The 271,489-nt window shown below is 49.2% G+C and overlaps 69 protein-coding genes across 71 annotated transcripts; 30 read left to right on the top strand and 39 right to left on the bottom strand.

Annotated features, from left to right (window-relative positions):
• Positions 1-6,946: 6,946 nt before the first annotated feature.
• Positions 6,947-8,117, bottom strand: J3458_009489 (uncharacterized protein). The gene is made up of 2 exons (XM_066119819.1): positions 7,818-8,117; positions 6,947-7,743 (listed from the first exon to the last, which is right to left on the bottom strand). Exons 1-2 carry the CDS (start codon positions 8,040-8,042, stop codon positions 7,540-7,542), a joined length of 429 nt encoding a protein of 142 aa, XP_065975616.1. The 5' UTR covers positions 8,043-8,117; the 3' UTR covers positions 6,947-7,539.
• A 17,515-nt stretch (positions 8,118-25,632) lies between these two features.
• On the top strand, positions 25,633-29,292 carry J3458_009490 (uncharacterized protein). The gene is made up of 2 exons (XM_007815647.2): positions 25,633-26,000; positions 26,062-29,292. Exons 1-2 carry the CDS (start codon positions 25,845-25,847, stop codon positions 29,080-29,082), a joined length of 3,177 nt encoding a protein of 1,058 aa, XP_007813838.2. The 5' UTR covers positions 25,633-25,844; the 3' UTR covers positions 29,083-29,292.
• Positions 29,293-30,561: 1,269 nt separating this feature from the next.
• Positions 30,562-31,771, bottom strand: APT1_1 (adenine phosphoribosyltransferase). The gene has a single exon (XM_066119820.1). It carries the CDS (start codon positions 31,163-31,165, stop codon positions 30,629-30,631), a length of 537 nt encoding a protein of 178 aa, XP_065975617.1. The 5' UTR covers positions 31,166-31,771; the 3' UTR covers positions 30,562-30,628.
• Positions 31,772-34,650: 2,879 nt separating this feature from the next.
• Positions 34,651-37,732, bottom strand: J3458_009492 (uncharacterized protein). The gene is made up of 2 exons (XM_066119821.1): positions 36,741-37,732; positions 34,651-36,651 (listed from the first exon to the last, which is right to left on the bottom strand). Exons 1-2 carry the CDS (start codon positions 37,149-37,151, stop codon positions 35,665-35,667), a joined length of 1,398 nt encoding a protein of 465 aa, XP_065975618.1. The 5' UTR covers positions 37,152-37,732; the 3' UTR covers positions 34,651-35,664.
• A 403-nt stretch (positions 37,733-38,135) lies between these two features.
• On the bottom strand, positions 38,136-39,560 carry PEX2_1 (peroxisome assembly protein (Peroxin-2); the record flags this gene model as incomplete). Its single annotated transcript, XM_007815644.1, has 1 exon — positions 38,136-39,560. The coding sequence occupies one exon, from the start codon at positions 39,558-39,560 to the stop codon at positions 38,136-38,138; it is 1,425 nt and encodes a 474-aa protein (XP_007813835.1).
• A 677-nt stretch (positions 39,561-40,237) lies between these two features.
• On the top strand, positions 40,238-42,983 carry J3458_009494 (uncharacterized protein). The gene has a single exon (XM_007815643.2). The coding sequence runs from the start codon at positions 40,886-40,888 to the stop codon at positions 42,722-42,724; it is 1,839 nt and encodes a 612-aa protein (XP_007813834.2). The 5' UTR covers positions 40,238-40,885; the 3' UTR covers positions 42,725-42,983.
• J3458_009495 (uncharacterized protein) lies at positions 40,387-46,258 on the bottom strand. Its single transcript, XM_066119822.1, has 4 exons — positions 45,977-46,258; positions 45,794-45,818; positions 45,549-45,627; positions 40,387-45,464 (listed from the first exon to the last, which is right to left on the bottom strand). The coding sequence occupies exons 1-4, from the start codon at positions 45,978-45,980 to the stop codon at positions 43,725-43,727; spliced, it is 1,848 nt and encodes a 615-aa protein (XP_065975619.1). The 5' UTR covers positions 45,981-46,258; the 3' UTR covers positions 40,387-43,724.
• A 3,590-nt stretch (positions 46,259-49,848) lies between these two features.
• On the bottom strand, positions 49,849-50,352 carry J3458_009496 (uncharacterized protein; the record flags this gene model as incomplete). The annotated part of the gene is made up of 1 exon (XM_066119823.1): positions 49,849-50,352. The coding sequence occupies one exon, from the start codon at positions 50,350-50,352 to the stop codon at positions 49,849-49,851; it is 504 nt and encodes a 167-aa protein (XP_065975620.1).
• A 551-nt stretch (positions 50,353-50,903) lies between these two features.
• Positions 50,904-53,977, bottom strand: J3458_009497 (uncharacterized protein; the record flags this gene model as incomplete). Its single annotated transcript, XM_007815642.2, has 5 exons — positions 50,904-52,247; positions 52,326-52,870; positions 52,942-53,121; positions 53,224-53,781; positions 53,854-53,977. The coding sequence occupies 5 exons, from the start codon at positions 53,975-53,977 to the stop codon at positions 50,904-50,906; spliced, it is 2,751 nt and encodes a 916-aa protein (XP_007813833.2).
• A 3,603-nt stretch (positions 53,978-57,580) lies between these two features.
• J3458_009498 (uncharacterized protein) lies at positions 57,581-58,316 on the bottom strand. The gene has a single exon (XM_066119824.1). The coding sequence runs from the start codon at positions 58,310-58,312 to the stop codon at positions 57,992-57,994; it is 321 nt and encodes a 106-aa protein (XP_065975621.1). The 5' UTR covers positions 58,313-58,316; the 3' UTR covers positions 57,581-57,991.
• Positions 58,317-58,959: 643 nt separating this feature from the next.
• HMO1 (high mobility group protein) lies at positions 58,960-61,272 on the top strand (the record flags this gene model as incomplete). The annotated part of the gene is made up of 2 exons (XM_007815641.2): positions 58,960-59,672; positions 60,496-61,272. The coding sequence occupies exons 1-2, from the start codon at positions 59,508-59,510 to the stop codon at positions 61,270-61,272; spliced, it is 942 nt and encodes a 313-aa protein (XP_007813832.1). The 5' UTR covers positions 58,960-59,507.
• Positions 61,273-62,460: 1,188 nt separating this feature from the next.
• URE1 (Urease) lies at positions 62,461-65,743 on the bottom strand (the record flags this gene model as incomplete). 2 transcript variants are annotated; one of them, XM_066119825.1, is made up of 5 exons in its annotated part: positions 65,410-65,743; positions 65,252-65,338; positions 63,953-65,145; positions 62,844-63,735; positions 62,461-62,781 (listed from the first exon to the last, which is right to left on the bottom strand). In XM_066119825.1, exons 1-5 carry the CDS (start codon positions 65,428-65,430, stop codon positions 62,461-62,463), a joined length of 2,514 nt encoding a protein of 837 aa, XP_065975622.1. In that variant the 5' UTR covers positions 65,431-65,743. The 2 variants fall into 2 exon arrangements, with proteins under 2 accessions (XP_065975622.1, XP_007813831.2); XM_007815640.2 differs by having other exon boundaries at positions 65,217-65,743.
• Positions 65,744-66,358: 615 nt separating this feature from the next.
• On the bottom strand, positions 66,359-69,324 carry NGG1 (Transcriptional regulator). 2 transcript variants are annotated; one of them, XM_007815639.2, is made up of 2 exons: positions 68,745-69,324; positions 66,359-68,644 (listed from the first exon to the last, which is right to left on the bottom strand). In XM_007815639.2, the coding sequence occupies exons 1-2, from the start codon at positions 69,172-69,174 to the stop codon at positions 67,167-67,169; spliced, it is 1,908 nt and encodes a 635-aa protein (XP_007813830.1). In that variant the 5' UTR covers positions 69,175-69,324; the 3' UTR covers positions 66,359-67,166. The 2 variants fall into 2 exon arrangements, with proteins under 2 accessions (XP_007813830.1, XP_065975623.1); XM_066119826.1 differs by having other exon boundaries at positions 66,454-69,324.
• Positions 69,325-69,980: 656 nt separating this feature from the next.
• J3458_009502 (uncharacterized protein) lies at positions 69,981-72,085 on the top strand. The gene is made up of 2 exons (XM_066119827.1): positions 69,981-71,536; positions 71,956-72,085. Exon 1 carries the CDS (start codon positions 70,682-70,684, stop codon positions 71,117-71,119), a length of 438 nt encoding a protein of 145 aa, XP_065975624.1. The 5' UTR covers positions 69,981-70,681; the 3' UTR covers positions 71,120-71,536; positions 71,956-72,085.
• On the top strand, positions 71,934-77,634 carry J3458_009503 (uncharacterized protein). The gene is made up of 5 exons (XM_066119828.1): positions 71,934-72,709; positions 72,761-73,249; positions 73,363-73,749; positions 73,847-74,164; positions 74,232-77,634. Exons 2-5 carry the CDS (start codon positions 73,238-73,240, stop codon positions 76,050-76,052), a joined length of 2,538 nt encoding a protein of 845 aa, XP_065975625.1. The 5' UTR covers positions 71,934-72,709; positions 72,761-73,237; the 3' UTR covers positions 76,053-77,634.
• On the bottom strand, positions 76,251-77,523 carry SDH4 (membrane anchor subunit of succinate dehydrogenase, Sdh4). Its single transcript, XM_007815637.2, has 3 exons — positions 77,233-77,523; positions 77,145-77,162; positions 76,251-77,054 (listed from the first exon to the last, which is right to left on the bottom strand). Exons 1-3 carry the CDS (start codon positions 77,363-77,365, stop codon positions 76,702-76,704), a joined length of 504 nt encoding a protein of 167 aa, XP_007813828.2. The 5' UTR covers positions 77,366-77,523; the 3' UTR covers positions 76,251-76,701.
• Positions 77,635-77,683: 49 nt separating the features above from the next.
• On the top strand, positions 77,684-79,933 carry MSY1 (tyrosyl-tRNA synthetase). Its single transcript, XM_007815636.2, has 2 exons — positions 77,684-78,083; positions 78,161-79,933. The coding sequence occupies exons 1-2, from the start codon at positions 77,839-77,841 to the stop codon at positions 79,788-79,790; spliced, it is 1,875 nt and encodes a 624-aa protein (XP_007813827.1). The 5' UTR covers positions 77,684-77,838; the 3' UTR covers positions 79,791-79,933.
• NPR2 (Nitrogen permease regulator 2) lies at positions 79,934-81,785 on the bottom strand. The gene is made up of 3 exons (XM_007815635.2): positions 81,292-81,785; positions 80,767-81,219; positions 79,934-80,704 (listed from the first exon to the last, which is right to left on the bottom strand). Exons 1-3 carry the CDS (start codon positions 81,332-81,334, stop codon positions 79,950-79,952), a joined length of 1,251 nt encoding a protein of 416 aa, XP_007813826.2. The 5' UTR covers positions 81,335-81,785; the 3' UTR covers positions 79,934-79,949.
• Positions 81,786-82,230: 445 nt separating this feature from the next.
• J3458_009507 (uncharacterized protein) lies at positions 82,231-82,551 on the top strand (the record flags this gene model as incomplete). Its single annotated transcript, XM_066119829.1, has 1 exon — positions 82,231-82,551. The coding sequence occupies one exon, from the start codon at positions 82,231-82,233 to the stop codon at positions 82,549-82,551; it is 321 nt and encodes a 106-aa protein (XP_065975626.1).
• A 536-nt stretch (positions 82,552-83,087) lies between these two features.
• J3458_009508 (uncharacterized protein) lies at positions 83,088-84,478 on the top strand (the record flags this gene model as incomplete). Its single annotated transcript, XM_007815634.1, has 2 exons — positions 83,088-83,522; positions 83,588-84,478. The coding sequence occupies 2 exons, from the start codon at positions 83,088-83,090 to the stop codon at positions 84,476-84,478; spliced, it is 1,326 nt and encodes a 441-aa protein (XP_007813825.1).
• Positions 84,479-85,345: 867 nt separating this feature from the next.
• Positions 85,346-85,699, top strand: J3458_009509 (uncharacterized protein; the record flags this gene model as incomplete). Its single annotated transcript, XM_066119830.1, has 1 exon — positions 85,346-85,699. One exon carries the CDS (start codon positions 85,346-85,348, stop codon positions 85,697-85,699), a length of 354 nt encoding a protein of 117 aa, XP_065975627.1.
• Positions 85,700-86,299: 600 nt separating this feature from the next.
• On the bottom strand, positions 86,300-86,996 carry SVP26 (erv26 superfamily protein; the record flags this gene model as incomplete). The annotated part of the gene is made up of 2 exons (XM_007815633.1): positions 86,300-86,634; positions 86,693-86,996. 2 exons carry the CDS (start codon positions 86,994-86,996, stop codon positions 86,300-86,302), a joined length of 639 nt encoding a protein of 212 aa, XP_007813824.1.
• A 617-nt stretch (positions 86,997-87,613) lies between these two features.
• Positions 87,614-89,054, top strand: BUD23 (18S rRNA (guanine1575-N7)-methyltransferase). Its single transcript, XM_066119831.1, has 2 exons — positions 87,614-87,743; positions 87,850-89,054. Exons 1-2 carry the CDS (start codon positions 87,721-87,723, stop codon positions 88,667-88,669), a joined length of 843 nt encoding a protein of 280 aa, XP_065975628.1. The 5' UTR covers positions 87,614-87,720; the 3' UTR covers positions 88,670-89,054.
• Positions 88,247-91,305, bottom strand: KRS1 (lysyl-tRNA synthetase). Its single transcript, XM_066119832.1, has 5 exons — positions 90,920-91,305; positions 90,757-90,822; positions 90,324-90,698; positions 89,890-90,253; positions 88,247-89,806 (listed from the first exon to the last, which is right to left on the bottom strand). Exons 1-5 carry the CDS (start codon positions 91,157-91,159, stop codon positions 89,082-89,084), a joined length of 1,770 nt encoding a protein of 589 aa, XP_065975629.1. The 5' UTR covers positions 91,160-91,305; the 3' UTR covers positions 88,247-89,081.
• Positions 91,306-91,959: 654 nt separating this feature from the next.
• Positions 91,960-93,237, top strand: J3458_009513 (uncharacterized protein; the record flags this gene model as incomplete). Its single annotated transcript, XM_007815630.1, has 1 exon — positions 91,960-93,237. The coding sequence occupies one exon, from the start codon at positions 91,960-91,962 to the stop codon at positions 93,235-93,237; it is 1,278 nt and encodes a 425-aa protein (XP_007813821.1).
• A 124-nt stretch (positions 93,238-93,361) lies between these two features.
• On the bottom strand, positions 93,362-93,909 carry J3458_009514 (uncharacterized protein; the record flags this gene model as incomplete). Its single annotated transcript, XM_066119833.1, has 3 exons — positions 93,362-93,612; positions 93,683-93,746; positions 93,811-93,909. The coding sequence occupies 3 exons, from the start codon at positions 93,907-93,909 to the stop codon at positions 93,362-93,364; spliced, it is 414 nt and encodes a 137-aa protein (XP_065975630.1).
• Positions 93,910-95,217: 1,308 nt separating this feature from the next.
• Positions 95,218-96,684, bottom strand: IDH1 (isocitrate dehydrogenase (NAD(+)) idh1; the record flags this gene model as incomplete). The annotated part of the gene is made up of 3 exons (XM_007815629.1): positions 95,218-95,302; positions 95,368-96,386; positions 96,652-96,684. 3 exons carry the CDS (start codon positions 96,682-96,684, stop codon positions 95,218-95,220), a joined length of 1,137 nt encoding a protein of 378 aa, XP_007813820.1.
• A 1,070-nt stretch (positions 96,685-97,754) lies between these two features.
• PAK6 (Serine/threonine-protein kinase PAK6) lies at positions 97,755-100,014 on the bottom strand (the record flags this gene model as incomplete). Its single annotated transcript, XM_066119834.1, has 4 exons — positions 97,755-99,355; positions 99,435-99,751; positions 99,852-99,882; positions 99,936-100,014. The coding sequence occupies 4 exons, from the start codon at positions 100,012-100,014 to the stop codon at positions 97,755-97,757; spliced, it is 2,028 nt and encodes a 675-aa protein (XP_065975631.1).
• A 1,416-nt stretch (positions 100,015-101,430) lies between these two features.
• Positions 101,431-103,146, bottom strand: ubx2 (UBX domain protein Ubx2; the record flags this gene model as incomplete). Its single annotated transcript, XM_066119835.1, has 2 exons — positions 101,431-102,491; positions 102,576-103,146. The coding sequence occupies 2 exons, from the start codon at positions 103,144-103,146 to the stop codon at positions 101,431-101,433; spliced, it is 1,632 nt and encodes a 543-aa protein (XP_065975632.1).
• Positions 103,147-103,915: 769 nt separating this feature from the next.
• ECM29_1 (proteasome component M29) lies at positions 103,916-105,385 on the bottom strand (the record flags this gene model as incomplete). The annotated part of the gene is made up of 1 exon (XM_066119836.1): positions 103,916-105,385. One exon carries the CDS (start codon positions 105,383-105,385, stop codon positions 103,916-103,918), a length of 1,470 nt encoding a protein of 489 aa, XP_065975633.1.
• Positions 105,386-105,416: 31 nt separating this feature from the next.
• On the bottom strand, positions 105,417-108,590 carry ECM29_2 (proteasome component M29; the record flags this gene model as incomplete). Its single annotated transcript, XM_066119837.1, has 1 exon — positions 105,417-108,590. The coding sequence occupies one exon, from the start codon at positions 108,588-108,590 to the stop codon at positions 105,417-105,419; it is 3,174 nt and encodes a 1,057-aa protein (XP_065975634.1).
• A 759-nt stretch (positions 108,591-109,349) lies between these two features.
• Positions 109,350-109,523, bottom strand: ECM29_3 (proteasome component M29; the record flags this gene model as incomplete). The annotated part of the gene is made up of 1 exon (XM_007815626.2): positions 109,350-109,523. One exon carries the CDS (start codon positions 109,521-109,523, stop codon positions 109,350-109,352), a length of 174 nt encoding a protein of 57 aa, XP_007813817.2.
• Positions 109,524-114,686: 5,163 nt separating this feature from the next.
• On the top strand, positions 114,687-118,566 carry J3458_009521 (uncharacterized protein; the record flags this gene model as incomplete). Its single annotated transcript, XM_066119838.1, has 11 exons — positions 114,687-115,258; positions 116,154-116,522; positions 116,615-116,666; positions 116,722-116,761; positions 116,830-116,892; positions 117,012-117,111; positions 117,174-117,281; positions 117,339-117,479; positions 117,562-117,828; positions 117,925-118,468; positions 118,564-118,566. Exons 6-11 carry the CDS (start codon positions 117,020-117,022, stop codon positions 118,564-118,566), a joined length of 1,155 nt encoding a protein of 384 aa, XP_065975635.1. The 5' UTR covers positions 114,687-115,258; positions 116,154-116,522; positions 116,615-116,666; positions 116,722-116,761; positions 116,830-116,892; positions 117,012-117,019.
• Positions 118,567-121,726: 3,160 nt separating this feature from the next.
• J3458_009522 (uncharacterized protein) lies at positions 121,727-122,143 on the top strand (the record flags this gene model as incomplete). Its single annotated transcript, XM_007815624.2, has 1 exon — positions 121,727-122,143. The coding sequence occupies one exon, from the start codon at positions 121,727-121,729 to the stop codon at positions 122,141-122,143; it is 417 nt and encodes a 138-aa protein (XP_007813815.2).
• A 900-nt stretch (positions 122,144-123,043) lies between these two features.
• On the bottom strand, positions 123,044-124,273 carry SNZ1 (Pyridoxal 5'-phosphate synthase subunit snz1; the record flags this gene model as incomplete). Its single annotated transcript, XM_007815623.2, has 1 exon — positions 123,044-124,273. One exon carries the CDS (start codon positions 124,271-124,273, stop codon positions 123,044-123,046), a length of 1,230 nt encoding a protein of 409 aa, XP_007813814.2.
• A 1,235-nt stretch (positions 124,274-125,508) lies between these two features.
• Positions 125,509-126,045, top strand: J3458_009524 (uncharacterized protein; the record flags this gene model as incomplete). The annotated part of the gene is made up of 1 exon (XM_066119839.1): positions 125,509-126,045. One exon carries the CDS (start codon positions 125,509-125,511, stop codon positions 126,043-126,045), a length of 537 nt encoding a protein of 178 aa, XP_065975636.1.
• A 44-nt stretch (positions 126,046-126,089) lies between these two features.
• SNO1 (Senecionine N-oxygenase) lies at positions 126,090-126,841 on the top strand (the record flags this gene model as incomplete). Its single annotated transcript, XM_007815622.2, has 2 exons — positions 126,090-126,322; positions 126,388-126,841. 2 exons carry the CDS (start codon positions 126,090-126,092, stop codon positions 126,839-126,841), a joined length of 687 nt encoding a protein of 228 aa, XP_007813813.1.
• J3458_009526 (uncharacterized protein) lies at positions 126,767-130,918 on the bottom strand. The gene is made up of 2 exons (XM_007815621.2): positions 128,621-130,918; positions 126,767-128,560 (listed from the first exon to the last, which is right to left on the bottom strand). Exons 1-2 carry the CDS (start codon positions 129,025-129,027, stop codon positions 126,979-126,981), a joined length of 1,989 nt encoding a protein of 662 aa, XP_007813812.1. The 5' UTR covers positions 129,028-130,918; the 3' UTR covers positions 126,767-126,978.
• J3458_009527 (uncharacterized protein) lies at positions 129,438-130,869 on the top strand. The gene has a single exon (XM_066119840.1). It carries the CDS (start codon positions 129,700-129,702, stop codon positions 130,030-130,032), a length of 333 nt encoding a protein of 110 aa, XP_065975637.1. The 5' UTR covers positions 129,438-129,699; the 3' UTR covers positions 130,033-130,869.
• Positions 130,919-133,521: 2,603 nt separating the features above from the next.
• On the bottom strand, positions 133,522-136,343 carry J3458_009528 (uncharacterized protein). The gene has a single exon (XM_007815620.2). The coding sequence runs from the start codon at positions 135,935-135,937 to the stop codon at positions 134,027-134,029; it is 1,911 nt and encodes a 636-aa protein (XP_007813811.1). The 5' UTR covers positions 135,938-136,343; the 3' UTR covers positions 133,522-134,026.
• Positions 136,344-136,675: 332 nt separating this feature from the next.
• J3458_009529 (uncharacterized protein) lies at positions 136,676-136,999 on the top strand (the record flags this gene model as incomplete). Its single annotated transcript, XM_066119841.1, has 1 exon — positions 136,676-136,999. One exon carries the CDS (start codon positions 136,676-136,678, stop codon positions 136,997-136,999), a length of 324 nt encoding a protein of 107 aa, XP_065975638.1.
• A 32-nt stretch (positions 137,000-137,031) lies between these two features.
• Positions 137,032-137,241, top strand: J3458_009530 (uncharacterized protein; the record flags this gene model as incomplete). The annotated part of the gene is made up of 1 exon (XM_066119842.1): positions 137,032-137,241. The coding sequence occupies one exon, from the start codon at positions 137,032-137,034 to the stop codon at positions 137,239-137,241; it is 210 nt and encodes a 69-aa protein (XP_065975639.1).
• Positions 137,242-141,810: 4,569 nt separating this feature from the next.
• J3458_009531 (uncharacterized protein) lies at positions 141,811-145,266 on the top strand. Its single transcript, XM_007815619.2, has 3 exons — positions 141,811-142,166; positions 142,254-142,616; positions 142,703-145,266. Exons 1-3 carry the CDS (start codon positions 142,035-142,037, stop codon positions 144,863-144,865), a joined length of 2,658 nt encoding a protein of 885 aa, XP_007813810.1. The 5' UTR covers positions 141,811-142,034; the 3' UTR covers positions 144,866-145,266.
• Positions 145,267-146,340: 1,074 nt separating this feature from the next.
• On the top strand, positions 146,341-149,760 carry J3458_009532 (uncharacterized protein). The gene is made up of 2 exons (XM_066119843.1): positions 146,341-147,780; positions 147,835-149,760. Exons 1-2 carry the CDS (start codon positions 146,502-146,504, stop codon positions 149,601-149,603), a joined length of 3,048 nt encoding a protein of 1,015 aa, XP_065975640.1. The 5' UTR covers positions 146,341-146,501; the 3' UTR covers positions 149,604-149,760.
• A 72-nt stretch (positions 149,761-149,832) lies between these two features.
• J3458_009533 (uncharacterized protein) lies at positions 149,833-150,782 on the bottom strand (the record flags this gene model as incomplete). The annotated part of the gene is made up of 5 exons (XM_066119844.1): positions 149,833-149,979; positions 150,063-150,316; positions 150,433-150,559; positions 150,632-150,647; positions 150,718-150,782. The coding sequence occupies 5 exons, from the start codon at positions 150,780-150,782 to the stop codon at positions 149,833-149,835; spliced, it is 609 nt and encodes a 202-aa protein (XP_065975641.1).
• A 1,089-nt stretch (positions 150,783-151,871) lies between these two features.
• On the bottom strand, positions 151,872-152,490 carry J3458_009534 (uncharacterized protein; the record flags this gene model as incomplete). The annotated part of the gene is made up of 2 exons (XM_007809596.2): positions 151,872-152,008; positions 152,100-152,490. The coding sequence occupies 2 exons, from the start codon at positions 152,488-152,490 to the stop codon at positions 151,953-151,955; spliced, it is 447 nt and encodes a 148-aa protein (XP_007807787.1). The 3' UTR covers positions 151,872-151,952.
• A 4,489-nt stretch (positions 152,491-156,979) lies between these two features.
• Positions 156,980-158,626, top strand: J3458_009535 (uncharacterized protein; the record flags this gene model as incomplete). Its single annotated transcript, XM_007809595.2, has 5 exons — positions 156,980-157,152; positions 157,244-157,883; positions 157,943-158,314; positions 158,366-158,472; positions 158,530-158,626. The coding sequence occupies 5 exons, from the start codon at positions 156,980-156,982 to the stop codon at positions 158,624-158,626; spliced, it is 1,389 nt and encodes a 462-aa protein (XP_007807786.2).
• A 1,349-nt stretch (positions 158,627-159,975) lies between these two features.
• On the top strand, positions 159,976-161,784 carry J3458_009536 (uncharacterized protein; the record flags this gene model as incomplete). The annotated part of the gene is made up of 1 exon (XM_007809594.2): positions 159,976-161,784. One exon carries the CDS (start codon positions 159,976-159,978, stop codon positions 161,782-161,784), a length of 1,809 nt encoding a protein of 602 aa, XP_007807785.2.
• Positions 161,736-166,109, bottom strand: GAC1_1 (protein phosphatase regulator gac1). The gene is made up of 3 exons (XM_066119845.1): positions 165,602-166,109; positions 163,478-165,478; positions 161,736-163,291 (listed from the first exon to the last, which is right to left on the bottom strand). Exons 2-3 carry the CDS (start codon positions 165,299-165,301, stop codon positions 162,884-162,886), a joined length of 2,232 nt encoding a protein of 743 aa, XP_065975642.1. The 5' UTR covers positions 165,302-165,478; positions 165,602-166,109; the 3' UTR covers positions 161,736-162,883.
• Positions 166,110-175,101: 8,992 nt separating this feature from the next.
• On the bottom strand, positions 175,102-177,466 carry J3458_009538 (uncharacterized protein). Its single transcript, XM_007809592.2, has 4 exons — positions 176,324-177,466; positions 176,054-176,253; positions 175,414-175,991; positions 175,102-175,344 (listed from the first exon to the last, which is right to left on the bottom strand). Exons 1-4 carry the CDS (start codon positions 177,419-177,421, stop codon positions 175,172-175,174), a joined length of 2,049 nt encoding a protein of 682 aa, XP_007807783.2. The 5' UTR covers positions 177,422-177,466; the 3' UTR covers positions 175,102-175,171.
• An 8,376-nt stretch (positions 177,467-185,842) lies between these two features.
• On the bottom strand, positions 185,843-186,851 carry J3458_009539 (uncharacterized protein). The gene has a single exon (XM_007817525.2). It carries the CDS (start codon positions 186,664-186,666, stop codon positions 186,226-186,228), a length of 441 nt encoding a protein of 146 aa, XP_007815716.1. The 5' UTR covers positions 186,667-186,851; the 3' UTR covers positions 185,843-186,225.
• A 21-nt stretch (positions 186,852-186,872) lies between these two features.
• J3458_009540 (uncharacterized protein) lies at positions 186,873-187,105 on the bottom strand (the record flags this gene model as incomplete). The annotated part of the gene is made up of 2 exons (XM_066119846.1): positions 186,873-186,967; positions 186,988-187,105. 2 exons carry the CDS (start codon positions 187,103-187,105, stop codon positions 186,873-186,875), a joined length of 213 nt encoding a protein of 70 aa, XP_065975643.1.
• Positions 187,106-191,981: 4,876 nt separating this feature from the next.
• Positions 191,982-194,067, top strand: J3458_009541 (uncharacterized protein). The gene has a single exon (XM_007817523.2). The coding sequence runs from the start codon at positions 192,412-192,414 to the stop codon at positions 193,975-193,977; it is 1,566 nt and encodes a 521-aa protein (XP_007815714.2). The 5' UTR covers positions 191,982-192,411; the 3' UTR covers positions 193,978-194,067.
• Positions 191,982-196,087, bottom strand: J3458_009542 (uncharacterized protein). Its single transcript, XM_066119847.1, has one exon. It carries the CDS (start codon positions 196,039-196,041, stop codon positions 194,239-194,241), a length of 1,803 nt encoding a protein of 600 aa, XP_065975644.1. The 5' UTR covers positions 196,042-196,087; the 3' UTR covers positions 191,982-194,238.
• A 1,988-nt stretch (positions 196,088-198,075) lies between these two features.
• J3458_009543 (uncharacterized protein) lies at positions 198,076-199,978 on the top strand (the record flags this gene model as incomplete). The annotated part of the gene is made up of 4 exons (XM_007817521.2): positions 198,076-198,324; positions 198,387-198,466; positions 198,536-198,813; positions 198,874-199,978. The coding sequence occupies 4 exons, from the start codon at positions 198,076-198,078 to the stop codon at positions 199,920-199,922; spliced, it is 1,656 nt and encodes a 551-aa protein (XP_007815712.1). The 3' UTR covers positions 199,923-199,978.
• Positions 199,979-217,504: 17,526 nt separating this feature from the next.
• On the top strand, positions 217,505-218,665 carry J3458_009544 (uncharacterized protein; the record flags this gene model as incomplete). Its single annotated transcript, XM_066119848.1, has 1 exon — positions 217,505-218,665. One exon carries the CDS (start codon positions 217,505-217,507, stop codon positions 218,663-218,665), a length of 1,161 nt encoding a protein of 386 aa, XP_065975645.1.
• Positions 218,666-222,769: 4,104 nt separating this feature from the next.
• On the top strand, positions 222,770-223,072 carry J3458_009545 (uncharacterized protein; the record flags this gene model as incomplete). Its single annotated transcript, XM_066119849.1, has 1 exon — positions 222,770-223,072. The coding sequence occupies one exon, from the start codon at positions 222,770-222,772 to the stop codon at positions 223,070-223,072; it is 303 nt and encodes a 100-aa protein (XP_065975646.1).
• A 158-nt stretch (positions 223,073-223,230) lies between these two features.
• Positions 223,231-223,973, top strand: J3458_009546 (uncharacterized protein; the record flags this gene model as incomplete). The annotated part of the gene is made up of 2 exons (XM_066119850.1): positions 223,231-223,547; positions 223,616-223,973. The coding sequence occupies 2 exons, from the start codon at positions 223,231-223,233 to the stop codon at positions 223,971-223,973; spliced, it is 675 nt and encodes a 224-aa protein (XP_065975647.1).
• Positions 223,974-225,960: 1,987 nt separating this feature from the next.
• Positions 225,961-227,071, bottom strand: J3458_009547 (uncharacterized protein; the record flags this gene model as incomplete). Its single annotated transcript, XM_066119851.1, has 3 exons — positions 225,961-226,393; positions 226,458-226,682; positions 226,803-227,071. 3 exons carry the CDS (start codon positions 227,069-227,071, stop codon positions 225,961-225,963), a joined length of 927 nt encoding a protein of 308 aa, XP_065975648.1.
• Positions 227,072-227,669: 598 nt separating this feature from the next.
• J3458_009548 (uncharacterized protein) lies at positions 227,670-228,665 on the bottom strand (the record flags this gene model as incomplete). The annotated part of the gene is made up of 1 exon (XM_066119852.1): positions 227,670-228,665. One exon carries the CDS (start codon positions 228,663-228,665, stop codon positions 227,670-227,672), a length of 996 nt encoding a protein of 331 aa, XP_065975649.1.
• A 2,629-nt stretch (positions 228,666-231,294) lies between these two features.
• NCP1_1 (NADPH-cytochrome P450 reductase) lies at positions 231,295-233,452 on the top strand (the record flags this gene model as incomplete). Its single annotated transcript, XM_007817517.2, has 1 exon — positions 231,295-233,452. The coding sequence occupies exon 1, from the start codon at positions 231,608-231,610 to the stop codon at positions 233,450-233,452; it is 1,845 nt and encodes a 614-aa protein (XP_007815708.2). The 5' UTR covers positions 231,295-231,607.
• Positions 233,453-235,632: 2,180 nt separating this feature from the next.
• J3458_009550 (uncharacterized protein) lies at positions 235,633-237,150 on the top strand (the record flags this gene model as incomplete). The annotated part of the gene is made up of 1 exon (XM_007817516.2): positions 235,633-237,150. The coding sequence occupies one exon, from the start codon at positions 235,633-235,635 to the stop codon at positions 237,148-237,150; it is 1,518 nt and encodes a 505-aa protein (XP_007815707.2).
• A 3,633-nt stretch (positions 237,151-240,783) lies between these two features.
• Positions 240,784-241,683, bottom strand: J3458_009551 (uncharacterized protein; the record flags this gene model as incomplete). Its single annotated transcript, XM_066119853.1, has 1 exon — positions 240,784-241,683. One exon carries the CDS (start codon positions 241,681-241,683, stop codon positions 240,784-240,786), a length of 900 nt encoding a protein of 299 aa, XP_065975650.1.
• Positions 241,684-241,782: 99 nt separating this feature from the next.
• Positions 241,783-242,520, bottom strand: J3458_009552 (uncharacterized protein; the record flags this gene model as incomplete). Its single annotated transcript, XM_007817515.2, has 3 exons — positions 241,783-241,913; positions 241,978-242,340; positions 242,400-242,520. The coding sequence occupies 3 exons, from the start codon at positions 242,518-242,520 to the stop codon at positions 241,783-241,785; spliced, it is 615 nt and encodes a 204-aa protein (XP_007815706.2).
• A 595-nt stretch (positions 242,521-243,115) lies between these two features.
• Positions 243,116-244,200, bottom strand: J3458_009553 (uncharacterized protein; the record flags this gene model as incomplete). Its single annotated transcript, XM_066119854.1, has 3 exons — positions 243,116-243,424; positions 243,456-243,590; positions 243,697-244,200. 3 exons carry the CDS (start codon positions 244,198-244,200, stop codon positions 243,116-243,118), a joined length of 948 nt encoding a protein of 315 aa, XP_065975651.1.
• Positions 244,201-244,269: 69 nt separating this feature from the next.
• J3458_009554 (uncharacterized protein) lies at positions 244,270-244,521 on the bottom strand (the record flags this gene model as incomplete). The annotated part of the gene is made up of 1 exon (XM_066119855.1): positions 244,270-244,521. One exon carries the CDS (start codon positions 244,519-244,521, stop codon positions 244,270-244,272), a length of 252 nt encoding a protein of 83 aa, XP_065975652.1.
• A 1,844-nt stretch (positions 244,522-246,365) lies between these two features.
• J3458_009555 (uncharacterized protein) lies at positions 246,366-246,792 on the bottom strand (the record flags this gene model as incomplete). The annotated part of the gene is made up of 2 exons (XM_066119856.1): positions 246,366-246,585; positions 246,644-246,792. 2 exons carry the CDS (start codon positions 246,790-246,792, stop codon positions 246,366-246,368), a joined length of 369 nt encoding a protein of 122 aa, XP_065975653.1.
• A 3,541-nt stretch (positions 246,793-250,333) lies between these two features.
• J3458_009556 (uncharacterized protein) lies at positions 250,334-252,344 on the top strand (the record flags this gene model as incomplete). The annotated part of the gene is made up of 2 exons (XM_007817513.2): positions 250,334-250,554; positions 250,623-252,344. The coding sequence occupies 2 exons, from the start codon at positions 250,334-250,336 to the stop codon at positions 252,184-252,186; spliced, it is 1,785 nt and encodes a 594-aa protein (XP_007815704.2). The 3' UTR covers positions 252,187-252,344.
• Positions 252,345-253,315: 971 nt separating this feature from the next.
• J3458_009557 (uncharacterized protein) lies at positions 253,316-254,916 on the bottom strand. Its single transcript, XM_066119857.1, has 2 exons — positions 253,785-254,916; positions 253,316-253,724 (listed from the first exon to the last, which is right to left on the bottom strand). Exons 1-2 carry the CDS (start codon positions 254,473-254,475, stop codon positions 253,618-253,620), a joined length of 798 nt encoding a protein of 265 aa, XP_065975654.1. The 5' UTR covers positions 254,476-254,916; the 3' UTR covers positions 253,316-253,617.
• Positions 254,917-271,489: the final 16,573 nt, after the last annotated feature.

A 271,489-nucleotide genomic window follows, 5' to 3' on the forward strand; every position in this document is an offset into this window, starting at 1 on the left:
GCTGTCGGAGGAAGATCCTGTGGGTGCAAAGTTTCAATGTTGGACTTCAAATGTCGTTTGTCAGGCCAGACAGGAATCAGGCCGAGGGGACGTCAGGATGGCCACACCAACTAGGTGCCCCGCTCCAGCGAGATAGGTTTGTTAATATTGCGAGAACCGGACAACCAGATGTCTACCCATCTCGGCCGACTATCGGGCACAAAAGGTGCAGAGTAGACTAATAGACTTTTCTCATCCACCACGTAGTGAAGAGAAGCTAATGGGGGCGTGCGTGTATCTTCAACAATGTTTTCGTTCCCGTACGCTTAGTCAAGGTGGTCTGCAAAAATAGGAAACACGGCCCGCTTCAGCCCCCAATAACGGTTAGATCAGCACTCCTAGGGCATTGAGGAAAAGACTGTAGTTTCTTGCTCTGTCAGTTGTGTACTTGTACGCTTTGCCAGGGTATGAATGGGGTGACTAGTATTCAGTGTTCCACGTGGAGCGCTACATAGTCTGTCGCCAGTTTTCGCCGTTGAGGTAAGCATAGAAACAGATCAAGACGGGGCGAGGTTTCAAGCGTCATCATGCTCCGACCAATGACACATGGTAGAACCGAAACAGGAAGAAGTCCTCCATTCACGGTCAGGCAATTGCGCAGAGGGAGAAAAACGTACTGAAGAGCACACCGGCATGGCCCTCCCCGAGTGGTCGGTCTTGGATTGACTTGTAAGACTGAGAAAGGGGCAGATTTTGCGACTTCAGTGACCCAGATTGAGTTAAAATACTACGCCACCCCTTGCACGTTAGAGCTGTGGGTGCAAGGGGTACGATCATCCGAAGGCTGGGAGTCCTTGGGCCAAGCAACTATTAAGCCATTACATTTAGCTAGCTATCTAGTTATGCAGAGCCGTGGTCTGACCTATATGGATTCCGTGTAAGGACCTGTCGTCTTCTATGCCGCTCATCCCTCATCTTCATCTTCATACCCTCTGGTGGAGACTCGTAAAACAGGTGACCACGATCAAAGGGCGCATCCAGCATCAAGCCCTGGAGCGTTTTTACGCGAGAGACAGCTACGTAGCTTAAACCAGTCTGAAAGTCCCGACAGGAGAGATCTGTCACGATGACATCTTCAGTGATGCTCTGCGACTTGTGAACCGTAATGGCGTAGCATACGATCAGGGGAAACTGCGTGCGAGTGCAGAGAGTGCTTCCGATGAGGAAGTCCCTGTCTACTGGGAGAATCGGGACAATCTTTCTGCCATCAGCGGTGGTCAGGAACACAGGTCCACTGTACTTGTCAAACTCCATCATGATAACACAGGGAGGGTCTTGGACTGGGTCAGCCCCCGGTGCCCAGCCGATATCGTAAACGGTACCGCGAGCGCCGTTGCAGAGACCAACTGGCTGCCAAAGGTTAGATGTCAGCATCAGACGGGCGCCAATGCATATAGGGATCTGCTTCGCAAGGTTGCCCGCCTTGTCATCAGGCGCCGCAGCCGCGCCAAGGCCGACATTCTTAGCCTTGACCTGAATGACTGGCCGGCCGAGGCGGTCGAGGTGGTAGTGGTTATATTCGTTCACCCTATCTTTCGTGGCGTATACTCGCAAGGCGTTGGCGAACCTGGCGACCTCCAGATCATCTAGCTTCGCCTGTACTCGACCGGAAAGGAGTTTCCAGGACTCGACTGACAGTTGGAGGAGCCGCAATTCCTCGAGAGCTGTGCGAAACGCCTTCTGATCGTCGCCCCGTTGCCGTTGGACAACCTTCAAGAAGACTGATTTATCGAAGCGTCTATATGCGTTCCTGCCTTTGATCTCCACTCCCTGCACCTCTTTATCGTAATAGAGCGGCTTCTGTAGCACGGGTGGAAGCTGGAAGAAGTCGCCAACCAGAAGGATGTTAAGACTACCAAAGAACTCCTCATTCCTACTCGGGAACGCCTCGCGCAGGCGGTCATCGATCCAAGAAAGCTGTCGCAGTCCCAGCATGCTCTTCTCATCGATGATCAGGTAGTTGATGTCCTTCAGCTTCTTCTGGAGCTGGGCCATGTCAGTGGGCGAGAGGGGCTTGAAGTCCTTGTTGATTGGAAGGTGTAACAGGGAGTGCAAAGTAGTGCCCGATATCTGATTTCCCGCGACGCCAGTGGGCGCGGCACGCCAAACAGGTATCCCTCTCCCGGCAGCAGCGGCTTGGAGGTGCGCGGAGAGCAAATTAATGAGGTATGACTTCCCGGTACCACCTCCACCATCCACATGGAGCAGCAACTGAGAGGGTTCCTGATTCAGGAAGTGGTCCATCACGGTATCGTATACTAAGCGCTGATCCCGGTTTAGGGAATCTCGAGCTTCCAAGGGCTGATGATCCACATCAAGGTCAAGGCGGTTTGCCGCCTTGCGTTGCTTCCAGTAGTCGCCCTTGAGAATACCGTCATCAGTATACCGTCCAACGTGAGGGGTCCAATCATAATTGATGTCGATGTCTCGGCGGCCGAGCATGTCGATATCCTCTTCCTCCAGCGGGCGGTCGGGAAGCATGCGGGCGAGTTCATGCCAGTCTTCATCCACAATGGGCTCTTCATGGACCTCAAGCTCAAATTCGTCGTCCTCAGCCCTCAATTCATTTGTATCTGGCTCCCCATAATGATCGTCCGCATGGGTGTCACGGTGCTGCTCTCTGCAAAACCTGTACGCAGCCGCGAAGGAATCGAACCGCTGCCCGCCCACGGTGAGCAACTCCTCTGGAGAGCGATGCGGATGAGCCATCATCAATTTAACACGGCAGAAGTCACCAAACTGGGGAGATGCCTCCACGGACCTGTATCGAGGAAAGTAAGACAGGACTCTCTTCTTCGCGTTGGCAGCGAGTCTCCTCCACGTCTTGAGATTATACGATTGCAGGTACTCGAGGTAAGTTGCATCCTCGTGCTGGTCATTTCTCTCGAGATACCTCCTGTAGCTGCCGACGGTCTCGTTGACATCTTCATCCACGCGATACGAACGTGCATGTTGCTCCAAAGGACGGCAGTCGACAGAGACCACCATCCGCGTGCCTTCCTGCAGAGGAATGTTAAGGAGAAGATGGGAAATCTCCTGCGCCGAGTAATCTCTCTCGGCAATCAGCTTATTCATCAGGCGAGAGGAGAAGGATAATAGCGGCTGAAGGTGTGCCGTGTGCGGCAAAACCTGGTCTGCAAGCTTACAGTAAGGCTCAGTCTTCTTCTCAGATTTGCTGCAATACTTGGCAGCGTACGTAATAACCGCCTGTAGGCTGGTGCAAGGAGATATGTCGATATTGGCTAGCCAGCCTAGTATAATGGCGGGATTGAAGTGATTCATGAGGTTGTCATTCCGCGCCGCCTCGAAGACATAGTACGACTTGCCTTCCTTCCTGATCACTGCGGCCAGCTCCCGCAAGGCACGAGGAAAGTCAAAACGACACTCCCGCTCTGGATTGGCCGCATTGGCCGCCTCGATATCTGCAGCAGCGCCTTCCATATCCCTCGCCAGATCAACGGTTCTCTTCCTTACGCGTAAGCAGTATGTGGTATTGCATCTGTGGCGCTGGCAGCGGTTGACGATTTGTGAGAGACGCAGGAATGTCAGTTCTGTACTCAGTGGATCTACGCTCAGGGGGTTACCCTCACCCTGGGGCATAGTCCTAGTCGGCTCAGGATTAATGGCAGTGATGTGGAATCCCCACGTGCGTGCAAAAACATCACGAGCGGCTTCATCCACCATGTCGACTCTTGGGCAATTCTCCATCCAGTACAGGCCATGGTTGTGCGGACTGCCACGCCCTTGCCATTCATACCGATCCCAGTAATCCGTAATGTTGAACTTCTTGCTTAACACGATATCTCGAAAGAAACAGTATCGGCGGTAGAAATGGAAAGCAGCAATGTGAGGATTCTGACGCAAAAGTTGGCGCGAGAGACCCATCCTCTCGGACTCGGACGCAGCCAGCCATTCATCATATCGGGGCATGTGCTGGTAGAGACTCCGCCAGTGTAAATCTGCCGGGCTGAATGTGATGAATGCACCAGGACATCCAAGGTTGTAGGCATAGGCCTCGAGGTCCTGCCTCTTCCTGTTCCAGAAGGGGCGCGTGCCGCGAATAGGTACCGCATGTCTTGTGATTGAGTTGATTAGCACCTGCGCCTCAGGGTCCTCGCTGTGCTCCAGTGCCTGAACAAGCTGCTCCCGTGTGAGCGGTTCATGACTACCATCGTGTTGCTTCACGAAGAATTTGGACCGTGCACGGGCCTGTGACCGCATCAGAGTATTGAAGGCGACGAAGCGGAAGGTCGGGTGGCGTGCAAAACGCCCGTCATGCCAGCGCATCGCGTGCTCGATGTAGTCCTTGTAGTCGATTGACCGTAGCCGAGGCTCAACAAAGTCGGCTCTCCCGTCAGGAAAGAGGCAGGGAAAAGCTAAGGAGAGTAGGGCATGAGAGCGATTGAACTCATTAATGGGTGTGCGCCGTATATTCGGAAGCTGCAGCTCGTGCTGCACCTGCTCCTGGAAGCTTGTGGAAAGCCTTGGTTCAGCTTCTGGTTCTCCGGCAAGAATAGACCGCAGAGCATCGAGCTCCGTGTCCTTGGCCAAAAGGTCCGGCACCGCAGCCTCGTCCTCCAGGTCCGGTTCTGCCTCCTCATCTTCCTCGGGTCCAACTTCGGCAGCCTCCACCTGGCTCTGGGGGATGTCGTCCAGGACATTGCCATCTTGAGGCAATTGACTCAGCCGCTCTTCGTCGATGACGATGCATCGATAGCCAGGATGATGGCGCCGGAGGTAGTTAAGCCATATGGCAACTGGCTGGCGGCGTACACGGAACTGGCGGGTGAATTGCCGGCTAAGGTTTGCATGGGACGACGTATTGGAAGGACGGAGTAATACAGTGTTCAACTCCCGCGGCAAAAGCGGGAGTTGGTTGTACACCAAGCCAACCTCGCGGAGAAAGTGAACAACATGTCCCCGATATTTGTACTGCTGGCCCCGCACAAGCATAATATTCACGTGGACGTGAACACGGCCTATTAAAGACTCTTCAGTAGGTGTAAGCTGAGGCAATTGAGTCGGTACGGAGCCAAAATCCAACTGGTTGTCCACAGAGAAGAAGTACGGCTCTTCAGGGCCGCGTTTATCATCCTTTCGACAGCAACGCGCACAAATGCCATCAGAATCGATCTTCATCTGGAACCAACGCTCTTGACATCGACCACAAAATTGCATTTGGTCATTGTCCAGCTTTGTCCAGAACTCACGGAGGATTGCTTTATCACGACAGGTCAAGGCGCAAGCGTCCAGGTCCCCATTCCACACCGGATCTTGTGCGTGAAATACGGCCGATTCTTCAGGTGGAATCATCACTGGACTCCGGTACCGTCGTGGCGGCCCCGACGATCGAGTTTGCCTTTGAGATTTTTTTGGCCGCCCTCCTGTACCAGGGGCAGGACCACGGCGAGCACGGCGACGAGGCCCTGACTTTCTGGAAGGCTGCCGCGAGCAATAGCGAAGAGGGCTTTCGTCCAAGGCATTGCTATTATCGTTCCCGTCTTCGTCCCCTAGATCGGAATCAGACTCTACCCCTAGGTGTTCGAGGTACTTCCGTGGTCGAGCAGGTGAAAGCAGCAAGTTGAAATAGTCCTCGACGTCAACATCAGATTCAGAGAACTGTCCCCTGTCATCCGCTTCCTTGGTCATTCCATCCCCATCTGGGAGCTCATTTGCCTGTAGTCGATCTTGACTCCCAGCTACGTTCCGTGGTTAGCTTGAACAAACTGCCGGGACCACAGCACAAGGATACCTTCTCCAGGACCATCAGAACCTTCAAAGACGCCGAGTTGAGAGATTGTGGGAGTTAGTGACACAGCCTCCCCTGCACGGCGTCGTGAACGATGGTCGCGCCGAATAGTGGCCTGCTTGGCCCTGGCGCCGGCCTTGGAGGCATCATCTTGCGAGTCCTTCCCGCCCTTGTGGAACCTAACAGCCAGGTAAGAGTAGTCCACACCAGTCGTGCTGCTTCGGACAGTAGATGGATCAGAATGTGAGGCGACAGGATCGGTCGAGGGCGGCACAGGCGGTGAGGGAGCTAGAGCCCGGAAGAGCCGCGAGCTCGCTTGGGTTGGTGGGATCGGCGTCCCCAGCACTATCTGCGGCTGGCTGCCTGGCTCTCCGAACAAACTCCTAGCTGTATGTTGTTGCCGTAGCTTCTCTGGCGATGTAGGTTGGGTTCCAGATCTCTGGTTAGGAGGCGATAGGCCAGCGTCTCTGTCGGTTCTTTTCGGGGCAGATCTCTCAGCTGAGGTAGGACGGACAGCCAGCTTTCTCAATGCAAGGACGGCACCTTTGGACCTGGCACGCTTGATCAGGTTAGGGAGGCATATATAGTATATCAATGGTGTCAGTTACCTCGGAATTGCGGTGGTCCCGGCATTCCAGACAGGTTGTAGTTGGATTGGCAGATTTCCTCCTGCTAACGAAATTACTTGGTGATTTTGTTCGGTCGCAAGACGGGCAATGGACTGCCAATTCAGATCTAGGACTAATATTACCCCTAGAATCATAATCCATACCCAACCATGCGGTACATCTGTTTCAATAATGGAAGAAAGGCTGCTGGCCAAGCAAACGAACAGATCGCTGGGCAAATTTAGCGATTGTAAACGATTGTAAACGATTGTAAACGATTGTAAACAGAGAAGTAAACAAAGAAGCACCGACAGACGGTGGCTGTCCTTTACCCACTTTTCTAGAGCCACCAACCAATCCAGCCTTCTTTCGCGATTTCCCATACAAAATTTGGACCAATAGAAACTTATTTGTCAAGCCTGCACCAAACCCTCATTATTCGGAAAACTTATGGATTAATGTAGAGTCAGCCTTCGGCTGAATAAATTGACAACCTAAAGGATCCTCAAAGAATTCTACAAAGATTATTTAAACAAAAGACTGTATGTAAAGGGCCTAGAAGAAAAAAAAGTAACTATCCACTGGTTCCCGGTAATCATGATGGACAACACACGCTCATTGCAGCTGCCGGGGAAAGCGTGCCGTTAATGCATGATAAGTAACTTCAAGCTCTGTCATGCTGGTTTTGGATGATTTATAATCTTGTCGATCATGTCAACTGCATGGAGTGAGTTGATGAGTCTGTTGGATATACGCTGCTTCCCAGAGGAGTTGTCATCGTCTAACAATCACGGCGCAAGCTTAGCCCCCTATTAACAACGTTGCCAGGAAACCTTTCTGTAGCAAAGTGCAAATGCGACCTGCCAGCTTTTACTTATCAGAAGCAGTCCAATCAGGTAGTCACAGATCGATAGACGCTGACGTACAATGGTGACCGCTGCCACACCTACCTGTTAGCCGACTCACCAACTTCTGCGTTGAATTGTTCAGAGATGTGACATCAGCTCACTCTATGGTCGGGTTGCATACGGAATGGACAACTACAAGAACATTCAACGAACAGTGAGCTTAGCTACTCCAAACCCCCAAGTCTCTGATATCCGAGCAACTTGAGTCTCTTGTAGTCTAGGACACGTTGCCCTCTCACCAGGCATGATGATCAGATGCATAGTCACTCTTCACCTTAGATAATGCAGTCCATTCTCTCCCTGACCTCAAGCTCGCTGATGATATTTTCATTGAAAGAAAACAAGCTCGCAAGCTAATGGGATGTAAGCCACCAGACCCTAGGCCACCAAGCAAGAAATATACTAACCTTGACAAACTGTATGGCTTCTCACAGAAATTCTATTCCAAAATGAACAAATTTCTCATTAAAGCGAAAAAAGACCAAGCCTTTCTCGTAATGACAATGAACTTACCCCGGTGGTCGTGGTTCGTTTGAACATACTCGCCGGTGGCATGCTGACAGGGGGAACGAAGTTCCATATGACGGCAGACACATGGCCTAGCGTTGGGGGTTCATGTATCGGCGTGACTTGAACCTTTGCCTCGTGGGAGCTTGGGTTGATTACTCCGTAATGACCTGGTAGGTTTTTTTTCGGCCGGGTGTAGTCCGTCCTTCGTGAGCGCCAGCCCCCATGCATGGAATGAGCAAGGCCATGGCCCAAGAGGGTGTGTATAGACAAAACGTCTTAACAATTTTGGCCCTAATGTATTTTCCCGCTCCGGTTCAAGTCGGTGTGCTCAGAATTGAGGCCATCGCTGCAGCTAGGAGCTGCTACTTGGGAAGAATCGCGACTGTGGAAGGCGATATAACAGGCGACTGATATTTGCCATGTTCCCCGTTCATTGGCTGATAACTGGTATACAAGGGGCTCTGGTTGTGTTGATTATCCCCTAGAGTGGAAGGGGACCCAGTTGCGGTTGCCATTGAGCGCAGCAGTTAAATGAGGCTTTGCAAGTTCAAGACGAAGTGAGTATTGAGTTGGCAGGTATACAACTCAGATTTCCGCTAGACTGGCCACCACGTGGAAGAGAAGACGGCGGCTCCTAGTGTAGACACAACCATGGAACAGTGTATGCGGTAATCTCGAGTGACCTGGCACTATACTGCATATGCTGAAGCTCGAAACCCCCGCCCCCTTTGCCATTGTGAGTACATGTCAATACTTGTCACTGGGACGTTGAATGAAAGTTAAGAAGAGAGGGGGTCAAAAGGCCCCCAAGGGTGACAAACCAACAAGATGGACTCGGCCGGGTGACTGGAAGGGCCAAGGTCGGTGCAAATGCCATAGCGCGGCTATCATACCCGCAATTGACGTAGCTTCTCTATTGACATGTTGGCCGGTTTCACTAGGCCGTCGATGGACCTGATATATGAACAAACATGAGGTGGATGTAGTCTGATGTCACTGAGGGTGTCGAACTGCATTACAAGCAGCAAGGTGATGCGGTAGCAAGTCAGGCCCTTACGTCGGTATGGGAGAAAATGCATACTTGCGCCTTAGTAGATTGCCAGCATGACGGCGGAAATGCCATGTGCTGCTGCCTTTTGTCCCGCGCATCGAGTGATGCCGCGATATGTACTAGCAAGCTGATGGCAATTTTACCCAAGATGTCGGTCAGCCGATTCTCTGTTGCAACCAGTCTACGCTGCTGCAGAAAGGGGTCGACAAGGCTTGGTATGTGTACATACTGAACACATTGTTTATCAGCCAATACACTATTAATACCAGCCAGTGGCGGAGGAAGGTTTGTTGAAGGATGATGATACTCGTGCTAGGGGTACTTGGATGGAGCGTTCCACAAAGATTTTTTCTGGCCCGGGAACATCCCCTCTGGGGGTGCACCGAAGGGCTGCACTGCAGATTCGGGTCATGGTTCAGCTTGTCCATCGAGCGACCTGCACTGTGATTTGATCGTTCCATCATGGATGCTCCAGAATTTGGTGATTAAGCCCTGGTTCGTGCCTAGCCCAGGGGTTGGTTGGGACAGGGCAAGGCAAGGCGAATGCAAATCATGACGAACAGAATCGTAGAACAAGAGACGGCCATGTCGTCAGCAGCTAATAAGGGGGCGTCATCTGTGCCGGACGGCGGTCGAGAGGGTAGATCGTAGAAGCGACACGGGGCTTATGCGCAAACACGAAGAGTGTCGTTCGACATCACCACCACCACCACCACCACCACCACAGCATCTGGAGGGGCGGTTGCGCTTATTATTCGTGCATCGTTTTTGTTGGCCCGATGAGCCCGTTTCGCCCTGGCCAAAGTGTGGATCTTTCCAGAAGAGGAAGCGACCGAATATCGGATGGGTCGGTGGGTGATCTTTTGATGTCTTCGTGGAACTGCCCCTGCCCCGGTAAACATGCGGACCTCGTTCAAGCACAATGCATTAGCGCGCCGTGTTCTTTTGGACATCCTGCTATGGGGCCTGTACCGTTCCTTGCCTTGGTACTTGTTGTCAATGACGGATGCAAAGAGGCATCATCCGTAGTCATGTTGCAGGCTGCGGGCGTGTGACCCTGTTATTCGGAACGAACAACCAGGGATCAAAGGTACACTCGACGTCAACAGCCCTGGTCTTGACGTCCAAGTTCTCTCCTGTTGCCTGGATCGCCATGTACGTTGCTGCCGCAAGATGTACAGACTGCAAGGGGTCGTTCTGCACAGTTTTTGCCATTTTGCTTTTTTCCTTGCTCACCTGGGGCTGAGGTAATAATTCGGGCGGAACAGGCGACTGATACATGGGCACCCGGGTGCCCAAATAGACTAGCGCACCCAGGTGCCCAAATTATGTCAGCACTCCTCTAGCGCTGGGACAGACCCGCAAGACCCGGCTGGAAGATCATTTCAACTAGTTACTCTCTCCAGTTTAATCTACAACTTGACAACAATGCAATCCTCCGTCGCGCTATTCGCTGAGTGCAAAGCTTGTTGCTCATTACTGTCTACCTCTATTCTCTTCCATATTTCTTTCATTCCTCTTCTCTTGTTAGCCAAAGGATGATCACCCATCTCCCGAGCGACCTGGGCTTCAATCCGCTCATCTTCCTGGTTGCTCCAGTCTAGATACGCCATCATTTCCTCTTTCGTCCATTCTCTGGACCCTGTCGCAGTGACGCGATGCTTCGACATTTGTTTGTAGTCCAAGCACCACTCGTAACTCCGCTTGTCGTATCTTTGTGGGAGCCCCATCGCTTTGCGATATTGCTGGTTGGTCTTGATGCTGCCAGCAGGTTGCGCAGCGTACCACGCATTTCTAGCAGCTACATATCTCTCATAAATGGCACCCGGGGAATCGTACCGCGGCTCTTCCAAGGTGACACCAGACAAAGACTGGACTTGCTCAACCGTTGGCCCTTCAACGGTCAACATTGGCGGACTGCCGGGCGCGTTGTTTGATGTGGCAAGCGACCCCAAGTCAGTCGACGTATTAAATCTCATGAGAGGAGATGAACGGATGGGTGGCATGCGTGCTGCAAAGGAAGAGGGTTGATCAATCTCTGCCAAGGCATCCGCCACTGCATTTGAACATTGCGACTGCTGGGTCGTTGGCACGATTTCCGGGGGGGCCTTAGAGACACCCGCAGGAGCCATTTCCGCCGTGGCACCTGAAAATGTGACTGAACTTCGAGCTTCCGGCAGAGGTACTACCGGCGACCCCTTGAACTTCAGCGGACAGGACCTCGAGGTCATAATGTGGCCTACCACGTGGCATGCGCTGCAAGTGGGAGCCTTTCTGTTACCCTGGATTCTCTCGAAACCGGATGGTTCGCGTCTTGTGCTCGTTAAGGGTTGAGTCCTATTTAGTTGGTTTGCAGCCCGGCGAGGTTCCAGAACAGGTTTTGGCAGTGCCACCCCTCGCTTTAAGTGCCAATGTGGGTGAAAATGCTCTAACAGAAGACCCTGAGCTTCTTCTTCCAGCTTCTCGAGGGTGTGGGAGCACGGCAACCCATGTGACGAAGTGAAAGTCTGACTACATAGAATCTGACGTGGCTCTTGTAGACATAACTGCCGTTGCCCCTGGACTTTGCGCAAAGCATCATGCGAAACCCTACCTCGTACTGCTTCGAACATGAGCCCGGATACATCTAGAGGTGTGCGTAACTGTTGCGAAGCTCGAATATGTTTAAGTTCCTTGAGTTGGTTTGCGATGGCATGCTTCATGGCTTGCCAAACGTCGAAAAGGTCCAAATTCGATTTCTTAATGTGTGCTTTCATCAGTGAATGGATACCCTCGGCCCTGGGAACGTTCCATTAGCGTCTTGTCAATTGCATATAGTATAAGCCACCTGCCTCGAGGTGGCCACATTGCCGAAATGCAAGTGCATATCCACCCATGCTTTAATGATCATCTCTTTGTACGGCTCGAGCCAATACATCTTGATATACCCTACACACTCTGGATATTTTTCGCCATACTTCAGTTCAAACTTGGCCAGGCGCTCGTCAAATATCTTTTCACTTGGTGAAGCAACAATCGAGTGCCAGGAGGTGTAGAATTCTTCCCATGTGTCATTTTCTGCCCGCTCTGAGGTTTCGTTTTCTTTCTGCACAAAAAAGGGCCGGCAGCGCTGGAGGACCGCTTTGTTGACATGCCAGAGGCAGAGGAGCGCTTTGGTCGTTGGAAACCAATGTGCAGCAGCGTTCATTGCAGCTAGGCATCGATCAGTCAAGACAACTGACGGAAGTTCACGCTGGTAAAGTGACCTGAGATGTTGTAACGCCCAAGAGTAATCCTCTTCCGATTCACCGGATAGAAATGCAAATGCGATACAGAACGACCGCTGGCTAGAATCTACTCCGACCATGTCGAGTAGCGGCATACCGTGTTTATTCGTCTTGTAGGTACAATCCAGCAATAATACGTCCGGGTTGCATTGTAAATACGCCACAGAGTCAGGATGGGCAAAGAAGATAGCCGTCAGTCGATTGTCTACATCCAAGCGGACGCGACACCAAAAGCCCTCGTTATCTAATTGGTCGACTAGGGCTTGAATGCTGCTCTGGCCTTCGCGAAGATCTCTCCTGGTTGCCGCAATCCGGTTGTATATATCCCGCTGAGTTGCAAGTGTTTCTGAGTGGTTATGGAGGTAGGTCCTTATTTCTCGAGGGGCAGTTCCAGACTTCACGAGTTTGGAGACGATCGCCGCATCTTTTCCCACAAGCTTGCGGTGGGCAGGGTGTGCAGAAGGATCATCGCTGGGCGCGTGATTATGTTTAGCACATTCGATGTCTGGTCGATGGCTCAAGACCCATGTACTACCATCTAGCGATTGCTTGGCTAGAACTGAAAACTTGCAGCCAGTTCTTCGGCTCGAAGTGCGTCGCACTCGATCAGTAGAAGGGCTTGGAGGAGGTTTATTCCTATCACAAGCGAATATTACTCTGACTCTGCCATTTGGTGTCTTGAGGGATTTCCCTGTTGTAAATGCGTACCCTCGAGGTTTCGCCCAAGAATTGATAGCATCAAGTAAGGACTCGCGTGATTCATATGTGCCTTCGGGTGGAAGAACGTCGTCAGGGAATGCTGCCTGATCCATGTTTCATCAATCTGATTGGCGCTGCAATGTGCAGTGGCTGCAGGAACATGCTGGGGCACAGGTTCTGTCCCAGCGCTAGAGGAGTGCTGACATAATTTGGGCACCTGGGTGCGCTAGTCTATTTGGGCACCCGGGTGCCCATGTATCAGTCGCCGGCGGAACAGGATAGCGAATGGCTCAACGACGACTTACCATGTGTAGACCTTAGTAGAAGCAATTTTTTGGAGGCACCACGGTTGGGCCCAGATGCCTGCTCGTGTAGTAGGTGGTATGTCAGAAGCAGTTGACCCCGTTGCGGAAGACATTCTTTTGCAACCACTCTTATTCTACTTGCAATGTCGTCTGGTGCTACTTTTCCGCACTGAGACACACACAGGAGGTCTGTGCCGGAGCAAACATCGTTATCTGCGCCCAAGGTTGTGGCAAGAAGGCCGGGACCTTGGTACCATGCTTCTCATCTCATTTGGCGACCGTAGTACGAGATCAACCTTGGGCCAGCAGATGCGAAATTGAAGTACCTCCATTGCGGTGACGCAGCTGGCCGGTGACATGGCAGCATCACACGACATCACCACTATTCTGCATATTGCCCTATTACGGCTCTCTACCATCAGCGATTGGTCAAAAGTTTTGTTGACGATAAGTGGCCTAGAGTATGCCACTCAGCCATGTGGCGCATGTTTTCTGCCAGGATTTGGCGCAGGAGACAGCTCATACGTTGTACTGAATTATTTGACTTTTACAGCAGTTTGTCAACTATAGTTTCCTCGTCTTTTATTGGTGAGGGAATGATGGCTGCTTACAGTTCAGTGAGAGCTGAGTGTTAGGCTACCTTGTATCTTGGAATATGCGGGATGGTCGATATGCTCTCTGTAATTCTCCTGAATTGCCTCTTCTGCCATCAAAGTTCTGCCTGATATCTTCAAATGGTGTAATGCTGTTTGCATGGCTGTTGTTGGTGTGGAGGCGAAGACCAGCCGAGAGTGGATTAGTAACAGAAAAATAGGCCTTGACACAAACCGGCTCAATGGATTATACTTGTAATGTTAGCAAAAAGATATGTAGTGTCGATTTAGATAATTGCATTACTAACGCATTGTGCGCCTTTCAGTGCTTTACTGCTCGATATGGCGTCATCGTGGACCATGAGCTACTCAAGGTTGCTGAGATGTCCATGTCATTTTTGCCACATGGCGTGGAACATGAACAATGCATCTAAACATTCAAGCTTGCAATCCTGGGGCGACGCCCACGTCCCACGTGGTATCCAAGTCGTATGGCGGCGAAATTTATGCCGCTGCATCTGCTTAACGCAAGAACCTGACAGTGAGGGAGGGTGTTTTTGTTGAAAGAAAGAATATCTGAGCGAGACTCTGGTATGATTGAGTCTCTCTGCTTGGAATGCGCCTCGTCATACTTCCGCCAAAACCACGAGGGTGCTGTTAGCCAACAGAGAACTCACATCTTACTATTCGCATTGACAAGCTGGAATCCGAGCTGACAAACGTCATCCCGCGGTTCTGAAACCAATGAATACAGTGTGGTGTCTAAAATGTCTGGACGCCATTGTATCCACGGTATGTAAAGTTGCAGTCTACTCACTGAGAATGCTACGGCTTAAGAACTCAGCAACTCTAAGCACTTGAAATTCTCCAGTACTAAATGCCATCTCTTGGCGCAGACTTGTGGTGTACAACAGACTTTTCTGCAAGTCATTTTGACCAGTTTAATGTCATGTGAAATGTAGTCGTTGAGGGTTCCTCGAATGAGCCAACCCACCCTTTTTGTCGCAGATTGCGAGAAGCTTCGTATCTAGTTCTAGTTCCATCACAACCAATGGCAGTTTCGAGGATCAACCGTCATATTGTACGAGCTTAGCAGGCTGAGAGGCGCATTTGGGGTTGCGCAAGAAGCTGATAGTCCAATAAGTTGTCGTCTTGCCACCTCGCACCTGAAGGGTTGCGCTTGAAACCGGAGTTGGCGAAAGATGGACATTGGCTACCTTCCACCACCTGTGCTAATGCTAACAGCTTTCTAGCAATTCATTATACAGTCCAAGACTTGCATAACAACAAATATAATGACTGCTTTCCTTTTCTCTTCTTACTTTCAAGTAACCACGCCGCATGGGCTGAACAGTGTAGAGCAGGGAACTTCCAGGGCCTAACAGTGTCAACCAGACCTGAGTGTTGATTCATCAATCATTAACATTCGCTTAAACTGCTTGCGACAAGTAGCTTCAGGGCGTAGTTCATTATGAATATCTGTGTGCTAAGCAGCGCTAATCCAGGCTGTGGGTGTGGGCACATCAAGACTATAGCCTCATTATCCGAAAGATTTCATGATGGCCCCCAAGTGTGGCCACAGCCAGAGCCTGGGTAAGACTCTGTGAGATACAAGGCAGTCACGTAGGCTATTCCATCCTTCGAGAGGGATCACTCACCTGAACACTTAGTTTCACTATCAACAACCCTTGCTCATAAAGCGGAGGCGGGCTGAAAGTCCTGAGACGCCAAGTCTGTGGCATTTTACAAAAAGAGGGAAATCACATCGGCTGAACTGGGGAGGTGGTAGTGTCACATCCCGCTGCATACCTGTCTGGGCATGGTCATTTTGCAATAATATGCCCATGCCACATGATAGTGCCCAAATCATACATGTGCGTCGGAATTATTTCTTTCACTTTAGAGGGCAGGGTTGAGAAGAAGCCCTCAGGCGAGCAGCTGGGGTGCCACAGCATCGCATCCGGACAACGTCTGCGTTATTTTCCACTCTGTCGGGACATGGAATGCAACCAAATGAGCCCCAAATGCTTGCAAATTTGCTGGAGGACATTTTGGTCTGACCCCGAGATGGCACTACTACAGGGAGTGAAGCCCGAGCTCATGCAGGTCCGAGGATGCGCAAGTGCGAAGTCGAGCCAGTCCACAACCACTCATGAAATGATTCCGTTATTCCCAGGCATTAAGACAACAAGAGCCGTGTTCATTTTTCTTTCGAAGAAATCCTACCCGACAGTTCTTACGAGCTCGCTGCGGTTTCTCGGCCTCGAATGCACGCAGGCTGCGTGCCACGTATAAAGGGCATTTGCGGTTTTCACCCCACTGATGGTCAATGTAGGCTGCCATGTTATGTTCGAGCCGTATCACACACATATAAGACAGTGTGGTATGATCGTTTCTGGCTAGTCTTCTTGAACCCGATTTCTCTCCGCATTGTACATTGATTCAACCGCGGCCGACATTCTCCGACTATTCCGAATGAGTATTCTCTCTTTGTTTTGTTTTCCACATAACGCTCAAGGTACATTATGGGCACCGCCAAGATTACCGGCCGTCATCACCGATGATTGGTTCGGAAATACGTCCCTGTTGCCTTCTGATGCCATTCTTAGCTGGAACACTTTGTGACTGAGGAGTCTGACGCACACAATTTGCGACGATAATGATGAACGGTGCTAACGGGAGTCCTCCTAGTGTTGTTGGGAGGATCTGGGCGGCCGATCGGCGTTAGGTGTGAGGCTGATGGTTGGGATGGATTGCCTGGTGCCATCAGCCTCTCGTAATACAGGTGGCTGGCAAAAGAGCCAACGAATCAGCCTAGGCTCGCTCCTAGGAAACTAGTGAACCTTCCTTTACGCTAAAGAACGACCGGACATCACGAGGTCGAAGGAACTTCACCTTCTCCATCTCGCGCCAGCTCTCGGAAAACCACAAAGAAGTCGCACACAGGGGGGGTATATTTCATGGTCAGGGGTTGGAAAAAAGGCGGGGGAAAGCTCAGATGGGAGTCATGCCAGGACCGTTGTGAGTCTGTTGAATGGGTTAAAATCAAACTTGCACCAGACAGCTGATAGACAAATACCATGGCTGTGCTCCGTAGAGCCGACAAGACAGGGGCACTTCAAGGCTGATGCGGGCTCCGTCTACTTCGACTGAGATGCATCGAGGCCTGCACAGACGTAGGCATGGTCAGCGAGTTGCGAGGATGTCAAGTAGGACAATCTGGGCGGCAGGTACCTTCCCCATGTTCATGCAAGATGAGTAACAATGTAAGTTACTCGGTATCTGAACAGGTACTAGAAGGCTCGCATTGGGGGCTTGCAGCCAGGCACCTTCCACGGAAGCCTCCACGGAACATCATTGGAACCGAGAAAGATGGTACTCCCGGTTGCTCTTACTTCCGCGCTGTTTACTATTGAGGCAGGCGCAGTCAGTGTGGCAGTATATTGTAAATCCGAACCCCGTGATATCCTGTTAGGCAATGTGCCGAGCGGTACGGCCTTTGGCCACAACACTCGGTGCTCTCTGAGGCTACGTTGTCCGTCTGAAGCCATTGCCGTCGTCCAACTTACACTACCAAGAACGGTATAGGGTTTTCCATTTCATGCCGTTCTCAGCGTCAGTCATGTTTCATTGAGTCAGTACCATGTCTGGAGAGTGCGGAACTGACTGGTGCACCCAGGCTTCGTTTATGCTGACACTGCATTAGCGTCTTTACCAACCGCCGTCGGCAGGTCGAGTGGCGTAACCATAATTTCGCTTCCTACAAAAGCGTGGCAACTGCCATCGAAAGCGTGTCAGCGTTGCACCAAAAAGCCAAAACACGGCATTGAGCGCTCGATATGAATCAAACCCAAAGACTCGGTGGGCCGGATCAGCCAGTCCACGCCTTAGCGTGGGTGCATTTTCATGGCTTCAAAGCTGTGCGAGTACCATGACCGGCTCTCGCCCGTTTTGAAAAACCTTCAAAGGCTGTTCGGAGGCCGACAGGCGGAGCTAGCTGCAGCCACTCGAGGTATTCGGGCACCCACTACTCCGTACCACATGTCATGTTCTTCGTATCCTGTCATATATCTCAGTTATTTTTGCTGACACCTGAAGTGAGGGTTGCGTCACAAACAAAGCTTCAAGACAAATTGAGGCAAATGTCATAAATGATGTCACCCCCGAGCCAAGAACGGCCCAACTTAACTCCTATCGCCGCCGCATAAAGTGAATTGAGGCCGGTCCCGGGCCTACAAGGGATTATGACGCTCTGTGGAGTACTCTAGGGCCTATTTATTATTATTCTCCATGCGCTACCCGCAAGGGTCCGAGTCTTTACCCCGAATACCGGCCCCCGAAGGAGCGTTGGAATAATAGCTCATGGGCCTACCGGGCCTCTGATCTGGCACAGCAGTTACATCAGGGTTGTGTCATGGCAAAAAGCAGAGCCCTCGTGGTATATGGAGTACATAGAGCCAGGGTCGCCTTCAAAGCTGCAAGTGAAGCAGAGGATCAAGTCTTCGAAACTTCTCACAAGATCCCACGGAGAGTGGACGGCATTAACTCAAATGGTAACCCTGGCTAAACCTAAAAGAGCTCCACGGAGCGCACCTGCAGGCCCCACAGTGCGTTTTTCAGCCGAAGGCTGACTCTACATTAATCCATAAGTTTTCCGAATAATGAGGGTTTGGTGCAGGCTTGACAAATAAGTTTCTATTGGTCCAAATTTTGTATGGGAAATCGCGAAAGAAGGCTGGATTGGTTGGTGGCTCTAGAAAAGTGGGTAAAGGACAGCCACCGTCTGTCGGTGCTTCTTTGTTTACTTCTCTGTTTACAATCGTTTACAATCGTTTACAATCGTTTACAATCGCTAAATTTGCCCAGCGATCTGTTCGTTTGCTTGGCCAGCAGCCTTTCTTCCATTATTGAAACAGATGTACCGCATGGTTGGGTATGGATTATGATTCTAGGGGTAATATTAGTCCTAGATCTGAATTGGCAGTCCATTGCCCGTCTTGCGACCGAACAAAATCACCAAGTAATTTCGTTAGCAGGAGGAAATCTGCCAATCCAACTACAACCTGTCTGGAATGCCGGGACCACCGCAATTCCGAGGTAACTGACACCATTGATATACTATATATGCCTCCCTAACCTGATCAAGCGTGCCAGGTCCAAAGGTGCCGTCCTTGCATTGAGAAAGCTGGCTGTCCGTCCTACCTCAGCTGAGAGATCTGCCCCGAAAAGAACCGACAGAGACGCTGGCCTATCGCCTCCTAACCAGAGATCTGGAACCCAACCTACATCGCCAGAGAAGCTACGGCAACAACATACAGCTAGGAGTTTGTTCGGAGAGCCAGGCAGCCAGCCGCAGATAGTGCTGGGGACGCCGATCCCACCAACCCAAGCGAGCTCGCGGCTCTTCCGGGCTCTAGCTCCCTCACCGCCTGTGCCGCCCTCGACCGATCCTGTCGCCTCACATTCTGATCCATCTACTGTCCGAAGCAGCACGACTGGTGTGGACTACTCTTACCTGGCTGTTAGGTTCCACAAGGGCGGGAAGGACTCGCAAGATGATGCCTCCAAGGCCGGCGCCAGGGCCAAGCAGGCCACTATTCGGCGCGACCATCGTTCACGACGCCGTGCAGGGGAGGCTGTGTCACTAACTCCCACAATCTCTCAACTCGGCGTCTTTGAAGGTTCTGATGGTCCTGGAGAAGGTATCCTTGTGCTGTGGTCCCGGCAGTTTGTTCAAGCTAACCACGGAACGTAGCTGGGAGTCAAGATCGACTACAGGCAAATGAGCTCCCAGATGGGGATGGAATGACCAAGGAAGCGGATGACAGGGGACAGTTCTCTGAATCTGATGTTGACGTCGAGGACTATTTCAACTTGCTGCTTTCACCTGCTCGACCACGGAAGTACCTCGAACACCTAGGGGTAGAGTCTGATTCCGATCTAGGGGACGAAGACGGGAACGATAATAGCAATGCCTTGGACGAAAGCCCTCTTCGCTATTGCTCGCGGCAGCCTTCCAGAAAGTCAGGGCCTCGTCGCCGTGCTCGCCGTGGTCCTGCCCCTGGTACAGGAGGGCGGCCAAAAAAATCTCAAAGGCAAACTCGATCGTCGGGGCCGCCACGACGGTACCGGAGTCCAGTGATGATTCCACCTGAAGAATCGGCCGTATTTCACGCACAAGATCCGGTGTGGAATGGGGACCTGGACGCTTGCGCCTTGACCTGTCGTGATAAAGCAATCCTCCGTGAGTTCTGGACAAAGCTGGACAATGACCAAATGCAATTTTGTGGTCGATGTCAAGAGCGTTGGTTCCAGATGAAGATCGATTCTGATGGCATTTGTGCGCGTTGCTGTCGAAAGGATGATAAACGCGGCCCTGAAGAGCCGTACTTCTTCTCTGTGGACAACCAGTTGGATTTTGGCTCCGTACCGACTCAATTGCCTCAGCTTACACCTACTGAAGAGTCTTTAATAGGCCGTGTTCACGTCCACGTGAATATTATGCTTGTGCGGGGCCAGCAGTACAAATATCGGGGACATGTTGTTCACTTTCTCCGCGAGGTTGGCTTGGTGTACAACCAACTCCCGCTTTTGCCGCGGGAGTTGAACACTGTATTACTCCGTCCTTCCAATACGTCGTCCCATGCAAACCTTAGCCGGCAATTCACCCGCCAGTTCCGTGTACGCCGCCAGCCAGTTGCCATATGGCTTAACTACCTCCGGCGCCATCATCCTGGCTATCGATGCATCGTCATCGACGAAGAGCGGCTGAGTCAATTGCCTCAAGATGGCAATGTCCTGGACGACATCCCCCAGAGCCAGGTGGAGGCTGCCGAAGTTGGACCCGAGGAAGATGAGGAGGCAGAACCGGACCTGGAGGACGAGGCTGCGGTGCCGGACCTTTTGGCCAAGGACACGGAGCTCGATGCTCTGCGGTCTATTCTTGCCGGAGAACCAGAAGCTGAACCAAGGCTTTCCACAAGCTTCCAGGAGCAGGTGCAGCACGAGCTGCAGCTTCCGAATATACGGCGCACACCCATTAATGAGTTCAATCGCTCTCATGCCCTACTCTCCTTAGCTTTTCCCTGCCTCTTTCCTGACGGGAGAGCCGACTTTGTTGAGCCTCGGCTACGGTCAATCGACTACAAGGACTACATCGAGCACGCGATGCGCTGGCATGACGGGCGTTTTGCACGCCACCCGACCTTCCGCTTCGTCGCCTTCAATACTCTGATGCGGTCACAGGCCCGTGCACGGTCCAAATTCTTCGTGAAGCAACACGATGGTAGTCATGAACCGCTCACACGGGAGCAGCTTGTTCAGGCACTGGAGCACAGCGAGGACCCTGAGGCGCAGGTGCTAATCAACTCAATCACAAGACATGCGGTACCTATTCGCGGCACGCGCCCCTTCTGGAACAGGAAGAGGCAGGACCTCGAGGCCTATGCCTACAACCTTGGATGTCCTGGTGCATTCATCACATTCAGCCCGGCAGATTTACACTGGCGGAGTCTCTACCAGCACATGCCCCGATATGATGAATGGCTGGCTGCGTCCGAGTCCGAGAGGATGGGTCTCTCGCGCCAACTTTTGCGTCAGAATCCTCACATTGCTGCTTTCCATTTCTACCGCCGATACTGTTTCTTTCGAGATATCGTGTTAAGCAAGAAGTTCAACATTACGGATTACTGGGATCGGTATGAATGGCAAGGGCGTGGCAGTCCGCACAACCATGGCCTGTACTGGATGGAGAATTGCCCAAGAGTCGACATGGTGGATGAAGCCGCTCGTGATGTTTTTGCACGCACGTGGGGATTCCACATCACTGCCATTAATCCTGAGCCGACTAGGACTATGCCCCAGGGTGAGGGTAACCCCCTGAGCGTAGATCCACTGAGTACAGAACTGACATTCCTGCGTCTCTCACAAATCGTCAACCGCTGCCAGCGCCACAGATGCAATACCACATACTGCTTACGCGTAAGGAAGAGAACCGTTGATCTGGCGAGGGATATGGAAGGCGCTGCTGCAGATATCGAGGCGGCCAATGCGGCCAATCCAGAGCGGGAGTGTCGTTTTGACTTTCCTCGTGCCTTGCGGGAGCTGGCCGCAGTGATCAGGAAGGAAGGCAAGTCGTACTATGTCTTCGAGGCGGCGCGGAATGACAACCTCATGAATCACTTCAATCCCGCCATTATACTAGGCTGGCTAGCCAATATCGACATATCTCCTTGCACCAGCCTACAGGCGGTTATTACGTACGCTGCCAAGTATTGCAGCAAATCTGAGAAGAAGACTGAGCCTTACTGTAAGCTTGCAGACCAGGTTTTGCCGCACACGGCACACCTTCAGCCGCTATTATCCTTCTCCTCTCGCCTGATGAATAAGCTGATTGCCGAGAGAGATTACTCGGCGCAGGAGATTTCCCATCTTCTCCTTAACATTCCTCTGCAGGAAGGCACGCGGATGGTGGTCTCTGTCGACTGCCGTCCTTTGGAGCAACATGCACGTTCGTATCGCGTGGATGAAGATGTCAACGAGACCGTCGGCAGCTACAGGAGGTATCTCGAGAGAAATGACCAGCACGAGGATGCAACTTACCTCGAGTACCTGCAATCGTATAATCTCAAGACGTGGAGGAGACTCGCTGCCAACGCGAAGAAGAGAGTCCTGTCTTACTTTCCTCGATACAGGTCCGTGGAGGCATCTCCCCAGTTTGGTGACTTCTGCCGTGTTAAATTGATGATGGCTCATCCGCATCGCTCTCCAGAGGAGTTGCTCACCGTGGGCGGGCAGCGGTTCGATTCCTTCGCGGCTGCGTACAGGTTTTGCAGAGAGCAGCACCGTGACACCCATGCGGACGATCATTATGGGGAGCCAGATACAAATGAATTGAGGGCTGAGGACGACGAATTTGAGCTTGAGGTCCATGAAGAGCCCATTGTGGATGAAGACTGGCATGAACTCGCCCGCATGCTTCCCGACCGCCCGCTGGAGGAAGAGGATATCGACATGCTCGGCCGCCGAGACATCGACATCAATTATGATTGGACCCCTCACGTTGGACGGTATACTGATGACGGTATTCTCAAGGGCGACTACTGGAAGCAACGCAAGGCGGCAAACCGCCTTGACCTTGATGTGGATCATCAGCCCTTGGAAGCTCGAGATTCCCTAAACCGGGATCAGCGCTTAGTATACGATACCGTGATGGACCACTTCCTGAATCAGGAACCCTCTCAGTTGCTGCTCCATGTGGATGGTGGAGGTGGTACCGGGAAGTCATACCTCATTAATTTGCTCTCCGCGCACCTCCAAGCCGCTGCTGCCGGGAGAGGGATACCTGTTTGGCGTGCCGCGCCCACTGGCGTCGCGGGAAATCAGATATCGGGCACTACTTTGCACTCCCTGTTACACCTTCCAATCAACAAGGACTTCAAGCCCCTCTCGCCCACTGACATGGCCCAGCTCCAGAAGAAGCTGAAGGACATCAACTACCTGATCATCGATGAGAAGAGCATGCTGGGACTGCGACAGCTTTCTTGGATCGATGACCGCCTGCGCGAGGCGTTCCCGAGTAGGAATGAGGAGTTCTTTGGTAGTCTTAACATCCTTCTGGTTGGCGACTTCTTCCAGCTTCCACCCGTGCTACAGAAGCCGCTCTATTACGATAAAGAGGTGCAGGGAGTGGAGATCAAAGGCAGGAACGCATATAGACGCTTCGATAAATCAGTCTTCTTGAAGGTTGTCCAACGGCAACGGGGCGACGATCAGAAGGCGTTTCGCACAGCTCTCGAGGAATTGCGGCTCCTCCAACTGTCAGTCGAGTCCTGGAAACTCCTTTCCGGTCGAGTACAGGCGAAGCTAGATGATCTGGAGGTCGCCAGGTTCGCCAACGCCTTGCGAGTATACGCCACGAAAGATAGGGTGAACGAATATAACCACTACCACCTCGACCGCCTCGGCCGGCCAGTCATTCAGGTCAAGGCTAAGAATGTCGGCCTTGGCGCGGCTGCGGCGCCTGATGACAAGGCGGGCAACCTTGCGAAGCAGATCCCTATATGCATTGGCGCCCGTCTGATGCTGACATCTAACCTTTGGCAGCCAGTTGGTCTCTGCAACGGCGCTCGCGGTACCGTTTACGATATCGGCTGGGCACCGGGGGCTGACCCAGTCCAAGACCCTCCCTGTGTTATCATGATGGAGTTTGACAAGTACAGTGGACCTGTGTTCCTGACCACCGCTGATGGCAGAAAGATTGTCCCGATTCTCCCAGTAGACAGGGACTTCCTCATCGGAAGCACTCTCTGCACTCGCACGCAGTTTCCCCTGATCGTATGCTACGCCATTACGGTTCACAAGTCGCAGAGCATCACTGAAGATGTCATCGTGACAGATCTCTCCTGTCGGGACTTTCAGACTGGTTTAAGCTACGTAGCTGTCTCTCGCGTAAAAACGCTCCAGGGCTTGATGCTGGATGCGCCCTTTGATCGTGGTCACCTGTTTTACGAGTCTCCACCAGAGGGTATGAAGATGAAGATGAGGGATGAGCGGCATAGAAGACGACAGGTCCTTACACGGAATCCATATAGGTCAGACCACGGCTCTGCATAACTAGATAGCTAGCTAAATGTAATGGCTTAATAGTTGCTTGGCCCAAGGACTCCCAGCCTTCGGATGATCGTACCCCTTGCACCCACAGCTCTAACGTGCAAGGGGTGGCGTAGTATTTTCTACTAGTATACCAATTCTGTGACGGTGTGAAGCCCCGATGTATTTCAACAGATGGTCCCGAAATCCACAAGGCTCCCTAGTCAACTAGCGTTGCAAATATATCCTCAAGACCAGCAAGGATCAGAGTTTTCAGGAGCCATGGCCTTGAAGAAACTTGTATGGCCGGGGGGGGGGGGGGGGGGGTCTCTTTCGCCGGGGAGGATACCTACGGGGCGATTTGCCCCCTATTGTGAAATATAAGCCGTAGGATGGCGGTGTATATCTGTTGACAGGTAAATACAATCTGCCATTGTCTATCGATGGTCCGCGTATCCCTTGATCAAGCAGTGCTCTGCGTAGTCGCCATGGGGGGGAACCTTTGTCAACAATCTCTGAGGCTTCCGGTCCTTGGTGCCGGCGGGCAACTACCTTGCATGGTTTGTGTCCCTTAGGTTTGGCAGGTGGCGAAGATGGTGATGTCTACTCGGTGTTTTTTGATTCAAGCTTTCAGGGGTGTCGTACTGATAATCTTGTTGAAAAAGACTCTATCGCTCCCGCATCTTGCATCGACCACGTTTCAAATGGCCCAACTTTGGGCTTAGGTTTCATGGAGAACCCCCTTTCAATCTATTATCAAGGCCTAAGCTTTAGCCAATTAGTCCTTTAGGCATTTTTGAGCCTTCAAATCTAGCCTCGTTTTTATTTTCGATTTCGTCGCCAACTCTCATCTCACTCTGTGATGAAAACTCTCGAAACATGTTGTATGTTATTTTCTCTGTGATGAGTCACCAATTCAGCTAGTGGTCTGACGCATCGTGATGCGTTCATGGTGTATTGCGTGGTTAGTTACGGTTCCCTGGCCGACGTACGGCCAAAATGCAGTGTTACTAGATTACTTGCATTTAGCCCCCCCTTTTGATTTTGATTTTTTAATCAATTTAATATTATAATCCGCTTACCGTTAGCTAGCCTTCAAAAAATATTCGTCAATCATCTTGCCACATCTCACCTACAGTGCTGGCGACTTGCATGAGTACGGATCCAATTTAGTGATGGCTCCTCTGCATGGCCAAGGCTCTAAGTGATAGCAGCCACAAGTCCAACGCCACAGTCCCATCGCCTAGATAACATTGTGGCGCCACACAATGATGACACTCGTCAAGTTGATGCAACCTACGACCACAATCAAGTCCCAAATCCGAACCGTTACCAGGGATCACAACGGTTCCCCCACGACATCGTGCAGATGGGGGATACATATCTGTACCTCCATAGGTGTATGTAGCTTCTGGCCGGGAAGCGCCGTTGCTAGCGAGAGACATACCTTTTGATTGAGGACCTGGTTGTCGCCACACGTGAGCACACGACAATCACAGTTTGGCCGGATGAAGTCCTAGGACACGATGTTTGTCGTCGCGACGCTCTTAGTGTGCGCCTTGCTACCATGGATAACGACATCTATGCGGGCGGATTACTTGGCGCAGTTGCGCCAGGACACGGTCGACATGTTCTATCACGGGTTCAGCAACTACATGAAGCATGCGTTCCCGGAAGATGAGGTATGGCGGTGCGCAGGGACTGATTGCTTGAATAGGTTGCTAATTGCCGATTTATGAACAGCTGCGACCACTAACGTGTGGTGCTCTAACTCGAGACCGTGACGACCTGACCCGGATTGAAGTAAACGATGCCCTGGGCAACTATTCTCTTACCCTGATCGACAGCTTATCAACGCTCGCCATATTAGCAGGCGGCCCGCAAGACGGCTCCTATACAGGCCCTCAAGCTCTGAGCGATTTTCAAGATGGAGTTGCCCAGTTCGTTCGTCTCTATGGGGATGGTCGACGCGGTCCGTCGGGTGTGGGTGCGCGCGCTCGTGGCTTCGACCTCGACAGTAAAGTCCAAGTGTTTGAAACGGTGATCAGAGGACTAGGTGGTCTTCTGAGTGCCCATCTGTTTGCCATTGGAGAGTTACCCATAACGGGGTACACCCCAAAGCCCGCAGAAACCTCTGAACAGGATCCATTGGAACTTGCACCGATTCCCTGGCCAAACGGACTCAAATATGATGGCCAGCTACTCAGGCTTGCTCTTGATCTAGCAGAGAGGCTCTTGCCAGCCTTCTACACCAAGACTGGAATTCCTTATCCCAGGGTGAATCTCCGCACCGGTATACCCTTTTACGTCCATTCTCCTCTTAACGGAGAAGCAGACAAATCCAAGGATGAGGAAGGGCGCCCAGAGACCACAGAAACTTGCAGCGCGGGCGCAGGCAGTCTGACTTTGGAGTTCACGGTTCTCAGTAGGCTAACGGGCGATCCGAGATTTGAGAATGTAGCCAAGCGAGCGTTTTGGGAAGTTTGGCGACGGCGAAGCGAAATTGGCCTGATTGGTAACGGAATTGACGCGGAGCGCGGCTTTTGGATAGGCCCTCACTCGGGCATTGGTGCAGGCATGGACAGTTTTTTTGAATATGCTTTCAAGAGCCATGTTCTTCTTTCGGGGCAGGAGATGCCCAATGTGACAAGGTCTCGAAGACAAAGCACAACAAATTGGTTGGACCCGAATTCTCTTCATGAGCCCTTGCCGCATGAAATGCATTCGTCTGATGCGTTTCTCCGAGCGTGGCATGAAGCACATGCGTCTGTTAAACGGCACATCTACACGGATAGAAGCCAGTTCCCGTACTATTCCAACTCGCATCGGGCGACGGGCCAGCCGTATACCATGTGGATTGATAGCTTGGGGGCCTTCTACCCCGGTCTTTTGGCGCTAGCTGGCGAGGTGGACGAAGCTGTTGAGGCAAACCTCGTGTACACGGCGCTGTGGACGAGATACTCGGCGTTGCCCGAGCGTTGGTCCATTCGCGAAAACAACGTCGAGCCTGGTATTGGCTGGTGGCCTGGTCGACCTGAATTCATAGAATCGACGTACCACATCTATCGCGCGACCAAAGACCCATGGTACCTTCACGTTGGCGAAATGGTTCTAAAGGATATCCGGCGTCGCTGTTACGCGCCGTGTGGTTGGGCAGGGCTGCAAGATGTTCGAACGGGGGAGAAACAAAACCGCATGGAGAGTTTCTTCCTCGGCGAAACCACCAAATACATGTATCTCCTGTTCGACCCAGATCATCCTCTAAACAACCTCGACGCCGCCTACGTCTTTACCACTGAAGGCCATCCTCTCGTCATACCGAGGGGCAAGAATAGCAAGCCCGTCCGTCGCAAGCGCCAATCCAGCAATCTCAAAGACGTATCCGTCTCCAGCTACTACAACGAGAACTTTACCAATACGTGCCCAGCCCCTCCGCCCTCACAAGATCTCTTGACTGGGTCCTCTACTGCCTCCAGACCCGACCTGTTCAGTGTATCCCGCTTCACCAACCTCTACAACACACCAAACCTTCAAGGCCCTTTTGAAGAGGTCCTCGTGCATGACGAAAAGAGAGGCCTGGTCACCAAATACCGCGCCAAGTCCAACCACACCATCTTCCCCTGGACACTCCCTCCCACTATGCTCCCAGCAAATGGGACCTGCGTCGCTCCCCCCCAACGAGTGATTTCGGCCATTGAATTCCCGGCCACCGACGCTGCAAGCTCATTGATTTCAAGGCTTGGTGCCCACATTGCATGGTATAGCTACCTCGGTCCGACAGCCACGAATCTCGAGGGCCTCCGGTTGCAGCTTGAGCGAGAATTCAGCGACGACCGGGGCGAACATATCTGGAGGATAACACACGTGGGTAACACACAGCTTGGTCGTCATGAAACAGTCTTCTTCCACGCAGAGCACGTCCGGCATCTCAAGGATGATGCATTTACATGCCTGCGGCACAAAGACTCGGTCAACATACAGGTCCTCGTTGAAGCGCCCCGTCCCTCAAATTTCACCACGCCTCCGACCCCTGAAAACACCAGTCCTCCATCATCATCTTCTTCTTCCTCCGCCATACTTTCTAGCAATATCAAAACCGACCTTGACGACGCCGACCTGGGCGTCCTCCCGTCCGAGTCGCTGTTCAAACACCTCCTCCGGGCAGTAACTTCCGTCTTCGACCCTTCAGAGACGGACGCCCCCGCATCGGAAACGCGCGACTCCATCTCCGCTTCCTTTTACACGTGGCAGGCATTCACCTCTGTCGGCGCAGGGTCGTACCCCGTGCCCGCCATCCTCGACAGCCCGATCCCCGGCTGTCCGACTTACAACTCTGACGATCCCATGGCCAACTTCCCCTGGAAAGCAATCTACATTGCCGACGAAGCCTGCTCCGGGCCCCTCCCCGACTCCGCGCCCAGGGACCACCAGGTCATCGTCATCAGGCGAGGCGGGTGCTCTTTCAGCGACAAGGTCGCAAACATCCCGGCCTTTGCGCCGCGTCGCAACTCGCTACAGCTGGTCATTGTGGTAGACGAGGCCGACGAGCACGGCCAGCACAGGGACGAGCTGCCCAGGCCGCTGATGGAGGTGGAGCAGCTCACGCCAAGGGGCATGAAGAGACTGCACGGGGTGCCGCTGGTGCTGATGCGTGTGGCAAGAGGAGAGTACGATCTATTCCACAGCGCACTCGCCGTCGGCATGCGCCGGAAGTACACCATTGTGAGCCAGGGGCTCATCATCGACAATGCGGTAGTGTTGTAGCAGTGTGTACATGGTATTGCCCTCGAATCTGAATGTTGATGTAAAGCCTCTCTACAAATGTAATTTTTTGACGGAGCAAATGCCACGTAAATTAATAAAGCAGCGTGTATAGAAAGGGTAGACAATGGGCACTGCCCGAGTGCACAAAGACTTTGCTTGCCTTGCTTGCCTTGCTTGCCCGGCAGGCACACTGCATGCCGTATGAGTGTGTGCAGGCTTGATTCCGATGACGAACGGCCCCAGGCCAAGTTGAGCACGCCGAGCACGGGGATCCTTGGTATGCATTCATTTCATAATTGAAGTAGCGCGCGGCCAGTCGTCAATCAAGGGCCAGATGTAGACATCATCATCTGGTATCTTGGTGTGCCCTGCAGGTTCTACAGTGAGAGCGGCGATACTGTCGTCCGTGGGATTCCTAGCCTTTCATGGAAACTACTCTGCGCCTGGGGTCTCCATCTCCATCTCTGGTTAGAAATGAAGCCGTAGCGGCCCTCTTTGATCTATCTGCTACATCATACATTGGCCAGCTCGAGAGTCGTCTCACCCCAAATGCAACACGTACGAAGCGTAAAACCCTTGTTCCTCTTGGGATGCCATGGTGAGTCCAGGAGCAACACAGACTGAAATACAGTATGCCCTACCAAGTGGTGTGCTCAGCTGATCGAACTGGCAAGACGCAAATGAATTGTCAAATCAGGTACACAGATATCATTTACGGGGACCACTGAGCGGGAAAACGTTGGACTATTGGTTTTTTTTTATCTTTTTAGACTGGGTAGATACAGGCGCTTAGGTTGCATTTTCCCACTACCAAAAGAAATCTATCAATCATCAAAAAGAAACCAGATATCTTCCTCTCAATCATGTGTTGAACCGCTCTTTCAGATGCTCAAAACGTCATAGTTGTTGTATTAAAGACAAACTCGTTTTTGCTCGTCTAGTATGGCTGCGCATCAGCTTCCAAGTCCTCATATTCGGAGCCGATCAAAAGGTGTCCTTGGAGGTTTCCAACCAGGTTTGTGGGGTTTCTTGAAATTATTCCGTCTATACCAATGAGAAAAGAAAACACAAAATGCCACCACCCATCATGAAAATGAGAACAAAATTGAACTTTTTTTTATATAAAACATATTTCCAAACGCCCTTGGTTTAGGTTTGTTTTTGTGTCGAACTCGCACCCGTGTGTGTGAAAACTCGCAACTCGTGTCAACCATCGCGATGGGAAAACAAGGTGTTTGTGGCCATTGGCCGTGCCTTTGTGCAAATACTCGCCAGCTCCGTCGCTAAAGACGGGAGAATTAAGGTGTCGACATCGGGGCGTGGCGGTGGATCGGGTCGTTGAGGGTTATTTAAACGCCCTCTAGCAGGATGGCTGTAGGAGCCGCGCCAAGTTTGTCACGGCCGTCGAGACCGGGAACTTCCAGAATAAACAGATAGCCCATGACCTGGCCCTTGAGTTGCGTGACGAGATCAGCTGCGGCTTTGGCAGAGCCACCTAAGATTATACTATGAGCTTCTTCCATGGACGTGGCAATTGATCGAGTTGTTAGCCAAGCTTACCAGTTGCAATAATGTCGTCCACTATGAGGACCTTCTGCCCCTCCTTGATGGCATCTTGTTGCATTTGAAACAAATCCTTGCCGTACTCTTTGACGTACTCAGCAGTGACGCAAGGGCCGGGAAGCTTGCCCTTCTTGCGAACGGCGGCAAAGCCGACGCCGAGACTCAGAGCAAGGCCAGGGCCAAAGAGGAAGCCGCGGGCATCAAGTCCAACAATGATATCGGGCTTTACGTTGTTGAAGGTCTGGGTAATCTGCAGCTCGAGAGCGGAAACGAGAGTAGCGTGGGCGTCGACATTGGCGAACAAGGGCATGATATCAACGAAGTCAATTCCAGGAATAGGGAAGTCGGGGAACTGGCGAAGTGTCTTGCGCAGGCTTATCTTTGCACTGGCGAGTTGGGCGGCGGCGGAGGCGGCGGCGGCGGGCTGTCGTCCCTCGGCATCTTGAGCAGTTGAAGCAGCGGTTGTCTGGATATTGGACGACAGGTCTGAGGTGTGGTCTGGGGGAGGGGGCCCGGTCATTGTGAGGCGGGAGGAGAGGAACGAAGAAGGGGAGAAGAGGAAGAAGAGGAAGAGAAGCAGGCAGAGTCAGGATCAAGCAAACGGAAGAGGAGGAGTGAAAGGGTCTGGTCGACGGCAAGGCAAGGCAAGGCAGAGGAGTGGCAGAGGAGTGAGCCAGAGAGGATGGTAGGTGTGTCTGTGAGAATTTTCAGCGGGCTGGCGGGAGCTGGCGAGCTGGGATGCGCAACAGGTACTCGGTACTCCAGCCTCCGTACTGCGTACACAAATGTCCAGCGACGCCGCAGGACAAGACGCATAAGGGAGGAGTGGCCCGGCACACAGCAGGAGCCAGTTGCCAGGACATATGCACCATGGCACAGTCTGGGCCAGCAGCGTATGGAGGGGTGGTGGGGGAGGGGAGACGAGACAGCTCATCTGTCCCAGCCTGGGCAGGAACCACTAGTCGCCCAAGCTGTCAGGAAAGAAGGAAAAAGAACTTTGATGGCGCCGCGCGCTCACGGCAACCAGCTAATGCGTGAGAGGTTCAAGGTCCGAACTTGACGTGGGCCACGCCAGGCCACGCCAGGCCGCACCAGGCAAGGCCAAGTGCATCACAAGTGAAAGTCGGTGTGCATTTTTTTGTATCTTTTTTTCAACTTCAAAGATTGTCTCCTATTATTCCATATCTATGATACCGGACGGCTTAACGATGAGCGGCAACCCAGATCGGCCCACGTTGCAGTCAAGGGCATGAACTTGCACCATCGACCAGGTCCTTCCTCTCCTCGTGTGGTCCAGGTACGGAGTACCTCTATCCGTCGGGCCACGGTTACGGCTACGGCCTCTTGTTGTGCTTTGCTTGTATTCTCGCATTATTGCGGCAATCAAAACATTCTGGACATGCTCTCCGCGGCCAAACTTGGTGTCCTGGTGTCCTGGCGTCCTGGATCCTCAGCTAACTACCGCACGGGTTCCTAAAATGGCTTGAGCTCCCAGCTACCTTGCGCATAAGTATGGCGCGCGTGTTATGGCATGGCTTAGTGCCAGTGCTTATCGGCTCAATCATTGACTCCATCAAATATCTGGATTGTCGACTATGGCGATTACGGCCCACGGTAGCACGTGTGTGTGTAAGTAAGCTTGCGAGTCAAAAACTCTTCTTGGCAATCAATCAAGGTCAGACCGGTTCCCGAATAGCTCTTGGGTCCCGTCACCATCATTGCCCAAGAGAACAATATCATACATAGAAGCCCTGACTCAACATGGCATACTCTACTCCCCCGCTCCGCGTCACTCACTCCCTCTCATCTCGTACGCGAAACATACAATGCATCTACAGATGGCTGAACTGCAACCTTGCGGGCTGCGACACAAACAAAGAGCCAATGGATCACTCCATGCTTCAATCGGGCAAAGTTCTCATGCTACTACTCGCTCAGTACTCGACCCAGCAATGGATAGCTGTGGGGTGGACAGGGAGCATCAGCGCGGACATAATACGGCCGACGCAACTGCAGCCAGGTGAAAATTGAGTGCTCCATTGGCAACCATCACAGTCTGGCACGGACGCAAGCCACGGTCGAAATCTTGTGGGCAAATGGCATGCTTTCCAATGCGCAGGTGGGAGTCATTCCGGTCACAGCGTCTGCCCACGTCGACACGACACGAGGGTGAAGTGTTAAAGCGCGAGGTGTGAGGTGTTGTGATCCAACAAGTACTACCCTGTTAGTCCAAGAAAGGGCTGCCATAGCTCTTCTCCAGCAAACATGAAGAAAAACCCACGGCGGCCCCGCGGGCCCGGGCCTTGATACACGCGGTGAATTGTGTTACTCTTGATTCCGATCGGTCCGGAGCGGACTGCGGAACCATTCGTCCCTAGCACGTATATTATTCTTAGCCCGATGTTTGAGAAATGTCGCACGACGAGACGGTTATTATCCTTTCCTTCCGCCTTTCCAAAAGAGAGCTTGCGACATCCCACTTCGTCCCGCCCAGCATTTGGCTTGCATATCTCTGCGGTGGAGTGCGCTCCAATTAAAACCAGGCTTTGATGCGCTGGTCCGGAGCGCACCATGTCGTGCGTTATTGTTCGTATACTACGACAACAATGGCGTGAGCCTAGGCAGCTCGCCAGGTAGGCAGGCTAGTAAGGTGCGAGCGATATTGGGGTATCCCAGCACGCCCTGCCAGACTATGAGGTTCAAAACAAGACAGATGGAATATCAAAGCGGCGGTGACTTTTCAACTACGATACCAATGCTACTAGACATGAAGCTCTATGCTGTTGCGAGTAATGCAAGCCTCTCCTAGTCGCTGATCCTCGACTACGCGAGGCATTTTACCATGGGCCAAACAAGGGGATTGGACTGCCATAATATACCGGAGCCGCCAAGGTGCCAACCGGGCCACGCCGACCAGTTGGTTGCCTGAACATGGGATTGATTCCATTGTAAACTTACTTCAGGTTGTCGTCTTGACTTGGCTCGGTTGCTGGTTCTCCGTATAGACATGCCTGCCCTATAGGTTGGTTGTCCGGGTACACGTCCATGAAATTGGGTTTGAGCTATGACTGGTAACTATGCTGAATACTACATACTCATGCTGATGCATATTTGTCAAAAAAATGAGCATAGATCAAACGCCAAGGCTATCGACTCGGATGGCACCGGTCTGAAGGAGATGTCAACCTCGCTTGAGGCCGCACTTCGGGATAGTTGGACAGATGTTATCGTTATCAAGATGAGGCTTCAAACTTGCCCTCTACGCCCGGGCAAAGATGGGCAAGGTCAACAGGTTGTCTGTTGCCATACATGGGTGATGGAGAAGGCTAGTTCCGACATTGACAGCAATGTACGGACTAGCAACAGCATTTTAATAGAAGAAGTCCTTTTACAGCTTCACGGCTTGACAAGCATGCCTGTCCCAAGAACACCAGCTCCCAAACACCATGATATCAACCAAAAAAAAAGCTGGCCTCTGACAAAACATCAAAAGCCTATCTACCCCTACCCCTTGGGCTCCAATGTGCCATGCTTGCACACCTTCACCACCACAAGGCAGCCCAAACAAAAAAACCACATCACATCTTGCGTCCCTTTCCCATCCCGACATCTCTTGCCCCCAAGCCTTCCGCGCCAAACTCTCCAACACTTGCAGAAACAACCTGCGCACCAATGACAAGGCTCCCTCTCGTCGGTTCTTCCTTTCTTGGAATCCGTCTCCCCGTCCTCGTCGCCTCTGCGGGGGAGGGGAAAGCGGTAACAAGAGCTCAAGCCCTGTTGATGCGCAACTTGCAGCGCATATGGTGTGGCACGGCGTCATGCAAGCCATCAAGCTCGTAGGCAAACATTTCTGATTTACCTGTGTACCTGGCAGTTCTTGATCCGCCTTTTTTGTGTGTGTGTAAAACTCCTTCACTTGGTTTCAATTGAGTCTCTCGTCCCGTCTTTTTACAGATTGAACACAATCATCACGTAGCAACAATTCATGCATCCAGTCCGGGGTTTCAAAAGGAAATCAGATCTATTATGGTGAGGTATCTATGATATGCTAAAATGCTTGTCCCAGAACAGCCAACTCAAAAATCATAGTTCAGAGAAGGGGTATCAGTCTGTCACAGGGACAGAATGACAACAAAAACAACCATCCAAGTAAAACTGCCGCTCCCCCGTTGAAAAAAAAAAAGAGAAAAAAACAACCAAGGCATCAAGTCTAGACGTTCAATATTCAAACCCGCCATCCACGACTCCCACCCTCTTCTTTCCAAAAAGAAAAACAACTTGTCTGGGCATCCCCCCTGTCAAGCTTGTTGTAACACGATAAAGACTAAAAACCGGGGATGTCTGCATTCCCCCGCCCCAGACGCTGTACCAAGTAACACCGTTATGCAAAGCAAAAATGCCACCACACAGCTATGCCTCCCTGTGCGGGCAAACACATTGTATATTCTATCGGGGATTCAACGGAACTGGAGCCGTATTATAGAAAACAGCATGTTTTGCAGAACATGCAGTATCACAGCCACACAAGTCGGCAGGAGCTCTGGCCAGACCGTGAAATCCAACTTGCCCTCCAGTCCAACGTCCACCTTGAAGCAGAGCCTAATGAGCAGCCGTACCGCAAGACTAGCAATCAGCTCGCACGCCCAGGTAATCGAGGACGCAGAAACGGTGAGGTTGAAGTTTTCAAAGGCGAAAAATGGGTATACGGCTTTGTTGGCGCCGTAGTGCAGCACAGCAACGCTGCCCAAAAAGGTGGCCATGGACGTGTTTTCCGCGAGGAATCGAATGAAGACATTGCGAGTCTGGAGCTTTTGGTATGACCCGTAGCTGAGGCCATTGAGGCCGAGGACGGTCAGGATGCGGTGAACAAACCGAGTCATCATGATGGGGGTGATGACGACGAGGGATGTGGACGAGAGAATTTGGAGACTGATGAACTGTCCCGGAGAGCGAAGTCGGGCGTATAGGGCACGGACGTAGGTCTGGTAGGTCAGCATGAAGTAGCTGTAGCACATTGTGTTAGTCTGACTGTCTTTTTTTGGGGGGGTCATGTATAAAACCAAGGCATTTGCCCAACGCCAACCCCAACCAAATGTGGAAACGGGGATGGCCATGTTTGTATACACGGAATCCAGGAATGACGCACAGCTTAAAGACCCAACTCAGCGGGTAGCTCCCGACTCGCTCGCCCTCGCGGATGCCCAGCACCCAACCCGTCAAGGCGTCCAGAAGATGCACGGTGGCGACCCAACCGTAGACATAGACAACCGTCTCCAGATTGTTGTGCGGCAAAGTCTGCACATACAACTCGGCATATGCCTCTCCAATAACATACACCATGAAGCCGACAAACAATGCGACGCAGAACCAAAGGAACCTCACAAAGCTCGCTGGCAACCACCTTCGTCTCATGGCTACTCGTTGAGAACGCAATGACGGGTTCACGTACAACATATCCGGCTCCAAAGTATCCGAGGCAATGTTGTTGCGCCAGCGTCGGTCTCGCCTAGGAGGCAGCGTGTCTGGGTCACCAGTCCACCACGATGATGTAAAGATGCGTTGCGTTTCCGATAATGAGTGCCGCAGACCAATGTGTCTCTCATTGGTCATGAGTATGAGAAAGGCGATTGCTACAGGTGTTGCCATGATGATGAAGGTCCACGAGATCCACGACGTGTTGTGGACGGTAAGCCAACGCGTTTCGGGGATGTAGTAAATGGGAATCGGGACGGCAATGGATAAGATGGCGATGAGAGAGACAGTCACGGGGAAGCCCAGCGACTTGGGCCACCAGTTGAGACTGTACAAGTTGAAGACCTTGGTGATCCATATCAGCGCAGTGGTGTTGTAGAACCCGTAGTAGACAAAGAGAAAAAACCAAAAATTGACCTGGACTTCAGCAGAACCGTGACTGGGTGGCTTGCGGACGACATCCCCTGGAGATTTGTGATTGTCGTCTTCGGGTAGAGGGTATTGGGGGAAGGGTATGGCACACCATCCGATGGCCTATACTCGTCGTCAGTATACGCCAGCTCAACCCGCTCAGCTCGTAATCAGACTTGTCCGAATACGAGCAAAAGAAAATGGAAACCCACCAAGGCAGTGGGCAAAACCACCAAAAGGCCATACCTGCTCCACCACCTATCAACGGTCCTCTTGACGGCAATCTGCTTCGGATTCACCCACAAGTCCATGATGCAGCCCTGCCAAACCTTCTGCCACATGGAAAGGTCGTCATCATAGTCGTCGTCGTCGTCTATGGCAGCATCGTCATCAGCCTCGCCAGCGAGCTGTGCAGCCACCAGGGCCCCGTAGCCAAGGTGAACACTGCCTCTCCCATCGCTTAGTCCTGACGTTCGATCCGATAGCAGCCCAAGCTGGCTAGATCGCCGCTGCGTCTGGCCCGGGCGAGGAGGTACGGCCCGGAATCGTCCTAGTAGGGGGGATGTGTCGTTTGGTCGGACGCGAGACTCTGTGCCTTGTGTGAACTGGAAGAAGCTAGACATTGGGGCAGATTAAGTAGCACGGAGGAGCACGGAGTAGCACGCGGGCTACATTGGACACGATTCTCGCGCCAGAGGGTTTGACGACGCGAGAGCCAACGCTGCTTGTGCCGGGTGAAGGAAGGGGGCCAGCGAGGGCCGGATATTTGAGGCCAAGGCGGCCGCTCTGCTGTTGCACTTGTATGCGGCTATGTTGGAGGCCAGGCCGGGGTTGATTAGGCACAGACGCGGTTCGTGATCACGTTGGGCCGAAAGGCTAGAGATGCCTGGGTGTTGGAGATGCAATTGGCGGTGCCATTCAATGTTGGCAGATGGGATGCATGGGTCGACGTGCCCCCTGTGACGACGCCGCGGGAGCTGCCACTGGCGCGAGGCAGGGCAGCCCTTGGGCCCAGGCACATGCCCGTATGCTAGGTACGTACAGTGAAGTGGTACGTACCGTGACGGGGCAGGGCGGGCAAGAGCGGACGCCGAGTGGGCCGTGCATGTTCAAGGTTGAATGGCGGCCGGCTTTGGACGGGTCGAACCGCCTTGCCAGCCTCTATCACCGGTGCCATCGTCTGATCGCACAACCCGAGGACAAGCTCACCGTGTTTTTGACGAGGTAGCCTGCCAGGTACCTGCGGTATTTTACTACATTCCCGTACCATCCGTACGATCAACAAGCGAGCTGTTTCGGGCCTCCCGGGAGCTACAGACATTGCTTTATGTAATTGTATATCCAAGGAAACCCGCTCACACGTGACAAGCTTTGAACGAGGGGATAGAACGCTCCTAGTTCGAATTCGCTCGAGCTGCACTATCCATCAGCGTATCATGTACAATACAGACTCTAGTATACATACATGAACATTGCATTGGCTGCCGTCTTGTCTCTGCCAATTCACCCGTCGTCTTGACTGTTCGACTCTGCAATTCTTGGCCACTGTCCTGAAACCCTAGACCAAACCCATCACCGTAAGAGAGCCAACATTAAACCCCGCCCTCTCAATCGCCGCCATCCGAGCCGATATCAGACCCAACATCAGACGCCTCATCCACTATGTCGGATCCCTCGTCAAATCCTTCGTCAAAGTCGTCGGCCGAATTCTCCGCAGACGTTTCCTCCGGCTCCGAACGTTCGCGCCGCGGCACTTCCTCCTCCAGAATGCCGCCTGTGACGTCGACCGTGAATGCAACCGTCTTGGTTGACGCCGACCTGAACGACACTACTGCTGGCTCCAGCACGTCTCCGCTCCACGGTTTGCACTCCTTGACATGCTCGCCACACCGCAAGCACGTCCAGCCTTCGCCTTCCTCCCTCTCCAGTCGCGTAGCCAGACAGACAAAGCAGTAGATGCAACCGCATGGAATCGTCTCGTAGGGGTTCGTGACATCGGTCTGTGACGAGCCAATCACACCACTTGAGGCTGCAGCCGCCATGATCTCTGTTTCCGTCGTGGCGGAGTCATTCTGGTCCTGGTAGCAGATAGCGCATGTCCGCTCCGGCAAGAAACCGTATTCACCATTGGCCGACTTCTCGCCTTCGGCTCCAGAATTTACAATCTCTTTGGTCTTTCGCCAAGTCTTGCTCAGCCAACGCCTCCATTTGTTGATGCCGATCAGGGGGAGAACAAAGAGTAGAAACTCGGTGAAAGCGTGCCAAACAAGCTGGCGGTTGAGGTACTCGAATGACACTTCCCGGCTGACCTGACTTGTCGGAGGCGCCAGTCGCATTCTTAAAATTCGGTCCAGTAATGTCCTGTAGCGGCCATGGAGCAGGAACACCAAGAACGAAGCCAAAGCCGCAGTGGAATGCATTGTAGTCAGCCGCGACGTCCAGAGAGATAGGCGGCGAATTCGGGGGCTGGGCTGATCGTAGCCGTCATCTTGCTCCAACAGCCAGTCCTCCCACCTTGTCCAAGCATACTTTCCAAAGACGGTGATCAGACCGTAGAGGGACTTTTGTACTCTGGAAGGAGGTGAAAGGACAGGGCCGTGTTTCCTCGCGTCCGTGTACTTGAGATTCTGTAGCGCCGCGCCATATGTAGCGTCGTGGTCCCAAACGGTCAACTTGAAGAGGATGGCCCTGAGAGCCAGCAGAATCTCGGCCGACCAGTCGTCGTGCAAATGTCCCCCGCCAAAGTATTTGAGCGCATCGCAGACCTGGTCCCTGAGGAGGGTAACAAGTTCCTCATCGAGCAGCTCGGCATCTACCTGGGCGACACGAAATGCAGGCCGAGTGCCTTCGCGCGACGACATGGCATCCCATGCTGGCGAGAGTCTATTGAAGGGGAATGGCAGTCGCTGAAGCTGAGAGCTGGCTCGGGAAGCTTCGCGCTGGGCGGCAAGTATGGCGACAGCTTCAGCCTCACGAGCCTGGCGCCGCGCCGCGACTCTCTGTTGCGCTTGAATGAAGCTGGAGTCGGTCATGAGTGCAGCATTGGAGATTGGAGCATCGACGAGGGAACGGAAGAGAGCTATGGGCTAGGGCCGAAATCAGAAGCTGTGGTCGTTTGCAGCAGTTGGCGGCGCAGGGAGAGCTCAGAGGGTAGGAGGCGGTCGCATTGACGACTGACAATTCGACAGACAGGTGCCGGGAGGTATGGTGAGATACTGGGAGCGGGTGAAGAGTCGCGGCATGGGTGATGTACGACAGCCGGCTGCGGTTGTATGCAATGGCAATGACGAGCCGAGGCTTTCAATGTCTGGTTGGGTGTGGCACCGACGGGCATCAAATCGACGGGTGGACCGCGAGTCCGTGACAGCAGTGGCCCGCTGCTGGAGCCCGCCAAGCTTCCCCACACCAGCTTGTGATATGGCAGGGGCCGGGGCGAGGTGCCACTTGCAGCTTCCCAACACTCCGTACTCGATATTGCATCTCGAGATGCGATGCTTTGGTACGTGTGAGATGGCACAGGCAAACGTCATTGCCTGGTTCTAAAACACTCTTGCCTTGTCCCTCGAAGAATGGAGGAGGCCATGGGTACTCCATGCTCCAACCGTTTCTAATGGCTTCAACCGTTGTCAACTGCGCAAGTCACGCGCAAGCCTCATCATCAGCCAAGGGACATGGGGACATAGAGACATAGGGAACCTTGACCGTGATGCCTCAGTCCATGAGATACATACCGCATGTACCAAGCCACGCTCCGTTCTCCGTGCAGAGACGTATTGGATGCATGCACCAGTTCGTCGGCCCTGCATGAGCCGCCCCCTACTATTACCGCTGCCAACAATGCACAAGCATTGAATAAGCATCGAACAAGACGGCTAGCCTTTGAATGCTCGACCTTCAGCCAATGAGCGTCCCTCACATCACCAACCCATTTATCCCTGCATGCAACAACCATCTCCAACTTTCACTCACTCAACCCGCCATTCTGCCTGCTGCATCCTCATACCTTCCGCCTCGTCTTCAGAACCCCTACCGCCTGTGACTCATACATCCTTGACCGAATTAGGCCACAGCTGTCCAGATCTGGCATTTCCAACTCTTACACACATCCATATGAAGCACGGCCGCCACGTTGTCTAGTTGTTTCCTCCCGCAAGCTCTTTTCTTTGTTGCCACCGCAAACACTGGACGAGCTACGCACCGGTCCGCGTTCAGGCCAGTCGGACAGTAGTTATTTCTTCGGGGTGCGAAATAAAATTGTTACGCTTGTCTTGTTTGACTTGGGAGTTTCATTAAACTCGAAGTGCCCGTCTTCAAAGTCACAGATACACCACTCGTTGTACTCAAAAAGCGCAACATCATGTCTTCGTCGCGCCGGCGCGACCGCCGCTCAGACAAGGCCGCCGAAGAAAGCTCACCGCGGGACAAGTGCTCGTTACGTGTTGGTGAATCGTGGAGCGTAGTGGAGGGTGAAAACGAAAGCTTCGACGCTAGACGAGCGTCATTCGAGGGTGACGAAGGCGATGAGACCCTATCCCCTCTGTCCAGTGGTCAACCTTCATCCTTTTCCTCGGAGATGTCATCTCAGGGAAATGTGGTTAAGAGATCAGCCCCGAGTTCTCAGGACAGTTTCCGCGACTTTGCGAAACACCAAAACGAGGACAAGGCCATTCTTCGAATCCCATTTCCGCCAAGTATTGGTTCGCCATCGAGTTCAAGGTTGCAAAGAGGCTACCGCACAGAAGACCCGCAGCTCAAAATGCCTCGAATAGATGTTGCTAGCTCAAGACACGGTAGCGGTAACAGCTCTCGCACCATCCGGCCCCTTGGAAGGGGGACGAGCTACGATGGTGACGACGAAACATATCTTAGGAGACGGGGCAAAGGGCCATCATTCCAGGGTGATTGTGGCCAGAGAGGGCAATCTGGCGGACCCGTGACAATCAGCGACATGGTCACGCCGTCAACGCCGTCTGCTTTGCTCAACATCTTGGCCTGGGCCGGGGAAATCATTCTCATTGCACTCAACTTTGCCAAGTACCCTCTAGCACTGCTTCTTGCCGTCTATCTTGTCTTTGGCGGCGCCATCATTGTACAAAACATGGCCACAAGATCCGTCTACACCGCCATGTCACCCATATGTCGCCTTCCGGGAACGTCATATCTAAATCTACCATTTTGTCCACCCCCCGGGGCCACCGACTTTAGCGGTCCTAATGCGACGGCTGGTCAAACAGTAGAATTCGACGATCTCATGGGCGTGCAATCGAAATTCGAGCAGGTCCTCGAAAGAAGTGCCGACGGGGTCTCGCTGCCCTTTGAAATGAAGCGCTCAGAAACCGCCGTCAGAGATCTACGGACCCTTGTTCGAAACAGCGATATCCAAGCTCGGCACGAGCTAGTCGTAGAGTTTGACGGGTACATTGAAATCGCGCGATCAGCAGCGTCGGACCTGCAAAGGTTCAACACGCACGTCGGCTCGGCCGTCGACGCCGTCATTAGTATCAACCGCTGGACATCGCGCTACATCGACTCCCTCTCCCTCGAGTCAGAAGCGCCGCCGTCAGTGCTCGCGGAATGGACGCACTGGATCTTCTACCCTTTCCAGCCTGCCGACCAGCCATTCAGCGAGCGCGTCATTCTTGACAAGTACATCGAGCACACCGGCCTCGTCTCGGAGCGCATATCCGCTCTCATCCTCGAAGCCCAAGCCGTCCTGCGCCTTCTCACCAAAGCAGAGGACCACCTCAGCATTATATACGACATCACGTCCCGCACCTCGGCAAGCGTCTCCTCCCGTCGCGAAGAAATCCTGTGGAACATATGGACCCTTGTGGGCGCCAACTCCCGCAGCCTCAAGAGCCTCTCGCAGCAGCTCTCTCTCCTGCGGCAAGTCGATTCGCAGCGTTCTATAGCCGTCGACCAAATCAGCGGGCTCATCATCGAGCTGGAATCTATTCAAGCGAATCTGGGCGACTTGCGAGACCGCGTTGCGGAGCCGCAGCTCCTGAGCGACTTGGACACAGTCCACATACCCCTCAGTGTGCACATCGAGACGATTGATCGCGGTGTGGAGAGGCTGCAGGCTGCCAGACGGAGGATCCGGGCCGCAGAAGATGACCGTGTCAGAGATGTCATGGCCAGGGGAGGGCTGAGAAGCGATGACGGTCGTTTGATTGAGAATGGGAGGGGGCAATGACGAATTTCGATTTGACGATTTAATGAATCAGTGACGCAGGACCTGGGCGTTACATGCCGGTTTGTAGAATTCTGTACTCCGAGACTACTATGCAGTAGGGTATTATGCACGTATTATTACACGACGTCCAAGTGAGGGCCAATAGGTGGGTGTTAGCATGGGATTTTAACAGCGTTGTACAGGGTGATTCCACGAGGTTTTTGTCATGACATAGAGAGTAGACGAGCATCGTCAGAAATACGGCCTGAATAATAACTTGATCCGTTTTTTTCATTTCACCAAGCGGCCATGTGCGCATACGGAAGGATATATCTCCACAAGCCCTGTTCCAACGCCGAATTCCCTCGCCAAAGCGAATAGGGCTGACCCAACGCCCACTCCATAAACCGTGTTTACAAACCCCCCTTCCAGCTGACTCCGGAGTATATCAGAATCCCACATCACAATACAGGGAATACAAGAAGTAGTGTAAGCCAACCAAACCCCACCGCGTCAAAACTCCGATCCAAAAAAATAAATCAAGTTGGCTCTCTGATACATGGACTCTTTCAGCTTCCAACAGAACAAGCTTTGGTACTAGATATACCATTGTAGCCCCATCTATGGCCAACCCCAGCTCAAGATAATCCAATTCGTCATGGAAGAAGAAGAATGAAAGATGCCATCACCATAGCGATCAGATGAGATCCATGCAACTCCGCAATCGTGAAACGTCTGTCGTCGGAAAAAAAAAAAAAGGTAATAAAAGGTGCCTTCCGAAAATGATAAAACGCCGTATCCCATCAAACCCATGATATGTACCAGAATATGACCTTATCCTCAGTGTTCATTTTAACCTGAGACAAAACAAAAAACGCCGGTGCGATGCATGCCCTTATGCCCCAGTTCTAGTAGTTGATAGCCGTATCACTCGTTAGGTATGCCGCTAATGCTACACGTTATAGGTTAACTGAACCCCGGGAACGCCTTCGAAAGAACTCGCCTCCCTATCGAAAATAGATTAATACGTCACATTATCAAACAGTTGCGGAATGGCCGTGCTACTCTCAGGCCGGTACTTACATCTTGGGCGAGATTTGTCAGGGTCATCGAAGGGTGCGTTGTTATCAGCGATTTCTCGCATCCGTTCCCGAGCAAACGCCGATGGGCTACCCCGCCTATTCGGGGCTCTATTACCCGCATCCAAGGCAGCATTCTCGGGTTGAGTCGGAAGCAGCTTAAGCACTCGCGGCTTCGACTTCCTAGGTCGAGTCTTTGCTGTGGTGGCAGCCACTTGAGGCAGATCGGTCGAGTCTGGACTTGCAGTGTCTGCAGTCCTGTCCGGTAATGAGGACGAACTGTTGCTTTCCTCGCCTTCTGTAGGGTTCTGACTCTCTTCTGTTTTTGTTGCGTGTTTCGATGATTTCAGCGGTTTCATTTGCACGTCTGTCTTGGTAGGGGATGTGTGGTTCGGGTGTGAGGAGGAGCCAAAGAGCTTCCTGCCCCAGAACTTCAGTCTCGTGTCTCCGGAGTCAAGTGATAGTTCTTCTAGATCAACTCTCTCCCTAAGCCGCCTCAAGGCTCTTTCTCGTCGAACCATTCCGTTCGTTATTTTGGGGCTATAGCCTTTGGGGAGCATGCAGTGCTTGCACGTCGGACATAGAGAGCTGTTTTGTATAAGAAACTCGTCAATGCATTCAGAGTGAAATATGTGGCCGCATGGTAGTTCGCGGATGACTGTAACTCGATGTTCGAAGCTGGCTAGGCAAATGTGACAGGTGGGTTGGTAGTTAGTGGCCATGGTCTCGCCAGTGCCGGTCAGGCTCGATCGCTTGCTTCGTATGCTGCGGACGCTTGGTGCGCCAGGGCCCATTGTTTCTGTCTTGGTACCAGGCTCACGTCGTCTCTTCCTACGCGTCTTTCTTGTACGGCCAGAAGGGGTGCTTTGTGATCGAGGGCTCGATGGTAAGTCATACAAATCAGGCTCTGCATTGTAAGTGAAAAGAGGAAATTGCGCCACATGAGACGCGGGCACGGTCACACGCTTGATACCCATCGCCTCGAGATCGACCTCTCCGGATTGGACCCGACGTTTCAAACAGTTGCGGTTTCGTCTTTGAATAAAATGCATAGCGATGGAAACAGTGAGGATTATCAAGAGAAGGGCTCCAATGACAATAAGGATGAAGGCCCAAGTCGCAGGTGTGCTTGGCGGTCTATCCAAGATGAGCTTCGTCCATATGCGCAGATACGTGGTCCCGTGAAGATTGTATAGTCGTTGGACCTCTTGGCCGTGGGGAACTTGGGTTATGGAGCCTGAATACAAACTCAGTTGCGTCATGATCTTCTGACCTTGGAGGCCCGGAATGGCGAAGATGGGGAAATGGTTTGATCGCCAGGCGCCGCCGTCGCCGAGGCTCCAAACCGGTGAGTCGCCATCCTGGGGTTTGTTCGTAGAGTTATTGGGCTTGTAGAAGATGAATGCTTTCACAGGGCCTTGGAGGGCTGAATTGAGATAGGCCTGGGTGCAGTCACTGCTAAACCATGGAGCAATCGCCACCAAATTGAAGTTTGCAGGCGGCAAATCCTTTTTACGGGTGACATTTCGTGGGATAGAGTCGTACTGTTGCACATCGCAGGATGGAACGGACGTGATATCGGGGACGAACAAGAGGCCTTGAATGGAGTTGTCGAACGCGGCGGTTGATTTTGATAGTGTTGTTAGATTGGTGTCGATTCGTTGTTCATAGGCTAACTGGCTCTAATTGGTCGGGTCTGGTCAGTTTCGGGAGGGACATTTGCCGTGACGGAAGGGGGCAGCGTCATCAGGATGCCTTGGACGAACCGTTTGCTGGGAGAGATTCTTGGATATTGTCGATGCGATTGTTCCCTCGCCATTCCATCCTGGATTGCTGAATAAGAAGCTGCCTTGGTGTCAGTAACAATGGTCCAAGTTTATGGCGGTGCGACGGCTCGGCAGCAAGCAACCAGGCAGTCGAGCGGCATCAATCCTTGAGACGGCAGTCAAAGAAGTCGGCGTTATCGGTATGGTTTGAAGGGCGGGTTGGGCGGGTGCGAAGAGGCACATACATGTTGTTTTGAAGGTCCGTGAGCGCTGGCAGAGGTCAGCACAAGCAATTGCCTAGAGGCGAGCGGGTTGGTGATGCAGGCTCCTGTGATCAAGACGCAGGAGGGCAGGAGGGCAGGAGGGCGGGCCGGTGGAAGAAGGGTACAAAGAAAGAAAGAGACCATTGACAGGTCGAGCGAACATACACATTCTTTCAACTCATGTCTCATTGCCGGGGGGGAGGAAGACCATTGCGGGCAGCGACAACGCGACGGCGGATACTATGGCTTTCGAATGGCGGTGCTTGCGTACAGTAATAAGACGGAGGAAGGTCCAACGGCGGCCGATGAGGGCTTGAGGAAATCCGTGCAATACCAGATGCTGTGCAGAGGGAGAGTCGCGAGAGAGGAGCAGAGGTAGACGTTTGGCGAAGTCGTTAGTAACGGACACGGCGTTGGCGGTTTGGTTAGACTAGAATTGGTTACGCCGTTGACCTTAGCGAGCGAGCGCTGAAAGGTCGACGTGGAGTGAGTGAGCGGCCTGGTGGTACTTGGTACGTGTACTTTGGCACTGGTGCATGTGGCATCTCCGTACTTCTACTGGCACCTGGGCACATTGAGGTCGGGGAAGCCACATGTCTGGTGCTACTCTGGAGTTGCAATATCGCTGCCCGCTAGCCGACGGACGGGCTGCATGGGCTTGGCCGCCATAGAGAGAAGACTGTGCGGTACGCGTAATAACTGGCTATGCCAGCCAAGTATCTACCACGCAGCAAAGCTGCAAGGTGATACACGATACGTCTGGCCCCGGCAACCTCTGGACGCAACTGAATGGTGAGCACTTGACCACAGTGGGCGCAAGTGGCGGTGGGCGGGGGCGGTGGGCTGTAGTCGGTGGGTTGTGGGCACAGCTGTTCCAGGAAAGCGGGGCGATGGGTGGCTGCGGATCCTCCAGCTACGCAAAACCACCAGACGGATGCCCGTCTCCCTCCAACCCTTCGAAGCAAAAAGGCATTTATTTGCATGGGCCAGGATTGCCCGTGACGCTGGGAACTTGCCAACAAGTGAGATGCAACCTTGCATCAAAACTGGATCTGCTTGCTATGGACCTAAAATATATTAATTAGTAACTACTTAGACCTACCTAGGTAAGTAGTTACATGTTGCCCACCCGGGCAGGTACGCTGTAGGTACTTGATTTGATTTTAGTACCTGCCATATTGCAAAAGAGACTCCAATGCTCACCAGCCAGGCCCCTGACTTGCCCAAGTCCAGATGGCTCAGGCCAAAGATCAGTTTCACCTTCACCGTCACCGTCAGTCATCAACAGCAGGAATCCAACTAGTACCACGCCCGACAACTCTACTCAATGCTAGCCCAGCTTACTAGTCAAGTACCTAGCCATCAATCATCAATTGATCGGGAGTCCATGCTCCCAGCTTTCTCCTCCTGACTCGCCAGCGAATATAATATCTAGCTACAGTCTGCTAGACATGGCATTGGTGCCCCTACAACCAGGCCTTGCACTCTCTCCTGCTACAGTCCAGAGCCCTTACAGCACCTACCTCATCTGCATTCTGCTCCATCTTCTCCAAGAATCCAGTACAGCTTTGGCGTTTGTGAGACATAATGGTACCCAGACACCCAGATTACCAGACCGGCCCGGTAAGAGAAGGAGGAAGGCAGCGATCATTATATGCGGATGCAGATGCGACGCGCAGAGACACGGGTACATGATCGGTTTTTGAGCAAGTTGGACTTTCCAAGCTGCGGCCAGGGGAATCCTGGTACACAACGAAAGACGGAAATGACACAGGCAATGGTAACCTCGGTCCGTTGCAGTCCAACAAGGAGAAGAAGAGGGAGATAAAGGGGGTTTTCTTGAGAAGTGCACGCCGCAGAGGATAGGGTACATGGGGGAAGCAGGAATCTAAAACCCGTGGAAGAACAACACCCACCCGAGTCCAACTCCCTATTACGGGCATCAATAGCTGTCCAGGAACATGGCTACACAGACTCAAGAACCATGATAAATATTGCCAACCAACACCAGCCACCAAACTCTAGATGAACCGACAAGATTTGCATCCACCCAACGCATCATGCACGCTAATCCAACCGACGCACTGAAATGAGTTACAAACTGCTTTCGCACGGCGTGTTTTAATGCCTCAGAGAAGGAGGCATGATTTTTGCTATTACTGCAGCCCGTTGAACTCTATGTATTTATTGCCTGGACGGCTCTTTCCAGCGTGCGTATCCTTGTCTAATCAGCCTCTTTTTCGCGCAGTCAACACTCCTCTAAAATATGGTGTCTGGTTCGACAAGTTAAGACGATAGTGTACGATGAGAGATATCACACATGACTAACGCTCTGAGTATTAAGTCGTATACTTCTTGCGGAAATTCATTCATGACAATACTACTCTCCCGACAGTTCGACCACTAGTTACTCGGTATTGAGCAGAGCTGCTTAATCTGGTTGAAGCACTCCGCATTACTCTTGTCATTGTGGCTAGGTTCCGTCGAATCGGATCAATGGGCAACGAACGGTACCATGGTGCGCAAGGAAAGCTTGGCCCCAAGTCCGGCCGAACATCCTGGGACGCACGCCGTCGATCAGCCTGGAAGGGTATGTGTGGTGGGCCAAGCCCCTCCCATGGAAGAATCATGTCGACGAACATCTGGCAGGCAATTCCGTCTAAAAAGCCTCTCTAGAGAGTCTCTTGTCTCAAATGGCCGTTGAGGAAGTTGCTGGGTTGCCTCCCAGAATGTCTGTTACTAGTGGCCGACTTCGTATAATTACTAGTACTCTAATTGTGGGTTTTACTTTTCAGCAAGTTCCTATTCTCTTGTAACGCCATGAAAAGCGGTACTTGTTCATGGCAATATTACCATCGGCAAGCGATCGCCAACGGCACAGCTCTCGTGTAAGCAGCGAGTACAAGGCAAAGATCGTTGCATCACATCCTCGAGGCATGGCCGCTGCAGTTGGAGGCACAAGATTTCATTTTGACCACGCGCGTGGACAACCCGTTGCGGCGGGGACCGACATTCAGTGAGGTGGGTGTCAAACGACAGCTGGAAGTGTTTGCGAAGGTTCCGTACAGATGGCAACTTTTCTCACAGTCCCTTGGTGTTGACATGGTCGGCTGAAGCTACGGAACACGGCACAGCAACCGCGTTTTGATGTAGAAATGGAAAGTCAGGCCACTCTCCAGGATCCTATCTGCACTTTTTTCTTGTTCCGACGGTGAGGCATTTCCGTTGTCGAGTGGGCAAGATCCATGCCTAGCTAAACGCCTTGTCGGGGCATTTTTGGCTCCCAAGCAAACACAGTCAGAATAGACCAAGTCATGCTCCCAAAGAGCCAGCCAGCTAGCTGGCATCGGCAGAGGTGCGGCAACTTGACGAGCAGGTTGCTCCAATATCAGATGTTTCTAGAGTTAAGAGGAGGGCCAAGGGGGCTAATGGCCAGTCCTTCATCACGCTCTGCTACTGCCATCAACTTGAACCCTCATTCGTTCTCCTCAGGCAATAAAATGCTGGGCCCCCATCTTGCATCATCATTTTTCCTCTCAGCTATGGCATAGCCTTCTATACGAAATAATATTCGGCGGGCGCTGATCGGGTTGCTTCTTCAGGTAATGATCTCGCCCTAAGCAAGGGTCAAGTAGTTTTTGCTTGGAGGACGGACTGTCTGTCGGTAAGCCCGGATGCTGTCGCGGTGGACGCTCGACCGGCCGTGATAACCAGCAGGTAATATCGAATGCCTCGTAAGGGAATAGCCAACACCTAGTGAGGTACCCCCGTGCTTGAGAAGGCCCTCGACGCATTCTGCCGGGTCTATCTACGGCAGTCAGGTATTTTCGAGACTTGAATACTCAATCCGACCCAGCATTATATGTAGATGAGCGATGCCGTTGGTCGCCCTGCCGGCTTCCATTGTGGCTTTGCGTTCTGCGGCGGGCCATCTCACGTCCCACAATGAACCCTACCTACCTAAGGTAAAGGGTTTGGGGCTCAGAACGCCCATTATTGGTTTCTAGGTACTGGTCGTCTAAAATGACCGATGGTAATCAAGGAGCCTGAAAGACAAGTTCACCCATCTGCCGGGCTTCCTGCAATAGCCCACCATGTCTATCTACAATTTCCCGTCCCGTCAAGCACACACCCACGTGGGGTGCAGCTTTGGCATCAACCCGAGGTCGTGGCACTTGCTCCTTCCTGCCAAGGGCCGCATCGACCTGGCTTCCAGTCCATTTCCCAGCAACGCCATTGAGCCGCCGACGGATATTTACCCGAGCAGAATATATTCCCAAGTAGGTAGATTGTGATTGTTCTAAGCCACGTACATAATTCAGCATTTGATGTTTCCTCCTTACCGTGTCATCCGTCCTGCCCCACTGGAACTCGGGAAGCCGCCGCAGATAAGCACGGCCCAGTGAAGAAGTCAAGATAAGCTTGTATTCCAGCAGACGCAACCCTTGTCTACAAACTCCCTGGACACTCGGTGGTTTTCCCAGCTTGATACAAATGGTACTTTTAGACTTCGACCACGGACTTGGTTCGACGAGTGCCATGATACCCGGTGTAGGGAGCTTTGTTCGGGTCGTGGCGCTTATTAGTCATCGTATCTTTGGCTGCTCGAGGACGCGCGACGCGCCAGCCAACCGGGAATTTGACGCGACTGGTCGTCCAGGGTAGGAATTAAACATTCGACTTTGGCACTTTGCAGTAAAACTGTCAAGAGGCCCGAGTTTCCATAGTAAATTCCCATGCGTGCTCAAGTGAACGTGTTGTTACTGGGCTGTTTGTACTCTGTAGTTTTGTATTCCTCGGGTGCGGGTATTTTTGGCGCCGTGTTTTGCAAAGACATGCCGTATCTCACTTGACATCTGCATGGGAACGTCCAAATGGCAACTACCATAGTACCCACAGGAAATTGTACTACATGTCAATCAATCTGTTCAACTACTAGGCTACAACGCGTCTTTTCGCGAATACGACTTTTGCCCAACGTCCCCTACGCGCCTCGCTCCCCAGTTGCATCATTCATTTCTTCATCAACCAACGCACCCGGCGTATCAATCACTGCCTCGCAGAAGCAGAGAGCCAAGACTGCCACCCCACCCTAGTAGCCATAACTACCGCCACCGCCATACTCGTTATCCCGACGACGTCCATGGTGTTCGCGACGACCATGTCCCTCGTTGTCATCGTCGTCATCTCGGCGACCATACGAATCCTCATGGCGACTACCATGCCCGCTGTTTCCGCCATAACCACTCTCTTGACGGCCATAGCCACCGTCGCCACCGTAGCCGCTTTCCTGGCCCCCGTAACCACCATCCTCACGTCTGTAGCTACTCTCCTGTCGGCCATAGCCGCTGTTACCGCCGTAGCTTTCTTGACGACCATAGCTGCTGTTGCCACCGTAGCCTTCCTGACGACCGCCGTAGCTACTTTCTTGACGGCCACCACCGTAGCCACCACTGCCGCCGTAGCTATCCTCTCGTCCGCCATAACTGCTCTCTTGACGGCCATGGTTGTCATCGTCGCGGCGGCCGTGGTGAGGGCTGCTACCGTAACTACTTTCCTGACGACCATATCCGCTGCCTCCGCCATAGCTGGACTCCTGGCGGCCACCATAGCCTCCACTTTCGTCGTCATCGTGGCGTCGGCGGTTGTTACCTTCATGACGCCCGCTCTGCTGGCTGTGACCGTAACTGCTGCTCTGCTGACTCTGGCCGTAGCTGCTAGATTGCTGACTATGCCCGTAGCCGCTGCTCTGTTGACTCTGACCATAGCTACTATCCTGACGGCCGTAGCTCGACTGGCTCTGCGAGTAGAATGAGTCGTTATCATTCCGGCCACTGTCCTTTCTCTCGTCTTCGTCCTTGCCGAAGGCGCCACCAAGAATGGAGCCGGCTTTGCTCAAAAAGCCCTCGAGTCCGCCTTTTTCTTCCTCCTGTTGGTTTTGTTGTGAGCTCTGTCCAGTGGGCAACTTGTAACCCGTGTTCTGCTCGACAATGCCTGCGACCAGTCCTGTAGCTCCAGAAACAATAGCATCGGCAGCTGCCCCTGCAATCTTGTTCTCGAGAGTGTCCGGTTCACCGTAGAGCTTTCGCATCTTGAGCTTGCCAGCGCAGCCATGCCCGTGGCCAGTGTCATCGACACCCTCCTTGTGGTTCTCACCCCTCATGACACCATCGCGAGACAACTTTTGGCGGTAGGAATCCTGCTCACTGCGGAGCTCTTCCCACCACGACGTCACTTCCTTGAACATGGTGTTGCGGGCCTCGGAGACGCCATCTCTACCCATGTCTCTCTGAGCTGGATGATGCAAGATGCCGTTGATGACGCGATCACAGAGACGATCTACATCGGTGCTGTCATCATCAATTGCATCCATGATCTGGGGAACGACCCAACTGATCATCTTAGCGGCGGTTCGACCAGCTATCTCATTGAGGATCTAATTGAAAAGACGGTTACTTTTCCAGAACCTTAAGAGGCGCATTGACGTAAAATGGACAATCATTGCGATACTTACGTTGGAGAAGTGATCCTTGGACAGCATGGAGTGAGTAGGATCTGTTGATCGGTCGTCATTGAAGACGACGTGTTGCTCGTTTTCGCTGCTCTTGATCACTTCGCCAGAACCGGTGGCTAGTTCGTTCTTGATCTGGCGGATCAGGGGTACAACAACAGGTGCCATGATTGAAAAGACGAACCTGGAGAGTTGTTCCTCCAACTGTTCGATAATTTTTGGCAAGACCGGGATCTTCTCAACTGCCGAGGTGATGCCCTTCATGATGTCGTCGTGGAATTCAATAGCAGGCATGATTTGCTTATATACTTGCTGTACGTAGACGGTAAATTCCTCTGGGTTTCGCGGGGAAACAGACATGTTCTCAACCTGGGACGCCGATGCATTCTCCTGAATCTGGTTGATTCGGCTCTTCTGGTCCTTGCCACCAAGGAGACCATCAGGAATCTTGTCCAGGAGCTCACGCAGCAGGCTAGTATCGGAGTTCTTGCTATCCTGAAGAGTCCCCTCAAGCTCTTCAATCTCGTTCTGGGTCATCTTGTCGGATACTTGAGGCAAAATTGTTAACTTTGGGAAAAAAAAGAAAGACTCAGAGACAAAGCAAATTGTCAATACTAACCTTCACCAACGACGGAGTGGAGGAAATCTACACCACCAAAGGTACCAGTGACAATGGGGTAGACATCGCCGTTGGCGCCTTCGAGGCGAATGAGGGTGTCCCGTCCAACATGAGGGAAGATGTCTCGCTCACCCATTTCGATAAGAGCCAGTTCGCAGTAGTTGCTGTGGGCGAGGAAGTCTGCAGACGACTGTTAACATGCATATTGACCGCTTTCATGGATCCCACGGACATGGAAGAGAAAAAACGGCTTGGCATTGGCGAGGGTGGGCACAAACGAACCTTCCAAGCAGTGAAGGCCAGTTCCCATAAGGCGGAGGGACTCATAGAGATCTTCCTTTCTCCCCCCATTCTTGTAATTGCGACCAAGCTCGATGCATCGGCCAAAAAGATTTCTCACGTGCTTGGCGGAAGTCATGATTCCGGCCCGTTCGTTCGCAATGTAATTTTTCATGCCAGACTCAGGATCAATGGACAGCTCTCTAGATTCATCAATGGGGCCTCGAAGGCGGCGGTCATACTGCCTAGCATCCTGATTGTCGGCGTAGTTTTTGGGGTTGTCAATGTGATCTTCCGGGCGATAGCAACCAAGACGGTCGGCAGTAACCTCGAATTCACCAGAGCCGTAGCCAAAGGTCAAGAAACCGAGAACGCATAGGAGGAGTCGGATGGCTTCGGCAGAGACAGACTTGACAGTACCGACGTCAATAGCTTGAGAATAGTCTCGGAGCCAGTTGCCGAAGTAAACCCTAGAGACCATGATCTTGTTGAATTTCTTATGCTTCATGGCACGAGCCATGGCCAGTGTGAGGAGGGCATCTTCGATGTCACCGTGTCGCCCTGTATGAGAGCACCAGAGTTAGCTCATCGTGGATTAGGGAGTGATGCTGTACCGGTTTAGAGCACACGAACAATTTTGGCCCTCGACTTTGGAAGTGGAAGCGATGTTCCCAGCTCCAAAAGCTGCCGCCGGGGTAGCTAGAGCCACAAGAACAATCAGCCCCAAGATGAGGCCATGATTGCGGAGGTCGATCATTGTCCTGGAGGCCTGCGTTTCTCTTTAGAAAAGGGGAATGCTGTGGTATGTTGGAGTTGCGGAAGCTTTGGTGGGGTCGCCTGGGCTCTGAAGCACTCAGTCTTCTCCAAGTGGATGAGTGCAAGCTGCTTTGGTGATGATCTACGTTAATGGGGTTGTCGGATGGAAGGAGGATGGATGAGAGAAGAGGAAATACGATGGATTTAAAAAGAGCGAGATAAAGGCATCAAGAAGGCTTGGATGTGTACCAGAGGGAGCCAGGAGGGGCTCTGAAGGAGGGGCAACAAAGATGCCATATTCTGGAGCAAGGAGAGAGGGTGGCAGCGATCAAAGACAAGGGACTCAGACGCCTCCGATATCCAGGGTTTAGAGCGCCGGGGTCTCAAGCATCTGGATAATCAATGCGCGTGCCACTTAGTTCTGGAGTAGTTGTTGCTTTTAGCAGCTGGCGGATCGGGGCTGGGCCCCATTTAGGATTTAGGGCGTGTGAACTTTAGAAGCCTCAGACCACACCGATCTTTAGTAGATGGGTTTCCCCGTCTCCTCTGGAGGAGGCACCGTTCCCGACAGGCAGGAAAGCCCGGCAGCTGCAGAGACGGTTGGCGTACAGAACTGCAATTGTCCCAACGATCAAGCACAGCATGCGCCGTTTGTGCTTGATGTCATCAAACGCCACGCAACGTGGCATCCCTTGTATCACGTACGGAGTACTTGGTACCTGGGACGACGACGCCGCCGGGACTCTTGGCGGTGGTGGTGGGTGCCGGGGGGATTCCATCAACTTTACAAGTATGTCAATACAAACAGGGCAGCTACGCAAAGCGCAGACGTCTGATATTTCTTGGACGCCAATCCGTCCCATCTTATTTGGCAGGGAGCACGCAGTCATTGTATTATTGTTATAGTGCTTGGTGCCGAGAACATATACGAGCTTTCCTGCCCGAGAAGCTTGGACAAAGGGCGGTCAGTATTGAGCATGTACACGAGCCACGACCCGTTTCAGACGCAGCGGCTCAGGCTGCTGCTTTATTTAGCTTCAACTGTGGCCAGCAAGCTTAAAAACAGAGCCAGCCGACATGCAGCCTGACTTTGTTGTAGTACTCCTCGGTCCGAGTGCCAATGGGATTATTGCATAACATCAATAAGACCTGATGCAGGGATCACTGGCTTTGTGCATCCCTGCATTCCCCGTACCGCCAGGTGCAATACCCACTCAAGAGAGTAGTGACTGGCGACTCTTCAACGAAGGTTTCTCGTCGGCCCGCCTGGTCCCCCTCCTCATTCTAACGATTCTGGAGCCTGGTGTCTTGGACGTCAAGCGTGAAGCGTGAAGCGTGAAGTTGAATTGCTCGCCGGCTCACTGTTTTTGCTAGGTGCGCTCTCGCCCCGCCATGTACCTAGCTATTAGGCCTTATATTATAATATATGAACGTATACTTTATGATAGGTAAATATATTTTGTTATAAATTATTTCCTTGCCTAGGTACCTAGGTAAGTATGTGGGGACAGTTTGAATACAGTAAATAGTGGGGGGATGAGCGCATCTAGCAAAAAGACATCTGGAGCGAGCCCGCCGAGCAACTCACGCGTGAAGCACTGCCAGCATGCCGGACAGCTCAAGGGTCCCACTTGGCCGATTCTGAAACATTGGGATCCAGACACATAAGAAGTTCAGCTGCTCAAGCGGTTCAAGTTTGCACCGCCGCTCACCCGCTTCTCCTGTGCAGACAAAAGTGACACGCAGAAGGCGTCAACGGGCACATGTCGACCGGAACAATCAGTGTCTTGACTAACTTGGCGGCATTTTGATTTGGTGCGCGTCTTTCACGGAGCCGGGGCTAAAGGGACAACTACGTAGTATGAATATGAAATTTTACAGAATTGGATGCTCTCTACTCCGTACCTGAGTACCTGGTCTCTGCTCATCTACATCAACAATAGGGTAGCTCTTGGGGTGAAGTAAAGGGAATTGTTAACAAACCTGGCAGAGATAGCAGCTCTATACAGTCTCTTGCTCGCGTATAGTGAACATCCATGTACTGCAGAATACCATAGTCGAACGCAGTTGGCTAGGTGCTCTGCCTGTTTAAACACGCGCTTGTCCTCAACATATAGTGGAATGAGCAGGGCAATGCTGTATAATGGAGATATATTGCGACCCAGGAATAGTTTTAACAACATGGACTGTTCAACCTGATGCAGAATATGTGTGACACGGGAAGAATCAACGAGGTGAATGGGAGTCGTCATAAGATGAGATTGGCGAATGACTGAGACAGACCCAAGGGTCACTTTGAATTATTGATTCTTCAAAACTCCAGGTTGTACGGAGTACAGAGCTGGCAGATTCAGGAAAGCTACTCCGTAGTGCAGGTTGAGCAATGCAAGGCAACTTGGGGCTGTTGCCGCCTCTGTTTCGAGACCAGGCGGGAACTACTACAATGTTGACACCAACTTTGCAGCACATTCGAGGCGAATAGACCAGGCAGCACTCGGCGCAACGCCCAACATAGAAGTATTAAAGTCACAGCCCAAATAAAAAGGATAAAAGGAGCTGGGCGAGCCTGATCTCTGCCTCTGGAGAGACCCGTCCAGGAATTATGCATGTATGTGTTTCAACGTTTAGCACCCGGCCGAGCCTCACTACATGTGCTGGAAACGCAAGCATCGTCAAAGTGGCAGTTCCAGTAGACTAGCTTGAGTTGACATGCCGTAAATCGCAGTGGATTGGGAGGCTGGCAGAGAGCCTGATGGCCGAAACCACCAGGAACCGAAACCACCAGGAACATTTGAAGCTTACATTGAGCACGGGCGCCGCAAGTCCGCCACGGAAGGATGGGCGGGTTTGCTCTATCGCCCGACTCAACAAATGGTGATGCGTCATTGATGCTCTCTGACAAAAGTCTTTTCTAACAGAGAGGATAGCCAAGTAACTACTCCGTACTCAAGTCTGGTACTTAAGTAGGCAACAGGGCAGCCGGGCGAGCAAATGTGAGCAACGGATGAGGGCCAAGGGAGGACATGTGAAACAGCACCAGCGGCACCAGTCGACGGCTGGGAGCAACATGAACGTCGCAGAGTTGGCATGACGAGACTTTGCGCAGAGCTCTGGAGGCATCACCAAGGCCAGGCAGCTACGGAGCACAAAGTGCAGAGTACCAAGTAACTAGGTCTGGTCGCTGGGGCGCGAGGACATTTGGCAGCCGTGGGCACTGTCATGCCCGGACCTGAGCATTGATGGAAATGGAGGCACCAGACGCTCTCACATCTCTGCTCCGTAGGCCGTGCTGAGATGTACACCCTCGAGCCCGAAGGTGCTGGAACGATAGCGGGGTCAAGAGTCAAGACGACATGGATGGATGCCAATTGACTTCACGTCCATGGTGCTGTGTGGTTTGCTCTCCAGGCTTAGAGCGCTGCCATTGGCGGCGGGAAGTGCTGTGTCACCTTCTCCATCCCGGCCGCGTCGCAGCGAGGGAAGCTTGAAAACAGCGACTTCAGCGACTCCCCCAAAAAGGTCGCTTAGAGGTCCCTAAGCAGCAGTTGGGGATGGAAGAGAAGTGCCAAAGCCGCCAGCAATGAGCTGACGCCCACTCTTGAGCTGTTGAGTTGGCACAAATAAAAACCCATGTCGCAGTTGCATAATAATTTGGCGCTGAATACGAATAAACATTGATTTGTCACGCAGGGCTTCGCAATCCGCAGTCTGGTTATGATAGTGATGTACTGCAGAGATACGCCCGAGACCGGACAGCGAAGTCAACGGGTGTTTGCAAGAGCCAGAGTGACGAGAACGAGGTCTGGTTGCTCAAGTGGTGCCTGGTGTGGCAAGTGTTAACACTACTAGAAGACTCAATGGTACGTACTTGACTTATGTATGTGCCGTCGGGAATAAGATGGTGCGCCAGAGGGGGAAGGATTAAAATCAATGAGAGATAGCGGCAAAGTGCTGAAATCACCCTGACTCTGGTTGCGCGTGTTCCAGTGTTGATTGTTCTAGCGGATTCAGGGTGCTACTGGTGGTGAAAATTGCACGTGCTGGTTAAATCAAGACCAGCAGAGACCGGACGCCAGCCAAGTCGTTGGCCTGGCGCTTGTTGAGCCGAGAGATTGAGCCAGACCAGATGTTCTTGGGACCAAATGCTTGCTTCCCTGGGGACCTTTGGCAGACGACGTGGCCGCGAGAGAACAGACAACTGATCGTCGTTCCACAAAGCAATGAGCCGTTGTGATTCACAGCGGCTACTTGCGGAACGCGCTGAGAGCCAGCACAGACGGGCGTCGGGGCACACCAAGGCGCACTCAGGCATCCGGCGGGCAAAGGGGACAGACATCTAGAGGAACCAGCAGTTGAGCTGGCAGATGATCAATGATGGGACTGGGGACAGAAACTGGCATAGGAGGTCGAGTGGACCAGGCGTTTCCTCGCAGCTGGACCTCTAACTGGCCACTGCCAGGCTGGCGAGTCCTCGGGGGCCGAGCCCGAGGGGCATGGAAGTAGAGGGATACGCCGAGGTCGACGGCTTTTAGCGCGTCAGTTGTTACCAAGACGCGCAAAGTGCTGGCGAGATGTGATGTGATGTGACCAGAGGCTGCAAGCTGGCGGCAGCGAGACAGGGGAGGTGCCAGAAGAACCATCAATTGATGCAGAGCGAGCAGCTGGGCTGGGGCCTAGAACACCACCGGGTTCCAACCCCTGGGTCGGAGCACTGGGGTGGAAAATTTCAATCCTGTCTCGCCTTGCTCGCCCGGCTCAGGCGGCTAGTAATAAGAGACCCTGTGATGCAGCAGCACTCGAGCACCAGGCCCAATGTTGAAGCACCAGACCAGACCACTCGAGCACCACCAGACTTGAGCCTCATGGCCCCGTGGGCCGGAGCAGTGAAGCGCCAGAACGGCACCAGGCCCAGCGTGTGCGCACATGAGCACCTGGCCAGCCGCCCCGCCCAAGCCTCAATCCACTCTCCTTCTCGCGCCGCCAGTTGACCACTCAGCACGCTCTCTGCTGCCCGTCTGCATCACAGGGTGCTCCATCTTCGTCCGCCGCCCACTTGCCTGCGTACCCGCGCGCACACTGACCTGGCTGATTTTTTTTTTTCCTTTGCTGTGACCTGGCCGTCGATGGGCGATGTTGGAGGTTGCTGATTGCGCGCGGGTGCCAACGCCGCAGCATTCCTACATATTTGGCACACCACCCACCATCCCGCCATCCAGCCCCCCGAGTTTTTCCCTCTTCTTTTCCCTCTTTTCACGCTCCAGCGGTCGAAGTGCCTCCCCATCCCAAAGTCCAGTCCCAATCCCCAATCAGCCAGGTCCTCCAGGCTCCCCCAAAACTCCTCCTCGCCCGCCACAACCTCCCCTTCTAATCCACCACAAAACATCGCCATCGTGCACCCGCTGTGAGGTCAATACAGGCGTCGCATTTCTCGCTACAAAACCACCACCAGCGCGCATCTCCAGCGACCGCCTTGGAGCACTTGTCGCGCCCCAAAACCCACAACTCGTCCACAACCACCAGCTTGCCACATTATGCCGCGCCAGACCAAGAAGGCCGACGATAAGAAAGTTGCCGTCGCGCCCGCACCAACCATGATTCCTGCTCCCACAGCTGGAGTTATTCCTCAGCCGCCCATTCCCATCGGCGTCACCCAACGCGTCGTTGATAATGAGAGCTTCCTCCGTGTTCGCGATTCGGTAAGTTGGCCGGCCTTTTTTTTTTTTTCCCTCTCTTGCATCCACGCCTGTACAGTTTGGCATATGCCCCCATGTGCCTTGGCTCTGATGAGCTTTCTCTGCCTGGTTTGATCGCGAGCCAACCAGCTTTCAAGTGTCTTCATTTTTGGCTGAATAAGCTCATGCAAGTGCTTGAGGCTTCGAACAAGCGGCTGGTGCAGACGGCAGTTTATGCAATGGTCTGTTGCAGAGACGCGAAGAAATGGCAGCTTGCTCTCTATGCTCTCTGAGCTGCTCTGACCGACCATAGCTTGTGCCATGAGCTCAACCACTCACAGTCTTGAATCGCTCACGCAAAGTGAAGAATTCCTCACCAATATCCTTGAGAGATTTCTTAAACCCACAATATCCTTGTTATTCTTTTCCTTTTCCCCCCTCTCCTTCCCATCCGGTGCAAAACCGCGACTGTAGCTCTCTCACCCACCTTTGTTTACATTGAAGACCCCGCGCCGCGTCTGCGCTGGATCCGCCTCTGAGTCCGCCCCGCCATGAACCATCAGCGGCTCGGCTCTGCACCGCGTTTTGCAGGGGTGTAGCTTCAGCAGCTGAGCTTGAGCATTGCTGCAGCTCCTCTGAGCTCTGCCTGGGCTGACCCGGAGAGCTCTTGGAAAGATGCTCGCAGCGCGATTCGGTCATGATGAACGGCATTAAGGCGCAGAACCACCACGCACCCGGATTTTCCAGTGACACATGCTGCATGCGCGTCTTTTCTCTACTTCACTCATATCGAACCCTTTTCTCAGCCTGTTGCTGTTGCAATGCAAGGTGCTAACCCAGACGACAGGCTGTTGGCCGCCTGACCACCATTCTGGAGCTCCTGCGGTCTTTCACCCAGGACTACATTCGCCAGACCAACCTTTTGCTTGGTGAGCCCACCGCCGAGGGCCAGGGTGACCTGCTCAGCTCTTTCGAGACGGCTGCTGCTCAGCTCATGATGCCTGTTTCTGGTGACATGGCCGCCCCTGTTGAGGAGAAGAAGGAGCGCAAGAAGCGCACTCATGACCCCAACGCCCCCAAGCGCCCTCTCACCCCCTATTTCCTGTACATGCAGCATGCCCGCTCAATCATTGCTAATGACCTTGGTTCCGAGGCTCCCAAGGGTGCTGTTCAGGAGGAGGGTCAGCGTCGGTGGGCCAACATGAGCCCTACGGAGAAGAAGGGCTGGAACACTGCCTACCAGTACAACCTGCGCCTCTACAATGCCCGTGTTCACTCTTACAAGAACGGCAATCCTCTTGCCAAGAATATGAGCGACGAGGAGGCCCTCAAGTATGCCGACGAGTTCCAGATCCCCATGCCCTCTATCAAGGACGAGGCTGCCCATGAGGTGCCCGCCAATGAACAGGAAGCCATTGCCGAACAGCTCCAGGACGAGGCCAAGACGCCTAAGAAGGCCCCTCCTCGCAAGCGCAAGACTGCCACTCCTGCTGCTGACACCACCATTACTGAGACGGCCAAGGCCACGCCCGCCAGCCCCGATAAGAAGCGAAGACGCACATCCACCAAGCCTGTTGAGGATGAGCCCAAGAAGTCCGGACGCAAGAAGACTAAGAGCTCTTAGATGCCCCGGCACTTTTTGTTTTGCTTTTTTCAGCGCTCCCTGCTTTTCTTCTTGGTGGTGCAAACAACACACGTGACGACCTGTAATTGCTCTCAAAATAATCACTGAGAGCCTGGGTCAGCAAGCACCAAATGCGCCTTCATCTGCAAATTGGATGAAGGAATGTGATATCCCCATGCGACATCAGTGGCATGCCCATGCTCATGCTGCCAAATCTCTTGAAACGTCGGAAGTGTTGGAAGCATCGATTCTCAAATGCTACTGCCATTTGTCTTTTTTTCAGGGCAGGAGTCTTTATTTAGTATCTCTGGGTTGGTTGGTTTCTTATCGCATGCGTGGCAATATCCTCCATGCCTTGGTCATGGGCCCGGGCAAGGGGGGGAGAACGGTGTAAAAACGGAGAAGCCAAAGGAGAGTACGGCTCACATTTTTTGTGAAGGGATCTGGGAAAACGGCTGGGTTTGATTTTGTTTTTTTCTCGCCGTCTGTTACAGGCGTGGACATGGGTTGGTTTTTGTGCCGTGTATGTTTGATACGGATGGACTGTACTTGCAGTTACAGTATTTTGATCGCAATGCCGTAATGAAAGCAATGATTATTATACTATGAATTCTGCTTGTCCGGGAGCTGGGATTTGAGGTGCATTTTCAATCGCATTCTTGATTGCCTTTTCTCTTTCATCTTCTTGTTTTTGCATGGTCTAACTTGCTCGCTTTTGCTATACATATGTTCATGTCTCGACTGTTCAAACCCATCTGGGTATTTACGCACACATGACTCCAAAGCTCACACCAAGAAGCCTGGTATAACTTGGGGCTGTGGGTAGCTACTTTCCAATTTGGGGCAGGTGTGGGCGTAATAGTTTTGGGGCTACGCCCGGACACGAAGAACTTGGACTTTCAACTGCCGAGGACCTCTGTTTTTGGTATATCCAGACCTACTCCGTTGCTCTCTAATATGACGTGTGTAATCGACAAAAAACGCCCAACTACCACGCTATGAGTTGAAGCATACTTAAAAAAAAAGACACCGGGAGTTTTGAACCCAGCTCATTTTTCGTCGTTCGACCACTCCCCTAAACATACGTTCACCCCTGGTCCTCCCAGCATCCTCCATGTCCTCAAAATGGTGACGACGGCATCCCAGTTTTCATCTGCCTCTCGGTAGACGCAGCCTTCTTCAACACTGCTAGTAAATGTACCACGTCTGCGTCAGCGGCAACGTCTCCGCCGGTTCGGCGCTGCACACCTTGCCATCCGCCTCGACAACATAACTCTCGGGATCGACCTTCATCTTGGGCATTGCGTCATTCAGGCGCATGTCCTTCTTGCCTATGCCTCTGCAGTTGCGGACGGCCTCGACGCGGCTCCGAAGGCCGTACGACGCGGCCGTCCCCGAGGAGATGCACGCCTCCGAGACGAAGAGCACCTTGGTGCTGGGCACGAGCGGCGCGTACATGGGACGCCCAATGGTGGGTTGGATCGTGGGGATGGAGCCGTTCGCGTCGCCCTGGATAGTGTGAGCATGTATGTGTTGGGGAAAAATGGGCAGGGGGAAGGAGAGAAACTGACCATCATTGCCCAGGCCACCATTCCGGCCTTGAGCACAAACGATGGCTTCGTGCCGAACCACGCCGGGTCCCAGATGACCAGGTCCGCCAGCTTGCCCACCTCGATGCTCCCGACGAGGTGGGAGAAGCCCTGGGCGATGGCGGGATTCACCGTGTACTTGCTCACGTAGCGGCGGACCCTGAAGTTGTCGGCGTCGGAGGCCTCGTCCTCGGGCAGCTTGCCGCGCTGGAGCTTGTTCTTGTGCGCCGTGTTCCAGGTGCGCAGGACGACCTCGCCGCAGCGGCCCATGGCCTGCGAGTCGGAGCTCATGATGCTGATGGCGCCCATGTCCTGCAGAACATCCTCGGCGGCAATGGTCTCGGCGCGGATGCGCGACTCGGCAAAGGCCACGTCCTCGGGGATGTTCTTGGACAGGTGGTGGCACACCATGAGCATGTCGAGGTGCTCGTCGAGCGTGTTGTTGGTGAAGGGCCGCGTCGGGTTGGTCGACGCCGGCAGCACGTTGGGGTGCTCGACGACGGAGATGATGTCGGGCGCGTGGCCGCCGCCCGCGCCCTCGGTGTGGTACGTGTGGATGGTGCGGCCCTTGAAGGCGGCGATGGTCTGCTCGACGAAGCCCGACTCGTTGAGCGTGTCGGTGTGGATGCAGCATTGCACGTCGAGCTCGTCGCACACGCCGAGGCAGGCGTCGATGGCTGCCGGCGTCGCGCCCCAGTCCTCGTGGACTTTGAGCCCGCATGCCCCGGCTGTAATTTGCTCGCGGAGGGCCTCGGGGGACGAGTCGCATCCTTTGCCTGTAAGGCCGACGTTGAGCGGGAGGGCGTCGCAGGCCTGGAGCATGGCGCGGATGAGGTTCTTGCCTGGCGTGCAGGTTGTGGCGTTGGAGCCGGCGCTGCGTTTTTTGCACATTGTTAGCATTGTTGAAGCTTTTATTTTGATTTGAGATGGATGACTACGAGGTAGTCATCATGCGTGGTTGATGAGGTTGAAGAAGGTGTGAGTGAGCAGGCTTGTGTGAGTATGTGTGAGAGAGAGAGTGGCAGTGAGAGAGTATATTAACAATGAAAGCAGCCTCTAACATAGCTGCAGCGAGGAAAGAAGCAACAGACCTCGGACCCGTGCCGCCTCCCAGAAACGTGGTTATGCCCGAAGCCAGAGCCTCGTTCGCCTGCTGCGGACAGATGTAATGGATGTGGGTGTCGATGCCACCGGCGGTGACAATCTTGCCCTCGGCGGCGATGACGTCGGTACAGCTGCCGACGACCATGTTGGGGGTGACGCCGTCCATGACGTCCGGGCTCCCGGCCTTGCCAATGCCGACAATGAGGCCGTCCTTGACGCCAATGTCGGCCTTGTAGATGCCGGTCCAGTCGACAATCAGCGCGTTGGTGACGACGACGTCGAGTGCCTCGGCGTCGCGGCGGCCCGTGGCCTGGCCCATGCCCTCGCGCAGCGTCTTGCCGCCGCCAAACTTGCACTCGTCGCCGTACGACGTCATGTCGCGCTCGACCTGGATCCAGAGGTGGGTGTTGCCGAGGCGGACGAGGTCGCCAGTGGTGGGGCCGAACATGGCGGCGTAGGCGGCGCGGTCCATCCGAAACATGTCGATGTGGGCGGCGTCGCCGCGCGGGTTGGCCTCGGCGACATGCGCGAACCCGGCCGCCTGCAGACCGGCCACGACGTCAGCCGCGCGCCGGCGCTCGACGATGCCCGAGGCGAGGCCGTTGCCGCCGCGGATGACGCGGCCGCCGCCCATTTCGACGAGCGTTACCGTCTTGGTGTCGCCCGGCTCGAAGCGCACCGACGTGCCGGCCGCAATATCCAGCCGGTAGCCGTACGCGCGCCCGCGGTCAAACTCCAGCTGGGCGTTGGTCTCGACGAAGTGGTAGTGCGAGCCGACCTGGATGGGCCGGTCGCCCTTGCTCGTGACGCGCAGCCGGATCCTCGCGCGGTTCTGGTTCAGCACCACGCGGCCGCGCACCGCCACCACGGCCCCGGGCTGCTTGTCCAGCGCGTACTCCGAGTCCGGTGGCAGCGGGAACGCCTCCGTGTCCGGCACGGGGAGGAAGCTGCCGTACAGCGCGCGCCGCAGGTCGCCGTCGTCGGTAGCGATGGGGTTGTGGACAGTGACGAGATATGTGCCCATGGGGAACGTCCCCTCCACCTGGATCTCGCGGAGCGTGCTGCACACCGCCGGGAGGACGTGCCGCCGTCCGAGCATCGTCGCGCCGAGGGCCATGAGATCCGCGACCGAGTGGTTGCCATCACGGATGAGCTCGTGGAGGTTGTTTGCGATCAGGGCCTTGGGACAGCCGTGTTAGTTGGTGAGCTTTTGGTGTGGGCAAAAAGCGCCGGCACGAAAGGGCGTCAAACCGGCTTTCTTCTTCTTTTTCTTCGTTTTATCGTACCGTAGCTTCCGAGTGATTCAGCCTAACGCCTCTCGCGAGGCGCCGTTGCGCCAGCAGGCCCAGCTGCGAGATGACAAGCTTGTCGAGCTAAAATTCCGCGTCGCAGAGTATAAGCAACAAAGAAAAAGCACACGCGAGAAATCGTAGTACTAGCTTACTTCCCTGGGCGACAGGTACATTGTCCCCTGTTACGGCTCCTGGGGCCTCAGACAAGAAGCTGCTGCCAAAAAAAAAAAAAAAAAAAAAAAAGGGTTCCGAGATCGGGCAACCGAAAGAGCCAAGTAGAAGAGCTTCTTCACCACCAGGGGCAAGCATTTCATGCAAAGACGAAGAATAAGACAAGATGTAGAAAGAAGGCGAGAATTAAAAAGTAGAAAAAGAAGAAGAAAACCGAGAAATGAAAGACAAACGCCACGATGGGGGATTCTAGCTTCTTCACGCATCGCTTTTGGCCGAGCAATAGCTTCCATTTCGGCGACGGTGCCGGGCGACCCGACTTCTTCCTCTTCATTTCCCACCCCCCCCGATTCACCGCCAGCGCCTGTTTCTCCAATCCCGTGTACCTTGTAGTTTCGTTTCCATTTGCCTACTATACAAGATACTAGCGGGCTCCAGAAAAAAAAAAAAAGCCGGGGCGCGCACCAAGTGTCAGAGATAAGAGACAATGAGGCCACTCACTTCCCAGGCTGCTATCGGATGTCGCACCTTATCAGCAGCAATGCGAGTCTCTGCCTCACACTAAACACACACACCTCGACACCTACCTACTAGGTAGGTTTGTACATGGGCACAAACCCGACCACGCAGGGGGTGTCGAGTCAAGATGGTCCGTCTGGTGTGGCGGCCGCCAGCGCCCATGACAACAACCTGTCTTTGACTGTTTACGTGGTCTGGATTCGGAGCCGGAATCGAGTGAGCGTTGAGCGAAAGCAAGACTGCTCATAATATGCGTATCGCGAAAAACATTCGTCACCCACACGCACCCCTTTCACGCACCCCCCCTTCGCTGCAGTCTGTCCAAAAGATGCATCAGGAACCGATAGGGCGGGACCTGTTGATTCATGCGGTTTTGTCAAAAAAAGCCCTCCTGCCCGACGTATCGGAACGGAATTGGCCACTTGGATTGGCGGAAAGCGAGCGCCAAGACTCTGGGGGAGCGTGGGGCCGCCTGTTTTGCTTTCCTTATCGGCGCGCCGTGACGGGTTGGATCGGTAGGGCCCCGGTGTAACGATGTGCTTATTACTAACGCGAATGCCCCCTATCGCTGTACTTGACCGGCTAGGGTCTTGTGCGACCGGGAACGTGAGTATGCACCGAGTACCTGGTAGTAGTTGTGCATCTTGACCATCTGATGCCTCCGAAACCACATACATGCCTACAGGTACATACATGAGCACCGTGGCCACTTGAAAAGCCCGTCTTGATGCACTCATTCACCTGTTGAATTGGAAACCAAGTCCCGAGGTCTGCACACAACGTTGACACTGCACGACGCGACACACGCACACACATACATACACCGCTCCTTACTGCAGTCGCCCGTCAAAACTCTACAAATGCACCTCGCTGTCATTCAATTATCATCTACATAGGCACACGCGCGTCGCTTCTCCAATGCTGACAACTCCTCGCGAGCCCTTGAAACATGGCGCCAACCGGCCGATACCCCCATAACGCCTCGTTTGCAACCCAAAAAAAAGGAGGAAAAAAAAAAAAAAGGAAAAAGAACAAACGCCCACGAAACCCATCTGAAGTGACATGGGCCGTGTCAGCGGTCGCAAACTTGTCGTTGGCGCATGTGGTAGTCCATTATTGACAGTCTGGTCTCAACCACCGTGTCTGCACTGCAACATGCCACCCCTCTCCATTCTTTACAGGAATGGCAAGATGTTCGCCCTTCGTCCCTGAATCCTTTTTATTCCTCTTCAACTTCTTCGTCCCATTGTTCCTTCTCCTTTTTGATCAGATCTGCCATGATGTCAGGTTTGAAAATGGAGCTGTCCGGGTCCTTCTGTCTCGGCACTTTGCCCAGGTTCTCATCGTCAAACACCGAGCCTATCGTATCGATCCAGCGCTTCCTCCGCTCCATCAGCGTCTTGGTCTGGTCCCCGATGCCTGGTCGTGCCGTGCCTGCAGCACCCCCCACGAAGTGGCTGCCGCCACCCGCTCCTCCGGGGCGTTTCGTCTTCTTGCTCTTGCCCATGGTCCGCGTCCGCTTCAGATATGCCGCCTGGACTTGAGAGTCGAGATCTTCGAGAATAGTCTGGTACTCTTGGTGAGCCATTCGCTCACGAACCAATTCTGTCAACCGTGCCTTGCGAGCTCCATTGATCAGCATTTGCTCCTTCAATCGGGACTGTAACAGCCGTAGCCTGCCCGCAACCTCATCGTCGTAATGCCCATCGTATTCGCTCTCAAATACTTCCTGGGGAAGAAAACCAATATGCCTCAACTCCTGCTTGAGCCGCTCGTCAACCTGCGCATACTCGAGTTTAGGGTGTGTCGCCTTCTTCCAAGCTTCCGTCGACGATTCTGCCATGTATGTAGCTGGCGGAAACGAGTTCGTTTTGTCTTCGCCAGCCTGCTCCTCCCCATTGCCATCGCCGTTCATGGGAACATCACCATTCGTCACGCCATTAACCGCTGGCTTATCATCAGACCCTTGCGAACGGCCCTCGGGTCGCAGCAGTTGCAACAGCCGCGAGGCCAGAGGCCCTATCGACAAAGAATCCGTCTCGCCAATGCTGTCGCTCATGTTGTCTATACTGCCTCTCGGCTGATTGGGAGGAAGCTTATCACGTCCCTGTTGCGGCGAGTCAATAGACATGGCTCCGTCCTCCTCGGCCCAAATTTCCGTGTAGTGCCTCTTCCCCCTCTTAGGCATGACAAACGGCGTCACGCGGTCGCCGCGTTCTCGTAGAAATGCCAAGTCCTCCTCCGAAAATGGTCTAAAGTACGGATCGATGTATGTCGAGAATGTCGAAAAGTTGATCTGACTGCTGGGTTTGGCATTACTAAAGTCATTGTCGGGTGGATCACCTGCAATGAGATTCGCCAGGTCGTTTTTGGGATAGACTGCCACCGAGTAAATTTCCTTCTTTTCCTCGTCGGACATGCCCTCGTGAACAGGGCGAATTTCGTAGACGGTCGGGTCAGGGAACGTGGACGGATCCTCGCCGAACGTTTGTGCGGCAGGGAGTTGCCGTTTCGGCGGTGCGCCTTCGTCTTCGGAACTCGATTCTTCATCCTCTTCATCCTCCTTGTTCTCTTCTTTCGCTTTCTTGTCAACGTCCATCGCGGACGGCGACCCGGCAGCAGGCGGCGATAGAGACGAGCTCGCAGAGCCTCCTCGAGAATGCTTGCGCTTGGCGTCCTTGAGAGGTGATGACAGATCTGTGGTTCGTGCCTGTTAGCATGCATAGCGACCTCATATATTGCCGCGGCGCTCCATCACACTGGGAGGAGGCAAATTGAAAGTTGGCGCCAGGCATACCTTCTTGCCCCAGAGACTCGGAGCCCTTCTTTCTCTTGTGTTTGGTTCTCTTCCCTTCCGGCTCGCCGTCCACGCGCATATCGTAGTCGTCAGGTCTTTTCTTTCGCTCGTCGGCAAGATGCCGCATGCCCCGGTCGTAGAATGTAGATCGCTTTTCCATTATGTTTACAAGGTTTTTTAGCTTTTCTAGCATCGCGTCGACGCTCTTGGAGTCGGGCACCGTCGCATTGACGGCGCTTTGGTCGACAAGATCGTCATAACTAAGGTTTCGAAACAGAATTACCCTCGTGTTAAGATAATCTGGGTCGTAGAATTCTTGAGGAGGTAGGCTGGCTGAAGGCACAGGGGCGGGAGTGGTATTGCGGCTCTGCTTCGGCATCGTGGCGGCATTCTTTTTGCCCGAACCGGCCTGACTCGACCCGGGAGCCATGCTGGAAACTAATCAATGATGAAGATTAATCTTTGATGAATGCATTTGATGCCACAAGGTACCTGGGTAGTTTTGATGATGGAATCAGCTTGTCACAAGAATATCATCGAGGCCGCAGTCGCGCCTGCACGTCACAGCTGGCATTATGATTGGTGCAAATTGGTAGAGGGGCAAGCCAACCAGCCTGGGGGGATACGGGCAAAAGGTATTGCGGAACCGGAAAAACGAATTTTCCTGCAGGTGTGTACTCCGGCGAGTTACTTGGTAAGTTACTTAAGCAGCTATGTCGTCACCAAACATTGAATACGGCAACTTCCTTGTCCCCAGGCATCTTTAGCACGACACGCGATACATGTCCCTTTGCTTCTCTGCCTCAACAGTACGAGACTAATTTGTAGCTAATTTCTTGGCGGAATACGTGCCAAGGGTGCAAACACACATAAAGCTACCAGCTACTCTCCTTGGTATCTCCAATGGTGATGAAGTATGAAGTCACTGTGCCGTCTCTGCTATCTCGTCAGTAGCTGGCTCGCAATAAGTCGCGGAGAAAGACGGGACAAAAGCCGATTTTACCAATGGAGGCTGGAACTTCGGCGCGTACCTTCTCCGTCAAGGTACTCCAAAGCGTCTAGACATTTTGAGACATTCACAATAGTACTAAATGAAGCACAGGATGTTTCAAGGCTATTATTGATTTAGTATTTGACTGATTGCGATAGCTACGGAATTTGTACTATGACAACTAAAACTGGGTGTCAAGGCACAGCTTGGCTTCTCCGCTGGACTTCAAGCTAGACCGACTATTGGTAGGTTTCAGTCTCAATCGCGTTAAATTAAATGCTCTGTCACAGCCAGGAACTAGGCTATTTCTGGAGCACCTCGTCTTGTTCCAGGTAGAGTCTTCCGTCATCGTCATTATCGCCAATTGATGTCGGTGTCGGCTACAATACGTTGCCCAGATCATCGCCAAGATAGAGGACCCTGGCGGATATGCGGGTGTGAGGCAGGGGCATCGGTTTCCTAGCGAAGTCTGCCTGGAGCTAGAAACCATAAATAGCCTGGTGTTACTGCTTCTGCCCATTCCGGATTCGGGATAACCACGTTTGGATCTAGTAGATGCTGAATTTAAAGGATACAGGTAGGGTTGGAGGTTGCATGGACAGGTCAACTGTTTACGGGAGCAACAGCCACGACTTGGCGAAGTGACGCGCAAAGAGGGTTTGGTTTGCCATGATGTCGCCTGCATTTTTCTCGCTTTTCAAAGGCAACTTATCCGGAGGTATGTGAGCCGCCACAGCCTGCACCCACACTAGTAGATGCGGCGACCCTGCACGTATAACAAGACCGGAAAAAAAAAAAAGAAAAGGAAAGAAACAAAGAACAAAAAAAGAGGAAGAAAAGAAGAAACTGACCAAGTCCCCAGGCGCTTACCAGTGGTCAAGGAGTCGAGACATACGACGCGTCTATCAAGCACAGGGAAATTGACCCCTACGGCTCCAATCGTCCCATGGTGAATAACTATCGCTTGCTCGTGGCAGGTATCGCGCCTCGGCCTGTAGGGTTTGCCAGTACCATCTCAGAGGATGGCAAGTCCAAGAACTTGTCTCCTTGCAGCTACTTCCAAGTCATCGACCATGATCCCCCAATGTTCATCATCGGCTTCTCTTCTCGTCACGGCCGTGGCGAGAGAAAGACACATCTCGCAACCTCAGAGACACAGGGGAATGTGTTGTTGATTCCGTGTCGGAAAATTATGATTGAGGCCGTCAACGCATCGTCTATAGATGCGCCTTATGGCGTGTCAGAGTGGGATGTCTTTGGGTTGCATGAGGCCGGTACGACGACTGTCAAGCCATCTCGTGGGCTCGTGGGCAAGAGGGTGTGTTCTCGATTGACGCCCAGGTGGTTGATATCAAAGAATTTGCAAGTCCCTCAGAGGCCATGAGTCTGGCTGGATGGGCCCCCCTCGAGGCCACACGTTTCTGGGTGAGGGAGGACGCAATGAACTCGGATGCCAGCCATATCGACTTGGAGAAGCTGAGACCCGTAGGCCAGCTCGGTGGAATTTCCTACGGTCGCATCATCTCGACATTCGAACCCAAAGAGTGAGCTCCTGGCCAGTCTTGAATCCAGCAAGTCCAACAGCAGCGTGGATGAAGACGGCAAGGTGCTGACTGGCGGCGGCAAACCTTCATGCCTCGGGATTTAAGCAATAGATGGATCAAATAGGTAATAGATAGCTGCCTGCCTAGGTACCCAGTAGGTACTGGGTATGCACGCTCAGAAGCCACGACGGGCATGACATGTGTCGTTGTTTCTTACGGGCCGAGGTGTCTCGCATACGCCAAACGGCCCTTGTCGAGTGAGTCCTCAACAGTTTTTCAGCAAAGGCATATGATGACAAGTGCTGTCTGGTGTACATGCATAGAGTCCTACAATTGCTCCATGTGCATTCCAGGCACAATCCTATTGGCACTGGGCGGCGTCTCTGCCCTCTGAAGTCAGTTCTGTCGGCTGACGGTCAGGCCCCTCTGAGGCGCTAAACCCTCCAGATGCCCTAGGGTCTGGTCAATATGGAGTAGCCACGCAACAGCATTCATTGGCTGTCAATTCCATCCGTGTCCACGTTGCACGTCTTCACATGTCAGCGATGGGCGAACTTGTCCCTGGATGTCCCCATCATTTCACCCAGCTTTCACCAATCACCTCATGGTATTCTCGAGCTCTGGAGCCCAATGCCGTCAAATTTCATATATTCCCAGGTTTATTGACTGCATCTAGGTCAGTTTCCCAACAGAAATTAAATGGAAACAAAATGGTGAGAGCTGCCTGAAAGCCGATACTGTCCGAAGAGAGGAGCACAGCAGGTGAGTCGTGACGATGACTGGGTACGCACGAGAAACTGGAGAAACTGGAGCAGACAGGGCATCATAGCTACGACTTGGCCGTGGTATGGCATGCGAAGACCACACGCTCAAACCAAAGCCAGCGGGGAGATCAAGACCGTCTTTTGTTTCCGATCGACTACTCGGTACAGCACGAACCTCCGTCTCCAAAGCCAATTGGCCCACCCGAGTGCGCAAGAATCGAGTTTCCAGATGCCGAGTTCGAGTTCGAGTTCGAGTTCCAGCCAGCCTGAGCATCGTCAGGACGCACGTTGCACAACCATGTGCCTCAGCCATTGGCCCACGCCGTGCTGGCGTGCTGGGGCCCCGTCGAAAGCCAGAGCCATGGCCGATGCCTTGACCCGCTCCAACCCACGATGATCCTGGGGTTCCTAAAGCTGGCCTGCTTGGTGGGTCCCGGCTGTTGGAGGGACGTATGACGGAGGAGCATTCGACGGCATCAAAGTGCATTGTGTAAGTAAGTGTCTGGCGCGGAACAGGAATCCAGTGCTGGGAACGCTGGGGGAAGTACTACAACGTGGGCGGTGACGGGCTCGTTGTTCGCATGTGGCCTGCTGAACCGTGTTCCTTCCCAGGACTCTCCAGAGGCGTGGCTTCTATCAATGGGCAATAAGGGACTCTGCAAGAAGGTATGTACGTTCAGTCCCCGTTGCTCCAGTCCACGGTTGACGCCTGAGAAGCCAATCCGGTGCAAATGACACCCCTGTATAGCGAACCTAGCTCATAAAAACTACAGCTACGGAGCAACACCAATCGACACCTTGCATCTTGATGCGCCCTGTACGACCCTGGCCGTCCCTTGCCTTGCCTTGCCTTGCCTTGTCCTGCACGTCTGTGGGTAGGTAGAGCTCCCCTCATCGATTTGTATCCCAAGTACGGAGCAGTATCTGTCCTGCTCCAGAAGTCAGGGTCCGATGGATCATCTGCCCTTCTCCCCATCCAACCGAGGAGTACCTTGGACCATTTTACCAGGTACTCAAGTATATATCTCTTCGTCCCCAGTCCCTCGTGCCTCATTTCCTCCTCACTGCTTCTATCTCGTGTCACATTTGAGAACTTGTTTCAACCATTCTCCGCAGCTCCGAGTGTTCAACAACCTCCGGGCTAACTTCAATTGACTTGAAATCTCATTGTCTTTCGTACAATGAGAGAATACCATGGCTTCTCATGTGAGTTTGAGTCTAGCCTACAGACCTGCCCCTTATTGAATTTCCCCCTCTTCCCCCCCTATGTTTTACTAGACAAGATTCTGCCAACTGACAAGACTATTATCATATCATAGGGTGGTAACCTTTTCCCCTTTGAAATTAGTCTTCATGTTCAACCTATTTATGCTGGACTAGCAATTGCCGTCCTTGGCGGCATTGCATTGTCCCGCCTTTCGTCTCGATCCAAGACCGATGACGACGAGGCCCCGGGCCTTGTACAATCATTTTTTCTCTTCTTTTACTCCTCTTTTCTTAAGCCTCACCAGGGCGATTCAAAGGCCAACCAGCAAGATGCTCTGGAGAGCTTCTATAAGAAGCAGGCTGGTGCTTATGACTCCACTCGCAGGGTCCTCCTTCGAGGACGCGAGGACATGCTGGGCTTAGTTGTTGCCCAGCTCAAGTCAAAAGCGGAACAAGCTACCGCTGCAGGCAAGAATCAGAACAAGCGGATTTGGGTTGATGTAAGTGCTACTATGCTCGCTGGAAGAGAAAAAGAAAAGAAGGACCCCCAAAAAAAGCTCCCTTATTCAGTGACACTAAAAAAGAGAATTTACACAGATTGGTGGCGGCACCGGATGGAACATTGAGACCATGGGCCGCTTTGTCAATGTTCCCGACTTCTTCACCAGTGTCTACCTCGTCGACTTTTCTCCCTCCTTGTGCGAAGTCGCTCGAAAGAGATTTGACAGACTAGGATGGAAGAATGTCACCGTCGTCTGCGAGGACGCGCGCAAATTCCGCCTTGAGAACTATGAAACTGGCATGAGCCCAGCTCAGAATCCTCTCCGTTCTCCTGTTCTTAGTTACTTCAAGCAGCAGCGTCCCGAACACGGCGGCGCTGATCTCGTTACCATGTCTTACAGTTTGTCCATGATTGTGAGTTCTTAATCCTAGGCAAGAAACATTGTCCTATCGAGTGTCATGTATTAACACGCTCATGTAGCCTGACTACTACTCCGTCATCGACTCCATCACCTCCTTGCTCTCTCCTCATGGAACTTTTGGTGTCGTCGATTTCTACGTTCAAAACAGAGTGGACTTTTCTTTCCGTAACTATACCGGCGGTGTAGTTGGCCGCCATGTCAATGCTCTCTCTCGAATGTTCTGGCGTGCATGGTTTGACTTTGATCGTGTCGGTCTAGAGCCAAGCCGTCGTGACTACCTCGAGTATAAGTTCGGTACAGTCCTCAACATCAACGAACGCAATAAGACCCTGGGTTACATTCCGTACTACATCTGGGTTGGCTGTCAAAAGAAGCCGTTCTCACCTCTTAGTCTGCCTCATGAAATTATTGAACGAATTGATGCACTGGCTACGGAATCGCCTTACCTGTACCCTGTCAACCAGGGCGACGCTCTGACTCGAGCGATTGAGAGATCCGCTCCAGAAATCCGCTCCAAGGCCTTCATTACTGCGGTGCAGAATCTGTCTGCCAACCTGCCACTTCCGTCATTCTTTTATCAAAACCACCATTGGCGTATCTACTACGACGACCAGCTGCAGAAGCACACCCAGTTCAACGACGAGTATATCTACGCCTTCACATGGGAAGATGCTCGTGTCGATGAGCGTATTCTGAAGCTCGGCCCAGAAGACAAAGTTTTGGCAATCAGCTCTGCTGGTGACAACATTTTGTCGTATCTTGCCCAGAGCCCAGCTCGTGTTCACGCTGTTGACCTCAACCCGACCCAGAATCATCTCTTGGAACTCAAAGCCGCTTCGTACACTGCTCTCTCTTATGACGTATTCTGGATGATTTTCGGCGAGGGCAAGCACCCCGAGTTCCGCGAGATCCTTATCAACAAACTGTCCCCTCACTTGTCTGCTCGCGCATTCCAATTCTGGCTCAACAATACCCATGTCTTCCAGAACAAGAGTGGTTACGGCCTGTATGATACCGGCGGTTCCCGCCATGCCATCCGGGCCATGCGCTGGGTTTCCCGTCTCTTTGGTCTCCAGGGTACTGTGAAGAAGCTCCTCCAGGCAAAAACTCTGAATGAACAGCGAGAAATCTGGCGCCAGAAAATTCGCCCAGCGTTGCTATCCAAGCTCGTGTGCAACCTCGTCGTTGCCCAGGAAAGCTTCCTCTGGACCGCCCTTGGCGTACCCAAGAATCAACTTGCCATGATTGAGAAGGACCATGCCGAGTCTGACCTTGTCAAAGGTGAAAAGCCTGTCGCGAAGAACACTCGATCCCACGCTATCTGGCATTATATGGTGAACACTCTAGACCCTGTTGCAGAGGAGACACACCTCGCCAAGGACAACCCATACTACTACGTCTGTCTCGCTGGCCAGTTCTCTCGTGACTGTCACCCGCATTATCTCTCTCCTGAAGTTCACGCCAAGCTCTCCAAGCCCGGTGCGCTGGACAGTCTTCGCATCCATACCGATGAACTTGAGGAAGTCATTGCGCGTATTAGTCCTGGAACCCTAACTGTCGCCGTTGTCATGGACAGCATGGACTGGTTCGACCCTGGCTCTCCCGCTGCCGCTGCTCAAATCACCAAGCTGAACCGCGCTCTCAAGATGGGTGGCCGTGTTATGCTGCGTACTTCTGCCTTGACGCCTTGGTACGTCGAGGTCTTTGAGGCCCATGGCTTCACGGCTAAGCGCCATGGTGGCAGAATTGGCGGCGCGTGTATTGACCGTGTCAATATGTATGCCAGCTGCTGGATCTGCACCAAGGTTGAGAACCTGCCTCCCCCAACTCCCGAAATGGACCGCATTGGCAGCCAGGAGATGCCTAGCTTGACTATTTGATTGCAGATACAAACACTTGCGACTCCAACTTTTCGAGAGATACAGGTATCGTCCAACACTGAACCCTAAAAAACAGAAAGCTCAGCTGTTCATGAGGCAAAACGACGACGAAACTGGATAATACGAAGAGAGAAGATGTAGCTTATCATGGCGCCAAATAAACCGAGAGGCCAGTGAAAAAAACCAGATCGAAGTAGAGGTTGTGATTAGCCTTACTTGAAGATAAATAATATCACTTTTAAATGGCCCTATATGCTATCGTCGACAGGATTGTACGTTGTGATTGAACTTTGTATCGTCCTTCTTATCTCACTGTCAGCGCATCACAAGCTCATATCTGGCCACTCGAAAGCTTTTTGAGCGGTGATTTTCTTCCTCCTGTTACAGCGTCACTCTGCGAGAAGCCAGTAGACCAGTGCAATGCCCGACAATTAGCAAACATGAGACGGCGCAATCCAGGTAATCGACAAAGGGAATAAATTCCGTTTCCTGTTTAACACACAACATCTATACACGTGCGGAGAGACTCCCAAATCCGTCCCAAGCGCACATTCCAAAATCGAAAGACCACCCAACGGGCCTCCCTTCTTCCGTCTTTGCAATACCTTGCCCCCGCCCCCCGTTTTTCCCGTCAAGTGACTCTTTCCATCTATGCCTTCCACACCCGCTTGATGGCCTCGGTGACACCGACATCATTCGTCTCGAACTCGTACAGACCGACACCTACGACGACAGTGGCGGCATTCAGTCCCCACCAAAACAACTTGCGCAGACCGGGGTATCGCCTCTTGGGGATGTAGTCGATGATGACGGACTGGAAGCCAATGTGGGAGTGGATGAGGACGGCGGAGCAGAGGACGGCGTCCATGGTGGGGTTGAGCGAGCCCGAGGCAAAGGGGGCAATGGTCAGAGGCACGAGGCCCGCGGCCAGGAGGCGCTCAAACGTCCAGTGGTAGGAGCCGTGGGCGGCGGAGGGCGGAGGAATGGGAGCAGGGTCGTTGACTGGCACCGTGTTAGCGGATTAACTCGAGACGTGGTGTTGACGTGACGTTGGGCATTCGGGGAGTCTGGAAAACGAGTATTCGTTCGTACCTCCGCCCTCGATTCGCTCTATACGACAAGGTCAGTAATGAATCAATCACGGGACACTCAGCAAGGGACAGCAATTAATTAAACGCACGGGGTCCAGGCGGCAGGATGGCAGCCTTCTTGCTCGAGCTGTGAAACGCAGCCGGTCGCATGGCCATGGCGCTTCTCGAGCGAGCGGCCAGCGCGGACTGCCGCAGCAGCGAGGGACGCATAATCGATGCCATTGTCGTTGTATTCGAACCGAGCCAAACCGCGGGTGTTGACGGCAGATTTTCGCGCAATGGGTGCGGTTCACAGGACGCGGGTGGTAGTTAATCGACAGGAAGTAAGAAGCCCGTTCGGCTTGTGCTTGGTCCTGGGCATTGAGGATTGGATTGCCGAGGGACTCGAAATACCTGCTTGCTGATTGGCTGGTTGCGTTCCGGCTGGCATTCATACAGCCGAATTGTCGGAGGCGCAATAACGTGTTTCCGCTGGACGGCGCTGATTGGGTCCGCAGGTGGGCGGCATGTGAATTTTCAAGTGAGAGCTGTTGGCGGACTCGTCTAAAAAGGACAAGAGCTGGGGGTCTTTTTTATATTGGCATTGTAGTTTGCGGCGGCACGTTGATTCATTATTTTTTTTGACGCGTGGAAGGGACCTGTTTGGCGCTGCCGCTCGTTTCCTGGAATACTGGCTGGCACTTTTGGATTTCGCAATGGCGCCGCGACTTCAAGTTTCGAGGTGCCTGGCTAGGCGGCGTGGTGCGTCACGAGGCGCAGTGCCGTTATCGTGGTCTGCACGCGAGCTGCAGCAGTCGAGGGGAGTTGCGACTTCGTATTTGAAGAAGGTTGCCGAGGGCGAGGAGCGGTGGGAGAAGAGAGCGCAGCAGATTCAAAACGGGGAGCTGCCTCATGTTTGGGATGTTCTTGATGAAAGAGGATACATCAAGGACGTTGCTGGGTATGAGACTGCTATTGCCCCCCCAACGAGTGGTCGAAATGACCTTCATTCTTCTTTACTAACGGTGAATTCGACAGCACCCCGGCCAAGATCAAAGAAGTCATGCGCATCAAGAGAATAGGCGCCTACGTCGGCGTCGACCCGACCGCCGACTCGCTGCATATCGGGCACCTCCTCCCCTTCATGCCTCTCTTCTGGCTCTGGTTCAACGGATACCCGGCCGTAACGCTCCTCGGCGGCGCCACCGCTCGAATTGGCGATCCTACCGGGCGGTTACAAAGCCGCGAGCACATGCCCAACTCGGAGATTTCAAAAAACGTCACCAAAATACACTACCAGCTCACCAGGCTGTGGAGAAACGTCGTGGTATTACGAGAAAAGTACGGCTACGAAAAGGACTGGGCTGCCAAGCGCCACCTGCTGAACAACAACATGTGGCTCCAGGGCCTGTCTGTATACGACTTCACGAAGCGACTTGCGCGAAACACTCGAATCGGACCCATGCTCTCCCGCGACACGGTGAAGCGCAAGATGACCGAGGGCGATGGCATGTCCCTCGGGGAGTTCATGTATCCGCTCTTCCAGGGCTGGGACTTTTGGCACATGTACAACAAGCTGGGTGTTCAGATGCAGATTGGCGGCTCGGACCAGTATGGAAATATCGTGGCGGGCATCGATGCGCTCAAGGTCATTCGCGACAGTGAGGAGGCGTCGCACGCCAAGATGCCCACGGAGTGGCAGCACGAACCCATGGGCTTCACGGTGCCTCTTCTCCTCGACTCGGCGGGAGTCAAGTTTGGCAAGAGCGCAGGCAACGCCGTCTGGCTGGACGAGTTCAAGACGTCGCCCTTTGAGCTCTACGGATACTTTATGCGCCGGGCGGACGACGAGGTGGAGAAGCTGTTGAAGCTGTTTACGTTTATGCCCATGGCGCAGATCCACGAGACCATGACGCAGCACCGCGCTGACCCCTCCAAGAGAGTCGCCCAGCACACTCTTGCCTTTGAGGTCCTGTCCCTGGTCTACGGCTCGCAGAGGGCCCTCCAGGAAGCGCAGCAGCACAAGTTCCGGTTCGGCGGAGAGCTGCCGCATGTCACCAACGAGCCCTCCAAGGACAGCGGAATCGTCACGCCCAACAATGCGCCCCGAAGCGACATTCAGCTGCCCCGATCCGTCATGAAGCTCTCCCCGGCGAAGCTTCTCTTCGCAACTGGCCTGGCTAGTAGCAACAGCGACGGTCAGCGCCTCGTCGCCCAGCAAGGCGCTTACGTGGCTGCCCAGCCGGGCCAGACCCGAGGCCTCGTGCCGGGGAACTTGTCTTGGACCCCGATGAAGATGTGGTTCCCGGAAGAAACGGCCAAGTACCTCATCGACGAGAAGATTCTGATCCTCCGCAAAGGGAAGCACAATGTGCGCATCGTCGAACTGGTTTCTGACGAAGAATGGGAGGCCAGCGGGAAGATATACCCCGGACAGCCGTACACGGGCATGGTGCGCCGCATGACGGAGCAGTTGGAGAAGGAGGCTGAGGCAGCTGGCAAGAAGCTGAAGCCGAATGAGTTGAAGAAGTTACTCCAGCAGAAGACGCGCGAGCAGCAGGCGCTCAAGGTAGCCAACAATCCCGATATTGAGCTGCCGAGCAAGCAGGAAATACGGCAGAGGAAGCAGACCAATGGACGGGGGAGCCAGAACAAGTCCAAGTGGTAGAAATGCACCGATGCAAAGCGGGCACGCATGTGTGCAACGTGGAATGCGGGAATCCGCCCTGTAAAACCTTTTTTTAAACATTTGTACCACTAGCCTGTAACATGATCTCTTAAACCATAGATCCCCATTACCGAAGAGAAAATGCCATGTTTTACATTTTCATCTGTACAGCACCGTAAGATCGCCCTTTGGAACAGGCAATACCTTCAACTTATCCATAATCTCGTCATTCGTCAAATTCTGCTCAGTGATAATCTGGTCAAAATGATGGCTGCCATCGGTATATTTTTGCAACGAATCTCCTCCCGGCACAGGCCGACTCTCGCCCGACGCCAAGGCGGCGAGATACTGCTTCGAAAGGACATACTTGTGCACGCGGTACAAGCACCCCTTTATAATGCCAAACTGCACGAACCGCCGGACATCAACGTAATTTAATACATCGAAGCCAGCTTCTTGACTAGCCATGATCCACTCCTTGACGCTCTTACTCGGCGCAAAGGAGGACATGAGTTTGATGAGGTGGTAGTTGCTGACCCTCCCGCGTCCGTGGGAGACGTAGTCAGCGCACTCGTCCACAATGCCGTCCACGTTGCAGATGAAGTCGTGGATCCCAGGCCGCGGGGCGTAGCAGGAGCTGAAGAAGAAAATGTCAATGAGGAGAATGGTGTCGTAGTAGAGGAGATGGCGGAGGGCAGATTTGGCGAGGTCCAACGAGACGGAAGCGGCGTGGGCGATGCGACGCACGTCTGAGACGCCGTCGATTTTGGCGACGACTTTTTGCAGAGTGAGGTCCCACGTCGGGTCGACGATTTCCGCAAACTTGACCTTGGCGACGGGGACGTGCCACCCCTTGACGGCGGCTGGCGTGCGGTGGTGAGGGAAGAGCTTCATGTTGATGGTGTTGGCTTCGTCTACACCACTCGAATTTTGGTCAAGAGACATGTCGGACAGGAGAGGGAGCGTGATCACTCACCCACGGGAATCATGCACTCGCCGTAATTGTTCAAGTCCTCCTTGACAATCTCCAGCAGGCTCTCAATGGGCCGCCTTGCCTCGTGGTTCCTCAGCCCGTCGCCCTCACCCAAGCTGAGATACTCATTCTGCTTCTCCATCTCGGAAAAGGTGGCGGCGAGGTACCTCACCACGCCCTCGTAGGGGGCCTGGTCGACATCGGCCTCGATGAGGATGCCAAAGTTGAAGATGAACTCGTTGCGGAGATACTTGGTGTGGGCGATGACGACGGGGTAGCCGAGCACGGTGTACTTGCCGTCGGGAGAGTTGATGGTTACGTAGCGGTTGCAAAAGGCCTGACGGGGGATGATGTACTCTTGGAGGACGTCGAAGTCGATGAGGGGCTGGCGCGTGGTGAGGGTTGTCTCGGAGGGGGTGATGCATCCGGGAGGAGATTGAGCAACGATTTTGGGGCCTACGGGTGGGTGAGTGAGTTGATTCATAGTTGGAGATTTTTCATGTAGGATGCAAGAGAGAGGACGTATACCTTCTTGGGGAAAGAACCTTGCGTAAAAGATGCCTTGGATCATGGTGGTGGAGGAGTCGAATGGGATGAGACTTGAGGTGGGAACGATATTAAACGGAGGAGATGGGTGGAGGTGTGAGAATGAGATGGACTCATGCTGCGGGGAATTACTTGTTTTTTGACACGTTCATGGTTGAGGTGCTTTTAGCTCATCATGCGTGGAAAGCTGAAAGTTGAGCGGCTTATTATTGATGTGGATGGGATATAGATTGTGTGGTGGTGGTTGTTGAGATTAACTTATGGTGTTGCGAGACACTCACTCACTGACGGCGGATGGAGGCAGTCGCACAGTCGCACCTGCCAGGACGTACGTACTTGTGGAGCAATGCCAGCATGGCAGCACAGATGGAGAGGTCAACGGGTGCCTTGGTGGACGCCTGAAGTGCTGCGTGACCAGATTTTGCAAGATAGCACTTGAGGCTTCCAAACGAAGGTTAGCAACCGCTGGCTCCTTTGAACTTGCGTATCGAGTACCTCGTGGCAAGAGTTGGCGCGCGCATATAACGTGTCACTAGGCATTTGTTTGTCTTGGGAAGCTAACATGAAGAGTATGTACGAGCCAAGGTGGCCATCTCTCCAATGCCTTTTGAGTGTGGAATCGGGCTAGTAGTTATATGCTGCAATCACTGCCCGCATGCAGTAGTTTATGCTAAGTAGTATTGGGGAAACGATCATTGGCTCTTGCCTCCCATAACGCAACAAGCCCACGCTGTACAAGCGGTAAAGCCAAGTAAGTCTGCGGAGCATTATCTATCAGTGAAGGTTTGAGCCCCAGGTAGCTCGGATTATCTATCGTGGTTGTCGAGAGTGAAGGCAGGTTGCAGAGGAGCTATAACCTAACTACCTACCTACCTAGGTAGGTAGAAGGTAACAGGCACTTACTTGCCTTGTGAGACACGGATGGCCCCCCTCGTCTCACCTTCCAACGTGTTCCGCCCAAAATTCCCGGCTGCATATGATGCGCCGCGCTGGTGTTCCTCACTCCCAGAGACCCTTTGTTCCGTCTGGGCCTTGACCACGCACCGTGATGCTGCGCGACATACAGCATATATTTTTCTTTCTTCCTACATTGTTTTTGACCTTGTGCTTGGCTCAGCGTACTCACGCCCGGCCACACTGCTAGGCCGTTTGTTTGTCTGCCCCCCCCTCCCGTTTGGCCTGGTCTTGTTCGTCGCCTTGGTTGCTTCGCTCTTTCTGCCCAGCCGGCCAGCTTACTACTAACTAACCCCCAGCCTGTTCTGGTGGTCAACCACCGACGCCTCCAGACCCACGTCGCCTTGAGCTGTCGAAGACCGTGGGCCTCCATCGAATATTCACGTCCAAAGCCCTTTGAGCCGTCCTTCAGCGCGTGGTCCACAGCCGAGCGTGCTCAAGTGCTCCTCCGTACCGACTACGGAGTACGGAGTATTACCAAGAGCCAGCCAAGCCTTGGGCCATCGGCCCACACCAGGCAATCGCCAGCGTCAAAGGTGGTGTATCCTCAACCGCGGAGGCTCTGTTTTCTGTTCTTTGTTCTCCTGCACTCCCCAAGCAACACCTCGGTCGGCTGAGGCCATTTTCGTCGCCATACCCCATATCTACTCTCGAAGCCACGGCCCGGACGTCCTCGAGCAATACTCGCCTCCACTTGGCTGGCCTTTCCCAGTTCCAGTCGCATTCGTTCGCCCCTCGGCAAACGACAACGGTTCGCTCCCACCCGCACAGGCGCAAACCAAACACTCGACGCTTCTGACGGCCTCAAGAGACAAACCGTCGCCATGGCCGACAATGCCGAGACAAGTGGCGATAAGCAAGTCACCTTCAAGGTGAAGACATCTGCCGACAGCAATCACACCATCACAATGGCCGAGTCGGCCACCGTCTTGGAGCTCAAGACCAAGCTTGCCGGCCAAGATTTCGAGCACATCCCTGTCGAGAGACAACGCCTCATCTACTCTGGTCGCGTTATGAAGAATGACGAGACCCTTGGATCCTACAACATCAAGCAGAACAACACCATCCACATGGTCAAGAGCGCAGCGAGCAACCCTACCCAGCAGACTTCGACATCCGGCCCAACCCCCCGAGCCGTTCCAGAGAACATTTCGGCTGGAACCAACCCCAACGATCCGCTAGCTGGCCTGACCGGCGCCCGTTATGCCGGCCATCAGATCAACTTACCGGGCATGGATATGTTCGGCCCAGATGGCGGTGTACGCCCTCCTTGTCCAAGAAAGCATTTCTCAGGCACTGACTACATGCTAACCGACATCTCTAGATGGGCCCCCCTATGGACGAGGAGCGCATCCAACGTATGATGTCAGATCCCAACGTTCAGCAGTCTATGAACGAGGCCTTGAACAATCCCGACTTTGTCAACATGCTCATCGAATCGAACCCAATGCTCCGCAACATGCCCAACGCAAGAGAAATCATCACGTCGCCGTTTATGCGACAAATGATGAGCAACCCGCAGATGATGAGCCAAGCCATGCGTATGCAACGAAATATGCGTGGGGGAGACTCGGCTTTTCCTGCCCCTGGCGCCACCGACACCACGCCAGATGCTGCTGCTGGCGGCAACCGATCCGCTGGCCAGGCGAACAACAACCAGCAACCAAATCCTTTCATGAATCCTTTCATGATGCCCGGAATGATGGGCGGTGCTGCTGGAGGCAACAACGCCATGAACCTCGCCCAGATGCTTCAAAGCTTAAACGCCATGAGCCCCAGCCCGGCTGCCCAAGCTCCAACAACCAACACCCCCACCACTGCAAACACCCAAGGGACCACGCCAGCGTCGGAGTCCCGAGAGGGCCAGGGTGCTACTTCAGACACCGGGGCAGCTGGGGCTCCGCAGAATAGCCAGGCCCAAAATGCTGCCAATAATCCCTTGGCTCAGTTGTACGCGCTGGCGTCGGGCAATGCGCCCAACGCCTTCGGGAACCTTGATCTGTTGGAGCAATTGTCGATGAATCTCGGAGGCATAGGCCCAGGTATGCCAGCCGCAGCTCCCGACAATCGACCCCCGGAGGAGCGATATGCCGATCAGCTGCGCCAGCTGAACGAGATGGGCTTCTACGACTTTGACCGAAATGTTGCGGCTCTGCGAAGGAGTGGAGGCAGCGTGCAGGGCGCCATCGAACACTTGCTAAGTGCTACAGATTAAGGAGCATAGCAAAGGTTTCAGAATGCAGGGTTTTATTTTCTAATCACGGAGTGTGGTAAGTGGACAAATGCATGATGACCACGACAATTGTATGCTTGGGAAAGACGAAGCGGTATGAGTATATAAGATGATTATTCCACTTCGAGGTTGAAGATGGTGTGTCCCAGGATTGATAGGAGATACCTCAGCATGACAATACGATGCAATAATTCAGCAAAAATGGATACATGGACCAGATGGGCAAGTGACGACTAGTGATCAGCCAACTGGCGTATACTTTGGTCAGAGATTGTACAGACACTGCTCCGCACTTTTGCGTTGGGATACGGTACGAGTCAGCCGACTCGGACCCCTTGACTCTCTTCCATGCCATGCTCGCGTCCCAAGCAAACAGCCCAAGTTGATACTCGTAGGTAACATAAACCCGGGAGAGATGTCTGGTCGTAGTAACCCGTACGGGTACCGGCCCCAATTTAATGTGTAACTTGATGTCGAAATAGCCTTGTGCTAGTAGCAGAGGCGACAAGTAATGAACCCCTTGTCCGCCCGTACTCCAACCTTTTGAACACGGTGATGATGGCGAGTGACATCATCGGGTTTGGGGGAACTGTCGCCACATATCCGTCACGGAACAGCTTCCAGTTCTATAAATACATGTTGCAAAAAATACATGCGATCAGGTGGAAAGAAACGAAATTTCAAAACAAACATTTCCTTGCAGCCTATTCACCGCATTAAACACCCTAGCTAGCAACGGCAACAAGATCCAAGTGTACCCCTCCTTACCACGGCCTTGCAGCCAGGCCAAAACCCCCTTTTCTCAAAGACAACCCGCACCTCATGCCAGCAAACGCACATGCAACCGCGATGCTGCGGCTGACCCTCCACCGCTGCGTGCACACGACCGGCCGGCGAGCGCGAGACCAGGCGGCAAGGGCGACTGGCGGCGGCGTCGGGGCCAAGGGCCGCACCGGAGGCGGGCAGGCCCTCGGGTCGACGGCCGAGGGGGCGCCGCAGAAGCCAAAGGTGTTCAACTTCAGCACGCCCGGGGCGCCGGGGGACGACAAGGGCCTGAGCGGCGCGCAGAGGAGCGAGGTTGACGAGCACAATCGCGAGTTTGAGAGGACGCACGACGGCGGGGGGGAGGGCCCGGAGAACAAGGTGGATGGTAGGTTCTGGGACGACAAGGGGAGGAGGAAGGGGAGGAAAGAAAATGTTTAAGAATGGGTTAAGAATGGGTTAAGAAGGAGGTTTGGCTGTGGGATTGTTGAGCTGTTGATTTGAATGTGTATACGCGGACACTGCAAGACTGTCATCTTTTATATTGTTGACTACTTTCGTTGGCTCATTATACATTAGGGTATATTTTTACATGAGTGGTAATGACTATTTTTTCAGTGGACACCGTTTTGCGCTTGATATGATTGATGGCCGGGTGGACTGACACCGGAACCCTGGGCGTGCGTAATCGCTTCGTGATGCTGTCTGACCCAAGAATGCCAAGGCGGGGGTACACGATATCAGCCTCGGGTGTGGAAGAACCGCCAAGAGCATATGCCGTGTCGTGGCTGGTTTTTGACCTTTGCACCCGTGGAATGCAGTTCGAAGCACAGCCTGCCGAGATGCACATGCCATCCGTGAAGCCAGCGCAATGAAGGAACCATACAGCGGTTTTGCTTGTCCACCATTATCGACGGCAACGGCCGTGTCTACCATGGAACAGGCCAAGCCGGCCATCTCGCGCACGCGAGCAATAACACCTCTGATATTCGTCGACACACCATCTCGGCTCGTCTCTTATCCTCGCAAACCTGCCAAAGCTCACGGCCGGCCCAAAGCATTCGACCCAGCAATTTCGCCAATCACGCCCCGAACGTAGTCGACCAAGGCCTTCACCATGCCCTGCGGCTTGGCCCTGCCGTCGGCGCCGGCGCCGCGCACAGGCTCGGTGCCCATGGTGGGCAGCACGTTGTCGCCGGCCGACAGGCTGACGAAGAGCGCAAACGGGACCAGCCACACACAGAGGCCAAAGTAGGACGCGATCATGGAGAAGCTCGGCACGTCGACCTGGTCATAGTACGAGGAGCGCTGGTACGCGCGCGTCTGGGCGTCGGAGAAGTGTCGGAACCAGACGTAGTGATCGACGAGGACCAGGACTATTTCAGCCGTCAGGAGCTGGGGCCGCAAGGGGGCAGGGGGAGAAATAAAGCATACCGCACGACAGCAAGAACAGAGGATCAGACAGCTTCACAAACGGGAACCTGCGCATGTTGCCCAGGTAGACGACGTGGGCAAAGACGCCCAGCGTGGTCGCGCCGAGGGGGAACCCGTCCACCAGCCACAGCGCGAGCTGGACGCCGATGAGGGTGTAGATGAGGCGGGTGAGCAGGCGCTTGGCCACGACGGTGTGCTCCTCCACGAGCTCGGACAGGTAGTACAGGCCTGAGGCGATGGCGAGCGTCAGGAAGCAGAAGCCTATGACGGCGCCTGCGTAGCCGATCAGCGGCAAGATCCACATGGTTGCTTTGTGTTTCTGAAGACGAGCGCGGAGGGTGGAAGACAAGAGACGGGGAGGAAATAAAACTTGTTACGTATCGCCACGGGGGTCAAAGGCAGAGAAGAGGTATGGGAAGAAAGACAGATGGTGGTGGAATAAATTTGGAGTTTTGGATGGCGTCTGGTGTAATTGTACTAGGCAAGAGTGGACAGAGGACACGTCCAGGGGCGGCTTGTTGCGGGACGCTGCTTTCGGCACTTCAATTTCTTGACCTTTTACATTGCATGGCTTGCAGATTGTCTGCGCGCGTGGGCTGCTAGCGTGCTGCCCCTGGTGCCGCCGTGCTTTTATATTCAGCCGCGGGGAAGTCTACCTACATTAGCCAAGATGCTAAAAAAAAAATGAAGAAAAAAAGGGTAAAACCCTTGGTGTTGAAGACAAAGTCACAAGTATAAGACTGCACATGTGCGTAGCTGCCGTGGCGGTACCCTGACCCGGCCACGCCAAGTCCCTGTGGCTAGTGCCAGTACCCCGTTGTGCCCCGCCACCACCGCCTTATCGATAACCCTCCGTCCACGGAAGAGTAATAAAAAAAGAAGCCGTCCAAATCCCAGCTCCAAAAGCGACGCGAAATTGACCACACCCAAAGCCTGGCCGCTGCTCCCAACTCAATGTCAAGCGCTCAATTCCACCACCACAGCCAACATTATACCATAGTATAATCGACCACCAAGAACCGCCCGTCATGTCCCGCCCCGAGGATACCCTGTATGCAACCCCCCCCCCCCCCCCCCCCCCCCGCGCCTCACCGACACTGCGAAAAAAAAAAAAAAACCGCACTCAAGAACTAATCATGGCTCCCCGCCTCCCGCAGCGCAGCCGACGTGCACTACGATGACACCGAAGCGCGCAAATACACCACCAGCTCGCGGATCCAAAACATCCAAGCGTCCATGACGCGCCGGGCCCTCGAGCTCCTAAACCTCAAGACGCCCTCGCTCATCCTCGACGTCGGCTGCGGCAGCGGCCTGTCGGGCGAGATCCTGTCGGCCGTCGACCCCTCGGACGGCGGGCCTCACGCCTGGATCGGCATGGACGTGTCCCCCTCGATGCTGGACGTGGCCCTGCAGCGCGACGTGCAGGGCGACCTGCTGCTCGCCGACATGGGGCAGGGCGTGCCCTTCCGCGCGGGCACCTTCGACGCCGCCATCAGCATCTCGGCCGTCCAGTGGCTCTGCAGCGCCGAGACGAGCGACACCTCGCCCGCCGGCCGCCTGGCGCGCTTCTTCAACGGCCTGTACGCCGCCCTCCGCCGCGGCGGCCGCGCCGTCTGCCAGTTCTACCCCAAGAACGACGCCCAGCGCGCCATGATCACCCAGGCCGCCGTCAAGGCCGGCTTCGGCGCCGGCATCCTCGAGGACGACCCGGGCACCAAGAACGTCAAGCTGTACCTCGTGCTGACCGTGGGCAATGCCGCCGTGGCCGGGGGCCAGGGCGATATCACCGGCGTCGTCGCGGGCCTGGACGACGTGGACATCTTGGATGCGAGGCGGAGGGTCAAGACGGGCGCCGGGCCCTTGAGGAAGGGCAGCAGGGCGTGGATCGTCAAGAAGAAGGAGCAGCTGGAGCGCAAGGGCAAGGTTGTCAAGGCTTCTTCCAAGTACACGGGTCGCAAGCGCCGTCCGGCCTTTTAGACCGGGTTTTGGCTTGGGAAAAGAAGACAAGAGACATTTTACGTGAGAAATGGAAACAAGCTGGGGATTCTGAAATTTTCTGAATGGGGGGGAGAAGGGCATTGCATGGCGTTTTTTGGAATGGGACAAGTATAGTGATGACGTCTACTCACACACGAATATAAAAGTTAGATACCCTTTCGCATCCTTTGCTTTCTTTCTTCTTTTTTTTTTTTTTTTTTTTTTTAATGCCAAGCTCGTGTTGTCATTGTTACTGCATTCCTAGGCTAGAGCGCCATTGGCTATTCGAAAGAATGGCGACAACTTTCTTACCATTCCCAATTCATAACCGCAGCAACCTATCTAAAAGTATGATATCTTTGCCGAAATCTAGAACACTGGTCCTAAAAAGAAAAAAAAATCTATACTAGTTTTATTCGGGCTTCATGGTGGGGAAAGCAAGAACCTCACGGATGCTGTAGTTGTCGGTCAAGAACATCATCATGCGGTCGATGCCCATGCCCCAACCGCCAGTGGGAGGCAGAGCGTGCTCGAGGGCCTGGCAGAAGGTCTCATCGGCCATCTGGGCCTCGTCGTCGCCCTGGGACTTCTGGCGGGCCTGCTCCTCGAACCGGAGACGCTGCTCGGCAGCAACGTTCAACTCGGTGTAGGCATTGACAATCTCCTTGGTGGAGACGAAGACCTCGAACCGCTCGCAGAGACCGGGGGTGGTGCGGGAGTCCTTGGCAAGGGGAGACATCATCTTGGGGTGGCCGATGATGAAGGTGGGGTTGATGGCTTGGGACTCGAGGTACTCGCCGACGAGGGCGTCGAGCATACGGGCGTTGGTCAGGGGCGGGCTGCACTCGACTCCGGTCTTGGCCAGGACCTTCTTGAAGAACTGGTTGGCCTCTTCGGTGTGGAGAGTGTCCGCAGGAGGGAACTTCTCGCCGACGGCCTCCTCTAGGGCGGGAATCATTTCAATTCTTCGCCAGGGACCCTCCCAGTTGATGTTGATTTCCTCGCCCTTGATGGTGTGGTAGACGGTCTTGTACGAGCCGTGAATGTGCTTGACCAGGCCGCTAACAAGCTCCTCAGTCATGGTCATTAGATCGTAAACATCAGCATACGCCATATAAAACTCGAGGGTGGTGAATTCTAAACAACTCTGTTAGTCTATGTGTTTGAAGCAGCCCAAGCTGGAAAAGGACGGGACCCAAAAAAAAAAAAAAAAAGCCTACCAGGGTTGTGAGTGAGATCCATGCTCTCATTTCTAAACTGTCGTCCCATCTCGTAGACACGATTGAGACCACCGACAACAAGCATCTTGAGATACAACTCGGGAGCAACACGCAGGAACATATCCATGTTCAGGTCATTGTGGTGGGTGATGAAAGGTCTGGCCGTGGCACCACCAGCAATAGGGTTGAGCATAGGGGTCTGCACGGAGACAAAGTCACGCTCGTCGAACCAGCGGCGAATGTATGAGTCGACCTTGGCGCGGGTGATGAATATTTGTCTAGACTTCTCATTCATCATGAGATCCAGGTATCGTTGGCGGAAACGAGTCTCGGGGTTCTTGAAACCATAGTGGTCGTCGGGAATCTAGGTCGTGGGGTGAGCAGATGGAATGATGGAATAGCACGGCAGGCCGGAGGGACGGGAAGAAACATACTTGGTGCAAGCAAGGAGACAAAAGAGTAATCTCGACAGCAGCAATCGACAGTTCGCCGGAATATTCACCTGAGCCCTGCTTGGTTTTGGGGTTTGTGCGGGTGGGGAATCCACGAATGCCGATAATGTCACCTCTTCGAAGGTTGACATGCTGCTCGTCAAAGCTGGGGGCCTTGTCGTCGAGGTTGTCGGCCTGGGCGAGGACCTGAAGTCTGGTGCCGTCGGAGCGGATATCGTAGAAGAAAAGCTTGGAACCAGCTGAGCGGCGGACATAGATTCTTCCAGCCAGCTGGATCATCCTGGACTTGTCGGTCTCGCCGTTCTTGAGGTGCTTGAATTCGTCCTCGAACTTGCGGATATCATAATCGATGTGGTACTGTATGAGTTAGACGCATTGTCCGCCTGGTGTGTATATACTCATTGAGGTTGTCTACCTTGTGGGGGTAAGCCTTGCCCTGGGCATGGAGCTCGTTGACTGTTCGTGATCTGATTTCAAAGTACTGAGAAGGTGATTGAATGTTAGTCGACCAACATTTCGTCTCTTTTCTTTATCAAAATTGAAGGGCAGGGTCTGCATGGGTTTGAATGGCTGCGCACCTGGTTGGGAGTGAGCTCCTTCTCGGCAGCCTCAGCGTTCTTGGTGCTGGCAGCCTGGGGCTTTGGGTTCGCAGCAGCCTTCTCCTTCTTGGCCGCCTCCTTCTCACGCTGCTTCTGGCGCTTCTTGAGTTCGGTCTTGGAGATCATCTCGCCCGTCACTTCGTCGAGGTGAAGCTTGGCGACAGCGGCGGCGGCCTCGGCGGCGGCAGGCTCGCCTGAGGTAGCTGAGTTGTCCGGCATGGTATAGTTTGCGATTGTAAGGGTATCAAACAGTATGGTGGGCTCTGAGTGCAAATTGTCACTCCTCTCGCCGTTTATAGTCTTTTTTTTTTTCCTTGTCGCAGGACGAGTCACGTTGGAGCGACAGACGGAGGGGCAGAAAATACAGTCACACACCCCGCCATACAAATTCGGAGGGGCATGTCAAGCCCTGGCGGCCGCCTTCGCCCTCCAACTTTTGCCAGGCACTGGACACCACCAACTGTGCGGAAATTTCGATTGGCCGGGTTCCCCGTGAGTCACGGGCATTCTTATTGGACAGGCGGGGGACCCTCTGGGATACGGCCTAAAAACTTCTAGAATCGCTTGTATGTATGTATGGACGTGGCTGGTAAACACGGGTCGGGAAGTGAATTTTTTTTTGAATAAAATCAATTGATTCTGTGCGTTGACATGTGAGGCTCTTTCTACGAGATTCGGACCTCAGTTTATGGAATGTGTCCTTTCGTACTGGCATGTCCAACTTGTACGGATGGCGGTGCTCCATGTAGGTGACGAGTTTGACAGAGTAGCAGCCATCAGCACGGCAGGCGCGATGCAGTCATGATGGCATCTTTGGGCCCCGCTGTACTACCCCGTACATCAGGTGCCCATCGACCAGGGCTTGCGCTGAGATGGATCCGCAACTCCATTACAGGCAGGATCATGTCTCTATATCCTCAAGAAAGCCTTCCTTGTACCAACTCTGGATTCCTTCATACCGCCGCCAGACTTGAGGCTTGTACATAATTTTTGTATCCTCCGTGTCCCCGTCCCACACGATGGCGCTGTCAACCAGAGCCGTTCAAACATACCAAAATGCCCCTACGACAGACCAACTCATGATGATCCTCAGCAATCTGTATGATGCGGAAACTAATCCTGACGGCTACGTGAACCTAGCAATAGCCGAAAACTCGTTGATGCACCATGCTTTGATTGACCACATGCACAAGAACATGGACATCCCCGACATGGCGCTCACCTACGGCGACGGACAGAGAAGACTCAGGAAGGCAGCCGCTCGCTTCCTCTCCAGGCACTTCAAGCCAGTGACGCCCATTGAACCGTCACACATGCACATCAGCAATGGATTGGCGCCGGCCATCCAGAACATAGCATGGGCCGCTGCAGATCCCGGTGACGCGCTGCTGTTGGGACGGCCATACTACGTGGCTTTCAAGCCAGATGTAAGCCGCCGCACCGGGGTGGAAGTACTGCCCGTTGCCTTTGGAGACCTGGATCCCATGGGCGTGGAAGCGGTGCAAAAGTACGAAGATGAGATTCTCAAGGCCAAGGACCGTGGCCAGCGTGTCGCCGGTGTCATCCTCGCTCACCCGCACAACCCGCTGGGACGGTGTTATCGCCGCGACGTCTTGATTGCCTTTATGAGGCTGTGTCAAAAGCACCAGATTCATCTCATATCAGATGAGATTTACGCCCTGTCGGTTTTTGAGAACAGGGTAGACAAGGATGCCGCGGCCGTCCCTTTTGAGTCTATTTTGTCCATCGATCCCGACGGCATCATTGACCCCGGTCTGATTCACGTCCTCTGGGGCATGTCAAAGGACTTTGGGGCCAATGGACTACGGATGGGCATTACCATCACGCAGCACAATCCAAGCATGCAAGCGGCTTTGATGTCGGTGTTTGAATTCTCGTGGACGTCTTCGCTGTCGGACCTTGTGACGGCGAATGCGCTCGACGATGACGAGTGGGTGGAAAGCTACATCAAGGAGAACCAGAGGAAACTGTCGGAGCATCAGGAAAAGGTGCTTTTGTGGGCCAAGCAGAATGAGATAGAATATACAAAGGGCAGCAATGCCGGCTTCTTTGTGTGGGTTAATTTGGGGGCCGCATATATAAAGCACCATCCGGGTGAGATTGAACATCTCGACAAGGCTGTAATTGATGCTCTGTTGGCGAAGAAGGTCTTGTTGGCAGACGGCATCGCGTATGGTGCTGAGCAGCCGGGCTGGTTTAGGATTATATTTTCACAAGAAGCGGGATATCTGGCGCAAGGCTTGCGGCGCATCATGGCTGCCGTCAAGGGAGAATGATAATGATGCAAGACGTCATGTGGGATCATGATGATACGACAGAGTATTCACTCCAACATGACGTTCCATATTCACTACTTGGACGTGCCTCCCCTTTCGGCCGCAACACCAATTTCACTTCTCCTCAACCAAAAGCAGGCTCCTGCTTGGCGCCGTCACAGCTCCCCAGATATCCAACACGGTCCTTGGTGTAAAACTCGACGCCAATCTTATTCCCCAAGCTCGCGGCGCCGCCGTCCAGCGAACCAGCCTTGACACAGGTCATGTCAGGCATGACCTCCAGCTCCGTGTACAGGCTGGATCCGCAATTCCCACAGAAGAAATGCTTGTTGATCTTGCCCGAGTCACCCCTCACATCCCACGTCTTGGGTGTCCCTGGCGGCTCATCAGCCCCTATTACGTCGTTCCCCTTACCAAAGAAAAAGGTGGCGGGCTCGCAGCTTACCCTTGGTGACCTTGAACGAAGTCCGCGGCACAACAGCGTTGGACGTAAACGCACCACCAGTCCACTACTCATGGTTCAGCATGTCTACAGCCCCAGGATCAAACAAAGCCGGACAAGATCTTTTTCACCTTTTGGCAATCCGTGCAGTGACACAGCGCCGTGACCGCCGGCTCGCCCTCAAACTGGAACTGGATCTCCCGACACGCACAGCTACCCTTTGTCGTCATTTTCGGCAGGATAGGAGGACTCCCAAACTAGTTGCTGTTGTTTATTTCCAAAAGCGGCATCAGTTGAGGCTCGACAAGTGTTCCGATTCGTTCCGTGCAGGAGGACATCAAGGTATGTGCACGACAAAAGGGTGTCCAGCCCAGCCCTCTATTTATACTTGCGACTCGACGGACAAGTGTAAGACAAGTGAATGCGGGGTTATTTACGTTTACGTCCGGGAGCATTTTCGAGCGGAAACTCGAAAGCTTGATTCGTTCCTCTTTGTTCGGGGGCGCCTCTCTCCGGCCGATGGGCCGATGGCGAGGGGATGGTTATCCGACGACCGCTTCTGGCTTAGTGCCCTTGCTGCTTTTGCCGCCGCACCTGTCGTCGTAGATCAATGATGTCAACCGGTGCATTTGGGACCAGTGACATTATGCAAACTGGGCAAAGGAGCGAGAAGGCGTCGTCTGGTACGGAGTACGGAGTATAGCGTCAACGGTCCTCCTTTTACAACTATGGGCCCTAATTAAACAGCTTAATATACGGCGGACACCGTCAACTTTATAAATACCTAGGTACACGTGTAATCAATGCAGACATCCTGAAGCGTCAATCCATCAGATACTCCTCGCCAACATATCCGCGTCGAAATGATCAGCTGACGTTCAATCACCCGTCCGCCAGCAAGAGAAGATGCCGCCCGTCTGCTCACGCACCCAGTACCAGGTACCAGACGACACTCACGAGCCTGTGCTTCATTGCGGACGGCCGAGCAGGCGGCGTTTCGGACATTTTTGGAGGTGGGATCGACTCCAAATCAGACAGCACGCATTGGCCAAGCAGACCGTCGTCACTGATGCCCAGAGGCATGCATGGCTCCTCTTTAAGCTGCCAAAGGCACAGTTGACCAGCACACCCCAAGTATCAGATTCATGTACAACATCATGACGATTCACCCGGTACCAATGCTTCAGAAAACCATTGAAACATTTCTATGCATTCAAAGAAAATAAAAAGGGACAAGGTTGCAAGGCCATGCTATACATTACACTGGTCACGGCATCCTTTCCCAATGTCTCCCCAGCGCGAGCGATGCCGTCAACCGCCTCCCTCGCCCGTCCTCGATTCCGCACTCTTCCCTAGTCGCGAGGTTTCATCTGTCATCACCCACACTCTATTGAGGTATCAAAAACATCTTGCAGTCGCTCTTCCTGCACTGATCCACAAGAAAACGGCGGTAAAACGTAGGAGTTTCAATTTTTTTTTGATTTTTTTTTAAATTTCCCGCCATCTCGGCTTAAAACGGTGTCGGCGGAAAATATAATTTAAATGGCCTCCATCTTGTCGAGGATGGCCTTGGTGAACTCGTGGGTGGTTGATTCACCGCCCATGTCGCGGGTGCGGACCTTGCTGTACAAGTAGTCAGTATTTCTGCAAACAGGGCCCAAAGGCCAAGGCAAACAATTGCAACGTACCCCTCGGCAATAACGGCATAGATGGCCTTGGAAATGCGGTTGGCGTGGTCGTCGAGACCAAGGTGGCGCAGCAGCATGCTGCCGGACAGAATCATGGCGGTAGGGTTGGCCTGGTCCTTGCCCTTGATGTCAAGGCCGACGTGTCGGCACCCGGGCTCGAAGACGGCAACATCGCGGCCCATGTTGCAGCCGGGCACGATGCCAGGCCCGCCGACGAGAGCGGCGCCAATGTTGGACAGGATGCCGCCGTACAGGTTGGGCATGACCATGACGTCGAACTGCTGAGGGCGGGACACGGCCTGCATGGAGGCGTTGTCGACAATCATGTCGTTGACCTCGAGGGTGGGGTACTCCTTGGCGACGTTGTGGAAGGTGCTGCGGAACAGGCCGTCGGCCAGCTTCATGATGTTGGCCTTGTGGATGCACGTCACCTTGGAGCGGCCGTTGGCCAGGGCGAAGGAGAAGGCAAACTTGGCAATGCGCTCCGACTTGGCGCGGGTGATGATCTTGAGGGACTCGACGACGCCGGGGACGCTCTGGTGCTCGAGGCCAGAGTACTCGCCCTCGGTGTTCTCGCGGATAATGCACAGGTCGACGTCCTTGTGGCGCGTCTCGTAGCCGGGGATGTTCTTGATCAGGCTGATGGAGGCGTAGATGTCGAGCTCCTGCCGCATGGCCACGTTGAAGCTCTGGTGGCCGGACCGGCTGATGGGCGTGTGCAGGATGCCCTTGAGGCCGAGCTTGTTGCGCTTCAGCGAGGCGACGGACTCGCGGAAGGCGTCTTCGGTGCGGCCGGCGCCGTCAATGATGCCAGACACCTCGACCTGCTCCCACTCGATGGGGACGTTGTCGGCCTTGAAGATGGTCTTGACCGACTCGGCAACCTCGGCACCGATGCCGTCTCCGGGGATGAGGGTGACGGTGTACTTGCCGCCAAACTTGGCGGGCTTGAAGATGTCGGACTGGACGGTCGCCAACGATCTGGCGAACTGGTGCTGACCGGCAGCGCCGCGCAGCAGCTGGGCAATTGAAGATTAGCAACGCAACTCATTTGCGTCTTCGCACGCGTAGGACCAGTAGCGACGCGGGGACTTGGTGAGGTCCATGTCGGTTGTAGGTGTCTTGTGCTTTCAACCCATTCCCAACCGGCAACACCGCTCATGGCCTTGTCCGCAAAATTGCCGCCCAATTCGCACTCCCGGCCTCATGGCAGCCCAGCCTCTCCAAGTCCCGCATTTAAAACACGGAAGCAAAAGCGAGCCAAAAGAAGAAAAAAATACATACCTGCGCTGTTCTAGCAGAGCCACGAGACAACATCGTGCCTAAATACAATAAAAACCCAGTAGCCCAATGGAGTTTAGCAAGTGACGGTGAAGAGAAAACCAACGGCGCCCGGGGGATTTAGTACAGAAATGTAGCGACAAGGGAAGAGACGAGGGGAGGCAGAAGGAAAAGAAAGAGAAGAAAAGTAAGTGCAAGTGCGGAAAAAAGGAAGCTTCGGTGTCGATGATGGTGTGGTTCCGTACGCCGTGGTCTGGGGCAGCGCGTCGTCGAAGCTGGTACGGCAAAGTTAAACTGGAGACTCTTGTGCATCTGCTGTGCTTCCATGGACGGACGGGGCGTGCCAATGGCCACGGCAACGTTTCCTCCAATGGACCCGAGCTGCCAGTGCCGGCGCTTCCCTTTGCGACTTTTTTTTTTCTCTTTCTTTCCCCCTTCCTACGCTTCCTCTTTGCGCCGCCTTGCTTGCTTTGGAAGCGCCTTTTTTTTCCCTCTCGGCCGGCCCGCATGGAACATGGGTTGGTTCGGAACAAGAGCGGAATTCGATCTGCTCCGAGCCTTAGAGCCGCATGGTTCGTGGGTGCCAACTAGCCCGGTTTAGGACCTGTGGATCCTTTTTTCTTTCTTCTGGTTACGGGACTACACCAGTGACGTGACTTCACTTTTGTTTCTCATCGAGGTATAAGCACTCCGTATATATAATACCATCAGGGTATCCCATACATGGTCCTTCTCTTTCTTCTGGTTACGGGACCAAGTATAATACTATAACTTCGCTTCTACTTCTCATCGAGGTATATGCACTCCGTACATGCCCAAGTATGCGGGGCACCCCACGCATGGTCCTTTTCGACTGCACTCAGTTCAACGCACCGCAAACATGCGCCAATCTGGCCGTATATTTACCAAACAGCCTGTACGAAATGACCCTATCAAAATTCACATCCGATAATGCGCCTACAGTCCATGAAACCGCGGCCCCATCGAGTCCATCCCGTTTTCCCTAACCGCAAGCATAAGCATCGCGTACACGAGCAACGTCCAAGACATAAATCATCCGCATCCATGTACTTTCATCCGCTTTGCGGTCTCGCAATCACGTCATGTCACATCTCCTCCTCGTCCAATGGCTCAACCCGGACAAGAATCTCCTCAAGCAATCCCTCCAGGAAGTTTCCCACCTCACGACCCATGCCTACAGGCTCTGCTTTGTCGCACTGGTCAATCTCCTTGCAAACATAGGCCAGTTTATACACCAGCTTTCTGATCTTCTCGTGCGCAGCCTCTGCTCGTTGCTGGTCTGCTGACACAGGACTACCGTTTTGCGCTGGTCTATATATTTGTTGTAGCCGAATCTGCCGCCTCTTAAGGGCTTCTTCGAGCGCAGGGAAGATGACATCATTGAGCGCATCCAGCTCTCCATTGGGATTAGCAGGAGCGGGAGACGGGAAAGATGACGGCTGAACAGATACATCAGATTGTGCTGGTGAGTGCGGATTCGGTGGAGGCGTGGGATTGCCTGCAGTAGGTGGCCGCTGTGACTGTGCTACTTGTTGGGAAGGGACCCTCGATGCTGATGGCCCCCTGTATGGAGGTATTTCTGGAATCGTCATGGATGGTACGCGGGAACCAGCTTGTCTTGTAGGTGAGTCTTGCTGCGCCCGTGGAAGCTGTTTGTCTGCTGGGTGTTGTGAGTGATGGGAAAGACTGGCCGGTGACGGGCTCATATTCAGATTGAGCATGTTAATGTCACGCTGCAGCTGATACTGGAGTTCCTGATCATACTCTGGCGACTGTGATGTTGGCGCGGGCGGCAACGGTCGTTGTGAGGGATGATGACTCGAAGGCGTCTCAGGCGTGTCGCGCGTCAACGTCCTGATGGGACTCGCAGACGGCGGTAATCTGGTTGGTGATGCTGTAGTAACATCTTCTGGCACCGGCTTCCGTTGCGGACTCGACTGCCTTGATGTGGCGGCGTTGCCGGCCTTGACCGTGTCGCTGGGCTGTAGAGCAATGTTTTTGGTCTTTAACGGGCTGGCATCACGACGTTTTTCGCTCTGGTCATTGGAGGTATCCAATGGTCGTGAGGACCGGGCATTGGTCGTACTCTCGTGCAAACCTGGTCGATGAACCAGGCCGCCGCGATCCCCAACCAGTCTGACGGTCCCAAAGTCCCACATGTCCTCATCCACCGTTTCTCGTTCTGCGGGAGCAGCACCTTCCTGGGCATCCCAATGTTCCTCATCATCGCTCTTGTGTGTGACGGCCCATCGGTTATGTCTTTCGATAAGTTCTGTGAGATATGTCGTCTTCTTCGCTTTTCTGATAAACGGATGTCGCAAGAGATCTCTAGCTGTCGGCCGGTCCTTCGGGTCCCGCTGCAAGCAGAGCTCGACAAAGTCCTTGAACGCTTTGGTAAAGTTGCCTTCTAGCCGAGGGGCAGGATTCTTAGGGATAAGGAATAGCACTTTCATAGGATGTATATCGGCGTACGGCGGTTCGCCATTGGCCAATTCCAGGGCCGTAATGCCCAGCGACCAAATGTCGGCCTTGTGATCGTAACCAGATTGCTTAATAACCTCCGGCGCCATCCAGAACGGGGTTCCGACAAAGGTATTCTTCTTGGTCATGGTAGCAGAGAGTTGGCCGGAGACACCGAAATCCGCCAGCTTGACCTGACCGCCAGCTCCAAGCAATACGTTGGCAGCTACCATAAGTCAGCCACACCCCAAGGAAATCGACCTCATATGCCATCCTCATGCATCTCCTCCGAGTAAAGCACATACCTTTGATATCCCGATGCAGCTTCTTGTCAGAGTGCAAATAATCCAGCCCCAGCAGCAGCTCCCTCAACATAATCGCAACATAATCCTCCTCAATCAAGCCTGGCTTCATCAAATCCGCACAACTACCACCGGCACAAAACTCCATGACAATCCACAACTCGGCACCCTTGGCATACGAGCCATAATACTTTGTGACGTACGGCGACTGCAGTTCGGACAGAATGGCGATTTCTTGAATAATGTCTTCGACTTCGTCCTCGGCGTTTTCAATGTCGATGATCTTGATGGCAACAGCCTGACCGGTCCGTTTGTCGACTCTGCAGGCATGTCAGGGTTCATTCCGACTCAGAAACAGTACTGTCGACCCAAGCTTTAAGGCGGTTGGGGAGGGGGAGGGAAAGTTTATCAACGACGCACCCTTTGTAGACTTTGCCAAAGCTCCCACCACCTAGCTTCGTCAGCTCAATCACAGAACCCACCACAGACACACGCGTAACCGACCAATGCAGTATTCCTTGGAGTACAAGAGCTCCGGGTCCAACGCCTCGTTGGCCTCCTCGTCACGAAACCTCTCCGCCATCCTCAGAGTCGGTCAAGCAACCAAACCGTCCCGTCAAGTGGTGAAGCTGGCCTGTGCGCAAGCCCTAGCAAAAAGAACAAAGTAGAAAAGAAAATTCAGCAAGTCGTTGTCGAATTCTGTCCATCAACATTGAGCAGGCGTCGATGCCGCCGGTATCGTTATCGTTATCGCGTGTAACCAAAAGTCTTCGTTCTTGGAGGCCAAGACCAAACCCCTCCTTTCGAATGGCCGATGCAAGTAATATCGCCAATCGAGCGAATGTGCATAAAAACAAAAGGGAAATGTATGACAAAAGGAAAAAGAAGAAAAGAAAAATCTTATGAGAAGGCGGGAAAAGTCAGAAACAGGCAAATGGTCTGCCCTCACCTCTTCCCCATGCTTCACTTGGACCAAGGCGTGTGGTGAACAAAACAAATCGAGCCCGGGGCCTTCGATCTGGGCGGCCGTGTTTACAGACCCGTGGGGTTTCGCTGGTGATCAACGCCCAGGTGTTCGGGTGGAGCAGAGCTGAAGCTGATGCTGGGCAAGATGCACCAGGACATGTGGTGAGTGGGAGCCAAGGAAGGTACCAGACGGCACACGTCAGGGGCCAATCGGTTCAGGCACAGGCACCGGTTGCGAGACAAGAATGGGTCAAATGGTCAAGATTTAAATGATACACACTAAGTGCCTGGCTCGTCCGCTTAGTCGCTGAACGGGTAATGGGAAGTACTACTACGGAGCAGAGTGAAACGGCGACACCAACTAGACAGGTCTAGACACTGTTGCACGCCCCAGAAAATTAAAATATGCAATGGCCGTTTTTACTTTGCATTGGGCTGCGATGCAGCCGACAGGGCTGATGACGAATGCAACATGACCACCACCCAGACCGTCGCCGCGCTCCCCAGCCACAACCTGTCGGGATAGTCGGAAACAATGAGCTGGCCAAATGACTCCTGCCTCTCTAGAAGCACCTCATCCAATCGATGCCTGTGTCCTGTGTCTCCGAATACCCTGCCCATGCAAGTGTACCGAAGGCCGGGGACGAACCAATGCATCCACACGCGGAGGCGGCATCTTGTGCAGCCTGCGATTTCAGCTCGACTCACAGTTACGGTTCAAAGAAAAGGGCAAGCTCTTCCCCATCAAATGTACGGAGTCCTTTTATCGGAGAGCACTGAATTATCTCTGCTCCATATATATTCCTGGCCGTCCATTGTCCTGGCCTACCAACGCCTGAGCACTGTCTGTCATATAACCGTCTAATCAGTCGTAGAAGTAAGGAAACCACGCATGCATCATGGCCACGTTCCTTGTAAATATCACCCTTCATAAAGGCTTGCAAAGCAGCCAGTCCGTCAACAAACCATGCGTACAAAGTCTATAAGCAGATCTTTGGTCCCTGCCATACTCGACTCATCCTGTCTGGAGACCTCAGTCCTCGATGAATTCAATCATTACGGTGCCTTGTTTGAGCCCAGTCTCCTCAATAGTGCTGTCCACATCTCCAATTAGATCCTGGCCTTGTGGCATCTTCTTTAGCTCGAACTCGACGCCATCTTTACCTGGCATCGGCTCAGCCTTGAGCCACTCGTAAATCCGGCGCACCGGATCTCGCAAGTTGAATCGTCGAATGACACGACCCGTAGGGTGTCTAAATTGTATTCTGGTTGTTGTTGCGGGATTATTCTCCGGTTCTGTGTGCGGTTTCCCGCTGGATATCAGGGCGAAAACACTTTGCTCGGGTGCCACTTCGGGCTCTTTGCCCTTGCCGCCATCTCCCACGCCATCACTGGGACCGGGCGATTTCGTAAAGGCATCTGGATCTTGAATGTTTGGTGTCGACGTCGATCGACTGCTTTCGCCGCCACCAGCTGCAAGGCTATTCTTCAAGGCCATCTCCAGCATTTCGTCCTCGGTCATCCGGTCTACATCCACCACTGCCGGCTTTCGCGTTGTGGACTTGGCAACGGGATTTTTGCTATTGGCAGCGAGACTGTATCTGTCTAGGAACTCGGCCAACTCGGCGTGAAATTCAACAGCAGTTGGGAAAGGCCGCCCACTCCATACCTTGACCTGTTCTCCAGTTCTGGGATCGACAATGGATACATGAGGGTAGTTGTCTGGATTCTCGTGTGTTCGATTGGGAAAGTAAAAGGTGATGTACTCTTCGGCATCTGGATAGTCCTTGTCATACTGTAAAAAGATAAAGTTCTCAGATACAAGCTCCTTAACCGCTGCATCTTTCCATATATCTCGGTTGAGGGCCTGGCAGTTGAAGTCGTTCATGTCTTGGAGATTGACCAGGATCCATTTCTTGTCTTCTTTCCCCAGCGTTCTTGCTTCGTCCCAGCTAAAGCGGGCCATCAGATCATACGGTGGTCGAAAGAGGTCCTCTAATCGTCGCGCGTGGGTTCCATTTTCCGTGGTGCTGGGTGGTGTCACGCCGGGAGCATCACCCCAGATTCGCTGAGCGAACGGGCCGCCACTACGAGCTACATGCCGCAAATCAGTAAAAGGGGCGCCGAGAGTAACCCAGAGACGGAGAAGCCTCATGATAGTAAAAGAAGAGGACTTACGAGGGGGATGTCTTCTATTCCGCAGATGCTCCAGAAACCTTCGAGTCGTCTCGTCATCTACAGCACCATCCCAGGCAGGATCCGGAGCAACAAGTGTCTCTGTCGTTCGTGCGATAGGAGCCCTGACATCATCGTGTGCTCCTGGTCCGGCCGAATTACCTTGGTACAGCTCTTCCTGCAGCCGCTTTGCCATGGCGGCATCCTCCTCTTCTTGCGCCATGGCCGCCGCGTGTTGAGCTGCAGCTCGCTCGCCATCGTCACCACTTCCCGCATCATCGACCATCATGACATCGTCGTCATCATCGTTATCATCGTCATCGTCACTTATGTGAATGATACCGCTTGCGTCCTCGCGGCCAATATGGGGGCGGCGCCTCGATGAAGATGTTGGGTTGGCTGGACCGGAGGTCGGTTCGGCGATGCCAGCACCAACTCCAGAGGCAAGCTCCGGGTTTTCGTAAAATAATCCAATGGCTCTTTCGAAATCACCGTTTGCTATCTGAAGGAACCCGCGAGCCACATCTGCAGTTGCTCCGGTAATAGCGACAAAGGAAGAGATGGATTCGTCCATGTTGCCACTGATAATTCAGGACAGCGAGCTTGCTGATGGTTGTCCTCGCTGGTGGTGGTTGTTTCGGTAGGCCTTGCGCCGTCCCTGTCAGTCTCGTTGCGTCTGCCAAAGTGTTGTTTGTTGTTTTCGAGTGAGCTTTATGGGGTTGTGGTATGTTTGGGTGAAGTGACTTGAAAGTCACAAGGCCAGTTCGGTTTGCGTTGGTAGCTTTTTCAGGACAAGGTCCTCTGCCCCTCACCTCAACGGTCAAACTGTCGGAACTCAGTCGGTGAGTGGCGGCGGCTGGATTCCCCAGGTTCATGCACTTGCGTCAAGGTGCATGCTCTCCAGAGATTGCAGGGAGTGAAGTATGCAAGATGAAAGATGCAGGAAAAAGGCAAAATACAACCAAGTCGAATGCTTTCGTCTATCGCGAAACGGAAGACGGACACCACGCTGGCGGGGAATACCGGCGGCTCAAAGGCGGAAGGCACCAGACGTCTCTGGAGTTGTCGTCGGGATATATTGAAGCCGGCTGGGGCTACGCAACCAGACTTTCAGCACATGCATGCACTAGACGCCATGACGCAACACCCACCGGCCGCTGCAAGAGGCTCCTGGCTGCTGCAACCGAACATCACCGACGTCACAGTCTCATCACCTCATCACTTTATGATTTCATCAACGTTGTAGCCTGACGTCCCCTTGCTGAGACTGTCGCAAATCAAAATACACTCCATTCAGCATTCCAAATCGCAACATCTGTTCCATACGCTAAATCTATGCCTGCCTAGCTTTGAGCTTGCCTAATCTGCCCCAAAACCTCCCTCCACGCCTTCTGCACATCAGCAGATCTCTCCTCCCCCAGAGCACTTGTCACATTATTCTCTAGTGAACGTGGAAAGTCCGCCTTTCCAAACACACCCTTGGACCTCGCGTCTAGTATCTTGGATAGTGCTTGGACTCTCTTGTTCCGCTGGGACTCCGTACCAGTCTCTCCTCTATCAATGTCCAGGCTCGCCGTGTAAGCGGCAAGTATGCCTGAGCCTTCAAACTGCACGGGTAGTGAATCCATGATGTCTGTTAACTTTGCCGCATCCGCCATGAGGTCGTGCACACACTCATACCATATTTCTCTCTTGATAAATTCAAATCTCGCAGCAGCAAGATAGGGTTTCAGAATCCTGATAATTTCTCCAAGCGAAACGCGAATATCGATGGTCTTGGAGCGACTGTATCCTCTGGCAATGGCTTCGAAGGCGTTCTTGGCCGTCTTCGAGTCGAGATCCTCCTTCTGGTTCTCTTTGGAATCGACATCCATCTTGTCTTCATCCTTGTGCTCTTCAAGATATGGGGAAGCGATATCAGCAATGTCCTTGAGCATATTTAGGTCTGGACGAGCCTTGGCAAACCTCCATAGACAGCGGAAGGCATAAGGTCGATACTCGTCATTGTTGCGCTTTGCTTCTCTGATGGCAATCTTCTTCATCTGCGCAGAGATCACACTGTCGTTCTTCCAGAGAGGCTCGCCTCGTTCGACGAAGAGGGGGTATGACTCGAGAAGTTTCTCCTTCCCTGGGAAGGTCTTCAAAGCCAAGGTCTTGTCAAATACTGGCCAAATGGCCTTCAAGTTGGCCTCGTCAATTACTCCCGTAGCTTCACTAGCGTTGGCTACATCAGCCACCATTGCAGCAACCGTGAATGCGCCTGTGTGGCGGATAGCCCACTGCGTAGTCTCCAGGCAGCGCTCTACAAGGCCGACAATTTCTCCTACATATCTCGTGACGGTGCGACTGCTTCCCGCATGCTGATTCCAGACTTCCTGGAACACCTTTCCGGTGTATTCATCCGTATCGTGAGAACCGAGATACGCAAAAGGCAAGAGCTCTGTTTCTTGGGCAGTGAAATGATCAGGCGAGACCTTGGCCACAGCCACTATTACATCTGCAACCTTTTGCCGGCGACTCTCATCCTCGGCTTGGAAATACATGTTTATATAGCGCTCGCAAAACCGGACCTTGGATGCATCGGGGGCGGCCCGTATCATGTATGCAGCTGCTCTGGCGTATGCCTGGCTCACTTCATCGTTCTTATCCATTGTCTGTTTCTCCAAAATCTGCAGTAGCTTGCCCGCCACTGACTGAATGTCATTGCTATGACGAGTAGCAAGTGTTGTGATGACCCTGCTACATCCTATCTTAGTCGGCATGCCAATCGCACTCTTAATCGTAGCCTCGAATTTAGGAGCAAAAACTGTCATGACTTCCGCATCGATGAAACGAAGACAATTTTCAAGTTGCCTCCGAGATTGGTGACTGGTTAACCATCTGCGACCGTATTTTATCAATTTGGTCCCGACTCTCTAGCCCGGCGCGCTGGTAGGCGTAGTTGATTTGCTGGGGCTCAATTGTGCTCAGCAAGCCGAGCAGCTGCGGAATCATGTCTGGAATGAAGGGTTTGAGAGCATTGCCGCCGTGCTTGGCAATCTTCATCACAGTAACGGTTGCAAATAATTGGACGTCCTGCACGGTACTCTCGACACCCTTGTCTGATAGCAAGAAGGGAAGAGCTTCTTGCATCATTGCCCTCGCAGCAGCTGCATGGTTGCCTTCTTCCAACTGTCGAACTAGCCCATTCGATAGGGCCATGCAGAGTCGCAAAGCAGCTTCCCTTACGCTGCCCTTGACATCATCCAAAACCTTCAGGGCAGAGGTCCATATTTCGCGATAATACTTTTCGTACTGCGGAAATGGTCGACCCTGGATAAGGTCAGAGATGGCCGCGCAACTGGCTTCTCTGACTCGCCACTCTCTGCCTAGAATGCTCTTCAAGAGATCTTGGATAATGGCGTCAAAGTGATTATCAATAGTGGCGTTTGAATCCTTGACAAGAGCTTTCCAGATATCATCCATCGACCGTTGGACATTTCCATTGGGATCAAATCGATATCTGTACAGCTTGGGATATAATTTCGGGTCAACCTCTGATTCGGACAGAATATTGCTGAGCCCAAACCGACCAAACGCGGATCTCGTGGACCAAGTAGCTGCATTGGCAGCAAGGGACATGAACTTGTAAACCAAGCGTTGATCCCCGACTTCATTGGCCAAATTGACAATATCCTTGTATGAAGTGACAGAGTTGCCCTCGCCTGTAGGTAAGGCCCCCGGTTCAAATAGCTCGGTCTCCTCCTCCACCTTGAGCTGGGTTCCGCTACCAGTGAAGGCGGACACAAGATCCTTGACCAGCGCGGATTTGAGATCCGCGTCACCACGCTCGTATACCAATGACAGCCCGCGGGATGCTGTCTCCTGCACAAGCTCGTCTCGCGCGTTTAGAAGCCTCATGAACGCTGCTTGGATTTCCCGAAGTCGTGACTGCACCTCAGAAAGGTGGGAGCCGAACTGCACAATGGAAAACAGCCAAATGCCGGAAGCTTTAAGCAAAGATGGCTTCGTAGCTTTGGAGTCTTGCAAGAGCTTCTTCAACACGGCTTCGATGAGAGGCCCTCGAGCACCAGCAAAGTTTGCTGGGTTTCTGGCTTCAACGTCCATCCTTAGTTTGACGCTATTGGAATCCCATCTTGCTACCGCGGCGGTAATGGCATCGCCAACAGTGAATTGAACCTCGACTCGCTTGATTTCGTGAAGGGAAAACAAACTCTTGAGAATGTCTCCCAGGACACCGGAAAATTCATCGCTCGTTGCTTGACTGCCGCTATCAACTTCCAACCCCGTGGCGAGACTTCCCAAAGCTGTAATTGCTTTTTCGTTGGCCTTCTTTGCCTCGGAGGTCAACTTTTCAATAACCTTTGTTAATGAGTGCTCCCCTCCCATTGGAGGTATAGCCAATTTAGCAACCCAAAGTTGAGAAAACGCCTCCAAAGTTGAATCATATAGAGAAGTGCGGGCTGCCTCCTTTAGTAACAGGTGCAGTGGATACTCGGTTGGCGCAGAGAATGGACGGTCGTAGTACACAGAGCGTGATATCAAATGACTGAACGCGAGCAAGGATCCTTCAGCAGCATTTGCTTCGGCACCAACCAGATTTTCCGCGTTCACAAACAACGACTTTAGTGTCATAAGCCAGTTACTGACGGAGTCAGCATCATTGGCAGGGTGGCCTACAAGAACTCCTAATGCTCTTGCGGCTAATGAACGAATCTCTCTGTTGTTTGACTTGATCAAAGGCAGCAAATTTGTACTTGTATCCGTGAGATAGCCCAAAGGGCCGCCAGGGCTCCATGCGGCCATCTGAACAAAACACCGGAGACACTCTTCCACGACCGATGAGCCCTCTATGAGTGCGCCCTCCAGACAAGCTTTGAGATAGAAGACGATGTAACCGCTGTCAATGGAGCGTAAATATGCGCGTACCTTATCCCTAGTTGCTACGTCCGTCGTGATTTGCGCATCGAGTATCTGCATCCAGTCCGGTTTGATATCAAAATCATCAAGAGCTGCGAGGAGCATCATCTTTTTGCAATATTGAAGAGCTACTGGAAAAGCGGCAAGACGGGATCCTTGAAAGTTTTGGAACACGGCCTTATCTGGAACAACGACGGCATGGGCATTTCCTTGCGGCTCATTATGCCGCTGCGGCTCAATGGCCAAGTCGAAGTACGTAGTTGTCATTTCTTTCCAGTCAGGTATTTGCGGGTCTGCGTCAGTATGTGCAAAATACGTCCACGGGTCCAGCCCCTTCTGCCCCTGTTCAATGACATCGTTCCGCTCATTGGTTCTACCCGCAATAGCCAAGATGTCGATCCAACGGGCAACGACGTCTGAGAATGGAAGGCACTGGTTTGCCCACTTCACAACGGCGTGCCTGGTACTTCGGACAGCAGGCGCCGCATCGGGCAGTGACATGTATGTCAGAAGCATTGTCTTGAGTTCAGAATCGATGCCGCCGACACTGGGAGGTATAGCTGCTGCGAGGCTAGAAAGGGCCCCATCGATATTCACAACGGCCTCCCCGGTGTTGTCTTCCGACAAGGAGCGGAAGAGCCAAGCACCGAGATCAAAGCGTTCATTGGCTGGCAAATCTGCGCTTCGTGCCACCATGCCAATGGTTTCGTAGGCTCTGCATCGCAAAGCGACGTCATCATGCGAGGCCTGCTCTGGAACCGGCCATCCCTGGCTCTCGATATAAGACCGCATGGCGCGAATGAGGGGTGGTCCAATGGTGAATTCTGATTTTGCTGGGCCTACCTGAGCTACCCAGGCTAGGAACTGGAAAAGAGCTTTGTGTAGCTTTGTTCTCTCCAGAGCACTAGCTGGCTGCAGGGAAGAGGCGCTATCAGAAATCTGCGGCAGGAAGTCCAAATTTACAACAGCCATGATGCTGTCAGACTTTCCAGTGGCAATGGTTGACTTGGACAAAATTGACAGGATACGCGCACGGTATGGCGCTGGAAGCTGGGAATGGGCTCGGAACAAACGGTCCACGAGGTTTTCATCCTCCATAGAAACGCTGCTTCTTTTGATAATCTCTTCTGCTGTGGAGGCCACTCTATTATCGAAGCCCGAAGCGGCAAACAGAGCAGGAAGAAATCGTTCCTCGTCTTTGAAAGCTCCACTTGCGAGCAGTGTGACCGACTTGGATTTCAGTTCCGTAATTCGCTTGAATATTTTCTCGTTTTCAGGAGACTCGTCTGGGAAGAGAGCCAGTTCCTCTCGAGACAATGCTGGATTTGATTGCGCCAAGGTTTGTGTAGAGTTTGGTGTTCTGAGACGCAGAAAGATGCCAATGGCTTTCGCCAGAAATTGCGCATCAGCATCGTCGCCAAGACCAATAGCTGTTCGGAAACCCTCATCATCTTTGCTCCCTCGAGGCGGTATGCGAATATCCAGCAGGAGTCTGAGAATGATGTTGAAGACGGTTGCTGCCCTCGGTTGTCCCTCATCATGCGCAAAACCGGCCAATGCGATAGGGATAAGATCCCGTCTTTCGTCTACATCGAGTCTGTCCAAACTATGTAAAATAAAGGACAGGTCCAGTTGCTTAATGACACCAGAGTCTGTAGATTTGTATTGTTGCAGCAGTCCCTTTACCGGCAGCACAATCCTAATCTCCTTGGTCAGTCAATTGGCTCGTGTATGCAGCATCATCGGGGACACGTACTCGGGAGATTGAATAAAAGTCTTCAACCGTGCAAGAATTTGGATTACCTATTCAAAGTTAATGACGTTTCCCACCGCCTCAAGCCATGCAGTTATTACAGTTCATACCCTCGCCCGGACCGCAGCGTGATCACTGGCAGCCTTCAGGATTAGAGGCGCCAGATACCGCTGTAGCAGCTCATGCAGCTTATCTTCTTTGTTTGCAACGCCCAAGATCTTGAACTCGACACTTTCCACCAGCTTCAACTCACGCTGCTCCGTGGATGCAGCGGCCATGGTGTGCTGTTGAGGGGTATCAAAATGCTCATTAACGGGCAATAAAGAAGAAGAGGCCCAGGCGAAAATACGATTCAAGATTGCTGAAAGGACGAGAGCGGCATGGAAATTATACGCTACATGCAGTATATTCGCGAAAAGCAGGCAACCTCAGCGTGACGACACGGTTGAGACAGGTTTGCATGGTGGATTCACCAAGTTGATAGCTTCCCCAGCCAGCAGCACTGACGCAACAGTCATGACTAAGCAAGCATCACCAGGCACCAGGCGGCAAGCTGACACATGCAGCATTTTGAAACCAAAACAAAATCATGTATTTCGAGTCTCAAGTCTGAACGGTGTATTTCTTCCCATATGATGGTGATTTACAGTCGAATTGAGGTCGCCTAGATGTCGTCCGTGTGCATCAGTATGAGACGGAACTGGTTGACAAAAGCCGGGGTGCGTCAAGGGGCAGTCAGTGGTCACGATGATATATAAATAGTATATGCTTGCAGATGCACTTTTTGATATTAGTTTCGATGGCACACCGTTTCCCTACAATTAAAGGAAAGCATCTCGATCTCTGCCCAAACCGAAGAATAAGACATGTTGGTACCACCAATTTTAGGAGCCTACCGACCGCAAAGGGCCGATGGACTATGGACCGCGCATGTCCAGCATACGATCCCCACGAATGGCGTTTTATAGTCTCGCAAGCTCAATAGGCCAAGAACCCCCCCGGCAGAGCAAGTACACGCGATAAAGGCAGCGGCATCGTCTTGAAAACTATTGTTGTGGCGTTGATGGCGGCCAAGAAGCAAATGTATTCATGTTGGTGTTGCAGGGTCAAGCACCGCCTTGGGCCACGGGCTCTTTGGACTAACTGTAGCCAGACCCTGGTGCCGTGTGAGGACAGAAGATTATTTAACATCATGAGACCAAAAATAAACTAGCGCGGCGAAGTGAGATGCAACATACGTATGTACAATAGCAAGAGTCGTCGCCAATTTGTGGGCTGGAACAAAGAATGCAGCTAGAAGATCCCCATACTCTGGTCAATGCACTCTCAACCCACCCCGAGTTTTGTCCTTTCAGCTGAGGATGGCCTGGGCCCTGCAGGGACCCTGGCCGATCTTGCAGGGCAACTCGTCGTCAGACGGCTGATGCCCAAATCTACGCATACAATGTATGTGTCGGGACTCGGGAAGGTTCTCGTGAGAGTTGGACCCTTCTGACCTCGGATCGCCGATTCAAAAATGTTATACGCCAACGACCTGTCGGGACCATCGTTGATGGATCTTGTGGTATATTGCTGTACTCGCCCCGAATGCTGCCCAAGAAGTGGTTGGGTCGGTCTGACGGACTTGCCTAATGGATTGAATGCTTTGCGTTCCCTCTTGTTCAGTACCCTGTACAGTACGGCATCTTGCATCGTGAATGGGGACGGAAAGATCGCTGCATGTCTTGGCTATGAAAACGTGTTTTAATTAGCTGCCCTGGTCAGTGTCTGAGCCGTCTCTCTCTTCTTTTGGATGCTGGTCAAAACGAGACAGTACAAGGTTTGACCCGTATTTCGAAGACGTCCTGATCTCATAGAACAATAGGCCTGAGCGGATTGCCGCCAGCAGATTAAGGACTACCTTGGTCCATTCTGTCCAGACTCAAGGCACCCATGTATAATGTAGACCTTTGTGCGTGATTTTATGCCCAACCAGTGATAATAACCTTTTAGTAGCAGGGCAAAAACCGATTTCATGGCATCGGTATTGTGCATATCAAGGCATGTTAGACACACGGCGAAGACATATGACTGGGTGTAATTTGCGGTGAGACAGGCTCCCGCTTCTACAAGGCGGCCGGCCAGATAGATGCTGGGCTGGACGAGAATTCCTTCCGTTTCCATTAGAGTCCACCCATAAGCAGGATATCGTCTGTCTTATGAAGCTGGACGGGTTGCAAGCACTTGCCTAGGTAGGCAAGTACCTTATGTACGGCCCTCTGAAGGATCAATCTTGTCAAACGATAGGGACGCTTGCTTAGACTGCTCGAAGAAATGATGACTTAAAATGTACACACTTGTTGATGGCAAGCCGAGTCATGATAGCACCGACTCTTCGCTAGCAGAGCTGTTTGTTTGCCACATACTTTATGCATGCTCGGCGGCCAAGGACATATATTATACCCACGTACCTAGGAAGTAGGTAGTTAGTAGGTGTCCTGTACGACTACCTCGTCCTTGCAAATTCAATGAAAAGCATGCTGCTCGTTTTGAAAAGCGGCAGGGAGCCTTGCGGACACGGGTACAGACCACTCTCTGTTATTATTATGTATCTCCTCCCGGCAATCCAGGGCTGGGTACTTGCAAAGGCAAAGGCAAAGGCATGCAAGGGGAGCTGAGTGGCGTTTAGCCCGAGACAATGTCGCCATCATGCCAAATTCGGCTCCGGAGAATGAGATGAACCACGGGAATGAAACTGAAGCGAGTGCTGGGTACTCTGTGCTCTGTACTCTGTAAATTGCGCGCATTTTGAGGTCCACGAACTGAAGTCCTTTTCTCACTTTGAAGCAAGCTTGCCGCCGCTCTGCTTCACCTTGTCTCCTCATCAATTTTATGTTTTATTGGTTACGAGCGTGGGGCAAAAACAAAAGGCAAAAAAGGGGTGCATGTGTTTGTCGGTGCCAAAAGGGTGCCAATCACCAACCGGATTCGATGGGCAGAAATTGTCGTGAACTCTATTGTTGCTAGCGCATCAAGTAATCAGACCACGCAGTCAATGGTAGTCGCATCGGGAGATGGCGAATCAACATGACGGTTTTGACATGGTCGAGAACTGGAAATGCGAAATAGTAAATGACAAGGAGCCGGATGATGCTTCAAGGACTCCGAGTTTGCCTGCCCAAGGCGGACCAGATGCTGAAAAGCTGGGCACTTGAGGCTTCTTGGATCCACGATGGTGGTCGCGATGGATTGGCATGGGCCTACGTGGGACAAGCAACTGTCTAGCTTTATCCCTCTGAAGCTTCCAATGCCACCCACAATGGGTGACTCCTCAAGTCGCTGTCGTCATTGAATCGTAACCTGGTGTAAGTAGTCAAGCATTTGTGAAGAGACAGACAGTTGATTGATTAGTACAAAAGTCCAGCATCCACCTTTTAGGTCGGCATGCAGAAGAGACGAGCCAGTCAGAGGCCAGAATAGCCCTGCTGCTGTGACCCTTGCAGCCAGCATTCAAATCCTTGATCAGGCGAATAGGTTCCTGATAGTGGCACTCCTGGACAGCCTAGATTCGCAGTCCGACTTGGGTTATCCTGCGAGGCCAGAAGCGCCATAGATGCGGCGTACGGAGTAGTGCTAGGAAAGGTATTTTAAATGTTCGAGGATCACAAGCTGATGCGGTGATACGCCATGCCTAGAAGGTGGAATTAAGTCTGCCCAAGTTTGACATCTCGCAGAGACGCTTCTAGATGGGCCTGAAGGCAATTGTCGAGTACTCGGAATATGATAGATTGACAATAGACTTTGCTAGTCGCAAGCCACCTGTGGCCGTTGTTGCTCAGAGCCGGAAGCATTTGGGCGGCGTTTCGATTCAACCAGGCCAAAGCCACGGCGATGCCATAACACCAGGCGTTATCACAACCACAACGGGCAACACGCTGTTGATCCGATGGCTATACTTGGCACCCCGTGTGTGTTTGTACGGTACTCTCGAGGTTGTGGAAAGTTTCTTCGGTATTGTACAGCCCGTTGTATTGTGTCTTGCATTGTGATTCTCCAGTTTCTGGCTGTGGTATTTCTAGCGAGCGGTCCGGTCCATGCATGGCCAATGGTCTTGGGGCGCGCCGGAAACAGCAAGAGGCAAAACGGTACTCGGTAATACAGAACCAGAAGGGCGTATTCGAAGCCTATTCACATTCTCGAGGACTTCACGGCCGCCGCTGCGCGCACACCCTGAACGTGTTGTTGTCGCGCCCCCCTCAGGCCCCCTCCCCTCCCCCATGAAATGCACGCCATCCATCCATCCAGAGTCCCACCCTCGATTGCACAATTCGTTTGGGCTTCTTAGGCCTGTCCGTCTGTGTTGGAAACATGGCAATCTGGAGGTCTATTTTGGATTGGTGCTTGATGGCTGGTTGCCTTTCCAACTCCGATCCCGAGTTGTCGATGGCACGTTGATGGCTCATTGAGGGTGCAGGTCAAAGAGACGGCGGCATTTGATCAAAAGGAGACCCACGGGCATCTTGGGTTTCTGTTATCTAACCCCATCATACATATATTTTTCCCTGCATTGTTGTTGCACTTCGTTGCCCCGTTGCTGCATCGCCTTGCATCGTACGCCGTGTGCTGCTTTTCGCGTTTCGTTTCGACCTTCGACCAGACGACATCTGAGAGGGTGGATATACGGAGTTGAAGGACGGACATTTTCGGTGCACGTCCCTTCTTCGCCAGTTGCTAGACGAATCGTTTGGGATATCGATTTGTGCCGACTTGAAGAGCGTAATACTACATCTTGTATTGCACGTGTTTCATCAGGCGGAATACTGCACCAGGAAGCAGAAAGCCGATCGGGTCCTGTCAAGCAGCCAGCCAGCCGCAGTCTTGGGTGTCGCACCCAGATCGAAGCAGCCAGCAGCCAATTGATTGATCCCTGACCTGGTTGAGCAGAACCACGCTAGCGGCGGGTTTTTAGGTAGCTCGGTAGGTACCTAGGTAGGTAACCACGCCCTACCAGTTGGCCCCTTCAGCACACAATACATACATACAGATGCTTGCATCGAGTCCCGGTTGTGCTGCACCGCATGCCCCTGTCACGTGCTCCCCTTCGCGCTTCTTGGCCGCCCGCTTGCCTCCTCTCTCCCTGCTGCTGTTAGTGATCAACAGATCAAGGCTGCTGGCCGGGCTGGCTGAGCTGGCTTGTGCGGCGTGGTGCCGCATTGTGGTGTCGCACGCTAGCCTGGAGCCCGTGTGTGTCAGCGTGCAAGTGCATACTGGAGGCGATTTCAAGGACAGGGCGCCACCTCAGGCCGGGCCAATGGCATCGTCGTCTTTGCCTAGCCAGGCCCCGCACACGCCCCAGCTAAGGCTGTGCGGTCTCCAGCCAGTCTCCATTTTGCCATTTTCTGCCCTCCAGCCCTCCAGCCCTCCAGCCTTCATGCCTGGCTCCTCACGCGGCCAGTGGCTCCATTCAGTGGCTCCAACTGCTGGCTCCAGCGGCCCATGGTCCAGTAGTTATTGTCGAGTCCCACAGATACATGGACGCGGACAGACGCAGACGAAGCTGACTCCCGTTGTAGTGTGCAGAAGAAGAAGGAAAAAACCAAAAAAAAAAAGAGAGAGAGAGAGAGAGAGAGAGAGAGAGGCGAGCGGAGTCGAGCACCACGAGGACCGAGTCCGGAAATCGAATCCGGCACCCGTTGCCTTGAGGAGCAGAGAGGGTAGGGCCCGGCAACCCAGGCAACCCAGCGGACCACACAGTCACTCACACACAGGCTCTGGCGCGCGCACGCTCTCCCGCTCTGTCGACCACACCAACTTGCCAGTCCACACCCAGCAACTCGAGTCCACAGCTCTCTTCCTTGGGCCCCCCCAGTCGTCTTTGCAGGAAGTGAAAAAAAAAAGCTCGCCTGTCCTTCCGGACCGCCGTGCCGCGATTTTCTCTTTCTTCACCTCACCTCCACCACCTTCCACGACTCTTCCTTTGCGCGTGTTTCGGACATTGGCCCAGAGTTTCGGTTGTTTTTGCCGGCGCCTAAAAGTAAGTTTTTGCATTTATGTTTCGCGTGCATCTTGCACCTGTTGCTCTCGGGTCGACCGTCGCCAATTGTACGTGCTGCGCGACCGCTTACGCTCGATCGCATTCGCTACCTTCGCTACCCCTCGTGACGATGACGAAATCGTCAACCCGCGACAACTACAACTTCCTGGCCTGCGTACAATGTACAACCAGCTGTTTTGAATACTCTGCTTCTGCCATTTCGTCACCTTTGATGGCCGTTTGTTGCTAGCTTTTTGCCTCGGTCCCCGCCGCAACAACTGGCCTCGGGGCGCAACCAACGAAGGCCTTTCTATCCGGCCTAGTTCAGCCATGGGACTGTTGGTGCAATGGTTGGCGCATGCCTCATCCTACCGCCAGCTCGCACATGATGTTGCTATGCGGATGGACTGTGCAAGTGATTACGGCGCTGCAAATTTTTGAGGCCGGCATCGCTTGGCACCCTCCCTTGTCAACGACCCAGCTCACGTTGCGGTGGCTGCCAGCCCCAATCGTGGCACCTATGATGCATTGACTATTATCAGGAGAAGGGGGAATCTTGGGAGTGTTGACGCGTCTTTATTACCGGATAATTGTTGCGAAGCTCAGGCCTTCGACAGCTTGCCACTCGTCAGTATCACGGCATGGCACTTGACTGTTGTCGTTTAGCCGGAACAGCAGGATTACTCACTGCACAGTTTCGTGGTCGCGTATTGGAAGCCGACGCCTTTCTCTGTTGATTCACTTCACTATGAACATACTGGAAACTACCCACTAGGAACAGCAATTCGGGGAAAAAAAGATTGAATATTCGATGTCGCAGCGACCACCCGAGAGCACATGGCGCAGCTGCAGCCGTGATTTTGGTCATGGAGAAATACTGACTCTTCGGGCATAGGTTTCTATTGATTTCGAGAGCGTTTCAAGTGTTTTGCCACGATCCCTCGGAATCTTCGGTAGGACGGACGTTTAGTTCACGATCTCTTTACGGATATACCGCTTTGTATCATTGGCATTACAGTCACCGTTTAGACGCTGTTTTGCCTCTTTGAACGCTGCTTTTGCATCTTGCGGAATACTCCAAGCATTTTCTTGCAAGTTTTACACGTGGCGTGACGGCGTCTTGAGAGATTCTTGTCTTTACGACTACTTTCTGAGTCCCGGCATTTCGGTCTGGATACCGCCTTTCTCGATTCGTTTTCGGTTTCCGTTTCGATTCGATAAAATAGCATCCTTGGGAGGGCTAAAGCCTTGTTGTAAACTAAAGGTATGCAAAACCAGTGGCTGGCTATATATGTGATGAATGGAGAACGTGGACACCAAGTGCGTGTGAGGAAATGTGCTAACTCAATTCTGTAGATCTTACGATTTCAATATCTCCGGATCTTCCCCGGTTTCGATTCCTTTATCTGTATGCTAGCTTGTTTGATTTTCAACAAAAAAATTGAAATTGATCAGCTGCATAGTTCTCAAACGTCGCGGTGTCTTGATACCTCATAACTTCTGGTATGTGTTTCTTATTGCATACACCCGAATGCTACACGGGCGAGAGCTGTAATACTAACAACTACTAGTGACATAAACTTTCACGGTTTCCTAACCTTCTCGAGACTTTCCCAGAAACTTTTCATTCATTGGTGAGTTTTGAGGATTACGTTCTGTTCTGCGAAGAACACGACGCATCATCTGCGGTAGGAAACCGCACGGCAGATGAAATAAGATGGCAAGTTAACATGGGCTGGTTTTTTTTGTTCAGATAGCGAAATGTCTTTCCCTAACGGAACTCCCCCTGCCTCTGACATGGCTGCCGTGCCCCCGCCCGCGGGCGGCCCTGAGCAACCCAAGACCACTCTCTGGTAAGTACATTCATGTCTCTTGTACTATGGCGGGAGCATTGGACGCTAACACTCGGGGAAAGGATGGGAGAACTGGAGCCTTGGATGGACGAGAATTTCATTAAGGGCGTCTTTCTGTCCGCTGCTGGAGAGACTGTTAATGTCAAGGTGATTCGTGACAAGAACTCTGGGTACGTTGAATTTCTCCCGAAGTGTATCGTGTCGGGTTCTGACAATGACTTTTGCAGTAATGCGGGCTACTGCTTTGTTGAATTTACAACACCCGAAGCCGCTACCAAGGCACTTGGCCTTAACGGCACGCCCGTTCCTAATAGCTCTCGCCAGTTCAAGCTTAACTGGGCGTCTGGCGGTGGGCTTGTGGACCGACGGTGAGTACTGGTTGGGCGTTGAGCCCCCCTTTGTAGAACGATTCGTCGTCGAGACATGCTGACGAAAGGCGTGTTTGTGCAGTGATGATCGCGGCCCCGAGTACAGCATCTTTGTTGGTGACCTTGGCCCTGAGGTCAATGAATACGTCTTGGTCTCTCTCTTCCAGGCTCGCTTCCCCTCATGCAAGTCTGCCAAGATCATGACGGACGCCATGTCTGGTCAGAGCCGGGGCTACGGTTTCGTGCGCTTTTCTGATGAGAATGACCAGCAGCGTGCCTTGGTTGAGATGCAAGGTGTTTACTGCGGTAACAGACCTATGAGAATCTCTACTGCTACTCCCAAGAACCGGTATGCCCCCCACCCCCCCCCCCCCCCAAAAAAAACGCCCCTCCGATTCGGAGGACCCCGACAGGCGAGGTCGCGCGTCGCTAACAGCTGATTCAGCGGTAACCACGGATTCGGAGGACCTGGCCACCATGCCGGCGGCGCTCCTATGATGGGCGGCGTTCCTCAGCAACCCATGTGGGGAGGGATGCAAGGCTTCCCCTACGGCGGCTACAATCCTGCAACCCAGATGAACCAGTTCACCGACCCAAACAACACTACCGTGTTTGTCGGTGGGCTCTCTGGCTACGTGACCGAGGACGAGCTCCGATCCTTCTTCCAGGGCTTCGGAGAGATCACCTACGTCAAGATACCCCCTGGCAAGGGTTGCGGCTTCGTGCAGTTCGTGCACCGCCATGCTGCGGAAATGGCCATCAACCAGATGCAGGGCTACCCCATTGGCAACTCTCGAGTGCGCCTGAGCTGGGGTCGCTCGCAGAACAACTCTGGAGTCGGCACCCCCTACCGTCCTGCGCCCCCTCCTCCTCATTACATGGGCATGCCCAACCACGGACCTGGTCCCTACGGTCCTCAGCACTTTGGCGGCCCTGCTCCTGGCCCTCAGGGACCTCCCGGACCCCCCGGACCTGCCGTGCCTCCTCAGGTGAGTGCATAGAGTGATGATGGGGTTTGGGGATGGATCGATCCCCCCCCCTTTTTGTTGGCTACATCGTGTAAGCTAACTGTAGTGACGAGCAGTAAATCTAGAGGCAGTCACACTTTTACTCATTTCGACATTGTTGACGGACTGGGGACAAGCCAGACCAAAGCAGACTTTTGGGGAGCTCTTTTTTGATGTTCTTCTTTTGTTCTCGGCGGCCGTTTCTGGAGGCTTTGCCCGGGGGGAGAGAGTTGGGGCGTTGGGACTGATTTTTCCTTGTCAGAAACGTTCGTCGTCTTGACGCGCTGCTTGTTCAAAAACAAAATCTTTGCTCTGCTGATACTACTACAATGACACAACGCACTCGATTTTCTTGAGTCTCACCTTATGAATTGGCGTTGGAGATATTAGTCTACCGGGGAACATGTCATCAGTCAAATTTAGTACTTTGCTTTATTCCCTCGTTTTTTTGTTTTTTTGTTGTCGCGTGTCCTTTTTGCAGGACTGGTGTTGTCATTGCCTCTGCGGAGTGTACATGTATAATTCTGCGTGACATTGATACCTGCGTGAATGATTTTTTTTTTTTCTTCATCACTTGCTACCCTGTACTTCCGAAATCGTGTCGTGGAAGGGGTGGTCACTCGCTCACGGTCTGTCTACGTCTGTTCCTACCTTGTAAACCGTCAGTATTGCAGATTCTTCTTGTTGCAGATTCGTCTTTTGACATGAACTGTCGCTATTGCAGTTTCCTCTCCTGCTGCAACGGGCATTGCATTTTCTCTCGTTTGTCTCTTGCAGTCTTGAAAAAAGGGAAAATCCCAACTTCTTGTTGCAACTGCCGTGTTTAGCGACGTCTTTGTGTCTGCAAGGTCTTGGAAGTATTTGACTACATGTCTGGAAATGGAGTTGTGCAAATGGAAATGGAAATGGAAATGGAAGTGTAGCGAACAAAAAAAATACAGACTAATGCCGCCGTTCAAAGCAGGCTAGATTGGTAGGGATCAATATGACTCTAGAAGGAGAAATTCACGTGCAGGCGTCCGAGTTGAACGTTGGGTTTTCCCCAACTTGGCGGGGCGGGAGTGTGCGCACGGTTTGTCAGGTGGGGGCCGAGTAGAGTAAACGGCACGGTTGGCGGCCGGAGCTGGCTAAGCTGCGCTTTGCCTCTTTGACATGGTGCATGTACATGAGACCTTGGAGTATCTGATTAATCAAGAGGAAATACTTTCCAACAAGTTGGCGTTGGCCACTCACGTGTAGCGTCGTGGACCTCGATTCGCATGTGTGGCGTGAGAAGATTGGTGTCGAAGCAGGCGGCCCCCGGCAGGGTCCCCGAAGGGAACAACTGGTAGTCGGACTAGACAGCAAGCCGAGACTCATCACCGGGGGCAACCGAATGCAACGGCTTCCCAAAGACGATTCACGGCAGCAGATGCAGCTGGGTTCAACGGCAATAGCGGCGGCTTGAGCTACGAAGCCGGTGCGACGGCCTCTGAGGCGACGGCGAAGGGCTTGTTCTGCAGCTGGCGAGCCGTGTCTTGGCTGCCGTGGAGGCCGCACCGTCTGGCCGTCTCTGAAAACTGCGTTTGTTGCCGGGCTCCAGCTAGATGGGCCAGGCCTGGTGTTGGCCGACTCTGGGCAGGGGAGCGGAACGAATGTTTTTGAGGGACGGGTGCCGTCTTGACTGCCTCGCACAACTTGTGGTGTTGGGGAGTCTGGCGTCGTGGTTTAAGACGCCCTGTGCGCAGCCCCGGGGCATGCCCTCGATCTCGGGGAGGTGGTCCAAGTTGGGGACTGATGCGGGATCCACGGGCACTTCAAAGTCATGGCACGGCGGGAGTTTCTACAAGGGTATCCTTTATTGAAATGGGTTTTTGTAGGTGGGATGACGGCTGTTTCTGCAGACGTCGTGTAATGGACGTCGGGCGTGCGAGGTCGGATGACGAGTTGGAGACGTGTCCGACTCGTGGGGTTTAATACCGAGTCACAAGACTCACAACTAGCCGTGCCGAATACCGGGACTGTTTATGCGACATTGCATAGTTATTGCCATTGCGCATTTGATATATGTATCCGGCCCCGACACGGCGTCACAGCCAACGGAGCGCAATGTGCGTCGACGACGCGGGGTTTGTCGTATTAAATTCCGTCCTTCATTATCAACGCTTCCGAGATTGACGCGGACTTTACGAGCAGGGTTTCCTTGACAAACTTGCAAGAGTACCGCTGCGCACATACGTAATGTTTTCTGAGCAGCGTGTGGTGCCTTTGGTCGGGAAGAGCACTTTTATATTCTTATATCCAGGGTGCCTCGGATCACCAGAGGTCGGAAAATGAAGAGACGACATGGTCAAGTCGCATTTGCCTTTTGGGCTCGAGCTTGAGGCATCATCGGTAATACGACTGGAGATGATGCCATGGTGATGGCGCCGCGGAATGCGTGGGAACGTTGACATGGTTCGGGGCAGGGCTACATCTGAGGCACGTACATGCGAGCTATAATCGACTAGGTTGATATGCCCGCGTTATTCACAGCTCCTGTTCCGGATAGTTGTTAGAGCCGAGCAACTGACCAGTTTGAATGGCGTCGTTGCAAGAGGCTGGAGTTGCTGGGAAGTAGGCCCGTACACATCACCGGACCAACAGACAAAGGAGGGGCATGAGCCGAAGTTTCCATTCTCTATTCAAACTGATCCTATCGCTGACTCTACATTAGGCTTTTCGGTTCCATCATGGCGGACAAAGGCCACATTCGCCTTCTTCAAGTACGCAGCCTGGCGTTCCGGAGAGTCGGGAGACTGCAAGCAAGAATTCACGCTGCCAGCCCACAAGACCTGCACAGGCCGGACCTGAGACGTCCCTACAATGGATGCAGAATGCGGAAACTACCATTGCCGTTTGTCGGGTCCCACGAACCACCCGTGCCCGGCGGCGATGGGCTGACATGTATGACACCACGACAAACCGAGGCAAGGCGGCACCAGATGGCCGAGATGACGGCAGACGACAAGTCAAGCGTGCCAGGTCCTGCCCCGGACATGGACTCGCTCACCAAGAGGCACACCGAGGAGTCAGCAAAACGGTTTCGAACCGACGGAAGCGCCCAATACATCGAGCTTGCCGAAGCTCCCTCTGCGCTCGCAGACGTCGTCAAAGACCCCTGGGTCGACGGTCCAAGGCTCCATTTACACGGCCCTGCTCGAAGAAACCAGATACGTGCCCAGGAACCGCTTCCCCCACGGCCCCGAAATAAGACGGTACATGGTCACCACGGCCGAGAAGCGGAACCTCGTCGACAAGGCTGTTGGATCCAAGGGCGGAAACGCTGGAAAAGCGCAGCCAACACAAGATGGCCGACCTGGCGAGCCGCCCATCGACACTGCCGTCACCGCGCAGTTTGTCGTCGTCACAGGAGGCGTGCTCAACCACCCCGAGATACCCCAGGTTCCCGGACTCGACACCTCGTCCGGCCAGATGATGCACACCAGCCGCCGGAAGCACGACGTATCCGGAGGCTCACGCGGCAAGCGGAGCCAGCCCGGCCTGAAGCGGAAGAATGTCCGCATCGTCGGCACCGGAGCCGCCGCCGCCGAGCTGCGCGCTGGGCAGACGAGCTGTACGTGCTCCAGCGCACGCCCTCCGGTGTGGACGAACGCGGCCAGAGACTCGCACAGATGACGCGCTGGAGGGCGCAAGGGAATCCGGAAGGGGGGTGAAGATTGCTCAAGGACATATTCGAGGCCGGGTCTGCTGTGCCACGGATGAAATCTGTGTCGCCCGTTCCAGACGTCGTGTGGGATGAGACGAACCAAGACAGTAGTTCTGCCGACGCTCGAAATCCCGAGACACTGGGGCGAATTCTGAACGTGCTTCGCGGCACAGTACCCAATCGACTTACACGGATCTGCGTCCCGTTGCAGGATTGCCCGGGTGAGACACACGTGGTACGGCGGCTTACCAGGCTTGAGATGCCGTACGGATGAGGAAAGAGTCCGTGCCTCTTTCGGGCTGTTCCGAGCACAGCATGTAGACGTTTCGGCCGACTTTATTGGCAGTCAAGTTGGACGACGACAACTGGGTGGGTGGTCTGAAAGCTGGACGGACGAGGCGTTTCTGCCCAGTCTCGTCGTATTTTGGGGGACGTGTTGTGTGACGTTTGGTTGCATCTCACAGTTGTGATTGCTTAGATGGGCATCGGGGAATCACGACCCGGCGAAATGTCTCACATCACACGGCCAATGGATTGGTTCACGGGCTCAGCAGCCCATTCCAGCTTGGAACACTGTAACATGGCAACCGACTAGCAACTAGCTGTGTTTGCCCATTTCACAATTGTGACTCCTGACATGCCATGATGGAATTTTGGCCTGTTCAATTTTATTCATTCAAGGTCCTATGAATCTTCTCATGACTGCTTAACGGCATAAAAGTAAATGTCCACACCCCTGATCAAACGCCTGCCCAAAGTCGCAAAAAATTATATGTCTATATGCAACATATCTTTTTTTTCTCTTCTTTTCTTGGTATTTGTGTCCCACGGGACATTCGTCGATAATGTTGTTACTCGGTCTTGGTTGATTACCAACCGCGGGTGGCAAGCTTCTCCTCGGGCTTCATGCTGTCACAGTTGATACCGACCATGGCCTCGCCGAGACCGGTGCTAGCCTCAGCAATAACCTTGGCATCCTTGAAGTGAGTGGTGGCCTGGACAATCGCCTTGGCACGCTTGGCTGGGTCGCCAGACTTGAAGATGCCGCTGCCGACAAAGACACCGTCGCAGCCGAGCTGCATCATGAGGGCGGCGTCGGCGGGGGTAGCAACACCGCCAGCGGCAAAGTTGACAACGGGCAGGCGACCAAGCTCGGCAGTCTGGCGCAAAATCTCGGCATCGACCTCGAGCTCGCGAGCCATTTCACGGATGCGGACGATGCCCCCCTCGGCGAGAGCAGCCTTGGCCTGAGCAATCTGCTTGTTGACCGTCTTCATGTGGCGGACGGCCTCGACGACATCGCCAGTACCAGCCTCACCCTTGGTCCGGATCATGGCAGCGCCCTCGGCAATGCGGCGCAGAGCCTCGCCCAAATTGCGGCAGCCACAGACAAAGGGAGAGTTGAAGTGGCTCTTCTCGACGTGGCTCTCGTCATCCGCGGGGGTCAGAACTTCACTCTCGTCGATGTAGTCGACGCCGAGAGCCTCGAGGACCTGGCACTCGACAAAGTGGCCGATACGGGCCTTGGCCATGACGGGAATGGTGACGGCGGCCTGGATCTCCTTGATGACAGTAGGGTCCGACATGCGGGCAACGCCGCCGTCCTTTCGGATATCAGCGGGGACACGCTCGAGGGCCATGACGGCGCAAGCACCAGCTTCCTCGGCAATGCGGGCCTGCGCGGCGTTGGTCACGTCCATGATGACGCCGCCCTTGAGCATCTGGGCGAGACCGGCCTTGACGGCAAAGGTGGACTTGGGAGCAGCGCCATTGGCAGCGGCGGCGGCAGTTTCGTTGGCCATTGCGATGCTATGTGACGTGGTGGTTGCTGTACGTGGAGGGTGTCGGGCGGGAAGAACAAAAAGCTGGGGTATGGAGCAGTGATAAACGCCCGGGGAGCAACTGTGGAGGAGGAAGAGAAGGGGGAAGAAGATATCTACAATGCCCGGCTCGTGGGAGGGAGAGAGAAAAAAAAAACGGCAACATGTATTTGTATTACGCTCTTTTTTGCCCATCATGGTGGGGTCATGTATGGAAGGAGCAGACCGATGGAGGGGCAGCATGCAGGACCCAGCCAAACGAAGAAAAGCCAGGACCATCGGGGATGGCCTAGCATAGCGTGCATCACAGGTGGGGAAGGGGAGGCGAGAACCAGTCGAAGCCTCCCGTTGCGGAATGGCATGGAAAGAACGGAGCAGTTGAATCGTACCTTACGTACTTGCCCAATTCAACTGCTCCGTGCTCTAGGCCGGGCTAGGTACATTAGCTGGCGCTCCATATTATTATGTCAAGGCATTCATCTTGATTTGATGTCTGGGGAAAGGCGTCGAGATGACTCGAAAGCTCACCGTCCGACCGAGCGACAACGGAACACGCCAAGGCCGTTTCTCGTCGAGCGCTGGTCAGGCCAGGCAATGCATTGCCAATACTTGACGGCCGACGCCTTCCTGTGGGCACCATCCCAACTTCTCCGGGGCCGCGCACCTCGACGTCTCGCGCGGTCGGCGCCGCCACTGTCGCCGGACACAGCAGGCGACCTCGGGGACCAGCTGACGCCTAGCATTATCATGCAAGTGCGCAGCCTGGAGTTGAAGGGCTTTCCACCCAATCGAGGCCAGCGCGCCACAGCTACTTTGGCAGCGCGGCAATCATCGGGTTCCGGTGCCGATTACGACGAATGGTCCAGAAATGCATCAACGGCGCAGGTGCCCAGCGAGTGCAAGTCAGCCGCATCGCAGAGCTGCAGAACTTTTGAGGAACAATGCATACACTCAGCCCTGCCTGACGTGGGGCCGAACAAGATTAAAAGCCATGCCCAGATTCTCGACATTGGAGGCGTTCACGTGGCAATCTGGTGCGCTGAATCTGGACGAAACAACCACTTTGCTTCGGGGGAACGAATGTGCCGGTAGCCTTACGCAAGACTCCAAAGGCCCCAAGCCTGGCGCCTTGTTGAGTCATGCTCGCCTCCCAAGTAGAATACAGGCCCGCCAATATCGGTGGGCAGCCAGGCCGAACTGCAAGGCCATCGGTGACGGGTACCCTGGAACTGCCATTCCAACTGATGCCGCCCGATATCGACTGTATGACTCGGCAGATGGTAAGCATTGTGGGCTTGAGATCAAAGAAAGGGCGTCGGCCACTTGAAATCGGCGGCCATGGCCTGGCAGCTCCGCAACATATAGACATGCGGACACCCGCTTGGCTACCGTCTGGAGACCCGGTCATCTGTCACCTCCTTGTTAGCTGCGTCGCTCTACAATGGCAGTCCGCAGCATTGGATTTCTACCAGTATACGTAGTACCAGTTGCAGACATTTTCTTGGCCACTGCGCATGCCACCCAAGGTATTGGCGCATCTGCAGCAGGAAAGAACAAAAAAAAAGGAAGCGCAAGAGACTGGTCTCCCAAGGCCACGACTACCGGGCGCGCCCCAAGCATGCATGCGCACGCGGATGCACCTTGGCTGTGTCCGACTCGACGTCGAAAATGTCTCGCTGCTTCGAGACGGTCCGCTGCCGGCTGTCGGTGCTTGCATTAGCGACTGCATGCGCGTCTGCTGTGGAATGTGGCCCATGTGCGCACCCTGCTGGCGGCATGGCATGGACCGACCCAGCATTTCGGACGAGTTCCACCAGACCATTGATGAATTTTATGGAGTCACGGAATGGTTTGCGTTAGTCATTTTATTCCTCCAGGCGCTCCCGCTCCGTAGTGTACCGCCCATGGCAATGCACTCCGTAATATCTACGAGGCACATGGAAACTTTACACTCGCCCATCAGACTCATCTCATCTCATAGATTGTGCTCGAGCCATTCGTGTCTTTTCAACTCCCTTGCTTCCTCTCCTCTTCTCCTCGCCCTCTCATAATCTTGCGCCAACCCCTCCAAGGCAAAAAGACCCGCGCCGTCGCCATGATCCTCCTCACCATTGGCGTCCTAGCCCTCCAGGGCGGCTTCATCGAGCACATCAACCTCGTGCGCAAGGCCGCCGAGCAGCTCAAACTCCACGTCTCCGTCATCGAGGTGCGCACCGCTCAGGAACTCGCCCGGTGCGACGGCCTCATCATCCCCGGCGGCGAGAGCACCACCATCTCCCTCGTCGCCGCGCAGTCTGGCCTGCTCGAACCTCTGAGAGACTACGTAAAGTCGGTTCTCCCCCATCTCTAACCCCCAATCCCACCGCTCCCGTGCTGAACCCCCCCTCTTGCAGGGTCCAAAAGAAGCCCGTCTGGGGCACATGCGCCGGCCTCATCCTGCTCTCCGACCAAGCAAACGCCACCAAGGAGGGCGGCCAGGAACTCATCGGCGGGCTGGGCGTGCGCGTCCACCGCAACCACTTTGGCCGGCAGACGGAAAGCTTCGAGTCCGACCTGGACCTGGCGTTCCTGGGGGACGGCGCCGCCCCCTTCCCGGGGGTGTTCATCCGCGCCCCCGTCGTGGAGGAGGTCCTCGAGGGCTCGGGCGACGGCGTCGAGGTCCTGGCCAAGCTGCCCGGGCGGCTGGACAGGATGAAGGCCGGCGTCTCGCAGGCCAAGACCAAGGACGGCTCGGGGGACATCATCGCCGTGCGGCAGGGCAATGTGCTGGGGACCAGCTTCCACCCGGAGCTGACGGCTGACGCGCGCATCCACGCGTGGTGGCTGAGGAGTATACTGGGACAATAGGGCATTGTTTGGGCGTTTTGGCATTTTACTGGGGTTGCTTGGCGCTTGCGTATAGACCGTGCTATCATCTATTATATACATGACTGGGGCATCTTGGCCCCCTCGCTCTCCACGGAATGCAGTGTCCTCACGATTCGTTAGGTTTGGTAGTCTGGGGGTGCTCCCGCACTTGTGCCCCCGGGTCCCACGCCCAACAGGTGCAAGATATCGGGTCGACGCAGCGCCCCCGCGAAGCTGGCCATGCCCACGGCTCCCGCGGCCTGGACATTGGCCCCGTGCTCCAGCAACAACTTTATGAGTTGGACGTCCTGCCTGACGACGGCCTGCATGAGGGGCGTCTTGCCTTGCCTATTGGCGCCGTCTGCGTCCGCCCCGTGCTCCAGCAGCATCCTCGCTTCTGCCATTTTGCCCTTGTCCACGGCACACATCAGCGGCGGTTCGCCCGCGCTCGTCACCACGTCGGTGTCTGCGCCGTGCTCGAGAAGAAGGCGGACCAGGTCGGGGGTTCCGGACTCGAGCGCGAAGCAAAGCGCGGGTGTACCCCACGCCGTGTCCTTGACGTTGGGGGAGGCGCCTTTCTCGAGGAGCCGTCGAACCAGGTCGACCTTGTCGCCGGGTCTGATGCCGGGGTTCTTGACGACGGTGAGAATGATGGGCCGGCCCAAGACGTCGTCCATGTTGCCGTCGGCGCCGTAGTCGAGCAGCACCCGAGCCAGGTCCAGGCGTCTTCGGGCGATGGCGTCCACGAGCACGCTTACGCCGCAGACGGTTGTGCCGTCCACGTCGGCGCCGTTGTCGAGCAGCGTCCGGACCATGTGCAGGTCCTCCTTGTCCGCGGCCACGGCGAGGATGGAGCTGCCCGTCATGTCGGGGGTGTTGACCTCGGCGCCGTACTCGATGAGGAGGTCGACGAGCGCGGGGTTGCTCTGCCTGACGGCCTGGACGAGGACGCGTCTCCCCGAGATGCTGGACGAGTTGGGGCTGGCGCCGTGGTCGAGGAGGAACCGCACGCCGTCGAGGTTGTTGCTGCCGACGACGTCGACAAGGTATGGCTGGCCGGCTATGCTCTTCTCCGTGGCTTGGACGCCGCCCCTGGCCATGATCAGCTTGGCGATGCCGACGCGTCCGGCCGCGGCGGCCTGGAACATGGGCGGCATGCCGTGGCCCCCCCAGCCGCCGGCAGACGTGTAGTTGGCGCCGGCGGAGAGCAGGACGTCGGCGGCGTGTTGCTGGTTTGCAACGATGGCACACTGCAGCGGCGTCTTGCCCCCTTCTCCCCTGCCGTCAATGTTGATCCCCTGTGAGAGGAGCCCCGTTACCTGCTGGATGTCGCCGCTTGTAACGGCCTGGCAGAGGGCGTTCACGAACGGGTCAGGCTTTGGCATCAAGGAATGCTCAAACGCTTTTAGGGTTCTCCCGAGGGAGAAGCCGCTGGATGGACCGGCCTCGGTTTGCGGAGGCGTCGGGACTTGGTGAGAATCGGACGACCAAGGGTCAGTTGGCGCGTATGGAGGCGGCTCATCTTGTGGCACGTCTCGGTTCTTTGGGCGATGAGGGAGATTGCTACATGTTGAAGGCTTGCAACAACCTTGTGCGGCCTTGTCGTCCAGCAGGATACCTGTGGTTTGGGATGCCGCCTGCGAGGCACTAGCTGCTTGTTGAATCAGTTGCTGGGCACTGAAACCGGCCAGGTCGGAGTCTTGGGCGTCTCTTTGAGGACTGTGGGATATTAGCTTTAGACGCGTTGTCTGAGAAGCAGCAGCTGCCGGCATTGCTCACATGGATAATGTTTGTGAGAGATGCTGGAATAAGCCTTGGTACGCCGTCAAGGCGGCGAGGTGCGCCGCGACGAAGCGAGCATCTACATGTTTCAGGTTCTCTCGGTGCAACCGCATCATTTGCTTGTGTAGTCTGGCAGCCAACGAGTTGCACGAGGTCAAGTTCTCGGTGAGGAGGCTCTGCATCGGCACGGAAATTGCGGCCGCATGTTGAAGCGCGTGCTCCAGGTGGGTGACTTGGACACTGGCTGCGTGGAACGACGCAGACAGCGCGGCGATTTGGCTGGCGACTTGATTGCTTTGCGGGGCTGACTGAAGGATGCTCTGGGCTTCGGCCGTGCTGGAGGCTGCGTGTTGGATCATGGCAGAGCAGAGAGAGTAGAGGGAAGCTGGTGAGAAGCTGTCCATGGTGAGGTGAGGTCAATGTTGATGGGCTGTCGGGCCGTCGATGCTCTCATTGGCCACGATTCGCGACAGCTCTGCGTGTTGACGGACACGCTGCTTTTAAAATATAAAGTGTAGAGCACGCGACCTAAAGACTCGGTTGCTTAGTGTTTCTTTCTTTTGTTCTTTCTTAAAAAAGAGGAAAATTATGATGTCAAGGAGGATGACGGCTCGTCAGCTCTTACGCAGCGCCTCGCCAGGAAATGCTGCGGGGACAATCTGGAGGCGGCTCGATTGGCTTCGGGGCCCCGCAAGGCTGAAGACGGGAGGGCGGGCTCTGGAGCATTCAACCGGACGACAAACTCCAAGGTTAACACAGGGACGCATCGACTTACGTGGGCGTGGCTGCTTGGCCTCACACCGCGTGTCCCCACCGCTTACTTGCAGATGCCACATGACGTGGACATGGGCATGCGAACTCAGCCAGGCTCGAAATCTACCATCATTGACCCAGTGTAGCATGTGCACGCATCTTAATAGTTACAGGTTGGGATTTGGTTGATTGCTCTGCAGCCTCGACATGCTGAGCCGGACACCGGCAATGTCGGCGACAACATCCAACATTGAACCCACATGCTGGTGTGAGTTTGTCTCGAGTGCACGCTGGCTCATTTGTGCACCAAGCCAAGCCAGAGCATGGTCGAGCCAGAGCACAGTCATTTGAGAATGCAGCCGGACCAACACTCAACTGATATTCTCAATGACAATATCACGACGTGCAGAAGGGGCAACGGGCCAGCTATGCTGAGCTTCCTCGAGAGCACAACACTACCCCCCAGTTTCTCCGTCTCTTCAATGCTCCACCAGACGTTATCGTATAACCCTAACCCTAACCGAACCTCTCGACACTGCGGATCCAACAGACTCGACACTTCACGGCCCTTGGAGAAGCAGCTTTGCACCGGACGAGCTGTCACGAGAGCAGTCCCGATCAAGGCCTGTCGCACTTCCGCAAGCTGGGTGCGCTAGTTTTCCTAGACATTGTGCAGTCTACGACGCTCTTCCAGGGGTCGTCGCCCGCAGGATATCCCCTGAACCACATGGACCTCGGCACGCAAAACATTCTAGTCGATGATGAGTTGAACTTTTTAGCCGTCATTGATTGGGAATTCGCTCAGACTGCTCCTTGGCAAGTCAACCACTACCCAATGCCGTAACGATACTAAATGAACCCCCAGCATCTCGCGCACAGCAACATGTTACGGCAGGCTAATGCCAGAGAGTTATACTGCAGAAAATTCCGGGAAGCCGGGGCAAGGCTCGGAGAGGAAGGGGTGCGTCTTGGAAATGGCTTCGCAGAGGTCCTGGAAAGTGCAGCGTCTAGGATCTATGCTTGCTTCTCCAAGCTTGGACAATTCGCCGGGGCAAGACGAGGGTTTAGTCCTCGAGATGGTGCGTCTGGCATTTAATTTTGATGCCGAGAGGGCCAAGCAATATCTCGACAAGATGGCAAACAAGTTAATGCGGGAAGATGTGGTGTAGGTAGCCGTGGTAGACACATGACGCTATATCGGGAAGGCACATGATGGGCAAAGTTGTTTCTGGGCTCGCTACCTTGGGCATTTTAACCTCGCCTCTTTCTAAACCTCTCATATTTATCCTCTGTTTCCATGTACACTCCAACCCCATCACTGTGTAACTCTTTCACCAGCTCCTTTGAGCCCTTCGTTTTTTTGGTGGGGGGCTGAGCTTTTACCAAGACTTTGAATGATATAATGGGGCAAAGGATCAAGTTACTGGAGATCCATGATCCGTTTCGGAAGCAGTCCGTGCATCCAGGATGGCCAAATGCGTACATGGGAGAGGGCTCCGAGGCATGTCGAAAGAAGGGGGTGTTGGGCCAGCTTAGAAAAGCACATACATCTCATCACAAGTTCGGGAGCACCCCTGCCCGCTCCCCACGCAGTGTCTGCTGATTATTGCACTCCGTGTCGTTGTTAAGAATGCCGTTGGCTCACCAACAAGATGCGACAGGCGAAATAGTTGCCTCGTGGGTAGTAGAATCCTCATCACTAGCAGGAAACACCCAGATGTAAAGCCCTGTCTTCCCAGCTCCCTCAAGTCGATTAGCCTCTCCTCAGCGTACTCCATCAATCAATTACACTGATCCCAAGAACGCCAAATTCCACAAATTGAAACCAAGCATCGTCCTTGAATATTCCCTCGAGATGAACCTTTAGCAACACGCATGCCTTCTTCCAGCAACCAATCTTGGTGCTCAGAATGTGGTGCCGTTTACGGTCAAAGCCATTCTCACTCTTTGCAACAAGTAACAAGATGCTATATCAAGGTATGCTAGGGATAATGTGTAAAAGGTCCACGGACACCCGGTATGGGTAGCTCATCCGTGGGCTCTGGGCAGGTATGGGTAGGAAAAAAAGACCCAAATGTATCCATGGAGGAAAATGGGTTATCCATGACTATTCATCAGTAGTTTTAAGTAATATTAGGTATTTATCCAAGACCTAGCTTCTTATTAATATATTAAAAACTATTACCGAGTTATAATAGGTAATATTATAAGCACCCATGGGTATTTCAGTTTTTTTCAAGGTTACCCGTGGAATGCCTTGACCACCCATATGAAAGAATGGGTAGCCCACGGATAACCCAAGAAAAACGTGGAAATCCACGCGTGGCCAGAGATACCTGTTTTTACACCCTAGCTAGGGAGGATGGGTCTTTCCTCTTCTCTCCACTGCTGACTCTAGTGTGAACAGACTCATTCAGCCGTTTACTGACACGCGTTGAACATGGCCATGTTGAATAGGAGTTGCAACGTTTTGCGTCGTTTTGGTTTGGGAGCCAGGCAATTAGAGGCATCATTGAATCTTTAGAACCAGCGGACCATTAGGTTAAGGACTGGTATTGTTTGTGTCTCGGCCTTTGATTTGCAATGGTAATATAGCTATCTACGCCCTTAGAATGGAACTTTGTTGTCAATCAGTCCAGCCGCCGGGCCATTACAATACCAAGAGCACAACAAGACGTCTGGCTAGTGCCCGGCTTCTCGCTTCGACGCCTAATCGCAATTGCCTGAGCCAATCGCCGGCTACTGGTGGCTGCTTTTGCAGCTGTGCCTCATATCTCGATGCACTTTCACAAAGACTTCGGGACATGGCTTGTGGCGCTTAATATATGTGGCATTTGTTAACTCAAAAATAATAGAATAAAAAAATACGCGTCTAGAAATACCACATGAGATTCCCTCTCGTCGTACAAGGCAGAGATTGGTCACTCGGGTTGAACGGGCACCTCGGCAGTCTTGATTGAGGCCAAGGCTCCGGCTGTTGTTCTTATGACCCTCCTCATATTCCTTGCAACAGCTGCGTCGAGGTTCTCTGCCGCCTCTCGAATTTTTCAATCGAGCCAAGTGCATCCGGCACCGCTCCAGAACCAGTAGCCGTTCTCGAGACTGTTTGGCTTGTTATGAGATAGACTGGCATTATTGGATGCTGCTCTCATTAACCCTCCATATGGTCAGTAAGCTCTTTATTAGATTGGAATGCGACATGGCAAGACTGACACTGAATATGAGCTTCGTACTCATCCACGGCTGGGAGTCGAACTAGATCCGCGGGGAGGACGAGGTGGGTGGTTTCGAGGTGCCGGCCAAATTAGGACCAATAGCAGGCGGGACGGTCCGCCTTCAGCGGAGCAGGTGGGGCTGATCTGGGTCCCCACCAGTACCAACGGCTGGCATCCAACAAGGGACATCTGGAACCACGGCGCAAGTCGACTCGACTCTCGAGTTCGTTCACTGCACACCATCAATGTCACGCTCTACAGCTACGAGCCCACCTGAGCAAAACGACACCCCGCGAGGCCTGCAGCGGAGAGGGCACTGAATATTGCGGTACATGCACCGACTGCAAAGGCAATGGGAAAATCGAACCAATCTCTTGTCCAGGCGCGGAGTCGCTTCCATGTAGACGAGCATGTGCACGGTTGCGGTGCGTCGAGTTGAATCGCATTCTACCGCCTTCTACATGGTCCCCTGTATTTTTCATTTTCATGTCTACCCACACCACTACTACCTTTTCCGACCAACATTAATTGTGAGTTGGATAGTGGCAGTATTCTGCCTAGGAAGCCAGTCCTGATGCGGGGACTGGTCAGTAGTTGTCAATGTGCTGTTTAATTTTACAAATAATCAAATTATTATTCAACTATACAAAGCAGCTTTTGTGCAAGTCTATCCAGATGCAACCGCCAGAGAATGCCAGTCTCTCTATCAAAAAAAGAGAAATGCCTGCGACATTAGCATCCAACTGCATGTAAATCCAAAAAGCTAGCTTGCCAGGTGCATTGCTGACCGGAGTGTCTGTCTGGAATGCACGCGGCTGGGGCCCTGACATTTGATGTCTTTCTCGCCAGCTTGGACGGATTGCTTTTCAGTAGGCTTGATTCAAATATTTGTATCATACTGCATTTTTTGACCTCATCAGTGTGTAGGTTGTGAAAAGAAGAGTGGTATTCTGAACAGTTGTGTTTATTGATGCAGCCTCTCTTCCAGCGGCGTGGTGCCGCCGGTTTTGTCAAGGCTGGTACGAAGCCTTGCCCGTGGCTATGATTTCCATCGTAGGAATCGGCGTACACATACTGTCTCATCACTTGCCAAGCTTTCGAATGGAAAGCTCCCATGTGGCTACAGGCTGAGAGTTGGCTATTATTCCCGTGTTGCACACCCCGCAACGGCCGCTATGCTTGACTGCCATGGCGATTTGTATAGTAGGGCTACTCATATTAATCACTCTAGCTCCAGATACTAATTATTCTATAAAGGGATCCCCCCTTCAGGCAGCTCATACTCGCGAGAGACGTCGGGGGACGTCGCAACGGAGCCCCCCCCCGCCAAGTGTATCCATCAAGATCGAAAAACCCAAGAGGTCAAATAGCCCGGCACGAGGTGATCGTTTCACCTGGCAAAGGAGCGCTGTATGATAAACACATGCTTTTGCTTTCAGGCGCGCCGATACTGGGTATAATTACCCGGAGGGACTTCACGTAGAGGCGTTTCATCAGCGCCAGCCATCGTCCACCACCTTTGAAAAATATCGCGTTCCACATTGACGGCACGCTCAATTCCACCATCACGCATGTGATGAATAGACCAGTTCTCGAAGAAAGTAACATTCAGTCCGGCCTTGCCGAAAGCCTCGCGGATAGCCTCGATGAAAATGTCCGACTCGCCGATGAGGGGTCCGAAGGGGTACGGGCTCAGGTATTGGCCGTTTTCAAAGTAAATGCCGTTGGTGGCTGTGGGATAAATAGCTTTGGAAGGCCAGGGCTTGGACCGTAGCACCTCAAAGAGGTTCTTTGCCAGGTTTGACAGGTAATGCGGCCACCAGCGTAGAGCCTTCAAGGGCATTGTCCTTGGAGGTTTGTCATATCTATCTCCATAACAGTACAGCTGCCTCAGCGTTGCGATGCCATCATAGGCGTAGAAAAGGGTCGGAACGCGTATGATCTCATCTTCAGTAATCCCAGTTTCGTTCTTGATAACGTTGATGCTGTGTGCAATGTTCTTTCCGGACCACTCGGTAGTTTTTATGATGAGAGGAAGCCGAAGAAGCTGATCAATGGTCAGTGAGTCGCAATCCAGCTCATTCTCTGTTCTTAGGAAGGTATGATGAGATATCGCTATAGTCTCACCATGGCCGTCCGCTTGGGCCTTCTTGAACAAGTTGAGCGTGCCAACGGGGTCGGCCACGATCATTGTCCATCCTCGGGAGCTGTTGACAGGCACGAACTGCATGTAATCGGCAATCTGGCCATGAAAGAGCCAGCTGTGATCGAGGGTGAAGGGGTACTGTAGCTTCTGAGCCTGCAAGAATTTCAGTATCCTCGGCGCCTTGTGGTTTGACACGAAGTGGCCGAATCCCATGACTGCTCTTCCCGCAGGGTAGCTTGCGCCGTTGTGGGAATGGGGAGGTATGATTTCAATATTCCCCAGCTGGTCGGAATCCAAGTCGGATGCCTCATAATGTCGAACGGCGCCGGCCCAGTCACCTCTCATATCCGCAAACACTCTTTGGCCCTCAGGTCCCCTTAGACAGCCCTTGACATAGACGCGCAGGGAAACGGGCCCGTCGGGTCCCGGCATACTGGTATATCCGGCTTTGAAGTGGTCATGAGCCCAGCCACGCTCACTGTCGATCCTGGTCAGAGGCTCCTCAAACCTATGATCAACTAGATACGTCTCCAAATGCTGGGCAAACAACTCCCACCCTGGGTGGCTTTTGTGAGTTGAAACCGACATTTTTTCAAGCCTTCGTTTATCATGAGGTATCAGAATGGGCGCAACTCGAAGTGCGACGGTATCATTGGCAGACTCTTCCAGGTCAGTCAATTTGAAGTTGACCATGGCCATGCCATCCCACCCCTTGGGTCGACTAACGTCCCGTGCGTCAATCCCCAGCTCTAGACCGGCCCGCAGATCAGCAGGCCTGAAGACATAGCTCTTGTTGACATAGCTCCAATCATCACCGTTCTTGTGGAAGATGCGGACATTTTTTTCGGCATCTTTGCCAGAGACGAAGATCTTGCCCTTAGCTGCGTCGCTCAAGGTACGGTTAGCGACGGTGCGTAGAGGCGCCAGGTACTTGGGGTTGCGTAGGATGTTATCGGATGCGTCGTGGCACTTGTCAAGACGGCTGGAATTATTCCTAGCGGAGCATCGGTGGTTCGTATCGGCAATATTGGCCATGAAAATAGCTCCTCGTTCCTCCGTCCAAGTGTACTTTTGTGCAACATCCGAGTCCCCGGTTATGTCAACCTTTCCGTCTCGATTCGTGTCGGCAAGAATGACGGCCTCGAAAGCACGGCAAGTGGTCGCCAGCACACCAAGTGCGAGTACCGCTGCCTTGTGCATGGTGACTGCAACAGGTGTAATCCGCAGTGATGACGGCTTGTTGACCCATGTAGCCACACAGCTTGTACGATACCCCGAAATAGTGATAAGCAGCTTCAAGTCTTGTCTGGCGAGGTCAGTAGAGCCTTGCGGGTAGAACAGGCCTGCTTTATAATTCGAGTGAACCGGACTCTTGCTCGCCTTGCACACAAAGACCCAATAATTGTGACAATGCTGACGGAAGAATGACAGACAAGAAGAATGGTTTCCCGGAGCTTGACTTGATCGGGCGCAATAGTCTCGTACTAAATGCCACCGCTAAGGAATCGAGCCAGATCTTAACGCACCGCTGTATAAGAAGTAGGTCCATCATCATTTTAGAAGTTCTACTACACACTTATACTTTGAGCCACGCAACCTACTTGGCTATCCGCGGCCCCCTTGGCGGTATTAGTTCACAAGGCAAAGGACAGCATTGAATAATGCCATCTCATGCGGGTGTGGCTAAAGACTGGCGAAAGAGCCGCAAGGTGATGGAGTGGCTGTAACAAAACTTATCGATCAATTTGTCCAAGAAAGCACTCATCAAGCGTGAGAGACTGAGAGATTAGAGTAGTGTTGATAACCGTAAGAGCTGCTGCAACTGAAACTCATAAAGCTCAAAGCTGGTTGGGCCGAATCTGCAACGGAATTAGTTGGCTGATGGCTTTTAACTAATACGAGTAACTCCTTTCCTTCGGCATCGAGGCGTCTTAAAGAATGCTCAACTTGACGTCAGCCAGATCAGCTGCCGTGTGCTTAATTCTTCCGCCCTCAGCTCCCATGTCTCTTTGGGTTAGCAAATGGGGCTTCAAGTTCCACATGAGACTGTCGTATTGTTGGCCCATTCGATATTGTGTGGGCTTCTTGGCTCAAAACTGGGTGCGGCCACGCATCTGTCACACAAAAAATGGGCGTGGCCACGCCACAGTATATTTTGTGTGTTATAATACCCCCTTATATCCTCTGCGACAGCATCACAGGTTGGAAGATGACTATGAACAGCCAAAATATTCAGCTCCAGTAGCCCAGCACACAAGCTAAACAACTAGACGTCGGCGTAGACCGAGGCAGCAATGACTTCCGACAACGCAGCCATTGCCGCAGAGCAGTCCGGCATTCTCAGAGAGCAGATCAACACGGCCGAGGACGTGATGGAGACAATCAACCCCATCTGCGAAACATTTGGCAAACAGACGCACGATGGCTTGTGGACAGCCATGAACCCAGTCTGGGACACTCCACAAGGAAAGGCACAGGCAGCTTCTCGCATGGCAGATCATTAGCGAGCAACCACCAAGGATCACCGGGCCGTCCGAATACAATATTCCTCAAGGCAACGGTCCCCCGTGACGGAGCGGCTCCTGGAGGGCCACGCAAGATTGTCGGCACAGCCATTTGGCTCCAACTCTCCAGCGTTGCCGGCCATGGCGATCAGCCCGCCGAAGACCTGAGCAAATATCCCTCGATCTTGACAAGATATATCCGGGGAACGAGGCGGAGCAAAGGTATCTCTGCCAGGCGATCCATTCTCTTCACCGCCAGCGCATAGACCTCGTGAAGAAAAAGGCCGACTTCTGGCCTCCCTCTGCCATGGTCCTTGACTTGTGTGTTGTTGACCCTGCCTACCAAGGAAGGGGCATCGCAAAACAGCTGGTTCAATGGGGGCTGGATGAGGCAGAGGCCAAAGGAGGTTTGGAGTGTGTCACGGAGGCTTCAGTCATGGAGAGACGCGTGTATGAGAAGATAAGGTTTCGACAGGAAGGTGCAGAAATTGTCTACGTGGTTGGTGAGCGATTTGCACATCGTGATCGACCTTAGAATGTTTTCATGAGGACTGTAACAGCAAGCTGGGCTCCCCTTTGACAGTCTGAACTCCATGTCGGGCGGGTTTTCGAACTGATGGTGATGCCTTGTCACAGCTCGGCTTGAATCTTGAAATGCGTTACAGTTCTGGGTACATCCGTACAAAGAAAGATCAAATTGGCCCTTGTAACGCCTGGTCCTGTAGGGCAGGTCTAGTGCAAACTCCTTCGGCAAGTTGACTGTGGATTTATCTCGTCATAGGGTAGGTGACGTGGCGTGCAAACCTTGTATGTATGGTTAAGGGGTCTTGTGGTGTCATGGACAGCATGTCTTAGCTGTTGGCGGAGGTTTGCTGCTCCCAAGGTATGACCCCATGAACGAAGGATCAAGCTCTCTTCAGTTCTGAACGCCAGAGGTTGTACAAGGTCAAGTGACCGTTCTGGGAGCGGGAGCGTACCTGTAATCCATCAATCATTGACGTCTGGGAAGTTGGTGAGAGTCGCAGCTTGTTGCAGCTAGGCGACGTGAGTAATCACGTGTGGGTGTGGATGCGTGAATCTAGGAGCAGGAGTTAGTCGGCGCCCTCCGAGGATCGGCACTCAAGTCAGCGTCGCACAATGCATGAAGCAGGAACCCATCGTCTGGTGCCTCGAAGCCGAGCGACCCTGGTCGGAGCCGTTCTCCCCATGCGGTATCGCCACGATGTTTAGTCACTTTGCTACCGTAATATTGTAGCTGCCAGGCGATATGGGAAGGTATACGTGAATATTGACCCAGTGGCGGAATATCTGGGACAAACGATCCCAGCGAGCATTTCACACGCGTGGCACATGCCGAATCGGGGTCTGTTGGTGGAGGCAAGCTTGAATGCATCATGGGCACGTCAATTTACGTGATGCAGGCCCAAGCACAAGACAAGGGCCTCGTACTCCGGCTTGTGTTTTGTTAGGAGCACAGAACAGAGCCGGGAGGTTGGTCGAGTCCGATGCAGCTGCGGGTAACAGGCGGTGTTGTCTGATTGGGATACGAGGTCCGTTTCTCTTCTGTCTTGGATGAAAATTGGGCGGAATCTGCATGCAAGAGTCCTGCATCATTTTAACCCCCGAGAGAATCGAGGAGCCGTGTCGGTCGTGCACTTGTGTGTTATCGCGGGAAGGAGCTAACGTGGCCTGTTACTGCCGTGTGTACAGGCAACTTGGAATTGTCGAGTGAAGGAAGGAAGGGAGAGAGAGAGGGAGGAAGGATCCCCGCGTGCATTTGATCTTTGCGCACAAATATCGCCGTCCATCAGATTCTCCATTACTCCCAGACGCGCGCGACAGATCAGACCTCGACTGCCGCCATCTTCTGCAACAGCGACAGAGACACGCATGAGATCGGCATCGCTGTGGTTGTTCCACGATGTAACCCGTCTATCTACAATGCCCTGCGCCCTTCCGTCTTACTCCAACAGCCAACGATGCATGTACTTTTATTTATTACCTTGTTCTACCCCGCCAAACTGCCTCGCTTCATGCTGCTGGTCGGGCCGCAACCCGCGACCTGTCCAACATGCAGCGTGATCTCACCGTCTGCTCATGTACGATGCCTTGCTGAGTTCTGGTATGGGACTTGAGTACAGCTGACTGATAGACTGCCTGCCCGTGGCCTGAATGGGAAGAGCACTGCATATCATGAACATGGCGGCCGGGCCATGATGTTCGGGCCACTCCGCCGAACATGGTCAACATTGCTATCGAACAAAAGTTCGCAGTTATACCTGCCGAATTAGGCCGGCCATGGTGCTCTCCGAGTACGCTTTAGTATCATTTGTCTTCTTGGCAAAAAGGCACTGACACCCAGCTGCAAAGTGGAGTGAGCGGCTTCAAGACGAGATACAAAACCCTCAAACCAGGTCTACGCCAGCAAAAAGGACAATTGGACACATGAGTCCATGACTTTCCAAACGGGCCAAAGTCGGGGTCTAAGATAGGGTCTATCTGCTTGTCAATGTCTCTCCTATTACGCCATAGGTAAAGAGTTATTGCCTGCTGAAAAGTTTCAATCTGAAGCTGCCGTCCCCCCCGCAACATAACCTGCAGCAGCTTTTATGCTCATGTTGCAGTCGCCAAACAGGGCAGCTCCATAAGAATAAGATGACCGCCCCACGACAGGGGCTAGTACTACCTTGAACCGCTTCAGAATGGGGAAGATTGCAATCGCCAAGCTAGCAGGACGACCCCAGGGTCTCGATGTCAACCTTGTGCAAGGATTGTAGTGATCTATGGCGATGGAGTACAGACCCCACTGCACAATCAATCTCCCGGCCGGGACAAGCAAAGCAACAACTCCACGAGCCATCTCCAAAACCAATTGTTTCAAACGTCTCCACCCCAAAGCGCATCTGGCAGAAACGGGCACCAGCGACTTGTTGAATCAAGAAATATTGAGGATCAATGAACATATACAACGGGCAGCAATGTCTTCAGCGATTTTCCCTTACTGATATGGGTGCTCAATTTTGCCAGCTCCGAACCCGGAAATTGGTATGTCGTCCATAAAACTGTTTGGGCTCTCCGAACTTTCTTTTCGGTGTTTCGGTAGTCGACATGCAGTGTCTTGACATTCTACAATGCAAGTTTGATTGTCGCATGAAGGCCACACAGAAGGGGAGCTTGTTCATTCGACCGGGAGGGATGCTGAGACCCCCCTTCCAACTTCTTTCACCCAGCCTTGCGGAATTCGACTGCCGATCTTAGCAGTCCTCGTTGCAACCCCCCGTGGCCAGGCTGTGAGCTCTGCCACGCCAAGCCACCTCGCTGTTCTTGAAAATTCCTTCCGTTGGACAAAGAGCGATGAAAACCATGTGCCGGGTCAGACAGCCAGCCCATCGCGAGGTAAGGCGATCCGCTGTCTCACCAGCCCGATAAGTCCGGCGACTGGTGGCTAAGTGCATCTGTCGATGGCGATTGAAGTGGTTCTCTGGATCCCGCGTTCGTCGGAGCATGCTTGCTTTTAGTCAAGATATTATGCTTGGCCAATGTTCTGAGCCGTCACGCAATGCTACAAGCCGTGCCTAGATGCACGAACCCACATATTCAGCAACGCACCTCTGGGTTTGTGTTGTCTAGTCCCATTTCCCCGACCACTTGGTGAGCCTTTTGTGCCTTTTAGAAACGTGGCCAACATCTCCGCCCTGGTTGCCAGCGAGCAAATTCCAGCCACTGATTTGCGCTGCTCAATGTGCTGCGGGGTGTCTTTCACGCCTCTCTGAGCACGCAGCACTTACAAGTCATCGAAAGAAGCAAAGAACGACTTGGCACCTAGCTCCTATCCCATAAAAGCAGCGAAGACTACAACTAGGTCACAGGACCCACAGTCCCCTGTGACCTCAAGTGACATTAATAAGAGTCGATATTATAGCGTTAAATGATGTAGTATTTGATAACCTAGATTCTTATGGAGCCTTTATGATCATATATAATAAATATTCAGGAATTAAGGTACCATATTAAATTAAGCTTTTAATTGGCTGCTAATCCCCGCAGCTACATGATTGCAGTCTTCGCTGCTTTCAGGGCCCATTGGGTCATATGGAGATGCCGCTTGCCAGATATAGTAGGTGATAGCCAGCCACCTCGGGATCTGTCCTCCTCGGTCTTGGTCTCATCCGCCGGCCGCTGGTGAAATGTGCTCTTTGACGCTTGGAACTCGGCCCAGGCGTCCATCTCCGGCAACAATGGGCCAATGCCTGTGCTAATATCGCCATGCGCTGGGGCCCTTTCTTCTCCCCCAGGTAGGCTCCCAACCAACACGATGCACTGTCCACAGCAAGTCTTGCGGACCAGCAGTGTGACGCTCTAGAGTCTGGAACAGCAAACAACACCATGCCAACACTTAGTTCAACCCCTGCTCTCCGGGACCCGGCTCCTTCATGTACTGCAACCCAAGTTGGTGAACTCGAGCGCGCCTATCTCGCTTTTGGTGTCGAACATTGTTTACTTACATGAGCTAAGACCCCAAAGTCCCTTGCTGGACCATGCATGGGTGACCAGGGGCCGCTTCTCCATCCCGAACCTAGGTCTGTACTTGCAGGTTGTTGGAGAAGGCCAGTCGGGGGACCGCCAATTCGTGGAAGAAGCTATGAGCCGTAGGATAAGTCACTCTTGTGGCTATATAGGGCCACGATGGCCCTCCTACTTTTTGAATCCCATGAAGCTGATGAACTCCACGTTTTCGGTCTTTGTAGTTCACAACTTCTTTGTTTCTCGGTTTGGTTTGCATGTAAGCTGCCATGGTGGGACTCTCACTTGTCGTATCGCTTGTGGCGGCCGCCGCGTCTGCCTTGGCGGCAGATGCTCAAGACAAGAGACTTGTCAAAACCTTCGTTCCCGGCGCCTACATTTTCGAACTCGAGGACGGCCATGTAAGTTATTTGTTCCATTGGAAGAACTCTTTACGGCCCAATGGCGTGGTATTTAGTTTCGTGCGACCTCGTCTAATACTTCTCTAGGATCCTGCCACCTTCGAACAGACTGTTGGCAAGGATGGTACGACCCGAATGAAGCTCGACTATGAGTTATTCAAGGGCGTCTCGGTTCAATTGCACGATGTCGACAAGGCCCACGAAAAGGCAGCCAAGCTGGCAGATACACCGGCTGTCAAGGCTGTTTACCCGGTCCAGCTTTTCAATATGCCCAAGCCCAAAGTCGAGTGGATTGCCAAGGACGGCACCAAGGCGCCGGGCGGTCTCCTTTCCTCAAGGGCTGACGATGGCGCTGATATCTTTTCTCCTCATGTCATGACACAGGTTGACAAGCTCCGTGCAAAGGGAGTCACCGGCAAGGGTGTTAAAATTGCAGTTGTTGATACTGGTGTAAGTGAACGTATCCAAGCTGGTCCCGCATGCCGTTCTGGGAGCACATCCGCAATGAGGCCATGAATTGACCTCTACTGGCTCAGATTGATTACAAACACCCAGCTTTGGGTGGCTGCTTCGGCCACGGCTGCCTGGTCGCCTTCGGAACAGACCTGGTCGGCGATGCCTATGATGGTTCCAACACTCCTCACCCTGACCCCGACCCAATGGATTGTGGTGGTCACGGTTCGCACGTTGCCGGCATCGTCGCTGCCCAGCCCAACACCTTCGGGTTTACTGGTGCCGCTCCTGGCGCGACCTTGGGGGCTTACCGTGTGTTTGGCTGCAAGGGGCAGGCTGGTAATGACGTCCTGATTGCGGCATTCAACCAGGCTTATCAGGATGGTGCGAACATCATCACTGCATCTATTGGTGGACCTAGCGGTTGGTCTGAGGATCCATGGGCCGAGGCCGTCTCCCGCATCGTTGACAAGGGCGTGCCTTGCACTGTTTCTGCGGGCAATGAAGGTGCAGAGGGCATCTTCTATGCCAGCACCGCCGCCAACGGCCGTCGCGTCTCGGCCATTGCGTCATACGACAACGTCCAGACCCCGTCTCTCATCTACAACGCCAAATACCAGATAGACAACGGTGCCGATACCAAGTTTGGCTATGTCCCTTCTGAACCCGCTAGCTGGGACGGCGTCACGCTGCCAGCATGGTCCAACAGCCTCGACCCTACAATCCCCGACGATGGCTGCGACCCTTTCCCAGCCAACACGCCTGATCTCAGCAATTATATTGTTCTGATTCGCCGGGGCTCTTGCCCTTTTACGCAGAAGGTCAACAACGCTGTGGCCAAGGGTGCCAAGTACGTCATTGTTTATAACAACAATGCCGTCGGTGCCATTCCTATGGACCTGACCGAAGTCCCTGCTGGTTCCATCAAGGCAGCATCCATGATTGACGGCACGACTGGTGCAACATTCATCAATGCTCTCAAGGATGGCAAAAAACTTACACTGAAGATGGTGAGCCCTCAAAAGACCGACTCAGAGGTCAACACTTCCAATAACACCATTACTGGCGGTGCTCTGAGCACCTTTACCAGTTGGGGCCCAACTTGGGAAATGGACACCAAGCCTCAGTTTGGTGCCGTTGGCGGTAACGTTCTTTCCACTTATCCCCGTGCCTTGGGTAGTTATGCCGTCCTCTCCGGAACATCCATGTCCTGCCCTCAGACTGCTGGTATCATCGCTCTGATCCACGAGGTCCGTGGTACTTACGACCCTGAGCTGATTCAGAATTTGCTTTCTGCCAACGCCAATCCACAACTATTTAATGACGGCACTAAATTTTACGATTTCCTGGCTCCCGTTCCTCAACAGGGCGGTGGTCTAATCCAGGCATATGATGCGGCCTATGCCACCACTCTTCTTTCGCCTTCCAGCTTGTCATTCAACGACACTGACCACTTTGTTGAGACGCTCAAGTTTAAGCTTCAGAATACCGAAAGTAAGAAGATTACTTACAAGATTACCCACACTCCCGCCATAACCATGTATGCATTGGGTGACGGTTCGCCCAGTGTTCAGCCGTTCCCGAATGAGGCGGTCAAAGCCGTTGCCACTATCAAGCTTAGCGAAACCAGCGTTACCCTCAACGGTGGCCAGTCCAAGTCTATCAGTGTTTCTCCTACCCCTCCTCAAGGGCTGGATGCTAAACGCCTTGCTCTTTGGTCTGGTTACATTGTCATCAATGGCACTGACGGCACGTCTCTGTCTCTTCCATATCAGGGGCTTACCGGCTCCCTGCACAAATCTGCGGTCCTAGGTGCCAATAATACCTGGATCTCCAAGTCGACTGACAAGCAGTCCAACCCTGTTCCGCCCAACTCGACCTTTTTGATCCCCGCGCCGGGTAACGCCCGCTCCAACGACACTCTTCCCCAGCTCACTGCCGCATTGTACCTTGGTTCTCGAAAGGTCCGCGCCGACATTGTCCCTCTGACGACCTGCCCTCCCAAAAACTTGACAACTGAATTCCAAGGCATCAAGACTATTGGCCAGCCTTACAACTTCCCTGCCCTCTGGGGAACTCGCGGCTTAAATAACTTCCCTTGGGACGGCCGTCTTGACTCTGGTAATTATGCTCCTCCCGGCAAGTACAGGTTTGTTGTGCGTGCCCTGAGGATCTTTGGCGACGAGAAGAAGAAGGAGGATTGGGACGTCAGCACGTCACCAGCCCTGCACATCAAATATCAATAAATATTACGAAAAGGGTGCAAGATAAGCGGGGAGGTGTTGTTCTGGGTTCGGCACCGATTTGGTGTAGATGAGCAATAAGGTAGCGATGAAATTGAGTGGTCAATATATTTTATACTCCACCAAATATATGCACATTGCAACTTTTAACCGCCTGGCCGGAAGCGTATCCACATTTCCTCCCCAGGTGAAGAAAAGAACGAAGGGAAGAAGAAAAAGTTGGAATTTCATCAGTATTCGGGCCTTATCAAGTAAATTCAGTGTTGCTAGTAGCTGTATAAGACGTTAGCCGCAGTGGACCATTCCCCGCGGATTGTTGGGTCCCAGGCAATAATATAAGATTCTTCGGCGACTGTACTTTATGGTGATGAAATAAATGTCTTGAAAGATCAGACAGAGGTGGCATATCACGTGAGGTAAGACGCACGTCGCACAAAAAATCTAGGTACGAGCCTAGGCACCGAGTTATCAGCATATACGGAGTACTCCGCACTCGTGTCAGACCCAGCTTTCATTGGATCTGCACTTCGCCGCAGTCTAGCTCAGCCAGCCAATCACCAATCACCAAGCAGCAGGCAGCCAATCAGACGATCAGGAGTCCAACTTGCATCTTCAGGCAGCAGCATTTCCCTCACAGGAAGAGGTTCAAGAGGGCCGCTCCTTGCCCACAATGCGGCCGAGTTTGGACTGTGCACTCATCTCGTCCAGGCTCATCGTTTCGTCTGCCGCCTTCGTCCCCATTACAGGCAGCCAGATAAATGGCACTAGACAAAGGGATTCTAGGCTTCGCTGAAAGCTAAAGGTCGAGGTCAGCTGCGGCGACGTCGACACGGTTGGCAAATTCCTGTGTCTTTTCCATCTTCATCCTTTTCTGAATAATTCGTTGCTATACTTTGATCCCGGGGCCGCCGTTGGACGTTGGAACGACCACCACGGCTACGTCCACGACCACGACTACCACCAGGGTTTCCTGTTTCGCAGTGTGCAAGACCCAGACCTTTGAACAAGTATCAGCGCTGAGCATTGAGCTCAGTTTGACAACGGGCGTTGGCAAGCTGGGCCCGCGGCACAGTGTGCGCCATCAATAGATGTCGCAAGACGTAATATCTAACATCCGCTCCTATTCATACTCGTCGAGTAAATCTACCACGTCATGGAATCCTTCATCCCCATGGGCGGCTTTCAACTGCCTTTTCAACGCCGGCTCAGCCGCCTCTACAACGACACCAAAAAATCGAGCGACTTTGTCAAGGAGCCCGTTCAAAATGAAGAGGACCCGGAGATGAAGACACTACATCGGAAACTCCGCATCCAAAAGGATCGCCTCGTTAGCTGGGGCCTTGAATGGTCTGACCCGAGCCAATCCACGGAAATTGACGAATCTCTCTCCAAGGCTGGCCTGAGCGAGGTCGTGGGAAGCATCATGTCCACCATCAAAGACATCCTGGCCGAGGCGGAACCCCTTTGGCAGAGCTCGAGGCATGTTGTTGCTTCCAGCAGAGCATCGCCGGACAAGAAAGTTCCCTTAGTTCAGTGGGACAAGGCTCGGTTTGAGGACCTTATTCGCGATCTCACTGCCTCAATTGACACCTTATATGACTTGTCGCGGACGAGGTCGTCCGGATACTTTCCTAGACGCATGTCCAAGACTACATATAAGTCGCTGGCTACCGATGAATTTAGACCATTTGAGTCGAGTCGTATGCAGACACCACAGCATATCGACCCCATGACGCTCACTTTTCTGGGTCCCAAACGGCAGGATGCATCCGCAGCCCCTGCGAGGCAAGTCGTCTTCATGAGCAAGATTGCATATTCCGAATTGACCCAGGGTACCACAACCAAAGCACCATGGGCTCCTCTACTTCTAGAGTATGCCACGTTTGACTCGATTTACTCCGTGACTGGAATTATGCCACCAATGTCGCGATTCGAAAGGCTGTCGTCCGGCCTACAGCAAGATCCCCAGCGTGCTCCAGGGACCTGGACGGGTCTACCGCGTCTCTTGGGATACTTTGAAGACTTGGAGAACTCACGAATCGGCCTTGTGTACAGGCTCCCGCCTTCCTTCAATGCCGTCTCCCTTGAGCCGCGCACCAAGAACCCGCTGTATAATCTTCCGACGTTGCATGACCTTCTCTCTCGTCAAGATGAACCACCTTTGGAAGCAAAGTTCAGATTGGCCTACAACCTCACCAATACCATCTTCGACATGCACGCTAGAGGTGTTACCCACGGTAACTTGGCTGCTAAAAACATATCTTTTGGCAATGCTAGTACGGAAGACGCCAATGCCGAAAATGGCGTTATTGACATCCGCCGACCTCTTGTGTCTTCTTTCGACATCTTCCCAGAAGACGAGGCTGCGTCCAAGCCGTCGCCTTGGAGACATCCTTTGGATCCTCACAGCTCACGAGGGTCTCCCGTTAGCAGGACTACGGATGAGCGTGTTCTCGAACTGTACTCGCTTGCTATGGTGCTGTTGTCCATTGGCTTGTGGACACAGCTTGAGGCACTGCTTCCCAACTCGGCATCGACCATTGTTCCTGCGTCCGCTTTGGATCGATTGACAGTGAAGTGCGGGACACTTTACGTGAAGGCGGTCCAAGCCTGCTGGCATGCGGTTGATGATGAGTTGAATGGACAATCAGGCGGGGAGATCCTCTTATCCGCAATACAAACGCAAACTACCCGGTTCCTGGAGACTTGTTGCATTTTGGATGGCGTGAGTGATCTCGAGCAGCGTCTAGACCAGGAAGTGCGCGACACAACCGTGACCCAGCAGCAGCGACTTGAACCCACCAATGATACCAAATCTCCATCGGGATATCCTACAGACAAGAAAACCTCGGTGCTGACATCTGACTCTAACCGAGGGCTAGTGGGACACGTAGACCTGGCCGGAGAGGATGTCGATGGTAGAGAAGCCTTCATGACTGATTTAGTCTTGTGCTCGACTAACACATTGGCAGATGCTCCGGGCAAGCAGAAAATGAGGCTATATCCTCATGTACCACTTCCGCCCGACGTTGTCGACAAGTGGAACACCATCTTGATGCCCCAAATCAACCAGGCTCTCCGCCACTTTTATCGAAAGCATCCCGAATCTGTTGAAATCTCTTTAGAATCTGTCGGGACAAGCCCCCAGGCTGCGCAGCCGACCGTCTTGATTGTTTGTACCTCGGTTGAAAAAGTCCGCGCCATTTTGAAGAAACGAATTGGCGAGCTCTTTGACGGCACAACTGGATTCTCACTCAAGGTGTGCCGGGGCCATGTTCTCCGGTCCCGGCGCTTCTCGAAATCAGTTTTCCGATCCATGGCCCGAGCAAATGCCGCCGACGGCGACGATGAAGACGAGACGGAGGCAGTAAATCCAGAATATCAGGAATGCCCGGGAAATGGAGCCAGCATTGGCGCCTGGATCGGCGACCGACATTTGCCACCAGTTAGTTTCGGCGGCCTTGTCTTGGTCGATGATAAGCCGTATGGCATGACGGTCCACCACATGCTCGACGACCCAGACCGGGACATGACGCAAATAGACACCCTACGTAGCAGTGCGGCTCCAGGCCATGACTGGTATGCCGAGTTTATGGAGGGCAGCGGGGATGATGAAGATTTTGCGTACGACTTGTCAGATGCGGAATCTGAGCCGTACTCTGAAACCGACATTACCAGCGACTACGGCGACGACGACGGCGACGAAGAGGAAGAAGAAGACGAGTTTGAGCCGGGCGATATTCCAGGAATTGAGCCGGGATGCGGTGACGGCTACGTGGTAACGCAGCCAGCTTTGGATGACGTCGAGGAGGGCTTCTATCCTTGTGCAGAGACCGAAGATGAAGACCACCTTGACACCTTCAGCTTGGGCGAGGTTTATGCCTCCAGTGGCATCCGCCGCAAGCAGGCACAAGGCCTGATCCATGAAGTGGATTGGGCGCTGTTTGAGTTTGCAGACGGCCGCCTCCCCGAGGAAAATGTCATACCTCGTTGTGAGGACGGCAAACCGAGGTCGGATTCGAGCGACGACGCCGCCAAACTACGGCCCACAACAGTTGCGCCCTCATCTTCACTGCCGGGGATGGAGGTGCAGTGCGTTGCTCGAACGAGCGGCCTGCAAAGCGGTCAAATTCTGCCCGCCCTGACCAGTGTGAAGATATACGGCCGACGCTCGCCGAGCCACACGTACCAAGTCGCCAGCACGCCAACGGTTGGCGAAGGAAAGCCCAAGACATCCAGTCTGCCCATGGGTATTCCCGGCGACAGCGGAGCTTGGGTGGTGGACCGTCGCCACGGCCAGTTGTGTGGCCACGTACTGGCCTGGAGTCAACGGAAGCGAGTTGCCTACATTTGCCCCATGGATGTCCTCTTGCTTGACGTCGCGCAGACGCTCGAGGCATCCGAAGTGCGTCTTCCGGGAGGTGAGCCCGTGGTGACACTCGGAGATCCTAGCCAATACCACAGCGCGAAGCAATCGAGAGAGGGCGAGGACAATGACGACGACGACCTGAGGGACTTGGTGGAGTACGAAGACGACGACGACGCTCCGGCATTGGCTCCAGGTCCATCAAGTGCGAGACAGGGAGACATGGAAAGCTCACCCACCTCCGCCAAGAGCCCAAGTAATCAAGAATCGTCCAGTCCACTGCGACTAGAGACGTCTACTGAACTGCGAGGACTCGCAAGTCGGTTAGAGGACCTCAATATTGCGAGAACACGGAGGATAGGGGTGAACGGGTGACTTTTGGGCTTTTTCCCTAGTTCTCTGCAATGTGGACGTCAATACCGGGACACCCCTTCACTCGCCATGGCCAATGCGGGCGTGCAACATGGGAAACTGTAGTTTTTCTTGAATACCCTTGGAGTTGATTTGAAGTCGGGCAGCGTAGCGAATGGACACTCTTTGCGAGTTATACTTTTTTTCTTTTCTTTTTTTCCAGCCTCTATCGCTCAGAGCGTAAAAGTGTGATTTACATAAAGTCATCCTCCCAGTCCGCATCGCGATGCTGATTGCTAGAACTCGCCATGCTCTCGTCGGTAAACATGTCGTCGTACGCATGGTCCTTTTGCCACTTCTTCTCCTTCCACTCCTGCGCCTGCCTTGCCTCTTCTTTTCTCTATCTCCAAAGGTCAGCACCATGCCCCCAGGCACCCCTAATTGAAAAAAGGGAGGGGGTGAGGAGGCTTCCGGCCCACGTACCCTCGTCTGCGCGGCGGCCTGCTCCCTCCGCCGCAGCTCCTTGAGCCGGTCGTCCCGCTCCTGCTTCAGGTCCGGCCTCTTCTCGACCCTCGTCTTGCTGAGGCGGTTGACAATGGGGTTCTCGCGCGCCGCGACGAGCACGCGCCTGACCTTGCGCGCGTCCTTGAAGGACACTTGCCCGACGTCCATGGACCCGTCCTTTCTGAGGTTGGACCACGGCGTGTAAATGACGGTTATGTTGTCCTTTTTATTGCCTGTTGATCAAGATTTTAATTATTTTTCCCCTCTGTAATTAGCCCACAGCTAGTTCTCTCCTGTCCTTGTCCTACAAGACTGGGCGCCAAAAAAGAAAAGGAAGGAGAGCGCCTACCCTCTATGGAATTGGCCTTTGTGAGCTGCGCCAGGTCCGTGACGAGGGCGTCCGGGAGGGCGTCCCAGCTCTGGCCCTCCTGCATCCGGAGATAGATGTGCGCGCTGGAGAGCTTGTCGACGTGGAACTTGACACGTTAGCCGCTCTGGTCACCACAGAGGAGTGGCGCCTTACCCAGACGTCCTCGTCCCAGCCATACTTGATGAGATCCTCGTCTGGCAAGCATAGACGTCAGTCGAAACTCGGGCCGGTGACAAAAGGAGGGGGGACGACGTGCTTTCAAACTTGTCCTTGCCGACGTAGATGAAGCCCGGGGGCTCGACGGCGCTCGACGTGAAGTAGTAGACCATTGTGGGCGTTGTCCTACGCAAGAGGACGGATGGGTATATGTCGACAAAAGCCGAGTTGGAAATTTCCTTGGGCCGCGCGCGCTTGGCGACCGTTGGGGGGGGTTTTGCGTGGCGCAACGTGGGGGACCGCGTTGTGGATTATGTACCGGGTTCCACTGGCCGACCTGCTCTCGAGGCGGAATATTCCACGCGCACTTGCTAATATAGCTTTTTTCTCTTCGTTTCAATAACTGACGAATGGAGAAGTGTTGGCCTGGAGAACCGTCCTGTAATGCACGTTTTCAAAGCTGCATGCACGATTTCTACGCATCGGCATGTCCATATCACGCACGGCGTCACACTACACAGAGAACGACAGTCCCGGCTCCCAAAAGGTCAGGGTCCCCGGTGGCAGACGAAGCTAGCTCTCCTTGGCACTCTGGCATATCAAACATGTTGACTACCTGGGGAACGCAGGCCGGGGCGGGGGGGAGGGCGTGCCGTCACGCTGGGCCCCTCCGAATGTTTCGGAGGGGGCCGGACGTAGGTATGGCGGCCCGAAGCCGTGTGGGTTTTCGGGATATTCTGACAGCGGAAACGTGTTCGGTGAGGAGACACATGGGTGGGAGAAGGGGGCTGCCCGTTCCGTAGCTGGCTGGTGTATATCTCGGCTGTTGCCTTGGGCCGTGTTTTAGACGGTCGATACTACTACAGTGCTGGCAAAACACGTTGCCTGTAGTTGCGGACTAATAGGGCTAGGATCCTACCAGGAAACACGTTGGATAAGATATATGGTAAGAAAAGGGATCCCGTGTGGCGCTGCGTAGCTGGTTGCCGTGAATATCGTGGGTAATGGGCCATGTTTCCAGTGTAACCTAGAGTATACCACATCACCTTTAGGAGCTGCCAAATCACGAGTTACCATGCGTTGGGAGCCGATGGGACCATGCCATGCGTAAATCAAGCTTCATTGTGGTTGGCCACTGATGGTGCCATGTGTGCGAGGAGCGATTCCCGCTGCAATTCGAATAAGCAGCCATGTGCTTGCTGCATGCAAGCCAGGTTCCAACGCCAAGTCAAACCATCTCCCACGTTATTTTCCCATATCCTGTCTCCATGATATATCGAGTTCTTGTCATTCTTGTTGTAGTCACAGCGCCATTGTCCTGCGCGTCTGCTAGTCGCCGCATGTCATTTGAGCGCGCCGGCTCGTCTGGCGATTTCCATTTTCTCTTCCTCCTCAGGTGCTATAAGATAACTGTTAGCTACACGAGACATGCGTAGCTCTGTCGATCTTGCACCGGTTCCGAGGCACGCTTTCTGTTGGGGTTGACTTACTTGCTATAGCACGAGGCACCGTGTTTCCTGCTGCGTCTATATACTTGCTCGACACCTGTGTGACCAGTTTGAGGCCTTCTTCCATTTTGTAAATGTCGGCACGCAGGTTAAATCTACCCTCCATCGAGATCTGCGACGCTGGAAAGGCAAAGAGGTAGCTGCCTTCGGAGTCGGGCTTGAGCCCCCCTTGGGCGCACTTTGGCCCTAGAAGAACATCGCTGACATTCTCGTGATTCTCATTCAACAAAGTAATGTTTGCCACGTACGTGCTCTGAGAATGGTCTCCCGTCTTAGACAGTTCGAGCAAAAACGGCGGGTATAGAGAGCCACCGCATTGTACCTTCGCCGGGGGCTCGATAATGAAGGTGCATTCGATGGTGTGTTCGGGCATTTTGTAGTAGAGACGCTGAAGGGGTTTTTCTTGGGTCGAGGTGAAACACTGTACAGTGCAAAGTTGATGCAAGAGGTATGACTTCAAACCCGCTCTCTGCTCTGGTTTGCTGTTTATATTTCGTCATCCGTTCACTCTTGTCCAAGAAGCTTCGCAGGAGTTTGTCTTCTTTTTTCCAAGAGGCATGTGACTTCTTCAACCTTGGACTATCGAGGTAACACTCAAGGCAGGGATTCCCGTGCAACACAGAGACAACTCCGAGCCAGTTGCTGATGATATCGCGAGACACGACCCCGAACAATGATCAAGCAAACTGGGAACAAATAATCCAGATAAGCAAGAGGTTGTCTTTGCCTCCCTATCTCGATGTTGCAAGCACACAGGAAGAAAGGGGGGGACTAATTTAAGATAGTCAAGAAGTACAAAATTAGCAACTTGCCCCGATGATGGTGTTAGCAGGCGATAGTACTGGCTCGTCCCATGAGCCCACAACAAAAAGCGGACGAGAAAAGAGAACAAAGTGACGGACTGGTAGACGGCTTCGAGTTCATTAGTTATTTCCAAACGGACAGAGGCGAATGACAAGCCACAAGTTCCTCGGGAAACTTATGCGGCCAGTGAAATGTGTCACGATGGGGTGAAGAGGCTATTTTGCCCCAAGAGCCGTATCGTATCCTTTCGTTACACAAAAGGAATCAAAGCCCATCCGCGCACGCACGAGCGAGTGACTTGTGCGTTCGGTCAACCCCAGAATGTCTAACGATTTTAGACAAAACCTTTCCAGGAAGAGCACGTTGGTTGACTTGGATTGCACACAATTTCCTGTTAAATGCGAGCTCTCCCGAAACCTCGGAAGTAAAAAAAGGTGACTCGAGACATTTTTGGAAAGACAAGCCGTGTTGTTTGAAATTTTTTTTATTGAGAAGGCGACGGGTACTCTCTTCTTTGTTTTCCTTCTCCTTTTTTTTTTATTTCCCCATTACGTTGTGTATGTTGTGACTTATCACCGCATGGCTGCCCTTCAGAGCGCATTCCTGTGTACGTTTACATGATATGCCGCCCTGTTTGGTTCGATTCACCCAATACCATGTTGAAAATAAGGATCGCAGAGTCCTGCTTCGCTGAGCAGGGGGCGCATGTGGAATCGGGGGAGGGTGTGTGTGTATGTGTGTGAGAGAGTGAGGATATATTCTTAACCAGCTTGTGGGCTCTACTCCGTATTGCCTCCGAGATATCTGACCATGTCACCCAATAATATTGCTTACCGATGAATAGTCGAAAAAAAAATAAGAAACGAGAGAGAAAGACAGAGTCAACTCCAGGGTTCAGGTTCACAAGGGTCGTTTCCAACCCAGCGGATCCGGGACGCCTGTGTTACCATGCCCTGTTGGAAGAGCTTGTTTTAAACACAAAAGCTACTCCGTACAGCATCAAGGGAAAAACTGGTTTCAAGCTGTGACGAGATGATCAGTAACCCCACACCCCTGTATATGGCAATTGACGTTCTGGACCTGAGTTGCATCGAGACATGCCAGCCCTCTGCTCTCATTATTTTCCTTGTCTGGACCCACGGCGAAGAATTGGTGTCGAATCGGTGTCGTGAAATGGGACTCTTTGTCTCACAAAGGGGTGTCACCGCAGGCCAATATGCTCGCGTCAGGCTAACAATGGGAGTTGCTGTGCCTGAGCAGTCACGACACTCCAGGCACGCAGTCATTTTGCTGACTCGAGTGAAGCATGAAAATAATGGCCATCAGCCCCTTATCCTTTTGATCGCCTGAGAAAACTGGCCCGCGCGAAGATAAAACATCCAACGGGCGACATTTTGAACCGTTTGCGGTGCCGGTTGCAAATCTTTTTGCCTCACTATTTGCTTTGTTTGGCTGTGGCGGCTATCAAATTAGTCGGCTCGGTTCGCTTTCATCTTCACTGTTGGTCATTGTTGGCCCACCCACGACAGTTCGAGGCAAACCAACCACTGTGCTTGCTGAGCTCTTTCTAAGCTCTATTGAACGTGAGACGATGGGAAAAAGGCTCTTTCAACGGTCATACTCGTAGGAATACTGCTGCTCTTGTTATTATCCAACTGCGACCTTATACGGCTGACTCGGTTCAACCACACCATAAAAAGACTTACACTGGTATGTCACGACTCATCACCAGCCTCGTACTCCGTACGCATCAACTGAAATGCATCATTTCCCGCTGGACCCTGCAATCGGGTTTCTGGAATCAGGCGGGAGAAAGCTATGGTCACGAAGTCGTCAAGGATTTTTTGCTCATGCAGAATCTCATCTGCATAATAGTGGCCCATGCCGAGACGATAGAAACAGAACACATGGAATCGTTGTGTAGATCCTGAGGATCTTGGTTCGGGTGAGCTGAACCTCACAGGGATGCTCGATTCAGATGCGAAAGAAGAAAAAGACGACTAAACGCAGTGGGAGAAAGCCGCATCTCCCGCATCAATCGCAGAGTCGCATACCAGCTCCCTGGGCGAGGTTCTTTGTTCACTTAGTTACTATCCCATCTTGATCAATGTCTTGGACTCTTGGCCCACATCGACAGGGCCGACAAATCTTTGGGAACCAACACACATACACCCCATGTTTCGCCCAGGCCGACCTCGCCTTTCTCGGCGCGGTGAAGAAGCCGCATTGATGTCAATTTAGAAGAGTGCAGCTGAACAAGATGGCTATACTCAGTAGCAGCTTGCGAAATGTTGACGCATTGCTACCAAGGCGATTTCGGGATAGCTTCGCCAAAAAAGAGTGCAACAGTGGCGTGCCAGTCACAGGCGACAAGATTATAGATGCCATGTGGGAATGCGATTTGATGGAACCCAGTGCCTTCTGGAAGGTTAAAAGCTCATTCGAAGCGCCACGTTGATCGTCGTGCATGACCTGTCGGGTTATTGAATTCAGGCTAGGCTCGATCCTTCGACCTTGCTTCGTTCGATTGGCATCTTAGGCCCAAGAGTGAATGGCTTCATGGTGGACTAGCATGGGTGATGTTGATTGTAGAGACGATACTTGCTGGGGGCTTGAGGTAGAGTAGTCCTTTAAATGGCCAACCTCCAAGGCTCGCACAGAGGTATATACAACCTGTAACAACGTTGCTTTTGTGAGGCATGTACTGCTTCTTCTTTCGGCGTCACTCTTCCTGTCCTTCTTCCCCCCCCAACCGGCTCTTGGTGACGGCTGTACAGGGTAGCCAACTCCCGCATCACGACTGGAAGCTGTCTCGATAATACCCTCAGCGACTAAGTGGACGAGCTACTTAAAATCTTCTTCCCTGTAATATACCAACCTGCCTAGGCAGGTTCGGGGATCCACCTTATCTTGTCGATTAGATCAAGCCAATCAATCTCTGGACAAGACCTCTCTGCACTTTTTGTCAAGCCGTTGGCAGCCGCTGAAGGCGGAGAAGCAAGAAGCCACCGGCTGACAGTCTCCGAGGGTCCAGCAAACCGAACAGAGTCGACTAGTAAAAGGGCCCTGTCCTGTAAAGTCCGTGGCCGGGTAGCGTACCCTGTGTTTTCGACGAGGAGATTGTATGCAGCACTTCGTATGCGCGGTGGTTATTTTCTTATGGTTCGCTCACGTGGTGGCAGCAGTAGCTAGCCTTCGTACATATGATTTTGTAATACGGAGTACGGAGTAGTTATATGAAATGGCTGTTTGAGGTGAACTGCGCAATTCGTCACGCTGCCCCGAGACGGATGGCCCCATCTGTGCTGTGCCCCTGGCTGTGCTCAGTGTTACGTCGTCAATGGTGGATCTCTAATCTGACTTCGGCCAACAAACATATCGTTGACACACAAATACTTGGTTCGCGCCGTATTGTACCAGTGTCTTCATGCCGTTGGGTCGGCGTACAATCGACTGAGAAGATGGCGAAGGCGTACTTTGCGATGGGTGTCGATGCCTTGCCAGTGTCGCGAGCATGGACTAGGGCGGCTGCTGGTCCAGCTCGAGAAGCCTCAGCTTGGCCTGCTCGGCCGTGCGCCATTAAAATATCATCTCCCAGACAGTCTCTAGACACGGAAGGTGGAAAGCTTGGTTGTCGACAAGTGCGTGTGAGGCGTATGCTGAGCTACAGGCCAGAATCACAATCATCATCTTGCCCGTCGTCTGGCTGTATGGCGTGCGGATGTCGAATGGCAGGCCCCACCAAGTTGGACCGAAACTCCAACTGCAACTCCATTTCCATCTCCATAGATCCCGTCGCTACCCCTCCGACCCCTCCAACCCCTCCATTCTGGCCTGCTGCTTTGCGTCAAGCTGCATGCCGCCCAACCGTACGCCATTCCCCTCTCCCCGCGTCTTCCTCTTCTTCAATACCATCAAAGATACCCTGGGGACTCGGCTGTATGAATTATCACTCGTTTCTCCCCCTCCGACGAAGCAGCCTCTCGCACTCGACGACCCCTCCATCAAAGTCACGCAACCAAACCCGTTATATTTGGTCCATCGCACTGCAAAATACCATGGCCGTCGAGGACTTTGAGGCTGTTCTCAAGGCCAAGTACCCCGGCAAGGCGCATGCCAAACGCGTAGTCGACCTCATCCGCAAGACCAAGCCTGATGCGAACGGTGTCATCTACCTCGAGGGTCGCATGACCAAGCTGCTGGAAGACAATGATTCTCCCGAACCCTTCAGGTTTGTCGCCTTCTCATTAAACCTTCGTTTTTCTTTTGCATCACTGCCGCACTGAAAACACTCCGTGTTCCAATCCAACTAACCTCTCCAGACAACGCCGATTCTTCTACTATCTCACCGGCTGTAACCTCGCCGACTGCGCCCTCGCCTACGACATCCAGTCTTCCAAATCAATTCTCTTCATCCCTCCCATTGACCCTGATGATGTCATTTGGTCCGGTCTTCCTCTCAGCATCGACGAAGCTCTGAGCCGCTATGATGTCGACGAGGTCAAGTTCACCACCGAGGTCAACCCCACCCTCACTCACCTCGCCAAACAGAGCCCCAACTCGACCGTCTTTGCCATTGCCAACCAGGTCTCTGACAACGTCACCTTCATCGAGTTTGGAAGCAAGGACTTTGAGACTGTCAAGAAGGCTATTGAGGTTTCTAGAGTCGTCAAGGATGAGTTTGAAGTTGCCATGATTCGCAAGGCCAACCACATTTCCAGTCTTGCTCACAAGGCCGTCATTGAGCGCTCCAAGACTGCTGCCACTGAACAGGAGCTGTATGCTACCTTTTTGGAGCGATGTGTGTCTCATGCTGCTCCCGAAATGGCCTATCATCCCATTTTGGCTGCCGGAAAGGCAGCGGCTACTCTGCACTACGTTGACAACAATGCTCCCCTGAAAGGCAAGCAAAACTTGTTGATTGATGCCGGATGCGAGTGGAACAACTATGCCTCTGATATCGTGAGTCCTAGGCGCCAGAAAATGCTCCCATTGGTCCACGTGTTTTTAACAGACCTTAGACGCGAACCTTCCCCTTGACTGGCAAGTTCACCAAGGAGTCGAGGGACATCTACGATATTGTCCTTAGAATGCAGAAAGAATGCACCGAGCTCATCAAGGGCGGCATGATCTGGGATGACCTTCACCTCCACGCCCACAAGGTTGCCATCGATGGACTGTTAGCTCTCGGCATTCTCAAGGGCGACGCCAAGGAGATCCTCGACGCCCGAACGAGCGCTGCCTTTTTCCCTCACGGCCTGGGGCACCATCTGGGTATGGACACGCACGACACCGGCGGCAACCCCAACCCCAACGACCCAGACAAGTTGCTCCGCTACCTGAGATTGCGCGGCCACGTGCCGGCCGGTGCAGTTGTCACTGTTGAGCCTGGTGTAAGTTTTTTTGCCTGGCATCAGCTTGACAGTCAATGCTGACAGGGATAGATATACTTTTGCGACTTCATCATCAAGCCATATCTTGATGACCACGTCCACAGCAAATACATTGACGCTGCTGTGCTCAACAAGTACTGGGACGTCGGTGGTGTTCGGTAAGTTGTCAACCATTGGGATTGCATTAGTCAATATACTGAGACTGATCCTGGCAGAATCGAGGACAATATCCACGTCACGGAAAATGGTTATGTAAACTTGACCACCGCCATCAAGGAAGTGAGCGATGTTGAGGCTGTGTCAGCGAAGTAAGTGAAGAGTAAAATTGCTAGAGTTGGATAAAATATAGCCACAAATCGTCGCAATACAAGACTATGCCGACATGAAGATATCTTGATTCACCAAACCATCTTTTGTATGTATTTTCCCATTGTAGATTAAGATTTGCGGTGAAAGCTCATTCTTATCGACAATGGAGTGCTGTGTAGTATGAGATGTGTTTCTCATGCTTCTAGTGCAAGTATTGAGACACCCTTTACCTGGACACGGCAACGTCTCTGATTCATTCCACTGAGAATGGTCTCTACAAGCAGGATGCTACCCGACCAACGTCTCGTATTTATGGCGCGCAGGCAATCTCCTGGAAAAGCTTATCCATGACTGAAGCCATTGGTCGTTTTCGGCCATATGCGGATGCAAACTGGGTAAGTACATATATTACATCGGCACCACAATCGTCAAGGCACTTGGTCAAACTCAAGCTCTCCTTGGTATTATATAAGTTCTCGCAGTGTTTACGACACCGCCTTTTCAGGACTCAATTTTGTTGCTGGCGGCGATGAATCATGTCAACGGGCACTTGGCCTTCTTAACCAGGAGCTTGATTGTCGACCAATCTACTAAACTGGCGCGCTGAATGGCGAGACGTGTGCGAGTGAATCCCCGGGGTTCGTGATGTGGTGTGGGTATACGTAGAGTGCGATGGCGCTTGTTAACGCCTGCGGGCAATTCGCGGTGACTGCATGTGATGGATGTTTCTGAAGGCGACGGCGGGCTGGAAATGAGTTGCGTGGCCGTCTGTTGAGCTTTTGTTTCTCATGTGGTTGGCATGGGTTTACTAGCTAGCCCGTGTATTATGTTTTGTTGCTTGTCGAAACTGTGCTGCAGACGTGGCGAACAACAAGATTCTACTTTGACAGAGGATGTCGTGAGCAAAATCAATATGGAGAAATGCATTTGATTGCGTGGTCATCACGTGTGACGCCCCGAAAACGTCATATACCTCGCATCCAATTTCCATCACCAGACCGTCCCATCCAAGTCCTTTCCCTTTACCACCACAAGAACCGCAACCAAAAGAAGAAAAAAAAAAAAAAGAAAGAAAAAAAACCATCAAGGTGCATTCATCGCTGCGTCGTGACCATCTACAACCAAAGCCGCACTCAAATTGCCTCGAAGGAGCCTTGTCTCGACGCCATCACGTAGCGAAATGAGCCAAGCCGTTTTCTCCTTTTTGCATGCCACACCAAATCGAAACGAACGTCAAACAACCCCCCCCTCTCATAATGCCACAACGCCTGCATTCGCACCCTGCCGACGGAATACCACCATAATCTTGATCATGCATACGCGGTAATTTGTCTTGTCTCTACGCCAAAGCCATGGAAGACGCCCGGGGATGGAAGGCAGGTCCACCACGACCACGGCGGCAACAGACCTCTCGCACCGCCGCCGGCGGGTTTCACCTCGTCGAGACGGAGACTTCACCCTCACCTCTTCGTCCCAGCAGGTCTCTGGCAGACCTGCGCTCGCCGACGACGGATGAACCGCCCATGCCGCCACTTCCCCCGAGATTCCGCGACCCAGAGCTGCCTCCGTCGCCGCCGCCTCCTCCCTACGAGGTTCGCCGGGCCCAGAGCTCGTCTGCCCTCTCGCTCGATGCGTCACGCACCGACGCCGCGGAGCCGGACGCGCCGCCGCCAAAGAAAACCACGCTCGGTCAAAAAATGCACTTCGCCATGACCGGCCTCATAAACAACCCGGTCGAGTCGAACAGTCACTACAGCGTCATCCGCCACTCCTGGCTGCCCGTCATGTACAACGGGCCGGACACGTCCGTCTCCATAACCATCCTGTCAGACGCCCCCCTCCCGGCGAACAGGACGCTGTGGCTCCGGCAAAAGGGCTTCTTGGGCAACGTGGGCATGGCCCTCCAGGCAATGACGAGCTCGAGAAGCGACTGGGTCGAGGTCACGCCCGCGCAGGAAGCCCAGGTGAAGCACGTCCCCGACCAGAAGGAGTCCATCATGCAGCGCGACTTTGAACGGTTCGCGAGAAAGGCGCGGGACAAGCACAAGAGACAGGTACCCAGGGAGACGCACATTGTCCGGATCCCGGCCGCAGCGACGGACGGGTACTATAACCTGGTGGTCTGCGGGGGCAGCAAAGCTGCCGCCAAGGTGCTCTGCAAATGCCCCGTCTTTCGCGTGGCGAGCATGTCCCAGGACGCGGCGGTTGTCCGGGGCGCGAGCCTGAGCACGCTGCCGCTGGAGATTGGCCTCAAGGTCGCTTCTGCCGTCGGCACGCTCGTCGCCAAGAAGTACATTGGCGTCGCCGGCGTGGTTGCCGAGAGGAGCGCCGGCAAGTACATGGCCAAACAGTCGGTCAAGAAGGCCGCGACGGTGGCCGTCGAGAGCTACCAGGGGCTCGGGGGCCCGGGGATCCAAGACGTCGTGAGGGATAGCTGGAGGCGACAGCGGGCCGCCGCGACGGCCGGGTACACGGCCGAGTTGGCAGCCGCCGTGATGATGGGCTCCGACGACGGTCCCGAGAAGCCGTTCCCCTTCAAGTTTGAGGGCGCGGTAGAGCGCGGAACCGGCACCTCGAGTGCAGAACTGGGCTTTCCGACCGCCAACTTCTCCGGGGTCCCGGACGCCGTCAAGACACCGCTCTCCGGCGTGTTCGCCGCCTGGGTGAGGCTTCTCCCCCGAGGGGGCAACACAGCCGACGGCCTCTCGCCGGACTGGCACCCGGCCGTCGTGACCATTGCGCCTCCTCGCGGCGCCGCACCCGCCGTCACCCCCAGGAACGGCGTGTGCGTCCACATCCTCCACGACTTCAACGACGTCACCTTTTTTGGGAGGAAACTGGCCGTCCTGCTCATGGGGTGGCTGCACCCTGCCGCGCCGCCAACGGCCTACTCTACAGATGTCGTTGCCCAGCACGCCGTCGACATGGGCACCGCAATGGCGAGTCTAGACAGGGAAAACTGGTCCCCCGAAAAGACAATGGCGCGTATCAAGGTGCTCAGGAGCGAGAGGAGCTTGTCAGATCGCCTGGATGGCGTGACGGGCAAGGTGGTCCGGGGCGTCAACAGGATACCGCTGCATCGCGTAGCCGTGAGGAGCGAGTCGGAGGCCATGAGGGATCAGTACTACGGCGTGGGGGGCATATGGATACGCAGGGGCTAAATTGTAGTCTCTGAAGACGGAATGTGAATTGCCCATGTTTTTGGCCTGGCCTTGCCGCAAGTACGCAGAAGCCTATGCATGTCACCATCACCACGTGTTGCGTTCCCAAGGGGCCAAAAGGGGCCCCAACACAAATTTTCTCCAACCCATCTACCACACCTACTCTGCTGCAATCATGAGAGGGGATAAAATAGCCCGGCATGAGAATCACATGAACAACTCCAGCGCCAAATGTACAAGAATTCTTTGCATCCTTTTAAAATGACCCTACCTACCCACAGACGATCCACAGCTCCGTCGGCAATCGAGCACGTACCCCGCAACTCACGGCCCGTCTGCATCGTTACGTGCATGCTGGAACGGGGGTTGGATGGACAATACGTAGTAGACAGGGTGAACGACATATCGTGGCGCCGTCACCGCTCTTTTTCGTCTTGTCAACTATCAATGGTCACGCCCGCCGGTGACGAAGCGGCGATGCGGGGAACAGACATGTTCGCGCTTCCTTGCATATGTTTGCTTTTTCTTCTTTACCCGGTATACACAAAGCGCTGAGTCTGGAAATGGATCGCTTGCGCCAATGGCCAACATGGAATCACCGCACTGGGCACCAGATAACACGAACTTTATAGCTTGTCCTTTGGTCCTGTGCAAGTTGCAAAGTACATTTCCTATCAAATCGTTCCAATTATCCGAACCTGCTGAAATTGGTTTCGTTAAAAAAACATGTCGCTCAATCCCTAATGCCTTGGAATCCCAACGCTTGACCCAGCGTGCACCCATGCCCGGCCTCGTTAAACCCAAAGAACAAACTCTAGAGGAAAAGAACCCATTATAAGTTTTGTTGCCTGACACCCAGTTTGTAAAAGCAGATTGGCCGTGATAATGAAGGAAATAGTAAACCATGAATAAAACAGCAAAGCCCCACCTGATTGATAATGCTTTGTACCCAACGAGTGTCATTCCGACATAATGCCCCCGGAACGCCAGAAATCAATTTCAAAAGTTTTGAATCTTACAAAAAGCACATTAATGCTAAACATCGCTGCTGCGCTGCATTGCGCGAATGCAATGAGCCAAGATAGCCTCTGATGCCAGTTTATCCTTGTATTGCTGTTGCGGTGTGTGTCTCTGTTGTCCAGGGGAAGCGCTCAGAGATGCTATCGCTGGCAGGAGTTCCCGAACCGAATGCTAAAGCTGGTGGCGTTGATCGTCCCATATCTGGAGCCATAGCCGAGGAAATTTTTGGTTCCTGCATTGTCTTCGGGGTTGCTGTAGCGGTGTTGGAAGCTGGATGGGGGCTGCCAAATGATGGATGGAAAGGCTGCATATGCCCCAAGTTGAGGCTGTGATGCGCAGCTGCACCGGCATGATGCCGCGGAGCTGGGCTCTCAACTGAACCATAGTTGGCAGTTCCGTAATTCTGCCTTTGCGCCTCGTCCATTGCCCCAAGCTTAAACGTCCCATCTCTCACAGGTGGGCTCGTCTGTTTCGGGGTAGAGCCAAACTATATCCATTGAGATAACAGTTAGTAAAACACGTCTTTCGTTGGGTGCGGTCGATACACAAGCGCGACAAGGGAATTCCAAAGAGGGCAGGCCAAGCCAGGGGGCGAATCCCGCAGTCGAGTAGGCGGCTAGGGTGTTGCAGGAGGGTTTTCGGTAAGGTTGAACTGGAGATCGGGAGCACATACAAAGCAATACCTGTTGACGAGTTCCTCATATGAGACGCTTGGTAGACTCGACGCAGGTGAGTCCAGCCCACTTGGCGAGCTTCCACTGAATGGCAGAGACGCCGAGGATTCAGACCCTCGAACGTGTCTCTTCATGTAGAGTGTGTCCTTCTCCTTCTCCTTGGTCTTGGATTGGTTGGAGGTCGTGTCCTTGGCCGCCTTGACAGCAGCGTTGAGAGACGCACCAAAGTCGTAGCGGTTAGAAAAGGCAGCCCCGCTGGGTGACACCACATCTTGAGAAAGATTATCGCTCGCAAGACTGGAGGAAGACTTTGACTTGAAGCGGAGCCCGCCGGCAGAGTCAGACTCGCCGAGGTATTCATGAATAGGCTGATCAAATTTGAAGACACCATTGGCATTACCGAAAGCATCTAGGGATGCGGGCATAGACAGCGGGCGAAGTGTACTTGCGCCACTTTGTCTGCGGTTGGTGCGAGGCAGGCCATTCAGAGGCTTGGAGGCTGCTCCCTGGAAGTTATGCTTACCATTCTGCGGCAAAGGCTTCTTCTTGAAATCAACTTGGAAATTGGTCGAGTTGTTATTGTCCCAATACTTCTGGCCGTTTACCGTGTAACGGATGCATAAGAAGAGAGTCTTGGACTCTAAGTCGGCCATATCTGACAGCTTGATGGTAAAAGTGAACCGATCGCGGCCTTCCGAGCCCTCACGAGGGCGTATTTCATGACTGTATTCGGCGCTGACTTCCGACACAGTCTTCCAGTAGTCCATGGTAAAGCGACAGACAACTGATTTGTGAAACGCCAAATTTGCCACGCTGATGGAGCCCAAAAGAGACTTTTGATCGTTGGATAACCAAACCTTTTCTAACCTCGCAGGCATCGTCCTGCGTACAAGAGAGTCGTGGGGAAAATTAGGGGTAGCAAGCTCCCACTCAAAGGGGGGAGCCTTGCCTCCATCGCTGCTCTTGAGAAATGGATATTCCGCGTCGCTGTCGTAATTTTCAACCGGCGACGACCCAGCGCTTACGGCAAGGGGCCGGTCAACTTGCAAGAAGTGGCGGACGTGCTCTAAATGAGAGTCAAAGTGAACAGCCTTCGAAAACACGGGCGTGCCCGGCATACTAGACGGGCGTCGATTGCCACGAAGGGCCGGTCGTACCAATTCACCAGACTTCTTCCGCACCATCTGGGGTTTGAACTTCAGGTCGTCATCTGCCTCCTCTTCGGATGCGGCCAAGGAGGTTCTTTGCTTCAATATTGAGGCATGGGGTTCGGTGGCAGAGCGCATGTGTCCGTTTTTGCGCCCTCCTATGGGCAGCTCGCTCAAGGCACTAGTGCTGAGGCTCACGCGTAAACTGGGGAGAATGCTATCCATGTGTTGTGTTTCTGAAGGGGGAGGGGTCGCAGCTTTGGACATTTGACTGACTGCCTCTCTCAGGTCTTTGAGGACAACATTTCGTCGACTCTTGATCTCTGGGGGCTCATCTTCATCGCTTCCAGACGTGGCGGATTCTGGAGGTGAAATCAAGGCTCCTTTGGGAATTAATTCCCGCCTGTCGACAGCAGGCGGCGGCGATTGCCGCAGGCTGCCACCCAAACTTGGCATCGTGGGTTTTGTCTCCTTGGAACCATTGACGGTGGGAGATGTTGCTGGCACGGGACTGATCGTAGTGACTGACTGTGTGCGTCGATGCTTGTTTAGGTAAGATGCGGAACGAGGGAGAGACGGCCTGGGACCGGACTGGAAGGAAGAGCGACGGCTCACATCAGGTGAGTTTGACACTGAGGAGGCAGGTGATCGGTGTGGCGGCGGAGTGTAAGGCATTCCCAATTCGGGCACAACTTAACGGGAAAATGTAGGCTTCTCAGCTATGTTTGATGTAGATTGAGTGGCAGTCTCAAGCGCATAGATCTAATGCATGTAAGGGAAAAGATACAGTGCAAGATAAAGTGCGATCAAAAGGGAGAGGTATCGATGAAAAGCAACAGGATTATAGTGATGCTGTTGGGAGATTAGCGTTAGCCCATGATTATGATCCATGTTGAATAAAGAATGATAGCAAGGCAAAAATCATATTCCAAGCTCGAGAACTAGGGTCTGAGAGATGAACAAGGATAAACTCACCGATACGCCTAGGAATATAGCGGTTCCTTTGGTTCCTCTGGTACAAATTCGTCTGCAACAACAGTATATATACTCTGGCAATATTCCAGCAACAGAGTAGAGACTGAAGAAGCAAGGAAGGGAGGAACCAACTTCAACGGATGGAACGGGAAAAAAGAGAAAATTGCCGATGAAGCAGATCGATGAACGCTAGCAGATGCCAACAGAGCAGCTAAGGGTAAACTGCAAAGAGCTGGCTAAGGCGACGACATGAAGCCCTGTCGATGCAGGAATGACGAGAGGCTCGTTTATCGTCGTGGGTCCCGGTTGCGGTTGAAGCGAGTAAGAATCGACCGAAATCCACCACTTTGCGTCAACACCGGTATCAAATCAATCGACCAACCAACCGACTCGATACTGTGTCTCAACACAGGGCCGTGGGCCTCGAGAGTGAAGGATTAGAGGAAAGCTTTTGAAGAAGACAAACAGCGATTGGGAAGCAGAAAAAGAGGAAGGGCTGGTAGAGGAGGTGGGGAGGACGATGGTTTTCATTGAAAGCCATGCATGCCATGGCATTGATAGCATGGCGTTAGCACTTGGGTGGACTGACGCACAGTCTTCCTTGCTTGGCCCGGGCACAGCGGACCAGACTAGCCCGGTAGACTGGGTCAAGACTGAACTGGTGGGCTGAGGCTTGGGGCAAAACCGGGGGGGTGTGTGGTTGTGATTTGCACGGAGTACTCGCAGTGTAGTTCACTTGTTGAGATGGGATTTTCTTTTTGCCAATGGATGGCTGATACTGGACGATGGTCGGAGAGCGGGGTGTAGCATCTAAATTATCAGTAAACGTCAAACCAAATGTCCATGTTGACGCTGATGATCTAGCAGCGCTTCAAAATTAGCACAGACCGTTGGAGTTAGCGCATGGCATCCTTTAACCTGGAATGTTACCAGGGCAGTCAAGCACCGCCTCATGTATCATGACCGGATAGCAAGGCAGCGGCCTCTAGCGAATTGACTTTCCAACGTGCCGATGCCAACGACAAACGTTGTCCACGGTAGACTGCGGCGTGCTGCGAGGCAAAACTATCCACCATTGTAGAGTCGGAGCCGCCACCAAGCATCGGATCCCGGACCCCAACAACTCACGGCGGATTTTTAAGCGTATTGCGTTGTAATCGCATTATAGATGGCAGATAACAACGGTGGTCCTGGCGCAAGTTGATAGTAAATGATGTGCTCCGTACGGGAACTCCACACTGGCGGCATCTGCAATTGTGCATTAGTACTACGGTAGTGTTGTAATATCAGTATCAATCATCTGAGCCTGAGTTTTTTTTTCTCTTCCGGGCTGTTCTGGATCCAGTACCTCTTTCGGTTTGACGAGCTGCAACTTGGCCTGCAAGTCGCCAAGTTAGAATGCGGCTCAGATGGGGGGAAAGCACTGAACTGCAGCATGCTCTGGTCACCAACGGCGCCGCGAGCGGAGAAAATCCTGCAGGCTTGGATGTGGGCAGGGTGATGCCGTGCAGAGACAGCGCGGGCGACCTACTATTGTAACGGTAGAGCGCTTGAGGCTTGAGACTCGGCGAACCTGGTTCGGAATACGGAGTCGTGCCCGCCTGCATCTCTTGCGTGTGCTTGCGTTTCTGTTCGTATGCCGGCACGGTGGAGAGTAAGCACAATGCCATCGTCGATCAACGAGCGGGGATTCCGGGGCGTTTTGGCCGTGAAACATATAATAGACTTGGCAACTGCTGACTTTGCCCCCGTGAGTAATTGCTGCCATGCTCACTCACCCCTTGCCAGTCTGTTTCGAAATTCTCGTCCTGGTCACTCTCGTGGCCACGGGCCTTGCATGATGGGATTGTAACCGAGAAATGGGGAAAGTCTACGGAGTGTTGATACGCCACATACCTGGTGTGGCGGTGATGCCAGACCGGTCCCGGACTCCACGAGATCGTCATCGAGGAAGCATCCGAGTCTTTGTCTTACCGTTGCGACTCCTGGCTGGGGCGTTGTGCCCGAGAGTCAAGTTGGCGGTTCATTTTTTTTTTTTTTTGACACACCAGGCTTCTCCGTGAGGGAAAGCAGAAATGGACAGAAATCGCAAGTGTACCTGCCTTTGGATGCTTATTCCCGTCCTTGTTTTCCAAACCCGACGCTGCAAGGAAGGAGCGATAACTTGCCCAAACTTACCAACCAGTTGACGTCTGGTGCCTACTCAACTTGAAAACCCCCCACCTGGCAGGCCCTAAAAAATTTCTGGATGCCGTCTTCCCATCCTCAAGCCACCCGTTTCCGCACCATGCCCATGCGTCCCGTTTAATGACCGTCCTCTCTCTCGTCCTCGTATCGGATCATATTGCATGGACTTTTGACACAACTCGCCACACTGTCATTTCCCGACCATGTACATGTGTTGCTTCCTGCGGCACGCTGCAGATGAGGCGACAAAAAAAGCCCTCAACATTATGAATGCGCAAGAAACATGGCGACACGTCCTCCGTCCTCCATCCCCCATCTCCATCCTGCTGTCATGACACAACCTACGGCATGGCGCCTGGCTATTGTCTTGTGGTGGCGTTTGCTTACCGACAGAATAGTGTTCGACATCTCCGCGTATGAGAGTTAGCCAATCCTTGACGAGAACCACCACAAACGCCACCATGGCACAACCACATCAATCCTCACCGTTTTGAACGCGGCGCAACCAATTCGGGATATTTGGAGCCGCAGGCACACTTGCATAACAGCACTGGCCGCACTCTGCTGCGTTAGCTGGGAGCGACAACGGACCTCATTCATGATGCTCGCCTCACATGCCTTCATCCTTGTTGAATGCATGAGACTAGGGGTGAAAGAGATATTTTTACAAAGAATATGAGAGGGAGGGCAATGGCGTAAGAAATGCACCATACACATTACTCATGCCTCTTGGTTTCGGAGCGACGGTCTACATATTCTCTCTCCCGATAAAGCTACAAACCGCAGGGTTAGGATGGTACGCAATTGTTACAATCACTCAGCACCTAACAACTTGCCACCATCAAAAGCGCAAGAGCCCTCAACCCCGAGCTGCGCAAACGCACCAGCCATTTGCATGAAGCATCGGCGATACACTGATAAGCAGAACCGAAAGAAAGTTACTAGTACGACGGCCTTGCCCAGTGGATCCGGGATAGCTTGGCACCATAATTGCCCGTTGCCCTTGCCAGCCTAGAATTGGTGTGGTGGGTATCCGAATTTTCACTCTTGGCCTGCCGATGTCTTTTTTTTTCTGCTCTGGCACCATTTCCTCAGTGACTCGGGGGCTCAAGAGATGCATTCCAGTTGAGTATCTTCGGCCATAGCTCACCATTTCCGTCCGTGTGTGGATTATGATGTGACGGGAAGACGTACAAGAACGTGGGCCTTGCATCTTGGCGTATCAGGACTCGACTACGGGGGGCAAGCTATTGGCAGCTCCCTCAACTCTGCTTTATTGCCGCTGCGCAGATTTTTAGTATATTTATTCAACCATCGAAATGTGCATTAACAACCGGAAATCCTGTTTTCTCTGTACACGGGTCAATGTCCAGGTTCGAAAAACTCATTACGTACCCATATCTGTTCTCACGATGCCCCTGTCCATCATGCCTTACTTACTCCCTTGCTCGATCTAGCTAATTACCGAACATCCACTCTACAGCACTGTGACGTCGTTGATGAGCACACGGGCCCGGCATGTACCGATGGGCAAAGATCACTTATGGCCATATTTGGCAGCTTCCTAGGTCATAGAATCATCGAACAAAGCAGTATTGAAATAACAAGAATAATTAAAATATCGGCTGTCAAGTCAGAGACTTGCTCTTTATGGGAGGACCGAGATGACATACTACGAATACAACCTACCAAAAGTAGCCTCCGGGGAAGATGAGACGGCACAAACCTTGTAGTAGTGGAGACTGAAAGCCCCATAATGCCTCGCTTCCCATGCCTGTTCTTGTCTGGACAATATTGTCACGGTGGGCCGCGTGCTTATCCATGTTCTTCAAAATCTCGATGTCATTGCATGGTAAAATGCAGGGGCCATGCTTTTTAAGTACCGAAGGGCACGAATTTGGTTTTCGGAGGAGGATGCAGAGCAATTGAGCATTGAAATCGGTAACAATTTGGTAAGAGAGAGAAAGGACCACACACCACAAGCTGACAGTCACGTAATGCACAAGTCGCTATGTGGTCACCACGGTCTCTGGCAAAACCCGTGCTACTATTTCTAGGCTGATAATAACAAAGCTTGAGTGCTGGGAATGAATGTCCATCAAGGTGTGAATACTGGGTATGATATATGTTACATACTCATCGCGACACTTTTTGAACAATTTCCGGCTCTGCTCTATCTACCAGAAGCCGACTTTTCTTATATACGACATTCAATACATCTTGCATAGCCATCAGTTATTCGTCCTTCAACTTGACGATGTGGCGGCCGTGTCCAGATTCGGTCAACTTTGTTCGCCTTCAACTAAGGCGGCCATGCCAGAGATAAGAACAGACACCCCCTTGTCATGGGTCAGGGTTACGGAGTAGTTACCTTGATCTGCATTGGGTCGTTGCTGAGGTGGAGCGTCAGCCACTGATAGGGCAGGCGCCTTGCGTCGATCAGTCAATGTTGAAAAAGAAATACTAGACTAACACTTTAAGCCCTAAACAAGTGCTCGCAGTTGGAACAGTTGGTGGAAGGCCTGATAAGGCAAGCAACATCTCCACAGGCTTCCACGGTCACAGGATGGGGTATGGGGGAGCGGGGGAGGAGCAACGTCAGTTCAAACATTTTGAAGCAGAACAAGCAAATCAGCCAAGGGCTTTGAGGACACTCGAGGAGCGCGGAAATGGTGAAATACACACGCCAACTTGGCTCAAACTTGTGCTAGCCTAGCAGATGGGCATGGCTATGGTCGGTGAGCTCGAACATCTATTTCTTGAGTAACATTTGAAAGGCCAGGTCTGCGACGGTGAATGCGACAGAATCGACGACGTGGTCCATTCAACTAGACTCAAATGAATCTCAGTCGCGTACTTCAATAGTTGCATGAGTTTCTATTGAGAACAAGCTTGGTACTGGCGAAGCACAGATTATGAGGCAAAAATTTCTGGTCCTAGGGTTTGTTTGCTTCAATTGATGTTAACAATAAACAGTTATGGAGAGCTGTGGAAGTGCTTCAGAAATTTGACATCGCAAATATGGGCGGGAGAGAATCATCTCAACAACTTTGACAGATGGCTACATTTTCATCGGACGACTCAAAAAATTCTATCCCTGCAACAAAAACCTACCGTCTTGTTGGCTGCTGGCCATCCCGATTATAGGCCCTCGCAGCCTCAGTGTGATTGAATCGCTTTGCCCCTCCCAACCACAAGTGTTGAACAGGGGCATGATAGTTCTGAGGGCTTTACGGGCCGTGGCGCATTCTAGCAAGAGGATTCTCGCCAAGCCGGTCAGCGAGCTGGTCAGCTTCAGACGTGTGTGGCACATCGGCTTCTTCCTGGAAAACGGGCTCATGCCAACTCATCTCACGGGCCGTCCAAAGTGGTTGGGGGAAAACCTCGAATTGACCCTACTCCGTGCAAAACTTAGAGAGAGGTGGCAACTTTTGGTACCCACCGGCGGCGCCCTCGGTGGCGACTCTCCGGGATGTCAACGAACGCCAGGGATTGGTGTCCATGCCGTTCTGGGTAAGAGATCTCGTCGAGGGCCGTCGAGGGTATGAGGATGCTAGTTACTAGCATTGTCATAAAGACATGCTGCGTTGCCGACTCGGTGATACACAGAGCACAGCAGCTACTGCCTCCCAACCAACATGTAACCACAATCTGCAAAGATTTGCAATGCCTGCCTGGTCTCTCGCAACATCAAAGATGGGCATGCAGCCAGGAGACTTGTACCGTTCAAAGCCCCACGTCACGATGGCTGGCGAGGGCGACATCGTGAGCAACTTAAAATAGTGCGGTCCTGGCTCCCGCCTGGTGGAAGCCATTCTCCCCAGCTCGTCAACAGGGCGCAAATCGGAGAATTCCTGATCCGAGTGCTTTGTTGATATCAATTCGGCTCTCTCCAACTGTTAAACTCGAGCACGTCGGAATATCGTGGTGGGCAGCAGCGTGCCTAGCTCTGTCGCCCTTCTGTAGCATCAACTTGGTCGCTATGGGTGGCGGTTTACGAAACACGAAACGATACGCATCAACTGTATCACCGGGAAACTATGCAACGTATAACTACCCTGGCGACCTTGATTAAAAGCGTCGTCCTACTTTCACATGGACCCTTTGCACATCACCTTGGTGTGCGCCACAAGGGTCTTCCTGGAGATTGACAAGACTCGAATCCGGGGCAAACAGCTCGTCGTGTGGTGTTGAAGGTGGCGAATGTCTCGGTCGGTCAAGAAATTCTCTCAGGTCCAAAACCTGATGGTGCCCCAACGATGCAACTCAACCAAGCAACAGTTGCATGATGGCTGGTTGGTTAAATGTGGCTGCACCATGGCGCAGAGAATGAACCTCAGCTCTCTACCATGGGCCATGGCCATGTGAAGCCCGCTGCAAACGAACAAACCCTCTCCATGTTGTTATTTAGCCTGAAATCCTCCCTTGATGCATGGAGTATTCCCCTCCCGGTATTTCGGGGTCATCTACCCAAAATGTTCTGGTTCTGTATGCGCGGGAGAGAAACGCGCCAAAGTGGAAGATTGCAGACGGGCTTATCAATTGACACGGCACGAACATCTGCATGCTCCGCATAGATGGAGTTCACGACTCCATATTCCCTTCCCTTCTGCTTACAAGCAAACAACGGCCTGGATAAACTTGGGACTTGGTTCGCAAAGATGTCATTGCGGGTTGGCCGTAGTAAGATAGACGGTTATGGCGACTTGGAGCATCAAGGCTTGGGATTGCTTTGATCTCTACTATTCAGTTCATAATTTTGCCGTGGATGGAGGGGGACGCGCGATCTCGCATCCTCCTCAGTTTGAGCCCTAGAATAGGAAGCATCGCATCCCTCTCGCATGAATCACAAAACCCCGCCCATTGTTTGGCATCACTATCGTCCGACGATGTCAGTGTGGCTGGATGTTAACAACCGCCGGCTACGACGCTACTGGATTTTTGTGCGGCAGCTGTGCCGCAGTAGCATCCAGCTGGACTTTGCTCCTTCAAGCTGCGGTTACTTATCGTTTCCCGGTGATTGAATTGGACCGCCTGACGAATGGTGCCAGTGCTGCTCGACTGCGTCCCACTGCGTGGTGGTGAAGCCTTACATAGCAGCCTCAGTCTGCCCCCAGGCGCTACAACCCTTTCAATACCCTCGTTTCAAGCTCGCATTAGGTTGAGAAAAGCGGTCAGCATCCAACCCGCCGTTGCATACGAACCTGGGAGAAGCACATGCAAACGCCGTGGTGGCTGGTATGGGGTACATGAAGCAACGAGTTGTAGAATGTCGGCTAGCTGCAACAGCTCGCATCTACCGCGGTCTTGTTGTCGCCTCCCCTCAAAAGATAACGACCGCCTCCCCTCACATTTGATTCTGGTGTTTATCCCTTGCTCACCGTATGCAGGTTAATACCAGTGCGACAAAACGGGGTTGGCTGTACGTGGCCGAAGATCAGCTGCCTCGTATACGTCTGCATTTACCCTTGGTTGGGTACACGGCAAATGAATGACTTTGGCTGGGGACGAAACCCTTCTTTGATCATGACGGCCGGCTGATCCTTGGACCTTGGCAGACGTTGTTAGCATACGTTTTCGAAGCAAAGTGGCTTCAACACAGACACAAACGAGAAAAGTCTCTAGGGTAGTGTCTGGACTACGAATCTAGAAAAACAGTAAACAAGTAAGCTACACCTCGGCTCACAGAATCCTGTTGAACGGATCCCTATGGCCTGTCTTTGTTGGCCAATTTGTGCCAAAATGGTCGTGTTCCTGCCCGCTCCGTATCGCAGTAGTTATAATGATGCCTCCTAATATTGAAAGCTCTTGCCTTCTCTTTGGCAGCGCGTCCAATAAGTGTCCTTGTGACTAGGATACAACTCACAACGGGAAAGGCGGAGAGTATTTGGCCAACAACCCCAGATTCCCGGCCAACGTTCATTATACCGGTATGAAGAGCCTTGGAAATAGCTCTGCATCAATCCGAAAAAAGAGGGTTTTTGTAAACGGGCTGATGAAGATTAGATGCGTACCTGCTGGCGCTTCACCATGCAAACATGTCTTTCTTCCGAGCCGCGTCCTAAATAGCTCCGAAACGTGGGCAGATCTTGTCAGGAGGACTGAAAAAAGAAGCATGTGCCCTAGGGGTACCGGGGGGATCCTGCAGCGCAAGTTCTACGTATGATACAAAACCCTTGTTACATAAACTCATCATTCAACGGGGAGACTCTGGCGTCTTTTCATTCTCGGTGTGCGCGAAATCCGACTTTGGTGACATGTCTCACTCGCCTGCTGTCGTATCCACGGACCGGCTGCGACACTAGGAAATGTTTATTACCGTGGCGAAAAGGATATCTGCTATCTCTCGTCGGTGCCTGGCTAATCGTGTCTAGGGAAACCGGTTTGGGAGCAGACAGCCGTGGTGTAGCGGGATCTGGCTCCCTGCGCGCCAATTGATGAAAGGGATCGCGGAAGGTAGTATGAATAGCGCCGGAACATTCGAGGCAATCTCCCAGCATGCCATTTCCAGCATCATCTACCTAGGGAGTGCGCCGTGGGACATGCGAATAACTCGCTTCACAAAAAAATTTTTTTTTTTTTTTTTTTTCAGAATGGCAAAATGCTCCTTTTACAAATGGCTCGAGGTAGAAGCACCTTTCCGGGAACCTACATCCAATCCTGTCCCCAAATGCTTCCGCTTTTCCCGCGACTGACGCACGCGGACCGTGTTCAAATAGAATAGGTAGCTGGTGAGCTGATCCGCACTCCACTAGATCCTCGTTCGAAGTTGCCAGACGAATACAACCACCTCGGCTATATGTCCCGAGTATCGGCGGTCGTTGATGGCCGAGTTGGCATCACCGTTACTGGGGAGTACAATTGTAGACTCGTCTTCGACCCAGACTAGCCTGGGCTGGTTGCTGAAGTTGATGGGATGCCCTCTTGCGCCGGTTGTGCTGGGGACTAGGAGAAGGGTAAGCTGTTTCCACGGCTGCTGTAGGAGAAAAGTGTCTGCTTCTGCGGCATCTCTTGACGCTCCAAGAGGAAGTATTCTACCTGGTCAAAACTGAGAGTAGTTACCATTTTCCCGTTTCAGAAATCGGACATATCCCCCTTGAATCTAGGAGATAGCTTTGGCGCAAAAGGCTGACGCCAAAGGCTACCGTGGTCGAGGTCACATCACGGTGAAACCCCCCCAAGGGCCTGACGACACAGGACTAAGAGTCGAAAACTATACGGACAGGACCGCTGAGTAAAACCATTGTTAGTGTTACATCACATCACTCTACATTGTGCTCACTCGAATGAGGATCGTATACGGAGTTGTACGAGGGTATTCCTTAAAAATCCAGCTGTATTTCTATTCTGGAAAAAACTACCAACCCCTAAAGGCGAGATTTTCTACTCGCCATGTACAGGGGGACCGGCGTAGTTCTTGTGACCCCAGACCCAGTACCAGAGACCTGAGATGGCAACGGCGGCGACGAATACAGCAGGAGCGTAGTTGACAGTGGTGGCTTGGACGGGGATGGCTGAAGGCATGCAGAAGAGCGGAAGAGCCAGGGCGGACCAGGCTACACGTTACAGAGTTAGCATGGACATTCCCTGGGGGCCGAAACAGGTCAAGGTGAATGTCGACTTACAAACAGCAATAATGTTGGCAACGTATCCGAATCTGCCGAGCGAGAACTTGGCAGCCCTGACGTCCTTGCGACCACTCAGCAGGCTAATGACAATTGGACAGGCGTATGAGGCAGTGAGGGAAATGACGCCGACACCAGAGAAGGCATTGAAGGCGGCCGAGGACCCAAAGTAGATCAGACCAAGCACAATCTCAACACCCATGCAAAGCATCATGGCGTTGACGGGGACATCGAGAGAGTGGTTGACCTTCATCCAAATCTTGGACCCGGGAACAGCACCATCACGGGCAAACGCCCAGGCGCAGCGGGAAGAGGCAGTCGTGCAGCCAATGCCGCAAATAATGGCAAGCACCATGAGTGGGAACAAGAGCCCAAAAGCACCGCCAGAGTTTCCAATGGCGGACTTGATAATGGGCGGCACGGGTTGACCAGAGGCAAGGCTGGCGAGCATGGAGAGGTCGGGGAGGACGAAGACGAGCGGGATGAGGAAGAGCAAGCCGGCGACAGTGTTGATGCCAATAGTGGCAACCATGGCCTTGGGAACCTGAGTCGCAGGGTGCTGGACTTCTTCACACATGCTGCATAAAACAGGTCAGTAAAAGAAGAGCGGCAAAGGGCTGTAGGAGAAGGCAGTTCTCACGAGATGATCATTCCAGTGGAAGAGGTCGCATATCCTGCATGCAACAGACCAACCATGTATGACCACCCATCGGGCCAACCTGAGTTGTTCTCGAAGTGGGTGAAGACCCATTTGGCATCATGGCGACCATTCTTGGCAATGGCAAGCACGCAGACCATGATAGCAATGACACCGGCAAAGGTCCAGAAGATGGCGGCAGTCTGGTAGCAATGGCATATTAGCACGGTACGGGTACAATGATTGGGATTCATGCTTTGACGTTTTACGTACATCAATCCAAGGAAGCCACTTGTTGCCAAGCGCAGAGACGGCATTACACAGGAGAGTGATGCCGAGGAAGATGAGGAAAACTTGGTAAGGCTTGCCCTCCAGAACAGGGTGGTCGTCGTCTTGGGCAAAGACGTTGACGCACGAGACGAAGAACAACGTGGTACCAAAGTTGACGGCCAAGGTGATGGTGATGTTGCCGACCAGGTATGCCCAGCCGCAGATCCAGCTAGCAATCCTACGCCATTTGGCGGGGGCAAGCATAAAGGCCTGGTAGTAGACACCTCCGGCGGTAGGGTAGACACTTGTGATTTCACCCAAAGACGCGGCGACGCAGACAATGATGGCCGAGACAGCAACCCATCCCCAGATGATGTCGACGGGACCGCCGCCGGTTATGGGGTATACAAGGGTGGTTGCGAGACCGTAGGGAATTGAAGCCAGCACAAAGGACATGAAGGCAACCTGGAAAGTCGATCGGCTTCGCGACAACTCGGGCTTGTAGCCGAGGCTCTCGAGGATCTGGTCGGCAGAGTCATTTTCTTGTGAGAGGCGTAGATGGTGGTCGGCCTTGTTGTCGACGACGGACGGACCGCTGTGCGAGTCCCGCTTGGTGAGCGTCATGGCGAGAGCAGTTTTGGCGCGGCAATCGGTTGGTTGATGGCTGTCAACGGGGTCAAGAATGGCGAGTTTGACGATGCGATGGGCCGATGCGACACCAGGTGCAAGCGGGAGATGGGCAGGGAGGAGACCAGACGCCAAAGTACAACAAGAAAGGGAAGGGAATGAAGCTATTGCGTCCAAAGGACCCAAGGCGAACGCTCTCCCAAAAAAAAAAAAAAAAAAAAAAAAAAAGGACTCAAGGCTTAATAAGATGGAGGAGTAGGAGGGCCAGGGCGGCGATTCGTCGATATAAACATGGTGGAGAGAAACACCACCAAAGCCAAATATTGAAGCCGCCCAGCATCTCAGCCAGGTTTCAATGGTCCGGCTTGGCTGGGGGAGGGTTTGCAGGGTTTGCAGGGCCCGCGGATGGGACGTTAGATCGATTGCATGGCCGACTGAGAAACGAAAAATGAGGCCAAGGGCCGCAATCTTCATTCTTGGTGGCGACGGTCGATGGAAGCCCCAGTCGGCGTGGGCGAGGGTTGGATTAATGCGGCTAGCCCCGCGCGCCAGACGGCCAGAACTGCTCCAAATGGTCCAATCCGGCGCAGGAATAGCGGCGCAGTGCGGCTGTGAGATAATGTTGTACAACCGGCTGGACGAGGTCGCGTGCTCCCGAGGGTGGTGGAAGTGGTTGACGAAGCCTTCGAGACTCTGTCGAGCAGTTCGAGTCCCAGGCCAGTCCCAAGCCATCTGTATAATCGGACTCTTGATGGCTGACGGAAGGCGCGATGGGGGACCGCGGGGTTGCAGACATCTGGGCGCCCTGCCAGGAGACGAGGAAGGAGCGCCCGACCATCAGTTTTGAGGACATTCTGGCACCGGGACGGCACAAGAGCCACACCACCACCAACCAACCACTCGCACTTTTCACGTCTTGCCGTTCCGCGATGCCGATCCAAGTCTTGCTTCGCAGTTGGCAGGTTTTCTTGCCTTGAACCGTCGTCTTGCATATCCTCTTCCACTGGCCCTCCCTCTACCTCGAGGCCAGGCCACGGGTGCTCTGTCCAACAAGGCATGTTCCTCCGAAGTATTGTGCTCTCACATGGGCTACCTACCTAGGTGCCTAGGTAGTAGTTATATCCCATCCCGCCAGTGATCAGCAACGGCTGTGGACCGCTATGTGGCCGTGGACGCTGACAGCCACTGACAGGCGATGCAATTGCTATAATCCCCTTGCTGGAGGGACCCGTGCTCTGGCCATTTGACATTGGCGTCTTTCTTATTACTCGTGTCAACGGCTCGTCAGCCAACACTTTAGCAATCTCAGCGCCCTGGGTGGAGATGTAATAAATTGTGGGAAGTGGACTGGTTGACTGTCAGGACTGGACAACTGTTTTAAACCCATGGGGCGTGCAGGAGGCGTTGGCATTTATGGAGCTATCGACACGGAATACAGCCAACGGTACGGAGTAGCGCCTCTGGACTCCTGACCGGCTAAGATGTCGTAACTGAACTTGCTGCAGCGAAGCATAATACCGAATTTTGGGCGAAATGCCTGTATCCTCGTCGAAACATTCTTTCGGCTCGCTCGCCAGCACGTCTTTTCCAAACACAATTCGTGGCTTTGTACTTTGAGCCCGCCTACATTTTAAGCTCCCGCCTCTTCCTGGCAGCTGAGTTGATTGTCAAGGCCCCAAATGATTTGAAGGACATGGCGGTGAGAACAGAACGTTTTGAAAACATGACATTCGCCAAGCGGTTGGCTACATCTGGTACCGCGTACGTAACACCCACTGGAGGTGCAAGGTTAAATATTACGCAGGACATCACCCAACGCAACTACTAAGCGTGGCTCGGTTCAAGATGGCGTTGCTTCCTGTCTTTTGTCCTGTGAGCCTTGTCATTCGACGCCCCTTGCTAGAAACATGAAATGCCCACTTGGATCTACATACCTAGCCAGACAGCGCACGCGAGAATTAAAGATGAATCCACTCACAGCCATGAACTTCTCCACCGCAAGAGATGGGCTGTGGAGAGGCATGCAACTGGGAGGAGTTCAACAATGGAGTCTGGAAGCCAGAGTTTGGGGTCATGGCCAACGAGAGCCTTGCTGAGACTCAGCAGAACGGGTCTCTTGTTGCAACTGTATGTATTGTCCCGTTATGTGGGATGTAAAGTATAAGTTACACCGGTACATATTATGGGCGGTACGAGCTCTAATGTATACCCTACCTATTAATCCAGCTAAAGTAATTGTAATTAGTTATGGAAATTAAACACCTCTTCTTAATGTAATTATAAAGGCTTATTTATTAAGATTTAATATATATATTTTATTACCCTTATTAAAACCTTATAGGAAAAAGAGTAATAATTAATAATTATTAATGTAACGTTTTTTACTAGTATTATTCTTTTAAGTAATAATCTTCTTCTTCTTTTCTTTCTTTTATCTTAAGCTAATAAACTTAACTTACTTCTTTAACTTTAATTATAATAATACCTTTATCCTTAAATTTATTAGGTTTTTCTCTTTAAGAGTTAACCTTTATTATATCTTCTTATATAAGCTCTTATATCTTATAATATTAAATTTAAATATACTTAATTTATTTATAAAATTTAATGTTATTAAAGATTATTATAGCGCTATTATTATTAATAAATAATTATAATAGTATTTATTCTTTATATATCTCTTTTATTAAACCTTTTAAATATATAGCTTTTAGTTTTATATTAAAGAGCTTAATATACTAAAATTTAATGCTTAATATAGCTATTATACTTTATTTCTTACTCTTTTAATTAATAATAATATTAATTAATAAAAAGATATAATAGTTTATAGATTTTAAGTTACTTTTATCTTATACTTATTTAACGTTAAAGTAGCTTATAATCTATTAATTATTATTATTATTAAATTATAATAATAAATTAAGTGTATATTTAATATAACGTAACACTTACTTTATTATAAATAGGTATTTTATTAATAGATTTATTATAAACCTATTAAGCTTTATTATTAAATAGGTTAAATTAATATAAGTGTTAATTATTATAAATATTAATATTCTAAGAATATATTAAAATAATTACTTATTATTCTTATTATATTTCTTACTCTTTTTATAAGGTTTTAATACTTTAAAGACGTTTATAAGTGTATATTAAAGCTTTATATTATTTATTTTTAATTACTTAAGTAACCTTTTTAAGTATAATTATTATAATAGTAAAAGAGTTCTCTTCTTATAATCTCTTATTATAATTATACCTAAAAAGAACGTTATTATACTTAAATTAATTATCTTAAACCTATTTAATAACTTACCCTTTACTTTTATAATAGCTTTCTTATTTAAGTTAAAGAATATTATTCTTAATAAATATAGCCTTATTATATTTAAACTATTTAAACTTATAAGAGATTAATTTAATAAAGAGTATTTTAAATTATACTTTAAAGGCTTATTTTAAATTATATAATACTTTTTTTAGCTATTAAATCTTATTAGATTTCTTAAAATTATTTAAAAGTTTAACGTAAATTATTTTATTTACGTAATTATATAAAAAGGTTATCTTTACGTTTATTTATTTAATCTCTTAATTTAAGAGTATAATTAAAGTAAATAATAGGTAATAGGTCTTTTATTAGATTATTAAGGTAAAGGTTTTATTATAATTAATATTATAATTTTATTTAAAGCCTTAAATTATATATTAGGCCTTATAGCGTTTAATCTTATTAGTTAAACCTAGCTTAGCTTTAAATATTTACTTATTAATTAATACGTGTATATTATTTATTTTATTTATCTTATTATAGGTTTTATTTTCTTTTAAGGCGTTAACTTTATTTATAATAGCTATCTTTTATTTTAATTAATTAATTAATTATAAAGCCTTTATATAAGTCTTAGGCTTTTTATTCTTTATTACTTTATTTAACGTTATAAGATATACTATTAAAAGGGGTATAATATTCTTTAATATTAAGAGAAGTTCTTAAAGTTTATTTATAAAGGTAAACTCTTATAAAAGAGTTTTTAAGTAAAGCGTTTAACTTAATACTTTTTATTTTTATATTAATAGGTTAATTATATAATATATTATTAGGTTTTTTAAAGGCTTATTAATTGGTTTATTAATATAAATAATTAACTAAATTCTCTCTTAAACTTCTTACACTTAATAATTAAATTAATTTCTCTTTTAAGTTCTCTTCTTAAATTAATTAATAAGAGCTTTTATAATTAACTTTACCTTAGAATTAATTAAAGAGTATTATTATAGCTATTTAATTAAAAGAATCTCTTTTATATAAGGTAATATAAGTAAGTTTATACTTTATTAAAAGAGTTTAAATTTAACCTTTAAGTTAATTTACGTTTACTCATTAAAGGTAATCTTCTTAGCTTATTTAATTAATTTAATAATTAGATTTTATAATTAATAAATATTATTAGCTTTATATTTTATAAGAAAGTATAAATATATTTAATTATTAAGCTTCTTTAAGAACTTAACCTTTAATATTAGCTTATATACTTTATAACCTAGCTATTAAAGATATAATATATATAATTTAATATTAGTTTAAGCTTTATAAGGTATTATATTACTTATTATATTATATAGTAATTTTTTTTAGGTATAAATAACCGCTTATAGTATCTTCTCTTAAAGCTTTTTAAATAATTTATTATTATAAAATATAACTTTAACTTAATTTTATATTATTTAATAAGCTTACTTTATAGGGTTTTAATTTAATTAATATAATAAGATTTACTTAAATATAATTCCCTTATACTTAAAGAAGTTTAAAAGAATTATATTCCTAAATTTATTATTATTATTTAACTTATATTATTAAATTATTTTATACGTTTATACTTCTATTATTATTATATTTACTTAAATATATATAATAGCTTATAACTTCTTTTATAATAGGTAAACTTATAGCTTTTTAATAAGGTTATTAATTATTAATAGGTAATAGGCTTTTCTTATTAGAGTTAATAGGCTAATAGGTTTCTTAAGGTTAGCTATTTATCTTTAGCTTTAATTAAGTGCCTTATAAGTTACGCTTTAAGCGTTTTTAACCTTACCTTTTCTTATAATATAAGCTTTATAAGGCTTTATACTCTTATTTATTACTTAAATACTTAAATCTATTATTAACTTAATATAATTTACGTAATTAAGGTAGCTTATTTTAAGGTATAATATTTATAAAGAGATAAACTATAAGATATTATCTATAAAAAAGGCTATTAAATTATTAATAACTTTAAGGGTATTTTAATACTTTATAGTTTACGTGTATAAGTAATTTAAGTAATTAAATTATTTATATATTATACCTTAAATCATAAGATATTTCTTATTATATATTACATGCTTTTTATAATAGTTTTATATATACTTAAAGCGTAGCTTTTTAATAAACGCTTTTAAGGCTAATAGATTTACTAGTAACATTAAAATATATAATACTTATTAAAGCTTAATAAGCTTAGTATTATTAACCCTTTAAATTACTAAGAGAATTATACTATTATTAAGTACTTAAGTATTATTACTTACTTTATTTATAGGGATTAATTTATTAAATATCTTATAATTATTAAATATATATTAATTATAATAAATATAATACTTTATAGTATTATTAAATATTTAATTAAAGCTTCTTATATTTACTTTATAACCTTTAATTATTATATTAATAACCTTATTCTTATTAATTATTATTATAAAGAAGTTACTTAAATCTTATAATTACGTTAAAAATACTTTTATATCTTAAGGTATATTAGTATTTACGTTATATACTATTAAGCGTTTATTTATAGTATTTTTATTAACGCGTTATTTATTTTAAATTATACACTTATTATTATTATAATTACTTAAGGTATTTAGCTATTTATATATATTATAAACCTTTTAAAAGAGCTCTTAATAATTATTAAGCTTTAAGGCCTTTATTTACTTTTATAAGAGCTAATTTAACCCTATTATATCTCTCTTATACTTACTATTAGTATTATTATTAGTATAATAGGTAAAGGGATTAATAAGACCTTTATTACTTTAATTAATAAACTTCTTTTTATTTTTAAGTGTTAATACTTATTTTAAGTGAGATTTATTAGTAAGTTTAAGGTAATATTCGTATTATTATTAATATTAGCTACTTAATATTATTAATAGACTTATAAATAAAAAATATTAAAGGTATTCTTTAAGTTAATAAGAAATTATAACTAATAAAGCTTCTTAAGTATTATTTAATTTAATTATATACGTTTAAGCTTATATAACCTTTTCTTAAATACTTAAGTAAATTCCTATACGTTATTATATTTTTATAGGATATTAATAATAAGTTTAATAATAACTTTATTAAGAATATTAACTTTACGTTATTAATTAAGTTTTTATAGTATTAAGTAAGCTTTATATGCGTTTATTTTAGCTTTAATCTTTTTTATTATATAAGTAAAGTATAACTTATAAATACCTATAAGTAAATTATAATTATATTATTCCTAGAATATAAGTTATTATATATACTTATTTTAGATTTTATTTAAATAAAGCTCTATTAAAGAAGTAAGTTATAAGAGTTTTTAAAGAATAAGTATAATAAATTTAATTATAATAATATTCTTTAATACTTTATTTCACTTAACTTTATTAATAAAGTTCTTAAGTTTAGGTATAATTAAGTAATTATTATTATTATTAATAGCTTTAATTATTAAGCTTTATATATTAAAGTTATTAATATTAACTTTAGGTTTTTTATTTAATATTAGTTTAAGAAGTATAATATTATTATATTATTAAAGAGCTATTATACGTAATATATTATTAAAGTATTAACTTAATAATTTTAATATATATTAATATTTTAAGGGAATAAAAGCTAATAATAACTTAAAGGCTTAAAGGTTATTAAATTATTTAATATAATTCAGTTTTTAATTTATTTAAGTGTTTAAAAGATATTAAATATTTTAGGTAATTATATATACTTATAGGGTATAAGTTTTACTTTTAATCTCTTTTAAATTAAAAGAGAGAATACCTTAATATATTACTTAAAGCTTACTTTTAAAGATAAAATATTTATTAATAAAGGTATTTTATTAATCTCACGTATAAGTTATAGGTAAAAATTTTAATTTAAAATTAATACTTATTAAGAGAATATCTTTAAAGGCTTAAATATATTAATTTACTCTTAACTTTTACTTAAAAGGTATTATTAAGCGAGAATTACTTACGTTTAAAATATTACTTCTCTTAATTATATTAAAAGGTATTTATTAGTATTAATAATTACTTATATTAATACTCTTTTTACGTATAACTTACTTAAGTTTAAAGTTAATATTAATTATTAAAATATTAATAGGTTTATTATACTTTTTATTTAAAATAAATAATAAGCTACTTACCTATTAATTTAAATTCTTAAAGTTATATTAAGTCTTTATAATAATAATAATAATATTAATAATAATAAATTTAATATATTTTAATTTAAGATTTATAATTACCTTACCTTAAACTTACCCTTACTTATAATAAATAATAATAGATTTAATAGAGTAGTATTTATTATATAATAAATATATTTAATATAAAAGAAAGTAAATTATATTTAAAGAAAAAGGTTTAATCTTTAAGATACCTATTAAAAGAGCTTTTTATAAACTTAAAAGAAGTTTAAAGTAATAATAAAGGCTTTAAAGCTATTAAGCTTATAACCTATTATAATTATATATATTATCCTATTATATTAGATATAAAGTATAAGTTACACTAGTACATATTATAGGCGGTACGAGCCCTAATATACACCCTACCTACCAATCTAGCTGAAGTGACTGTAATTAGTTGTGGAAATCGAACATCTCTGGACGGTTTAAAGATTTAACTGTGGGCTCATTCGGTGAGCATTACTTGGCAGGGAAACCGCAACGACGTCACTCTGGGTCTTGAGGATTTTCCGATGCAGCCCCTCCCATTCGTCTATCGTGAAAACCGGTGACGAGCTCCGAGACAAGCCAGGGAGGAAGGACATGAGGACATGTGCGGGAAGAGGTCAAGGGCCGGCCAGTCCTGTCGTGTCACTGAGACGTTGAAACTTGACAATGTCGCTCATGCAAAGAGTCTGGAGGAATAATGAAACCTCAGCACCGAGCGCCATGCCCCAAGACGAGGGAGTATAAAAGCGCCTAGGGCCGTATTTTTCGGAGTTCAGAGTAACTCCGTAGCGATTGTTAAATCGCGGACAGAGCCGAGGCAAGCTCACCGACCGGCACGTTCAATGGACGCAACGCTTGAACCTGGGCCGCAGAGTTTGAAAAATCGCTCTTCAGTTGGACCTTGCTTCTTGGAAGGCCGGGAAGAGGTGGATTATGGGGCGACTGAGGAAACTGGTACTCGTTTCCGTCTCTAGCGATGAAAATCTGTGCTAAACAGATACTTGGAGGCGGCTAGGCGGAGGAAGTCTTTGTCAAGGCATGCTAACTATTATAGTCTCACCAAGGTCGCATGCGGGCGGAGCCCAAAATTCGAACAATCACATGCAAGCTACTCCGTACACGAACCCTGACAGGTGCCACCCTCTTGTGGCTTGCATCGCTCCGATTAGAGTGCCACGTTGAACAGGGATGCTCAAAACTTCTGGAATTTGGCCCTGTTGGCAATACAACGTTTGTTTGTTGGCCAAACTGATTGGTGTGCAGCTTGCATGGTAATCTTGGGCAACCTGCTGAGGGAGACAGCCCGAGACAATGTTGCTCGCTAATACTTCGTAACTTGGCTGGCAACTGGCTTGAGACCCTGAAGATCTTGGGTAGCATTTCTTCCCGCATGCCTGGATGACGAGTAGTAGCTGCCGAGTATGTATGGAGATGGGAAACAACCTCAACCTGGCCAGACCAACTAAAAGTAACTGGGCAACAAGACGAGCTCAGTTTGTGGAAATTTCAATTTAAACCATGCTTCTGTTGTCTGTATTGCTGATTTGACCGACAGTGGTCGTCGCCTACAGGCATTTCCCAGCCCGTCAACTTTGAACTGACTCGCTCTGCCAAGGGAAACCACGCAAACACGAAAGCCAACATGCCTCCCCATGCCGGCCAATTTTACCTCGCCTTGTTGGGCATTGATTGACGGCTGTACGTCATGCGCGCTTTTGACTCGGTATGCTGAATTGATGTAGCGCTCTTGCCAAGGTTGTGCGCCGTCTACTGTACTCAGCCTCGGCCTCCGTTGTAGTCGGCACCGCCAGCCTTGCGCAGTCTCGCTACCACATCCTTCTCCTCCAGCTCAGAGCGGTCACTGGCGGTAATGGCGATGCTGTGATGGGACAGAATGCGCTTCACGTCGCCGCTCTCGACGCTGACCCGTGCCTTGCGCATCACTTTGGTGTTTTCGCCAATCCAGACAATCAGGACAAACTTGACACGGGTGCTCTCGGCGTCGTTGGCGTACTCAACACGTGCATAACCATACTGGACCTGGGCATCGTCCAGAGAAGCGGCCAGTTCGGCAATGCCTCCCGTGCCTGTCCTACTCAGTGACAGTTTGTTCCCAGTTGCTGCCGCATATGAGATGAGCATCCAGTTGACTTCATCTTTGTCACTGCGAACGGCATCATATGCGGCAGCGATGTCGGGGTGGTCCAAGCCACTCATTGTGCGGGATGGGGGACTTTCGACGGCAATGAAATCTGTGGAGGTGGCAACAAGCGTCAAGGCCCTGTTTGTGCCACACAGGGATTTAAATCTAGGCAGGTGGTGTCCGCAGAGTGAGCGGCTCAAAATTGGCCGAGAGAAGAGCTCGGTGGTTTGTTTGCACTGTTTGTGCAACCGTGACCGATCAAAAGAGACTTGCGAGGTTTTCAGTTACCCAGGTTGGGCAAAGGGGGGAAAAGCCAAGGGGTTTTGCCGCCCCACTCGCAAACAAGAGCATTGTCCAGAGTCTTGAGCACAAAGCCTGTTTCAAGCCTAACCCACCATCTTCATCGACGAGGGGCTCTGTGACCTCACTGGACCGCTCTATCTGAGCCATACCGGACGATACTCGGTACATGGGTCGAATACCGACGGGAAAGTAAACAACTACCTTCATCATGTTCGAAGAGTCTTGCCGAGAATCAGCTTGGCTGTTTTGAGTTGTACTGGCGCATTTGGTCGATTCCCCCGCCAGCAACCAAAATGAGCTTGCCTGTGAGAAAATACGCATAATTTGGATGCCCTATCCTGCTTGTCCGGCGTCAAAACTGACGTTGCTTCTCCTGGGGCATTGGATCGAAACTACGTCCCAATTTACGGATCATGTTTCATGGTCTTGCCGTCTTGACAAGTAGGATATAGGTCTGCCGCGGATACAAGCATGCACATTGCAACCCGCCATGAACCTTCGTCGACATGGCGCCGCCCAGGCTGAAGAAACCGAAGCAAACGCCGGTGTGGCCGTGGCTCGGCTTTGTGTCGGGGTTGGCCGCGGCTCTATGGGCTGGCGTAGATCAACTCATACACTAGCCGCATATACCGGGTTGTCAGGACACGGCTACTTGGGTTGACGATGAAGAAGAACCTCGTCGTTGTAGGTTCTACTTCCAGGTTTGATTCAATCTTCGGAGCACACGGCTTTGTCATTAGTTTGTGGTTGCAAAGTGGGGAGATGGAGGAAACAATACATGACTAACAGAAATACGAATGTTTGTGACTTTTCACCACAATCAACGGTCATGATATGCGCCGTCAACCATCTTCAACAAGCCTCTGCCTTACGGTCCCCGACTTTTGTCCGTTTGATCTGCATTGGCCTAATCTCTGGCTGTAGGATATCGAGGGGAGCAGCCTTTGTCTGAAGATGCGTTATCGGGTAAGTGCCATCTCGGTTGAGTTGTGGCTCGACACAGTGCGAAACACTAGCTATATCCGCCCTGAATTGAGTTTCCCAAGTTCTAGTAACAGAAGAACTGGACTAGTAGAAACCTAGAAGAATTGGAAACGAGCAGTCAGAGTCCGGCGTGGTGTTTCGCTTGAATGCTACTTTTGTCATGATCTAACGCAGGTTTCCATGCGATATAATGCCTACTATTACTTACTAGTACTTCCTGTGGGATGAAATGTATAGCGGTCAAGCCACAGATGTGGGTGGTTCACGTACGTCCACCAATTTCCTCGCCAGAACGCAACACAGCGGCCTCTCGAAGACCTGTAAGATATACAACGCCTTCAAAAGTCACCATGTTTCCGGGTCCAAGTCCGCGGAAACTGCGGGCATCTTTCAATCGGCTTCGAAGATGCTCTTGCCGCCGAAAACTTCTGTTTCGTCTTCTTTGGCCATCTCCGTGGCACTTCCAAGTGCCTGTGCAGCTCTCTCTGACGGAGCTCCAGAACACCGGAGATCAAATGTCTTCATCTCGACAGCCGGACATTCTCCAACTCTATTATATACCTCTATTTCGAGTACGAGACACGCCTCTCCGCTCCCTATATCGACTCTACGTGGACCTCTGCTCTAAGAACATTATCATGATGAGCTACGAATGCGACTACTACTTCTATCATGCTGAGGCACGTTGGCAGCTATCTCGTATCCCTGATCCTATGGACCCGGACCCTACGAGGTACGCATTACTGGCTAGCTTCGCCGAAGCCCTCGTCTCTGCTTTCAATTGGAGGCTGGAGCTTGGATTGCAACGTGATGGCACCCAGATCGAGGGCCAGGATCCAATGAAGGTTCCGCTCGAAACAGCACCTCAATGGGCAAGCAAAGTGCGTCCTTTAGCAGAGAAGCTGGACTTGCGGCCCCATGATGAGAATAGTTCTGATCCAATATTTCTGAAGAGAAATATTCTGGCATCGACGGGCTATTTATTCTGTGTGTGATGGACGCGTGTGTAATGCTATATGTCCCAATCGGAAAGCATTTCCGCTGAAGGCTTAGCATAGGACTAGTTTTTGTAATGTCTTCCTAGCTAATTAGTTTCCAAGGAGTAGAGATACCAGCATACCCAAACCGAGCAACAAAAGCCTCGGCGACTTGTTTGATCGCTGCATCATCTGAAGGGGTGTAAACGATCGTATTCCAAGACTTCACAAGTTCATAAGAGAGAGGGCCGCCACTCTCCTGTACCATCTGAGCCAAGATCTCCACAGCGTCACTCACGTCAATATGCCGACGCTCAGATCCAATCCTCTTTAACTTTCGGGCTAGCGACCACTCCCATTTCGCCGCGTAAATAATCAAGTTCGTTCCTTGCCAAAGAACAACACCCTGAGAAATAGAACCATAAAAGAGATGTCGCTTAGTCTCTCCTACCGCAAATACTTCCATGCGAGAGTTAATCCATTCTTGGCACCTGCAGTCAACGCCAGTTCGGTACAAGCCCGAGGTCCTAGGCAAATGTGTTTTGGTACTCCGTACATTATCCATGTTTATTGAGCTAGTTCGGATGCCATGCGCTAGGACGCCATAGAACTAATACGCCCATACCACTATGATTAGTGATGTTATTAGATTGAGGCAATTCAGATTGGCGCTGGAGTAGACAGAAAAATAGTTATAATGGATTCAATTCCTCGAAAGATTTCGCCTAACCCCTGGAGCTCCAATTGTCTTGCCCGATAAGGCAGGAGCTGAGCCTCCTTTGCTCGTCCGGCAGGGGCCTCCCACCACTGACCACGCCTGTGTTGAGGGAAAGCCGGCAGGAAAGGGGTTCACGGTAGTTATTTCCTAATCAGGCGTGACGTGGCCGTATCACCGACCTACCGTGATGGGTAACTTGACCATGACAGCACATCATCTTTCTGCGATCCTTTTTAGCCATCTACGAAGATGATCGTTGCAAACGGTTTTACCTCTAGTGTATATAATCACGACCGAACTTCTCAACAGGGGAATCGTGTGGCTTCTACATTTGATGACCGTCTTACAAATATCATGCAAAAGCTGTAGTTTAGAGTCTTTCGATTCTTCCCTCCCCCTTGTCGACAAGCTCTTCTAATACTCTTTAATCAACGTGGCCCTTGGTGATTCTGCACATAGCGCATGATACCCCTGGCATAGAGACATTGCTTGAATTCTGCGTCTTGGACCGACGCAGCCCGGGGCCCAGGGCACGTGCGAGTGTCTCACGATCCTCTCAAGTCTGTAATAAGATGAAGTGAAAGCCGCGTACTCCAGGCTGCTCACCAGGAGTGCGTGTTGACTCGTATGATATTTTCACACCGGGGAACAGAGCAGCGTAATTGATGCTCGACATCGAGGCTACTGACGCTGCGGCTTGGCTCGTGCGATATTCTTTGCCAGCTTCCCACAACGAAGCAGTGTATTTCATGCTCAATATGCCGGGGCCAATAACGTCTACCAAAATGCGAACCCATTCAATAAATGTAGGACGAAAGGGAGGATACTGGGAGTCGCCGATATTACAGTTCAAGTTGCAGGTAAAGCGGAAGCACGGTCAAAAATGTGCTCCATCGGGTTGTCGCTTCCAGTCTTTCATAGACGTTGCCTCCAAGTCTTCAACGTCAACATCACAAAGGGCGTGAATAAACTTGTTTGACATGTTTTCTTCTATTTTAAGCCACATGCTCCTGTCTGCCGGACAAGTCAGAATCGAAAAAACGGTCAATAGAGATTGATGAAACCTTGAACCTTGACCCTTGTGCATTGTCAACACACGAATGCGCTGGTAATTCGAAGCGGTGGTACTTACACATTTCCATCTCGCTCAGTCACCCACACACACTCTCTCGGCCGCTGACAACACCACAAAAAAGGCCAAGTTTGTTCCCATATTACGCAGTTTCAAACGCTCAGGATATTATACCCTTGAGATGAATTCCAACATTTCTGGCTTTTTGAACCGCATATACCAATTTTTGACAGCGCCCTACATCTTATTGCGACAGCAAATCTGAGCATGGACACCACGGCTAACCTGGGACTGTCACACACATGTTACACGAGGCTCGCCGACTTTTTGCACGGAGGTCTTTGGTCTTTTAGGCCTTGAAGGGAAGCCAAGGACTTTAAATAACCAAAGACTGTTGATAGATGAATTGAGGTATCACTCCAAGCCCTCCACTGAGCCGCTGCCACAGGAGCCGCGGTTAACATGCCATGCATGGACTTGGAGTGACGACATGTCCCTTGTAGAGATGCAAAGAATTGAGACGAGTGAGATTAGGGCTTTCATCTCTCTTAGAAGACGGCGAGTTATTGAATTGTCCCGGAAAAAAGTCTGCCATTATTCGGCATCACCGAAAAGCTTCACGCCACAGGCGCGAGTTACCACCCAGTCGGAGCAGGACTAGCACGTGATGACGACGGCGACGCATGCAAGGTTAGATGCGACAATAGAGAGGAAAATCTCTATACGACACACAGTCCTGCCACTGTATTGAAAGGGGCTCAAGTAGCTAGCTGGAGATTCTATCGAGTACTAATTCACCACTTGATGCCATCTATGCTCGGGTCGTAACGAAAGCTTAAATCAACTCCATGGTGAAGTTACTCATAATACCAACCATTTCTATATTTTGCACTTGTCAAAATATGTCGTGTACTATTTGCTTGCAGTGCTAAAATTCTAGAGGTGCGTCGTTGTTTAATATACTAGAGTAATAGGAGTGCGAAGCAGATATGTATATTAGGTTAATATCGGAAGCATGCAGTGAATCAATACGGGGCATATGACTCTGTAATACTATTCAACTACATCATTCTTATTCAACCAACTGGCATAACGCTTAATCATACCTCGATTATAACCTGCGGATGGTAGGTAGTACATCACGTGCATGCAACGACGACTGTAACAGTGTGCAAACACAGTGCCACAGGCCCCGCAAAGTGGCTGCACGTGGGGCCCTACATCACCCCTGAACGATTGCCAAGACCCGTACCACTGAGCAGCTGTGTTTTACCGTTTCACGTCTTAACAATAGTGTTATTTATAACCAAGGACTGTAGTTTATCTATAACTTTGCCTGTTTTCATCTACCCATAGGTAACTGACCACATGTTTAATTCACATTTCACTTTTTATTGGCCTTCCCGTAATAGGTACACGTAACCTTTTGACAATGATTCAGGGTCCATTGTAGACCCACCGTTCTAGACCAAAAATAGTAAGAGAGATGGCCAGCTCGGATCAACTACGACGTCGAGTCAGCTGGGCATAAGCTCGAGCAGTCTGGTGATCAGATCATCTGTCTCGATTCGCGCCGGCAGTGCAAGCGCAGTCTACAGAATGTACTCGGTTCCGAACAGAAAACCTAATATAAGCAGGCTCTCCAAACTCGAAAAAAGGGGAAAACCATACGCCACCACGTTATGCATTAAGCCACCCCCTAGATGGGACACACAACCACCACGGATTCTCAGCACATACGCCAACTTGGTGCGAGTTCGGCATCATGAAGCCTCATCTCGCGGCCCTCGCGCCGCTTGTTCCGCAGACCCTGGCCAGCTACGCCTTCTACGTTGGCAAGAACCTCACGCGGGACGGGAGCGTTCTCGTCGGGGGCACGGGCGAGGAGGTATCGAGCCACTGGCTGCAGCTGTTCCCGGCGGCGGACCACGCCTCGAATGAAACCGTCGCGGTTGGCGTCACTGGCAGGGCAAACATCCCGGGGGAGCTGATTCGCATCCCCCAGGTGAACCACACCTTCCGGTACCTCAGCATGGAGTATTCCGACTACATGGGCTTCCCGGCGCCCCTGACCAACGGCGGCCTGAATGAGAAGGGAGTCGCGGTCAGGGACGTGTGGGCTCCCAGCCGCGACGAGTTGATTCGCATGACGCCCACTCCGCAGCGCGGCGTGCAGTACAGCGACATGGCGAGACTGGTCATGGAGCGCGCGAGCACTGCCCGGGCCGGGGTCGAACTGATTCGAGACCTCATCAGGGACCACGGCGAGGCCACCTACGGCGGAAACACGCACCTCATTGCCGACAAGGACGAGGGGTGGGTGGTTTGGGAACTCGCCGGCGGCAAGGGGCTCTGGGCGGCAGAGAGACTGGGCGCCTCGCAGGTTCGCGCCCTGTACCCCGGCTACATTGGCGACTTTCCGGTAGACTTCGCCAGCGGCACCGACTTCATGGGCTCGGACAACATCGTCAGCTTTGCCGTCGAGCAGGGGTGGTGGAGTCCGCACTCGGGCGAGCCCTTCAACATCTTCAAGGTGTACGGCCCCCAGGGCCCCGGGTACACAGAGCGCGACGGGGGCTTCAAGTACATGTCGCAGGCGGCCCTGGAAAACGCCACGCTGGCAATGGCGCCCGTGTCCGAGGCGGACCTCATGGCGAGGGTGCGCGATCACCGCATCGCAGACGACGAAGCCGGCTACGGACAAGTCGTCTCTCTGCGCGAGGGCGTCGACCCGGACATGCTGAGGCTCTGGATCGCGCCCACGGGCTCCGTCGCATCGCCCTTCATCCCCTGGTGGCTCGGGGGCCAGTCTGTCCCCCCCGAGTTCGGCCAGCACCGCTACCTCACGACCGGCGCGTCGAGCAGCTTCCTCGCGCCCGATTTCCAGCTCCAAGAGGCCTCTCAGTTTGCGGGGCGCATATTCAAGCGTGTCCTGTACTACATGTGTAGTGCGCCGACGTTATTCTTCCCCATTGTGACGGATGCAATGACTGCCTTTGAGAGCGAATCCGCCAGGGACCTCGAGTGGGTCGAGAGAAGCGCAGAGACGCTCATCGCGAGTGGTGAGAGGGACTCGGCAAGGCGCTTGATGACGTATTATTCGCATTCGAGGGCTGCCAAGGCTCTCGAGATGGGCAACACCATGAATAATGCGCTGGATGGGTATATAAAGTTGCGGGGGTTGTGGAGAGATCCCGTGGGCACCGAGATTAACGACGCTGGCGAGGGGGCCGAGACGGTCAATTGCCTGGTTGGGTTCAATCCTGATCGGCCGGCCAGTCAGCAGGGAGCCCCCCGGAGAGGTAAACTTGTTGTCCAGGATCTGTCTTGATGTGTCCTGCGGCGGCTCACATGTACATAAACCACGACTCGGATGCCGTTCTGGTGATAAAAGACGGCAGTGTAAATAGATGCAAATATAGCTTGGTACTCGTATCATATGTTACAAAATCATGTCTGTGATTCAGCAAAAGCGACGACAGCAAAGACGTAAAAAAAGCAGACCAAACTCCAGTATTTGTTATGTGATGCTTACCTGTTGGCCGTATACCTTGCTTCAGCGCAATATATTGCAGCCAGTGAATAGTTCCGTTCACTCCGCATCTTTCACCAACGACCAGCATTTACGCATCCCCGTGCCCATAGACTCCCCTTCCACATTATCACTCCACCTCGCCCGATCTCCTATTCCACACTCCGTACCATTCTCTCCAAGTCGGAACAAGTGCACATGCATAGTCAGCTTCAGATGCGAGAACAACCACGGCACACTCCCCAATTCTCCCATATGCTTAGGAGATTCACTGCCCAGTAACGTCTTCATGTGCGCTTTAGCCAATGTCGTGCGGTGCTTCACCGTGCCGTAATCGTCCTTGCTGGAGAGCGTCTTGCTTGGAAACTCCCATAGTCCTGCTAGCAGGCCCTTGTCTGGTCGACGGTGGATGAGATACGAACCGTCTGGGCGGCGGATCGCACAAACGATGGTTTCTTCTTCGCGGACAGGCTTTTTGGCTGTTTTGAGGGGGAATTTGCGTGCGTAGTTGGAAATGGCCTCCTGTTGGGCATCGTTCTTGCTGGCGTCTTGCTTTTTGGGGTCGCTTTGTTTGGCGGGCTTTGCTCCTGTGAACGAAAACGCCGCTAGGGTCATCTGCTTGGGCCCTTTGCTCTTATCTGTTTTTTTGGAGTTAGGTTTTGATTCCTGCAAGGCTGTTGGCTCTGAGCCGTTGTCGGCCTCCTCTTCGAGTGGTTCGCAGAGTGTACAGAGATCTTCAATGTCATGAATGACGTTTGCTTTCTTCTGCTCAATATCCTTCGCTTCATTATATACACGACATGAGCCAGTGACGGGACACTGCGAGCAGTTCGGCTTCGGAGTGCACACCGTGCTGCCTAGTTCCATGAGTGCTTGTCCCCATCGACCGGGCCTGTCGGATACCTTTGACTCGTCTTCATTACAGGGGCGGTCGAGAGCCACAGCCTGAACGAGGGCATCAGCTGCTGCCCAGATGAAATCGATGACTTTTTTGTCCGTTTTGATGTTGCCGTATATGCCTAGCTGACGACTTAACACGCGTAAGACGTTTCCATCGACCATGGGGGTAGCTCGGCCAAAAACAATTGCAGATATGGCACCGGCTGTGTATCTACCGACCCCAGGAACTTTGGCCTCTAGTTCGTGAGTATCTGATGGCAGCAAGCCTTGCATTGTCGGGTCCTCCACTACCAACTTTGAAGCTTCGTGAATTCGCGTCGCTCGACTGTAATATCCCAGCCCTCGCCAGGCAGCCAATACGTCCTCTGGGTCAGCGGCGGCAAGGTCCTGGATTGTAGGCCATTTGTCCATCCAACGGTTCCAATAGTCGATAACCACAGCAACCCTGGTTTGCTGCAGCATGATCTCACTAATCCACACCTCGTATGCTCGGCGCTCGAGCGATGTTCTGAGCTGTGATGCATTGGGTTGCGTGGAAGGATTGATCCAAGGTTTACGCCAAGGCATGGCGCGAGTCGTGCTGACGGAGTCGAACCATGTCAACAAGGCCTGCCGATGTTCGAAGCCCTGGCTATCACAGAGGAATAGCGGTTTGTGGTATGAGAGCGAGTGCTGGCGCCCCGACGCAGGGCAACATGGCTCTGGTGAAACAGTACCGCAATTTTGGAATATGGAAATGCAGGTGCCATTTCCCTTTTTTGATCGAGGATTCGAGAATTTGCGCCTCTTGGCGCTTCTCAATTCATTGTCCGATGGCTGGCTGTCGTCATCAGAACCAAAGCTGTCGTCGCTGTGCCGTGACGTCCCGAGACGAGCTGAAGATGGCCCATTAGGTTTTCTTGGCTGACCAAGCGATACGTTTCTAGATGACGGCCTCATTGTCATTGAGCGTTTTCCAGCCATGGTTTGGATCTTTGCGGCTTCGTCAGCTGGGTTGATACATTGATGCTGTTGAATGGTGCTCTCAAATGGACGCGTCGTGGTTGGCGCGTCTCGCCTCTCAGGTCCCACGCACGCGTAGAGTGCCGATTCGCAGCGCAGCATCACACATTGTGCATCGCACGTCAGTCTCAAGCAGGTTTATGACGCACAAACCCGACAGCAAAGCCTGCAAGCAATTTTGAGAGGTTCGTTTGCTGCCTTACTTTGCACCGAGGCAAAGTGTGTACTCGCCCCAACGCTGTCGTAACTCTTGTCGCCTGCCCCAACGTCCAACAATCTTCAGTTCAGCATTGCTCTGCCGACACCGGGTCACCGTGAGAGAGCATATCAAACCTAATGCAGTCCCATTGCTCGGCTTGTCGGATGTGAGGCTCGTATGAGATGACTTAAGAACTAATCTGCTGCCGCACACGTGGCTATATGGGAGTCTTCAATACCAGTCGTTTGGTTGTGACGGAGTCTCGACCAGCTTTTTACATTAGAAGATTAGGACGCTACTGTTGCCACTGAAAAGTGGAAGTCTGCCTGGTGGTGAACAACGCTCTGGTAGTCTGTGCCCTCCAGAAAAGGCCGCGAAGAGCAAATTGTTGTGCTTCTTAAGAGCTTCAATTGAGAACGCTGAATAACCACAAAGCATCAGCTTTTACGCCGCAACACTGATAGACCTGTTGATCCAACAAGGAGCTGCCATGCCAATCACAATCCAGACCAAGCTTGCATAGCAGACCCGAAGGAATGGGACTAGCTCGTGGCAAGTAGCCCGTGTGGGGGGAACGTAGTTATCATGCGTGAACGCGGAGATAGCTCCGGTCAACCGTCGGCGTCGCGTAGCTGGCGCAGGCTGCTCGCATCAATTGAAGTATACGCAAGGGGTAGAATGGCCCTGCAATCTGTGGGGAAGAGCTGTTGGTCTATTTTTGGGTGGTAGGATGCGCTACCTATCACCAGAGAGTTCCCTGTCCAGAGATTGGGGTACTCCGTACGGTATCCCGATATCCTAACGCGGAGATGAGCCGGCAGCATGGAAGCTTGAGCTGTGTTTGCAGTAGAGATTCGTCAAGTTGGGTGTAGTGAGGCGTCGTGCAGAAATGCGATGTCTGAGCAACGGTTAGCTTGGTACGAATTGTAAATCGATATCGAATCCCACACGGGCTCAATTCTTCTGGCCCAGGTCTTTGAATGTGGGTTGCCAGTGGGGAGATGTTGAGTCGACTGTAACCTTGAAGCGGGCGTGGCGTACTTGGCGGCAACAATGAAGGGAACTGTCGATGTGCCGCGATTGTCGCCCACACCGTGTTCGTAGTTTTTCTTGTGGAAGTTGAGCGCAACGAACGCAGGCCCCTGAAGATGTCGGTGGGATTTTCTGAATTCGATTTCGATGGCATCATGTCTAGAGTGCAGCGCGGAGGTCCTCGAGACCACCAGACGTCAACTGGTGGCAAGGGGAGCCACGGTGGGGGTCAACTTCCTCGCTGTTGCAGAGCCAGGATTGGAAGGAGCTACGGAGTAACTTACCTGGATTCAGCATCAGCAGTGAAACGGCAGGCGCGAACCAACCGGACGACCTCGTGAGCCTTTGACGCCAGTCGATAGTCTTGGGTACTCCAGTTTTTAATTTTGTCTGAGCCTGTCAAGAGAACCCAGATGTCTGGTCTGAAGAAGAGATGTCACAGCCTGGTTGTCCAACCGCATGCTTCCACCACCCAGGCACTGAGAGACTGACCACTCCCTAGCGTTTTCAAACCATGGCTTGCACACCTTGAGGGTCAAGTTGGGGGAGGGGTTCTCTGTAGATATGGAAACTTGCAATTCCCGGCCGGTCACCCCAGCCTGCTGGGCCCAAGAACCTGGGGAATGCGGAACCAGAGGCCGAGGAGCCACGACCAGTCGACGAGATAGATAAACCACCGTTCCCATTGTGTTTTTGGACATGGTAAAGATACTAAAACGAGGCTTTCATCCGGTCCGTCAACCACCAACGCAGCAATCCCCAAAATGGGCTTGGAAAAACCAAGTTCACAGCCCACGGCCACGACCGACCACGGATCCATCCACGGCGACCCAGACATCGATCCTGCCATAGAGAAAGGCGACCATGGTGAAATCACCCAGATCCAGGGCGATGCTCACTTCTACGAAACTGTCACGGCTGCGCCTTTGAACCCTTGGTCCAAGACCAGTCTGCAGCTCTACTTGATTTTGCTGGTTGCCGCACTCAACGCAACCGCCTCTGGTTTCGACGGCGTATGTTCAAGCTCAATGACCCCAAAATCATGCCTTTGTTTATTTTATAACACGTCATCTAGTCCATTTTCAGTTCCATCAATGCTATGGATCAGTACAAGGACTACTTTCACCACACCGAGCTTGGGTCTACCACCGGCATGTTCGTATTACCGTTCCTGGCCCACGTAAATGGCCATGGCCCCCTTCCAAATTGCTGATTCCAAACCAGCATCTTCATGATCTACACTGTTGGGAACATGATTGGATCTCTATTCACCGGTCCCATCTGCGACCACTTTGGCCGTCGAGCGGGCATGATGACTGGATCTGTTCTGATCATGATTGGAGCTGCCATCCAGACTGCTGCCCAGAACGATTCCCACCTCCTCGGTGGACGGTTTATCCTCGGATTCGGTGTTTCTATCGGGACGTCCTCCGCTCCCACTTACGCCCTCGAGCTCGCCCCTCCCCAATGGCGAGCCCGTGTTGTCGGTTATTATAACACTTGTATGGACCAACCCCTGGAAATGCCCACTGTCTACTCCTTTAGCTGACGCCTCGTTTTAGTCTTCTACACTGGATCCATATTGGCCACCGGCGTAGCATATGCCTCTGCCAAAAACGACAGCGAGCTCGCTTTTCGGTTGCCCCTGGGTCTTCAGCTGATCCCGCCCGCCTTCATCTTCGTTGGAGCTTGCCTCGTTCCCGAATCTCCCCGGTGGCTCACCATGAAGGGCAGGAAGGAAAAAGCCGCTTCCGTTTTAGCCAAATATCACGGTGATGGTGACATGGAACATCCCATGGTCAAACTTGAGATTCAAGAATTCGAGCAGAACATCGAGCTGCAGGCGGCTTCCAGCGTGTGGAACTACTGGGCTCTTGTCGACACGCATAACGCCCGTTGGCGATTTGCCATGATGGCCTTCATGTCCATCTTTGCTCAGATGGCGGGTAACTCGGTTTTGACGTACTACCTGCCCTCCATGTACAAGCTTCTCGGTATCCAGACAACCGAAAAGCGACTGCTGCTTACCTTTATGAACTCGATTGTTTCTTGTGCTGGCGCCGTTGCTGGTTCGGCAACCAATGATGGCATTGGCAGGCGAACCAAACTGTGGGTTGGCAGTATTGTTCTGGCAGGTCTTTTCGGCGGCGTGACGGGATTCTCGAGCCACTTTGAGGACAAGACCAAGACTGTCAGCCCAGCGCTCTCCAATGGTGGTGTTGCCTTCGTCTTCCTTTTCGGATGCGCCTATTCATTTGTCTACACTCCGCTTACCGCCACGTACTGTGCCGAAGTTTTGGCTACGCCTACTCGTGCCAAGGGAATGGGAATTCACGTCATTCTGTCCAACTGCGCCAACTTGTACAATACTTATGTTACAGCTATTGCTCTGGACTCGATCGACTGGAGGTACTACCTCATCTTTGTAGGCCTGAACCTGATCTATGGTGTCGTATGGTTCGTCTTTGGTGTTGAGACTCGTGGCCGCACCCTCGAGGAGATGGACGACGTCTTCAATGCCAAGTTTCCACCCCGTGCTGCCCTGAAGAAGGCCGTCATGGTACGACAAGGGGATGGACACTTGCAAGGACTGGATGGGGACGATGCATAGGCGCTCAACTACCGCTTAATAATGTTTTGAAGGGAGGTGTATTGGATCAGCCTGGCGGCGATGGATATTTATGATTTAGCGTTGATGAATAAAGATTGCAAGTCTATGAGGTTCTGCATCGTTTGCATCATGTGTGAAGTGCCCTAGTACCTACAAAGTACACAATACACACCCACCCTGTACCTAGGCATTGTGCTCACGACTAGGGCTAGAAGAGTTATTACATTTTATCAGAGTAACCTTCGGCAGTGCATAGCTCTACGCATCAAAAGACAATGAGCACCCCCCTATACCACTCACCGTCTGAAGATGTAGACGACATTATCAGCAAGCTGGAACGTGAACAAGCGACAATGGGATGTCGACCGGGAGCAACGCCTGACGCAATCTTCCGATCCGACGGGAAACATTCGTACAAGTTGGAATGCGAATTGCTGCACGCAAAATTGAAGACGACAAAGTCGACGTCATTCGCCTTGGCATCGCCGCTTCCAAATACTGGCAAAGAGATGCCAACTTCGCCGCTCAGTGCTTCTTGGAGGCATTCCGCGCCAATTTGCGCGACAGGCATACTACTAATGGCGTTGCCGACTCTAGGAGCATGAGTATCAAGCTTAGGCGTCTTTCAGAAGAGCAGGGACAGTGCTCGCAGCAGTTTCGTCGACAAAGAGAATCAATTACAGACGAAGAGTCCTGGGAAAAGGAGAGGGATAGTCGGGAGCAAGGCCAGCCAATACCGACGCCGCGCAAATACCACCTCTGATGGTTCGTGGGCACATTGTGTTCAACATTCTGCCGTCCAACTACTCTAGCTACGCCGCACCGCCTTTATTGCACCATTCTGTCAACCTTTTCAAGCATGGACTTGTCCAAATATGTACTTATATTGCAAGTTAAATCGGCCAAAGAGATACCCAGTGATGATGATGTGCCTGACGCTGATGTCCTCGGCCTCCGAAATAACCAGAGTTACAAGTTCAAGCCACCAAGCACGGAAGGCGGCCCGGGGGTAAGCTGGAAGGGCGGGCAGTCATCCAACTTGACAGGACGATGCTATTCCTTCCTATCCGAAGAAAATATCCATTCCTCACGTGGCTGGGTGATGGGCTCTAGCCCCGCCGACAGTTGCGATTTTCGAACTGCCGTGGATAATCAGGGTGGTGTCAGTAGAGAGCATCTGCGAATTGATATTAGCCCAGATGACCACTGCCATCTCCGGGTGAACAACTTGTTGAGGAACCCGATTAGAGTTTGGCATGGGAACCGTCTAGTAGAACTGGCTACTGGAGAACACACAGTCATTACCGAACGGGTGAGAATCGAGCTTGGGCATCTTATAATACCGGCTTGGCGCCCTCGGTTGTCTCTAGAGGAAATGAGACGATTCAAGGAGGTGCCAAGAGGTTTCATCATGACTACATGCGTGCTATACCAAGGCCGCCCGAACGCTATCTTACGGCTGAAACCCCGGATATAAGACTGGGCATTGGGGGGGGGGGGCAGGGTATATAAGCGGACGGAAGATTTTTATGCCTCCAGCGGAAGTTTTGCATACGTTATTAAGGTGGAGGAGCTTAAGTTCAAAAGGGTTTTCGCTGCCAAGATTCCTCATTTTTTCGCAGTCCGATTCCATCGCAACTACTAGAAAGCGTCGCGAACTACTAGTAAGCGATTATTTTACGTAAATAATTTAATTTAAGAGAAATTAAATAAAAAGAATAAATTAAAAGAAAAGTTTTATAAAACTTAAGAAAATCTTTTATAAGTAATTATAATAATATTTTTAATATCTTATAAAATTAAATTAATAAAAAGAGATTTAATATAAAAAGTTTATATAAATAACTTAAAATAATTTATTTTATAATTAAAAAAATTAAAGCTATTAAGGTTTAATTATTAAAATTTAATTAATTAAAATTTAAAATAAATAAAGCTTAAAAAAAGTAATATATAATAGATTTTAAAAGAAAGCTTAAAATAATATTAAGGTTAATATTAATTTTTCTCTCTTTTAATTTATTAAAAAGAAAAGTAAACTTAATTACGTTACATAAATAAATAAGAGGTAATATTACTAGGGATACTTTAGGCAGAAATAATAGAGAAGAAGACCCATCAATATAACTAATGCCCCAAATTATCATACAGTAGCTTGAGGGTATCTGTCCGCACGTGGCTGGCCACTTCTGTGGGATGGCCATGGCCAGGCTATCGGGGTGCAGCTGTCTGGCACGACATAACCCTCAAGCGCCACAGTATGTGTAGCCCACGGGAACGGCTAGTAGCCTCCAGCTGTCTTAACGTCGTCTGCTGTCCGAAACCTGCTGTCCGAAATTCTGTGGCTAATTAAGCACTGAGAAAATTAATAGGATATCCTCGCTTAAACCTTATAACTCATTTCGCAGGTTGGTGACTACCGGAAGCCTGGATGTGATTCGTCATGTCGACCAAAGCCTTACAGCCAGAGCATTAACTGTAGTGTAGTTTTGTAGTTTTATAGTTTTTATAGTTTCAAATATAAAAAATTATATTAAATCTAATAAAATACTTATAGAATTATAAGTCTTATAGATGACTAATATAAATTCTATATTATAAGCTAATATTAAAAAAAGTGGGTTCTTATATACTATTATAAGCTTAAAACTTTAAAAACTATATTTTATAGTTTTTATAGTATAGTGTAACGGTGGCTTAGGTTCTAAGGTATAGTAGGTCTATTTCTTAGGAAGTAAGTCAGGTTAAATGCTATAAAGTAGCTTTTTAAGTAGTATTATAATAAGGCTATTAAGAGTATAACTCTTAATAATAAGACTATTACTTAGATTAATTAATAGAGATCTAGACTACTTAATTATAGGAATACCCTCTCCTTAAGTACTCGTTTATCTCTTTATTATAGTCCTAGATCATTTAAATTGCCTAATAATCCTAATAATCCCGTCTTATTAGATTATTTATATAATTTAATAAGCTATTACGTAACCTAATATCCTTATTAGTTAACAGCTATACTTACCTGTAACGGTGGCTTAGGTTTTAAGGCATAGTAGGTCTGTTTCTTAGAAAGTAAGTTAGGTTAAATGCTATAGAGTAGCTTTTTAAGTAGTATTATAATAAGGCCGTTAAGAGTATAACTCTTAATAGTAAGACTATTACTTAAATTAATTAATAGAGATCTAAACTATTTAATTATAGGAATACCTCCTCCTTAAGTATCCGTTTATCTCTTTATTATAGACCCAAATTATTTAGATCGCCTAATAATTCTAATAATCCCGTCTTATTAGATTATTTATATAATCTAATAAGCTATTACGTAACTTAATATCCTTATTAGTTAGCAGCTATACTTACCCTTACTAGTATAGCCTAGCTTCCCGCGTCTCGTATAGTAATATTTATAATATAATACCCCTCCTTTATTAGTCTTATCCTTAAGGCTATTAAAATAGGCTAGCTAGGGGCTTAGGTAATTTTCCCTTTTTTATTCTTCTCGTATATTATTATATTAGCTAATCGTATCTTAAGACCTTTCGTTTAATTCTATAAACCTTCTTATAAGATAAACGAGCGAAACGCTCTTCTTAAGTTAATAATTAGGAATTTAGTTAATATACTTACTTGTTTCTTTTACTAAGATTAAGGCCTTTAAAATTATAAGGCGTTTAACGTAAACTTATCCCGTTATTATAAGTGTATTTATTTAAATAGGTTTTACTATAATATAAATTCTCTTACCCTATAGTAGTTACGTTATATTAGTACCTAATACTAGAAAGCTAAGTTTAAGTTAAAAGCTACTAAGAAAGAACTTAAAAAGGCGAGCGTTAAGGTACGTTACTTACGAAAATAAAAGAAATTATAGTTTAAGAAAATAATACGTGTAATTACGCGTAGTATTAATAACGTTAAAGAGTTAAAACGTGTAAAACGTAAGAAAGTAAAATAGCTTTAAAAGGCTATAAGAGTTCTTCTTACTCCTTCTAAGAATCTAAATTCTACTTTAGTTTATTTCTTAAATACCAAATTTAATATTAAGTTATTAAATAATACTTAAGAGATTAATTAAAATGCGTTTCTTAGAAATAAAACTATTTAAGTAACGTTAAGTAATTTATAAGATTTTTAGCTAGTTTTTAGGTGTTTTTAAAGTTTAAATATCTCTTTTATTTAATAAGATAATAATAATTCTTTATATCTCCCTATACTTTAAGTATTCATTTAACTTTATATTTATTAGTATCTTTTATTATAATATTTATAATAATTATAAATTTATTTAATGCTTTCTTTAATAGTAATATATAAAATATAAGATAGATTCTTATTTTATTTAATAAGAGTAGTTTATAGTTAATATTTAAGATTTTCCGTTTAATAAGAAATAATTTAATCTTCTTTTAATTAAGTTTATTATTAGGTTATTTAATTTTAATATTTTTACGAATAAGGTATACTTTATATCTCTTCTCTAGGATTAACGCTAGTAATCTCTTTTTATTCGCGTAGTATTTTATTTAGTTCTATAAAAATATTCATTTTTATTACAAGTATTTCTAAATTTCTATTATTATTACTATATACGTTATAGCTACTAATACGTTTACATTTCGTGTTACGTGTATCTTAATAATAGGGTTAAATCTATAGTTTACCTTAAATGGTAATATCTTTATATTATTAATCTTAGAGCTATTATAAGCTTATTATACTAGTAGTAGCTATTCTACCTAATTATTCTATTAGTAGTTAATATAGCTTTATAGATATTATTCGAGTATTTAGTTTAAGATTTCTATTTATCTATCTAATTATAGGTGGAATATTATTAATAAGCTTTATTTAATCTTTATAGTTTCTATAAGGTATTTTTAAAAGTTTAAGGTAAATAATTTATTACGATTTAATATAAGCTTTATTAGTAATTTATGTTATATAATAACTATTTTAAAGAATATATACGTTAAGTTCTTAGTATTACTTAATTTCTTATATAAAATGTAGTAGGCGTATTTTATAAGTTTATTTATAATAACTAAAATACTATTATAAGTTACTCTTATTATAGGTTCTTTTAACTTTAATAGTTTAACGATAAAGTCTATTATAATAGTTTACTATACTCTTTTAAGTAGTAGTATTAGTTATAATTCTTCGTATAGTGCGTATCGCGCTAATTTTACTTTATTATACGTGTTACATTTCTTAATAACTTCTTATACTATTTTTTTGCTTTTTAAGAAGTTATATAATCTTCTTAGCCTATTAATTATTTTCCCTACACCCTAATATTCGTGTAATAGGTGCTCGTATATTTTCTTAATAAGCTATTCTTAAAGTGTACTAGGAATATACTATTATTTATTATATAAGAAGGTCTTACCTTTCTTAAATAAATACGTTTTTATTTCTTAATTATTTAGGTAGCTATTATTCTTAATATATAATATAATCTATTATATTTATATTTTATTTAGCTTAACTTACTAGGTTATATTAATTTCTTAGGTGCCTAGTATAAGGTTTCTATTCTTAATAGCGCGTAATAAGGGTATATTACTCACTTACTTATTTAATTTTAAGTTCTCTTTTCAGCTAAGCGCGTTTACTCTTTCGTTTTTAAATCCTTTATAGTATATAATTTTAAAGTTATAATTTATAAGAGTTTTATACCATTTAATCTATTATTTATTTAAATTCTTTATAATTAAGAATAATATAAGATTTTTATAGTTAGTATAAACCTTAATTTAATACTTTACTCTTATAAGATAATATCTTTATTCTTTAAAGCACTTAATAATAGCTATAAGTTCTTTATTATAGATTTTATAATTAAGTTTAGGTTCGTAGAGTTTCTTTAAGAAGAGTATAACTAGGTGTAATTTTCCTTAATTATCTTATTATTTAAGCTATTCGTCTAGTATAAAGTCTAAGGCGTTTATTTTAAGCTTATAAGGTTTATTTTAATTAAGTGCTTTTAATATAGATTTCAACGTAATTAAATTTTTTATTTTTTAGAATACTATAGCTTCTAGTTTATTTTATTAAAAGCTAACTTCTTTCTTTATTAGATTTATAAAAGGTTATAAAATATCTTTATATTTGCTTAAGAACTTATAGTAGAAGTTTATAAATATTATAAATTCTTTAACTTCTTTTAAATTCTTTAGTATAGGCTATTCCTTAATAGTTTTAATCTTATTTAAGCTTATTTATATTTCTTTATATATAAGCACGTACCCTAAAAAGTGTATAGTATTCTAGTAAAACTAATATTTTAAGGCTTTAATTAAGAGTTTATTATTCTATAAAGTTTATAATACCTTATATACATATCACTTATATTTCTTAAGGGTATTCAAGTAAATAAGAATATTATTAAGGTATATAATTATAAACACTTCTAGTTATTTTCGTAAGATTATATTAATTATTCTTTAAAAGGTTACTAGTACGTTAATAAGCCTAAAAGGTATTATTAGATATTTATAATATTCTTTACTAGTTTAAAATACTATTATTTACTTGTAGCCTTCTTTTATTCGTATAAGGTTATAGGCTTCTTTTAAGTTAAGTATAGTAAACCATTTAGCTTTTTTAACTTTATCTCTAATTTCTATTATAAGTAATAATAGGTATTAATTCTTAATTATAATCTTATTTAAGTATTAGTAATTAATATATAATTATAATTTCCCGTTCTTCTTTAATACCTATAGAATTAAGTATTCTATTAAAGACTCTAATAGTTATATATATCCCTTTTATAGCATATCCTTTAAATACTTCTTAAGCGCTTTATTTTACTTAAGATTCTAAAAATAAATTTATTAAACGTTAATTTAATACTAGGCTAAAGTCTAATCTCGTAGTTCTAGCGTAAATACTTTAATAGTCCTATTTTTAGCTCTTTATTAAATAGCTTATTATACTTTAAGTATTTCTTAGGAATCTCTATTATCTTAGCTTTAAGCTCTTTAATAATTACATATATTCCTAAAGGCCTATTATAGTTTAAATAAGGTGCCCTTTATAGGCTACTCTTTACTTTATAATTGTATTTTAGTAAATTCTATTAAAGTTAGCTAGTTCTTAAATTAACTTATAGATTACTCGCTTATAATTAGGGTATCCCTAATATAATATTATATTTTAAGATTATTATAATATTTAATATAACTTAGTATTTTATACCTTATATATTAACTAAAAGCTATGTAACTTTTATATTAACTACTTTTTAATTATACTTTACCGTAGTTCCTTTTATAATTATAAGTTAGTAGGGCTTATCTTTAAGTGTTTAAGGTAATTATAATCTATTAATAAGATTTAGCGAGATAAAATTTCCTTATACTTTACTATTAATTATTACCTAAATCTTTCGTCCTATTATAGTTATATTAATTATAAGGTATATTATACTATTAATATTTATAATATATAAAGACCTATTAGATCTCCGTTAAGAAATTGGTTTTAATTATAATAATAGCTATTATTTCCTAATTTATTAATTTTATTCTTATATTATTCTTTAGCGCGTTATTCTAGGCGCTATTATTAGTAATTATCCTTTAACGTATTATTAAAGCTTTCTTAGTAATCGCTTAATTTACTATTTATATTAATTAAACTTAAGCTAAGTGAGTTACTCGTAGTTATATAATTCCCTTTCTCCTTATATTATAAGGTTATAGCTTAAATAGTATATACGTTATTCTTAGTCTAGTATAACTTCTCGTTTAATATCTTTAAATTAGTTTATTATAATTTTAATTATATTATAAGGGTTATTCTTCTTCCCTTTTATTCTCGTAAAAACTATCTACTACCTTACTTACTATTAAGGTACGTGTAGTAATTATTATTATAATAGAAGGTTTAATTAAGGAGTTTATATTTAATTTTAGGTTTATCTTTCTTAATTAAATAATTCTCTTTTTCTTAGATTTATTCTAGTAAAGGTTTACTTTTTAATAAGAGTATCTAGTATTTCTAAAAGTTATTAGGTATTAATTAGGTTTTAAATTCTTAATCTTTATTTAAACTAATATTATTTATTAACGTAAGGCTTTCTTTATTACTTACTATACTAAGATTTCACGTGGGTAAGTCTTTTTAGTTTATAATATAAAGCTTTTTACCTTTAGGAATTAGCTTTTATAGCTTTTTTAAGGCTTTACATTTATTTATAAAGTGTCTAATCTTACTATAATTATAATAAGTCTTCCCCTTTTTCTTATTTATAATATTAAGTTTTATAGGTTTAGTATAGTACTCGTATACTATTAATATTTAGCGTAGCTTATTACTATTAGGTTTATTAAACCTAGTATATAATTTAAATTTCCTATAACTTTTTTCGTAACGTCGCTTATATAAATAGTTATTTACCTTAATAACTATTTTAATAAAGTTATTAAATAACTTAAAATAATCTTCTTAATAAATGTTATTCTTTACTTCTTTTTTAAGTCCTTAATAAAAGACTTTTATTTTAGGTTTAATATTCTAGTTAAGTTTTACTATAATACGTTTAAACTCCCTAGCATAATAAGCTATAGATCTAGTCTACTTAAGTTAAGTAAGCTATTATATAGCTTCTTTATACTTATTAGGGTTTTTAAATGTAACGAGAAGTTATTCTTTAAAGGTTTTATAATTAAAGAAGATATAAATAACTTTTACTCTAGCTTTAACGCCGTGCTTAAAATATACGCGAAAAGTTAGCTTCTACTATTTTATTACTTTCTTAATTAAAAGGTTACTAATATAAAGAATTTATAACTTAAGTATTATATAGATTTTTTCGTTAACTTATAGGTAAGCTTAAGCTTATATAAGAAAGTTTCTTATATTACCCTTATAACTATTATATAATTTAAGCTTAGGGAATTTTAGTATATTATTATTATTAATAAAGAATATAGGTGTAAGATTTTAAACTACTATAAGTTTCTCTTCTTATACCTTAAGTTTCTTATAGAGATTATTCTATTAATTAAAAAGCTATTAATTTTACTTCTTAAGCTTAATAATCTTATTATAAAGATACTTTATTATCTCCTTAAGGTTAGTAGTCTTTCCGCTTAAAGTAAATATCTTAGAAGTTATTACTACTTAAAGTTTTAAGGTAACTTATTAAATAGAATTAATTAAAATATAATAGTAGCTTAGATTCTAAGGTATAATAGGTTTATTTCTTAAAAAGTAAGTTAAGTTAAATGCTATAAAGTAGCTTTTTAAGTAGTATTATAATAAAGCTATTAAGAGTATAACTCTTAATAGTAAAACTATTACTTAGATTAATTAATAGAGATCTAGATTATTTAACTATAGGAATACCTTCTTCTTAAGTATTCGTTTATCTCTTTATTATAGACCCGAATTATTTAGATCGCCTAATAATCCTAATAATCTCGTCTCGTTAAATTATCTATATAATCTAATAAGCTATCACGTAACTTAATATCCTTATTAGTTAGCAGCTATACCTACCCTTACTAGTGCGGCCTAGCTTCCCGCGTCTCGTACAGTGACGTTCGTAATATTACCCTTATTAGTACGGCCTAGCTTCCCGCGTCTCGTGTAATAACGTTTATAATATAATACCTCTCCTTTATTAGTCTTATTCTTAAGGCTATTAAAGTAGGCTAGCTAGGGGTTTTTAGGTAATTTTCCCTTCTTTATTCTTCTTATATATTATTATATTAACTAATTATATCTTAAGATCTCCCGTTTAATCTTATAAACTTTCTCGTAAAATAAATAAGCGAAACGCTTTTCTTAAGTTAATAATTAAGAACCTAATTAATATACTCGCTTATTCCTTTTACTAAGATTAAAGCCTTTAGAATTATAAGGCGTTTAACGTAAACTTATCCCGTTATTATAAGTGTATTCGTTTAAATAGGTCTTACTATAATATAAATTCTCTTACCCTATAGTAATTACGTTATATTAATACCTAATACTAGAAAGCTAAGTCTAAACTAAAAGCTACTAAGAAAGAACTTAAAAAGGCGAGCGCTAAGGTGCGTTACTTACGAAAATAAAAGAAATTATAGCTTAAGAAAATAATACGTGTAGTTATACGTAGTATTAATAACGTTAAAGAGTTAGAATATATAAAACGTAAGAAAGCGAAATAGCTTTAAAAGATTATAGGGGTTCTTTTTACTTCTTTTAAGAATTTAAATCCTATTTTAATTTATTTCTTAAATATTAAATTTAATATTAAGTTATTAAGCGATGCTTAAAAGATTAATTAAAATACGTTTCTTAAGAATAAAACTATTTAAGTAACGTTAAGTAATTTATAAGATTTTTAGCTGGTTTTTAGGTGTTTTTAAAGTTTAAATATCCCTTTTATTTAATAAGATAATAATAATTCTTTATATCTTTCTATACTTTAAGTATTCGTTTAACTTCGTATTTATTAGTATCTTTTATTATAATATTTATAGTAATTATAAATTTATCTAGTACTTTCTCTAATAATAATATATAAAATATAGGATAGATTCTTATTTTATTTAATAATAATAGTTTATAGTTAATATTTAAGATTTTTCGTTTAATAAGAAATAATCTAATCTTCTTTTAGTTAAGTTTATTATTAGGTTACTTAGTTTTAATGTTTTTATAAATAAGGTATACTTTATATCTCTTCTTTAAAATTAATACTAGTAATCTCTTTTTATTCGCGTAGTATTTTATTTAATTTTATAAAAATATTTATTTCTATTATAAGTGTTTTTATATTTCTATTATAGTTACTATATACGCTATAGCTACTAGCGCGTTTATATTTTATATCGTATATATCTTGATAATAGGGTTAAATCTATAATTTACCCTAAATAGTAATATCTTTATATTATTAATCTTAGAGCTATTATAAGCCTATTATACTAATAGTAGCTATTTTACCTAATTATTCTATTAGTAGTTAATATAGCTTCGTAGATATTATTCGAGTATTTAGTTTAAGATTTTTATTTATCTATTTAATTATAAGTGAAATGCTATTAATAAGCTTTATTTAATCTTTATAGTTTTTATAAGGCATTTTTAAAAGTTTAAGGTAAATAATTTATCGCGATTTAATATAAGCTTTATTAGTAATCTATATTATATAATAACTATTTTAAAGAATATATACGCTAAGTTCTTAGTATTACTTAATTCCTTATATAAAATATAATAGGCGTATTTTATAAGTTTATTTATAATAACTAGAATACTATTATAAGCTACTTTTATTATAGGTTCTTTTAACTTTAGTAGTTTAATAATAAAGTCTATTATAATAGTTTACTATACTCTTTTAAGTAGTAATATTAGTTATAATTCTTTATATAATACGTATTACACTAATTTTACTTTATTATACGTATTATATTTCTTAATAACTTCTTATACTATTTTTCTACTTTCTAAAAAGTCGTATAATCTTCTTAGTCTACTAATTGTTTTCCCTACACTTTAATATTCGTGTAATAGGTATTCATATATTTTCTTAATAAGCTATTCTTAAAGTATACTAGGAATATACTATTATTTATTATATAAAAAGGTCTTACCTTTTTTAAATAAATGCGTTTTCGTTTTCTAATTATTTAAGTAACTATTATTCTTAATATATAATATAATCTATTATATTTATATTTTATTTAGCTTAACTTACTAGGTTATATTAATTTCTTAAGTATTTAATATAAGGTTTTTATCCTTAATAGCGCGTAATAAGGGTATATTACTCACTTACTTATTTAATTTTAAGTTCTCTTTTTAGTTAAGCGCGTTTACTCTTTTATTTTTAGATTCTTTATAGTATATAATCTTAAAGTTATAATTTATAAGGGTTTCATACTATTTAATCTATTATTTATTTAAATTCTTTATAATTAAGAATAATATAAGATTCTTATAGTTAATATAAACCTTAATTTAATACTTTACTTCTATAAGATAATATCTCTATTCTTTAAAGCACTTAATAATAGCTATAAGTTCTTTATTATAAATTCTATAATTAAGTTTAGGTTTATAAAGTTTCTTTAAAAAGAATATAACTAGGTGTAATCTTCCTTAATTATCTTATTATTTAAGCTATTTACCTAGTATAAAGTTTAAGGTATTTATTTTAAGCTTATAAGATTTATTTTAATTAAGTGCTTTTAATATAGGTTTTAATATAACTAAATCTTTTATTTTTTAGAATACTATAGCTTTTAGTTTATTCTATTAAAAGCTAACTTCTTTCTTTATTAGGTTTATAAGAGGTTATAAAATATCTTTATATTTACTTAAGAACTTATAATAAAAGTTTATAAATACTATAAATTCTTTAACTTCTTTTAAATTCTTTAATATAGGCTATTTCTTAATAGTTTTAATCTTATTTAAGCTTATTTATATTTCTTTATATATAAGTATATACCTTAAAAAGTATATAGTATTCTAATAGAACTAGTATTTTAAGGCTTTAATTAAGAGTTTATTATTCTATAAAGTTTATAGTACCTTATATATATATCGTTTATATTTCTTAAGAGTATTTAAGTAAATAAGAATATTATTAAGGTATATAACTATAAATACTTTTAATTATTTTTATAAGATTATATTAATTATTCTTTAAAAGGTTACTAGTACGTTAATAAGCCTAAAAGGTATTATTAGATATTTATAGTATCCTCTATTAGTTTAAAATACTATTATTTACTTATAGCCTTCTTTTATTCGTATAAGGTTATAAGCTTCTTTTAAGTAAAGTGTAGTAAACTATTTAGCTTTTTTAACTTTATCTTTAATTTCTATTATAAGTAATAATAGGTATTAATTCTTAATTATAATCTTATTTAAGTATTAGTAATTAATATATAGTTATAGTTTCCTATTCTTCTTTAATACCTATAGAATTAGGTATCTTATTAAGGACTTTAATAGTCGTATATATCCCTTTTATAATATATTCTTTAAATACTTTTTAAGCGCTTTATTTTACTTAAAGTTCTAAGAATAAATCTTATTAAACGTTAATTTAATATTAAATTAAAGTTTAATCTTATAGTCTTAGCGTAAATACTTTAATAGTTTTATTTTTAGCTCTCTATTAAATAGCTTACTATACTTTAAGTATTTCTTAGGAATCTCTATTATCTTAGCTTTTAGCTCTCTAGTAATTACATATATTTTTAGAGGCCTATTATAGTTTAAATAAGGTGCCCTTTATAGGCTACTCTTAGCTTTATAACTATATTCTAGTAAATTCTATTAAAGTTAGCCGATTCTTTAATTAACTTATAAATTACTTACTTATAACTAGGGTATCCCTAATATAATATTATATTTTAAGATTACTATAATATTTAATATAACTTAGTATTTTATACCTTATATATTAATAAGAAGTTACGCTACTTTTATATTAATTAATTTTTAGCTATACTTTACTATAGTTTCTTTTATAATTATAAGTTAATAAGGCTTATCTTTAAGTGTTTAAGGTAATTATAATCTATTAACGAGATTTAACGAGATAAAATTTCCTTATACTCTACTATTAATTATTACCTAGATTCTTTATTCTATTATAGTTATATTAATTATAAGGTATATTATACTACTAATATTTATAGTATATAAAAACCTATTAAATCTCTGTTAAGAAATCGGTTTTAATTATAATAATAGCTATTATTTCTTAATTTATTAATTCTATTCTTATATTATTCTTTAGCGCGTTATTTTAAGCGCTATTATTAGCGGTTATCTTTTAACGTATTATTAAAGCTTTCTTAATAATCGCTTAACCTATTATTTATATTAATTAAACTTAAGCTAAGCGAGTTACTTATGATTATATAGTTCTCTTTCTTCTTATATTATAAGGTTATAGCTTAGGTAATATATACGTTATTCTTAATATAATATAACTTTTCGTTTAATATCTTTAAATTAATTTATTATAATTTTAATTATATTATAAGAGTTATTCTCCTTTTCTTTTATTCTCGTAAAAACTATTTATTACCTTACTTACTATTAAGGTACGTGTAGTAATTATTATTATAATAAAAGGTTTAATTAAGAAGTTTATATTTAATTTTAGGTTCGTTTTTCTTAGTTAAATAATTCTCTTCTTCTTAGATTTATTCTAATAAAGGTTTACTTTTTAGTAAGGGTATCTAGTATTCCTAAAAGTTATTAGGTATTAATTAGGTTTTAAATTCCTAATCTTTATTTAAACTAATATTATTTATTAATATAAGGCTTTCTTTATTACTTATTATACTAAGATTTCGCGTAAATAAGTCTTTTTAGTTTATAGTATAAAGCTTTTTACCTTTAGGAATTAGCTTTTATAGCTTTTTTAAAGCTTTATATTTATTTATAAAGTATTTGATCTTACTATAATTATAATAAGTCTTCTCCCTTTTCTTATTTATAGCGTTAAGTTTTATAAGTTTAGTATAATACCCGTATACTATTAATATTTAACGTAGCTTACTACTATTAGGTTTATTAAACCTAGCATATAATTTAAATTTCTTATAACTTTTTTTATAATATTACTTATATAAACGATTATTTACCTTAATAACTATTTTAATAAAGTTATTAAATAACTTAAAATAATCTTCTTAATAAATATTATTCTTTACTTTTTCTTTAAGTTCTTAATAAAAAACTTTTATTTTAGGTTTAATATTCTAGTTAAGTTTTATTATAATACGTTTAAATTCCCTAGTATAGTAAGCTATAAATCTAGTTTACTTAAGTTAAGTAAGCTATTATATAGCTTTCTTATACTTATTAGGGTTTTTAAATGTAGCGAGAAGTTATTCTTTAAAGGTTTTATAATTAAAGAAAATATAAATAACTTCTACTTTAACTTTAACGTTATACTTAAGATACGTGTAAAGGGTTAGCTTCTACTATTCTATTACTTTCCTAGTTAAAAGGTTACTAATATAAAGAATCTATAACTTAAGTATTATATAGATTTTTTCGTTAACTTATAGGTAAGCTTAAGCTTATATAAGAAAGTTTCTTATATTACCCTTATAGCTATTATATAATTTAGGCTTAGGGAATTTTAGTATATTATTATTAATAGAGAATATAAGTGTAAGATTTTAAACTACTATAAGTTTCTCTTCTCATGCCTTAAGTTTCTCGTAGAGATTATTTTATTAGTTAAAAAGCTATTAATTCTACTTCTTAAGCTTAGTAATCTTATTATAAAGATACTTTATTATCTCTCTAAGGTTAGTAGTCTTTTCGCTTAAAGTAAATATCTTAAAAGTTATTACTACTTAAAGTTTTAAGGTAACTTATTAAATAGAATTAATTAAAATGTAATAGTAGCTTAAGTTTTAAGGTATAATAGGTTTATTTCTTAGAAAGTAAATTAAGTTAAATGCTATAAAGTAGCTTTTTAAGTAATATTATAATAAGGCTATTAAGAGTATAACTTTTAATAATAAGACTATTACTTAAATTAATTAATAGAGATTTAAACTACCTAACTATAGGAATACCCCCTCCTTAAGTACTCGTTTATCTCTCTATTATAGTCCTAAATTATTTAAATCGCCTAATAATTCTAATAATCCCGTCTCATTAAATCATTTATATAATCTAATAAGCTATCACGTAACCTAATATTCTTGTTAGTTAGTAGCTGTGCCTACCCTTACCAGTACGGCCCAGCTTCCCGCGTCTCGTGCAGTGACGTTCGTAATATATAGTATAGTATAGTATGTTTTTGAAAAATTATATAATCTAGTTTTTAAGCTTATAATAAGCTAGAAGGACCCACTTTTTTAAATAAGCTAATTGGTTATAATACTAGCTATTTTATGTATTTATTATTATGATTCAAGTATTTTATTAGATTTATTAATTATTTAAGCTTTTTAAAAAAATGAAAATGTAGTTTTCTTATTAATACTCTGCAAGTTACAGCTGCTTATTAGTGTGCTATCTAGGGTGTAAAAGGTCTACGAGTACTCGTGTAAGTTGCTTACCTATAGGCTTTAGGTAGGTATCAGAGCATTGGAAGTAGTGTAGTTTTGTAGTTTTGTAGTTTTTGTAGTTTCGAATATAAAAAATTATATTAAATCTAATAAAATACTTATAGAATTATAAGTTTTACGAATAACTAGCATAAATCTAAAATTATAAGCTTATAATAAAAAAAGTGGGTCCTTATATACTATTATAAGCCTAAAACTTCAAAAACTACATTTTGTAGTTTTTGTAGTGTAGTGTAGTGTAGTAAGTTTTTAGAAAACTATATAATCTAGTTTTTAAGCTTATAAAAAGCTAAAGGGACCCACTTTTTTAAATAAGCTGATTGGCTATAATATTAGCTATTTTATGTATTTATTATTATAATTCAAGTATTTTATTAGATTTATTATTAATTATTTAAGCTTTTTTAAAAAATGAAAATGTAGTTTTCTTGTTAATGCTCTGGTAGGTATAGGTAAGAAAAAAGACTTAAATAAATTTATAAGAGAAAATAAGATACTTAAAATTATTTATTAAGAATATTAAGTGTTTTTAAGTACTTAAATAAGACTTATATAACTTACTTTATACTTTAAACTTAAAACTTATCATAAATATAATTAAATATTAAAGAATTAACGTTAATTATTATAATTAATTATTATAATTAATTTAAAAAAATTAATTTATATTATTATATTATATTATTATACGTTTATAGGTATTTATAAGGTATTTATCCTTATATTAGATTACTCGTAGTATACCTAAACCACCTACATAATAAAACGGGTAGCCTACGAATAACCCAAGAAAAACTTAGATACCCACGGGTGCCCACGGGTACCCGTTTTTACACTCTAGTGCTATCCCTGTTTACCCCGCTGCTCTCACGCCGAGCGCTAACTGGTTGGCAGACAATCGCGCTACATGTAACCCGCACGTAATAGACCATCGCGTGGAGCAGCTTTTTACCTCTTACATAAACCACAACATGCTCCTATCGTGCTTCTCGTCGCCATGGCTCGCACTCGAGCGCAGTTGGCCGCCCAGAGAGGTCGCGCATTATCCCCTCCCAAAAGCCAAGGTATGTGTTTCATGAGGCGCCGAGAGTCGTATCTACTGACTAGAAATAGGAAAGCGACCTCAGGGTATTCAAAAGGGCAGATACTCTCGTCAAGTCGCAACGTTACGACAGCTGACCCCAAAGCGAATTGACGTGAGCCAAGCGCATCCATCACACACTACGAAGGTAATAGATGAAGACTTACAACTTTGCGTTGCTTGCTATCTATTGACCGCCGTATTAACCGTTTCAGAAGGTAGACACAACAATCAGCCGAGTTAAAAAGCGACCTCTCGACGATCTCGAACAAGTACCAGACTCCAGTCACAAACGCCTGCGACGATGTTCCAGACTCTCTCGCGTGAAAGAAATACTTGGCGGATCCGCAGACAGTCATAGTGAAGCGGGCAAGCCAATCGATCCGATCGAATATTGGACAACTGAAGGCCACTGGCCAACGGAGTACTTTGAACCCGAAATGGAGCGTTTATTAGCACGGAAGAAGTCTGTGTCGTCGCTTAGCCGCAAACGCTCAAACTCCGGTACATCCACAACACCAAGTGATCAAAAACCGAGAGAGGAGAAAAGTGCACCGTATAGGGACCCTCGTTACGAGCTATTGCTCCAGACGAAGCACTCATATATGGATGCTTCTAATCTAGGCATCACTGATTCAAGCAAACGCCTGGTTCAGAGCCTCCTTGATAGCGATCAATCAGTTCCTCAACACACAATATTTAGTGACAGTGTCTTTGCGGATGCATGTCGCAATTTGCATGGGAGAAACGAGGCCCGGGTTGTTCAGGACTTTTCTCGACTCATTGTCCCTTCAGCGGAGACACTTGCGCTCCGCTCCAAGAGCCTCAAGAATTTCACCGAGAGTGTGAATGAGGGCTGGAACAACTCAATTTCGTTGACTGGGACTCGCCCGCAACCCGATTATTCTGTAGGATTCAGGCGAGAAGCATTTAGCGACGACCAGCTGGCCAAGCTGGCACCATTTATAGGCGACTTCATCAGCGGAGACCAATCGTTCTTCATGGGAACATACTACATGTACTTCCCCTTCCTCACATGCGAGGTGAAATGCGGTGCTGCTGCGCTAGATGTGGCCGATCGGCAGAACGCCCACAGCATGACACTTGCAGTGCGCGGTGTTGTTGAGCTCTTTCGTGCCGTGAAACGTGAAAACGAGGTCCACCGACAGATCTTGGCCTTCTCTATTTCACATGATCATCGATTGGTGCGAATTTACGGTCACTATCCTGTTATCGATGGGAAGGACACTAAGTACTACCGTCATCCAATACACGAGTTTTCTTTTACTGCGCTGGACGGTAAAGAAAAATGGACAGCATATCGTTTTACGAGGAACGTGTACGACCTATGGTTACCATCCCATTCTAAACGAATATGCTCAGCCATCGACCAGCTGCCGTCGGATTTGGATTTCGATGTCCCGCCGTTGTCGTCTACCGAATTATCGCAAGACTTACAAAACCACCATTTATCACATACTGATTCATTCTCTCTTTCTGAACAAGACAGTCAGCCGAGCATTGGCAAACAAGAAATTGCTACCCCGAGCACATCATTTACAAATGCAGGGACAACGAAGAAGCGTAAAGGCAAGAGGTAGAAGTAGACAAGCAGTTACGATACGATGAATGATACCATGACGTTGTGAATACATCAAAGTACCACAAGCATCCCGAACGAAAACCGGGTGGGCCGTGCGGGCGGCCGACCTCACGACCCGCAACCTCGTTATCAGCAGACAGTCTGAGTGGCTTGAGGATCTTGGGGCGCCGAAAGCGGAGGTTAGCCAGAAATGGTACACCTATATACCCGTTGACGAGTGCCCTAAACGGCTCTTTGACCTCCAAGGTAGCGCGATTGACTCTGAAGATCTGCCCACCAAGACCCTTCTCATCTCCTTCCTGGAACCCACGCCAGGACGCTGGCGGTTGTTCGGCTCTAGCAGACTGGCGCGGCTCATGACCAAGACTCCTCTACCCAGACAATGTGAAAATTGCTGGGACTATCACTCCAAATACGGCTGCAATCGCCAAGCTCACTGCAAGCGCTGCGGCAAGACGGGCCATTCTCATGAAACCTGTTCTGCCGCCGAACAATGTGTCAATTGTATGGCGCCACACGCTGCTGACTTCCCAGTCTGCCCGGCCCGTCCAAAGAGAGTACACGGAGAGATCTGTAGGCTTACCCAAGCCCAGCGAGCTGCAGTTCGGCAGGCAGGAGCGAAGCTCTTCCGCCAGCACAATCTGGAGACCGCCATTACGAGGGAAGTGCCTTCTTCAAGCCCTCAGCCTGCAGTGTCATCACCATGTATCAGGGTGGCTACCACTCCCGATAGCGAGACAACTGAAGCGACCATGGACACCAGTCCCTCCACGAGCCCTCCGCAGTCTCCCAAGAAGAGACGTCTTGAGTCATCCAGACGAGGTCTATGAATAGACGACAGAAATCTAACCGACGCGACAACAGCCTGCGTATCTTCCAGGCCAACGTAGGCAAAAGCGGCCCGTCACACGACTGTGCTCTCGCTCTTGCCAACGCAGAACATTACGATGTAATCCTACTTCAAGAACCTTGGACCGGCGTGAAAGATGGCAAGTGCGTTACAAAGACTCACCCAGCCTTTGACACCTTCTCACCAGTCGACAGCTGGGAGGACAACGGCACACGGCCGCGGACCATGACCTACCTGCGGCGCTGTCACTGGCTTCAAGCAGACCAAATCAGACCAAAATCTTCACGAGACCTGCTGTGGATACAACTCAATGGCATCACAGTAGTCAACGTCTACCGTGACCCACTACGACCTGAAATCTTGCAAACACTTTTCGACTGGCCCATACCAGGAAGATGCGTCATCGCAGGCGATTTCAACGCTCGACACCACTCTTGGCAGTCGGGACATGCACAGAATGACGGCGAGGCACTTGCCCAGTGGGCATTGGACAATGGTCTAGCCCTCCTTAATGCTCCCAACGAACCAACTAATCAACACGGCAACACCATCGACCTAGCCTTCTCCAACGTTCCCCTGGCCGAGGCGGCCGTGGAGGATCATCTTGCCACAAGCTCTGATCACTTCGAACTCAGCCTCACCGTACCAAACTCCCGCAGCACAGCATCCACCCCCGGTAGAATCCGCGTCACATACGATGACGAGATTGAACGCTTTACCGAGATCATTCATACAAAAGCACCCTTTATTAGAGCTTGCACGAACAGCACGCTTGGACTTGATGCACTTGCGACGTCGCTAGTCGACCTCCTTCGATCAGCAGCCAAACGCGCCGGTCATGTAACAAGAAAGAAGGGTCGAGCCGCTCCATGGTGGAACGACGATTGCGCCAGGCCGCGGTAGAATACAGAGCACTTCGTCGTATATACCCTCTTGGGTATGGCCGCGAGATCCAGCTTGTGAGGAGAGAGTTCCGTCGAGTTATCCGCAGATCAAAGAAACTTTTTTGGTGCAACAGAATTGATAGCGCCACTAGCAACGCTGATATTTACAAGATTGCACGCTGGGTCAAGGCCCCAGGCTCATTCCAGCCGCCACCGCTGCAGGTAGGCGCCGAGGTCTACGAGACACAAACAGACAAAGCCAATGCTCTCCGCCGAGCTACTCTGGAGCGGCGAACAGCAGGAGACGACATAGATGACCCTTGGATCACTGTAAATCCTTCGAGATGAATTCCATTCTCCGCGCAGGTCACCTTGGAAGAAGCACGTGTGGCCACAACGTGCTCCGGAAAGACATCTCCCGGCTCTGACAACATAACGGTGGACCTCCTGCGACTCGCTTGGCCAAGCATTGGGAAGCTGGTACAACAGCTTTTCGAGGGCTGCCTCACTCTGGGCCACCACCCTCAAGCCTTCAAGACGGCCGACGTCGTCATGATCACCAAGCCTGACGTCTCCGCGAGCCTGGAGGCCTATCTCGCTCCTCTCCTGCTTAGGCAAAGGGCTTGAAAGACTGATCGCCCGCAGAATCGCATGGGCGGCAGTTCACTTCGGCATTCTACACCACCAACAGGCTGGTGCGTTGCCTAAGAGGTCTGCAACAGACCTCGTAGCCGCACTCGTACACGACGTCGAGGCTGCCTTTGCCAGCGGTCTCGTCGCTACGTTAGTCACGATGGATATACGAGGTGCCTTTGACACAGTCATGAGGAACAGGCTCATCCTCCGCCTCCGGCAGCAAGGCTGGCCACTGCAGCTTACGAAATGGGTAGCCTCCTTCATGAAAGATAGGATGGCTAGCATCAGATACCAAGACATACTCACCGAGAGCACCCCGCTCCATTGTGGACTCGCACAGGGATCCCCAATCTCTCCAATCCTCTTCCTTCTATACACGGAGCCCATCTACCGCCTGGGACACCACGTTGGACGCTTCGGGTACGCCGACAACACGGCGAGCCTGCACACTGGCTATAGCCTTGATGAGACCGCAGCATCAGCCTCGGCAGACATCCAGCAACTCAGCGAATGGGGCAGAGACAACGCCATCGTATTCGACCCAGAAAAGACTGAAGTGATGCACTTCTCACCTAGGAAGGATTCGGACAATCCACCGGCTCTACATGATGGCGTACCGAGGATCCCCGGAGACTCGATGCGTTGGCTAGGCATATGGCTCGACCGAAAGCTGGTCTTCCGGACGCATGTCGAGAAATGGGCCGCCAAGGCAAGGAAGGTGGCAGGCCACCTCCGTAGCCTCTGCAACACACAGCACGGCCCGTCCCCGGCCGCCGTAAGAAAGGCCGTGAGGGCATGCGTCGAGCCGGTCCTGCTTTTCGGCGCGGAGGTCTGGTACCCAAGAACCCAGCGGCATAGAGCCTGGCGCGGCAACAGACAATGCAAACCTAGAATCCAGCATCTTGCCAAGAGAATTGACGCTGCCATCCGCTGCGGCATCCGTGCCATCCTGCCGGTTTGGAAAACACCCCCATCCCCGTGCTGCACCGTGAGAGCGGTATTCCTCCTGCAGGACTGCTTCTCGATGCCCAGCGACGCCGTTTTGCCGCACGCCTCAAGTCGCTCGATGGAGCCCATCCGCTGGCACAGCGCACAACTGGGCTTCCTCCGCGGGCTGTCATTGGCTGCTAAAGAGAAACGGGGGAGCAGCTTCACCATCCAAGTTCGACCGAGAAACCTGACAGCCACCTCGTCAGTCGGATAACCTACGACATACCTACGAATACGCAACAAGCCTGCAAGATGTTGATTATCGTAGCATCATGCAGCCATATGCGAAAATTCGCCCACGTGACGTCGAGAGTGTCCGAGAGTCGGGACATGCACCTGCGCTGGAACCCAAGCGACGTCGTGTTACGGTGTCAATAGCCTGTAATTCATGTCGCCGCAAGAAAATTCGGGTACGCAGACAAAGGGCCATTCCAAGATTATCTCAAGAATGAGAATACTAACGTTGAATTACAGTGCGACGGACGACGTCCAGTTTGTTCAGCTTGTGTGAAGGTAATGTGGACGATTGCACGTACAGAGATGAGTCAACTTTGTCGCACGAGTCACAATCGGTCTTACTGGAGGTCATACGGCTCTTAAACGCTGCTCCTAAGGAAGTCGCTTTCCAACAACTACGGGACCTAAGAAAGAAGTTGATACATCCATAATTTTAAAGACGCTGAGGGGCAATGACGATTCGCAGATAGAGCTGCCCGATTACGCCCTGACCAGTACAGCAAACATGAATTCATTCCTAGCTACTGAGTTAGGACCACAAAATTCAAATGCATATTCACCCCGCCATTCTCTCGAGGTGTCCAGCATACAAAAAGAGGTTTACCAGCAATTGGTGCATCCAGACCGGGGCGGAGCAGATCTGTCTTCCGAACGAGATCAAGACGAAACAACGGCCGATAAATCACGTCCTCTTTGTGATGGTAGGCTTGAAAAGCTAGATATTACTGCTTGGAGCAAAGTCCCATCAGTAATGATGTCGCTTCTCGTGCCATATCTTTATATCTTGAAACAGACCATCCTCTTTTAGGATTCTTCGAACCCAGCGCATTTGTGTCTGATCTTCTCACGGGTAAAACTGAATACTGCTCTTCGATCTTCGTCAATGCCCTTCTTTATTGGGCTTGTGTTGGTTATTATATTCGTGGCGATTTGATGGCTATTCCTGACTGACTTGACGCATATCAAATGAATAGTGTACAGGATCCCGACAGTGCAGCCCTCTCTATCCAGTTTTGCAACGAAGCGGAGAGACATTGGGCAGACCAATGCGAGGTTGACTCACTACTCAATATCGCCGCGGCGTTGTTCCTAAGCCTGGGATACTTGGGTCAAGGCAGAGATCATTCTGTCCTCTATTACATTGAAGCTGCGTCGAATATGGCTGAGCGTATGCGTCTTTTCGAGCTCGAAGTTGACCCTGCAACTGGCAAAATTAGGTGGTTGTTGGCCCATGTAACAAGTGCATACCAATACGCCGCGTGGGGCACCTTTAACTGGATCACGTAAGCTTTCCCTCAAAGTATCAGCGCTTTTGATGCCTCTATTTTCTGCTCCTGACCCATTTGTATAGACACATGTCGCTGTTCCACCGTCAGCCTGGTCTGAAATGCCCGAAGCAACCGCCGCGTGTTCCTGCTCCGGGAACAAGAAGAAATGATACCACTAGCTTGAGACACCTCTGTGCATCAGAAGACGACGCAGAATTGGCTTACATGGGCGGTGTATTCTGTCACCTGTGTGAGTTTTGGACCATCATGCACGAGGTTGCTCTCATGTATACCAAACACAGTGGGTCACTCCTGACTGAGCAACGGACTTTACGGTTCGCAGAATACAAGTTTCGTGAGCTGCTTGCGTGGAGTAACCGTCTACCGACAACCTTTTCACAGAACGAACGCCACCCTCACTACGTTCAAGTACTGCAGTAAGAAGCAGCATCCCGACGGTCATGAAAGGCTTGCATGAGCTCGTTTTAACTCTTCATTCAGTATATGGCTCCATGCTGCTATCCTTGACATATTCCGGCATTCTTCTTCAGGCCCGTTGCATAGTCAGCGTCTTCGGACCTTTACGAGCCTCTTTGATTCAGCATCTTACTCGATTTTATGGCATGTTGCTCTGACTTGTCTTGCGAATGAAATTCTCAATAACCAAAAGACGAGTCTTGGTTCTTCTACTTCTTACTCTGTGTATACGGCTATGAAAGACTTCAACCCTCCTGGCGGGTCACTAAAACCCTTTCCACGGCCCTTTTATCATTGACGCTGCGAAAGGGTGACATATCAAGTTCTACAGCTCTTCAAATTTTGGGCGAAGTTGGCAATAACAACGACCTTGATACTCTACCTGGGGATATTAGGGCGACGTTTATGCTGGACTTGGACTTGGCAATATATAATCCGCAATTCGCCTCTGCTGAACAGGTAGCAGACGATTTTGGGCAGAACATTCTTCAAAGACATTCTCGACAAACATAAGCCGCGTTGACGGCAAATTTCCATGCCTTTAAGCATTTCCGTTGTTGCGACTTACTCTTGTAAAACAGGTGTAATACTATTATGCTTAAAACACGTACTCTGTTGCAGCTGCTAAGCTCAAAGAAATCTGTATCGTGTACATATAGCATGGTGTTGCCTTCCCGCATAAGTTTACCGAAGCCGCTGGGTAATGACTGATACATCCGGGGCGCTCGACGACTACATCTGAGGACCCGGAAGCAAGATCACAGCCTTTTCTTGATCCATTGTTAGGCGGCGAAGCTCAAGCCTTGCTTCCCTTAATGAGGTCTACGATCTTGCCTTTAGCAACTGTTGACAGACAGGCCAATGGCTCCGTTGCACATTATACTTCGCGTCTGGTATTGGCAGCACTTCCAAACGCGGTTGGCTATACTGCTAACTTGTTGGTGCTTGAGCTCAGCAGAAGGGCATATGCGCTACAATTTACTCATATACGCTCCAACTCGTTCAAGTATCTGCAGCGAAGATCTTCATATTTTGGCACTACCTACGAAGGCTGACGCCATGAACGCTTTGCACATGCTTTTTGAAACAATCTAAGCTAGGCAAGAAGTCCCCCAAATGCTTTCATCGCGGATGGCGGCAGACAAACCTACCGCCTGTGCGCTCATGTTTCAGATGAACGTTTTCGACATGATCCATCATATGAGATACACGGTTGAAGGAATGCGCGCGTATGCTATATGGGAGCCGCTCTTCGCCGACACAATATATACACTGCGTCTTACCGAGAATAAACGGGAATTCCTCGACTTCGACACTTCTTCGTGTAGGGAAGCTTCTGACAAATGCGAATCTCAGCCGGAGCTAGAGATGAAGGTGGTCGCACTTCGCAGCGCGAGGCGAGTCGAACCATCAAATCCACGGCTTGGATTTTGCGGTTCGTAATATCCTTGGTAGGTATGGCCTGTCGAAAATCGCTTAATATGGTTTGCAGCTGTTCCCGCTCCTCTAATTGATGCTGCATGTCAGGATTCAGTACAGAATTTCTGTCGATTGAGTTTGTTGTCGATCGGCCGCGCTGCCTTTGCAGTTCCTCGTTGTGGATGCGCCGGCGACAAGCTTCCTGATAGACTTTTGTCACATCATGTCGGAACCCTTCTCGGCGTTTCTCAAGCCGCTTTGCAACAGTTGGTAGTCTTCTTTGATGCCCTTTGCAGCATACTTAATATAGCCATACTCTTGTCTTATGCGAATAGACATTAATTTAACGCGTCTCCGAAGGTCGGCAACTTCGGGATCAATTTGGAAGCTTAGCTAAGTCTGTCTTGGGGATCTCTTTAGGGACTTCCGGGTTACATCTAATGCTCATATGTGTAAATGCCCGAGTCAGACCATCAGCCGATGGGTCTCTTTCGAGGAATGCGTCTTGTGTATTGAACCCTATCCGATAATTCTAGTACGCATTCTGCATACATCCGGTCATTGGATCGTGCCGCAAAACCTGATCTATAATAGAGTCAGGCGCAACGCCAAGGAGAGCATTTGCATGGCCGCGGCGGAAGCAATATAATGTCCATTTTCCCTTTGAGCCTAATTCTGAGCCGATCCTATTGAGATAAAAGGCATATGTCGAGTACTTCATAGGTTCTGTTGCGGATTTAATCCATCCACCTGCCGTGCGAACTGATTTTCGAAACACGGGTATTTTGAGCTTTGAGGGCTTCCAGTGTACCTTCGTTGCGCTTCTGCGAATTTGAGTAGAAAAAAATGGTGCAGCATGCATGAAGCCATCTACTTCAATTGCATCGTCACGAATGGCTTGAGCCAAGAAGTGTGTGACAGGACAAAGAATAGGCAGTGGGTTCTCACGAAATAAGAAGACGGTACTTCAACTGCAGTTAGCATGCATATGACGCATCAAACGATACAATGATCACTGGCCTTACTTACGGCTTTGGTTTTCTGTCGACTCCTTTATGACATCGGAAAAACACTTCCATCGCTAAAACGTCTCGCCCTCGGCCATTAGGATCCTGAACAATCCAAAGAACGATGTCTTGATAGCAAAGCGCTTTGTGCTTTCGAATCAAGGGTGCGTCATCTTCAGCGCCATTCGTGTCTGTTGTTGTTGTATTCATCTCCGGGCCGGTGATGACAGTAGTGATTTCGCCTATGCTGGATGTGTGTTTCGCAAATCTAGAATAAAAACGTTGTTATTAAACCTTTATCACAATATTGCCACGTGATCGCATTTCTCCAAGTGCCATGATCCTTCTCACGACAAAACCTGACTACCATTCAGCAAAGCAGAGGGCATGCGACGAGACCTGCTGACGGACTTGGTTGATAAATTTTTTCTTGATGTAGTAAATATTGGCCTTTGTGGTGTCTGCGTCTATTGGGTCAAGGAACGTCGTTTCATTCATCTCTCTCTGCATGCGGTGGTAGCCATTTACATCCAACTTGTGCTTCTGATGCTCCGTTGGCGCCAATGTAGCCTTGTGGCGTCTCCTAGCGGCGACCTCGAGCGCTAGCAGAACTTGATCATGAAGCTGGCCGATCATGGTCTTGAAAATGAACGCTCACAAGCTGGGGATTGAAAGAAGTCAGCCTTGTATCTGAACTAACAAAGTAACGCAGTAAAGTGTTTAGTAGAAGCTGCGGATGTTCTCGTTATTTACGAACGGATGCTGCTGTGCTCAGCTGTCAAATCTACGCCAGGTCCAGTGAGGCAGATTAGGCGGCTGGGGCTGGGGCTGGGGCTGGCGTGGGGCGCTTTGGCGCAGCCATCAGGTACGAAACCCACTGTACGAGCTCTTCGAGTGGACCCGGGGGAGGGGGTGCGTCGAGGAGTGCCCCACCGGTCAAAGCCGCCAAAAGCGGCGGCAATTGTCGCCGTGTTGGGAGGACGAAACCGCAACACTTGGCTTTGTAGTATAATAATAATATAATATTATTAAATACCTTTAAATCAATTACTTTTTTTTTCTTTTTTTTATAATTAATAATCAAGGCAAAGAAATTATGTAATCTATTATAAATATTATATAATCTTTAATAAATTATATAAATGAGACATCTATAATTTACTTATATACTCTATATATTTACGAGATGAAACATTGCATCTAATATCCGAACTAATACACAACTTCTTCTCCCTCATTTTGAAGCTTCTATTCCGCGGTAGTAATTCTCCATTCTTGCACGCCAGCTGTGCCATAACGAGCGCAGATGTTCGTCCCCTTCTTGCCAAAACTTTTGGTGTAAGCAGCGGACCCCTGCCGCTAAATCTCTTGCATTGGGGTAATTCGCATTCCACCTCCAGTTCAGCTCCTCCCAAGGCATTGGTCCGTCGTGGCGGAAGATGTGGTTGAGCATAGACTGTTCCATCATGACGGAGGGGAAACTGTCGTTCAGCGCCATGACGTGCATGAAGAGGCTGAACATTTCCTCGGACGGTCTCGTGACCCAGAAGCCCGCGTTGAAGTAGTCGCTTCTGGCCATCGGGTCTGGCGGCACGACGTGGTCGTGACCCTGTCGGTAGCCGTTGTCCGGCCGGGCCGCAAATACGTATTCGTCAACGTATGTGCCGCCTCCTTCCCACGGACGGTCTGGGACAGTCCTCTTTGGTTCACGCACCGCGAGCTCGTCGAATACATCGTCGATGGGCCGCGTGAGCAGGCTGTCGGCGTCGATGAAAAGCAGGCGAGTGTACTGCGTCATTTGGATGAGGCGGAGCTTGGTGAATTGGTCCTTCCACCGATGGATGGGTATCTTGATCCAGGACGGTAGACCAACGTCCTGCACCGGCACGACGATGGCCCCGTCTTGCCGAAGTTGCTGCCGGTTGCTTTCAGGCACGTCGTTTGTGACCGCGACCACCCAGTCGATGCGTCGGCGGTTGCGGTCCCTGATGCACGTCTCGTTGGCGTGGATGAGCTGGTAGGTAAGGACTCTCGCAGCGGTGAAGTAACCGCCCTCGTCTGAATCTTCCGCCGAGTCCCCGGTCAAAAAGGTTGCAATGGCATAACGCGTCGGGGGAGTCGTTGAGTCGGAAGCGTCATGGGCAGGCCAGGATGCTCTCCGATGGAGAGTTAATACGATCAGAAGCAACCACACGCACACGCACGCGACACTGGTTTTGAAGCGGTACATGGCGACCCCCAATCACAACCGCGGGGTTGCGACTGAGCGTGACTTTGCAAGGATCGAGCAAGTTAAAAGGGAATAGATGAATATACTCTAAATAACGTGGGACCTACAGAGGATAAAAAGAACGGGGACCAGTGAGCCAGAAGATATACTTGCCTCTTCTGTTATGCTATGACGACTGTACATAGTGCCACGTGGTCAAGTCTTTTTACCAATGTTACGGTTACGGCGTTTTTGTCATGTCTCTGACTCAAAGTGTTTCGAGTTTCAACGGGCCCCGTTTATGACTCGAGATGCACCGACTCATGTTCGGATTCCACAGCCAATAAGACAGTACAGAGCTGTATTTTGGTGTGCCAAGTAAGCTGTATGCATGACTGTTAATTAGATTTAATTGAAATTAATTTAAATGTAATTGAATAACTAATACTCCCACTTTTTAACGTATTCTATATATTAAAACCTATTCATAAACTTACTTTAATAAACACGTGAAGTTATATTCTCAACTTTGTCGCCTATTTCTGCCTTGGGAGCCAAGCAAATATACGTACGATGATAATATCATGTCTAGCATGATACAGTTGCTAGACCAACTTGTATTCGATATTCGCCTCGATTAGCGGAAGTGGAGTAGTCGCCCGGTATAGCAGGGGCTCCGACCCGAGTCATGTCCGAATCGGAACGGAATCGGCTTTTCCTTTGGGTCATCCTGGAAGGCAGACTACCAGACTCGGCCCTGGCAAGAAAGTTGGTCAACTGCTCTGGTGCGCACGACATTGAAATCTTGTTCATTTACGGGGACTGCACTCTGCTGCCCAAGACTTTAGCTGACGTGCCGAGGGAAACACACAAGCACCAGTATTCGCTTGGGTTGAGATGATGGTCTTCTCTAGGATGTCCAGAATTTTCTCCAGGCCATCCCTGAATTAGTAAGATAGTAGCACACATTGAATGTTAAAGCGGGAAAGACATACTCGTTTTTCGTTTTGATGTAAGAATAGATTGGACAATCTCCGTTATCAGAAAAGTAGATGCAAGAGCCGTAATGAGCCGGCAGATTTCTGACAAGTGGGAATATCAGTCTAATAGATAGTGTCGCAGTTTAGTGAAATGGTTCTGCGTTGCAAGTCGAGCATTTGCATGCCCTGCGTCGTAACATAAAGCTAGTGTCTATTGTGAGGTTATGCCGCATAAGCAGGTTTTCTTTTCTTTTTCCAAGGACTAGTAGTCTCGGCCGCACCTTACGTCTAATGCAGCAATCGAACAACTCAAATGTTAATCTTGGCATACGACTTGGCCAACAACTGTCTAACTTAGAAGTTGTCGTCATCCTGTTTATTGATGGCCACCCACAACGTATCCCGAGGCCGTAGGCTCAGATGATCGATAATCCATAGCAGCATCGGCCTACCGACCATATTGATCAATGGTTTTGGGTAGCGAACCTTTGTTGGAGAAACGCGTGCCATTGCCGCCAATGGGGATAATGACATTGAGCGGCGCTTGGTCATGTCTCTAGGAAGGCATTATGAATTATGCGGGTGTAACTGACGTCTAGTCGCTTGGTTATGGTTCTAGGTGGCATGAAGGGAACTGGCTTGTTTTGTATATTTATAAGTCGACAGACCGGCATGAAACCAAGAATCATGCCACCCATTCCCGCCACGATACTAAGTAATGCTGCACGAAGCCACACATTCGAGAGCAATGCATCTCTAACCACGTGAAACTAAAAAAGAAAAGAAAAGAGAGAAATTAAAAAAATGTTTTATTAAGTTATTTAAGAAATGAATGTTATAAGCTAGTTTATTCTGATTATAAAGGGATAAAGTAGTATATATTTATATTTTTACTATAAATTGATATTAATTATAACTTTATAAACTGTTCTCTAAGATAACGCTCACGTTCTAAATTTAAGCTTAAATGCTCTTTACCGTTACACCGCTTTTAAGTGTATGAACAAGGTAAATGAATCGGGTCTGAAATTTAAGTAGCCAACGCAAGGGATGGCACAACCATTTCTGGCTTGATTCGGAACATAGCCTCGCGGCAGCCAGTCTCAAAATGGCGCCATGCATAATCGTAACAATGCCTCAACTTGCTCCTCATAGTGTTCGTGGGTCGATTTTATTCTAGCTTGAAAGGACCCGGGCCTTTTTCGTCTTGGACCCTTATGCTTGGCTAGGCGGATACGTACCGAGAATCTCCGCGGCCTTTGAACCGTCTCCATCCCCACGGTGGCCGAGGGGAGAGAGAACGGTCTCCATATGTGTGTCCCGTGATTACTACGTAAACACATAAAGCGCACAGGTGCTAAAACGAAATTCTCAACGGACTACGCAAGCCGTAGTTGCCGAAAGGTCAGTGGTAGTCTTTGATCCCGGGAACCGTCTGGCCCATGATATCATTATGAAACCATAGAAGGTGAAGACTAGTCTAAAAGGCGCGCCCAATTGAGTGCATGTCACAACTTTCTACTAGTGGATTTGGGTCAAATATGAACAGGCTACTTTTTGGCTGCTGTGGGCCAGCGTTAATCGGGCAGAGTCATTGTGACTAGCCACGCCCTTGGTGCGGATTGTTTTGAATAATGTCCCGTTATTATAGCCGAATACAGCATTTCCGCGGGCACTGGACTGTTACATCCGTCTAAACAAGGCAAGAGGCAATAGGACTACATGTTCAGACGGGCACTAGACGGGCAAAAGCATAGCACAACTCATATCAGGTGTACCGTTCTTCGCTCCTAGGTAATCCACGGCATACCGCTTAAACTAGGGTTACAAGATTGGCAATGAAATCTGCTCGTCGTAATAAAGGCAAGGGGTGCCCTGACGAGGAATCCAAGCTGTTCAGACTACATTTGTCCACCCTGCGGTCGTCCTCGATTGCAAATACCTTTTCCAAGCCGCTCCCCTCGTACGTACCCAGTAGCCGGCATGAGCGAGCACCTTCTAAAGGACATCTCATCCGAGATGGAAAGGCTAGATGCCGACTGTATAATATTCTACGGGTCCGAGACAGGCACCGCTGAGAGCTACGCGACTCGGCTGGCCGCGGACGGTCGGGGGCGATTCGGCCTTGAAATCGTCATCGCCAATCCCGCCGAGTACAACTTTGACAGACTCGACAAGCTTGCCACTGATAAGATTGTAGTATTCGTCCTGGCGACAACTGGCGATGGAAAGCCAACAGAAAACGCCACAAACCTCTTCAACAGCGTTGCAGGAGAAGCACCAGCCCTCCTTAGGCTTGGAAATTCGCCGCTACAGTCTCTCAAATTCATGATATTCGGCCTCGGGGATAGCACCCACGACCATTACAACGCCATGGCCCGAAGCGTTAACCTCGCCCTCGTCCGTCTCGGCGCAACACGTATAGGCGAACTGGGTGAGGGCGACGACGGCGAGGGGACCCTGGAAGAAGATTTCCTCGCGTGGAAAGAAAGGGCGTGGGCCGCACTTGAACACGTCAGAGGACTACGTCAGGCCGACCCCGAACATGTATATGCTTTGGACGTAGTTGAGCAGCCACATCTCGGTAAGGACTCTGGTGTGGTTTATGCCGGCGAGCACAATGAACAGCACTTAAGGGGCTCTGTAGGCGGTCCGTTCGACAGCCAAAACCCCTCCATTGCGCAAGTATCGGAGATACGGGAGCTATTCAAATCCCCAGACCGAAACTGCCTGCATTTGGATGTCGACATCACCGGCAGCGACCTTTCCTACCACACGGGCGACCATGCCGCCCTGTGGCCGATGAACCCCAACGAGGAAGTCGTCCGCCTTCTGGGAGCCCTCGGCCTTCTAGACAAGCAAGAGAAGGTCATCAGGATCCGGCCGAGATTGCCAATGGCCAGCCTACCACCCAGTCCTACCACTTACGGCGCTCTTTTTCGCCATTATCTCGATATATGCGGGCCAATCTCGCGCGATTTAGTTGCTGCTCTCGCGCCATTCGCGCCCGATGCGACGGGCCGCGCGGAAATGGTTCGCCTAGGTAGTGATAAAGCCAAGTTTGCCGAAGAGGTTACTCGGCCGCATATGAATCTTGCGACGCTCCTGAACGCAGTAGGAAGGGGCATGACATGGGACAAGGTCCCTCTGCCTATCCTTATCGAAGGGATTCCGAGACTAAGTCCACGCTACTACTCCATCTCGTCATCTTCCCTGGAGGAGCCCAGAAACATGTCCATTACGGCCGTCGTAGAAGCCCGGCAGGTGTCACGCGGGCGTCATTTCTACGGCGTCGCAACCAACTACTTGCTTGCCCTCAAGCAGGCAAGAGATGGCGAGGCACGGCCCCTGGCGATGACATATCGCATCGCCGGACCGAGAAACGAGCTCCAAGGGTTCAAGGTCCTAATCCACGTCCGCCACTCCAACTTTAGGCTGCCTGCGAGCCCGCTGTATCCCATCATCATGGTCGGCCCGGGCACTGGCGTCGCGCCTTTCCAAGCCTTTCTCCGGGAACGAGTGTACCAGAGTTTCCACGGCGCACGGGTCGGTCCCATCATGTTATTCTTCGGATGCCGCCACCCACAGCAAGACTTTCTCTACGAAGAAGAGTTTGCGGGGGCGAAGCGGCGCCTTGGTGACGGTTTCCGACTGATTACGGCCTTTTCCAGAGAGGGCAGCGATAAAGTGTACGTGCAGCATCGCATGAAGGACATGGCTGCTGAAATCAACAACCTGCTGCTGCGCGGCGGCCATTTCTACGTCTGTGGTGACGCTGCCAACATGGCGCGAGAGGTCAGAAGCGCTCTGGCGCAGATTATCGCCTAGCAGAGGGGAGTGTCTCTGCCCGAGGCGGAAAGCGTAATGAGGGAAATGAAGGCGGCGAAATCATACCAGGTATGTGTTTTTCTTGCCCATCTGCTGCAGCCGGTAGCGTCTTTTTTGATGAGTACACGCAGAGGGGTTTGACTAACGAGCTGCAGGAGGATGTTTGGTCTTGATATTCCCGCGCATAGATTGACGAGAACTTGGGGCCTCTTTGTAAAAAGGGTTTTGTATTTGCGAGCCACGCTCTCGGTCGACAAGGAAGAAGCGCTCTTTTTGTGCAAGATTTCCCAAATAGTTGTGCTTGGAATGTCCAATATTCAACACTCTACCAGGTATCCTGTGACAAGGGCGTAGTAGAGGGCTTGAAGTAATGACTCGATTTGTCCCATAACAGTCTTTGGTCTCAAGGGACCTTGGGACCAAAGGGTCTGATTTCTACAAAGCGGCGGTGAGCCCTCGAGCCCTGGGGACTCGTGATGGTGGCCCTCGTGTAAATCCGTGTAATATGTCCGGATATTTGATTCGGGCGTAGGGATTTTTCCACGGTGCGGCCAAGGAGATGAGCTGCCGGCGATATTGGCCATGGCTAATTTCATTCGTGCGCGATATGAAGCCTGACGGGCGACTTGAGGTGGCAAGGTGATTGCAAGTCATGGCAAGTCATGTCAATATAATGGTGACATGGCAAAGTAGGATTCTTTGCCCAGGTGAGAGTGACCATGTAGGAGAGACTCATACTTGGCCTCTGGCACGTAAAGTATAGGCCACGCCTGTGCCTTGACCTCGTCACCATCTTGCACCACGTCGCCATGGATTCATGGATGAGTACAGTAGTGGCTGTGGGCTTAGCAGGGACATTGATAACATGACACACGTGCTTGCCGGGATGGCAAATGCGATATCTCGCGATGGGCCCGATTTCTCCCTGTGAAGACTTATCGCCCCGTATTGATAACGAGACTCGGCAGTGACGGCATAGGCCAACATCAACGCAATCAAGAGGTTGTGAAATTGCAGTGGAGGAGGCCATGCATTTCCTCCTGCGTACCCGTGGCGGGAGGAGGAGGTGTTGCATCAAGAACGTGCGCATCTGTCAAAGGATCGGCGGCGGGGCCGATGGTCGATCAGCCTAGCGACTTTTCCACTCACATGTGCGTACAAGATTCCCTGAAGAGGAAAATGGACTGCATCCCTCGCCACGTGATGCAAGAGGTTGGACGTGGCCCTGACTTATGATCCCTGGCTCGCCTCTCTTCTGAGTCGTCTCCTCATCCTTATCTGAATCCGCGTCGAGAGCCATCCCTGCTGAGCCGCACACTTTACAGGACATGTCGAGTCTCAAACTTCTCAGCCTCAACCCCACCTCGTACAGCCTCGTCGTTCGTTGGTCTCCCGAATGTCGCATGAATGCATGAGTGGATGTTTGCATAGCCTCGAGTGCTCTTTGACAACTTGCGACGAGCAGCAAGTGGGTGGGTCCAAATCGCATGTTTTTTGTGGGGCTGATCGACTATTGCGCTCATGTAACCCTAACCCGACTGCAGCTCTGATTGAGAATCCCAGTCAAACGAAACGACTTGCAGCAAACTCCAAGCAGGCAGTAGAGAGTGCGAATCCTGCCTTGAAAGGCAGTATGTGCAAGTGGTCAAAAGACTCGGAATAATACACCATATCAACTGCGCAAAGGCATACATGATAACGGGGGTAGTTGCAAAAGTAAAGGCAGTTGATTCTCCATGGGATGGAGCATCGCATGGCATACTATTCTTAACCCTTCATCTAAAAATCTATGCAGTCCCATAGAAACTCAAACAAGTCTCAGGAGCCAGACTTTCTGCAGCAACAAGTAAAGGTGGGCTCGGTGCTGAGAAGTCTTCTAAATGCTCCTGATGCCCATGACTCAAGACCAACACCTGGGCCGTCTCATGTTCTACCGAGTCATGCGCTGGCTTCGCATGTTTTATCTAACAAACTCAGTTTTCTTGATGTTTTAGGCTACATGACATGTCTCGACAACCTGCTCACAGGCCCTGCTATATATTCGAGTCCGTCTGCCCTGCTACCAACGAGTCTTGCTCCTTATTCACCCATACACTCCTTCCTCCCTCAAATATTCTTTTTTTGTTTTGTTTTCAAAACATTTTCCAACTACCACTTTCCTTAAATTCACCTTTGTCAATATGCTTGTCAACACCGCCGCGCTTGCCAGCGTCTTGGCCCTTTTGGAGTGTGCCTCGGCCTCGGCCCTCAAGAAGCGCCAGGTCCTCAAGGATAAGAACGTCGCAGCTCGGCTTGCAGGAGGCGCCAAAATCGGCGACCAGTGCCACCCACCGGGTACTTATGCTCTCGGAGGCGACAAAGCTATCCCCCCTTGTCTTTCCGAGCAGGCTATTGGTCTCAAGTGTGAAATCGTGACCCAGATCAAGAAGAATACCACATCCGAGGCCAACTGGAAGGCGTATGCTAGCTGTATCAAAGACAATGGCAGCTCCTACTTCCAAGATGTCAACGGCTGCTTGGCCTGCAAGGCTGCCCACAACGACCTGTCACAGCAGCAGTTTGACTGGTTCAAGGAGCGGTGGGCCGAGGGCCAAAAGGCTTTTTCCAACGACACCGTGCCCAAGGGAACGCCGTGGGACTATGTCCAGGGCATCATTGGCGGCACCAAGTGCCAGAAGAATGGCACAAACGAAACGGTTCAAGGCTGGGACTGCTGGAACCAGCTCTCCGCAGGCACGGGTATCGTGACCAAGAACCTGACCATTGACGAGTACTACAAGGACCGCCCCGAGACCCAGAATATCGGAAGCTTTGAATTTGGCGGCAAGTCATACCCCGAGTCGTCGTCGGTAGCGCTGGGCTTGCTGCTTCCTACGTTCCAGATCAAGGCAGATGTGGGTTACTTCTCGTCTGTCAAGTTGGAAGACGGCAAGATCACCTCGCAACTCAACGCCACCGCAAAGGTCGACATCCTGATCCAATACCGCGAGATCACGTCTATTTTCAACTTCACCAAGCCCGACGAGTTTACCGTCCTGCCGGTCATCGACGCGCCCGTCCCCGTCAAGGACTCCGTCGCTACTGTTCCCAAGGTGGAAGCCGCCAAGCTCCCTACTGCCGCCTGCGATGCCTCATGCCTCGACAATGCACCTACCATTGACAAGATTCAGGAGGTTGCTGCCCAGAGCCCCAAGGAAGCTGACAAGGCTGTCGTTGAGGCCTCCAAGCCTGCTATGAAGGATTTGGAGGAGAACAAGCCTGTTAGCGTCACCAACAAGGTCAAGATTATCACTGAGATCTCGACGGAAATCGTTGCTCCCGTCAATTTCAAGGGCCAAGCTCCATCTCAACAGAATGGTCCTGGACCTTCAGACCAGAAGGGCACCGAGCCTCCGAGCCAGAATGGTTCAGGACCTTCAGGCCCGAAGGGCTCTGAAACTCCAAGCCAGAAGGGCCCCGAGCCTCCAAAGCAGACTGGTTCTGCGCCCCCCAGCCAGAAGGGCCCTGAGACTTCGGTTGAGGATAAGTGCGGAGACGGCACAAAGGCACCTCCCACTCCTCCTGTCGGCGGGGTCGAAAAGAATGTATCCAAGGAGGCAAACTCTACTTGTGTGCAGAATGACCCTGCAGGGGCCAGTGTCAAGGTGACCGTCTGCAAGATGCCGGGGGAGAAGGATTGCAAGACTTATTACTACTAGGCTATAGCATATCTTAGAAAGTAATGTGATGTATCAACCGGTTTTGACAGCTTGTTTGGCCTCGCTCGTGACCTCTATAGCAGCGCGATTCGGGACCTAGAGGTGATCATTGACCTGCGTGATTGCCGTTGTGTGGTGCTGGACTCAGTCATTGCTCTCTTCAATATGGCTCTCCTTGTAATACGTAGAATCGACGAGGAACAGAGACGAGCGGGCTGTTGTACCATTGACTACTAGATTCTTTCCATCGCAAAAGGAGAATGTGTGCGGACTACGATGGATCAGTATACACGTTACTTGGAACAAGGAGAGGTGCGAATCGGTGACTGTAACTCTGGCGCCTGAGGACTCCATTCATGTCGAGGGTGTTTGTAGAGTATCTACTCGACGAAAGTAGATATGCGTGGGCGTCGCGACATTCATTGCCATATCTGGTGCCGGCCAAACTTACCGACAGGGCCTCGGGAGCGTGATTCTTAGGAACCACACAGCAAAATGCTTGTTCCCGGCAAAGTTCTACAACGACTCGAGTATCTCTGATGAGACAGCCTTGGGATGCTCTTGTCCGGGACACGGATGAAGATGCACGCAGTGGTCGAGGCCGAGCCCTGAAAGAGCTTACGCATTCGCAGCTGAGCTGTGCAGCCTGGTTGGCAACCATGTAACTTGCTCTTGATGCTCCAAGGGTCCGCAGATGGTAAGATTAGGAGATGACAGTTGACCTTTCCGCCAGAGGCACCTTCCCTTGACGAGGATATCACATCCGTGTCATCCTCAGCTGCCGTGGCATATTCTTGACGCGGTAAGAGTTCTAGAAAAGCTCGGTGAAATGAGCGGCCTCTCCCATGCTCGTCTGACGGCAGCAGTTCTCCTTCGTGGGGCCAGTACTTATCTGCGGCCAGCCAGGGAGTGCTTGAAAAGACACAGCGACTGCTGTGTGACGCAAAATCTCCAGTCTGCTGCATAGTTTCAATAAGCTCGGGCGCCGTGATAATCACTCTCGTATTTTCTGTGGTGTATAATTGGGATGGTTCTCTTGCTCGCAAATGCCTAGCTTCAATGCTGTCTCTGGCGTAACTGATCTGTGCTTGTTGGGATATGGAGGATTTTGTCATTAACTTGCCATAATTGAGTTCACGTACCCTTACTTGAGGTTTTAGACAAAAGATTAGGTAGCAGAGTACGTGGACTGAGCCTACGTAGTTGACAATGTCGTACTTTGGCTACTGGCGCGTCCGCTAACCACATCCAATCTCAGCGTGTACTTGCCGACAATTCTCTGCTGGTCATCTCTGAGTATTGTAGCCCCTCATTTCCCTGGACGGTTGCAAGTTGACTTGCGAATGACTGCATGGGTCGGATACCCATTCTCGAGCGCATTTGCCATAGGCTTTAGAACAGAAACAGAGGCTTTGGCTCTGCCAGAGCCGGCCATTGCATTATACTAAAAGGATTTATTGCCCTTTGGAGATGATACACTGTAGAATGATAACCAGTTTCAAAATAAGACAAAAGTAGACGTTGGGGACATGACACTATACCCCCTTGAGTTACTCTAGTTATAACCCTCTCTGTGACATGTGCAATAATAGAACTATGCTATACATATTACGCATTTTCACATGGACAAAATATTCCTCGTATGCTGCATATTGGCTGTAAAGGAATGTTATAGTTAAAAATAGAGGTACGGCCGCTAATATAGCCCGGTATTCAGATACTACAGATCAAGGGGCGATTTTGTGGGTAGATTTAGTCTCGAAAGCGGATTTCGGGACTGAAGACCCTAACTATCGAAGTCTAATGCCAAAAATAATATGCAAGTGGGCTGCTCTGCCTTCTTTTGATCAGGCAAATCTAGCCCAAGTAAACAGACTCGACATAATTGCTGTTAAATAATGGTCTAATATACACGATAAATTCCTCTCCGGGATAATGCAAACGAGCGGATAATGTTCAATTTGGGCTAGTAGTTTTTTAACCACATTCCGCAAGTTTCTTATGTATTATAATACGTGTTTTTATAGTGTTTGCTACAGTATACCACGGTTCTCTAGTTTGAGCACGACCGGGCAGAGGGTGTTCGTATAATTAGGCATTACTTCATGTAGTGCCGGTGTAAATACTAGAATAGGCTAAAGAATTAAGAAAAAATGAATTCAAGTCAAATTGATTTTGCCCTAGTTGCCACGCGCAACGATATAGTTGCAAGCGTAAGGCTTGCCTTGTGCTTGCTTTGCCTTGTGTCCCTAGGCTTGGATAGATTAGTGTATAGTGCCTATTGAAATCTATTAATAATACTCAATACATATTGAAGAAATTAGTTACTTTAGCCTCGATACTATTGTAGAACATGTAAACAATGCTATAAATGCAACCCTAGAACGGACAAGGGATTTTCATGCTCTGCTCTCAGATGCTCTGCTAATATATCTAGTCTCCAGTCCTCTTTTATGCCCAGACCCAGCCCTCCCCAGCAGCATAAAGTCCCTTATTAATACTCAAGACATATTATTTAAGGAGGAGTAAGACTGACCAGAAAGATACACATCCTCGCCAAAAAAACTTCTGCATGACATGCGGGCTGGCGTCAGTTCCAAGTGGCCCTGAGGAGACGTCTTTTTGCCCACAGCCAGGGCAATCATAGGCTCCAGGTATGCTAGCCTCCTATACTCTGGTGAATGGCCAATGTTTTCCTTAAGGATGTGCTGGTGTATATCATTAGCGATTCAGTAGCCGCCATTCATTGCGCCGCCGCAGCGCTTTATGCCAGACCATCTTGTTGCGTCGCCAGCGCAGTAGTGACGGTCTGCATCTGGACTCTCTGGCTCGATTATCAAGCTGCGGCATATTAGTCATTATTTTTTTAATATATATTTTCAGCCAAATAGCAAAGCTCACTTGGGTTGAATCTTGACGTGGCCCTCGGAATTCACGGCCCAAGCGGGAAGGTAGGATGTTGATGGGATGCTCTTGGAATAGCCATGATAACCAAGCTCGCGTACGTCGTAGTGCCTTATAAAGCGCACCGGATAACTTCAGAACCATCAGACGTCTCGAGCTTTTCGTATCCATCCAGTCGGTGGTCTATGGATACTCCCACCCCTGGCGAGTTGGATGCGGTCTCTAACCTTGGTCAAGTACGCTTTACGGTGAAACGACCGAGCCCCCAATAGTGAACACCAAGAGTTGCAACTTGCCACGTTGCGCAACTCGTTGAGCGCCGGTTCGCTCCAGGTCGGCACTTATACCGGCTTCTCCAGCTCCTGCATGTAGTCAGTCGTTGTAACTCATGCCAGACAACCCGAGAGGAAAGCTTGTGAAGCTCCACTGCGTCTTGCATGTGGCACAATTGGCTTACTCTCTTGGCTCCGAGGCCGCAGAGGTGGCCGACGTTGAATCAACTCTTGTGCCAGGCCAAGGAAAGGTCCGTGATGCGTCTGCTATTGACAGCAGGCGTGATATATAACGGTTCCCCTACAGACGCACAATTCAATACCATTGTGTGCCACCGCCAAATACAGAGTATAACATAGCAAGACATAGACTTTCTCAACTTAATTCCTGTCCTATCCACAAGCTTGTCTAAGAAGTAGAGTCGAACAAGCCACATACATACTTTATACATTGGCGTCAGACACGGCTCGTCTTAGATCTGCGGCAATCTGCAACGCCAACGTTTGAGAGAATTTCCAAGTCTCCAAGTCCCTCCAACTTGTTGGCGACTTCGTCACCCATGAGCTTCCGCACATGGTCAAGGTTCTTGCCATAACCAGTAGATAAAACAACGACACCTGTCTCAATGTTTGTCCCGTCTGCCAGGGTGACAGACGTCTCACCAAACTCGCGCACGCCGCCCTCGCAGTGGTGGACCTTGATGCGGCCGTCGATGATCATCCGACTGGCTCCTTGATCAATGTAAAAGCGACCGCCCTTGATCAGCTGGTGGTCCGCAAGCCCGTGGCCGTCCTGTCCAGTGCGAAGCGCCAGTCCGGCCTTCCGCAGTCCATCTAGCATGTCCTTGTCCGCTTCGGCCATGGCAGCCGTCGAGCCAATGCTCATGGTGCGTATCATGGCTGTCGGGAACGAGTTCCCCAGCACGCCAGCCTCGTCCATGGTCAGCCCGTCCATGTTCCAGCATCCCAGCTGGATGGTTTTCCAAGAGTGGCTCGAAACCGAAAAGATGGGTGCCGCTGGACCATGGAAACCTGCTTTGCACCGCAGTTGACGAAATCCTGCGCGACGTCGTGGCCGCTGGTGCTGCACCCTAAAATGACGACGGTCTTTTGCCGCGATGTCGGGCACGAGCTTCCCCGACTTTCTTTGGCTCGAGTGAGACACCACCCCCTTGAAGGTGTCTTGGCCTGTGAAACGAGGGGTGTTTGGCTTATCGCTTATAACGCTAGTAGCGAGAACCACGTGTTTGGAGGAAATCGTCCGCCTCCCAGGCGGCCCGTCGAGCTCAACCGAGTATTTTGACCCGTCACGCTTGATAGACGTGACGTTTGTGTTGAGCAAGATATTCAGGCCCATGAGCTATGAGTAGTGCTCCAAAAAGTCAGCTACTCGGTCCCGGCCCAGCCACTCTGGCCAGTTCACCGGGTATCGCAGAAAAGGGTAGTGGTCTGTCCACTAGGGGGTGTGAAGCTTGACCGAGTCGTAGCGAGCCCTCCATGCGTCGCCGACTGGTCGGTGCCTCTCTACGACAAGACACGGTATGCGCATTTGCCGGAGACGAGTTCCGAGTATGACACCCGCCTGACCTGTATATTCGTTGTTGGCACATGTATGAGGTCCAAGTACGACGGGGGACAGAAAGCTACATACCTGCGCTAACGATGAGAACTGGAGCGTCTTCCGCAGCGGTGCTATTTGGTCCGTTGACGGTTGTAGGCTGAGTACCATGTGCTTTAAGATCCCTCTGTTTCAGTCCTTCTAGCTGCTCAAAAACGATCCATGCTTTCCAGTGGTTGTCCGCGTCGTTGGCAAGGCGCACCAACCCTCGCCCCGGGCCATGTTGCGTGCCAAAGACAAACCCTGACTGAACAAATGCCATTTCTTCCCATTCGACCACAGCTGGTTTTAAATCGCCAGTACATGGCTCTAGGTTCTCCAAACTGACCTGCGAGCTTCTCAAGTAGCCCCCAATCATGTCTTTGCCCTGCTTGGTAGCAAAGTCCCATGCGAGGCCTATATGTCCCTCCACCAGCAATCTTCGATAAGAACGTGGGACATGTTATCAAACATACGCTCCTCGAAACACTTTTGCAGCTGGGAGAGCCATTTGACGACTATAGTTTCTGCGTCAATCGTATCTCGCTGTGTGTGTAGCCACAGCTCAGAAAGAGAGGGGAGCACGGTGCCGTCCATTGTGACCTTATGTCCAGAAGTGAAGAACCGTTGACTAGAAACTAGACGTTGTATAGCAAGTAACTCCGTACTGGTCGTGTGAGTGTCGAAGAGTTTGCAAGACTGGGCACCGCTTCGACAGGGGGCACTTTCTGCACATCTTTGGGTTTTGGCTTGGCTTCGGGGCTACGGGGGATTTATGTTCTGTTGCATCCGACCTTGGCTATACCAGTCGCATGATACGTAGTTGACTTTGGGTGGCAAGGGCCCAGAGGAATCATGGGGCAGACAGGGTGATTTGTTCCTCGCAGATTCAAGTGGAAGCACACTATTTCTGCAGTGACGTCGATCTGAGGGAAAGGCAGTTATTGGTCATTTTGTAGGTTTACTCCTCGCCCGAACTACATGGTCTCTCTTGAACTACCCTATTTTCACTGATAACTCATTGTTAGTTTTTCCTCGGACAGTATTCTCTCACGAACCAAGTGTCTCGTTTCACTGTTTAGGAATACACTAGCTCTATTGTATTCTATCCGCTGAATGCTAGCATCCAATTTCCTTATTAAGCTCTAGGCCCTCCAAACGGCTTTAATGACAACAAAGAAGCTCAGAGGATTTATAGCTTCCAGGCGAACAAGGTCGAAGCGGCTATCGGCAGAGTTGAAATCGCCTGCCATGCCTCTGCAGGGCGCTCCTCGGCGTTGAAGAGCGCCATCATTCTCAAATCAGTAGCTGTGCCCATCCGCTGTATCGATGTTGGCATGGGAGACGGGTCCCTGGACTCCTGCTTGCCCACGTAGTCGAGGAAGAAGACGCGTGCACCAGGCCGCATGGCCGGTACGAGCCCACGCAGAATCTTGACGCACTCCTCATCGGGCCAGTCGTGCAGGATGAGCTTGATCAGGTAGATGTCGGCCTGGACGGGCTGGGGCTGTAAGAAGTCGTGCGCCACAAACGTCCCTGTCCCTCATCGTCGCGGGCTGATGCTTGTCGAATCCCGCCTGTGCTTTGGGCAGATCCTCCACGACGATGCTGAGTTCCGGGAACCTTTGAGCCGGGTTGAACGAGTCGTGGCCGCCGGAACCTCCAATCTAGCTGTAGTTAGCAAAAGTGTCAACAACCCACAGCGGGCGAGAAACTTGCATCCACAACAGTGGCTTTTCCCGCGCCCTTCCAGTCAAAAGATTATTCCAGCACCGACTCCAGACGGAAGATTTCTCCGAGATAGCGCATGAATTCGACAAAGTTCCTCTGTCGCCATCCTTTACGCTCGCCCTCGCCGTCACTCTCTATGAACTCCCACGGGGTTTTGTAGTTTCCGATTGTTCCGCCGCTCTGGTACACAGCGAACGCAGTCTTGTCCATATCTCTGGTCAGAGTAGGCTCTCCGCGAGCATACAGCTCCAGGGCGCGATTCGTGGCCAACATGGGCGCCCCGGCGTCGTCGACAACCGTCGAGACAAGGGCACTTAGACCGGCGGATTTTGCCAGAGCAGCAGATCTGCACGAGTGTCGAACCCGGCCTGTGACCTTGTAGTCGCCGTCGGGGGCAAACAGTCGCAGTGTAAGCGCATGTTCAACGACGCGCCTTGCCACTTCATCAGGCGGATTGGCGTGCTTTGCGATATCCTTTGCTAACGCGGAGCCGTCGAGCGGCACGGCGGACCAGAAGTCAAAGTGGTTCATGAGATTGAGTGCCATGATGCCAGGCACACACTGCACTCCCGATTAGCACCCGTTTTATGAGAATTGGAGGATTTTTGGTAGCACTTACAGTGTGCACATAGTTGAAGATGCTCTCGCTGGGCTCTTGGACAAGATACCATACCGCAGGTCTGTAATCTTGTCGAGAAGCTCTTGTCGACGGAGGAACATGTCCCCCGTCAGGTTCTCGTAGCTAGTTGGGCTGTCGGCCGTGAAATTGGGCTCAGCGATGTTGGCCTCTGCTAGAGACTCGGTGAAGCCGCCCGCGAGCTCTGAGATCTTGGCCGCGAGCCCATTAATGCTTTCGTCGCCGCTCATGATGTCTTGAGTTGTGTGAAGTTGTTAGAAAGTCATATTTATTTGTAGTGACGACCTCTATCAAACACTACAACGCTAGACAGATGCTACTTGAGAGCAAGTTGTTGCAGAGGCTCCATCACATGCGCATCCAGATGCTTGGCTTCCATGTCCGGACGGCCAGCACAAGTATAACACTAGTATACCGGGAATGTTTTCTCGATCTTGTACAGAGGGTTTATCCACCATGATGGAAGTCCCGGCGTGAACGTGATCGTCAAGCCGGAAGAACTAGGAGCGGTGGTTGTGACAGTGCGTAAATGCCGGGCTTTGAGCGGCTACCTGAGTTGCGCAACGCCTCTTGGCATTACGTACGTTGATACAGCATTTAAATGTCTTGTATTCCTCGGTGCCCCGCCGCATGTGGGACAGAATGGAATGCGCTGTGCTTTGGACTAAGGACTTGACTAATCCGAGTAGCTGTAGCCGCTAGGAACAGTCTGTGTAGTCGATGTTGTACGCAAGCAGAGACCCTAGATCTTATCTAGTCCATGCGCATGCATCAAGGTGCACTTGCGTAGTATGATCTTATCAATCAGATCGCTGAGCTTGGAGTGGGGCCAGGGATGGCGCCACGAGGTTATGGCCGCTGAGAAGCGGGCCGCGCTAGGGGGGTGTCCATATATGGAGAAAGTGTCCATATATGGAGAAAGTCATAGAGGTTAGCCTTGAGGGTTTTGCTTATTATAACATGTATAACACGACCCCTAAGCTATTATTAAAAAACAATTAATAGGGGTAATTAATACTAATTAAACATAAGTTCTTTAATTTAATTAATAAATTAAATTACTTATTAGCTTAATTGAAAAAAAAAAAAAAAAAAAGAGCTAAATACAAGACATCTAGACTAAGATCTAGTAATAATAACTGTATTTTAGCTGTACCTAGGCCAGGGAACCGTACCTAACCACGTAATATCAACACTATAAACGCATCGCGATAAAAAAGGAAATTAAAGAGCTAGCTAGTAAAAAGTAACACTATGTGACAGGGGCTCTGTGAGGGCTTGGAGCAATAGCACTATTCATCTAATAACAGTCTTTGGTATCAAAGGTCCTTGATTTTCCAAGTCCTTGAGGGACCAAAGGAAAGAAGCCGGCGACGGCCTTCTGCCCTAGCTTCCGTGATAGTAGCCCTCGAGTAACCGTGTGACACTCTGTGCTATTCGCCCGACCGTCTGGAACGTTTCCAAAGCCGCCAGACACTTACAACGAGTTTGCCCTCCCCGTGCAGCAGCGTCGCCAATACTACTTGAAGTACCCTCCACAAGTACACCCAGTTATCAATTAGTTGCTTGTCGCTTATCATTATTTGCTTTACTAGCCCGAGGTCGACAATCCCTTTTCCCGTGCCGTGGCATGAAATGCCATGGATGAACTACATGGTGCGCAAGATATACCTGAAATCACAACGGTCCTTTTATGGGCCAGCACGCAAGGGGGATGAAGGAAGCCATAGACAAAGACTATGCTGACTGCGCGTACATCTCTATCATCCCTCCAAAAGGTTTGAAGATTCTCCTGGCCACTCGCCCTAAAATGATGCAGAATCCCCACCAGGCGAAGATTAAGCCGCCAAAGAATCGGCCAATAGAGAGGATGCGCTTAACAGTGCTCCGGCAAGAGTACAGAGCACTCACCGTGTAGCCAAGTATGAGACCGGATCCAGAAAATGTGGCACAACGATGGCAGCCGCTATCAGTGACATGACAACCCAACCCAGCGATGGTCAGATCAGCCAGGTAATGCCTCTCACAAAATACTCCTTGGCTGAGGAACCGTGCTATTTGCTTCCTCTGAAATTTATTTTGTGCTCTCCATCGTGGCCTTCTTCTTGTCAGCCTTGGCGTTATCGGTATATGTGCCTCGCGCAATAACGTGGCCCGCCTCCAGCACAATGATATTGTCTGCGCCTTGGATTGTCAACAGTCGATGGGCAATGGATATCACGGCTCGCTTTCCCGAAGCCGCTACTTGCTCGCTCGCCGAATCAACGCTCGCGGTGGCCTCGTCCAGGATCAAGCTGTCGGGATCTCGGATCAGGGCCTGCGCCAAGGCGACACGCTATCGCTGTCCGCCACTGATAGAAAGTGCCCCTGGGCCCAACTGATGTGCCGTAGCCCGACGTGAGACGGTCGGTAAAATTGGCCGCATAGTCCGTCTCGGCTGCTTGGCGCATAAGCTGAACAGTGTTAGCGAAGCCGCTGCCCTGGGATGACGCCCAGGTCATGGTATGCTTGCCCTTGCTTGCCGCGAGAGCAAGTTCGGCCCTCGCGACCAACGGCTTCAAATCTGATGTTCTGGGAGTGCAGAGTTGACAGGCCCAAGTGCGATGTTTTTCAGGATGGAAGAGTCGAAAAGCGACGGCTGCTGCTGGACAAAGGTCATTGCGCTTCGCAACGATCTCACGTTGAGCTCCCCCCGATTCTGGCCGCCCATCTCAATGGTTCCCGCCGTCGGATCGTACAAGCGTGCAATGAGAGACGTAATCGTGGACTTGCCGCTCACCGAGAGGCCAGCAATGGCTGACCCTAACCCCACGACGCGAAACACGTCAATGTACGTCGGCTGTACGGCAAAGGGAGTCGGCAGAAGACCAAGATGCTGCCAAAGTCCTAGTGAATCCAAAAGTCAAGTCATATCCTTGATACTGCGGTGTGTAACCGAGACTTGCCGGCCATTTTCTTCACGCAGATTGGTCGGCGTCTTCCGAATCTCTGCATGACATGATGTCCGCCTGTGGTCTGAGGCGCTAGATGTGGTATCTTGGGCGACGGTAAAGAGAGCAGGCAGACGGAAGGACGAGGATGGATGACAATGTTAACGGGAAGGATCTCTGTCCATTCTCGATAGTAAAAGATTCAAAGTTCGGTCGAACTGTAACCGATGCCGTTGGAACGCCGTGGACACTAGGCGGCGGAGACTGCTTGCTCCCATCTCAAGCGTTGGAAGGGAAAAAAAGGAAAAAAAAAAAAAAGGCCTAGCGCGACTTGGAGCGAGACTTACATCACCAGTCTCTCAGATATCCGATTGGGGAGTCTGTGTTCGGGAAATTTACACTCGGAAGTTGGGTTCAGCGCCAACCGCGATAATTGCCGCGCAAATACAGGCAGGGAAGAGGCAGAGATGAGCATGGATTGACACTTGACTTGGCGAGCCTCACTGATGAAGTATTTGCAAGAGGTGTGTGTATATCCGTCTATAAGTTGCGTGCAGGAAACATGGGTACTAGCGGTCAATACCAACTGTCACAACCCCCTCTCCCTTCTTTGCACGGTTGGCTTGTGAGATGCGTGTCCACGAGCGGTGACGGCCAAGCCGTGGATTATGTCGACTCCCGAGTCCAGGAGTTGCGGCATCCGTCGCGGCACCACGAGTCTTACGCATCTTGTGCTGATCACCTGCTCTTTTTGATGGCCGGCTCTCTGTGGAGCTCCCGAGACGGGTATTGGATGCAATGCCGCCCTTATTTGGTCCCGATGGATAATCTTTTTCACTTGGCATTTATTATAGCATTTTCTGCGACAAGCAGGCTGCGAAACTTGCCCGGCAGCCGGCCTGCTTAAAGTATGAAGCAGAAACGCATCCTCTTCCTCACCAAAGCCGAGGTCGGGCAGGCCAACGTCCATCTCTCCGTCCTCCAACAGCTTCAGGCCAACGCCGCACAAGTTGATCTGCACCCGTGTTCGTTCCCCTCGGTGCAGCCATACGTGAATGCCCTCAACGAAACTGTCTCGCCAAACGCGCACTTGATAATCAGCCTCGTTATAAATCCTTCTGGAATCATACCCCGTACGTCTTCACTTCCATTCCAACCCCGTGCTATAAACTAACGTTGAGACATGGACCAGAACAGCTTCATTCATCCCCTATCCCGTGCCGCTGTACTTGATTCCAGCAGCGTTATACCACCAGCGACAATGGAGAAAGAACCCCCCTAGCGATTACATACATAGTATCTCCATAAATATTTGGGAAAAGACAGAATGTACTACTCCAACTAGGGTCGCATATCCTTTGATCCACCTCAGGGTTTAAAGGCCTTCCCAGCAACTCGACCGTTGACTTTCTGTTTCGGTCGTTCCAAAGCACCTTATTTTGTGCGAACCCATTGTTACTCAGCAGCGCCGTTGAAAGAGTCTGATCCGGAATTAAACGCGTGGATACGACGACATCCAACCGTGTATATCAACCTTGGCACGCATTTCCTATACGATGACAGCGGGACCATGATCCTCGCGGCTTCTATCAAGTCTCTTTTGGACGCTGCAGCAAAGTGTGGAGAAAATATTCAAGTGGTCTGGCAAGGGTGATAACTCTAATTGCGATTAAGCGCCCTTATATCGGAAGATTGGCTACGATGATCATGTTCGCGTCGTCGACTGGCTTGTAGCTGAGCCCGTTTCTATTCTTACTTTGTGTTTTGTCATCTGCTCAGTCAACCACGACAGGGCAAAGAGTTACTTTAAAGCTGTCAGGTTTGTTATTGCCGTCTCGCCCATCCAGGCTCACATTTACTAACTTACCACAGGGCGGGAGTGCCGCAAGTTGTGCTCCCGGTATGGTTCGACACGCACGATTTCGCAGGCGCGTGGAGTACTTTGGCATTGGAAGGATGGGGAATTACAACATGGCGCCTAGGCATTCAGAACGCGAGCTGTCGCCGGCCCTGAAGCAAGTTGTGCTGGGGAAATCGGCCCAAGCTATGCGAAGCGAGGCTGCTGCCATGGCGGAAACGTGCAAGGTCAACGGGGATGGGTGCGCAGTCGGGCGCAAGGGATTCTCAACCTCGCGCTTTCTACGACTGACGCCTGATGGAAGGTAGGAGTCGACGGCCTACTAAGTACATTATAACCTAGAGGCGGTCAAGACTACGCTTGGGTCGTGAATGTAGTATTTCTGTGCACCACAGCCGTTTCACGTCCATGGACTCTTGGCAGTACGGACGGACAGCTGACCATGGTAACGATATTGCCTAGTCAGTTGGTACGACGAGGACGATATATTGTCGGGCTAGTTCACACGATGATGGCCCACCAAGGAAAACGAAAATGTTGAGCCATCAAGCCGCTCATTTGGCACCATAGTACGATTAAGCAACTCTTCCGCAGTAGGTGATTGTGTTCCAGCAGACTACGCACGCTCTTTGCGCCCAACAAGACGTGGGGATGGTGTGGTCCTGCCAGACGTTAGGCAGGCGACCGGTGTGGCTACATATGTAATTACATATGTAGAACTTGGGCCGCTAATCACTTTGATGTTGGTCGTGATGCCGGCATACCCATGTCTGTTCCCAACCGCCAAACGCCACAGCCCCACACCACCCGGTCAACATTAAAGTTTCATTTTTATCTGCCCACATCTTATCTGATCCTCCCTGGCGCTAGTGGGACGCAACTCGTCGCATGACGCCCGCCACTGGCTGATTTGGCCGTCCAAGTGAGCGATGGATTCCCTCAACTTGGCATCCCTAACCGGTCGCGGCCCCCAGTATCAAGCCACCGAAAGTGTCCCACTTGTTTCTCGCCCTTTACAACACCCAGGGACAGAGTTTTCTTCCATCTGTTGATTTCTTCTTTTTTTCCCTCTTGGCGTCTCTTAGTCGCGCGTGGCGAGCGGCAGGGGTCATCGTAAAGAGCCGCGGGTTGTCCGATGACCGGCCTACTTTAAAGCTCGCTCGTTCGGCCCTCCTCATAAAGAACATCTGCCCTCGGCTTCTCGCAAAAAAATGAAACAAAGTCCACCGACTCTGCATTTTCCATCTCCTCGATATGGACAACATCAAGTCGACTGACGGCCACCGTCCTTCCGCTGGTGATGCTGAAAAGGGCGGTCATGGAGTCAATACCGCGGCGGTAGACGGCTCGACTACCAGCCACGCCAAAAACGATGGGAATGCCTCTGATTCGGACGAATTCCAAGACGGCGTGCGGGAGGTTCGGGCCGTCACGACGGTCTGGTCCAAGGCGTCGCTTTTCTCCATGTTTGCCTTGTAAGTCGCATCACCCGCGCCACAAAAAAACCAGTTACACACGACACTCATGTTGTAAACTCGTCAAGACTCTACTTGGTTTCGTTTGTCGACTATCTCCAAAACAACATCGACTCCATCCTCAACCCTTACATCACGTCGTCTTTCGGAAAGCACGGTCTATTGAACATCGGCAGCGTCATGTCCACCATTATCGGCTCCGTGGCGCCGCTCTTCATCGCCAAGGTGGTTGACATCTGGGGCCGCGCCGAGGGCTTTCTGTTCATGGTGGTCGTGTGCGTCGTCGGCATGGTCATCAAGGCCGTCGCCCAAAACGTCGAGACGTATGTTGCCGCCCACACCATGTACTGGGTTGGCCATATCGGCATCGGCTACGTCATGAGCGTCATGCTGGCCGACATGAGCAGCCTCAAGAACCGCATGCTCGCCATTGCCATCAATGGAACGCCCCGCCTCGTCGGCAACTATGCCGGTCCCAACATTGCCGGTCTCTTCTACCGCAACCTCAACTTTAGATGGGCCTTTGGCGCATTCAGCATCATCTTGGTGGCGTGCAGTGCGCCCGCCATCGGCCTGATGTGGTCCATGCTGGGCAAAGCCCGCAGGGAGGGCGTCATTGACAAGCGTCGGGCGTCGGGCAGAACCTGGCTTGAGTCCATCAAGTTCCACGTCATTGAGATGGACTTGGTGGGCATGATTCTCATCATGGGGGCTCTGGCCTGCATCCTGCTGCCCTTCAACTTGGTTGCCTATGCCCCGAGGCAGTGGGAGACTCCCTACATTATAGCCATGCTGGTGCTTGGCGTTCTTCTTTTCCCAGCCTTTTACGTCTGGGAGGCCAAGGTTGCCAAGGTCCAGTTTCTTCCCTTTAGGTTTCTAAAGCAGGGCACAATCATCGGCGGCTGTCTGCTGTACGGTGTCATGTTTCTGTCCACCTTTTGCTGGAACGGATACTTCTACTCATACCTCCGCGTAGTCCACCGCCAAAGCCTCGAGAATGCAGGATACATTGTCAATAGCTTTTCTACAACCTCCGTCGTGTTTGGACCTCTAGTCGCCCTCTTTATCAGCTACACGGGCAACTTCAAGTGGACGGCGTATGGCGGCGTCCCCATCATGCTTCTCGGCTCGGCACTCGTCATTCCTTTCCGCCAGCCCAACGCCCCCGTCGGCATGCTCGTCTTCACACAGTTCCTGGTCGGCCTCGGAAGCGAGGTTCTTGTTCTCTGCAGCTCTCTGGCTTGCCAGGCGCCCGTGACCCATCAGCAGATTGCCGCCGTCATTGCATTGTCGGGCATGTTTGGAGGTTTCGGTGCCTCCATTGGCCTTTCCATCGCCGGCGCCATCTGGAACAATTTGCTTCCCGAGAAGCTGCATGATTATCTGCCAGAGGCGGCCAAGAACCAGTCAATGACCATCTTTGGCGACATTGAGCAGCAGATTGCCTTTCCGGACGGGTCGCCGGAGCGGGATGCTATAGTTGCTGCTCTCGGTGACGTGATGAGGCTCATGGTTATTGCTGGCGTGGCTCTGATGCCTCTGTGCGCCATTTGCATTTATGCTTGGAAGAATATCAATGTCAAGAAGCTTGAGGAGCAGCGGGGCAAGCAGACCAAGGGCACAACCTTTTAAGGGGACCCTGTATGCCGTGTAGCGATTAGACCAGACGTAATAAAGAGAATTTAGGAATGCCTACAAGGGGAATGCCCAGAATAGATTGGACTTGTGAGGGTTTTAAGATGGATCTTCTAGTTTAACAGCGTTTTGAATATTATATAAAAACTAGCTTGACTTAGCTTTATATATAAGTTGTGTTTAAGATATTAATTTATTGAAGAGAAAATAAGAATTCTTTAACGCCCCTTTTTATAGAGCTTCTAAGCTAGTATTAGCTAGCAATACAGGCACACATATTACACGAAAAGTCCCCTCCAGGTGATGAGATATTCCAGCGGTTGCACCTCATAATCACCTTAGCTTCTACTTTGCAACTAGACCTACCAAATCTGGCGATATCGCCAACCTAGTCACCTTGCAGCCTATCAAAGCTGTCTTTTTTCCTAAGCCTCATGCGGCAGCTTCAATCCACCAAGCTTGCAAATCGACCCAGCCGATAGCTTCCGATAACCCGACCACCTCTATCAATAGCTGCCACGAGTCTCCCGGCTGCAGCATCAAATCCAACAAAAGCCCTCTGTCGCAGACCTCCTGGCAGCTTCGACAGCACCTATAACGGCTAGATGTCTCAAGTGCTAGTATAAAAGCCAGCAGCGAGGCTTCCAGCCGCTTCAAGACTGGCATCAGGACCAGCAGGTGCAGCTAGCGTTTGATCGGGACTATTGGCGAGACCAAGCCCAACGAGCTTCTTACCGGGCCTGGTAGGAGGACGAACAGCTTCAAGAGTCCCGCGCAATTCAACAGATTGTAAACTGGAAGCTTCCGACACAACAGCCCGGCTACGAGCTTCTAACCCCGCCGCCTGATGAATTCTACTATACGAATAAGAGCTTGGAAAAACAAGGCATTCACTTTTTGCAAGTTATGTTACAAAAGAAGGCGAATTCCCAAATTTGTGTTTCTCCTTTTATGTACATGTTCGATATAGAATATGCGTACTTTACAACTAATCTTGACCGGGCATGCGCATTTGGCTCTGCTCGTACTTGAGGACTCGTAGTTGACTTGATCATTCACAAACGCTGCCTCTATATGACGTGCGGCCTCAGGGTCTCAATTCATTCACCAGTCTTCCTGACCTTGTCCGGTTCTTTGGTTTCTTCGTTCCCAAGCCAACTCACAATATCATGAGCGCTTCTTGCAACATTTGTGTAGAAATATAGTGACAGTTTGTCACACTGCCCCTTGTCACAAACGGCATTACAGTATATTGACGACATATAGCCTGCTGGCCATCATGTCACTGCCCCATGTGAGGTATCTAAATTCCCAAAGTCTACTCACTTCTGAAAACGTTTAATGTCGGCCATTAGTATATTCAGTGAACACCATTGATGAGTCCCCATCGCCTATCCTTGCTTTCGCGTCGAGTCAGGTGCCCCATTGCTATTTGATGGCTTGTCCAGACTCCTCAGCCGAAAACTCGTCCATGAGACTAATAAAATCCGGCATTGGCGGAAAATCCGCAAAGTGCCACTTCATGCGCTCCCAATCTGCATAGCTCTTTAGCAACATGTTTCCCGGGTCAAAGCAAGAGGGGGATTTTTCTTTACATAACGGCCACCATCCGGCAAACTCCCAGTCAATAAGATACAATTTGCCATCTGCGGTTCGGATGATATTCCGCGGGCATATATCTGCATGAACAAAACCGACTCGGTCGGGCTGGCGATGGAACTCTGCAAAGTCGGTCCTCTCATCGAGGACGGATAAGAAATCACTCGAGTCGATGAATGGACCAAGCCCGGATGGTCCATCATCTTCCACACCGAGTGCTCCGTCCCGGACTGGTCCCCCCCCAATTGATGCTGCAGTAACGCCACTAAGCTGAGATGGCGGATGACACGCATGAAGTTGCTTCACACTGTCCCACAACTGGGCAACAGTTTTCCGCTTCTCCTCATTAGTCAGACGAGCCCACAAGTCCTCGAGGGATTCACCCTGAATGTAGTCCATGGCGATGAACAATCCTTGGCGTGACTGATATGTCCGATGGATACGGGGTAAAGGCACCGACGTGCGTGAGGCGGCATACTGCATGGCTTCCAATTCCTGCTGCGAACATGGCCCTTTGATCAATTTCCGGCCCGACACTTGAACAATTTTCCGCTGCTCATCGTACATGATCTTGTTGCCGATGCGCATGCGAATGGGGAGCAGCCATTCTTCGAGCTTGCCCATCAGGGTGCGGAGAAATTTGCCCCAGAAGCTTTGACGAGCACCGTGGTCCTTTGGTGCAGTCATTCCGTCTCTCTGTGAAGCAATTAGAAAACAAGATTTGGCATTCGGCAGGGAATAAAAAGTTGTCGGAGCCGATATCCGAGTCGTCGTGCGCTCGGCACACGTGCAGAAACGTCTTGATCAGAGGTGAGCGACAGCCCGAGGTGATGACAAGGTGGCAAGGTGGCGAGGCAGTTCAAAACATGGTTGGGACAAGATTAATGTTTCCTTGCCAGCACAGACCAATACGACGACGGGGCAAAGTATATTCGCGACTCGCGAGTCGTTTCAAGAAGTGAAGGTGATGAAAGCTTCGGAGGATCGCCGATGACCCCGCGCGGGCAAACAAGCACGCAGCAGGTTTTTACATGGACAGCAACCTCGAGGCCGCGAGGCCGCTCTTTTTCATTCGCGGCATTGATGACGGGAACAGTCAGCTGATCGACGGAATGTCTTACGTTGCCCCCTCTCGTTCTCTAATTAATCAATAGTCAAGAATGTGAGCCAAGGCCTTTTGTCAATATTGGTGGTCAGACGAACTGTACCGTGATATCACGTTTGTGGTAAACCACCAAATAGAACCTTGCACACATTCTCTTAGGGGCCGATCAACCTCGGAGATATTACAACAAGGTACATATTCATGACGTATGTCATGCAGTAGGAGGTCAACTCGAGCGCCTAGGAGTTTGAGGCGTTTCATACTTGGACTGTTTTAACCTTCTTACTTGTCAATGACGTTTTGATTCGAAAGCCTTTCTTCTTTGCCATTTTACAAGTGCGTCTTTCTAGAGCATAGACGCTGTGTTTATGTGAAGAGCACCATTTGTTTGAGCAGTGCTAAGCGAAGCAAGACTGCTGTTCAAAATGCCGCCGAGTTTATGCTTCACCGCGACTTGCTTATGCTGACGTTATACCGGCAAATGCTTCATTTGATCGAGCATATTCCGTCCGTGGAGGGTGATGTCAGGCAGTTCTGAGCCCGACTTTCGTTTCAAAGGATCCCCTTCCATGTAATACAATGCAACTCCCATGCACCATGTTTCATCCGATGAGGGGAAAATTAGTATGACTTTTGGTTCGGGCAGAAGGGAGAGAGCAATTCTGTGGACTGAACTTGCCAAAGTGACAAGTAGGACGCCCATTCTTCTGAAAGTGAAAAACTATATATAACCCTCTTTGGCCTCCAAATTTCACAGTTCAGCATCTTCATTCATAAAGCATCCAGACGAATTCTATCAACAGCACAACCACTTCATATCCATCCAACATGCAGTTTTCTACCCTTATTACTCTGGTTGTCAGTATAGTCGCCGTGGCTACACCCGTGGCTGCTGGGAAATGCTGCTCTTCCTCCTGCGGAGTTTGCCTGAAGGGAACTTCCTGCAATGCAAGTAGCAACCGAGTATCCCATATCCAAGGTTTAGATTATCTGACCAATGCATAGTCTAACGGTGAATGCAGCGGTGTAGGTGCTCCTTACCACCGCTGCTGCAAGAAATAAGGAAAAACCAGTCTAGGGCAACGTGACTGCCGGTTATTCTAGGTTATTTGACTGTATACCTGGGGTCTTATTCTAAAGGTAGATAGTTGAAATAAACTAAGTGATTTTAAGACTTATTTTCCTACTATATATTTATTATTGAAGTTAATTTATATTAAATTATAAAAAAAAATAAGGTTTTAGAGCTTTTATAAAGAATAAATATAAAAGATAAGTTATTGCAGTGTGAGTTACCGGCATAAACTATATTTTACTCCATGCAGTTAGTGGCTAAGGCTATCTCGCAATAGCCTTCGCCAGCGCGCGCTGTGATAAATCACTAATCGGCTAGGGTATCTAACGTATCGCGATGCGTTTATGGTGTTTTGCGTGGTTAGTTACGGTTCTCTAGCCTAGGTACGGCTAAATACAGTGTTACTAGATGCCCTCTATCTAGCCTGTTTTTTTGATTTTTTTTTAAATAAGTTATTAAAAGATAAGTAATTTTTAAGTATATATTTAATAATTAATATACAAGTAATATTCCTAAAAAACTTACTAATAATAGTAGTATTTTCAAGTTTTAAGCCTACAAGAATAACTTTCGCATCGAGCACCACTTCCACCAGTTACAACAGCCTGCATGGAGAAGTTTATAGGGCAGCTCGATACGAAGCACCTCAATCCTGACTTGACTCATGCGTACAGCACCGTGGATAATTCATGCACATCTCCACAGAATGTCTTTGTGTCTAGGCCCGACTCAAACATGATTATCGAACAAGGAAAGCAATACATATTGAATACATCGGTACATATGATAGTCCCAATGGACCTCGAACCTAATCTTCACAAACGTGCGCCACCTCTTTGCTGGAATATACCCTACTTCTGTCTCACAGGATGGAATTTAGAGGTAAAAGGCAGTTTTAATGCGAATAACTCCTACGCTTTATGCTCCTGCTCCTCAGTTACCCTTTTACAATCTTCGCTATTTCACATCCCCATCCGACCCGTGTCATACCTACACGCCGTGCCATTATATATCGCCAGAAAACCATTTATACACCAATAGTAGGTACCTCAGTGTCCAACTTTCGTCAGCCTTTATGTGCCGTCACCTGCCAGCGGTATGAATTCATTCATGAACTAGGCTAGAAGCAGATGGATGAGGCGTTATTACTCGTGCCAGTGGCTTGTGCCTGGAATCGACAGCTGTTCTAACAAATGTGTTGGGTACTGCGGGTCGGTAAAACGCCCTTCTCTTGGGAAGAACACCCGTCTGCGACTGACTCTGCTTAATAGAAGAGCGCTTCTTAGCCGATGCACCGATAGGCGCAGCACTAACATATCATCGGCGACGCCTGCGACCCTCACCATCTCTAACAGGTCGACGACTGCGTCGCCAAGCGTAATGTAGGCAGGTTTCTTCGTAATATGGCCATTCGTTTATTAGCACATTACCGCGGCACTGATTTGATCCGATAGGATTGGCGTAGTTGCACATGCAGCAACCCCAACCTCGCCCAACCAGCACATATTCAATATAGCACTCTTCTACCGCACAAACCTGAGTGCTATCATGCACTACAGTTGTTGACCTAGGTGGGGAACACCGGAGAAGTTTTCCTGTCCTTGCGTGCGGCGATTTGCACTCCTAGCTAAAAGATGGGTCCCAAGCGGCTGGCTACGGTCGCATATTAGCTAAACTTCGTAAAATCCCGCTAAATTAATTTCTGTACTTTAAGGTTAATAAATTCTTTATTCACTTTATCTGCACTACACGAGAACGGTATTACATGGGGAGACGTGAAGGCAGAAAATGTGTTAATTGATAGGTCGATTTTGGTGGTGGTTATACTAAAGGCTGGGTTGCCAAGGAATTGGCAGGGACCATGCAAGGAGACTTGGATGGTCTGGCAAAGTTGAGGGAGCTTTTATTTCCTCCCGAAAAGGTTGACTTGCAAATATTGCGACCGTGATAGGTATAATGAATCATTTGGCGACTACAGCGGCTCAAAACGCATTTAACATTAGTAAGTATCCTGCTAAATAAAATAAAGAGGTATTAGAAGCTTGATATTACTCTTATAATATTTAAAGCTAAAACTTTTAAAAGGTTAACTTTATAAAGTGCTTTATTAATAACTTTTAAAATTATAATAAAAGTTTCTTTTATCTTAAAAGTAAGTAAAAAGTATATTAATATTACTTTATAAAAGCGTTTTATTATACTTTAAATACTTTAAATAGTATTACTTAATATAAGATTAATTATCTTTTAAATTCTTTTTATATTTTTTATAAGTTAATTATATATTTTAAATAACGTGATTTTATTAAAAGTTTTAATAAAATAAACGCGTTTAAGATTTAAGTAATAAATACTTTAATTTAGCTCTCTTTTATTAATATTAGTAAATATTAATATCTTATTTTTTATTATACTTTTAATATAACTAAAATATAATATTATTATAAAAGGTAAATAAGCGTAAGAAATTTAAATTTAAGGTTTATAATTATTAAGGACTAGCTATACTATACTACTATAAGTATACGTCTTTAAAAAGTAAGAATAAACTTAAGAAGAAAGAGAAAGAAAAAGAAAGGTTTCCCTTATTTTACTCTTCTTTATATCTTTATTTAACCTATAAATTATTTAAGTTAAGTTTAAGTTACCTTTATAATAGGTTTAACTTAAGCTTAAGTTAATAGCTTAAGTTTATAATATATCTTTTTACTTACTTAAGCTCTTATAATACTTAGCTAATAATTATATAAAGCGTATTATACTCTTTTTTTACCTCTTATATTTATTTATTTTTATTACTTTATAAGAGTAATATAAGTTAAGTATAAATTAATTCTCTTATAATATCTTTTTTTTATTCTTTATAATTCTATTTTTACTTTTACCTTAAAATAAATTTAAACCTTATTATACGCGTTTCTTTATAATATTTATTTATTAAGTACTTAAATTAATTTTATATTAATTTAAAAGAAGAAAATAATAATATAATTGATATTATTAATACTCTTTTACTCTCTTTTACTTTATACTTTAAGTATTATTTAAGTAACTTTATTATAAAGAGTAACTTTAATAAAAATAAGATTTTTAATAATAAGAAGCTTATTAATTTCTTTACGTAATATTATAATTAACTTTTAAATATTAGCTATTATAAATATATACTTAATTTTAATTTAACTTATTAACTTTATTATAATACTTAAAGGTAATATAATTAAAAGTTATATATTTACGTTATAAACCTTAAGCTTTATTATTAATAAAAGAAAGTTAAACGTATTATTACCTATAATAAATATATTATTATTAAAGCTATTAAAAAGAGTATTAATATTAAGGCCTTTTAAGCTAAGTTTACGTGTAAGTTCTTCTTTATAATAAGAAAGTTTTATTTTATACTTACTTATACTTACATTAATTTTAATTTAATTTAAACGATTAACTTCTTTATTAAGTTTAATTAAAACTCTTTATTTATAGTTTAATAGATTATTATTCTTAGTATATCTCTTACACTTATTATTTATTATAAGAGCGCTATTATTTATTAGAATTTAAGCTATTAAGTAATAATTATAGATTTTTATTATAATTAAGCTAATATTACTTAAGCTTTTAATTAGCTTATTAATAATTAACGTTTTAATTATAAAGAACGTATTATATAAATAGCTTATCTTAAAAAAGTAATTAAATTTATTAGCTTATCTTTTATTAGTTATAATTAATATTCTATTTATGCTTTTAATATTATTTTATTAAGGTTTTCTTTTATTCTTTTTAACCCTATTACTTATTATTAGCTTCTTAAATAATTCTTTAATAATTTTAATAAGCTTATTTTAATTAAGAATCTTTATCTTATTAGTTTTATTATACTATTAATTACTTTTATTTCCCATTTAATTACGCTTTTATCTTTTATAACTTAATAATTAATTACCTTTACTTTTTACTTAAATATACTTTTATCTTTTATAATTAAGTAATTAATTACACTTATTTTAAAGCTATAATATTTTTTTAAGAGAAAAGAGTTTAATATTAATTAAAATTAATATTTTAATAATTTCTTATTAATAAATAAAAGTAAGAATAAGTGTAAGAAAAAGGCTTTTAATTATTTTTAAAATACCTTTAATTAAGCTTTATTTTATAGTTTTTTCTCTTATAAAATTAGCTCTTATACTTATAACACGTTATTTTATTAGGGTTTTTTATTACGCGTTAATAGTATTAATATTAATAGTTTTACTTTTATTAATATTACTTTAAGCTTTTAATTGAATTTTAATTTATACGCCTTTTTAGTAAAGGTTTACTTATTTATTAAGTGTATTAATTCTATTAATTTATTTAATTTAAACCCTTTTTTATTCGCTTAATTTAAAACTAAAAGCTCTAATAGCTCTCTCTTAGTATTACTTCTCTTTACTCTAATAAAAGTTTTTATTACTTCTTATTAATAGTTTATTTTATCTTATATCTTAGCTAATAAGAATTATTTCCTTTTATTACTATTAGTTTATAGTAATTTAAACGTTACTTTTTATAAATATCTTATATTTAAGCTAGCTATATATTAGCTCTTTTAATTATATTAATTACTTATTAAATAAGGTATTTTTAGTTTTCTTTTTTTTTTAATTTCCTTTAATTATAATATTTATAATTAATTAATTTAAAAAAATTTATTAGCTTTTTATAGTCTCTTTACTTATATAATTTAAGGCTTATAAATTATATTATTATTTCTATTACCTTTATTTTAATTTATTATAAGCTCTTATTATCTTTTTTTTTATATAAGTACTATTATAATTATAGTAATTTAAGCGTAATATAAAGATAATATAAAGCTATTATTTTATCTTATATCTCTCTATTAGTTTTTAAAACGCTTTAATACTATTATTTTTCGTATATTTTTTAATAGTTCTTAAATTAATTATATATAATTTATTTATTTTATATAAGCTTTTTATTTTTTACCTCTCTTTAATATATTCTTTATTATAAGAATTTTCTTTACCTTAAATTCTTTTATTAATTAATTACTTATCTTATTATTTATTTATATTAACTTAAAGCTTAACTTAAAGTCTTATAACTCTTAAAATAAAAGTAAGTTATAAGTTATACGTTTTAAGAGATTAACGTAAAATATTAAGTAAATATTACTTAAAATATTTAACTTAATTATAAGTAATATTAATACGTTTATAATCTTATATTTTATTATAATTTAATTTAACTTTTTACTTAATTAATTTATTTTAATATTTTATGGGTTTAATTAAATATTATCTTTAATTTTAAACGTTTTTATTAAGTACTTTTATTTACTTATTAAGTTTTAAGTATATTATTAAGTAAATATAATTATAACTTAAGCTAGATTTATTTTATTTTATAAGTAATTAATAAATACTATTACTTTTCTCTTTATTAAGGTTTTAAATTTCTATATATAAGATAACTTTTAAATTATAATTATATTAAATTTATATAAAGCTTTATTTAAACTTATTTTAATTATAATTAAGTTTTAATTATTTAAGGTTAATTAATAAGCTATAAGATATTTTATTTAATTAAATTATTTAAATAAAATTATAACTTAAAGAATTACTTATATCTTTTAATTTACGCGTTTTATACTATTATTTATTTATAAATAATATACTATAAAGAGAAGCTAGGTTATTTTTATAAGTTTATAAAGTATTATTTAAAATTTATTAAGTTATTTTAACTTATAGTTTATAATAATTTATTTAAGGAATTTATAAAACTATTATTAATATTACTTAAAACGTTCTATATATACCTTAACCTTTATTAATATTATAGCTTTTAATTATATATATTTAAATAATTAATTTATAATAATTATTAAGTATTTAACGTTTCTCTTTTTATAAATAAGAAGATTTATTATAAAGTTAATTAAGATTTATAATTAATATTTATTTATAATTAAAATTAATTATAAGAGTCTTTATTAAAGCTACTTACTCTTATACTTCTTATAATAATAATAATTACGTATAAATTATATAATATCTTAAGATATTCCCTTTTAATAATAGTTTTATTAGAGTAACTTAAAGATATTATTTTTTTTAAGGTAATTTATTATTAAGAAGTTATACACGTATTATATAAGTATTATTATAAGTAGCTTTTACTTTAAGACTTAAGTATAGCCTTAAAATAATAGTATTTTATATATATAAAGAGTATAATTTATAATTTATTTTTATATATTTACTTTCTTAAAGAACCTTTAAGTATTCTTTTAAATAGCTTTAATTTAATATACTATTACTTTTTTCTTATATAAGCTTTAATTTTATAAGCTTTAAAGGTAATAATTATTAAATATTTTTATTTTTAATAAGAAGTTAATAGTTTCTTTAGTCTCTTTTTTATTATTAGCTATTAAAGCTAAATTATCTAATAAAATAAGTAATATATTTATTAGTTATATAATACTATTAAAGTGTAATAAAGAGTGTAACGACTGTTGCACGGAAGGTCCAATAGGAGTCTTCGACGTGTAACGCTAGGTTCCCAAGGGATAAACTAGGTCGTAGTTTATGTTGGCAGAGCCACTAGGGCAGTCAATCTGAGCAGTTGGGTGTTACGTTGGTAATAGGTCGTCGACCGTAACCAAGTGATCAGAGTCAAAGAGTTGTAAGCGAAGCTTAGTCAATGTAATGATCTGTGTGTTGAAAGCTAAGGAGCTAGAGTCTATCTATGAAGCGAATTTGGGGGTCCCTATATACTACGGTGTTCACCCATTGTTCACTGAAGTCCTGGTGAACTATGGTTACATGCGTGCTACTGGTTCGTCTAGAGTTCACTGAACAGTCAGTGAACTCTTCCTCATTGGCGGCCCGTCCCGACCATTAATCCGTCACCCGCTGTGCCCTGAGCCACTGGGTGGCTCATGCAACCGGCCCATCCTGCGGCCTACGCTGCAGCCTGTGACTGGGTCGTAACACGATGTCCCCTCTCCCATGGTCTTGTCCTCAAGACCCAAGCCTGGTTTCATAAATAGTCCTGTCGCCCTTTCTTCCGTTGGTCGTAAGTTCTCTGCTTCCCCGTAATGTCCTTCTTTCATCATGTCTAACCGTGTGGAAAAACCTAAGAAATCCCGTTCTACCACTAACCGCGCTGCCACCGCCGCCTTCATTCGTGAGCAGGGTTTTGAAGTGTCGCCCTGTAGTCGTTGCTTCGAAAAGAAGGGTCCTTGTTGGGTTGTGGGAAGCATCGGTCGTTGTGCGCTTTGTTATTCCCTGGGTCGTTCTTGTGACAGTTCTCGCGCTCCCATGGCGAATTGTACGTGCGGGGTTTGTCTGTCGTGACGTGTCTTTGGCTGACGTATTCCTAGTAAACCGTATCACCGAGGAGCTTCGTCGGCTTGAGAAGGAGGAGGAGTTAACGGAGGAGCTTTTAATCGAAAGGCGTCGTAAGGCTCAGTTGGAGATAGATGAGGCCTTGAATCGTCTGATGCGCCTTCGGCGTATGCGTCGTCATTTGCGTGAAAAGGGTCTGGAGATGGCCCGTCGTGATTTCGCTTCTCTGGAGGAAATGGAGGATGCGGATCGGAAGAAGGAGGAGGAGGAGGCTCGAAAGCGTGAGCTGGAGCAGGTTCAACAGCAAGAGTCTGAGGCTGTTCGTGATGCTCAAAACTGGGGTGCCTTTGATGTTGTAGACTGGGGCGCGTTGCTTAGCGCTGAGTCGCAAGCTGCTGGTGGTACTGTCTCAACAGTGCCTGGCAATTCTTCAAATTAGTCATGGGCTCCCATGTGTTTTCCTCGTTTCCGTAATTCTTCCATTTAATGAGATATTGGCGCGTTTTGTTCTTTGTTCTCATGTCTAGGATCCGTTCCACTTCGTACTCTGTTTCGTCCATGACTTCGATGTCTTCTTCTGCTGGTGCATTGTTTGGTGCTTCTTCAAGGAGTGAAATGTGTACTATAGGATGATTCCTCATAGTCTTTGGTAATGAAAGTTCGTAGTTGTTCGTCGATATTCGTTTTTTGATAGCGAATGGTCCTAGTTTCTTGTAATCCAATTTGTCGCTTGGTCGCGTTGTTTTGATGTTTCGTCGGAGTAGGTAGACCATGTCTCCCCCCCCAAAGATTGGTCCCTTCAATCTTTTCCGATTATGATATTGTGCCATTCTTTTTCGTACGAATTCCAATTCGCGTCGCATTTCTTCATGCAATTTTTTCAGTTCATCTGCTTGCAACATTGCTCGTTCTGCTTGCGGTCCTTCGCGCTGTGTTCGGAATACTTCGGGATTAAATCCGTAATTGGCGTAGGCTGGTGTCTGCTTTGTCGATTCCGATATCGAGCTATTGTAAGCCAATTGCGCTGTAGGTAACCATTTTACCCAATCATCCTGCTGATAATTGATGTAGCATCGCAGATACTGTTCAAGCGTCTGGTTCAACCTTTCTGTTTGTCCATCTGTCTGTGGATGATATGCAGTGCTTAACTTGTGGTTTGTCCCAAGTTGTGCCATAAGTGCTTGCCAAAACTTAGAGGTAAATGTACTTCCTCTATCCGATATGATTTCCTCTGGCAGCCCATGATTGCTTGCTATTGTTCGTAAGAACACATATGCAAGTTCTTCTGCATTGCTTGCTTCTCTGTACGGTAGAAAGTATCCGTACTTTGTGAGTCTGTCCGTGACCACGAATATGCTGTCATATTCCACATTGGTCATTGGTTCTCTTGACATTGGTAGCTTCGTGATATGATCGAAAGCTATCGATTCCCATGGTCGTGTTGGTACTGGTAATGGTTGTAATTCTCCGTATGGCTTATGTCGAGAAGCCTTACTCTTTCCGCATTGTATGCATTCGTTGACAACCTTTTCGACCATTTTCTTGATTCCTGAGAAATCGTATTGTCGTCGTATCTTGTCCAGTGTTTTGCGGATTCCTTGGTGTCCGTAAACTGGGTGTTCATGCATTTCTTTGATGCATTCTTCTTGTAGTTCTGGAGGTATCCAGGTCTTTCCATGGTACTTTGGGATAGTTCCGGGTTCTGTGAGACATTCTTCTGGCGTGTCTGCAAACCTGACCTTTCTCCTTGCCCATTGTTGGATTTTCTTGTATACTGGGTCTCCGTCTTGTACCTTTAGTATGGCATTCAGTTGTCTCTGCTGAAAATTGCCATTTTTATTGATCTCAAGGAGTTGTCCTGTTGCTGTAGGTACTCCTGTATCGTAGTCGCTTCTTCGACTTAGAGCGTCTGCTCGTCCGTTTTCGGATCCTTTTCGATGGATGATTTCATAGTCGAATTCTGAAAGATATTCGGCCCATCGGATTTGTCGTCCGTTCAACTGTTGCGTCGTCGCAAAATGAGAGATATTTTTATGATCGGTATACACCTTGACTTTGTGTTTGCTTCCCATAAGGTAGTGCCTAAATTCCTTAAAAGCATTGATGATTGCTAGGAATTCCTTGTCGTAGATGGGGTAGTTTAGTTCTGCTCCGTGAAGTTTCTTTGAGTAGAACGCAATAGGGTGCAGTTTTCCGTCATCGTCTCTTTGTCCAACTTGTGCTCCTAGAGCAAAGTCTGATGAATCGGTTTCTAATTCCGTTTCTCTTTCTGGGTCAAAGGTTTTCAAAACAGGTTCGGATGTGATGAGTTCTTTGATCTTGTCAAAGGCACATTGCGCCTCATCGTTCCAATTCCACTGCTTATCCTTCTTGGTGAGTTCATCCAAGGGTGCTGCGATTTCGCCGTAGCTTTTGATGAATCTTCTGTAATAATTCGCAAAGCCTCTAAAGCTTTGTATGTCCTTGACATTCTTCGGTGTTGGCCAGTTTCTTACTGCCTCGATTTTTGTTTTTTCCATTCGTATCTCGTTTGGTCGTATTGTGTGTCCTAGGAAGTCTACTTCCTGTGTATGGAACTTGCTTTTTGCTGGTTCAACTAATAGTTTTGCGTCTTGTAGCGCTTGCAGTACCTTGTGTACGTGCGTCTTGTGGTCTTCTAGGGTTTTCGAGAAGATGAGTATATCATCCAGATATACTACCACAAAGTTGTCCAAATATTCTCGTAGTACGCTGTTAATCATTCGTTGGAATGTTGCTGGTGCGTTGGTAAGCCCAAATGGCATTACCAAGTATTCGAATAGTCCAAACTTCGTTCTGAAGGCTGTTTTCCATTCATGGCCTTTCTTTATTCGAATCAAATTGTATGCTCCTTTTAGATCTAGAGCGGTGAACCAATTCATTCCGTGCAGTCGATCTCGTAATTCGGAGATAAGCGGCAACGGTGTTCGATCCTTCATGGTAATCGCGTTCAATCGTCGATAGTCCACTACTAACCGCAATTTCCCGTTTTTCTTTGGAACAAACATGACTGGGTATCCAGCTTCTGATGTGGATGCTCTGATGTAGCCTTTCGCTAACATCTCGTCGATGTATTCTCGTAGCGTTTCGAGTTCTTTTGCGTTCAAGTTGTAAATCTTATGAAATGTTGTCGACTTTCCATCTATCAATTCGATTTGATGGTCCCATTGACTGTGTTCTGGTAATCCGGTTTCCAATTCTTCTGCGAATAGCTTTTCGTATTTCCGGTATTCCTTAGGGATATTTTTGAGTCTTTCTTCTTTCGTTATTGAGCTTTTGTCGTTTTTATCGTTTTTGTTCTTTTCTCCTTCGAGCTTCTTATTTGTGTTTGCGAGGTCTTTCCGTAAGGCGGCAATAACCTTTCGGATCTTGGCTCTTGTCTTCTTATTATTTATTGTTGTTCGTATTCCGGTTTGTAGCGCCGTCGGGGTCGTTACGGTGGATCCAATCGTTCGTTTCTTTGTATTCGTTGTTTCTGTATTGTTCTTTTGTTGTCGTTGGTCCTTGGATAACTTGCTTGAAGGTTCTTTTTCTTCAGAACTCTGTTCGTGAGCTAAGTTATGACGAAATTTCGTTCTTTCTTCCGAAATCTGCTGATTCTGTTGGCCTGAAGTCTCGTTCCACTTCAGTTGGCCTGTCCTCCAGTTGATCAGTGGGTTACTCTCCCATAACCATGGGTACCCTAACACTAGGTCGTGTTCCGATACGTCCATAACATCGAGTTGAATCACTTCTGAATGATCTTGAATCTGTACTTTGAGATGATCAGTCTCTCTGTTAATGATCCCGTCATTATAATCAAAAGGTTTTCCTTCGATATCAGTTAACTCGTATGGTGCCTCTTTGTGTTTCCACGGTAGTTGGTAACGATTCACAACTCTGGGTGAGATATAGTTGCCCATCGCGCCACTGTCCACAAGTATGCGAACGCGATGTCCCATGACTTCGGCGTCTAATACCATCTTATCGCTTCGTCCGTTCTGGGTTGCGTTGAGGGTCATTAGCGTCTTTCTTTTCATGCCAGCCTGTAGCCCTTTTACAGATGGCGTGCCTCGTTTTTTGAGTTTTCCGGAATAGATTCTTCTGCAATCTGTCGTTTCATTTCCTGGTACCATTCCGTAGGTCCAGTTCCATTCTGTGGGTGTTTAAAGCAAAACCCATCGTTAAACATTTGACATAGGCGGTTGTAAATTTGATCTTTCATTTCTCCATGCTTCTCGCATCTTGGGTTGTCGCAGTTTACCGCATATTTCTTGTTGCATCTGGGGTTGAACTTCTGTTCGTTGTACCACTTATCCAGCCTTTGCTCATTGTGGTATGTTGATTCTGTGATTCCCCTGGGGTCTTTGTGTTCGAGTATGTCTAATGCTCGTTGTGCCCGTTTGTATGCTGCTGGTGTGCCACATTGCCACTTGTGCCATTCCCTGGCCTTATCTACCATATGTTCTGAACAATTGGGTAGTGGGCATACCATGTGGTCTTTCGTTTCACATCGAGGTGACTTGAGTAACAACTCTCTTCTGTGTGTTGGGATTTTTCCCTCATACACATACTGATGCCATTGTTTGTTCTTCGTATACACGTGCAGTTGGCATTTGTCTGATTCACATACATCCGTAGGGTCTGTATGAGCTCGGCATTTGATGGGTGTGTTTGAATCGGGTTCCAAGATCATAGTTTGGTCATCGTTGATTATCTTCACTCTCCATTCTAGGAGTTCCCATCGGAAGTATGGTGCTTTGATCGGATATCCTCTCATTCGGATCGGGAATGCATCCAGTCGTGCCTTGGTTGTAAAATGTGCCTGACACATCATAAATGTGCATGATGCCCATGCTAATCGTGTATGGTCCTTATGTCTTGGTGAGAGTCTGGGGTCGTCCCCTTCTTCCCTCTCTGGGTACCATAGTGTCGGGTTTCTTAACATTGTGGTGGTGTCTACCGCAATGATAGGGATTGCGAAATGTTTTCCTGTTGGTGCGGGAAAATATCGTTGTACAGCTTGTTCTTGTGTGGCTGTTAGCCTTGCAGGCGTTTCTTCCTCGCTTTGTTCGTCTTCGGACGCTTCTGGAGTATCTAGGATTGCGCAGTTGTCGTCGACGCTCATTTCCTTTACTCTATCTTCTGGTTCATCGAGGGTGGTGAGGATTTGTGCGTCCTGTTCCTCCCTATATTGTTGTTCCCTTCGAATCTTCCTTGCTTCTGCTTGTTGTCGCACCCAATCGAGGATTTCTTGGTGCGAGTCTTCGTTCAAATATTCTGGCGATTTTGGTTCGAAAATCTCCTTTCGTCCTGTCATCGCAAGGGTTCTTTTTTCCACTGATTGTTCGTCCAGGTCTTCTTGTACCGCTTGTCGCGCTGCTTGAATTCCTGCGCGTATTTCCTCAAGCTCCGGCGTTGGTATCCTTTGTAGCTTTTCGTGTCTTGGTTTTCGTGGTGGTGGTGTCGTGATTCCCAATGCCCGGTTTATCTGTCTTTGCGTTTTCTTCGGCTTCTTGGGTTCTTTCGGAAACCATCCGGTTCCTTGTTTGCTACTGAGGTGGGTATAGCAGTTGTTATCGTAGCAGAAGGTCCAGCTTAGGTTTTTGTGCTCTACCTCTGGTTCGTAGATTTCGATCTTCTGTTGGTTAGTAGCATTGAGCTGTTTCTTACCTCCTTCTGGTACTGGCTTCCATTCTTTCTTGGGTTTCTTGCATTTGTTGGCGAAATGTCCTGGTTTTCCGCAATTATAACACTTCTTTTCCTTTTTGTCATCTTTTTTGGTAGCGTCAAGCTCCATTCGTCCAGGATTAAGAGTGTGACCATAGGCAATAGGTTCGTCCCGCTTCCTGCGTTGATTGGCTTGGTAACTCTTTCCTTTAGTAGGGTTCCAGGTTCCTTTACCCTGTTTTTTCTGTATGCGTCGCTGATACTGTCTGTCGTCGATCCGTACCGTCATAGCGATGTAGTCCGATAAATTGTCTGGCCTGTTCTCTCTATAGAGTTCATCTTTAACTTCTTCCTTGAGTCCCTTATAGAATGCTGACATAAGAGGTTCGTCCTCCCAGTCAAGCTGAGATGCGAGTTGTCTGAAGCGAGCGGCATAATCGGATGCCGATCCTTTCTGCTTGAGTCCGTCGATATGGTACTCGGCAGCTCTAGCTTCATCAACTGTTCCAAAGGCTTTCTTGATGGCTTTTTCGAACTCATCGTAACTTTCGAAAATGGTGTTGGTTTCGTTTTCGCGGTCGTCTTTTTCCTTGTTAAGGTAGTCCCTCATGATGGGTTCAAACCATGCTAGTGCTATTCCCGTCATACATCCTCCTGCGTGAAGTACCTTGGCAGAGGATTCTTCCATTTTGTTTGGGAATTGTCGGTGGTAAGCCCTGAGTTGAGTGAGGAATCCTTGAAGTGCACCCGGGGATCCGTCGTACGGTCCCGGCGCCCTGGGTCTGAGGATTTCTCCCAAGTCCTTTTTAATTGTGGCAGCAGCCGTGGCTTGTTCCTGTCGTTCTTCTTCCATCTGTTGAACCCGTTCGCGGAGGCGTATGATCTCAGCGAGCATCTCGTGAGCAGAGATGGTTGGTGGCCCCTCCCGAGTTTCGTTCGATCCAGATGCGGTAGTAGCCTCGCGTGGTGCCATGTTTGACAGTTATCAGATATTGCTCAGAGTGACGCAGTAGTAGTCTGAACAAGAGCTTTCAACGTGTAACGACTGTTGCACGGAAGGTCCAATAGGAGTCTTCGACGTGTAACGCTAGGTTCCCAAGGGATAAACTAGGTCGTAGTTTATGTTGGCAGAGCCACTAGGGCAGTCAATCTGAGCAGTTGGGTGTTACGTTGGTAATAGGTCGTAGACCGTAACCAAGTGATCAGAGTCAAAGAGTTGTAAGCGAAGCTTAGTCAATGTAATGATCTGTGTGTTGAAAGCTAAGGAGCTAGAGTCTATCTATGAAGCGAATTTGGGGGTCCCTATATACTACGGTGTTCACCCATTGTTCACTGAAGTCCTGGTGAACTATGGTTACATGCGTGCTACTGGTTCGTCTAGAGTTCACTGAACAGTCAGTGAACTCTTCCTCATTGGCGGCCCGTCCCGACCATTAATCCGTCACCCGCTGTGCCCTGAGCCACTGGGTGGCTCATGCAACCGGCCCATCCTGCGGCCTACGCTGCAGCCTGTGACTGGGTCGTAACAAAGAGGTATTTTAATTCTAATCCCTTTGAAAAAGTATATTAAAGTATTATACTTATATCTTAGATTTATAATAAAGGTAAAAGTTAAATAAGAAAAGTATTTTTACTTAATATACTTATCTCTTTAATATTTTCTTTAATAAGGTAAAGTATTTTAAGTTTTTATAATTTATAAGAATTATAAATAATTATATAATACTTTAAAGTTTTATTAATTAAGCTTTTAAGTAAAAGATAATAATTAAGAGTTTCTTATTATAAATAATATAATTTCTTTTTAAGGTTATAAGCCTTATAAAGTAATATATTATTAGGTAAAGAATACTATTATTAAATTATAATAGGTATTCTTTAAGAATATTAATTAAGTAATTCACCTTTATAATTATTTTCTTTATAAGGTTTTATTATTTTAAGATTAAATATAATATAAATACTTTTTTTAAAAACTTAAAGGTATTATTATAATTCTTAAATTACTTAAATTAAACGCTCTTTTTTAATAGCTTTAAGAGTAAGCTTATAAGCAGAGCATTGACAAGAAAACTACATTTTCAATTTTCAAAAAAGCTTAAATAATTAATAATAAATCTAATAAAATACTTGAATTATAATAATAAATACATAAATTAGCTAATATTATAACCAATTAGCTCACATAAAAAAGTGGGTCCCTCTAGCTTATTATAAGCTTAAAAACTAGATTATGTAATTTTCTAAAAACACACTACACTACACTACACTACAAAAACTACATTTTGTAGTTTTTGAAGTTCTAGGCTTATAAGAGCTTATAAGGACCCACTTTTTTATGTTAGCTTATAGTATGAAATTCATACTATTTATCCGTAAAACTTATAGTCTTATAAATATTCTATTAGATTTAATATTATTTATTATATTCGAAACTATAAAAACTACAAAACTACAAAACTACACTACTTCCAATGCTCTGCT

This window comes from Metarhizium acridum (genome assembly GCF_019434415.1).
Source record: "Metarhizium acridum strain ARSEF 324 chromosome Unknown scaffold_141, whole genome shotgun sequence".
NCBI classification, from domain to species: Eukaryota; Fungi; Ascomycota; class Sordariomycetes; order Hypocreales; family Clavicipitaceae; genus Metarhizium; species Metarhizium acridum.

Bases quoted from the DNA above. Each gene is read 5' to 3' on its own strand.
- J3458_009539 (XM_007817525.2), bottom strand. From the start codon at position 186,666: ATGAGTGGCTTGGACCACCCCGACATCGCTGCCGCATATGATGCCGTT.
- J3458_009527 (XM_066119840.1), top strand. From the start codon at position 129,700: ATGGTCGAGCCAGAGCACAGTCATTTGAGAATGCAGCCGGACCAACAC.
- J3458_009492 (XM_066119821.1), bottom strand. From the start codon at position 37,151: ATGTCTAGCTTCTTCCAGTTCACACAAGGCACAGAGTCTCGCGTCCGA. The intron at 36,652-36,740 runs GTGGGTTTCCAT...CGACGAGTATAG, and splicing joins TGGTTTTGCCCACTGCCTTG to GCCATCGGATGGTGTGCCAT.
- J3458_009489 (XM_066119819.1), bottom strand. From the start codon at position 8,042: ATGCATGGGGGCTGGCGCTCACGAAGGACGGACTACACCCGGCCGAAA. The intron at 7,744-7,817 runs GTAAGTTCATTG...ATTTTGGAATAG, and splicing joins AACGAACCACGACCACCGGG to AATTTCTGTGAGAAGCCATA.
- J3458_009557 (XM_066119857.1), bottom strand. From the start codon at position 254,475: ATGACTGCACCAAAGGACCACGGTGCTCGTCAAAGCTTCTGGGGCAAA. The intron at 253,725-253,784 runs GTAAAGAAAAAT...AGAGCTATGCAG, and splicing joins TGCCGGATGGTGGCCGTTAT to ATTGGGAGCGCATGAAGTGG.
- J3458_009495 (XM_066119822.1), bottom strand. The intron at 45,628-45,793 runs GTATGTGCCTCT...ACACCAAGGCAG, and splicing joins ACGGACCTTCAAAACAACAT to CTTCTTATTCAGCAATCCAG. The intron at 45,465-45,548 runs GTTCGTCCAAGG...CCGACCAATTAG, and splicing joins AGAATCTCTCCCAGCAAACG to AGCCAGTTAGCCTATGAACA.
- J3458_009498 (XM_066119824.1), bottom strand. From the start codon at position 58,312: ATGTCTGTCCCCTTTGCCCGCCGGATGCCTGAGTGCGCCTTGGTGTGC.
- J3458_009531 (XM_007815619.2), top strand. From the start codon at position 142,035: ATGGTGGGACTCTCACTTGTCGTATCGCTTGTGGCGGCCGCCGCGTCT. The intron at 142,167-142,253 runs GTAAGTTATTTG...ATACTTCTCTAG, and splicing joins TCGAACTCGAGGACGGCCAT to GATCCTGCCACCTTCGAACA. The intron at 142,617-142,702 runs GTAAGTGAACGT...CTACTGGCTCAG, and splicing joins TTGCAGTTGTTGATACTGGT to ATTGATTACAAACACCCAGC.
- SDH4 (XM_007815637.2), bottom strand. From the start codon at position 77,365: ATGGCATCGATTATGCGTCCCTCGCTGCTGCGGCAGTCCGCGCTGGCC.
- J3458_009528 (XM_007815620.2), bottom strand. From the start codon at position 135,937: ATGCACAAGGCAGCGGTACTCGCACTTGGTGTGCTGGCGACCACTTGC.
- APT1_1 (XM_066119820.1), bottom strand. From the start codon at position 31,165: ATGACCGGGCCCCCTCCCCCAGACCACACCTCAGACCTGTCGTCCAAT.
- GAC1_1 (XM_066119845.1), bottom strand. From the start codon at position 165,301: ATGCCTTACACTCCGCCGCCACACCGATCACCTGCCTCCTCAGTGTCA. The intron at 163,292-163,477 runs GTATGTGCTCCC...CAATGGATATAG, and splicing joins TCGTCAACAGGTATTGCTTT to TTTGGCTCTACCCCGAAACA.
- J3458_009532 (XM_066119843.1), top strand. From the start codon at position 146,502: ATGTCCAAGACTACATATAAGTCGCTGGCTACCGATGAATTTAGACCA. The intron at 147,781-147,834 runs GTAGAGAAGCCT...ACACATTGGCAG, and splicing joins GGCCGGAGAGGATGTCGATG to ATGCTCCGGGCAAGCAGAAA.
- J3458_009538 (XM_007809592.2), bottom strand. From the start codon at position 177,421: ATGAAGATTGCGGCCCTTGGCCTCATTTTTCGTTTCTCAGTCGGCCAT. The intron at 176,254-176,323 runs GTACGTAAAACG...CATTGCTACCAG, and splicing joins AGTGGCTTCCTTGGATTGAT to ACTGCCGCCATCTTCTGGAC. The intron at 175,345-175,413 runs GTAAGTCGACAT...TGTAACGTGTAG, and splicing joins TGCCAACATTATTGCTGTTT to CCTGGTCCGCCCTGGCTCTT.
- MSY1 (XM_007815636.2), top strand. From the start codon at position 77,839: ATGGCGCCGCGACTTCAAGTTTCGAGGTGCCTGGCTAGGCGGCGTGGT. The intron at 78,084-78,160 runs GTATGAGACTGC...TGAATTCGACAG, and splicing joins TACATCAAGGACGTTGCTGG to CACCCCGGCCAAGATCAAAG.
- J3458_009490 (XM_007815647.2), top strand. From the start codon at position 25,845: ATGTTTGTCGTCGCGACGCTCTTAGTGTGCGCCTTGCTACCATGGATA. The intron at 26,001-26,061 runs GTATGGCGGTGC...ATTTATGAACAG, and splicing joins ATGCGTTCCCGGAAGATGAG to CTGCGACCACTAACGTGTGG.
- J3458_009541 (XM_007817523.2), top strand. From the start codon at position 192,412: ATGAAGCCTCATCTCGCGGCCCTCGCGCCGCTTGTTCCGCAGACCCTG.
- J3458_009526 (XM_007815621.2), bottom strand. From the start codon at position 129,027: ATGGACAGCTTCTCACCAGCTTCCCTCTACTCTCTCTGCTCTGCCATG. The intron at 128,561-128,620 runs GTGAGCAATGCC...AATATCCCACAG, and splicing joins CTCTCACAAACATTATCCAT to TCCTCAAAGAGACGCCCAAG.
- BUD23 (XM_066119831.1), top strand. From the start codon at position 87,721: ATGTCCCGCCCCGAGGATACCCT. The intron at 87,744-87,849 runs GTATGCAACCCC...CGCCTCCCGCAG, and splicing joins TCCCGCCCCGAGGATACCCT to CGCAGCCGACGTGCACTACG.
- KRS1 (XM_066119832.1), bottom strand. From the start codon at position 91,159: ATGCCGGACAACTCAGCTACCTCAGGCGAGCCTGCCGCCGCCGAGGCC. The intron at 90,823-90,919 runs GTGCGCAGCCAT...TCACCTTCTCAG, and splicing joins AGGAGCTCACTCCCAACCAG to TACTTTGAAATCAGATCACG. The intron at 90,254-90,323 runs GTATGTTTCTTC...CCCACGACCTAG, and splicing joins TGTCTCCTTGCTTGCACCAA to ATTCCCGACGACCACTATGG.
- J3458_009494 (XM_007815643.2), top strand. From the start codon at position 40,886: ATGTCTTCGTCGCGCCGGCGCGACCGCCGCTCAGACAAGGCCGCCGAA.
- NGG1 (XM_007815639.2), bottom strand. From the start codon at position 69,174: ATGGCTCCCGGGTCGAGTCAGGCCGGTTCGGGCAAAAAGAATGCCGCC. The intron at 68,645-68,744 runs GTATGCCTGGCG...CACGAACCACAG, and splicing joins CGAGTCTCTGGGGCAAGAAG to ATCTGTCATCACCTCTCAAG.
- NPR2 (XM_007815635.2), bottom strand. From the start codon at position 81,334: ATGATCCAAGGCATCTTTTACGCAAGGTTCTTTCCCCAAGAAG. The intron at 81,220-81,291 runs GTATACGTCCTC...ACCCACCCGTAG, and splicing joins AAGGTTCTTTCCCCAAGAAG to GCCCCAAAATCGTTGCTCAA. The intron at 80,705-80,766 runs GTGAGTGATCAC...CGAGTGGTGTAG, and splicing joins CGAGTGCATGATTCCCGTGG to ACGAAGCCAACACCATCAAC.
- J3458_009503 (XM_066119828.1), top strand. The intron at 73,750-73,846 runs GTAAGTGCTACT...GAATTTACACAG, and splicing joins ACAAGCGGATTTGGGTTGAT to ATTGGTGGCGGCACCGGATG. The intron at 74,165-74,231 runs GTGAGTTCTTAA...ACGCTCATGTAG, and splicing joins CTTACAGTTTGTCCATGATT to CCTGACTACTACTCCGTCAT.
- J3458_009542 (XM_066119847.1), bottom strand. From the start codon at position 196,041: ATGGCTGGAAAACGCTCAATGACAATGAGGCCGTCATCTAGAAACGTA.
- J3458_009502 (XM_066119827.1), top strand. From the start codon at position 70,682: ATGGTGAATAACTATCGCTTGCTCGTGGCAGGTATCGCGCCTCGGCCT.